Here is a 259,638-nt window from a genome sequence, read left to right on the forward strand (position 1 = left end):
CAATAGCCCGTCTTCGCTGAGCACAAACTCGTCGGCAACTATCCCAGCGTTGTGAGCTCGGCGATGTGTGAGCTGCGCATAATCCCCTCTCAGGTAGGTCTTCAAGTCGGCCCATCGTTGTTCCTCGTCTTGAACTCTTGCTATTCGCAGGCGGCGCTCAGCTTGGACCACTACCGGATCGATGTCCATGGCGTTGGGCTCCCGGGCTTCTCCGAGCTCGGCTACCAGCTCAGCTGGGCTAGCTGGTGGTGCTGCGCTACCGAACTCGGCTTCTCCCGTCACCCGCTGTCTAGCAGGCGGAGGTCGGCTATCTCGTTCAAAGTCATTACGTTCGGCTTCCTCATCCGTAGTTGGGTCCGAGACTGGGTGTTCTGCCGCTTCGTCTTCGAAACGGACTCGGTGGACTTGACTCCTTGTCACGGCAGCCATCTCAACACCCTCGGCCGGGGCTGCAGCCGAGTCCGTGTCCACGTACAGGACCTCAGAGATCCTGTTTAGGGTCTTCAACTCGGCTTTCCGTCCGGCGCTTAGCACGACCTTTCCTGCTTTGGTTTCCAGTGCCTCGGTCGCTAAAGCGTCAGCAGCCGAGTTGTAGAGGCGCACTACGTGGAGGTAGCGAACTGAATTCTGCTTGCTGACCAATTTCTTGTGGCGTGCTAACTCGACTTGCAATGCCTCCTTCTTACACGCGATCACCCCCATGGATTGCTGGATCGCAAGCCGGGAGTCGCCCACGATGATCAAATCCGTCACCCCGCGCTCAATGGCCGAGGTCACCCCATTGTTCATGCCGGTGTACTCGGCTATATTCACCGTGGTCGATGGGAGGTGCGCGCTCGCAGCGATCTCAATGTTCCAGTCTGGCAAACGCCACAGGATCCAAGAACAACTCCCGAAACCGCCGTGTTTAGCAGTCTTCGCCGATCCGTCAAACGACAGGACGTGTCCCTTGAAGTCTCGGGGCACATGCGCATACAGCAATTCTGGGTCCATGCGGACCACAGCCGAGTTCTTGGACGGCGGAGTGACATGCGTTAGTAGCTCGTCCAATCCCACTGCCGGTGTGATCGACGCTTGGAGCAACTGGGCGAAATCCGTGTCCCGTTCGCGGACCCACTTGACCTTTTGGTGGAACGGTGATAGCAGTACCGCAAAGCTGACTGCTCTGCCGTGGAGAGACTTCGACTGGAACACCCATTCGAGAGTCAAGTAGCGGGTGTAAACATGGATGGTCTTCCCGGCGAGCAACGTGTGGTACACCTTGATGAGCTGTAGCAAGGCGAGAACTTCTTTCTCGGCGGGATGGTAGCCGAGTTCATTATCCTTGATGACTCGGCCGCAGAACCGCACTGGATGGAGCTTCCCGTCGTGGAGCTGCATCAGCGTGCTACTCAGAGCCCACTCATTGGCGAATAGCATAACGTGGACGTCCTCAGCCGAGTTGAAGTGGCGGAGTATGGGTGCGTCGACCACCTGCTGTTTTAACTCGGCGAACGCCGCTTTTGCGGCCGTCAGATCACCGCCGGGTCCGAAATCTTCGTCCTTCAGCTGATAGAGGACCGCCCCATATACAGCCAGGTTCTGGACGAACCGGCCGTAGTAGTTCAGCGCTCCTAAGAATGCTTGCATCCCCTTCTTCGTCGTCGGGAACGGTAGCCCGGCTATCACCAGCATCTTTTTCTGGTCGGCTTGGATTCCAGCCGAGGTCACCCCATGTGACAGGAAGTCGACTTTAGGTTGGACGAAGATGCTTTTCGGGAAGCTGACGCTGATGCGGCATTCAGTGAAGCGTTGCAGCAATCGGTCAAGCGTCCCCAAGCAATCGTCGAACGTCCTCCCACCGAAGCAGATATCGTCCACAAACGATCGCCGGTCGAAAACCGGTGCAAGGCACGATTCATCAGGTTCACCCGTCCGGAACATGTCGGCTTCTGGGCTGTTAATGAATTCTTCCAATGGGTCTAACTCAGCTTGAGATCGGCGGTCGGCCTCAAACTTGGTCTGGCCACTGGCTTCAAAGTCGATGTCGGCTGCGAGCCGTTTCCGCTGAGCTTCTGAGGCGGCTTCCGCTTGTTGGATGCGCTTGGCGAACACCTTCCAGCCGCCCTTGGGTTGTACGTAACCCCACAGAACGTTATCAATAAGGCGCTGGTAGATCATTGGGGCATTCTTTAATCCGAAGGGCATCCGTAGCCACTCGAAGTGGCCAAGCGCGCAAACAAAAGCCGAGATCCAACGCGCCCGTCCGTCATCATAACCGCCCAGAAACCGCTAGCAGCATCCAAAGAGCAGAACCATAGGTACGCTTCCAACTCCGTGAGGAGATCGTCCACTAGCGGCATGGCATACTCCATGAGCAACGTAATCGCGTTTACCAGCTTGTAGTCGATACACAACCGAATGTCGACCCCATTCTTGTTTAGGACAATCACGATGGGTGATGCCCATGGGCTGTTCGAGAAGGCAATTAGCCGAGCCGTAACAGCGCCTTGAGCAGCTCGTACAACTTGCCGAGATGCTTCAGCGGAACTCGGCGGGCTCGTTGGCGGATTGGCGGATGCCCCTGTACGTCGATGTCACACACTACGCCGTATGCTGGTGGAGGTTGGGCATTACCACTGGAGATCATGATCTTTTCATGGCTCTTCAATACTTCCACCAGCCGAGTAGACTGTGGCCGAGTGTGCGCCGAGCTCCGAACGTTTGACGCTTCATAGTCGAGTGGCGTCGACACCGCTTCAGTCAGATCGGGCAGGAACGCCAACTCGCGAGCATAACCTTCGAGCTCCAAGTTCGTTGCTTGGTGCTCGAACTCGGCTGAGTCTCTCGCCGAGTCGCCTCGGCCATCTGTCTCTTCCTCGTACTTGACTGCCAGAAGGTAACGTAAGCGCAGATCTTCCTCCGGGTCTGACGACATGGGCTCGTCGCTCACATCGACCTCATCTTCGAGCCTTGGACTCGGCGGCTTGGGCCCGGGGTCGTCGATGATCGTCTAGTCAGACAAATCGCTGGATTGATCACTTTCACACTCATCTGCTGCACAGGCGTTTTGGCTGGGCGCTTCTTGACCAGCCGTCACTGTGATCTCTTCTCGACTAGGCGGGCCATTGACCAAGTCAGCAGTAGGCTCCGCGCTCAATGCTAATTCCTCAGGCGCTAGGGTAGCGGTAGCCGAGTTCGCTGGCTCTGTCGGAATCGAGGGTGGACTATCGACTGCTTCTGCCTCAGCTCGCTCCTCCGACTCGGCTAACTTCTCCCATTGCTGGGCGCAAGTCAGTACCGAATCCCGCTGCTTGGTAGACGGCCACGTAGTCACCCCTTTCGGTTCAGGGTAGTTTCTACGGTCCACAGCTGACAGCTGTCGAGCCAGCCACTCGGCGTACAGCTGTTGTTCCTTTTGCAGCAGATCCTTATCCATAGCCGCTTCGTAGGCCATGACTTGCCAATCTTTGTACTTCGCCGAGTGCAGTCTGACGTAACCATCGGGCGGTAACACCCCATGCGGCGCCCAGGCAACCACTGGGAAATGTGCTGGGCACCACGTCCAACCCGGCTTAAGGTTGGTCAGGCGAACTCGAGCCACTCGGTTACGCCGGTCGAATACCACGGTCGGTACCCAGTCCTTAGTCGGGCGTACCCAGAAGTCATGTGTTTCATCACTTGTTTGATTCCTCATCAGCCTGAACTCGGCGGGAACTCGGCTCTCGAGATTCACCGGTTCGGTCGGGCCGTCTGTGATGTAGAGGCCGCCCTTCGGTTCATCCGCTGAGTTCTGGGACCTCACGAGACGTAGGACAACTTCATCTGGCAACTTCGCCGCCGAGTTGTACAGATCCAGGCGGATCCCAGCCGGAATCATGAAGTCCGTACCGAGAATCAACTCGACTCCCGCGTGGTGATCGAGGATCCATACTTCAAATTCATACGTGACCTCCCAGCCGAGCGTCACCTTCACCATCGCTCGTGACATCGGCGCCACTTTGACTTTCCCAATACCTTGAACGCCAATCTGTTGGTCCTGGCGTGTGAACCGCTTCAACCGCAGCCTCTTCGCGAACCCTTCGCTTATTGCCGACACATTCGCACCGGTGTCGAGCAATATCTTTGTACGCTGGTCGTTCACTGCTCCCATAACGAGAGCTCTCATCCGAACTCGGCGGTCAAACTTTTGTGACAACCACCAGCCGAGTCGCTCCCCAGGGAGCAGCTTCATAACTCTGGTGGCTGTGGTCACATCCGTCGATCGCTGAGTCGCAACTGCACTGCACAATCTTGCTCGGCTTCCTTCTCCACTCTCGCCGAGCTCACCATCAAGTCCATCGCTTTCACAATCCAATACGTCGTCTTCTCCTCGGTCCTCGGGCCTTCCTGCCTCACCCACAAAGGCAAACACAAGTTCGCCTCTACTGCTGGCTCAGCTGACTGTGGCAGCCCGGTATCATCTAACCCAGTCAGTGTTGGCTGGCCGCCGAGTTTAAATCACTCGGCGTGTAAAGGTCCTGGAGGTCTTCAGGTAACTTGGACTTGTCGACATTGGACTTGACAATTGCGGCGAGCTTCTCATAGCGCTGGAACAGCTCGCATTGACCGACATCGTGCAATTGCTTGCAGAACTTGCAGCGACGGCGGCAGTAGTGAACGGAGTGGTTCGCACCGCCGCAGGCAGCACAAGGTCCATACGATGAGCGTTCACGGGAGTCACCGCGCCGCCCAGTCTGGTCACGCCGATCGAATCCTCGACTGGCGCGGTCAGCCGAGCTCGGCTGACCCCTTCGGTGATCACTCCTTGGTGTCCCAGCTGAGTTCCCTCGGCCCCCCGATCTACGGTCGCGGTCGCTGGTGAACCCGGTGTCGATGCAATCGGCTTCCGAGTCTACAGCCGAGTCAGAGTAGCTCAGCTGGCTGCCGTCGCTCTGATCGCTGTCCGAGTCGTAGAGGTTGGATCGCCGATTGGGTTGGCGTCTCTCAGCCAGCTCATACGGGTCGTCCTCCAGCAGCGCTGTCGCTAGTCGGCGTTATCGACCATCGTCGCGTCGGCTTCGTCGGTCATCTCGGCGGTCATCTCTACGTCGTTCCCGGCGGTCGTCTCGACGGTCGTCTCGGCGCGGCTCACTCCGCCGAGCTTCTGAGTGCCTTGGCGAATCGGCGCGCTTGGCGTCTCGGCTGCGGCTTTCGACGAAACGGTCGCGCTGTTTCTTCCGGCGCTCCCCCAGGATCTTCTGGTTGATGATCTTCTCGGCCTTCTTGATGTCGGCGAGCTGTTGCGGATAGAGCAGATCCATGATGTCATCATCTCCGCAGTGCAACAGGAAGTGTTCCACATGGTCAGCAGCATCCGCTCCACCGGCCTCGTACTGGATTTTCGCCGACTTCGCATATCCGTTGAGACGAACGAGGAAGTCACACACCAGCTCGTTGTCTTTGCGCTGAGCCGAGTAATTGCGAGCTCGTGCCGACTGGTCAAACTACGAACAGTAGTAGTCGGCGAATGCCTCACTCAGCAGACTCCACTTCCGTTGCGTTTTCTTCGGGAGCTGGCGATACCAGCTCTTCGCGCCTCGCTCCAGCTTCAGCGAGAATGGCTCGTACCAGAGGTCTTGTGCCAGCCGAGTTCCTTTCATCTCGTAGATGAACCGCTTAAGCCACTGGAGAGAGTCATCCGGTCGGTAACGTTTGCCTTCGAACATAGGGATCTTTTCGACGGACGCATGGGTGCGAACCTCCAAGTATTGCGTCCGATCACTTTCAGCGTCATCGAAGCTAAGGTGCTTGATGACGTCCTTCACCGACTCTTCAGCCGAGTTCAGGTACTCGCGCCCATCGTCGCTGCCGCTGAGCTCGGCTGCGTCTGCAGCGTCAAACAACTCAGCGTACCGTCCACTTGGCTGCTTGCCACGCGTTGGCGTCTTCATATGCGAATCTTCGAAATACGGCGTACCCTCAGTAGAGCGGAACACCTCGGCTCTCTTGCGTTCGGGAGTCTTCGGCAGGGGAATCCTGCTGGGGTCTTCGACGGTCTTCGGAGTATCAGCCACTCGTTTCGCAATAGTCTGCCGAGTTCCAACGGTCCCCCGCTCGAGACCAAACGAGACTCTCAACCGACGCTTCCACTTGAGGATTTCGCGTGAAGCTCGGCTGGGGTCCCAATCGCCGAGTAGCAGGCTGTTGGGTCGGCTCGTGCACCGGAACCCCATCGCCTTGAGTAGCAGCACCGCGTCTTCGACCAGTTGGTTGATGTCGGTGCTGTTCACCGGCTGAGTCAGCTCGGGCCCTAGCACCGGCCATCTCGCCTGAGCCATCGCCACTGGGGCAAACATCATCATCCACTCACTCTGAGCTCGCATCTCCTCTCCGAGCCTGCCCAGAACCTTGTTCGCACTTGGCGTATCCGCATTCCTCGTCGCTCGCGGGATCAGGGGCGGACGTTCCCCTTGAGCGGCGGCATGATCTTCGTCGTCCGTATCATTGCCGAGCTCGGCCGCCAGGTTGCGCACAACTGGACGTGGGGTACCCATTCATCCGACATGCAGCGACAACTCGTCGACTTCGCCGAGTAGCTCGGCTTTCTCCTCATACTCATCCTCAACATCTTCCTCACTTTCTTGGTCTTGGGCATCCTCCTCATCGAACTGGACGGTGCGCGTCTCGTCCGCCGTCGCGTCCGTGATCATCGCATTCGCCGAGTCCGCCGAGTTGGTCAGTCCAGCCGAGTTACTTCCAACCGTCGCTGGACTCGGCGTAACAATTCCCTTGACCATCTTCACACTCTCTTCTCTTCTCTTCTTCTCAAACCTTGGTTAGCTGGTACCTACGAAACACAAGCACACCCCTGTTCCCGGGTCGCGGCACCAGTTGTGGTATAGCAGTACACACAAAATCGTCAGGTGTGGTAACTTGGCTACAAACACAACAATAGCCGAGCTGGTCGGCTTTGTTGGCCTGCGCCGGGTTGCCCCCGAGCGGTTCTGCCCAACCGGGACAGCGGGTGTCTCGCCTCTCGCCGAGACCTGCCAACCAAGATCACTCCTCCGGAGAACCGCCGAGTTCGACGGCCTCCGTTCGCTCAACCCTGTGCCCTCCACCAAAGGATGGACGACGGCGCACGGAGCGCTTTTACAGGTCGCCGAGAGCAAAGGCTTCTCGACTCAGCAATCAGTGCCCGGGACGTACGGGAACACCGGCTCGCAGCGGTGGCGAGACTTTCCTTCGCGCTTGGCGAGACTCGCGCCCAACCCGGGCCGACCTTAATCTCTTGGCGCTGCCAGCCGAGTACCCTACAAGCTATGCCTCTCGGGTACCGGCAGCAGACATAATCCGGCCCCGTGCAGGGACTTACCGGAACGTGTACACGTGCTTTAGGCCTAGAAAATACTGCTCTGTTGTTTGTTATCTCTGTCGGGCGCCCTGAAGGGGCACCTCCACTATTCCTAAGCTCCTATACAAATACCAAATGGAAGTGGTCGGTTTTGGATCTCGGCCGACTCTTCGCTGAGCTCGGCGACGCCTGAGCTCGGCTGGTCCGGATGAGCTATCCGGACAATTCTTCGAACTCGGCTGAGCCGGATAAGGTGTCCGGATAAGCTGGTGAACTCGGCTGAGCTCGGCTGAGCTCGGCTACCGGTACAGTGTACCACTCCAGCCGAGTTGGTCGCGCGAAATCTGGTGTTTCCTACACCACATGAATCCTTTGGAAACTCGGCCATCACGATCAATTGGTGCGGGAGCCACCAGTTGAACCTTGCCGTAGACGCGTTCCTAAAAGTACTCGGCAGAACGGTGAACTTCAGGTCGAGGCTGGGAATGGAGATCTCGTTTACACGGAGATACGAAAGTGTACGCTTCGCAGTGGGTTTATGCCCAAAGTATGCAACGACTAGATGGGAGTCGATTCATGACACGTGTCATTTCCTGGCCAAGCACTACGAGCAACTCGTTGCTGCACAAGACGCGAAGAACTAGGCGCGGTCGAGCAGCGCATGGTGGCTGTGTCTATTTGTTGTGAGCGAGCTGACTGAGGCCATACGAATGTGTTTTCGTCAGCTGCAAGTTAAGACTGTCACTATGAACGAGCAGTACACCGCTCTGGATGAGCTCGTGAACACGTTCCAGTTGAAGTACGAGAGCAACACCGAAGACGGCTCAGTGAATGGGGACAAGACCAAAGTGGCCAACCACCTCAAGTGGTGCTCGTACAATTCGTTGGCGCTATTTAACAGCATGGACGTCGGAGTGCAGAGAGACGAGAGTGCCATAGAAGACCAGACCCACACTGCGACGGATGGTACCGAACTGGACGACGCATCCCCCGACGAGCAACCTGATCAAAACGACGTCGACTATGAGATCGATCCCGCCCCACCCCAAGACCCTATGACTCAGACTGAACTTGTTGGAGCGGTAGCTGAGGCCATCACCGTTTTCATCGAACCCGTGTCATGTATCAAGCTCGACATCAACAGCGATTGCCGCGAGTAACCTCCTACTTCTCCTATCGAGATAATACAGTGCACGCATCGCGCCTTCCGTGCACTGCTGGCAGCTCACAGCCCCAAATTGAAGACTCGATTCGGTGCTACGGCAACAACCGATATCTTGAACCAAAGGAAACAACTGGCGCACTGCTTTAACAAGAAGTCTGAATGTCGCCGCCGGCTTGAAAGCCCACGAAACTCGTCGCGTGAAGTGACACTCGAGGTTGTCTGGGAGAAGGCGGTCTCGTTCGGCAACTTTGAACTGCTGGCCGAGTTTGCTGTTGGACTCGCTAGCATTGCGCCAGGTACCCACACAGTGGAGGGGGACTTCAGCACGCTGAAGCGTACGATGAGTCCGCATCGCGGCCGACTCAGCAACTACGCGATGGAAGGTGAGTTGCAATGTCGACAATACTTTGAGCTCATGAGTTTGGCGGACAAGATGTCCAGGTACCAAGCAGCTGCCTAGTGTGCGTTCCTCTCCAAGCCACACTCTAGCGTAGGCCACCACGTTCACATTCTTATGCATTCTTGTAGCGCCCCTTTCTAGCTTTCAATACACAGCGAAACATTACTGATCGGGCTACCCCTTTTAAAGTTCCCAGGAGTACCCCGTATATCTAAAAAGGGGCATGATTTGCAAAATGCCCCCTCCGGACATGCCTGCGAATTTAACGCCGTAATTTACGGCAGCTGTAACTGAGCAGCCAATCAGAGTGTTCATCTGGAAGCGAACCCGTTCGCGGACAGCCAGTCTTTTGATTGGTCAATTCCTCAACTGACTTTGTCGAAATGGCTAACATGATGGCCCGCGCCGTCGCGACGGCGCGCGGCGACACATTGTCCACGCAGCAGTGCGACCTGCTAGCGCCGGAGAATGAATACCTGGGTAAGGTCCATTCTCGCACCTGTCTCACCGCCTTTTCCCCACCTAAAACGCTGCTTTCCTGACCATTTCACGGCTTATGACCATTGCCAGACCCGAACCCAGACCTGCACTCGCTCTTCCAGGTACAGACCATTCTTCGATCGTTAAACTATGGTAGAATATAATCTGTTTTATGTTTAAACCTATAGGAGTACAACCGCATGTTCTTCGAAGGACGCCTGGCAGGGTGCGAAGTCAAGTGGAGCAAGCGCATGACGCTCTGGTACGGTTTAACATCGAAAATAATTAGGGTGCTCAGTTATTGATGCATACTTCCAGGACTAACCATTTCCATTGGTGTTTTGCAGTGCTGGTCTGTGCAGCTTTCAGCCACGAAGTGGGTTCTGCTCCATCCGATTGAGGTAAGTTTAAAAATTATTGGGTCTTTAAGTTCGAGTTGCTGCTTTGAATTAACTGGATCTGTGGGTGTTGATTTTTACTTAGTGAACCGCTGCTAAAGCTTCGGCCACGCAGTGACCTGGTGAATACTTTGCTGGTACGATGGAAAACTGTGTGGCTGATAAGTGCTAGTATGTTCTTGCTGACATGCTTCGCTGTTCGAACAGCACGAGATGATCCACGCGTACGTGTTCGTGGCGACGCCGGTGCGTGATCATGAAGACCACGGGCCGTTGTTTCAGGCGCACATGAATCGGATCAATCAAGCGGCCAAAACGCACATCACTGTCTTCCACACGTTTCACGACGAAGTGGATTCGTATCGCCAGCACGTGTGGCAGTGCAATGTGGGTGCAGATATTCAAGCAATCTTTCGGTTTTATGGCTACTAACGTTAGTGTTTTGCTCTTGTTGTATAAATGAAGGGCGCATGCCGCAGCAAGCCGCCATACTTTGGTCTGGTGAAGCGGTCAATGAATCGGTCTCCTGGTCCGACTGATCGCTGGTGGGCGGACCATGAACGCAGTTGTGGCGGGAGCTACACTAAAATCAAAGAGCCCGCGGAATTCACAGCCAAGCAAGCAAAGAAGAAGGAGCGGGAGCTGGCACGAGAGCAGAAGCAGAAAAAGAAAGACAAGGAGACGAAGGCAGCGCCCAGCGTCAAACAGTTCTTCCCAACGATCAAAGATGATGCTGAGGCTGATCAATCGGAAAAGCCAGCCCGCGAATCGAAGCCACCGCGTACAGGGAAAAAGGTGCCACAGCGAAATGAGGCTGGCAACGGCGGTAACAAAAAGCGGAAGGTCGAGAAGGGAGGCGATAGCAGCGCAGAACCAGCATGGCCGATGCTTGGTTTTCCAACATCAGCTCCAGTGATTTTTTCTGCAGATGGAGACGATGACGGAAACTTCCTCGTGGGTGACATCCAAGCGCTGTTACAAACACAACCAACCTGGCCGCTCAACACCATGAGCGGGAGCGGAACTTCGGGAGAATTGCACGGCGGCGAAGCCACCAATAGAGCCACTGCCGGAGGAGTTTCCACTGTGGTGGATCTAACCGTATCTGACAGTGAAACCAGCGACAACGATGACAAGGGAGGAATTAATAGCTTTCCGGTCACAGTGGTGGCTCCAGCTACGTCGGAGTCGCGGCAGTCCCAAAAGACAACCGATCAAGATATTATTGAGATTGACTAACAAAATCTCGCAGTTCTGCTCATTATCGCCTCATGTGTTTTTTTGGGCGATGCCAAAGGGAACTGAAACAAGCAACTCTTTACCGACGAATTAATCTGTCTGAGGCTGTCCGTACAACTCTTCTAGTTGTCCTCGCTAGATAAAGTATATTTACCAGTCGCTGTGTCCATCGACATGTAGAGACCGATAACCGTATTCGTTGCGGCAGTCCGTTGTAAATGCCTCCATCTCGAACGATATAGCTTGCATCGTGGGTACTAACGCACTCGCCTTGACAGCTCTGCTCGCGTAGATTCTTACGTGTAACTTGCATGCTGGCGTCGCTCTATCAAACAGCGGTCCGTGGTACTGTCTCCGACATCGATCGAAGCCGACGAGTTGACTCCTCGTGACGCCAGGCCGTAAAAGTTCTCTTCAATCAAACCGTTTGATGCTGAATCAATTAAACAGCGCTTCAAGTCTGATGAGGCAAGCCGGTCAAGCTGATAACACTGGTGTTATCGGCTCGACCGCCTCTGGTTTCGAGTTGCGGGATTACGGGTTGAGTGCAAGCGTCAATCTGACGATGTAGCTGCGTTGCCGTTCGCCGTGCGGCTACGGTAACCTCAGTTCGCAATTTACGCGACCGAATGACAAGATTAAGGCTACGCGAATCAATATCTTCAGATGGATAATTGACCACTCTAAGTGTATTACAGGATACCCCAGAGTAGCTCGTGCTCCACGCCGGACAACCAGACATGCACTTCCCCTTCTTATGTTTGGTATTCTTCTCACTACGGAAAAGCATGTGAATCAGCACGGACTTTAGAGGATGCAGAACGAATTGTTCTACGAAGGTAGACATCTTCCCCACGTACGACGTCTGGCTTGACGTTTTGTGAGCGCTCAGTGCAAGGAAACCTTCATTATTCCTAAATGGTAACAAGGCTCTCTTTTTAACCGTACCCATTAATTCACTTGAATGCTCCCCTGTAGCATGCACTGAGTGAAAATGCTGCGGATGGGTACTGAACCCCTTTAAGGCTGCTTTTGACAGCGCTTGTGCTGCCTGACGTCTAGAGGAGACGGCGAGAGGAATCCTTGTTCCAGAAGAAGAGCGTCTTCCTGAGCCAGCTCGTGAAGTTATTCCACCAGTCCTCGCGACTTGAGTCTCCCGTGGTTATTTCTCCTCGATCAGCGGCGGAGTCGAACAGCTCACGAGTTGCCCGTTGCGATATTTTTATGCTGTCAGCAGACTATGTGCCAAATTTCAGCTCAATCTGAGCTCTCGATCATGGGGCTTGTCATCTGGGGGGTGGGATGATCGCGGCGGCAGCGTCATTTGAATCGGCTACAGCATCTTCCGCGGCGATTGTAGCGATAAGAGCACCGAACACAAGAAGATCGAAGCGCATGAGCCGTTGGGGGTTGTTTGACTTATTGTTGAATGACGGAAGCAACCAACCATTTTCTTTGCGTCAAGAGCTGTCAAGCACGTTTCACATAAATCTCCAAGATATGGCCGTCAAATTTGTATTAAGAGAATGCCCGCTCATGATTGTGTTTTTCTAACAACAACCATCCTGGACCAGGACTCCTGGTTCATCGATCGAAGCGATATCATTTCATTTTTTTCTGCACTATCAAGTTCGTCCTGAACATACTACATGTAGTATTTCAAGTATGAAAGTCGCCACAAAAAATACTTGTACAGTGGATCAACTGCTATACTACTACTACTACATTGTAAATTGACGTCACTACTCCCTACAAATACAAGCAGTAAAAGGCGCTAGTATCGCCGATTTGGCGAGCATCTTTTCTTTTTGACGTGGTGACAACGGTGTTGGGCTTGTACTTCTGGGCGCCTTCTATCCCAAACTGTAAAACAATTTCAAAGAAGGCTCGTTCCTGAGCTTACTTTTTCAATACGTATAATCTAAAAAATATACGTACAATTACAAAAATTAAAGCTTGACATCAGAATGATACGATGCTGGCTCAAATCTGCTCAAATTCCACCCAAAGAGCTTTAGCACTGAATGTTAGACGGCTCGCCAGTGCAGTTACCGACGCTCGAAACTGCGACGTCGATGTTAGTGAACGTCCGGTCTGATACGACGTCCGGGTTCGCCATGATGTTGTACAGGTTTTTAGCCGTTCCCTTGAGTCCGTCGATCATGATCTGTTTCATCTTAACCAGACTCGTGGGTGTGCCTGTGTACCCTCCCTTGCTCTTGTTGTAGTCCGAGCGCATCACGATGGCGTTGGTCACGTTAACCAGCGTGTTGGTGGTGTAGATGGCGTTGGTGACGGTTTAGAGATCCTGGAGGCCGATGATGGTCTTGATGCGGATGCCGTTGGTACTGTTCACAATGGTATTCCCCGTGATTGTGAGCCCTCCACCGTGGTGGAGGCATTCAGCACTGGGCCACCAAGAGAGCCGACGGAAATGCCATGAGATCCGCTGCAGTAGTTGTCGCTGAAGAGGCGTTCCCCAGACAATCGAACCCGTCTGTGTTCTTGGCGACTCCGTCACCGGCGCTGGAGTTGAGTGTGATGTTGAGCAGTGAACGGGGTGTGAGGAAGGAGGTAAGTTGAGAACTGATGTGCATTGAGGTGCTGGCGGCTTGCCGCCGCCAGCTCGTCCGTTACCTAGGTGCCTAGAGCACGAACCTCACTATGAACTGGGTCAACAGCTTCTCTGCGTCCGTCGCTCCCGAGTTCTCGGTCGCCACTGCCACGCCTGTCGCCTCGCTGTCTCCTTCCACACCGCTGCAGCCTCCGCTGCCGTCTTCTTCCGCACTGCTGCAGCCCGCCGCTGCCGTCTCCTTCAGCACCCAGCAGTTCGCGGCTGCTGTACCTGTTCGCACCTAGCAGCCTGTCGCTGCTGCCTCGATCCGCACTTAACCGCCTGTCCGTTGATGTAGCCATCCACACTTCAACACTCCTTCCCGGGACGTCCTCATTCAAGCGAGACCAGCTCTCGTAGCTAGCCGAGGCGTGGTGCTAGGATTGACTTGGTGATGAGGTCGGCCCGCATCTTCCGCGATTCGCAGTACTCCACCACGATGATGCCCTTCTGAACGAAGGCTTTCACGAATTTCACCCGAACATCAATGTGCTTGCCTTTCCAGATGAGTCCTCCTCCTCTAACTGCTTAATAGCAGCCTGGTTGTCCACATGCATGATGATTGCTCGTGGACGACGACCCCAAGCTCACCGAGTAGTTCGCTCAGCCCAAGCAGCTCACTTGCAACTTGTGAGGCCGCTACGAACTCAACCTCCATGGTCGAGAGTGCAACGCTGCTCTGTTTCTTACAAAACCAGCCGACCACCATACCATCGATGCATAGCACCCCTCCGCTCACAGACTTGCGATCGACACGGTCGCCCGCGTAATCAGCATCGCTGTAGCCCTCGAGCCTCACCTCGGCCCCCTGCACTGAGCTGGCGTCAATCTCCAGGCGCAGCTTGACGTCAATAGTACCCTTCAGATACCGCATGATCCTTTTGGCGTTCCGCCAATCTGACTCTCGAGGAACATGTGCACGCCGGGCCACACGGTGCACGGCGAACACAATGTCGGGCCTTGCGCACCGCGCAATCCACAGTAGGCTCCCCACAAGTGACTGAAAGAGTTGAACCGTAGGGCGGGACGGTGTACCATTCACATCGCCCGGTAGCATAGCGCTGTCGTCGCCTTCGTCCTTGTCGTCCACGACTGGTACCCTCACCGCGTTAGCATCAGCGAGCCCAAAGCGCTCCAACAACTCCAGGATCGCCTGGCGTTGATTCAACATGTAGCCATGCAGTTCATCGTACACGATGCCAGTACCCAGAAACTTGGACACACGCCCCAAGTCCTTGACGTCCAACACCTTCATGTCTTCGAAGAACTTGTCCACATTGGCGACGCTCGTGCCCGTCACGAGCAAGTCGTCCACGTATACCCCTACGACCGTAAGGTCCGAGCCGTTGCCCCTCTTGTACACACAGCTGTCGGTGTAGAACTGCTCGAAGCCGAGCTTCAACAGCGTCTTCTGTAGGTGCAGAGCCCACAGGCGACCCGCCTGCTTCAGGCCGTACAAGCTTTTGCGCAGCCTCAGCGCTATCTGCCTTTCGTTCGCAACTCCCAGGTCAGCCAGCGTCTCACTGTTCACCGTCATGCCTCGCGGCACATGCAACAAGATCTCCAGGTCCGGCTCCTTCTCAGCTCGCACGTACGCGTTGGGTACATCCCCGTGCCTGGCAGGCACGTTATACTTGCGCGACAGCGCGAGCACGATCCTAGCAGAGAGACCCTCCAGCGCGGCGCTAAACGTGTCCACATAGTCCACACCATATTCCTGTTCATTGCCGCAAGCAACAAGCCTGGCCTTGAACCTTTCCAGAGTACCATCAACATGCTTCTTAGTTTTGAACACCCATTTCGAGTGTAGCAGCTTTGCGTGTCGTGGTTTCGCCACGATTTCCCACGTGCTGTTTGCCTCCAACGCACTAATCGCTTCGGCCATTGCCTTGCTCCAATCAGCGGCACGGTCAGAGTTCATCGCTTCGGTGTAGTTCTTCGGGTCCTCCGAGAAGCTTGCCATGGCAACTGGCACATGCTTGCTCCCCATGTTGCGCGTTCGCATACGAGTTGGTTCCGCTGGCGGATGGGGAACATGTTCTTGGTGCTGCGCTTCCGCCTCGGGTGCTCCTTCCATTGTCTCATTGCCTTCTTTTGACTTCTTGACCTTCGACCTCTTGCTGCGCTTTGACCTCTTTTTACCCTTGCCGCGGGCAGCCACTCTCTCCTTCCGACGAAGAGCCTCCTCCCGTTCCTGCACAGCACGAGGTCCACTCGGCGAGCTGCGCCTGCAATTGCTCATTGCCGGGCGCATTCAACGTCTCCACATTCTGCACATGCTGCGTCACGATGACGATGCGGTCGTGCGGCAGGTACACCTTGTAGCCTTTAGTCTCATCGTCTTTTCCGATAATCATCCCGACCTCAGCTCGAGGCTTCCACGCCTTCTTGCCTGGGTCCCGGTACGCCGTGCACGCGCTCCCGAACACCACAATATCGGCCAACTGCGGCTGCACGCCCGTCAACATCTCGAGAGGTGACGCTCGGCTCGGGTTCGCGCTCGTCGGAGTCCTATTCAGGATGTACGCCGCATACTGCACTGCGTCCCCCCAGAAATGCAACGCTAGTCCGCTTGCGAAGATCATGCACCTCGCCATGTTTAGGACAGTCCTGTGCATGCACTCAGCTTTTCCATTGGAAGCCTGATTCTTGGCCTCACTTACTTGCCTCACCACTCCCGTTGACTGACAGAACAGATTCACGTTGCGGTACTCGCCACCTCCGTCCGTACGCAAGACGTGCACCTTGCAGTTGACTACTGCTCGAAGTACACCAGGAAGCGCTCGAACATCTTAGCGGCCAGGTCCTTCCTTTTTGCCACGAACACCCTGTAGTAGTTGGTGTGGTGGTCCACGAAATTGATCAGGTACCTGTTGCCGTTGCGATCCGTAGGAGTCATTGGTCCCTTGAGGTCACTACAGATCACACCACCAATCCTGTCGATCGGCGCGTTCTTGCCCGAGTCCTGCTTGGACTGAGCGTTCTTCGACTGTTTGCCTTTCGCGCATGTCAGGCAATTAATCCGGGCCCTGTCAGTCAGCTCGATCTCAGATCCCGATGCGTCGGCCATCCTCTCGACCGTGTCGAACATGAGGTGCCCGAGGCGTTCGTGCAGCTCCATCAACGTGCACTTCACCGGTGCGCACTGCAGACTGTCCTTCTCAGCTTGCTTGAGCGTAGCATACACTTCGCTGCTCTTATCGTCGCGCGGGTCCACATTCACTGTGTTTCCTGCGCTCGCCGCATTCACCGTGTTCACAACCAGGACATCATTCATCTTCTCCACCTCGAACACGCGAGCGCCATCAGCAACTCTCGCCAGGTGCCGACGCTTTCCCTTGTAGACCAATACGGAGCCCTTTTCTTCGATCTTGCAGTACGACAGCAAGTTCTGCGCAAGTCGTTCACCGAAGTACACATTGCTTACCACAACGTCGTGTTCAGTGCCATCGCCCGCGGCACGAACCACGATGCGCCCTTCTTGGTCACCGACATGGACTGGCCGTCGGCAACCTTGCATGTCTCGCTACAGTCCACAGGGTCAATCAACAGGCTGGCATCCTTCACCAGGTGGTGACTAGCTCCGCTGTCAAGCACCCACGAGCTGCTGTTGCTGTTGCCCACAGCGAGCGCGAACATCGCCTTGCCTTCTTTCTTCTTGCCCGTGCAGTCTTTCTTCAGGTGGCCCGGTTCGCCGCAGCGCCAGCAGCGTCGCTCGATGCTTTCGCTGCCTGCATCCTTGACAGCATTCGCGACTAGATTACCGCTGCTACTGTTGCCACCGTGGCCACCGCTGCGACTCCCGCGAAAGTTTCTGCCGTGCGCATTTCCTCCACCATTCATATCCGCCTCGAGCGTGCTAGCGAAGTCCTCCAGTTCCCACGCTTGTCGTAGATGGTCGGCGCGACGACGGTCAATCCTCGTTTGCATCGCCCTCTTGACGTCAGGCGACGCACACTCGCAGATGTACTGCAGCACAAAACGATCCGAACAGTCTGCAGCACTCGCGATTGCCAGCAAATACTGATATTGCTCAGTCCAGGTACGATCAGCACACTTGCGCGCTCGCATCATGCGAGTTGCTTGCTCAACAGTGATCTCCTTTTCGTACACTTCTAACATCCGATACATCAAATGCTCCAGCGTTGGCGACTCCGCCGACCAAATTGTCTTCATCCGGTCAAAAAACTTGCGCGCTGGGCCCTCGAGGTATCGGTTCAAAGCACGAGCCTTAAAGTCCTCGGGTCAGTCGCCGCCGCTAATCACCTGCGCGGCGATAAGTTCGTCCAGGAATCTGAGCCCCCAATCTTTAAAGCCTGCGCCGAGGCCTTCGTACATCTCCTTGCCAGAGAATCTCTCGATCGGAAGCTTCATGTCCTTCAAGGACGGGATCTTCAACCCGAAGCCTCGCGGAGGCGCGAACTGCTGCTGCTGCAGACGCGGGTCCGGCGCGGGTGCATGCTGCTGGAACGGCACTGGCTGCGGCTGAGCAGGCGCAAACTGTTGCTGCTGCATTCCCGGGCTGATGCCCATTGCTTCGCTGAGCGAGTCGGCCCTCACTCGTTGCCGACGAGTTGCCAGGAATTGGCTGAAGGCGCTCGAGCCGGCCGCCGATGAGTTCGACACATACACTCCGTGCTGCAGCTGAGCCTTCTCCAGCCGATCGAGTACGAATCCTACTAAGTACGAGTAGCTGCCGAGCGCAGCTCCGTCGCCGAAGGCGACCCCACCATACGATATTGCGGGGCCGCAGGACCCGCCCCGGCCTCTGTAGTACTAATCTAACATTGAGAGTAGTGCAGCGAGCCGACGAGGCGAGCGGAACGGGTCCGCCACTGCCGTAGCGAAGCGTAGGCAGTCTGCTCCAATAGCGCAGCGAGCATTGCGAGCGAAGCGCCAACTAACATAAAATTCACCGCCGCGTAGCGGCGGCGCTCGGCTAATAGCATCAAGCTTCTAGGAGCCATTCACCTAGCAACATCAGCTCAGACGCACCGCAACACTTCAGTTCTAAACAAGCACAACAAGTCGCACACTCTACTGCACGCAATCCGACTCTACAAAAGCCGACAACCTTCTCGCTCCCGCTCCGCCGCAACCGACCTTCACCAACAGGCAGATTACGAGCTTTTACTTCAAGCCCTGTCTGGACGCTGAAGGGGACCTAACGGGTTACTACTCGTGCAAGTCTTGCGGCAAGCGCAGGAAGCACACACCCAGGACGGGTTACACCAATCTGTGTCCCATGTCCGGACTGATCCCCCTAGCTACGAGGGCGACATGCGTGGCGCTAGCGTGGCGGCTACAGGCACTCTGCTCCCATGGGTGAGTCAGAAGGCCTCTAACCGCTACGCATGGCTCCGGTGGGTTGTGATGGGAAACCTCCTCTCGTTTTGCGACTCCAAGGAGACTCGCGAGTAAGTACATTGATTTGTTTTGGATACTAAAATTGGTTACAAATTTGTCTCTAATACTCTGTATTGCTGATTAGGTACACGAGACTGAACCCTATCTCAGTACAGACGCTGACCGCGATCATGGAGGCTGTGGTCAAAGGGGTGGAGCAAGCCATCGGCGCAGACATGCCCGACAGCTTTGGTCTGGTCATCGACGGTTGGTCGCACGGCACTGAGCACTACCTTGTCGTGTACGGCTGCTACGAAACGGACGCTACCCGCTGTTGTCACTGGCTCCAGTGATCGAGGACGCCGACGACCAGATGAACGCCGAAGGTCACCTCAGGGCCATCACCAGGTTTTTGCCCTTCTTTGGCCAGTCGATGTCCGTCTGTAAGTTCTTAGTCGGTGACAACTGCGCAGCCAACAAGCGGCTCGCTAACTTGATTGGTGTGCCGCTAGTTGGCTGCGCAAGTCACCACCTAAACTTGGCGTTGCGTGACTACCTGGCACCGTTCGACAGCGAACTGGAGGAAGTGCAGCAGCTCATGCGCAAGCTGCGTACGCTAACGCAGGCCGCGAAGCTAAGGTAATTTGGGTATCCTCATTTTGCTTTTTTGGTACTGGCCTAATTTTGTGTTTAACCAAATTTTTATTTTAGGACCAAAACGGAGTTGTTGCCAGTTCTGCGGCAGGACACCCGATGATCCTCTACGTTCGCCATGCTCAAGCGCTTCTTCAGGCTTCGCGAGTTTATTTCGGCGGACGATGAAGACCTGGCCGACTACCTATCCTCGCGGACCGCACACCGGAATCTGGCTTCGCTGCTGGACAGCCTGCGCGACGTGGAATCTGTTTCCAAGCGTCTGCAAGCTGACGGACTGACGCTGCTCGACGCGCGAAATCTCTGCGACGGCCTCATCGAAATCCGACCTTCATTTGCGAAGTATCTGGGTACGTACATTAAATATGCTGAGGGGTTAATATGGGAATGCGGATTTAACATGTTGGTTATGTGTTGTGTATCACTGTTTACATACAAGCATCGGATGCTGAAATTGTACACTCGCCTGATTTCGAGCAGGCAGTGGTGAAGGTGCTTGGCGGCCAGGCCGCACTATTGTCGGAGGAGGAAGAGGGGGTCCTAGAGCCGTTCAAGCGCCGTTCATGCAACGTGTCTATCGCTCAGCCGCAGCCGGAGGCAACGGAAGGGTTCGCCGAGCGAATTCTCAAGCGACGCAAAGTGAGAGATGCCCCTGTGGCACGCTGTTGGGTGCAATTCCGCCCACCTCGAATATGGTGGAAAGGCTGTTTAGTGTTACTCGTGCGGTGCTTCGTCACGAGCGTCACCGCCTCTCGCCGATGATGCTCGAGATGATCCTGTTTTTGAAGATAAATATCACCTTCTGGAACGTCGCTACCGTGGAGCAGTGCCTGTAGGTAGTGATCGCTAAACTGCAGTAATTCACTGTGCCATCTTCTTTTACGCCGTTATTTATTTGCTTTACTACCAGCAACCCAAAGCATTATTCATTAGATTCATCAGACATCAGTAGATTTTTATGATATTTTCGGGATGCCTGCCAATCTTACTGTTACCGGTCCTGGTACCCTTGACGGCGTCAAGGGTACCAGGACCAGTAACAGTAAGATTGTTTCCTGTCAGGTTAATCGGCGGCCGCGGCCACAACTAACGTAGCAGAGGAAGAGTTAGGAACAGTAAGAGGGAAAATATATGAGATATATGAGAACGTGTGAATTACCTCGGCCCCAAAGGTGGTGGTGCCCTGGAACTTGATGTTGGCGTTGTCTTGCAACTGAGTGAAATTCAGCGTGACGCCAGCGGGCACTCGGAGCGAGTCGACGATGATAGTGTCGCATTCACTCACGTCGGTGTTGTTGGCGTAGTCTCCAGTGAGAGCGCACTTGTCACGACTCTACCGGAGTAGGAGCTCGGTGATCCTTAGTTGGCAAATTTAAGAATGAATTGATGTACTCGTGCGTCATGCCCTAGCTACAGCTAAACTACTTGAATGTGAATGATGTCGGCTGCTAGCTGGATTCGCACCTTGATCTTCGACGTGAGACTTGTGAAACAGATTGCAGCCAGAAAGTAGGGAGCTGTCACACTCCGCTCCTTAGGAAGTGGCGTAGGGGCTTGCGCGAGACGCTTGAAGTCGTGTTGTCGGACGAGTAGATGCTGCACGAGCATTGAATGCATCGATGAGACCTTGAGCTTGGACTAAGTTGCTTTCAGGCTCCCAAGAATCGGCGTTACCAGCGCCATACCATTACACGTGATATTCGCTGACGCCGCGAGCAACTCGGTGACCTATAATTTTGCTTGACCTGGAGCCCGATACTTCCGTCCCTCGTGATCAATTCGGGCACACGGTCGTCGCGCGTGGCGGAGTCGTCCGGCGTGTACGGCCTTAGTCGAGACACATGAAACTCATCGTGAAGCTGGAGTCCACCGAGTTTGTAGGTGTCTGGCGTCGTTACAGCGAGAACCGGGTATGGACCGACGTACTTTGCAGCTAGAGACCTTTTACCTTCGCTTCCGATGTGGTGAAGAGCGAGGTTGGAGGTATCCAAAGGCACTTCGTCGCCTACGTGATAGGTAGCGGTAGGTCGATTGCGGTCATGATAGAACTTCATACGCTGCTGCGCTTGGTTCAACGCATCTTGGCACTCCGTGAGGATGACCTGCTGTGTTTCGACGAACCGGGAGGTAGTCTTAGGGCCATCGCGGGGTGGGACTTCCAAGTCGCCGACGGAGCGCGGTAGAAAGCCCAAATCTGCCACGAATGGAGCCATGCCGATGCTGTCATGGACGCGCGAGCTGCAGGCAAATTCGGCGAGTGCGAGAAATTCATGCCAGTCGGATTGATGCGAGTTCACGTACGCCCGCAGATAATCACCAAGATACCGATTGGTCATTTCTGTTTGTCCGTCGGTCGATGGTTTGAAAGCACTGCTTGGGTTCAGCTTGGTGTCCTGCAGCTCCATTAGCTTCTTCCACAGCGTCGACGTGAATTTTGAGTCGCGGTCGCACACAATCGATTCAGGTAGCCCATGAAGACGCTGGTACTAATCACGAAAAAGCTTTGCCGTGTCCTGGGCGGTGGCGGTCGATTTTGTGGCCACGAAATGTGCTCGTTTCGTCAGGCGGTCTACGATTACCATAACAGCGTTGCACTTGTGCAGCTTCGTGTCGGGTAGACTGGTGATGAAGTCCATTGTGATATGCTTCCACCGACCTTCTGGGATTTTTAGCGGGTGCAGCAAGCCTGGGTCTTTCCTGCGCGACGTCTTCGTGCGCATGCACATCTCGCATGTGCTGCAATACGAGCGAACTGCGCTAGCCATTAAGGGCCAGTAGGATTTATGCTGCATGAACCGCAAAGTCTTCGAAGTTCCGGGATGCCCTCGCGCCGCCGAGTCGTGCTCTTCGAACAGGATACTATCGCGAAGTTCGCGGTTGTCAATCGTAGCGCTTGGGACCGATGAGAGCGGAAGTACAGCACATCACCACGAAGCTCGTAGCTGTCTAGGCGAGCTGTCTTGGGTAGATTCGGGTCTGCGGCAGCTGCTGTATTGTTTGCTTGAGCTCGTAGCTGGGTCAGTATTGGTCCAAAGTACGCGTCACTAAGGTACAACCGAGAACAGCGTTCTTTGAATGCTTGGCGATGGCGAGGAGCGGCGCTGCTGCGCATACAGATGTGTCGGAATTCCAGATGACTCATTCTCGTCTCCGACGTGTTTCAACAATTCTGCAAGTGAAATGACGGACGAGTCGTGCTTCCAGTCTTGGTTTCTGGAGATGAAGTCTGCAACCGTGTTGGTCTCGCCCTTGACCCACTAAAAAGGGGCTGGAACATCCCACGCTCATTAAGCCATCTTGCCAGCCGCTGGGAACACGTTTTCTGGCGGAGGATGGACTCGAGCGTGCGGTGGTCCGTCTTGATCACAAATGGCTTGTCAATCAAGTGCACTTTCCAGGTTCGCATCGCAAAGAGGGCCGCGAGGATATCTTTCTCGCGCGTGGGATACTACAGCTCAGCGGAGTTAAGCTTACGACCTCCGTAGGCAATTACGCGTTCGTGACCCTCTGATATAGATACCCGCCAACCGCGAAGTCCGAAGCATCCATCGCCACGCAGAACGTGCGGTCAAAGTCACGGTGAGCCAGCACTGGTGGACTAGAGAATCGTCGCTTGAGCTCAGCAAAGCAGAGCCGGTGTTGCTCGTTGAGTTCCACGCGCTCGTTCCGCGATTTACCTACGAGCAACTCTGTCAGCGGTGCCGTGAGCTCTGCGAAGTTCTGACGATACTTCAAAACGTAGACACAGGTTCCCTAAAACGACTGCAGCTCGTGGTTTGTGCGGGGGAGCGGCCAGTTTCGAATCACTTTCGCCTTGTCCGGATCCATGCGAATACCATCAGCCCCAATGAAGTCGCCCAAGCACGGTATCTCTCGAGAGCAAAATGTACATTTGGAGAATTTCACGTAAAGATGCTTCTGCTTGCAACGCTCCAACATCTTCTCCAGTGCAGCGAGATGTTCTTCCATGCTGTCAAACTCCGTGAAAACGAAGAGATAGTCAAAATAGGCTCTGTAAAAGTCCTTCTGATCCTCGAACACCTTCTGAATCAAACAATTGAAAGCTGATGGACTGCATGAGAGTCCCATTGGAGTCACGAGATATTCGAACAGCCCGTCAGGTGTGGGGAACGCTGTGTAGGGAACACCCTGCTCAAGCAACCGAACTTGGAAGAAGCCCCACATCAGATCCATTGCCGAGAAGATCTTGCCCTTCCTCATCGCGTCGTAGATGCCTTCCTTACGGGGTACAGGCGTCGCTGGGAGTCGGATTTTCGTGTTGAGTCCGCGAAAATCATGGACAATCCGCCAGCCAACCGCTTTCTTTACACAGAAGGTAGGAGCGGAATAGGGCGATTTTGACCGACGAATAATGCCTGCATCGAGCATTTATTTGGTCCATGCCCGGATCGCAGCCTTCATGTCTTCACTGAGGCGAAATTGTTTTCGCGCGACGGGGACATCGTCTTCGAGCTTGATCTCCGCCACAATATCATCGGTGCGCGTTGGAGGCACGGTTGGCAGGTGGGCGCGAAAGACGACGCCTTTGTACTTCAGAAGTAGCGATTCTGCAGGGTGTCCTTGTAGCGCGTCCCAGTCTTGAGCCTGCTGCCGACCTGCTTTCTCACTCTCGGAGTCATGTTGGATCAGGAAACAAAACTCGTTGTCCTTCGCCTTCAGCAGCTTCTTTAGATGCTTGGCGGCAACAACTCGAGTCGGGTCATGGCTAGACTCGTAGTCCTAGTGCATGTAGAAGTGCAGATGCGAGTCATCGTTGCTGGAGGGCCGAGGGTTGCGCCGGCGGCGACCGCCAACTCGTTTTGCGGGGTCTTGCCTCGCGCACGGTCGCAAGTAACTTCCAGAGTGGGCATTTCCACGGAAGGAAATTGCGCGCTCCGACCAATTTATGTCCGGTTTCATTCCCTCAAGCCATGGCCACTGGCCATGGCCAGCCGAGTAGCACATCTTTTCCCTCGGGCACACGTATCACATAAACGCGAGTTTGATAAGGCAGGGAAGCCGTCCATCTCGAGCGTGATTGTAGTTTCTCGACGAGGGATCTTGGCGCGACGATTGTTGCCGATCTTGACCGTCAAAGGCTTGGGGCACAATGTCACATCCAGGTTTAGTTTTTGTGCGAGGTACGGCGAAATTGCATCGAATGACGACCCGCTATCCACGAAGCAGCGGACGGAGCGATCCTTGATCCGGGCTTCGTGCGTCAAGTAGCAGTATAGTTTGTCCTAGTGAAAAGCCAGCGTCTCATGTTGTCTTGCGCTGGTCTTACCAGAGGTCGATGGCGCAGCGGAGGGCCTACTGCTGAAGCCTCCCGCTGTGGTCCGCTCGGTAGGGTGGCAACCTACCGATCTGGATCGTTTTTTTGCCGATCCAGACCCACCTGCCGCGAGATCACGGGCCTTTTTACGGCACTCTTCCTCGACGTGATTCTTCTTGCTGCAGAATCCGCACACCACCTGCGAGTCGGCTTTCTTGAAGTCCTTGTTGGTCTTCGCGTTGGTGCTGGAATTGAGCCTGGCGGTTTGTTGTCCTTACTCCTTTGGAGGAGGCCGCGTGTGTGCGGGCTTTGCATCTTCATAGCGCTGAGCCATCTCGGTGGCTTGTTCGAGCGTCTCGGGCATGTTGCGGGAGATGTACGCGCCCGCAAATTTTGCTGAAAAAAACCAGCTATTGACGACGTCAGGAAGCTCCGTGTCAACTTGCGAGAGCAAGTGCAGGAAGCGCGACGTGTACTCCTGCTGAGACTTGGTAGGCTTTAGCTCGAACATCTTCGACAGGGTCTTCTACTTGAAATCCTTGTCTCTAAAGCGAGCACGGATCTGTTCCTTGAACAGCGCCCATGTTAGCGCGTTCGAGCCCATCGAGAGTTTCAAATCTCGGAACCACGCTTGAGCATCAACGCCCAGGTTAGCGAATACCATGCCCAAGAAAGACGACGAGAACTCCTGCATCTCGGTCTGAAAGTCGGAGTAGTACTGCTCTGTACTAAAGATCCAGAGTTCCAGGTCGTCGTTGTCGTTGCCCTCGAAGCGCGGCGGATCCGATTTCTTTCGCGTCGGCCTGGGGCGAGACTGGGCCTGTAGGATTTGTTGCTGGAGTTGAGCTGTCTGCGCGAGCAGCTGTCCCATTTGAGTTGTTTGCTGCTGCGTTGCTTGGAGCGTGCATTGAAGCATCTGCGCCAGCAGTTCTGGAGTCACGGTTGCCGTCGCCGACGATGTCGATGCCGCGGAGCCCGGCTGGCCTGGCGCGGGCTGGCCTGGTGCCGATTGAGGCTGGGCGTGGCTGCTGGGAGGCACGTCCCATCTCGTACCCTCGGGGTTCGTTCTCTGGCGCTGGTGCGGGCGGTCGTCGGGCGTTCCCGAATCCATTACTGGCGGCAGCGTTCGCTTAATAGTAAATTAACTGTCACGAACTCTACCGGAGTAGGAGCTCGGTGATCCTTAGTTGGCAAATTTAAGAATGAATTGATGTGCTCGTACGTATTGTCCTAGCCACAGCTAAACTACTTGAATGTGAATGATGTTGGCTGCTAGCTGGATTCGCACCTTGATCTTCGACGTGAGACTTGTGAAATGCAGCCAGCAAGTAGGGAGCTGACACAGCACTTGCCCTTGAAGACCGGAGGAGTTTGCTTTTTACTATCGGGGTTGGCATGAGCGGAGGATTTTTGGGCGAATTCGGCGCTAGCCGCGTCTGGCTGGCCAGCGGTCATGACCACACCTTGCTTGTAGTTGGAACTGGTATCGATACGGGTCCGGCCCGCAGCGTTTGCCACCAGGAGGGAAACGGCAAGGAAAGCGGAGGAAATTTGCAAGTAAAGTTGGTGATCCGTACAACTCCAAAAAAAATGATGAACTCATCGGTCCTGATGGTCTCTAATAGATTTGAGAAGTAGTAAAACGAGTGGTTCAGTGATACGGTTCCGAGCCGTTTCTTCGCCAACGCGAGCTGTGTTTTGAGCTAAACATGTCACTAGTTCTGTAATGAATCTCATATGGCCCTGGTAGCAGTTTGGAAACTAACATGAATATGGTGACAACAACATGGCCAAGTGAGTTTGGCTGAAGAGGATACATGAGACGGTTTCAAACGAAACGATGCTTACGAACCTAAGTACGAATCGCGATTTAACCGCATCAATTGAAAGCGGCGTGTCTTATGCTTCGTTTAAGCTATTGAAGGCTCCAAAAGGTTAAAAACTCGCGGAGTGACATCGGTCTAGAAAAATTATCTCCATTTTCGAACCCCCTAAATTCCCGATTTTTTTTGGGCGTGTCACCTCAATATTTTTTCAATTTTAACGTATCGTATATTATCGGAAAGCTCGCGCTAAAAGCAATCTAATAAGAGTGGTTTTACGCTTTTTACGTGCTCTTTTCACTTTGGAAATTTTGGTGTCCGATTATTTCCGAAAAATAATTGGTCAACTTCAAACGCGATTATCTCGAAAACTCTAAATGGCGCATAAGCATCATTTCGTTTGAAACCGTCTCAAATATGGTCGACTTCGATATACTACTCGACATGTCGATTCATCACATATACAAAGCTTTACCCGAAATTTTTTTGTTATAAAGATACATATGTTATCTTTGGATCCTATCTTGAACCGCTACTCAAGATACTACCGTCTTCCCTCGTACTAGACGCCTAGGCGTTCTAAAAAAATAGAACGCCTAGTGGGCGTTCTATTTGAATAAAAGGCCTAGGCGTTATATTCAAGTGAAACTACGAAACTCTGAAGGATGCAAAAGGTAGGCGTTGTATTCAAGTAAATCTAAAATCCCTGAAGGTTGGTAGTGGCTTCTAAGGCGCCCAGCTGCTCAACCCATTTCTGAACTATCGACGGCGAGGGTATCTTGAGTTTTGCGGCAAGGGCGGCAAACCCAAAGCCGTCGACACCCTTCTTGTACTCTCCAGCAACACTGCACTTGAATCCGATACTGTAGCTATTACGCTTTTTCTTGGCTGACATTCTTGGCGTGGGCTTTTGTGTCGCGGGAGGGCGATTGTATAATGATACGACAAAACAAGAGCTCGACTTCCGCTCGTATGGCTGGCGGTCGGCACAGAGGTGCTACCTCGTCCAAATGGCAGCAGAATTGTTGGCAACTACTATCGTTAATAAGAGTTGTGTTACGCTTGGGTAGGCGTTCTATTTTGCTGTAGCTTCAATTCGAGGGTGCGATCAGATTCGGGATTGTTGACCAACCTCGAATACAACGCCTAGCCATCTAGTACGAGGGAAAACGGTAGTAATGGTGTAGCTTGTCTTGTCACGTGCTTGCATTGGTATTATATAACGACGCTACTACGTACAACTAGCCGAGCGCCGCCGCTACGCGGCGGTGAATTTTTTGTTAGTTGGCGCTTCGCTCGCAATGCTCGCTGCGCTATTGGAGCTCAATGTTAGATTAGTACTACAGAGGCCGGGGCGGGTCCTGCGGCCCCGCAATATCGTATGGTGGGGTCGCCTTCGCTGCGCTCGGCAGCTACTCGTACTTAGTGTAATTCGTACTTAGTGAATAAGCGTGACGATTTCTGTGACCGACGGACAGCGATGCTCTGATTGATTCTTAGGATACATGTATAATACTAGTAGTATTATAATAACATGGATCAAACATATACTGTACCGGAATGTACTCTCTGTACTATTCTATCACGTTTTAACATAACAAAATAGCGAGTAAGCGAAAATAATACACTGTAAGTACTTGACTTGCACTACGAAACTGTTGTCGTTACTTCTAACAACGTTGCCACCACGCCTATACCACGAATTGAACCTCGTAAACTGTTGGACTTCACCGCGGACCAGGGGGAAACGGAGTCGGTTCTTTTGAGGATGGCACAGCAATAAAAAATGTTGTGGTGCTCTTATTGTCGCGAGACTCAGTGGTGGTATCCCATCAACTCGGTTAGAAGACGACGACGGTAACAGGAACACGATCGTCTCTACTGTAGTATGACGCGAAAACACAGAAACACAACAGAACCAAACGATCTGTGGGTAGTAAGTAGCACAAGAGTTACGCTTCCAAGCCATTAGTTAGAGCCCGTACAAAGTCTCCTCAATCTTGTCCCACTTAGTCGAAGACGTCCGCATCTTCTCGACAGCCTCAGCGAGTCGATGGCGACGGATCATCGCCTCAGTGGACACTTGTTGTCGAGCTTGCAGCAGCGCTTGCTTCCGCTCCTTCACTGCTCTAGACCGGGCGTCTGCGGATGAAATTCGCCGTATCAACTGCTGACGGGCGTATTCCTCCATGCGCTGGATGCGCGCAACGTTCTCCTCTTTTTGTGTCATCTCCAATTGGTGCTCAACCTGTGCTAGCAACCGTGTCTTCTCCCTCTCCTGCTGTGTAATTTCCATCTTCATCTCAAGTTGATCGCGTTTTGCGAGTAATTCGCTCACGTGCTTCTGCCGCAGCGCATGAGCCGCTTCGAGTCGCTTCTGGCGAACCTGCTCGTCCTGTTTCGACTTGGCTGCGCGCTCCTTGAGATCGTTCAGCGCCTTCTTCTGGATCTCACGCGCGCGATCGGCTGCCGCTACTTGTTTATCCGTCACCTCTTGCTTCTTACGCGCGATGGCCAACTCGTTCTGGTAGGTGACGTGCTGAATCCGAGCGTTCGCCTTTTCACGCCGATCCAAAGCTTCTTGATGCCGCCGCTTGCTTGCGTTCTCCATCTTCTGGGCCACCCGTCGCTCCTTCTCCAACATTCTTCTCCTGTTTGCAGCGACCACCTCTTCTTGTTGTCGTAATAGTTCATCAGTGTGAGCTCTCCACGCATCGGCATTCTGCTGGCGCTCGAGATCACGCTGCGCCGTCTCCAGAGAACGTAGTCGAGCTTTCTCCTTCGCTTCCTCAGCTAATAACCGCTCGCGTTCGGCTTCAGCTCGTCGTTTAGCTTTACGTTCGAGCGCCTCCTTGTCCTCGTCACGCTTCTTGGTGATCTCGTTCTCGTGCTTCGCTGCTGCGAGCTGCATTCGACGTATCCGCTGCTTACGCTGCTGATCTTCTTGTCGTTTGGCCTCCTCCGCAGCTCGACGAGCCTTCTCCTGCTGGAGTCGAGCGAGCTTGGCCTCCATCTCAATCGCGCTTTGAATATCCTTCTGCTGGCGGAGCTTGATTCGCGCCAGTCTTCGCTCTTCTAGCTGTAGCAAGGTCGAGTCGCCCAAAACGCCGGGACTTCCGTCAGAGCCCGAAGGCACGTGCTTCCAGGGCCGCGCAGACTGAACTCGTCGAGGAGGGAAACCTGGGGCAACTTGCAGCTGTAGCGCGGGGCTATTTGGCACACCCGTGGGTGATTGAGCATTCCCCGACACGGAAATCAACGCCGTGGAAGGTGGTGCTGGTCCCAATCCGTTGATGATCGCTTCACGCTCCGCTCGAATCGTCTCGAGCTTCTGCTGGCGGAGCTGCTCGAAATGCTCGTGACGCAGCACGGCTGCCTCCTTCTCCACCAACGAATACTTTCGGTTCACGCCTTGCTCCAGGAACTCGACCACCGTCTTGGGCAGCAGTTCGCTTGGTTTGATGCCCATCCGTCGACATGCTTCCAGACTGCGCGGCGAGTTCATACGGGCTCCTGTAGCTGCGCAGTCCAGCACCGTCACATTGTGCTGCCCGCCTTCACGCACAGGCGAGCCCCACCCAGTCTCCGCGGACCCTTGCATCACGACGACAGAATAGCACTCGCAATGTCCGGAACGAGGCTCGGCGCTATAAAGAGCTTCTGCTGTCTAGGAATAGTCGAGTGTCATCACGCTTGGCATGGTTGTCAGAAGTGTTGTCATATCTATTCCTTTAGCACGAACTCGCTGGTTGTACCTACTCTAGTTGCGCTTCTTCTTGCCGCGACGCTCGCGGCCCTTCTGCGCGTTGGGGTTCATGCGGCCGTAGCCCACCACGATACCTGTCTGTCGCTCGGCCTTGACGCCGAGGTCGTGTGCTACGTTCTCGCCGAACGCGCTCTGCATGACCTTCTTGTGCTGGCGCTGACGCTGGCCCCAGATGCCGACCAGAAGCTGGTCCTCACGCAGCAGCAGGTCGCCGTTGCGGCCGCCCTTCGGCTTGGGGAGCGAGAATTTGGTGCCCGACAGCTTGGTGGGGCGGTTCGCCCGTGTGTAGAAGGTCATGTGGCCGTCGCGGTCGAGGCTGTACGACACGCGCTCCATGGTGCTGTTGCCGCACTTGGGGCAGAACAGGCGGTCCATCTCCGTGGACGTCGTGAAGCACGCGATGCAGCGCAGGATCCACTGCTTGACGCGCTTGATGATCATGCCCTCGGTCGACAGCAGGCGCAGGCCGATCTGCAGCATCACGTTCTGCATGGAGAAATCCGTGGTGATGCACGCCACAGGCAGACGCGACGCGATCTCCTCCAGGCCCTTGCCGTCGCCGAACGGAGACGCCGTGAACTTGGCAAAGTTGTCGTTGGTGATCCAGTTCTTGCCGTCGTCCTCCGCGGCGCCGGCGTTGCTCGAGGCGGCGAACCCGCCCATGATACGGGACTTGACGTCGGCGTTACGGATCTCCTCGCTGATGACCTGCTCCACCACGGGCTCCTGCGTCTCCTCGGCGGGGGTCTCCTCGGCCTCCTCCGTTTTCTCGTGGATGAAGGAGCAGTCGTCGCCGTACTTGCAGCCCAGGGGCGTGTTGAAGAAGCGGCACGGGATGTCGACCTTCTTCTTGGGGGGCTCCTCTCCACCCTCCACGGCCTTGACGGCGGCCTCGTCGTGCGTGAAGCGGCACTCGTCGCCGTACTTGCAGCCCATGGCTGTGCCGAAGTACTTGCACGGGATGTTGGTCTGCGAGCCGCCCACGATCTTGCCGTTGGCCGCGCGCGTGACCGTCTGCGAGAGCTCGGGGCTCGTGCGCAGGTGGTCGGCGCCGTTGGCCTCGACCTCCAGCTGGTAGGACAGCGCCATGACGCGCAGGTCCGTGAGCGACAGGTACGTGAAGTCGCCGGTCTTGCGCGAGAAGTTGACCACGGCCTTCATGGCCTCGGCCGACGGCTCGCGCGTCTGCAGCGTGAACGGCAGCCGCTCCAGGATGGCGCGCGACTTCTTGTCGCGGATCTCGTCCAGCACATCGGGCACGGTCCAGAAGTTCTGCACAATAACAACATAAATCGTGGCTTTTAGCGGCAACTCGAGGCTAATTCTTTACAGTGGAGTGCAATTGCAGCGCGCCGTACCTCGGCCAGCACCGCCAGGTTGGTGCCCTTGATGATGGCGCCAGAGTCGATGACCAGGTGCAGCACCTTCTTGTTGGTCGTCTTGGCCGGCGCGGGAGCCGCGGGGGCGGCCGCAGCCGCCGCGTAAGAGAAGGCGGGCTTGGCGTCGCTCAGCTGCGCGGCCTCCAGCGCCGCGGAAACCTGCTGCACTTGCTCCTGGTCCGCCATGGTTCCGTCCGAGTTGATGGGCTTCGAGTGTGGCGTTTAGAGCTCCGATGCCAACCAAAGTTTTCCGCCAATGGGGAGGGAGCCCGGTTTTGCGCCAATCCGCGAATTGAAGGTATCGGCCAATGAGAGGGCGCATGGACAGGATCTCGACGACCAACGCACATGGGGGCATCGCAGTTGTTTCACCCGTTCTTTGCCATACAAAAAGTGACACCCGGGCGCCGCTTGAAGCCCAGTTGGTCGTGCCGGACCGGGACCTCTTCCGATCCCATACGGAACACAAGTGAAAGATCGCAACCAAAAGCTTCCGAGATCTAGCACCATGGCGCACGTCTTCGGCGACAACGAGAAGGAGTCGGACTTCGGCTACGTGTACAAGGTCTCGGGTCCCCGTACGTGCCCGCCATTGCCACCTCCCCCTGCGCCTGCTGCCTCCTGCTAAGAATAACAATGGAATTAATTGCTTTGAATTGCCCCGCAGTGGTGATCGCCGAGAACATGCACGGCGCCGCCATGTACGAGCTGGTACGGAGGCACAAACTGCGTTGACTGCGTCTGCGTAGCGTTGCTTTAGCGCTGGGAATTGACGGCGTGCGATGCAATTTGCAGGTGCGCGTGGGCCACGACAAGCTCGTGGGCGAGATCATCAAGCTGGAGAACACGAACGCGTCCATCCAGGTGTACGAGGACACGTCCGGCCTGACGGTGGGCGACCCCGTGGAGCGCCGCAAGCAGCCGCTGTCCGTGGAGCTCGGGCCGGGCATCGTGGACAACATCTTCGACGGCATCCAGCGCCCGCTGCACGCCATCAGCGACCTGGCCAAGGACGTGTACATCCCGCGCGGCGTGGACGTGGCGTCGCTGAACGCCGACAAGAAGTGGCGCTACAAGCCCGTCAACTTCCGCGAGGGCGACCCCATCTCGGGCGGCGACATCTTCGGCCTCGTGCACGAGAACGACATCCTGCACTCGCACAAGATCATGTGCCCGCCCAACGTCTTCGGCACCGTGGTCAAGATCTACGGCGCCGGCACCGACAACAACGAGTCCTTCACGCTCAGGGACACGGTGCTCGAGGTGCGCGACGACACCACGGGCGTCACACACAAGCTCGGCCTCTCGCACATGTGGCCCGTGCGCAAGCCGCGCCCCGTGGCCGAGAAGCTGGCTGGCAACGTCGCGCTGACCACGGGCCAGCGCATTATCGACGCGCTGTTCCCGTCCGTGCTGGGCGGAACGTGCGCCGTGCCCGGCGCCTTCGGATGCGGCAAGACGGTCATCTCGCAGGCTCTGTCCAAGCACTCCAACTCGGACGCCATCGTGTACGTGGGCTGCGGCGAGCGCGGTAACGAGATGGCCGAGGTGCTGAACGACTTCCCCGAGCTCACGATGACGATCAACGACCGCGAGGTGCCCATTATGAAGCGTACGACGCTGGTGGCCAACACCAGTAACATGCCCGTGGCCGCCCGTGAGGCCTCCATCTACACGGGTATCACGCTGGCCGAGTACTTCCGTGACCAGGGCATGAACGTGTCCATGATGGCCGACTCCACGAGTCGTTGGGCCGAGGCTCTGCGTGAAATCTCGGGTCGTCTGGGTGAGATGCCTGCTGATAGCGGCTACCCCGCCTACCTGGGCGCTCGTCTGGCCGCCTTCTACGAGCGTGCCGGTCGCGTGGCGTGTCTCGGTAGCCCCAAGCGTGAGGGCAGTGTGACTGTCGTGGGCGCCGTGTCACCCCCCGGTGGTGACTTCTCGGACCCCGTGACGGCCGCCACTCTGAGTATCGTGCAGGTCTTCTGGGGTCTGGACAAGAAGCTGGCCCAGCGCAAGCACTTCCCGTCCGTCAACTGGCTCATCAGCTACACCAAGTACATGCGCGTGCTGGAGCCGTTCTTCAACAAGATCGACCCGGAGTACTCGACGCTGCGCACCAAGTGCCAGGAGATCCTGCAGAAGGAGGACAACCTGACGGAGATCGTGCAGCTGGTGGGCAAGGAGTCGCTATCTGAGGACCAGAAGGTGATCATGGAGGTGGCCAAGATCATCCGCGAGGACTTCCTGCAGCAGAACGCCTTCTCGGACTACGACTTCACGTGTCCGCTGGTCAAGAGCGTGGGCATGCTGCGCTCCATCATCCTCTTCTACAATCTGAGCCAGAAGGCCATCGCCGACTCGCCGCCCGACGCCAAGGTCACGTGGGCGCAGATCAAGACGTCTATGAACCCCGTGCTGCAGAAGATCATCCAGACCAAGTTCCAGCTGCCTAAGCAGCCCGAGGCCGAGCTCAAGGCCTTCTTCAGCGGCCTGGACGAGGAGGTGGAGCAGGCCTTCCAGACGCTCTCGGACTAAAGGTGTCGCATGGAGAAAGAGAATGAGTTGACTGTTGAGACTGATAACAGGTTTTAGTGTGCATGTGCCTACAATTCATTCAACCACACAAAACGCTATTTCTGGGTGCCTGTGGCTCGCAAAGCTCACTTTCTGGCTCATTACTCGTCTTTGGATTCATGCAGGCGCGTCTGGATGAGTCACAACTCAATCCATCGACCAGGCCGGATGACTTCATCGGGGATCGTTGCCAGCGTGGCCAGGTCGTCCTTGATATTTGCCCGTCGTACCACAGTTCTCGGTAATCCTGAACTCCTCGGATATTGAAGCTGATCCTGCTGACGCGTTGAGCGCCGCATTGCGCATCACTGCGTGTTTGGTGTCTTTCGTCCAAGGATGCCCTCTCGGATCACACGGCGGAAACTCAATTGCTCGGGCACCTCGGAACTCCTGGAACATGGCAAACTTGTAGTTTTCGAGGAGGGAAGTGCTGACCCTAGTCAACACATTTGTAGAAACGCCTAAGCTTAGTAAAAATACGAGTTAGTGCAACAAAACGAAAACACAAAAGGCATACTAACTTACCGTTCGTACACAGCATCCAATCGCTCGGCACGGGCGGGTTCTCGCACCGCATGCCCTTGGTCAGCTTGGTAAAAGTATTTATGCAGCCTTCGACTGCCTCCTGTACCCGACGATCGGTGCTCTTCTGTAAATCTGAAAACAGGATGAGTGCCTGGTAGTGCATACATGTACCGTCCCGACCACCCATCTTCTTCTTGTCATAAACCAACGTGTATCGCGGCAGTCCGACCGACATGCGCACAGCAGTACAGAGGTCGTGGCGCTGGAGGACGATGTCAACGTTGACCCAGAACCGCTTGGCATCTCTCTGCGCGCGCACGGGCCCCTCGTAGTTGACCGTAGCCCCGCCCTCGACGACGAGAAGAGGAAAACCAAACCTTTCCACTAGCTTCTGCTTCCCGATATGCTTGCCAAAAGCATAGTAGATGCTTGTAATTCTCTGCAGAGTCACCAGCACCTTGCCATTTTGCGCGCGAACATGCTCATCTATGAAAGCGCGAAGCTCGGGGACGAGTTCTCTTAGCGCGGGTAGTGGCTTCAGGAGTCGCATCTGCGGGTTCAGGACCCGTGTCGAAGTCCACTGCACACTCACTTTGCCGCTCGGCGTCGGGTTGAGTCATTGACACATCAAGCGTCATTGGCGGGGCCCACACGGGCGACGACGGAGCATTGAGCGCGGACGGCAAAGTCGACATGGGCGTCACGGACAGAGGCGCGTCGGCAACGGTCAGGGCATCGGTGGACTCCCTGGGCGCATCGCCCGGCTCGATAGCAGGCAGCAAACCAGGAGCCGAGGCGAACGGCGGGGGCGGCATTGCTGGCAGATCGGAAGGAAGTGGCGACGGGAGGCGAGGCGGCCGCGGGGCTTCCTCACTTTCCCTCGCGCGCTTCCGTGGCATTGTGCAAGAAGCTAAATGGCCACGCGTGGGCCTGGTGGCAGCCAAAGGTACATTGCGCGGACCTGGTGTCACCAAAGGTGCAAGTTGAAGTCGTCTGTGTACGTAAATCTGTGCGCCACACGGACTTAAATGTAGCCACATTGCGGGGATAAATTATCGAGCTCTTTTGATTGGATAAAAACAGGTTTTCGGTTCGCTTGTTTATGATTGGTCGAGTCCCGTCGCAGCTCATTCGCCATAATCCCGCTGGTCGCGTCTGATTGGCCCGCTACGTGGCCCTATTTAGTAAGAGCCACATTCGACCTTCTTCTCCCTGCTGCACGTCGGCACGGCTGGGCTGAGCTGAGACCATGGGCAACAAACCCTCCTCGGAGCACCCGGGAGACGCGCCGATCCCCACGCGCCTGGCGCCCAAGTACCCGCGCAGGAAGAGCGGCACCACCACGTACGTCCCTCTTTTACAGTAGGCAGGAAGGTCGTTAGTCACTGATCCGTTGTTGCCACTTCGCAGCAATAGCCGGACGTCGCAGCCGACGGCCAGCGAGCAGCGCGCCGCCCCGCCTCAGCAGGAGCAGTCTCAGTCTCAGCAGCAGCCTCAGCCGCCCCCGTCCCCGTCCAGCTCCACGGCCTCCACCCCCACGGAGGACCAGATCATCTCCAACTGGAAGCTCTTCAACGACCTCGAGAACCGAGAGGAGGCCGAAGTGGTGCGTTGAGAGTGGAGGACGCAAGCTCTAGATTGTATGGGGGTCGGTGCTCATCTTTGTGTATTGATTTGCTCTGTGCAGCTGGAGCTGTCGCTGTTCCTGGACGCACTGGTGAACTACATCCCCGGGCTGGACGATGGCAAGCCGAGGCCGGAGCCGCACCCCGTGTCCCAGCAGGAGATGGGCAACATCGACATCGCCAACATGTACGTGCAGGGGGACGAGCTGGACGAGGTCATCACGCGCAAGAACGTGACGGACCTGATCGACTCGTGCCGCAACGGCCGCAAGATCCCGCGCAACGTCGTCGTGCGCGTCATCAACGAGGCCATCGCGCTGTTCCGCAAGGACCCGACCATGGTCGAGTTCAAGATCGCGCCGGCCAACCACATCACCATTATCGGAGACCTGCACGGCCAGCTGGACGACTTGCTGCTCATTCTCCGGGAGAACGGGCTGCCGTCGGACACCAACCCGTACCTGTTCAACGGAGACTTTGTGGACCGCGGCGACCGTGGTGTGGAGATCGCCATCATCATCTACCTCTTCAAGCTGCTGTACCCGCGCCACGTCCTTCTGAACCGCGGCAACCACGAGGAGAACTCCATCACCCAAGTGTTCGGCTTCATGAAGGAGTGCGAGGTCAAGTACGACCGATTCGTGTACGACCTCTTCTGCGAGAGCTTCCGCCACCTGCCCCTGGCCACGCTCATCGATGACCGCGTGCTGGTGGTGCACGGCGGCGTGCCTCGAGAGAACATTCTGGTGAGGGACTTCAACACGCTGGACAGGGCTGGGTACGACCTGACGCGGTATCGTACCAAGCCCAAGAACCGGAAAGAGCGCGAGCCGCACCGCAAGATGCAAATCATCCGCGACTTGCTGTGGAGCGACCCGCGGGCCAGCAAGGGCTACGAGGAGAACAAACGTGGCGCTGGCACGGTTTACGGCCCAGACGTGGTACAGAAGTTTATGACCAAGAACAAGCTCGCGCTGGTCGTTCGATCGCACGAATGCGTTCCTCGCGGATTCGACTGGCCGTACAAGGAGAAGGGCATGCTGGTCACGCTGTTCTCGGCGTCTAACTACTGCGGCAAGGCAAACAACCTGGGCTGCTTCATGCGCGTTCCATCAGGCAAGGACAAGCCCGCCTTCTTCCAGTACATGGCCAACGCCGAGAGTCGCGACATGGCCGTGTCCAACCTGGACGCACTCTTCTCGCTCATTGTCCAGTACCGCTCCGACCTTCTCGAGGAGTTTGAAAACGAAGACAAAGAGAAGACCGGCAAGCTCACAGTTCAGACGTGGGGTAACGTTATGGAGGACGTGCTGGACCTGTCGTTGGAGTGGAAGGCCCTTCAACCACTGCTGACCGCGCTGGACGAGGAAGGTTTGGTGCCGTACAACGACTTCTTGGACCGATACAACGCGGAGGGTGCACTGAAGCGTGCTGAGAGCGGAGAGAGCAACGACCCTGAGCGCGAGAAGCAGCGCAGCGCCTTCAACTCGCTGTACAGGCACCGCTCTCGTCTCGAGGCGCTCTTCCGTGTGCTGGACCGCGACGGCAACGGCACCATCTCCGTGGACGAGCTGGAAAACGGCATCAAGCTGCTGAACGAGCACTTGCCTTCTGGAACGAAGCCCTTCAGTACCAACGGAGCGGACTACATGCGCATGATGGACTTCAGCCACGACAACGAGATCAACATCAACGAGTTCATGGAAGGCTTCCGCATCAACGCCAAGCTCACCGTCCACGCCAAGTGGAAACGCGCCCGCAAGAAAATCAAGGCGCTCAGTGCAATCGGTGCGTTGCGCGCGTTCTCACTCCCCAGTCACGCCACTGCAGGTGCTTCAGGTGGGTCAGGTGGAGAAGCTGCGGTCGAGGAGGGTGACGAATCAGCGGAAGCAGTCGACGTTGACCTCAACTCGCCAGTGTCCGATCCCGAGCTTATGACCGTCCCGCACGCAACTGCGCCTCCGGTGTTTACCAGGCATGGCAGCGTGCAGATCATCTCTCCGAGCGCTGCAGTGACCACTCCAACGGATGTGAGCGAGATTGCAGTTGACCTTGAGGTCGTCGAGGAAAGCAAATAGGCACATAAATTCATCGGAGTCGGTACTGTATGCCATGTTCATGAAGTGTACAGTTGGTGTTAGCTTTCCCCTATGGTCTTTGTTATGCTGTAAGCCCAGTGAGGCCTGTTGACTCATCCGAGGGCGCAAGTGCGGATTGAGCTGCGATTGATGCTCTGGCTCTCGATTACAAGCCAAAAGTTTACAATACCCAAGGTAAGGGCATAGTGGATCGGTTGGTGGGCCGAATCTGGGCAGTTTCTGAAAGCAATCCAAGACAGACGACATTTTCCCGCCTCACCGCACCATGCGATTCAACCTCGTTGTGTTCGCTCTTGTTATCGCTACGATCGTCGCAGTGAGCAACAGTGTTACAGCTGCATCGAATGACGCTGTCCCGACGGCCATTTCACCAATGGCAGTTCGTGAACTAAGCAAGTTCACCGCGGATCAGGAAGAACGGGCCGGGTTCACGCCGGGGGAAGCAGATCACCGAGAGTGGTAGCCCAATTTCAAGGAGTGGTTCAAGGGGTGGTTCAAGAGAACGTTTACCATCTGGAAGCGTCACCACAGGGATTCAACTCGCCGGCTTCGATGAGCACGAGCGCTACCAAGGACTACTGTTGCCTCATTTACAGGATGAGTATTCGTTTTAAAGCTTTAAAAAGCGTGCTCGAATCGGATTGTTTTTTTTTTCTTTTTTTTTTCTCTCTTTCAGTTTAGCATGAGGCGGTGATGTAAGGCATATCATTCATTAAAGCTAGTAAACTGCTTACGTACTTGGACCCGGATACGATTATGGGTCAGCCCACCAACGGTAATCCGAGTTGTCGAACACGTTTGCTTGAACAGAGTAATCAAGCAGCCAGTACATGTAGTGTAGTCATCCGACTTGGCTTATACTAAGGACAGAATCCCTCTCAGCCAGAACAGCCTCGGTACTAGTAGTATGTATTCAGAAGTTGTGCTTCACGACGCGCGCGATAACGTAAAAACGGATTGCCACAACAGCCGGTAGCCATTCCATTCAGTTGATTGCAACTTGTAACTGGGGAATTTCTGGTCCTGGCGAGAAATAAAGCTCATTCTCCGTAGCCGCTTCTCAATTCGCTGTACCCACGTGAAGAAATAGCACCATGCGCTTCGAACTCCAAGCAAAACAAACGTTTAGGGCATCGCTGTCGTCGCAACTGTATTTTTCATTCCAAGGCTCCGATATCCAAGATCGAGTCGTAGTCAGTCGACTATTGATTCGATCATCCGAGAGACCCGGAGACGAAAACGAGACCGGCAGCCTCGAATCGTGCAAATGTAAAAGGTATAATAACCTTCGCTTCACCTCCATGCTCTGTACAACGGTTGAGCATGTCGACACTTCATGCAGATCTATGAACAGCATGCGCTATAACGTAAAATCGGATTGCGAGGACAGCCGCTCATCTTTCAGTTGGCTGCAAATTGCAACCAGAACATTTCTGCTCCTGTCAGGAGTCGAGACCCGCTCACTGCGAGTCACTTTTTAATTTGCAGTGCCATCCATCCAGACCAAGTACTTGCGTGATAGTAGTGCAGTAGTACCATGCGCTTCGACCTCTTCGTGCTCGGTGCTCTTGTCACTGCGATCGCCGCAGTCGAAACGGTCGCCGCTAATCCTAAGTATCAATCAGAACGACGCGCTGTCCGTGTGTAGATCACGTGAATTCCTATTGGCTAAAACTCCACCCGGCACCCGCGTGCGTTCTACCGGTAGCGGGCCGCAGGGCCCGCCCTACAAGTAAAAAACACGGCGAGTAGTGCAGCGAGCCGACGAGGCGAGCGGAACGGGGGCGATTACGTCACCCCCGCCGTGACGCTTGGCCTAATATAATATTTATCGGAACACCTGCTATTAATTAAAATGGGCCCACCGCGTAGTAGCAGCGATAGCAGAGTCCGCTTAAACATATAGTAGCACTGCGAGTAGTGCATAGTGGCAGTGATAGCTGGGCTTGCCCTACTACATAGTATAATTTTATTTCAGCGAACTTGGTTAAATATAAGCACATTGTAAGCCATAGCAGCGCATAGTTAGCTATAGCAGCGCGTAGTCAGCGATATGAACGTATAGTTAGCGATAGCAGCATGTAGAAAACGATTGCAACGGATACTTAGCGATAGCAGCGCATAGTAAATGATAGTAAATGATAGCAGCGTATAGTAAGCGATAGAAGCGCATAGAAGGCGATAGCACCGACGTAATAAGCGATAGCAGTGCGAGTACATGTAGCGAGAGGTACAGTAGCTGAAGACGATTGATTAATAGTTTCAGGTTAGTTTTTGTGTAATACTTTAGGGACGGATATATTATAGCTGCAGCGGTGCTGAGTGCTCATCTATAAAGGCATGTAGCTACATTGGCTTAAACGTGTGGCATGTATCTGTAACTTTTAGTATTTAGCGGTAAGATAATGGGTTCTGGGGATAGTAGATGCCTAGACATGCATTGGAGTGGAGGTTTTATTGTAGTTCATAGCCGTGTGCAGTAAGAGATTACATGTAGCGGAAGGAGATTTATTACTAACATGCGCAGTATACTTTTACTGTAATACTTTAGCGGTGGATATATTATAGCTACAGCGGCACTCTGCGTTCATCGTGGGGGAATATTTGCTTAAGCGCGTTTCGTATTTACTAAAGTACAGTGTGCAGCGGTAGGATAATGCGTTAGTGGGGTTCTGCTATGCAGCGAACATTAGCATTTTAGCGTTTACAGTAACTAAGATATTAAAAGTAACAACCTTGCACCGCGTAACTATAAAATTCACGTTTACACTATACTAATTCCGTTTCCTACATGTATATCCGCCCAATAACATGGTTATTGAAGGAATCTCAGCGTAAACTATGATAAAAACCTTCCGCTCAGTGAATGTCAGAATTCATGTATCCACGAGAATAAACTGATAGCCACGTCTAAATATATGACTTTTGAAGCAGACCACGCACCCAGCTACATTTGACGGATCATACACAATGCTGAAACGATGAAGCATGATATTTTAAATAAGAACACGAACAGTTATTATATGTTAAGTCGGGGAAAAGCGAAGTCAACACTTTGATTGTCGCTGGGGCTTATAGCCCAATACAAAAAGTAAATGTATACAAACTGAATAACAGAGAACTATGGTACGATGATATACTGAACAGCAAATATGTACATATACGTGAGCACACTAAAGATAACAACACCAGATCGATCTACCCCGCCATGATATATTGCTCATGTTTATTTCTACTGCATTCACTGTAAACACGGATTGTTAGATATGTACCGTGCGAATACTTTGTAGTTCGGGTTAAATAGCCGCGACGAGTTGGACATGGCTTTCCCGTACAAGATAGGGCCGTACAATAGAGAATATTTTACCCTGCAACATCCATCTACTCATAGTAATGCTGGCACGGGAATAGTTATTTTGGCTGATACCATCCACGACTACACTAAGCATAAAAACATTTTTACACGCACACAATCGGAAATAAATATCATTTGAACTGATAAAAGCCCACCGGATCGAAGCGGCCCTATCTACTGCAACTAACCACATAACTACCGCCGCGTAGCGGCGGCGCTCGGCTAGTCCTAAGAATCAATCAGAGTGTCGCTGTCCGTCTGAGAGTAGATCACACTTATTCACTAAGTACGAATTTCACTAAGTACGATTTGCTGCCGAGCGCAGCGAAGGCGACTCCGTCGCCGAAGGCGACCCCCTCATACGATATTGCGGGGCCGCAGAACCCGCCCCAGCCTCTGTAGTACTAACCTGACATTGAGAGTAGTGCAGCGAGCCGACGAGGCGAGCGGAACGGGTCCGCCACTGCCGTAGCGAAGCGTAGGCAGCCTGCTCCAATAGCGGAGCGAGCATAGCGAGCGAAGCGCCAACTAACTAAGAATTACCGCCGCGTAGCGGCGGCACTCGGCTAGTCCGAGCAACGCTGTCACGACGACGATCTCCCAAGTGACAACCCGAGAGCTCTTCACTCCGGGCCAGGAAGAGAGAGGCAGAAACTTCCCGAAGCGGATCACAAGGTCTGGTGGCCGAATTTCAAGGACTGGTTCAAGAAGTGGTTCAAGAGGACGTTTCTCTTCTGGCAGCATCACAAGAAAGACTCCACTCGCCGTCTTCGATAGCCTGCCATATCGTCGGATGCGTGATGAACAGCCAAGTACACTCGTGCCATACCGTGCAGGTTCGGACGGCTCGGACATTCGGACAACCTTTAAAACTAAATGCTATTAAATGCTCCGTGAAGTGTGGTGCACATAAAATCTTTTGCAATCCTCTGTCATACAGCGGCTGTTTAGTGGACAACGGCTTGGGGACTGCGGCCAACAGCATCAGCAGCAGCAGCAGCAAGACGTGCGGGATGTCGGCGCCGTGCGGGACGGCGGATCGTACTGCGGCTGGTCCTCGGGCGGGGTGGCGGCCGTCGAGGCCAGCAGCAGCAGCGGGCTGAGGAGGACGAGGAGGTGGTGGAGTTGGCGGCCAACAGCGGGGTCGACGACATGAGAGGGATGCCTACGGCGGACACCTACTGTGACACTCACTTCATGTATGTAGATAACGAGATGGGTGAATGAATCTATGTATGATGTAACTATGTGTTGGGACCTAACACTGGATCGCGACTACAATTACGTTGTGCTGGGATTGTTGTAGGGCTCAAGAACATGCACCGGTGCATCTTCAAGAGCCTTGCCTTCCTGCTGAAGTCGCTGGTAATTCCTGATGCGGTCGTCTAGCTTGCCTTGAGCATACATCCGCTTCAAAACCTTAACAATTGTGCCATGCGACTTTGCTTTCACGTTCTCAGCCTCCAGGAAAGCAAGAACGTTTTCCTCGGCCTCCCGTCCTGAGCTCAGGATGCGTCCCTTTGCTGTGACCTCATCTCCGGTCACGTTGTATCCGGCTGGGAGAAAAACCCGCATAAAGGCCACGGCCACCTTGCACTCGTGATAGCGCCGCCGGTTTGGACGCGCGCTTGGCAACGGGGGCAGAAACCACTCGTACCACACAGTCGCGAGTGGCTTCGCACGCGAATGCGCACGAGTTGCCACGCCGCTTGCAGTATCCGACAAAGCGCTGGACGAGCTCGACAGGCTACCAGCTGCTGTTGTCGACGGAGCGGTGGTTACGTCCAATGGGTGCTCAAGCCGCTGCACCCGCTGGTTCAATGCCTTCACTTCGGCTGCTAGCCCTCCAAGGATCTGCGCCTGCTGCTCCAAGAGCAAGGTTTGCCTCCGCAAGAGTTCGTCGTCTTCAACACGCCGTGGTGCCGGACTGCGTGGAGTGTCGTTCTTGGACGGCTGTAAGGTACGATGAATAGCCATTGACTATACAGCAATTTCAGCCTCTGTCGCCTGTACCTGACTTAGTGCTTCTTCAACCCGTTTGATGTACAGTGACTCTGGCCTAAGCCGAAGCATGTCGGGGTAGTGGAGAATGGCGGTGGCGGTAAGTACGTCCACTACATCATCTCGCAAGCTGAGTGAACCCCTTCGCAGCCGAGAAAAGCCGGTCTTGAAGTAGGCGAATTCGATGCAGAACCAGAGGGTCGAAGTCGTCCAGTGTAGGTAGCCGCGGACTAGCTTTTAAATCCCATCCAGCTAACGACTTGCCGACGGTTTGATCTTCCTGCGTCGTGCCAACAATATAATTGAACGCTTTGCTCACAGCACTCATGCTCCAGCCTCCACGGTCTAGAATCCAAGGTGTGCTGATTTTGCTGTCACTATTCGCGTTTTGAGCAGCTCCACGCCGAAATGAATGCGATGATAGCCCTGGCGTCAGGTTAGTACCTTCGGTTTGGCAGACACTACTCCTCTTCTGCAGTACGCGATTAACATACGCGTGAATTCCGGGGGCTGTCGCTTTTTTCGAAGGTGCTTTTGGGGTCGGCGACTCAGAGTTGGAGGTTGCTGGGGACCTGGTACGCGCATCAAGTAGTTCGCGGAGCGGCGTTTCGCCAATTTCAGTCGGCAGGAGCTCTTGTGTATCCCGAGGAAGTTGATCCATGAGAAACTCGCTTGGAGTCGACTGCATAATTGTAGCCAAAGCTAGTGCGTGAATTGGGCAAGACGAAAAATCGTTTGGGTCGTGAAAAAATCGACGCTCCTTGATACGAGGCAGACTTCATGCGCTTAAAGGTGATAAATAGACACCCACCTGTGTACCACGATTAAAAATACACAAGGTCAAAACCAAATTAGGAAAAATAAAAAGACAAGTACTTACCAGGGTAATCAGCGACCTGGTTTTTCACGAGACACATAGTGTCTGAAGACCGACCCAGCAAATACCAAAGAATGTTGAGAAGGGCTGCATCCTGGTAGTCCTGCACAGATACAGCCCCCTTCAATATCGCTAAGCTGAGCGAGCGCAGGTCGCTTTTCGTGCACGGTGGGGACTGGTGCGTAAAGTCTGTGCCTCGCTTGGAGCAGTACTTGTCGAGGATTGACGCAATCTTTTGCAGCCGACGACCCGATACAGCACTTAAAGCTGGAAACAGCTCAAGTAGGTGGTTCTTGACGTTGCCAAAGTAGCTGGTGACCGAGTTCTAGGATAGCAGCGAGCCCTTCGAGCTTTCTTTAAATGCTAAATACACTGCAAATTTGTCGAGAACAATGTAGAGAGTATCACCAGTTGAATCCCCACCTACAAACTCATAGATGGCGTTGACGGTGAAGCCCTCGGCGACCGCGAAGCGCTCGAAGGCGTTGAGAGCCGTCGAGCGAGCCCGCTGGGAGTTCCCAGGTATGAGCGCTTTCGTCGACATGAGTCGTTTCTTGAGTGGTTATGCTGCCTCGTCTGTCTGGCGCCCTCAAAATTAATATGTGTCCGAATATTGACGATATTTTCAGAATATTTGACTTACTGACTTTAACTATAGAAATATCAAATATGTTTCAGATGTTCGGACAAAATATGTCCGAATTGTCCGATTTGTTACTTACGGCACAGCATGAGATTTGAGGCACGCCGATTGGCTCACAAAGTATGCGAAAGTCTTCTGATAGGCCAAGTGCCAGTGTTCTATTGTAATACGAAAATCTAGATGTCTGAACGGACACGATATTCTACCGTATCGAAAACATAGTTTTTTTTTCACAGGTAGTTTTTCATGCCTATTTTTTCGACCAATCGTCGTCCGTTACAGCCGCACATTTTGCTATTAGACCATTATCGGAGACCACGCAGACATGTCCTCGGACGATGTGTCTGCGCGGCTACCAAGCGCAGTATGCATGCCCAAGGTGGTGCGGGACTTGTTGTGGACGGTGACGAGTCCGCATATGCTCAGCGGGGACCGGTTCCCTGTCCTACCGCCGGAATTCGGAGTGGAGGCCTTGGAATGCGACGTGGTCATTGACTGGCTGAACAGCCTCATAGAGGACCCAGCGCCGTTGTTGGCGTTCATGCAAGGTAAACCGCAACGCTTAACTGTGCGTATCATGATCATTGAGCTAACTGAAGCAACGCTTTGGTCGGGGTTGGGTCTGCAGAAACGACGTCGACCGGTCGATCGTTGGCTCTGGGCGTCTACTTCTCCACTTTGCTCGAGTTCTGGCTGCGCTTCTGTCCGCATCTGGGAATGGAGAAGATGGAGATCGGGAAGCAGATTGTGTCGTCCACCAACAGGACGGTGGGGCAGCTGAAGTTCCTCTTTCGGTGCAAATTTACTTCAATGGAGGAGTACCGAGACTTTCACGTCGAGTCGTCGGTCAAGTTCTTCCTACTCAACCCGATCGACAGCAACAGCAATGGCTTTATTGAAACTACCAGTGAAGATAGCAGTCCAACCGAACGGGATAGTTACGTACCGCTCGAACAGTTTGTCGGGCCGCATCTTGGCGAAAATTTGGCTTGGAGAGTCCAAGAAGTGGAACGAAAGCTGGCGATGCGTCGAGGTGAGAGCGTGCGCGCGTGGCTGGAGGAGAACTACAGCGACAGTGTACAGTCGCACATCGTGCTGCGTGGGTATCTGTTTCAACCTCTGCACCATTTTGACTCGACTTCGGAGACGACAATCGCTCACGACTGGCGCTTCCATCAGAACCCTGCCAAATTGACACACGAAGCGAATGGGTTCACAATGAACACGTCGTCGAATCCAAGCATTGCAACTGATCATTTACGAGGGTGGTGGACGACCGCAATGGAGACGGATTTGCCTGCCAAAGTTCGAGCGAATGGCCTGCGAGGACTAGGCGAGAGCCGATTCGTGATCCTGCCGAAGCTGCATTGGTTATCGCCAGTAGTTGCCGTGCAAAACAAGCTGAGCGGCCAGGTGTACGTCGAGGGAGACAATCGGTTGGATATCCCCGAAGTGGAAGCGCTCACGCTTGATGAATTGATGGCATTTGTTCGCGAACATTTCCAAAAAGTCGCATCGGCGGCGGAGACGAACAAAACTGGTGGAGTAGCGATGCCGTTGCTGGTGGCTGAGATTGTCCAGGAGCTTAAAGCTTTGGAGGATAACGACCCTCGTCACTGGTATGAATTGTCGAGAGGGTTCATTCTTGACCCCAAGTGCTGGGATCCATCGCCATTGTGCCACGAACCCGTGCGCTTCAGACGCACACTTCGTCGAAATGTGGTGACTGGAGTTGGCGAGAGGGATGGTGCAGATGAAGGATTCATCAAGCCAGACGCGGATGAAGTTATTGCGCAAGATGAACAGAAACGTCATGAATTTGCTGACCCCGCAAATTTCGGTCCGGAAGAGATGAGCAAGGAGCTGGTGTCGTTACTGGGGGCTGTTAACTCAAAGTTTAGCCATGCGGAGCTGAAACGGTCGACTAAAGAGCTGCTCACGTGGCGGAGACAACACGCTACAAGTTGCAATGATGACGAGCCCGCGTACCTCCGTTCGTGCCTCGAGTCTTTACTTCGCGGCGCTAAAGACGAGGAGGAGTCTAAGCTTGCTCGAAGAGTGGGTTACCTGCTGCTGGATGTGATTGATAACTTGAACCGAGAGTCAAACCTGGATGATCCAGATGCTGTTGCTTCCTCACAAGAATGCGAGCCATGGGTAACACTTTTCGATAACGTAGTTAGTGATCCTGAGCGGTGGGAGTTCCTCAATCTGATTCTTCGAGCGTCCGATCTGACTCTGAGAGCTGGGGATTTACAGCAGTGGAGAGGCACAGGCGAGAGCGGCAAGTTCAGTTTCCTCGACAAACTGACTGCTGCTCGCAGTCCCCGGTGGAATGCCGTCGTGGTCGAGACGATTCGTGTGTTTCGTATTGACGAGGTCACTCCAGACCACACGACTCTGAATTCTACAGAGGACGTGCAAAAGGTTAAGCGCATTTTCGCGGATTTCGTCCAGCAGTGTGACTGGCAGAGCGCTGAGCGGTTGGCCATCGTGGTGCAGGATCCTGAGATGATGCAGACGCTCTTCAAGCATTTATCACTGTTGAACATGACGAAAGCTCTGAAGCGGCTGCAGAAAGTCTCTGCTGGGATTCATAGCACAACGGGAATTGCTGTGCAAGCAGTAGCGCCAAGAAGCTCAACTGGTGAGACATCGTCTCATTTGCTGGGTAGTCCCATTGACCATGCGACGAACCGATCTCTGAGCAAGCACAATTCACTCGAGCTCAAATGGAAATACATCGATTCTCTCGATGGGATTGAGAACATTGTTCAGCATCTGAAGAAGTGTGAAGCCACATTACACTTGGACGATAAACCCGACGATCAACGGGTGGTTTGGAACGCTCTGGTTGGAATCGACTGCGAGTGGCGGCCACAGTTTCTGACCAGCAATCAATTCGACGAGGACCAAGCTGGCTTGAGCATCTACCAACTCGCTGTGGGGGAGGTGGTCTACGTGATCGACGTCCAAGTCCTTGGCAAAGCTGCCGCTCTACCGCTGAGTTTCATCTGGACGTCCGCATCTCGCCTCCTGCTGATTGGCTTTTGCGTGGCGAGCGACATTCAGAGGATCAAGAACTCGTTTCCCGTCCTGGGGTCGCTCTTCGACAGAAGAGATACTGTACCGCGTCCTCTGCTGCTGGAGCTGAAAGATCTCGTCTTGTTTCGGCACGTTCCTGCTAAGAACTGGGGACTGTCGAGGCTTTACCGTGCCTGCCTCGGGGAACAAGTGGACAAGGAGCAACAATGCTCCGACTGGGGCAGCCGCCCGCTATCCAGCATCCAACTGGAGTACGCAGCGAAAGACGCGTACGCCGTTCAACGACTCGCCTTGCACCTCCTAGCTGACGTCAGCTTCAGGGGGGAGGGCTGCTCCGTAAGCGACAACATCCTGAACTATATGAAGGGCTTCAACGCTTGTCGAAGCTTCTCATACTCGTGGACTGTCGCCTCCGCCTCCCAACCGCTTGGGAAACAGCACGTCAAAGCTGCTTTACAAGCGCTCGGAGTGCAGGCCTGCTTCCTCAGATGCGTTGAGAGTGAAAGTGCTGGACTGCTGGTCAAGAGTATCGCCCTATTGATTCGCAAGGGAAAACAAACCAACGCTCCGAGGCGGATTTCGCACGCTGTAGCCGTGTTGCCACTGGATTCGGTCCATCGATATGCAAGCGCTGGGATCCCTATTGGGAGCAGACCCAGAGGATATTTCGCTAGCAGATCAAGAGGTACGTTGCTCACATATTGGAAAATATTTTGCCACTGATTCAATCTAACGACCCACTTGTTTTTTGCTTGGTGCAGACTTTGGTGCGAGTATTTGGATACTCGCGTGGTTGTCTCGGACCTGTTGGCTTACGAGAGCAGGATGCCATGCAGATCGTCGTAGACGAGTGCGTCAAGTCCGAGGACTACCTTCTCTGTGGCGCTGGAGAAGCTGACGAGGTCTACGCGATTGCTCCCGATGTACTTATCAAAACAGTAGACGCCTTGGTAGGTAAAATCTCTGCTTAGATAGAGGAGTAGATAGATAGAACATGAATTATCCCGACACAATTGTCTGTTCATCCTCTTCAATAACGTTGGGTAAAGTCAATGTTGGAACATTTTTCCTGTAACCAGGTATCGATGTGGCGGTTCGAGACCCTTCCAGGACTTGCGTATGTCGAATTGCACACCTCCGGCCGCTGCCAATACAGGTACAGCACCACATCAAAGGCCTTCTCTGGCGGCTGCTGTCATGGCACTATACGTGCCCCCTTCAATGCAATTTTTGCGCAGCCACTTGACCAGTCGAAGGTTCCCCACGCTCGCGGCGGGGTCCATCGTCATCGCCATGAGCTTGCAGCATTCCGGCTGGTTTGAATGCAGCCACCGGATAACCCGGAAGTGCCCTCGTCTGGCGGCGACATTGAATGCACTGATGGTACACTTGCAGTCGGTGTTCTGGTCCAGCCACTTGAGCATTTCGAGGTGTCCGCGCTCTGCTGCTTTGTCCATGGAGTTCACGTTGGGCTTCAACTCGTAGTTCGCTTGAATCCATTCGACCACATGAACGTGACCGTGACCGACTGCCAGCGCCATCGTGTTTTCTGTGCATTCCGGGATGGAAAATTGCGGCTCTGGAGTAGACGATTGCCGCTTGCGCTTGCCAACGACCGTCTTCGTGTTCTTCCTCGACCGAGCGATCTCGTGCAGATACTTCATCACGTGGAGGTGCCCCCTTTCGGCCGCTGCATCCATCATCGATCTTCTGTTCCTATCCGTCTGGAAAATGTCAAGTCTGGGCTTGTGTGCGAACGCTTCCCTTAGCCACTGGATCATCACCAAGTCTCCGTTCTTGGCAGTCTCGTACATTATTAGAGGTGTAAACATGGCAAGACCATGCCGATGCAGGCACTGAGCAACCTCAAAGTGACCGTTCTTGACCGCCTTAGCAAAGGCTTCGGTAGTGCGTGCATGAGCGTTTCCAAGCAGCCATTCCACCATGGCTAAGTGACCATTCCCTGCTGCTTGAGTTAGAGCCTCCCTCTCTTGATCCGAAAAATAGTTCTCAGCCAACCACCTCGCCACTTCCACGTGACCTTTTCTCGCCGCTTCCGTCAATGCCCCGCGCTTCCCAGTACTGTCTATAATACCGCATTTGTCCTTCAACCACTTCATCATTTCCACATTCCCTCCTTGCGCAGCATAGTCCAGTCCAGGGGGTCGTGGTTGCTGTCGTCGCCACATTTCCAACAACCTTTTGAGTAGATCCAAATCCCCGTGACGCGCGACCTCTACCAGGACTTCGTACTTGTTCGTTGGCTCAAAGCGGTCAATCGAAGACATCCAGAGGACGAGTTCGTTGTGACCTCCCGCCGCCGCTGCAGCCATAAGCATACCAGTAGGCTCCCTCAGGGAACGAACTACGTGGCGATGTCCGTATTGGATACTTGGACATTGTACCCCCTTTTCATACTCCAACAGATACTCGAGGATATCACGATGTCCTCTGCGGCACACCTCACTAGCGACGTCTTCCGACACCGTGCAGCCTGAAAAGTGCTCCATGATCCACCGAAACGTGCCCAAATCGCCGCGTTTTGCAGCCTCCATAATCCCCCTCTCAAAGCTCCAGCAGTGGTAGTGACGGTCGTTCCTCAAAAAGGTCGAGAAGGTCCTTCTACCAGGAGAAACCCACTCGGCTGCTGCATCAACCGCTGCGACCCCAGCGCGCACGCCCGAGCGAACGGGATATCTGGCGAGGGGTCCAGATACATCGAAATTGCCAACGCCACATGACCCAGCCCTTTAAGTGCAGCGATTGACTGGGTCACCACCTTCGCAGTAGTCAACAGATACTTGCTTCTGGAGCGCAAATTTCCGAGTTGTGGGGCAACTCCCACATCAACTTCCTGGACCAAAATATAGTCTCGCCCCATCATTCTTTTCGACAGTTCCAGACCAAAATTTTGTGCAATACAAAATAGTCCCTAGACGACGATTTGTGTGTTTAACCAAATTTTGTACAATACAAAAAATACCCCCTGGACTATTTGTGTGTCCCATCAAATCATTCCGTTCGAGAGTCCAGTTCAGTGTAAAAAGCAACAAATGATCAAGGCGGCGATTCTGGCGGCGGCGGCGCTGCTGCTCTCGGGCGTCTGCGCGCTGGACGAGGCCACGCTGCGGCTGAGCATGACCAAGGAGCGCAGCGCGGCCGAGTGCGACGACAACTGCGAGCGCGACTTCATGCCCGTGTGCGGCTCGGACGGCGTCACGTACGGCAACGACTGCCTGCTGGAGTTCGCCATCTGCGAGAACGCGACCATCTCCAAGCTCTCGGAAGGCAAGTGCATCAAGCACTCGACGTAGATGCGACACGCAGAGGAAGAGTTTTGGGGTCGAGCAGTGATAAATCAGAATACAGTTGGATGTACATTTTCAGTATGATGCGATGATACTATTATTGGGGAGGAGGCATGAGTAGATTGTGTGTTTCCAGGCCAGACATATATCAGTCGCGCATCAGAGGCATCACAGTTTGCCGTGTCGATAGACTTTTTTTTGCTGGGTTGCAGTATACCGTACCTGTTCGTTTCGACCGCTTATCGAGATCAAACCGACTGGCCTTAGGTACAGAATGCGGAGAAGTTGACGGCACAGCACTCTGTTGATTCTCGCCTGATTGCACGATGAATACGATGAATACTGGACGTGCACTATGCAACGTGAGCAAATTTGCGAGGTATTTTAATATTTTCGCTTGAGTTCGGACAGTGTAGTACGAAAAAAATCTTCGGGCATTCGTTGTTGGCGGATTTGCATTTACTCGCAATAACTGGACGTGTTACTATTTCTTTTCCGTGGTAGAAAAATCATTGGCCCTCATGCATGTTGCACGATGCAACGTGATATTGCCGATCATGAGATGGACCATGCCCCCATTTGACAATAAGACAACATCAGCTAATACGATCCTCCCAAATTGTTTAGGGTCTCAAGAAAACTTAGGTTGATCGCGGAAACTGTACAACTGCAATTATTTTTTTATTTGACATACCGGTAGCAATAGGACAACAACACCGACTAATACACTGCATGTATTTACACTGCGTGTACTGTATTATTTGAGGTTTATGGCGCATTTCGCTGTGGATTGTAGGAATTCGTGGCTAGCGCTTAGTGGAGCATAGCAATGTCTAGCAATGTCACGTGCCACAATAGCAATGCAGCATTTCTGCCCCACCTTGCCTCACGAACTGAGCCGAGGCGAAGAACTGTCTTTTCGGAGATTGATTATCTCGTACAGTAGTAAACAGTATTAGTCATTATGAACGAAGTTTGTTCAACGAACGCGCGGCAGATGTTTTTAACGTGACGGTGAATCTTCTAGCCGTTCGTGCAATGGGCTCGCGATGCAAAGATCATCCTCACTTTGCTTTTTTCTTCTTCCTGCTCTTTCGATCACGATGAAGCTTGTCTCCGCCTTCTTCGCCGTGTCTTTGTTGGTAAGCGCCACGGCCATCGACGCGGGCACCAACGCCCTTACCCAGGTCCAAGTTGACGCCAGCTCCGCCTACAAGCAAGGTGAAGTCATGCCCGCCGATCAAACGGCAGCAAGTAGCGCTGAAGTCTCCCAAGACTCCCCCACTCAAGGCAACCCAAACCAATTCTGGTAACTACGACCCTGCCCAAAAGTCTGGGGGCTCGGACGAATCACAGAAGCAGACTCCGCCTGTCTTCACGGGCAAGTGCACTCTCACTGGAGACTACGTCAACAACACATATGTGAGTGCATGCAAAACCATCGTCATCGACTCCCTTCGGGTGCCTACTGGCGTCCAGCTGAATTTGACTCAGTTGCAAGACAATGCCAAGATCAAGTTTCAGGGCACGTCCACCTTTGGGCCTAAGGTAAGTTTTGTACACCAACGAGCCAGCCAATTTCCCCAAGTTTTATTTTTTTAAACACTTAATGCATTTCTGTGTAACCTTCGAGCACCGGTAATTGCACTGGCGAGCCGTCCAACATTCAGTGCTAATTGTTTCCAAGGAAACCACTGTGACGTGGTGTGCTCAAAGCAAAACTCCGAAGTACACGGACAAGTTTGGGCCACAAGAAAAGAAAATATAGTTGCTGTTTTTCGCTCTCCATTATCTTAACCCAATGAACCCAAAACAGTTAAGTTCTATACCTTAGGTTGGCTCTTGAGCAACTTACGGCAGTTTTCACATAATATATTCGACCCAGAGATAGAAGTTGTTGCTCGAATGAGAGCTTATAAAGGATACGAAGGTAGTGGGGCCAGAATAGCACATCATTTTCGTAGTTACTGCATAACAAAGTGAAGCAGACCAAACCTTTGTTTAAGAAAACCAAAAAACAAAGAGCTCCAATGTACATATCGTCGAGTATACTCAACTTATATATATTTGGGCCCGCATTTTATGTTGTGATAAATGCGGGAAGATCGCGCCTTCAGTTTTGCTTTAGGTGCCGGCGAGATTCGTATTGGGTGGGGATCCACAAACTTGTTTGTGGGTTTCTACAAGGTAGCTATAAAGGCTTCTAATTAATTACAAACTTCCATCAACGATAACGATATGAGTAAAACAGCTAACCCGTTGACCTTGTCAGGAAGTACAGTAGTATTAATACTCATTCTCCATAGCCCAGAGTACGATTTTGGATAAGAAATGCGTCTAACTCGACGAGCACTTTGGTATTAATTACTCGGTCCATATTAGCGAAGTACGACACTTCACTTTACCGGTCGGAGACAGATGAAAGAGACTCAGCGTCGGAGTTCATGCCGTGCTGAAGTACCTCTACTAAGCAAACTAAGTCAAACTGGGGGAGATATCGAGGTCACTTCATACATTCACGTTAGACTCAACTGTTGGCGAGATCAGTCGTCTGCTACAGCGCCGCTTTACTTCTCACTTGTGGCATCTTCCCCTGCCCAGCCGATTGATCTTGGGGTCCAAGCAGTGCGCAACCTCTAGCATGCACTCGTTGGCGTAGGTGACGTTGTTGGAACCACATACGGGGCTTAAATCGCGTTCGCAGAGCGTCGGACACTTGTCTTCCGGATAGGGGTCTTGGTAGAAGCTTTCGCGCTCGTGCTTGTGAGCTGGAGCAGTCCCATAAGCACCATGACAACCAACTTGTTGATATTCATCGCTTCTTCTCGTCGTAATTATACTACATGTATAGAGTTGGAGATGTTGTCGCTTGTGCGCGCTGGGTTCAAAAGAGAAAGTGGGGAGTCAGCGTGCAGAGCCAAATGAAAAATCACGAGGTGCGTACGAAACGTTGTAACTTACAACGTTTCGTACAACTTGTAAGTAAGGGATGATGGTCGATTGTCACCTCGTAAGGCACAGCAGAATCACCGGTTGTACACAGTACATGTATACGGATATGCCATCTACATTGGTGGTGATTCACCACCTGGTGAACCATGTATCAAGCTCCAGAGCTGATACTTTCTCGTCAAAGCTGCTCAAATCTGAATAAGCAATCCTAAATTATAGAGTTTATACCTAGAGCTGCACGGCTGTAATAATACGGAGTAGAAAGAAACAGGTTACAAGCTTACGCACGAGCTATGCTTATAGGCAACCCGGAGCGTTGCTCCGGGAGGGTACACAGGTCGACGAATAGTTTCATGGACGATGATAACGGATAATAATTGAGTAAATCCCAAAGTTGTTTTGTTTTAATCCTTAAAAGCACTACCAGCCCAACTAACTCTCTAGTTGATTCTAACGTGGGCATCTACTGCGCCTGCTCGCAGCCGCAGCATCTGCCCGAGAATGCGTAATTGAACAAATAGTTGCGCACATCGAAGTGTATCGATACGGAAATGATGTTTCAGCCAAACCTTTGTGAGGCTGGTAACCAGCAAGCCCCGCTCTTCTTTATCGTGGTGGGTTCTCAGGAGCCGAAAGTCACCAATTGAGGTTGCCTGATCTGATGATCGGTGACATAACACCCTGGTCAGCGTCCAATGACTGCGTTGGCGCCAGCAACGAGAGAGCTATTTCATTCATTTTGCAGGTAAGGTATACTGTGCTCATTTTTGTACTGTTGTGTGCTAACGATCAGACGAGAGAACTACAGTAGCGGAACGAAGGAGAGACGCATGGTGCGCTGATTTTGACCATTAACTTGAGGATGTTAGCTAAGTGACAATAATGATCCTCAATTCAAAAACAAAACAAACAAGCAAACTTTTAACTTGAGGGCTTGGGGGATAAATCGCGGAATGAGAAATACGCTAATGGGCCAATTCCTTGGAAGTGGGTGCTTCATCGCAGGGAAAAAAGTCTTGTTCAAACGAACGATGCTCGTGTCACTGTCGAGTTGAGCTGATTGGTTTGGCGACAGACACGAGGTTGGGCATCTTCGGCTAAGAGTGATTGGGTATTGAGCAAATTGACATGTAAAAAAATGCAGACAAGTCATGTTGTTCATCTTCAGCTAAGCTTGGTCGATTATGGCGCAAATTGATACACCTTCAGCGAAGCCATGACGCTCTCATACTGTACTAGAGCGTCCGTAAGTGTTTGAATGCAGGTTGTGGTCAATAATAAATGATTAGTATCAACCTTTGGTAAATAATGTGCATAAATCTTAGCATTTATCGACGGGTACCCGATTCCGGCAGATATTAGCTTAAACATTACAATTAAGAAAGAGAGACCCGGTTTGGTACCCGGTTTTGGAAAGTTACAAGTTTTTTGCCGGGGCCAAGCACAGGTCTTCGACCTGTGAACAGAACAGCCGCACCATCAATCATGCCCAACCCTAAATATGAACGCGGTTCGCATTTTACAGAGTTTTATCAACGGTTATTATGACATGTTCTGGGATAGGAAGCAACGTTAGTGGTGCTATTGCAGACCAAATAGGATTATACTGGGATAGGAAGCAACGTTAGACCAAATAGGATTATATCCGTGGTACGTCAAGTCAAACGATGACCCCTCCTGACATCTAACTGGTATATTTTCTTGAAACCGGTACGACTCCGGTGCCGCACTGGGCCCTCCATCCAAAAGGTTTATATGCGTGGGCAGATCGAACCGGTGTGCTACCGACGACACTGGTATGAATCAGTACACAAATTGAGCTGGGTACGGATGGACGAAGTGAAGCAAAGAGAACGATTGAGGCGGACTGTACAATAGCATGCATTTTCTACAAACTGCAAACAGATCTCAACCAAGTAAAACTGTAGATGCAAGATATCAACCGACAATGCATTACAAAATTAAAAAGCAAACAGGCAAATTTCCGGATAGATGCTGTGGCTGCGAAGCAGGCGCAGGAGATGACCGTAGCTAATAAGAAAAGCAATTGATAAAAATAAAAAATAAAAAGAAGGGGTTTATACTAAATCCTCCTGTCCCAGCCTTCGCGGAACCCTAGTACGGGGCGCTATGTATTTTTAAACTATTTTTTTGCGGTCAACCTTGGTAGCACTCAGGGCGAGCGCGGCATCAACGTCGAGTACCCCTCACCCTACACGGCGGGCCAAGATGTGCGTAGGGTAATTAGCAAGGACACTACAGTTGCCGAGTTGGTTGCACTCGGTAATGTAAACTACAATCCTTTGTGCTTTGCTCTCATTCTGTCTAAACGAAGGCGTAAATCGTTGTTTTGTATTTTAACTTCATCGTAATTCGTTGTTTTACCATAACCCAACGACCCTTACTTCGATGGTATTGGATGCTATTCTGTACTGTCGCCCAGGCTTTGATTATCGTTGGAATGGCGCATTTGCAACCGCCAATCCACGATTTCCCGTGTAAATCAAGCTTAAATCGAGCTTTTCGCTCGCGCATCGCAGGGCAAGTCGCTTACTCAATGATTATTCTAGGATTTGACTTTGAATTAGCCAGCCTAATCGACTGACAGAATTGGTGAAGAGCACAAATATTATCACGTATTTACAACAGGTCCACAGCTCCTGACAAAGCAAAAGCTTCTAACGACAGCTGATGTTCTGACTGAGAGACGGCACCATAGAGCTATAGAGCGGACCGAATCCAGTGGCTGACTGACTGTGTGTACAGTACAGGTATTGTGCACTTGTCAAGGGCACGTAAGGTCACTGTACCGCTTTAGTACTTAAATATTTCACTTTCAACTTCATGGATTCGTGCGAGCCTTATCAGGTCTATAATAACCTGAAGGAGGTCCAGATAAGCCACCACAGCCTGTGGTTCTCGTCCCTGTGGTCACCACAGGGGCGAGAACGCGCAAAGTAACGGCGGTCGGCACGCAAAGCTTCTGACGCCTGATCATGGCGCATTATAAGAAGGTAATTTCATCGGCACCCTCTATCCGACGTTTGCTCGACGTACGAGGTTACTAATTACTAGTACATCCGTAGTGTTCGTACATCACGACGGCAACGACGTCAGAAGCCTCACTTTGGTCTTATATTGATATATCGATTTATCGAAGGCAATAGGGGAGATTATAAAGTACGAGTCGAGTTGCGAGTCAGAACGCATAATATTATGAATGTGCGATATAGCCCAGCGTAAACGAGGGAGTGACCCCCACGTTCTACTCGCGTGTGCAGAGCAAAAGAGTGTGTACCGTAATCGAGTGTTCCACCAAGACAGCAAAGGAGAAAACGTCAAAAGGTGTATGCGTTGGGAAAACGTTTGTCAATAGGTGTAGTGGTCGTGGGCGTCACGTCGCGTCATGTCTCATCATACACGTACTGACACACGTTTTGGTTGCCGCGGTATTTCGGCCGAGGTCGGGTCATACAGACCCAGGATCGAGCTTCCATGCACAGTAGTTTATTAACGACACGCTCGTCCGGTTCGTGGTGCCCATGACTTTGATAGCGAATTGTACGACTGAGGGACTACAATGAACGTCGTTATCCATTGTAGCCAGGCCTCAGCGTTGCCACAGTTCTATAATACCTACACTCTCCCCCGGTTGGGGGCTCTCACTAGAGCTCCTTCACCTCCGAAATTCAGATGCAAAACCTACCTAGTACAGCCATGCTATAGACGCTTGCGGTTTGCGTTGGTAGTTCCTTGTAGCCACAATAGCGAAGTTGTCGAGTACAGTTGCTCTATATGCTATTATTAGTTGACCGTGTTCGCTGCTAGTTGCATCAGGTAGAAGCCTTCCTAACCCCGGGTTTTATGGATTTGGATCTAAGCCCACACACCAGTCACCGCATTCGTTGCTGATGCAGCTTTATGATGCACCTTAGTGCGCTTGGAACCACATACACATACTGTCATACCGACAACCTAGCATACACCTAATGACACGAGTTAACGCTTTTGACAAAACGTTTCAAATTCATACACCTTTTGACGTTTTCCCACAGCAAAGTGCTTACCAACTGGCTCCCCAATCAATCCGTACAGACGCCAGCGTTGCCTTGTTTGTGTCAGTCCCATCATTAACCCGATCACGGATGATCAAGCCAAGCACCTGGCTTCCTTGCGGCTCGACGCCATTCCTCCTCCGCCTCCTCACTTTGGGTTTTGCTCCGAACAGCAAAAGCAGTAGCAGACAATCGACGACTGCATCACCATGAACAAGCTGGCGATCTTGGCGGCCGTGGCGCTGCTGCAGCTGACAGGAACCAGCGCGCGAATCAATTCCACTACGGTCGATCCCGAAGACAGGTGCCCGACGCTCTGCGAACGCGACTTTATGCCTCAATGCGGGTCGGACAGCGTCACGTACGCGAACATTTGTCTGCTGAAGGTGGCGCACTGCCTGGACCCGGAGGTCAAGAGGAAGCACAAGGGACGATGCAAGAAAACCAAGCGTTTCGTTTCACGTATTCACCAAATGGTCGAGTGAAAAAAGCGTCGGGAGCCTACAACTGCATTATCGAGCGGAAGTTGAGCTGTTGCGCGAGAATATACGAAGATAGTCAATGTCAATTTTACGCTGCACCTAGTTGGGGCCTATATGATGCGGTCTACGCAAAACTTTTAAGTTGTGCTAGCATAGTGTTCAACTGGTGCGTGATGTCCTTGAATTCTCGACGCAGCAGCTCGAGTCGATTCAGTCTAACTACTTGTTTGCCTCCCGGAAAGCGGGAGACAAGTACCAAACGCAGAGTGTCGCGCGCTTGTCGATTCGGAGCTAGCCTGCAAGGTAGAAATACAATACGTTAGGTTGATCCGTTGATTTTGGCGAGCCAAACGACACGGTAATCATGGCTGAACAATGTTTGCAGCTCAACTTGGTACATGTAGGTAGGACCCTTTATACGTACGTAACAGGTATACATGTAATTTAATAATGCATCTTCGCGTAACCTATTCTCGGGTGGAATTGTGGTGCTTATTTGCTTTGATCCCTGCCGTGTGCACGTGCAAACTTTGGCATTGAAGAATGGCACGACCAAAAGGCCAAGGTCATCAGCGAAGCAGCACAGTAACTCGTCTGTGGCTAAATAAGCACACATATTCGGTGGGAAGAACCACACTCAGCAAACTCATTGCATGGCTCACGCCATGCAATTTAACTTTACGAGTAGACTTGGTTTTACGCAACGTTGGAGCAGGCAGGTGTGTCACCTGAGAGCGGGACAGCAAAACGATAAAATACCTTTTGCGAGTATCTGTAGGTGAAGTTATCGACATGCGGCTAACAATGGCGGCGACGATTTTCTCTTTATCAAGTGCAAAACGAGCTGATATGAACTTCAGACAATCATTTGCGTTGATTCAGGTGCTCGTTGTGGTCTGATGGCTGATATCTTTCTTTTAGTCTCCGACTACTGTAGAGCAACTTGCAACAACGAGCCTTCTGTAACAGGTATGAAATGTAGCCATGCCAGACGGTGATCGCGGCAGCGGTTGCAGAGCCCAACAGCCCGAAGTGGCAACCATGCCGAGAACCGCACATGAAGGATCTTTGGGCTAGAGGGTCGCGCCGTGGGCAGTGGTCCGAGGAACGGATCGAAGAGAGTGGTGAGCAGCGCGCGACGGGTGGCGTGCTCCGTCGCCGCGCGAGCTAGCGGCGCTCACTTGGGTTTGTACCCGGACGAGAGCAAGTGGGGGCACCCGCAGCCCTTGCAGCGGCGCACGGCGAGCTGTCGGACGATGTCGAGCTGACGGACGAGAACGAGCTGCCGGACGTGGACGAGCTGACGAACGACGAGAGCGAGTCGCAGAACGACAACGAGCTGCCCTGGTTGTACTGAGGTTAATAAATAGGGGCGTAGGTCCCGGTTGCTTTGCGGTGGCCCACAGGTGTTGATGTTGAAGTGACAAACCCCTCATGGTAGCGGACCTTGGCGTGGACACAGCAAAAGCACTACGGGCGACGGCCCGCTGGCGAGCTGGCGTTAGCAGACTCGTTACACTTCTAATGTAGCAGGCGCGTAAATATTTGAAAATACTCGAATGGAAATGGCATGACGGTAGTGTGGGGCGTTTTGCTGTTAGTAGAATTTACTAGACAATAACTCACTGTTAGTTGTACGTTTGCTGATTGTAAGCAGGGGTTCGATATATTGTGGTTAAAGTTGAGGTAAAGTGAACGACAAGCTGCACTTTTTAGCATAAAATGTAGAAGAAGAGATTGACCAAGCAGAGCAGTAAAAGCTATTCTCATAATCTGTCCTGAACTACAGCAAATGTATCAACTACATGGCTCAGCATCTTCAGCCCTCCGTTTGCTCGCTTCCTTGCGTCTCCTGCGTGTCCTCGTCGTCTTCAGCGCCCTCGCACAGCATTTGCTGCAGCTCGGTATTGCGGGCGTTCGCAGCGTCAAGCTGTCTTCCGAACGTTGCCGCCTTGCGCCTTTCACGTCGCATCTGGACCCTCAGGGCGTTGGTTTCGAACTTGAGCTGGCTGGCTTCCGCTTCTTTGAGAGACATCATGTGCTGCAGCACCACAACGTGCTGTTCTGCTTTTTTGAGTTGCTTTTGGGCCCGCTTCGTCTCCTCCTCCTGCACCTGCAATTGCGTGCGCGCCTTGGTGAGCTCCTCCGTCGCCTCTTTCGCATCCTCCAGCTGCAGCTGCAAATGCGTGCGCAGCTTGGAGAGTTCCTCCTTCAGCACGGAGCCGTCGTCGGCTTTCCCTTCCTTCCCCTTGAGCCCCGCCTTGGTGTCGTGGTCCTCCTTGAGCGCGCGCAGCTCCTTCAGCTCACTGGTGCGCTTGGCTCGCGTGCAGATGCGACTCAGCGTGCCGCGATTAATCTTGAGCTGGGGGAAGCGGGCGCGCATCTCCGCAGTGATGCACGCCCACTTCGTGCCGTGGAAGACCTCGGGCAGCTCGGTCCGGGCGTCCGACCAGTTGGGGTACGTCCGCTCCAGCCGTAACACGGTCTTGTGCGCCTCCACCGTGAGCTTGTACGACACCGTCCCGCACCGAACGTCGTCGTCTCCGCGCCGCGTCTTTAGCTTCTTAGCTACGGGCTCGCAGCAGCAGCTCTGCTCCTCAGCTGCGGCACTCTCAGCAGTAGCAGTAGCAGTAGCAGTAGCAGTAGCAGTAGCAGTAGCAGTAGCAGTAGCAGCCGCTGCCGCCGCGTCCTCCGTCTGCTCACGGCTTTCGCCCGCCATGTTTCTCTCCAGCTTCTCTTCTCTCCACGGCAAAGGCCAAGTGCGTCCCCGATCCAGTGCAGCGTCCCAAGGAATGCATGTCAACTTCAACTTCCCTCCCATTCGTCAACCGCCACCGCATTATCCGCCAATCGCAGCCCTACATGTATTCATCCCTATCATACAATACACACAGTCCAGCATGACGCCCCGAACCGAGGTGCGGCGCCAGAAGCAGCGGCTGGACGCGCCGCTCGTGGCGCTCTTCGTCTTCTCCGTGGCGCTCAAGCTGCTGCTGCTGCCGTCCTACACCAGCACGGACTTCGAGGTGCACCGCAACTGGCTGAGCCTCACGCACGAGCTGCCGCGCCGCCGGTGGTACCATGAGGCCACGAGCGAGTGGACGCTCGACTACCCGCCCTTCTTCGCCTACTTCGAGTACGCGCTGAGCTTTGCGGCCGCTGCAGTGGACAAGAGCATGCTGGTGCTCAGCTCCACGCCCGTGTTCTCTCCCTCCATCCTGCTCTTCCAGCGACTCAGCGTCGTCGCGTCCGACGTGGTGCTGTTCTACGCGCTGCACGCGTACTGCTCGTCCTGGCCCACGGTCACCACGACGGAGTGGGCGTTCTCCAGGGCCAAGAGACTCGCCATCATGCTCGTCACGGTGCTGGACGCGGGGCTGCTGTACGTGGACCACATCCACTTCCAGTACAACGGCATGCTGCTCGGGCTGCTCATCCTGTCGGCCACCAAGTTCCGGCTGCAGCAGGACCTGCAGGGCGCCTTCCTCTACGCCGTGCTGCTCATGTTCAAGCACATTTACCTGTACGTGGCGCCGCTGTACTTCATCTACCTGCTGGGCCACTACTGCTACGTCAAGAAGGCCGACTCGGGGTCGTCTGATGACGATGAAGATAACAATGGGAAGGTGCTGAGGAAGAGATCCATCTCGAGCACCGACGTGCACGAGACGATTCAGGATCTGCACGACGGCAACGTGGTGTTCTCGGTCGTGAACTTTGTGCGTCTCGGGGTGATGGTGCTGGCGGTGTTCGCGCTCGCATTCGGATCCATTCTGTGGGACCACGAAGACCCGATCGCCGGCATGAAGCAGATCCTGTCTCGACTGTTCCCCGTGCAGAGAGGACTGTGCCACGCGTACTGGGCCCCTAATGTGTGGGCGCTGTACGCGTTCCTCGACAAGGTGCTGGTGATTCTGGGCTTCCCGGCCTCGACCGAGGGAGTCGCGCTTATGAGCGGTGGACTCGTGCAGGAGGCCAGCTTCGCAGTGCTCCCCACTGTGTCGCCGCTGGTGTGTGCTGTTCTAACGTTCGTGATGATGACTCCGGTGCTGCGAAGTATCTGGAGGTACCCGGACTCGTCGCTCTTTACCAGTGCGCTTGCGTACTGCATGCTGTGCTCGTTCCTGCTGGGCTACCACGTGCACGAGAAGGCGATTCTTCAAGTGACGCTTCCCATGGCGCTAATGGCCGCTGACAGCGTCGCTAGCATGAGGCTGTACAGATTCGCGTCTGGCGTCGCTACCGTCTCGCTCTTCCCGCTGCTGTTCACACCCGCTGAGCAGGGGTCGAAGGTGCTGCTGGGTGCGTGTCACGCTCTTCTGGCGGAGGTTGTGCTCGTCCCGCTTCTCAAGCAGTCGCTGAAAGAGCGTCACATCAAGGTCACGGCTGTGCAGATGTCTCTCTTTGAGCGGGTGTTTCTTGCTGGACTGGCGGGTCTTGCCTTGCTGGCTGCGGTGTTTCCGTACATTCCGAGAATCGGTAGCCGCTACCCGTTCTTACCCCTGATGTTGATCTCGGTTAGCTGCGCTATTGGAAACATCTATGTGTGGGGCTTCACAGTCACCCAACACTTTAGAAAGCTTGATGCTGTCAAGTACTACCTCGATGCGCAAAGGCCCAAGTAAATAGCTGACTTCCAAGATCGTCAAGTCTCGAGCTAGGACAATGAAATAGATTGGTGTGATTTCCCTTGTTTTTCATTTTTCTTGTTCTTATCTTCTGCAGTTTAAACATGCATGGGTATGATGTTCACCGCACAGTGTGTTGTGAACCAACTTACCACTCTCTACGACAGCTTGCCAAGCTGCTGCTTCTTCTTGATGGAGTTCATGGCGTGGAACACGCCCGAGTCCACCAGGCCAAGGATGGTGAAGACACCGCCGATCACTGCGCACAGGTGCGTGATGAAGTGGTAGAACGGGATGCTGTCTGACGTGATCTGGACCACCAGCGGCGAGATGTCGAAGGTGAAGAGCGCAGACGGCTGCTTGTCCTCGTACTGGGTCGTTGTCGCCGAAAACTCGTACGATCGCTGCTGCAGGTGCGTCTTCCGCGTGTTGTCCTGGTTGTCAAAGCCGACCACCTGTTCGCACCAATCGACAGCATAAAGGTCAGTCTACGTAAGTGATACAGCAACTCAATGGAGGCAAGGATACACCACCACGTACGTTTAGGAAGTGCTGCACCGTGACGTTCTCGCTCTCAATGGTGTACGTCTTCTTGTCCAGCGGGAAACGGTTCGACGGCGCAGCCAGCAGACCAACGGCTCCAGCGAACAAGTTTTCGGTGCGTCGCACCTGGCCAAACGAGAAGTGGTTGACGACGTGCGAGACGTCGACGGCTTGGGCGTTGAACGACACCTCGTCGGAGCGCGCCGTGAACACCAGCATACCCGGGACTCGGTTCACACTGATACTTCCCGAGATCTCGCAGCCTTCCACCGCTCCCGACTGCATTGTCGCCGACGGACGGCGCTTCTTGAAGTCGATTCCCTCCAGGTTCTCCTCGTTCACGCGCACAGGCAGGGGAAGCCCCAGTCGGTTGTTGTTCATGTTCACCTCCTCAGCGAAATCGGCGTCCGGCTCGAGACGGCGGAAGAACAGGTCGAGGAATTGCAGCAGGTGCTCCGTCTTGCGCGGGCCGTTGTAGATGTACCTGGTGGACGTGCTGCCGTACATGTAGATGAGCATGGACGGGAACGCGCGGATGTGCGCGCGGCGGCAGAGCCACACGGCGTCGGGGTCCGTGCAGTCCACGGAGGCCATGCGGACCATCTCGCTGTACTCCGGGTGGTCGGGCAGCTGCGCCGCCGCGCGCTCCCACTCGGGGTGGAGCTGGTGGCAGAACGGACACCAGGGCGCGTAGAAGTTGACGAGCACGAGCTCGTACTTGGCCATGAAGTCGTCGAAATTCTTGGAGGTCAGCGGCGTCGAGTAGTGCACGCTGGTCTGCGTGTCCCGGTGCACGCCGCCCCACACGGGGATGCCCTTCTCGTGGTTGTCGATGACCACCTCGTCCAGGCGCTGCACCTGGTCGTGCTCGCGGTCCGACGCCAGCCGGAAGTGGCGGATGTGGCGCGTGAGGTTCGTGAAGCGCTGGCCCATGTGGTCCTCCAGGTCCACGCTGGCCACGGCGCACGGCACGTTGAGCAGACTCACGTTGAAGTTGACGCGTAGTCGGTCCTCCTGGTGCTCGTCCATGACCACGGTGGTGCGCGTGCTCTGCAGCCGGTAGGCCTCCCAGTGGGTCACCAGCAGCAGGCCCATGGCCACGAAGGACAGCAGCGAGAAGAAGGAGCCGCTGTACGTGTGCACTTGCAGGTCGTCCGGCAGGTGCCTGCGGAGGGGGAAGCACGGCGAGTTAGGAGGTGGGGGTTACATGGGTGGGAGCGCGACAAGGAGGAGGCCATGTGGAAGAAGTTTGAAGAGCTGCGGGGCGCTGGGAGACGAGAGAGCACGCACCGGAAGAAGTCGAGCCGCGCCATATTGGAGCGCCGAGCTTTTGCCACGTCGGCGATTGCGAACTGTTGCGTGTTGATTTGTATTGAAAGGGTTTTGGCCAATGAGAGAAGTGAAACGATGCGATTGGTGAGAAAAATATACATTTTATTAGTAGATCGCCCTCTGTTTAGGTAGGCCAATGAGGACGTTTTTGAGGACACTTCTTTTGTTGTTGTAAATTTTGTGGTGAGGTTGCGCGGGTATCGCATTAAAACGGCATCTACGAAGCGATCGAGCATGATGCAGTGGGTCTTGCCCTGCCTTCACCGAAATGCAATTGTACGGAACCATAACGCGGACATCGCTGACCCCCACACCCTCTTTCAGTGTCTGTAGGAGCCTACTGCACCCCATCTTGCAAATTTGGCGCCGGAATTGGCTCCAGCGTCCCACATGCATAGTGCATACTGGTACGCCTACCGAGGGGTTTCAGGGACGAACAAAGTTTGTACTGCTGCGCTCGCGTTCGCGTTTTCAGCTTGGACGCAGTGCGTGGTGGTGCTAATAACTTTGTCTTGCGTTTAAAAAATCGCTAGCGTGCAATCCTCACAACTAAACAACACCGCATTCAGTACATGTACACGCACACCGTATGCAAAGCTTTCCCCTCGACGACAATTTTCCACCAGTTTTACTGCAACACTGATCATTGTTCATTGCATGTGAGGCGTGCATCCGATGGCAACGCTGAAGGAAGCGTACACGTATTATTTATCCCTGTTTCTGAATTGACGTGTCATTCGACCTGACAGGCTGTCAGGTTGCAGCGTTACACGGGCCCACTGTAGTCTAGGAAGGGTACGATTTTTTTTAAATCTCAGCGCCGTCCTAGGCTTTACACGAAGTATGGATATGCTATCCTAAGAATCAATCAGAAAGACGCGCTGTCCGTCCGTCACAAAATCGTCACGCTTATTCACTAAGTACGATTCCCACTAAGTTCGATTAGCTGCCGAGCGTAGCGAAGGCGGCCCAGTAATGGCACAAACAACCTTTTGCTGCCGAGCGTAGCGAAGGCAGACCCCCCCCCCTTGCGATCTAGCGGGACCGCAGGGCCTGCCCAATACTATTAACTAATAACACTGCGAGTAGTGCAGCGAGCCGACGAGGCGAGCGGAACGGGGGCGATAAGATCACCCCCGTTCGGATCACCGCGTTATAGCAAAGCGATAGGTAGCTGGGCCTGCCCTACTACTAAGTATAATAGTAAGGTAGCGAGGTTGGTTCATATAAACACATTGTAAGCCATAGCAGCGCATAGTTAGTTATAGCAGCACGTAGTCAGCGATAGGATAGGAGCGCATAGTTAAGCGCTAGCAGCACGTAGTGAGCGGCATGCACGTCTAGTTAGCGATAGCAGCACGCAGAAAGTGATAGGAGCACGTAGTAAGTGATAGCAGCAACGTTGTAAGTGGTAGCAGTGCGAGTACATGTAGCGCAAGGTGAGCTGAAGGTAGTTAAGTATTAACAAGGAGCCGAGCTTATTTCACTATAGTAAAACTACAGGGACAAATTAACTACAACTACCGCGTACTTGGCTCTCAACGTGATAAACATCCTTCGAAGTATCTGCTATTGCTAAAAGGGGTTCATGTGTGTGTGAATAAGGTGTATTTAGGTTACTTACACTACGCTGGTATTTACTCTTTCTACCGCGCCATGCTGAACCTGAACTCCCTTCCGTTCTCTGTATAGCATTGGAGATCGGGATACAGGCTAAAGGCTAAAAGTGGTTCATGCATCGATAGCTTATGTTATGTGTCGGTATGTAGTATAATGAGATCTGAATAGTAGACGCTGACATTCAATGAGCTGGAGTTCTATGATAGATAACCTTGGACGCGCTCTACCTGTATGCTAAACGCTGGAAACGGAACTTGCATAGTGCAACGTGTACTTCATAGATACGAAATGCAAAGTTGTTACTTTCAATGTCTTAGCGGCTGTGGTGCAGGTGGTGCGCTAATGTGCTTATGTACTCCGCTTAGACTAATACTTAAATAAAAATAAGTTTTGATGAGGCCACATTATCGCAGCCCGAAGTTGAACACATTTATGGATCATATAAATGCCGAAACGATCCCGATATGTATATGTTCACGATGTTCTAATAAGAACGAAGTACTAACGATATGCTAAGGAGAGGTATTGCGAAGCGTGAATTGTTATTTAGGCTTATAGCCTTGATACAGAATGTAAAGGCTATACTCTTGGACCAACTAACAGAAACCATGGCAGAGTGATACACTTGGTAAAATAACACGTATACAGACTTATGAGAGCACACTAAACACGAGCTGTTCTAAGTGCAGATACTTTGTAGTTTGGGTTGAATACCTGCGACGATGTTGGACATGGTTTACAACACAGTACCGTGCGATAGAAAATATATTATCTTGCAAGTGCATCTACTTATGGTAACACTGACGTGATGAAGCTGATACCAGCCACTTTTAACCATACTAAGAGTACTCCCAACATACAAACACCTTCTTACGTGCATACAATCCAAATTAATGACATTTGACTGGAAAACAGCCCACCGGAGCGAAGTGGAGGTGGGCGGCCCTCACTACTACGACTAACCTAAACTTACCGCCGCGTAGCGGCGGCGCTCGGCTAGTCGAGCGACACAGCGCCAAAGAATTTAGGACGAGTCTGTAGTTGACACCCAGAGCCAGCCTGTCGTGGACTTCATATAGCCAGCCGGCTACAACTTGTTTCCTGGTCTTGCGCTAACAGCCATCGTGATGTCGAATATTTCAGATAAGGCTAGCTTCACACGGGCACTAGTACTTGCACGGTTACCGGTAGTGGTGACTTAGTTGCTACAGCACCAGGATAAACTACGCTTGAATGGACGATGGCTCACTACGATCAGTCGAGCAGACCACGCCGTTGTTGCCGTCGTAATAGTCGAAGCGGACTGTAATCAGCGAACCAGTGCGGGGGGTCAAATTCATCGGCGTATTGCTTAGATACTTTGAACGCCGCACCGCAAGGCCACAAACTTGGACGCAGATGGCTAAGCGCATGACGTTTAACGTCAAAGCCCTTGTTTCTGCCCGCGAAGTACCGATCTCGTCGATTTGACACCGTCGAATCGAGCAAGAGCTGCAGCATCTTGGACCTTTGGCCACTTCTGCTTCCCCGTCGTACTGCGCAGCGCAGCCGAAACTCTTGCCTTACGATCGAGTGGTCCCTGTGAAGAAGATGCTGGACTTATCACCGGAAGACCAGGAGTACTGTCGGGATGTGACGACCCAACTGCTCGATCGAACCCTGTACGAGTGCGAGGAGCTTGGCCTGGACACGGCCCCGGCCGCGAACCTCGCGCGCCTGGACAGCAAGCGATGGAAAAAGCTCCAGACGCACCCGACTGTGACGCTGTACGGTGAGCGCAACCCCAAAGCCGCGTGGTCCCCGATGATGCACCGAGAAGACTGGGAGCATCCTGTCGCGGTTGTCGCTATTGGCGTGTTCAAGTGCTCGCTGGACGACATGCTGCTCGGGTTGTTAACCCCGGACGTCGGCGCCCAAAAGACGAGAAGCGTGCTTATGGGTCGACGCCCGGAGGCCCATTGCCACCATCAGAGCATTGTGAGGCCTACTCGAGCGAAACCTTTCCACCTTCTGGCTGTTAGTCGTTATATCAACACGCAGCACTGGCCGTACACGATGTTCGTGGGTCCTCGGGAGATGGTGGTGGCCTTTGCCACGGGTGAAGTGGTCACCTCAAGTGGGAAACGCGTCGGCTACGAGATCGTTCAGTCGGTGTCGCTGGACCAAACGTACCCTCGCTCTCCTTCATTGCCGCGGTCCCAAATGATCAAAGCCCGAGTCTTCTGGGAGCAGCCGGATGGGTCCGTGGGGATGTACAACAAACTCGTCGTGGACGTGAAATCTCACCTCCCGGACGCAGTAAAAGTCGGAAATGTCTGTCGAGGAGCGATGTGTTTGTGGAAATTCGTGCCACGAAGTATCGAGATCAAGAAGCTGCGGTGGTGCCTGAAGAACAGGAAGGTCATGACCCGCGAGCTGCAGCGCGAATCGCGGATGCTTGGCTGTGCTGCGTGTGGGATCATCACGCAGAAGTCTCAGGCTGCAAACAAAGGAGGCGCGAAGAACGAGTCGTCGAAGAATCAGTGCGAGTTCTGCGAGGCGTGGCTGTGTGGACTGTCATATTGCCGGGCAACGTGTCAGGTCAAGATGCTAAACTGTAGCGACACCAAGATGTACGAGCAAACAGTGATGGTTTGTCCCCGCTGCATTTCCTTCGTGCGAAGTATAGCTGCGATTGAGATTGTACGTTCTGAATTGTTAGAGGCGCTGAAAAATGCTCATGGGGGGCTCGCAAACTGGGAGCAAAACGGTTATGCTTGGTCACCGACATCAGGTTCGTCGACGGATTATGAATAAATTAGTAGAATATTCACAACCATTATCTTCGCATCGTATCCGCTGTATTTGTGTGTGTGATGGTGAGGGGTGGGTTCTGAAGTTCATAAGCTCGTTTTGCACTTGAAATCGCGTCGCCATTGTTAACCGCGTGTTGATATCTTCATCTAGAGATACTCGCAAAAAAATTTTTTTACCGTTTATCTGTCCCCCGCGCAAGACGTGCCACACCTACATGTACTTACAGTCTTGCGTAAGACTACGTCTAGTCATATCGAAGCGTAGTGCTACGCAATTAGGTTGCTGATGGTGGTGCTAACTGTAAATTTGATTGGAATATGTATGGTAATTTAGACAAGGATCACTTAGTGCGTAATGTACTTCGCTGATGGCAAAGCTTGCACGTTTACACGGCAGGGGCCAAAGTACAATAAACACCACAATTCTACCTGACACTAGGTTTCGCGAGCATGTATGACCTACACGTAAAGCGATACCAAGTCACGCTGCGAGCATTGTTCAATCAGGATTACCGTATCATTTGGCTCTCCAAATCAACGAATCACTACTACTAGTATTACTGGAGGCTCGCTCAGAGCGCATGAATCGACAAGTGCGCAACGCCCCGCGCATTGGGGAACAATTAAGGCCGGTGCGAATTCAAGGACATTACGTACCAGTCGAACACTATGCCATCGCGCAGGATCGACGGCTTATCAACTTCTGCTTATAGACCGCATCATTTCGGTCTCAACTAGGTGTAAAAATGGCCTTCATTATCTTTGTATGTTCTCGCGAAACAGCTCAGCTCCCGCTCGATAATGCTTTTCGTAAGTCGTGATTCGGTTAACACCAACACACGGCACAATCGCAAACAAGTGCAGTTCCTACAAAAAATCAAAGCTTGAAAAGCTAATCAGGCCCAGAGAAGCTGCCAGTGGCTCACTTCAGAGGCTTGACCGCCGCTTCCACCAGCTTGAAATTCTCCGCCATCGCCCCCTTCAACTGGGCCAGCAGAAACTTCATTTTCTCCTTCCCATTCCGCTTCTCCTTCTCCAGGTCGGCGACGAACTCTTCCATTTGTTGGGCTTGGCTCTCCAGGAGACAGACCCGATTCTGTAAACTCAGCACTTGGGTTTCGTACTCTCCTCGAAGCAGCAACGCCGTTTGACGACCTTCGCTTAGGGTATCGGCTTTCTTCTCCAGGTCGTCCACCTTGCGCACCAGAGACTCACGCTCGACCTCGTCTTGTTCACGCTGGTGCGCCAGCTCGGTGGCATCCGCGAAGAATGCCGCCAAATCTTGCTGGAGTTGGGCGGGACCAACTGAGCCAGCAAGTCTGGCATTTTCTGCCCTTTTGTCGATGCTATTGTCCTCCCTCCACCGTCTTAACGTCTTGAGCTCGCAGCATTTTTTCCAGTAGGCGCACGTGTTCACCATCGAGCGTTTATTCACTTCCAGCTCGGGGAAGTCGGCCTTCATCTCGGCCTCGATCGCTTTCCACTTTACTTTGTGGCGCAGCTCCGCCGGTTCTGTGGAGCGCCGCGTGGGCCAGTCGGGGAATGTCGACTCCAGCCAAACGAGCAGCTCGTGCTGAACTGGCGTCAACTTGAACGACTTCACATCGTTGTCCTTGTTCAGCTTCAGCTTCTTGCTGTCCGGGGCGGAGTCAGGCGGAGGACGCTCGTGCTGGACGTTGCTTGAAGCTGCTTCAGAGTGGTCACTAAGCTTAGGACCAGCTACCGTCGACGTGACTTGGTTTGGAGGGGGAGGTTGAGTGCCCAACTCCATGGTGCTCAATTGGAACTGATGGACAAACTGACAGTGTTGGATCCTAACGGTGTGGAGAACGCTGTAGCAGGGTCCCAAGGCAGCTTCAATTTGATGTGTGGATTTAGCCATGTTCCTACTAGGCGTCGAAACTTTACGTGGATTGTACGGTGATACGGTAATTAACTTTTGCGGCGACTCACTCTAGTGTGAGAAGAACGACAACGAGTATCCCACGAGCGTAAGAATGCAAGCTAACTGGCTAGCCGAGCGCATCTGGTTGACTGTGTGGTCGTTGTCTAAGTGATAGCGATCAACGCAAATATAGGTTAGCGATAGTTGACACAAGCAGGATATAGTGACATTCGTCCACATACCGTAGTTCCATAAGCTTAACTTGGTTTCCGCGTCGTTGAGTCGCATTGTTTCGGTGCAGTAATTCTCACCCAGATTCAGAGCTACTTATGTATGCACTAGAGAAGTTGCAATTATTGCAGTCCACCAGCAACAAAAACTGTTTGAACTTACCTCCATTACGGTGAGTCATCGGAAATCGGACACGAGCGCGAATCCGATGGGGATATAGAGCAGGAATGCAACCAGAAACAGCGTCAAGATCTTGTTGGCACGAGAAAGTTCGAAGCTCGCAAAGGTCTGTAGTGGTACTTAGTAGTAGTAGGAACTAAAGCGTAAGTGTTATCATTAAAAGGCAAATTTTGCCAAGTGTAGCACATAATAAAGATCCGAGCGTACGTTAAGCAGCAGAGCGACTGCTTCCAGAACGAAATATCAGTACGCAACGTACTGATGAACATCGGGATAGCTCGCAGTGCTGAAGAATGACAAGATGGGCAGACCAAGTGCCGATAGCACCCCCACCACCCTCACAGCCTTGCAGTATTTGCGTCTTCATGCCTAGACGTTCCATCTGGAAGTGGTAGTTAACCGTCCAGGTCAATACGAGGCTGATAGCTTCCGTGGTCAACCCTGCGCAGAAGAAAGCGTTATGTCTGTGAATCGACAGAACGAGAAAATTACCGTTATCTATGAAAAATTTGCGCAAGATTTCTGAAAGAAATTTGGCCAATCCTGTACCAGTGTCGGATAAATAGAAACATATGAGCCCCCCCAGGCACTTGGGGTTAGCATTCGCGACCTATACACAAGGGATCAACGTCGCTACGACCAGGACAATTGCTGCCACCGGTGTGACTCGAGTTCCGACCGAGTATGGAACTATTCTGCTTGGCTGTCCTAAACGGGACGCAGGCAACTCAACTGAGAGCAGGTCAGATAATGAGCTGCTCGGTCCTCCGAGATTGAGCTCTGGGTCTATCATGATGCTTCTAAACTTATGCATTGATAACTACAGAGCTTCAAAATCTGGTAGATATTCGCTGTGTATCGCTTCAGCTGTCGGTGCATCCCTTCGTAACAGTCTCCTATCGTGTGAAAAGAATGACATTGAGTACCCGACTAGCATGATGATCGACGCCAACTGACTGGCTGAGCGCATTTGGTGCAGTCCGTGGTCCTTGTCTAGCCAAAACGGGTTGAGGTCAGGGAGAAATTCTCCATGCCAAGAGCAGTCCATCGTCACGTACTGTAGTTTCGTAGCACTGTGTCTGTATCATTTAGCCTCACTGTGTCAGTGCAGTATTTCTCACCCAGATTCAGCTTCAGGCACTGGAACGAATACAAGAAAGGGGTAAGGTACAACTACGATAATTGACACAATGCGCATTGCTCACGTACGTCTTGAACGGTCAGCGGGTGGAATCCATTAGCCCCTCCAAAGAGTATCAGGCCAATTGGCAAGGGCAAAACGGCGATCCAGAACAACATCGTCACAGCCAACTGGATGTAAAATGTGCGCTTGATGCTCTTGCACGGAGCCTTCACAGCCGATGGAGCCTCAGATTCATCCGACGTATAGTACGATTCGTCAGCACCGATGAGACGCACTAGCCTGAAGCTGACGAAGGTCTGAGCCAGTCATAGACAAAGAGATCAATAGACCGACTATCGCCACATGTGTTGAAACGTGCATTCTCGTACATTGAGTACCAGCGCGATTGCCTCGAGGGAGAAAAACCAGTAGACGGCATATGCGTGGACCTTCGGGTAGCTCGTCGTCCTAAAGAACGCCAGCAAGGGCAGACCAAACGTCGAGATAACCCCCAACACGCGGACGATTTTGCAGTATTTCTGCGTCTTTGCCGCGTGAAGCTTCTCGGTATTTCCTGAACACGTTTTCATCAGCTCCCTCTGGTACTGATAGTTGGCGCACCACGTCACTACGAGAGCAGCCGCTACGATCGTCATCCCTGCGCAGAAGATGGAATATCCCGGGGCTTCTGCAGAACAACAAGGTGAAAGTATGAGCACAGACCAAAGTAGTCAGAGTAACTCGATCTTACAGCCTGTGTCGGAAAAGTAGGGCCACGCCAAGCCACCGAGGTAGATACCCTTGGTTTTTGCAATAGAGACACAGGTGACCAACGTTACGATCGTAGTCGACATCACCACGACGGGCGCGACGCGAATCCCGATCATGAGGGGCGTAGGCTGCATCTGGGCTGATGTTGTCTTCAGCTGTGCAGCAAATGCCCGAGCGGAAAAGAGCTAACAAGTGTGTGTGTTTTGGAGAGCCAAACGACCATCGCGAAGGAGGCAATTGGTTATTGCTTTCGGTGGACGGCCGACCGACTATCCCTCAGGGTCGAAGCCTGTCGGACAGCAGTTTACCAACCTCGACGGCAGAGCGAACTTCATACTGGTGCTAACATTAGGTAAGAGAGTGAATATGGATATTCCGAGTCTCGTCCGACAAGGTCGTCCTCGGACGACCAAGTCTTGTCAGCGATGCCATTTTTTTTAAGTATTGCAGATTTTAAATTTAATTGCAGGATTGATCCCGGACAGAGAACCCAAGCGTGGACGTAATGATCGAGAAAAAGAAAGAAATGCTAAGATAACAGTCAAAGCCGAGGCAATGTTAGATGGTATCGTCATGTAGCGATTCGCTGCTATGCGAGAGGAACGACATCGAATACCCAACGAGTGTAAGAATGCACGCCAACTGACTTGCTGAGCGCATTTGCTGGATCCCATGGTTATTGTCTAGAACAATAACAAAGCAATCATCAGCTCGTCTGTCGACAGAGTTTTAAGACCAAAGCACGCACCATAGTTCCATAGCACAGTGTCTGTGTCGTTGAGCTTCATTGTGTCCGTGCAGTACTTCTCTCCAAGGTCAAGTTCCAGGCACTAAACACATCCACAATTGGTTAAAACGTCGACAATAACACTCGTTTCGAGTGTTTCAACACTCAAAACAATAGCTGGACGTACGTCTGCGATGGTGAGACGCTGGAACTCGTCGATGAGTGCCAGTCCGATAGGAATATAAAGCAGGAAGGCGATCCAGAACAACGTGGTGGAGACCACCTGAATGTAGAACGTGCGCTTCGTAGACGACTTTGAGTCATTCCACGGGTTGAACACGTTCGAAGAGGACGGCTGCACCTCCGAGTCGCCGGATGTGAAGTACGGGTTGCCGGCACTTGTGAGGCGCGCCAGCTTAAAGCTGGCAATTGTCTGTAGCAGCCATTGTACACAAGCATCAAGCTATCAGTGACTCTTCCCGCCGTGTTTTATCCACAACAAGAACGTACATTGACGACCAGAGCAATCGCCTCCAGCACAAAGAACCAGTAGGCAGCATACGCGTGAACGCTTGGATAGCTCGTCGTGCTAAAGAACGCCAGTATCGGCAGCCCAACCGTGGAGAGGACGCCCAGCACGCGAACCACCTCGCAGTACTTGCGGATCGACGCCGGGTAGTGGTTCTCCGTGTTGTCCCGGGCCTCCCTCTCCATCAACTCCCGCTGGAACTCGTAGTTGGTAAGCCACGTGAGCACAAGAGCAATGGCCACAGTCGTCAGCCCCACACAGAAGATCGTGTACCCGGGAGAGTCTGCAGTACAGCAACAACAAAGTAATTGTCAGAGGGTTACGCTCTTACGTGAATCGATTCCAGCAGCAATGTATGTACCAACCTCTGCCCGTGTCGGAGAAGTAGGGATACGCCAGGCCGCCTAGGTAGATGTCCTTGGCCTTGGCGACGGACACGCACGTGACGAGCGTGGCGATGACGACGGTCGTGGCCACGATGGGCGCGGCCCGAATGCCGATGGCGTAGGGCACGAGCGGCATTCTGCGCGTCTTGAAGCTCTTCTTCGGCGGCGGCAGCAGACGCTCCTGCAGCTCTGGGGAGTTCGCGAGTGTCATAGCGCCACGTCCAGCGGCGGTGGGGCGACTATCCCGTCGTGTCGTCGAACTAAACGTCCGTCCAGACGTAAGGCCAGCCCAAGGGCCACGTGGGAGGACCCTACTCATGTGTAACGCAATATAGATGGCTACATTTGTGCACTTCAACATACAGTTCGCTTCAACTTGGGGCATACAAATCTCCATATAAAACGATCTTACAACAAACGCCTTCTAGCGCTTCTGGTGGTTGACGACGCGCATGACGATATACGTGGCCAGACGCATAGCGAGTAGAACGCCCACCACGACGGCCACGGAGCACGCGGTGTCCTCGCGCCGCGCTCCGAACACTTCGTCGATGTACGAGGTGAGCGGGATGTTAGCCACGGCGGGCGGCGCGTCCGTGAGCGGCTGGCAGCCGAGCGGCCAGTGCGAGACGTCGATGGTCGTGTTGGAGGCCGCGGCCTCCGCGATCTGCTGCAGTTGCTCGTCGGGGCAGTCGCCCAGCACCAGCGCCGTGAGCACCTCGAACGTGTAGCGGTGCGGCACGATCTGGAAGAGCCACTTGTAGCCGTCCGGGATGCTGGAGACCGGCGGGTTGTAGCCCATGAACATGAGGAAGATGGAGTCGAAGAGCGACCCCCAGACGGCGGCCAGCTCTATGCTGGGCATGGCGAACGTAAAGAACTGGCCGAAGTACGTCTGGAACAGGATGTGCACGGTCAGCACCAGCCAGTAGACCACGACTTGGGCGAAGCCGCCGTACGCGGAGAAGCCGGCCATCGGGTAGAACACGCCCACGAAGATCAGCGACGCGATAGCTGCGCACGGGATCTCCACTACCGAGGAGGCGGCGAAGTACCAGAGCGCACCGTACGTTTCGGACGAGCGCTCACGGTAGAACGGCCCGCGCTCTTCGAAGGCAAGCGGAAGCACGTGGACGTAGGCGCCGACGCCGAGAAAGCACGTGGAGAAGAAGATGAGTCCGACCGCTCCGTTGGCGCCTTGATACGAGGTGAAGTCGTTGCTACCCGAGTACACCAAACCGAACATCAACCCGAGAGTAAACGCTGTCACCATGCGCGTGAACGTGTAGAAGGGAGTGCGCCAGTACAGCCGAGCAAAGCGGCGTAGCAGCATGGTGAACTGCAGTCCATCGCTCGCAGCTCGGCGCTGAGCGAACGTCACGGGCGCCAGTCGGTCGGACGGCATGAACATCCCTGGAGCCGCGCGCTTGGCATCCAGACGCTGCTTCAGCCGACTGGCCTTGTACGCAGCGACGAAATCCACACTGTCGTCTTGGTGCAGACGCGAGATATCCGAGCACACGGAGGAAGCTTGCGACGCATCAAGCTGTTGAAGTCGAGGGTTTCTAGCTACAGGAGGCGCGGGCTGTCGGAATCTGAACGGTAGAGTTGACTTCGTTGGGGTTTTCTCGACACCAGCGCCGATCACATCCAGCATCCACGTGGCTGGATTGTCGCCAGGCTTGAAGGTCGGTGCGCTCCGGGGAAGACCCAATCCTTGGAAGTAGCTCACCAAGGTGTCACCACCTGGGCCTATCTCGCCAAAGAACACCGTCTCGCCACCGCGCTGCAGCAGCAGAAGCGAGTCAAATAGCAGGAAGACCTCCGTGGACGGTTGGTGGATGGTACAGATGACGGTGCGCCCCGAGTCCGCCACCTTGCGGACTCCGTCCATGAGAGACTTGGCAGCTCGAGCGTCCAGCCCACTGGTCGGTTCGTCGAGGAACAGCACACTAGGCTGAGCTGCGAGCTCCACTCCGAGTGTCAACCGCTTGAGTTGCTCGCTCGAACTCCCGCGAATGAGCTGCCCAGCCACGTCACTCAGCCCCAGTAGGTCCAGACATTCGTCGACGATCTCTTCAACTCGCTCGGGGGCCACACGATCACCTTGACGAAGATACGCCGAAAACTGCAGCGCCTCACGGAATGTCGACGCGTCGGAGTGCACATCGGTCTGTTCGCAGTATCCGGTGCATCGCCGCACAGCCAGCTCGGTGGCATCCACTCCGTTCAACAGCACTCTACCACGAAGACATGGAGCGCCGTTCTTCTTGCTGCCTCCTTTGCCACTCTTGCGGCCAGCCAACACATCCATCAGAGTCGTTTTACCAGCTCCTGTAGAGCCCATCAGCGCGGTCATAGTACCCGGCAGCGCGTAGCCCGTGACGCCCTTCAATAGCTCTCGCGTGACCATTTCCTTGTTCTTGCCTGCTTTGGCTCGGGAGTCCACGGAAACTGGACGACCAGGAGCTCCCTCGGCGCCCGGTTGGCCCTGGCCGGCAGGGTCTGGAACGGCATCAGCAGGCACAGTGATGCTGTATCGCAGGTCTTGGAAGGCCAGAGTCACCGGCGGAACTTCCCATTGAGGCATCATGCGCACCAGGATGTCGCCCGGGTCGGTGCCGACGCCTTGTGAGGCGTTGAACGAGTTACTCGAGTCTCCGTTCTCGCCCAGTACGCCGCCCTTCGGTGGCAGGAAGTCCGTCATGTCGCTCTCCAGCAGATCGTCGTCATCTCCGTGGGGCGTGGACAGCATTGCGTACGACTCCTTCGGTTGTCTCGGTGTCGGGATGGTGTCCGAGTACGAAGCCGGTAGTGGAGGGGGCAGCACAGGGAAGGACTCGTGACGACGGTACTCCAGCATCACGAACGACAGGACCATACTACCAACGTACACTGCCAGGAGGAAAACAAGGCCCAACATGATCCACTTGGGGTCCGATGGAACGTCATACAGTCCGAGGGAGTACTCGCCCAAGGTCTGGCCCTGGTACGTCTTGCAGTAGTCGATGCCGCCGTACTCGCAGACGTCGAGTTCACTGCTGCGGTACTGACTCACCAAAATCCCGCGCGACGCCCAAGCGAGCGGATTGCTCCAGTAGATCCACCGCATCGCTGACGGAAGTTGCTCCCGGGACACGGCAAAGCCCGCGAACAGGATGGAGAACAGTAGCGCCAACGTCGATGCCGGCTGAGCCTCGTGCAGGGTCGGGCACGCAGCAGCCAGGAAGAAGTACTCGCCGATAAAGACCAAGATCGTCAGCAGCATGTACAGCACAAACACGAGGAAGTGCTCGACGGTCGAGACGAAGCCGCTCATCCAGTACACGAGGCCGCTGAAGAGGAAGGCTTCGGTGACTGCAAGCGGGATCTGACTAGCACAAGAGGCTAGAACGTAGCTGGACGTGCGGTAGAAGTTGGCTCCGCGATGCTTGTAGAAGACCTCGCGCGCGTCGAAGTACGGCGCCAGCGTGGCTGATTGACCGAGTCCGAGGAAGAGCGCGCAGGAGAACACGACGCCCAGTGTCACCTGCGAGTCGGCCAGGTCGATGCCGTAGTACATGGAGCCTAGCATCAGCCCCACGAGCAGATCCAGCAGCACTCGGCCGGCGAAGAAGACTTTGTTGCGCACGAAGAGCTTCAGCTGGCGCTTCATCACCGTCCACGTGCTGCGCAGGTACGTCTGGCGGAACGGCGGCACCTTGAGTAGTGCCTCCTGGTCGAAGTACAGCCCCCGCTCTCCGTTCTTGCTGTGCATCTGGCTGTACGCCTCCGTGTCGTTGTCGAGCTGGTCCAGCTCCTCCACCATCGCCTCGTACATGGGCGACATGATCCACAGATCCGCGAACTCGTTGGCACTGCGTGGGTGACGACGTCGTCCAGGCATCGGCGCGTGCGATTGCTCGTACTGGATCTGCTGCGGAGACGCCAAGTCGCACAGGAAGTCAGCGAGGCCACGCTCCGGGGGGCACACGAAGCCCAGCGCTTCGAAGTACGCCTGGATGTGCGCGCGAGGTCCGTGGTAGAGCACCTCCCCGTCAGCCAGCAGCAGCACGTTGTCGAACAGAGCCAACACTTCAGGCGCTGGCTGCTGCAGCGAGATGACCACCGTTTGTCGCTGCTGTCTGGCCAGGCGGCGCTGGGCGTTCACCACGTCGAAGGCGGCAGAGCTGTCCAAGCCCGTCGTGATATCGTCCATGAGCGACACCGCGTGGGGTCCGAAGGCCATCTCGCCCGTCGTCACGCGCTTCTTCTCGCCTCCAGAGACGCCTCGACTGCGCTCGTCGCCCACGATGGTGCCCTGACAGCGGGTCAAGCCGAGTTCACGCGTGACAGTCACCGGGTCGCGCTCCCCGCCGAGATACGTGGTCGAGAGCGCCAGCGGATAATCGAACGCCGGCGACTTGGACACGGTGCCGACGGGTCTCGCGTTGGCGTTGATGGCGCAGCACTCGAAGGCGAAGTCCAGCGTCTCCTTGACGGTCATCACGGGCAGGTGCGTGTCCAGCTGGGACACGTACGCCACGCACTGCGGGAGTTGTGTCTTGAGTTCCTGCCGACTCAAGCCGTTGTACGACACCTCGCCGTCCATAGTCACGCCTTGCGCGCTCACGTCGAGTCTGCCGCCTAGCAGCTTGAGCAGCACCGACTTGCCCGATCCGGAGCGGCCGAGCAGCAGCGTCATGGACCCGGGCGTGAAGGCGCCCGTCACGTTCTTGAGGATCTGTCGCCGCACGAACGTCTTGGACGCGGTGAGGCCGGCGGCGATGGCGCGCAGGTGGTTCGAGATGGTCGGCAGTTGCTTGGCCGCCAGCGTCTCGCGCCCCATTTGACCCGAAGCCGCTTGAGCTGCGGCCGCCGCAGCGGCAGGCGACACCGGGACGTCCACAGCGAGCGAGACATGGCGGAACGTCACGAAGAGCTCGGGCACTGCACCGACAGGTCGACGAGGCGTGAAGGGCGAGTCGCGCGGACCAGCTCCGCCTCCGTGACGACGAGAGCCTCGGTTGTTGTTGTTGCTGCTGGGCTGGTGACGCCGCAGCACGTGCTTCTGGTAGGAGCTGGCGAGCGACGACTCGAGAATGGGCGTGGGCTCGCTCGACACGCTCGAGATGGACGTGCTGAACTGCATGGACGGCGGCGGCTTGGACTTGCGCGAGCTGCTCGGCTTCCTCTTGCTGTTGCGCGAGTTCCGGCGCGAAGGTGGCATCGGTCTCGCCGAGACAAACGTCGAATGAGCAGGAAGACATCGATCTCGCCACCAGACAAGAAGGAAGGCAGCTCGCTGGATTCCATGGGCGCATGACCTCGGCTTGCCTCGACTTGACTTCGCTCGATTTACTACTGCCCGACACGACGTGGTAGTGCACCTCCAAGCCAGTCAACACCATGGAGCAGCCATCCAACTTGGAACGAGCACCTCGCCATCCAACTTGGAACGAGCACCTCGCCATCAACGACCGCCTTGAAAGAAGGAGCTCCATCTCACCTGTCATGAAGACACGTGATGGGGGGACTCACCGACGATGACACCAGCATCCAGCAAAGGGTACTATTCCACATTCTACATAACAATCACTACAGGGTATAAGTAAGCAGGAAGAATCCCACTACCTCCGTATCATACAGCGTTGGCGAAGGCCGTGGCTTCGACTGAGACGGGCTTTGATGCTGCCGTCGGGGTGGGGGCCGTGTCCGCTGCCATGGCGCCCTCGCGCTTCTCCTCCTCCGCGAGCCCGAGCACGTACTTGCGCGTGTAGATCCCCACCACCGCCAGCAGCAGCAGCGCGCTGCCCGCGCCCACGAGCAGCAGCACCATCTCGGTGCTATGCCTCGAGGCCGTGGGGCTGGCCAGCAGCGCCGTGAAGTTCTCCACCGCGTGGCCCGAGTAGACCCAGATGACCGAGAAGGGCAGCCCCGTGAGCAGCGCGGCCGCGAAGAAGACGGGGAACTGCACGTCCAGCACGCTGAGCCCGTAGTTCTTGACGGCGATGGGGAAGAAGGCCACGCGCGTGAGGAACACGACCAGCACCTGGCGCTTGCGCAGCAGGCTCTGGAAGCCCTGCAGCGCCGGGTGGCCGCGCGCCATGTAGGCGTGCACGCGCCGGCGGCACAGGTAGCGGCCGATGGCGTACGACAGCACGGAGCCCACGAGCTTGCCCGCCGTGGCCAGCAACAGCCCCAGCCAGAAGCCGAAGATGTAGCCGGCCAACAGCTCGAAGGCCGTGGACGGGAAGCACAGCACCACGAAGCCCGTGAAGCTGCCCACGTACAGCGCGGCGCCCAGCGCCTCGTGCGTCTGCAGCCAGCGCACCACCAGGTCGAAGTCGTCGCTGCGCACGAAGCGGAAGAGCAGCATTCCCGCCGTCAGGCCAAGCGCCGCGACCCCCACGGCCGCCAGCACGCGGCGAACGCGCACGCGAGGAGAGCGAGCGCGCGCGCCGGGCGAGGGCTGCGCTAACGTCTGCAGCTTGGCCGCCTCCACGTCCACGGGCGCGTACATCGGAGCGAGGTGAAGGTGTTGTTACGCTACAGCTCGCTGAGTCGTGCGCAGCGCCGTGGTAAGTTGGGGACTCCAGCACTGCTGCTGGATGGAAATCCTATGGCGAGAGGGCGACATATTTTTACTGGTTGGGCAGCTGCCCGCAGCATACTGTAATCAAGATGTCTGGTCACGCACGAAAACATATGGATGACCTGTCTCTGGCGTTCGTACCGCACGTTTTGTGAAATAATTTGATCGTCAAATATCCTGTTATCGACTGTAAGGTCTTTTACGCATCCGACGTATCCCGTAAAGTATCCAGTATACTTATTGGGTGCATTTAATCGAGAGGATGACGGCTCACAGCAAGACACAGGACAGGATGGACTGGCTGAAGAAGAAGAAGGAGGCGGCGCAGCAGGCCGCGGCCAAGATCTCCAACAAGCGCACGGCCTTCCGCGGCCAGGGCAACGTGCTGGGCGGCGGCGATGACGCTTCTGCTGCTGCTGCGCCCGCCGCACCCGCGTCCCGAGGCCCCTCCATCAAGGTGGGAGCTTGCTGCCCGCTGCCTTGTTCAACGCCCGCACCTTCCTCTCCAGCCTCTAACGCGCTCTTCTGATCGACCCGCCAATAGCTCCCATTTACCAGCAACAAGCCGCCGGCCCTGAGCGAGGAGGAGCAGCAGAAGCGGCGCGAGCTGCAGGTTCGTGCACAGACTTGAAGCTGCTGTACTAGACTGTGGATCAACAACCCACTGACATGCCCCCTCCGTGACAGGCCAAGGCGCTGGAGCAGCGCGGCAACGCATGGGAGAAGCGCGTGGCTAACGCGCGCAAGGTGCGACTTCAGCAGGAGGACGAGCGCGAGAACAAGTTCCTGGACGCGCCACCGACGTCCGCGTCGGAGGCGGCGGCGGCGCCGGCAGGTCCGCCGCCCGTCGTGCTCTCCAACGACGAAGTGAAGGCGCGCGAGCTGCAGAGCGCGCACCAACAGATGGGCTTCAACCCGTACGCCGCGACGTTCTCGTCCTCGACGCAGGCGGTCACCGCCATGAACGCCATCAGCACAGGAGCTCCTCCGCCTCCGGCTCCTGCTGGCAACAGCAGTGTTATGCCGCCTCCCGCGCCCTTCCCAGCGATTCCTCAAGTCGCGGCACCTAATGGTGCAATGTCGGACTTGGAGGCAGCGGAGAACGGTGCTGTCTACGTGCTGCTGCGGCAAGACCCAGCACGCGCCATCACAGCGGCGGAAACGCTCATCAAGATGTTGACGAACGTCGTGAAGAACCCGCAGGTAGGGCGCTATTCCGTGATACTTTATGCGGAGAAGCTATTTGGGTTCTGAGTGTGTTATTGTTATTAACTGCCACGTTGCAGGAGGAAAAGTTCCGCAAGGCTCGGCTCTCGAACGCAGCCATCCAGTCCAAGCTGGTGGCTGTGCCCGGAGCTGTGGACATTCTCGCTGAAGCCGGGTTTACCAGGATGGAGCTCGACGGGGAAGTCTATTTAATGCTGACGGCCGATGCGTTCCAGGCGGAGCGCGTGCAGTCCGCCATCGACCGCACGGAGGTCGCGCTGATTCAACTCCAGCACGATTCTGCGTAGACATAAAACGCAGCGATACCGAGTCTCGTGAACAAGATGGCATTGCTGCTAATGTGTTACTCATCATGTGTGTATGCTGGTTTAATGTGAGGCCTCGCATTGACGGCTCCTTGGTGATTAACTTGCCTGTAGCTGTCATCAACAACGGATTCAAGTTTGGTCAAGGGCAGTATGAAAAGAAAAACTTGTTGAGAGGAGCGAAAGCTTTGTCGTAAAAAAAAAGTTGCTACACCGCCCAATCTACCTTCTGGGGTTAGACCAGCGCGGCAACCACGGCAGCAAGCACTACAATCGCAGCGCAGGTGGAGAGAGTGGGGGCTTCGTTTCCAGGCGCCTTTGACGCCGAACCAGTTCGAGGATTCGCCGGACTATTCGTACGTGGCTTGCTTGTCGCCGGCGACTTCGTTGCCGATCCACCACCACCGACGTCTCCAGCCATGGGTCCCGATCCAGATGCCGATCCACTGACATCACCAACCGAGGGTCCTGCACCAGATCCTGACGCACTGACCGATCCAGCGGAACCGGCCGATCGAGTCTTATTCGCGCAGCGCTGCAGGATCGGATCGATGATATTTGCGTGTAGAAGGATAGGCCCGATCGTGCATTCGGTTGGGGCGACTTGCTTCAGCGCGCCCAGTGACTTCATGCAGGCGTTGTTGTTGCACACGGCAGTGACCTGCGCGTCGGAGGGCGGTTCCAACGACGCGGAGCTGTTTCCGAACATGGCGCTGCAAGCTCTCACGTCTCCAGTACCGAGAAGCTGGGTCATCGCCGTGCCGTTGCACGGTGGTGCAACGGCAGCAGCAGCACCAAACGCAGCGGCCAGACACAGAACCAGCACGGCGATCTTCATTTTGGGGTGCGGAAGGTTGAGTGCGACCGGAACGGAGAAAGCGAATCTGAGCGACGCGATACAGCAGTTGCAGTTGAGTGGGACTCTCCTCCAGTTGAGGCAGTTGGACACGAGTACAGTCTCCAAGTGATTTTCTCGTGCAAGTTGGTGGGACGAGGTGCCATCTCAGTTGGGAAAGTGAGAGCTTCTCGTCATTATCAAATAGGATGCGGAGGTGTCTCGACACTATTTTGCAGATACAACACCCAAGTGAGAGCGAAGAAGACTGGGTCATTTGATCTCTCAAATTGCCGATCTTGCACACGAAACGACGCCAAAACGTCGTGTGATTGGTCAATGAACTTGAAGTTCACGATTGACTTCTTGCTATGGAGACTGGTGGGGGAGTCACTCAAGATCGCGCCGCCATGAACCGAGAAGACGACGATGCAGCTCCATACGAGGACCAGGACGACACGGCGTCCACTGTGAACGGCGATGAAAGCCAGCAGCCTTCTGATGAAGAGTCCAACATCCGCATCTTCCTGCGCGTGAAGCCGTCCCGGAAGCCCTCGGGCTTCTTCTCGTGGGACGAAGACACCAACATGATGAAGTACGACATCCCCAAGGACGTGGCCGCGGGGCTCATCAACAACTCCCGAACCTCCTACAAGTTCCGCTTCGACTCGGTCATCGGCATGGAAGCCAAGCAGGAAGAAGTGTTCGACCGCGTGGGTCGGCCCTGTGTGGAGAGTGCGCTGAACGGCTTCAACTCGACTGTGTTCGCCTACGGTCAGACAGGTTCCGGTAAGACCTTCACCATTACGGGCGGGGCCGAGAGGTACGAGGATCGAGGTCTCATCCCGCGCGCGTTGTCCCTGATCTTCGAGCGGATGCGCAACACTAGCCAGGAGCAGATCATCGCTCACGTCTCGTACCTCGAGATCTACAACAACCAGGGCTACGACCTGCTGGACCCGAACCACGAGTCCACCAAGTCGCTGGAGGATCTGCCGCGCGTGGCCATGCTGGAGGACGAAGACGGCAACTGTCACCTGCGCAACTTGTCGATGCACCCAGTGACCACGGAGGAGGACGCACTCAATTTGCTGTTTCTAGGAGACACGAACCGCGCGGTGAGCGAGACGGCAATGAACTTGGCGTCTTCGCGATCGCACTGTATCTTCACAGTGTCTTTGGAGACGCGGAGGGTGGGGAGCGAGGTGGTGTTGCGCTCCAAGCTGCATCTGGTGGATCTGGCCGGGTCGGAGCGAGCGCACAAGACTGGCGCGAAAGGACAGCTACTGCGCGAAGCTGCGTACATTAACACGAGCCTGCACTACCTTGAGATGGTCATTGTGGCGCTGCACGAGAAGAACACGAAGGGCAGGACGCACATTCCGTACCGCAACTCCATGATGACTTCCGTGCTGCGTGACTCACTCGGAGGGAACTGTAAGACAGTCATGGTGGCTACTGTGAGCCCGGAAAAGGACCAAACTGACGTGAGTTTCACTGCGAAAGCCACGATATTTTAGCGCATTCTGACACTGCTCTCTTGTGCTGTTGAGTAGGAATCCGTGTCGACGTGTCGGTTTGCGCAGCGAGTGGCGCGTGTCAAGAACGACGCTCGTCTGAACGAGGAAGTCGACCCGGCTGTGATCATTCGACAGCTCAAGGCACGAGTTGCTACCCTCGAGGAAGAATTAGCCACTCTCAAGGGCGATGTGGTACGTGATTCTCCCCAGTTCATGAGCTTATCTATTCCAGTGCTGACTCTCGAAGAACTTTTGGTTGATCAGAACGAAGGCGCGGAGCTGAAGGATTACGAGATCGATAAACTACGGCAAAAGTGCTTGAACTTTGTGAACGACTCGGAGCCGAGCGCTCATTTGTCGATGGGCGAGTTCACGTACACCAAAATGAAGGCGTGCTTTGACATTCTCAAGAGCATGGCGAACGCCGCTGGCGCCGCTGCAGCTTCCGGTGGTGGTGGTGGTAGTAGTAGTAGTGGTGGTGGCTCTGGAATACCCGGGGCACCCAGTGGCGTAAAACTCATCTCTGCGGGTAATGGAGGCAACAACCAGGAGATGGAGCAGCGCGTCCACGAGCTCGAGCAGCTCGTCCAGCAGCGTGACAACGAGATCGCTATCATGGTCAACATGATCCGGAAAGAGCACGGGGCAACAATCCCCGCAGAGCTTCTGTCTCGTGGGACTACCGAGTACGCAAGCAACCAGGACGAACACCACCAAAAACCACGGAAGAAGCAGAGCGCACCTGCAGCCACCAAACCTCCCGGTGACTACGCGTCGACGTTCGTGGTTGATCCAGCAATACTAGAAGACCCTGCCAAGGCATTTGAAGCGTTCAAGGCGCAGTACCCGAAGAACGATGCCATCCGAGACAACAAAATCGCCCTCAAGCGCAAATACGACGCTGCCAAGGCTTTGGCTAGCGAGGTCAACGAGGCGCGCAACCAGATCAAGGCGCTGACGCTAAAGATTGAGAAGCTCCGGAAGCAGCAGGCCATCGCTGACGAGGGTCTTATCGATGAGGGTGGAGACAGCGGCGACGCGTCTTCCGCAGCCGCGGCAAAGGCTCGAGCGGAGGCGGAGGCCGCCGAGCAGAAGCTGAAAGATCAGATCGACGGACACAAAGTCGCCTACAAGAAGGGCTTCAACGAGCTCAGCGAGCTGAAGAAGGAGATCCAGCACATCCAGAAGATGCTCGAAATGGGGCGCATCAAGCTCCAGAAGGACTTCGACCTGTGGTACCAGCGGCAGGGCAAAGGCGCGCTGCTCACAGAGACGCTGCTGGCGGCGCAGGCAAAGCCTGAACCAACTCGACCCAGCAACAACAGGAGTCCAAGCTCTGAGAATCTTAGAGACCCCGTCAAGTCGTCGTCCCCTGAAAGACCCGAAAGCGCGTCTCGCAAGTCGGAGTCAAAAGCATTCAGCGATCCCAAGAGAGCGTCTTCCTCGCACTCGCAGCGGTCCTCAGTTGCAAGGCAAAGCACCTCAAGGTATCCTACGTCCAATTGTCGTTGGCGGTGATGTTCAAAGTGTGTAATACTCACGTTGTTGTGTGTGTTGTGTGCAGTACCGTCGAGGAGGACGTGTCTGGGTTCTACGAAGCCTTGGACATCCTCAAGCGCCGCAGCAATGCTCGGAAGTAATATGTAGCCCTACTGTAGCAAATCTTGACAACCATGTATACTTGCTGTATACCAAGTTGAGGTGGTCGGTCAATCACTCTTAACCGCCTGTGATTGGCTGAAATAGTGTGCCTTCCCCCCATTGGCCGAAACGGAAAGCCGCCAGCCAGCCAGCCATACTTCTGCAGGCACAACCATTTTAGCAGCATCGTCCTACCGTAGCACCCTGTAGCCATGCAGAGCGGCGGGCGCGCGCGGCGCAACCCGCTTGTGAAGCAGCTCGTGCTGGAGAACGACCGGCCGGCCAAGATCAGCCACCTGAACTTCGGGCTGCTCTCGGACGTGGACATGATGCAGATGTCGGAGCTGCGCGTGCACTCCAAGGACCTGTTCAAGGTGCAGACGCGCGAGCCGGCGGCCGACGGCGTGCTGGACAAGCGCCTGGGCGTGTCCAACAAGAAGGACACGTGCGACACGTGCCACCTCAAGCTGGCGGACTGCGTTGGCCACTTCGGCTACATCAAGCTGGAGCTGCCGGTCTTCCACATCGGCTACTTCAAGGCCATCACCGAGATCCTGCAGAACATCTGCAAGTCGTGCAGCCGCGTGCTGCTGCCGCCCGCCGAGCGCGAGACCTTCCTGCGCCGCATGCGCGACCCCAGGGCCGACGTGCTGCGCCTCGTGGGGCTGCGCAAGAAGATCGCGGCGCTCTGCAAGAAGACCATCAAGTGCCCGTACTGCGACGCCATCAACGGCTCCGTGCGCAAGATCACCAGCACCACGCTCAAGCTCGTGCACGAGAAGTACCGCGCCAAGGCCACGCACGACCTGCGCAACGTGTTCGTGGCGCAGTTCGCCGAGGCGCAGGCCAACAACCCGGAGATCGGCGCGCACCTGCCCAAGGCGCAGGAGGACCTGAGCCCGCTTGTGGTGCTGCAGCTCTTCAAGGAGATCCCGGACCAGGACTGCGAGCTGCTCTGGGTGGACGCGGATAACGGCCGCCCCGAGCGGCTGATCCTCAACTCGGTGCTTGTGCCGCCCGTGTGCATCCGCCCCTCCGTGGCCATGGACGGCGGCTCCGGCAGCAACGAGGACGACATCACGGTCAAGCTGCAGGAGATCGTGCAGGTCAACTTCGCCCTGCGTGCGGCGCTACAGAAGGGCGCGTCGCTCAAGATGGTCATGGAGGACTGGGACTTTCTGCAGATTCAGGTGGCGCAGCTCATGAACGGCGACACCCCCGGACTCGTCAAGCCGCCCGGAGCCAAGAGCGGCATCCGAGGACTGTGCCAGCGCCTCAAGGGCAAGCAGGGTCGCTTCCGTGGTAACCTGTCGGGCAAGCGTGTGGACTTTTCCGGTCGTACCGTCATTTCGCCCGACCCGAACCTGCGCATTGATCAAGTGGGCGTCCCCGAGCATGTGGCCAAGACGATGACGTATCCGGAGAAGGTCACGCGCTACAACATTGAGAAGCTGCGCAAGTGCGTCGTGAACGGACCGAACGTGCACCCTGGAGCGAATATCATCCGCATTGAAGGGCAAAAGTTTACGAAGAACCTGATGTACGGCGACCGCGCGAGTCTGGCTGACGAGCTCAAGATTGGTGACATCGTGGAGCGTCACATGGAGGACGGCGACATCGTGCTGTTCAACCGTCAGCCTTCGCTTCACAAAATGTCCATTATGTCCCACCGTGTGAAGGTGATGCCGTGGAGGACGTTCCGGTTCAACGAGTGTGTGTGTTCGCCGTACAACGCCGATTTCGATGGTGACGAGATGAACATGCATCTGCCGCAGACGGAGGAGGCGCGTACCGAGGCTATTACGCTCATGGGTGTGGAGCAGAACCTTATCACACCCCGTAACGGTGAGCCGCTGGTTGCAGCGACGCAGGATTTCCTTACGGCGTCGTACTTGTTGACGCAAAAGAACATTTTCTTCAACCGCGAGCAATTCTGCCAGGTGATTTCCATCATGAGTGATGCGAACGAGCACATTGAGCTGCCCCTGCCCGCGATCGTGCTCCCTGTGCGCCTGTGGACGGGAAAGCAGGTGATCAGTCTTTTGGTGAAACCCAACTCGCAGACGAAGGTGATGGCGAACCTGGAGCTCAAGGAGCGCAATTACACGAACAACAAGTACATGTGCTGGAAGGACGGTTACGTCTGCTTCAGGAACAGCGAGCTGATCTGTGGCAACCTGGGCAAGAAGACGTTGGGTGACGGTAGTAAGCAGGGTCTGTTCTACGTTCTGATTCGTGACCACGGCTCTCACGAGGCTGCGCGCTGCATGAACAGGCTGGCTAAGTTGTGCGCGCGCTGGCTGGGCAACTTTAAGGGGTTCTCGATTGGTATTGATGACGTCACGCCTTCGGAGGAGCTTGCCAAGGAAAAGGAAAAGCTGTTGCAGGCTGGTTACGACGCAGCAAACAACTCCATTGAGGAATACCGACGTGGCAAGCTTTCCTTGAAGCCTGGATGTAACGCTATTCAGTCGCTGGAGAGTGAACTCAACGGTCTCCTCGGTAAACTGCGTGAGACTGCAGGTGCTGAGTGTATGCGCACGTTGCCATTCCACAACAACCCGCGTATCATGGCTGAATGTGGCTCTAAGGGTAGCGCACTAAATATCTCGCAGATGATGGCGTGTGTGGGTCAGCAGTCTGTGGGCGGCAAGCGTGTCCCGGAGGGCTTCGTGAACCGCACGCTGCCTCACTTCCTCCCTCACGCTCTGCACGCCTCTGCCAAGGGTTTTGTGGCCAACTCGTTCTACAGCGGACTGACGGCTACCGAGTTCTTCTTCCATACAATGGGAGGACGTGAAGGTTTGGTCGATACTGCTGTGAAGACGGCCGAGACTGGATACATGGCCCGTCGTCTCATGAAGGCTTTGGAGGACTTGTCTTGCCAGTACGACCAGACTGTGCGCAACTCCGAAGGCTCCGTGGTGCAGTTCACGTTCGGTGATGATGGCCTGAACCCAGCGTACATGGAAGGCGATGACCGACCGGTTGACTTCCATCGCCTGCTGGAGCACATCCGTAACACATTGCCCGACCGTGAGTCCCCGGCGTTGCTGCCATTCGAGCTGCGTCGCCTGGGTAAGCAGGTCGTGCAGCGCCCTCAGTTCCAGGCTATTCTGCCGACCGGTCGGAAGTTCTTGATTGAGATCGAAGAGTTTTTGGGCTCCGTCGCGAGTGAAATCGCCTCGAACCGCACGGGCTGTGGCCTTGACTCGATGGACAAGGCGGTGAAGACGTACGCTTCTAAGCTCGAGAAGGCTTTCGACGACGATGAGGCGGCCAGTGTGCTCAAGACCAAGTCGGAGACTGGTGACATGAAGAAGGAGAAGAAAATTCAAGTGTCGACTAAGCTGGAGAAGCTTGCTAAGCCTCAAGGCCGTCGCCGCTTGGTAAAGCCCGAGGCTGAGTCCGACGACGACACAGAGGACTCGGATGAGGACATGAGCATGGACCTGACCACGTACAAGCAGAAGGGGCTGGACAAGGTCGGCCTGCCGGAATGGGAGCGCACTCGCTTCAAAACTGCGAAGGCTCGTGCTGAGTGGACCAAGCGCGCAGGCAAGAACGGCACTGCTGAGAAGGAGGAGGCCGCTTGGCTGTTGTCGCACAACGTGTGCCGCATTACGGCGAAGCAGGTGGAGAAGCTGCTAGAGGTCTCTCTGTACAAGTACAACCGTGCGGGTATGGAGCCCGGTGAGGCTGTGGGTGCCGTGGGTGCCCAGTCGATCTCGGAGCCTGGTACGCAGATGACGCTGAAGACGTTCCACTTTGCCGGTGTTGCCAGCATGAACGTGACGCTCGGTGTGCCGCGTCTCAAGGAGATTATTAACGCCTCCAAGGTCATCAGTACGCCCATTATCACAGCGGCGTTGGTGTGCAAGACGGACGAGCGCTCGGCGCGTATCGTGAAGGGCCGGATTGAGAAGACGACGCTGGGTGAAATCGCTGTGCACATCAAGGAGGTGTTCGCCCGCGACCAGGCCTACCTTTCCGTGAAGCTGGACCTGACGGCCATCGAGCAGCTGCATCTGAACATCACGGCGCGATCTGTGCGCAACAGCATCCTGAACGCCGTCGGCGTGGGTCCGCGTGGCGCGTTGCGGCTACTGAAGGAGCAGCACGTTCTTCTGAACGCGCGCTGCCCCGACAAACTGCGTCTGTTGGCGCCTCCCAACTACAAGGGAGCCAAGGGCGACTCGCGCGGTGCCTACTTCGCTCTGCAGGCGCTCAAGGCTGAACTTCCTGGCGTGATTGTGCAGGGTATCCCGACGGTGAACCGCGCCGTGATCAACTACGAGGAGGTGCAGGATGCGAGCGCGACCAAGTCGCTCCACTTGCTGGTGGAAGGTTACGGTCTCGCCGAAGTGATGGGTATCCCGGGTGTCGACGGCCTTCACACGACCTCGAACCACATCATTGAGGTGGAAAAGACGCTTGGTATCGAGGCGGCGCGTGAGCTCATCAGCTCCGAAGTGAACTACATCATGAGCGCGTACGGTATCGGTATCGACAGACGTCACTTAATGCTGCTGTCGGATATCATGACGTTCAAGGGCGAAGTGCTGGGTATCACGCGCTTCGGTATCGCCAAGATGAAGGAGAGCGTGCTCATGCTGGCGTCGTTCGAGAAGACGACCGACCACCTCTTCGACGCTGCCGTGCACTCACGCACGGACGCTATCGTGGGTGTGAGTGAGTGCATTATCATGGGTATCCCGATCCCGCTGGGCACGGGCATCTTCAAGTTGCTGCGCCAGGTCGAGAAGCCGCGCGTGCAGCAGCGGCGGCCGCTTCTGTCCGCTCAGCTTTAGACTCAAACATCAATGGGGGCAGACCGACGATCATACTAAGGAAAAGGATAAGAAGGTTTTGTAGTCTCGCTGCCTGCATACACTACGCATTGTAACTGTTTACTACTCACTGTTGATGGAGAATCTTCTCAGTCCGGTCTTCTGTGTTGCTGGCGGTTGCCATTCTTCTGCTCTCGGCGCTTCCCTCGTCCTTTGCGCAGCAGATCGTCCGCGAGTCGCTCGAGAACCTGGTGCAGTGTGAAGTGGGGCAGTTGGCACTCGCCTGGAGGCTTGGGGCAACGCATTGGAGCGTACAGATCCGCGATGGTAGGAGCCGATGGCGGGGCGTTCTCTTCGCCGCAGAACGCGTAGCTCAGCGTCACCTGTACCGGTCGATTCAGCATCTCGAAGTTCTCGCGCGCAGCCTTCTTGAGCACTTCGGTGTAGTTCTCGAACTTCCACCGCTTCGCCTTGGCTGGTTTCTTCGGTCCTCCGACTTGCTCCACCAGACGCAGATGCATGTGCTCGCAGCTCTCGCCCTTGGAGATCTGTGGACACTGCCCCTCCAAGAAGAACATGACGCAGTACATACCCGTCTTGTAAGTGTACGGGATACGGTCTGGCAGATTCCACGACGGCAACACGGAGTATGCTGGCGGCATGGAGTCAGACGCGGGTGGCACTGCTGCTGCTCCGTTCTCCCGTCTTGGCATGAAACCATACAGATCAACCACAGGAGTCTCGATGCCAGGCTCAGCAGTAGCCATCAGCACCTCCACGCCACCCCGTCGTTTGCCGAAAGTGCTGGACCCAATCGCATCGTGTGGACGTAGGAGATAGTTTCCCACAGGGATGTCACCCAACGCAGTGAGCAGAGTGGACAACCACTGGAATTTTGCCGCGGGACTGGAAATAACAAGAAACGACACACAGTTAGTTCGTCCTCCATTCATACGCTACTGTAGAAATGCTCAAACTTACTCGAAGCACTCGAGCGGAACAGTTTGCTGAGTCTTCTCGCCATAGATGAGCGATCCCGGCGAATACGTCTTCCAGGAGGTGACGACTTCCTTCTTGGGGTTGACTCGCGCGACGAGAACGGTGGAGCCACCGCGAAGCCACGAGTGGAGCCAGAAACGACATCTCTCGCTCGTTGTTAGCTGCTCCTCGACTCCCAGCAAGTTGTAATCTGGCTTACAAAAAACACTGAGAGGCACAACAGTACGCTTACTGTGCTGCTGCTCAGAGGCGCTCTCAGCTGCTGGAGCTGCTGAAATGGTGCCCGCGTGCATCGTGCTGCGCACTAAAATTCGCTTGCCATCAAGTTGCCAGATATGGTACGACGTGCGTCCTCCTGTTGAGCCTTGAACAATCGAATCAGTCTACAGCAGAACACGTTAGAACCATACTGGTGTTTCCTGCTAAAATTGCTCAATATTCCCACCTCGAAGCGTGACAGCAATGTCGCTCTTCCAGCTTCTGCTAACTTCTCTCGTGTGCTTGGCCTGCTACCTGGTAGCGGGCGGTCCAAGAAGATACGTTTCTTGGATGCTCCTCCATGAATGATCGCTCGACTTTTCATTGGGATGCCCCAGCCAGCAGGCTGCATACCCCAAACATTTCACAAGTTAGCACATACAGACACGACTGTCTCGGCACTTTGCAGTCTACTTACCACATGAGCGAAACGAGTCGATGTATCACTGTCAAAAAGTGTGACCAACGTAGATGACGAGATGGCGAAGTCGCAGTCGTACTTCTCCATCAACTCTTCTGCTTGCAAGTCAGCGGAAATGACCTGGCGCGGAGACACCACTTCCAGCGCCAACCCGTCACTCTCATCTGCTGAAGTCTTCAGCGGTTGACCAGGCAAAAGTTTCTGCAGGTCTACAGCACAGCATGAGCCTCGAGCAGCAACTTCCTTAGCCTTAATTGCGCCCGACCCATTGGCAGTCAGAGCACCACCGCTCGGGAGTTGCACTACCGCACACGGCTCAAACCAGCGTGGATAAAGACGGTAGATATCATTCCAGCACTGCGTCAGCATCGCCTCATACTGCCCAACAAACACACACAGATGACGTGAGCTCTAGCCTCTCGTCTGTCCCCTCACTAGCAACGCACGTACCCAAGACATCGCAAACGCTGGCACCTGCATCTCATTAGCAGCAGCTTCAGCGGCTAAGGCCCTCGCCATCATCCTGCAAAAGTTCACTTGCTCATACGCAACGTCTGCTTTCATCTGTTTCCACTGCTTGGCCTCATCCGCCGAAAGTGCCAGCACCTCCGGCAATCCGCGCTACAGACATACAAACACAATAAGGTCGCCACCCAGCTCCGTCAGCATCTCCAGCTCCGTCCCCACTCCGGCTATAGTCAAAAATCACCTATGCCGCACCTGTTGAGCCTGGAAGAGCTTGCGTTGCAGCATCAGGTAGCGCTCATGTTCGGCCACCGAAATTCCGGAGACTCGTCGCCGCGCGTTGTCGAGTTCTAACATTTTCTCTGGGCGCTGGATGCGGTTGGCCTCGATGGCCTCCAGCAAGAGCAGCATCAGGTGCTTCGTTTGCTTCTTGATAGTCGCAGTTGCAGAGCTTTTCCGACCAGAAGTGGGCGCCACCGACGTGACAATGGTCCGTCGCCGAGTCTCCAGTTCCCCATAGAGGCGCGACGTCAGGACGTCCCCGCGGACGGAAAATGCTTCGAAGTCCTCGGCAGTGAAGAAGGAGGAACCGTCGTTAGCGGTGGTAGCTTCAGGGCGGCGCTTGCGGCCGGCTAAGAGCCGCCGCGGGACGGCGAAGGCAGTCGACGGGCAGTCCGCGAGCCTTGGCGTTGTGTCCATTTAGGCCTAAAATGATAATTGGGGTGTAGTAGCCAATCAGACGAGGAGAATGTTCAGCCAAATCGTCGATCGGCGCGCTTGAGCAGCTCCATCACTTCCAGCACCCCCATGCCAAATGCCACACTCACAGACCAGAGTCTTATGAGCCATTTCAGACTGCGCCGCCTTGTCAGGAGCGACTGGCCTTCGCACTGCAGCAAACCGTGAAGCAAAGCGACTTGGCAGTTGGGCCTTGCGTGCTTTTCCTCAAGCCTGCATCATGCGGGACGAGGTGGTATTCCAACTGCCACGACACTGCCACAAGAAGACGAGATGTCTCGGTACTCGCGCTCGGACCGTGGAGGCTACGGCTACGATGTCGACAGGGGCCACTCAAGAGGCAGCAGACACGCGCACAGCTCTCGTCGGAGCCGCCGCTCCCCCAGTGAGTCTTCCTGGTCCCGCAATGTTCGTCAGCGCCGCTCGTATCACGACCGTCGCAGCCGATCGCCAAGCCCTGTGTTTACACGACGATACGAAAACCAGTACGATTCTGGCTGGAACGCCGCCCCGAGCTACGATTCGCGTGGGCATCGTGGGAGTAGCCCGAGTCCGGAGCGGAGGAGTCATGGCAGCGGCGGCGATCGATGCTACGATGACAACTACTATGGCTATGAATACGACGACTGCCGGTATGATGATCAGAGACGACGATCGTGTCGAAGCCGCTCGCGCCCCCGCCACCACGCAGAGCAGTCGACTCGTCATGAGCGTCGCAGTCATTCGCGCGACCGGGTGAGACGAAGTCGCAGTCCAGACCGGCGAGGCCGCACTGGCCGCGATGGCGTGCGACGCCCACTACGGCTACAATGATCGAGACGCTCGAGTTCGGCGTCCGTCTCGTAGTCGCTCACGCCCTCGCCACCACACTCAGCACTCGAGTCGCCGTGAGCGTGAGGTGTCAGTCGTGACTCGCAGCTCGCGATCGGGTAGCGACCAGCGGCCAGTTGCTCACGCACCTCCGCCCGATGAAGGCCAGGCTGATCCCGAGTGGGAGGGCAGCACGCAGCCGCTCGAGACGAAGAGCGATGACCCGTACCTGTGCGCTGACGTTGCTCTCTCAAGTCGAGCAGGAGCTGGCGGCAGTGGGAACGCGCAGCGTCTCAAGTCGAACTGCTACAAGGTCGCGGTGGACCCTGTCAAGTGTCCGAAGATTTACCAGTACCATGTCGCGATCGAGATGGGAGGCGAAGTAGGCGGAGACAAGCAGAAGTTCTGTGGGCGGCCGTTGATGCGGCCGCTTCTGAGGCAGGTGATGCAGAACGCAATTGAGCAGAACCAGAATTTATTCGGGCAGATCCTGGTAGTGCACGACGGAGCCAACGCGTTGTTCACGCCCGCAGCACTGCCGCTGTCGAGCGAGACCGAGGTGTTGGACGTGCGTTCGGCTGCGAGAAACGGGTATGGAATCGACCCGCCTGGAGTGGCGAAGGGAAAGTCTCGGTCGTTTGCTGTTCGCATTCGTCTGGTCAAGGAGATCGAAATGAACACGCTGCAGGAGGCGTTTACGAGTCCGACAGTGGAGATCAAGCCACTCGTGTACGCGCTGAACGCAGTAATGAAGGCTGGACTGGTTGGCAGTCGCGTGGAGTGTCGTGGGAATCTCTGTTCACGAATTGATGCTTTGGACATGAATGGAGGCTGGGTGCTCTACAAAGGGCACCACCAAACTGTACGCCTCGGTGCCGGTTCTCTAGTGCTGAATCTTGACAGAGTGTGGAGGGAGTTCTACGCTGAGGGCCCGCTGCTTCAGATCGTCGGTGACGCGTTGGGCAGTCGACACTATGACAGCATCCGCCTTGGCGACCTGCAGGAAACTTTCAAACTCGCCCGTGAAGTTAAGAAGTTGGTGGTGCGAGTGACGCAACGAGTCACAAACCTCAATGAGATTATGGGGGTGTCCGAGTCGTCCGCACGGTCGACAATGATAAACGTTGATGGAAATCCCGTGTCGGTGGAACAGTACTTCGTGGATCGCTATCACATTCGGCTGCGCTATCCGAATCTGCCTCCAGTGAACCTCGGCAGAAGAAAGGCTGGTACGGAGAGCTGGGTCCCGATAGAGCTGTGTGAGGTGGCCCCTGGTCAGCCCTACTGTGGGCCCGATCGCTCCAACACGACTGCGATCCGCACCCAAGCTGTGGTCAAGCCACACGTCCGAATGAACGGCATCCAGCGGCTTCGTGACTCGTTCAACTTTGAGAATGACCCTTTCCTCCGAGCTTTTGGGCTTTCAGTCGCTGAGCGAATGGAGGGGGTCGGTGCGCGGGTGCTGGCCGCCCCTGACATTCAGTATGGGAATGGTGTGCATCGTCCAAGAAACGGCAATTGGAATTTGCAGGACAAGACGTTTGTGAAGCCATGTACGCTCTCGAACTGGGGCGTCGTCATCTGCAGCAGTATGAATGGCAGCTATCCGTGCGTGAACCGCCAAGCCGCGGAACGGTTTGTAGCTAGCGCTGGGGTCGCTCTCCGACACGTCGACGGACTGCTCCTCGACGTCGTCCAACATGGCGTCCACGTACACGCTCGCGGGGCTCAGTGACAAGCTGGGGGGAGTCATGTTCTTCGTCTAAGCGACAGCAACGTGAGGTATTTTATATTTTTTATTTTTCATTGCAAGTTGAAGTTGTAAGTTATTTATATCTTGCTGGTCTCTTCTAAGATTAGCTTGACTGGAGTCGTTGTCGTCGATGCCCTTCAGACCCGCAAGACTCGCCTCTCGCCTGGCCGCTGTTCCATGGACGACGGCAGGAGGATGACTGCGAACGCGAACGCCTCAGCGCCTGCCTCGTCCTCGGGCGGGGGCTCCCCGACGCCCGAGCTCGCCAGCATCAAGGTCTTCTGCCGCCTGCGCCAGCAGAACCAGCTCGAGAAGCGCGAGATGGCCGTGCAGTGGTGCGTGCAGTAGTCTGTCGTCAATGGGCTCTATCTATGATTGGGTGGGTGCTGATCTATTGTCTGCTGCAGTACGACCGTGGTGGGGGGACGGACCATGTTCCTGCGCAACGAGCGCTGCGAGGTGGACGAGATCCGCTGCACGTTCGACCGCGTCTTCGACATCAACTCGACGCAGGAGGAGGTCTACGCCCACACGGCTAAACCGCTCCTCCACGAGTTCCTGCAGGGCTACAACTGGTAAGCGAGAGAGAGAGGTGTGCTGGCAGCCTGCTTCACTCTCCTAGTACTCACTGTGTGCCTCTCTCTCTATTTAATGGACAGCACCATCTTCGCCTACGGACAAACGGGCTCCGGCAAGACGCACACGATCTTGGGGCCCAAGGACGGCGTGCTCGTGAGCGCCGACGAGGAGGGCGGCATCATCTCGCGCGTGGCCAAGGACCTGTACGAGGAGGTGGAGCGAGCCAAGACGGACCCCATCGAGCTCAACGTGTCGTTCGTGGAGATCTACATGGAGCAGATCCGCGACCTGCTCAGCCCCAGCAGCAGCAGTGGCAACATCGGGGCGCCGACGAACGGAGGACTCAAGATCCGCGAGAGCGCGCAGCACGGCGTGTACGTGGAGGAGATGACGCGCATCCCGAGCAAGTCCGAAGCCGCCATGATGGAGCTGGTCAAGAGCGGCACGCTCAGTCGCGCCGTATCCTCCACGCGCATGAACAAGGACTCGAGTCGCAGTCACACGATCCTCATGATCTCCTGCGTTCGGCCCGTGAGCGGACGACGCGCCACGATGTACATCGTTGATCTTGCAGGCTCGGAGCTCGTGAACAAGACGAACGCCAGCGGTCGAGTGCTGCAGGAAGCCAAAGCCATCAACAAGTCGCTCTCGGCTCTCAGCAACGTCATCAAGGCTCTTGGAGAAGGCAAGCGTCATGTGCCCTATCGCGACTCGAAGCTCACGCGTCTGCTGCAAGACTCGCTTGGAGGCACTGCCAAGACGTGCCTCATCCTGGCGGCCTCGTGCAGCTCGTACAACATGGCCGAGACCATCTCCACGCTCCGCTTTGGACTGCGCGCCAAGGAGATCAAGAACCCCGTTATTCAGCGGACCGATGGCGGAGAGGGTGGCGCTGGCTTCGCCACGGGCATCATCTTCAAGGAGCTCTACCAGCGAGCGATGGAGGATATGGAGGCCAAGAACCGCAAGATCGACGAGCTCCAGAGACTGTTAGCTGCAAAGTACCAGGAGAATCAGCACCCCGACGAAGCGGAGCTAGCTGCGAACAGCCTCGCGACGGCAGCTGTGCAAGACGCTGGCAAGCCCCAGGACACGGACGCCTCGGACGGTGACCACTCCAGCCAAGAAGGCGACAACGAAGAGGAGGACGGTGAGAGTGCCGACGACGATGAAGAGGGTGATGACGAAGACAACGACCCGGCACAGACGGACGCCAAGAACATTACCAAGCTCGAGCTCGCGAACCAAGCGCTCCAGGAAGAAAACAAGCGGCTGTTTGGCGTGCTGGAAACACTCGAGAAGAAGCTCGACGAGGTGACGGTGGATCTGTCCACGGGCAGGCCGATACTAACTCTTTCAAGCGAGCGCCAAGGCGCCAGCGAAGAGGATAGCGCGGAAATGCGAGAAGCTGCGGCGGCGCCTTCGCTCAAGGTTTGGTTGGAGAGTGATAACTGGCGGAAATCCCTCGAGTCCCGATCCGAGCGCCAAGAAGCGGCAAGTCCTGCTAAGCAACAGCGGTCACAGACGTCAGAAGTCAAGGAATCGCCTGGTGTGACGGATATATTACCTCAGGCACCTCTAGAGACCCTGAAAGCCCCGCCAGCCTTGAATGAAATGACCGGAGCCGTGTTACCGTCGCTGCAGGGGGCAATGCCACCTTGCTCCAAGCCCGACTGCGTGCATCATGCTGACGCCGAAGCACTCTCTCGGCAGATTGTGGAGTTGAAGCTTCAGCTGCATTATCTGACGGAGAACGCGCGACTGTCGCTCAGCGGAGAGAGCTACAACATCATGATCGAGAACGCCCGGCTGAAGACGAGGATCGAGGAGCTCGAGTTCCAGGCGAACCTGTGCAACGTCGCGTGTAGCCAGCTCGAGATGAAGAACCGCGCGTGCGAGACGCGACTGAGCAACCAGGAGACGCACATCGGCTGTCTGCAGAACTCGCTGCAGGAGTACCAAGGTCTTTTCAAGCAGCAGATCATTATGTCGCAGGAGAAGTGCCGCCTGCTCACGGACGAGCTCGAATTCTACAAGAAGCTGGCCAGGTGCAGCCAGGAGAGTTACCAGCATCTCGGCGGTGGCGGTAACTCTCCCGGTCGCCGCAACAAAGGCAGAAGCCCCAGTCCGCGTAAAACCGCCAGCAACGGAGGAGCCTCCAGCTTTCCATCGCTCTCGCTCCTCGCCCGTGACGGCGTGAGCGTAGCACCGAGCGACCCGCCGCAGTCTCCATCGTCAGTGTGGCCAAGCTTCGGGTCGCTGTCCAGGTCCAGCAGCGCCGGCTCCGATGTCACGCTGACTGCAAGGGCGCGGCAGTTCATCGTCAAGCCGACGGGGGAAAGAGCTGCGGGCATCGCCGACCCTACAGAGCAGTGGCAGAAGACAAGTAGTGTGGAGGACCTGAGCCTGAGCCTGGACGAGTTGGCTCAGTCCGCCACGCTTCCCGCCTCGCCCGTCACGTCCCCTCCTCCTCCTTGCAGTAAGTAGCCACCACCAGCAGCTGAATATGAATATACACGATACAGTTTCAAGCTTTTCCTCTGCAACGCGGCCCTGTGGCCTCTGTGGATTGATTGCACCCTTCCTGCGTCGTCTAGTGCTCGCCCGAGGACTGGCTGTTGGCGGCCGAGGGCAGCTTCTTCTGCGTCTTCTGCTCGTACTGCGCGGGCGTCCACGTCTTCATCTGCAGCGCGTGGATGCGCGTCATCTCCTCCTTGAGGCAGTCGTTCACCCGGCGCTGGCGCTCCAGCAGCGACTGGCCTGCAGCAGCAGGAGAGAGAAAACGGTGCTACGGTTAGTGCTGCTTGTTATGGTTACGCCATTCCCCTCAACGACTGGCCCACCGACCTTCGAAGCCCTCGTGCACCACCACGAGGCTGAACTTGCTGCCGCAGCCGTCGGACAGGTCCACGGCCTCCACCAGCGCCGCGCCGATCTCCTGGCGGATCTTGGTCTCCAGCTGAGCAGGCGTCACCACGTCCATCGTCCTCGTCTTGCGCTCGATGAGTGAGTGACTCACAAAAGAATACAGTTACTTCGGTACGCAGGACCGGTGTGTCCCGGAATATTTGTAAAAGAGAGCCAAATTGACTCGATTGCATACCTACTTACTGTTGATACAGTACTCGACTGCACTGACATCCATTATCCATTTACATTGGTGATGAAATCTGTGCTGTCACGAGAATCTGACGGTCGCTCGGGCGACATGAGCACAGGAATCGCGCAAAAGTGCGCGTTGTTCGTCTGCATCCCGGACGCCTCAAAGGTTGCAACCCGGTCTCGGTCTTTGACGAACGTCTCGACGTTGTGAGTCAGGAAAGAAACCGAGTAGCCGACGAGCGTCAAAATGCAGCCGAGTTGTGCTGCTGCTCGCATCTGCGTGGCCGAGAAGTCTTGCTCTGGACGGCAAAACAAACAATACCATAGCTGTCAGCAATGCACGCGTGCTACAGCGCTCAAAGGTGACTCGGGCGCACCATAATTCCAAAGCCTCGTGTGAACATCATCATACTTCATCGTCACTCGGCAGTACTCTTGACCCAGATCGCGTTCCAAGCACTGCAAACACCAGCAGGTAACTTAGAAGAATCGCTCAAGAGCTAACGACGAGATTCAGTAAACACTCACCTGGTCGATGGTGAGTCGTTTGAACGGCTGGACAACGCTGAGACCGATCGGCAAGTACAGCAGGAAGGCCACGAAGAACAGGGCGCTGCAGACAGCTTGAAGCCGAAACGTTCGCCGCATGCCTCGGAGTTTTGTGTCAGCGTCGATGTCCTCAAAATCGCAGATCACCGGGATTTCCCCTGCCGTCGTTTCAGGAACCTTGGCGCTTTGAACAAGCTTGTGGCTGACGTAAGTCTGTTGTATCCGCGGACACAAGTCGTGTGAGCTTGGTCATGACCGCTAAAAGTTTGTCAATCCGAGGTGATACGAACATTGAGAAAGATAGCGATGGTTTCTAACAGGAAGAACCAGTACGCAGCGTTGTTGTGTAGTGACGGGTATGAAGACGTGCTGAAGAAAGCCTACGGTAGGAGTGAAAACGTTCCCTTCAGCGACATCACCGCTATGATCATTTGCACCCTCAAGCTGTCACGTACCAGTATCGGTAGTCCGATGGTGGAGATAATACCAATGAAAGTGCACGCCCTTGCAGTCCACAGCACGAAGCGTGACACGTAACCGAGCAGCGTGGGGAGCCGTAGTGCCGAGCTCTGGAACTGGTAATTGAAGTACCAAGTAGCGCACAGTGCAGTCGCCACAATGGTAAGACCGACGCAGAACATATAGTAGCCTGGTGAGTCTGCATTCATGGGCAGCACACAAGGGTCAGACACCACGCAGCAAGCGGCCAGAGCATTGGTTGTTTAACGCACCACGACCCAGGTCGGAGAAGTAGGGCCACGTGAGACCGCCCGTGTAAAAGTTGTTCGCCTTGGCGATCACTAGACAGGTGACGAGCGTGAGGATCACTGTGCCAGACGCTACCACGGGCGCGGCACGGCGCAAGTGCCGTGTCGCGATTCCCATGCCCCTCTCACTAACGTCAACGTCCGAGCTTCTCAACTCTGATCACCGGAGCGTCAGCGTAGCCGCCGCGGTAGGCGGTTGTACTTGCACGAGCAGAATAAGACGCCACGACGCACAAGTCCTCCGTCAACACTCTGCGAAACCATCGCCAGATGCCGGGGTTGCGCTTGGCAGACTCAACACGCAACGCTTAGCCGAAACCTCCGGCGACACTCGCTCCACCTGTACGCCGTCCACGGACGCAGCTAACAGCCGACGCCAGCTCACCACCTCTTTCATCGGTCGAGCCCCACAAATAGTCCAACCGTAGCCGAGGCGTTGTATGTGTCAAAAGCTCACATTTTGTGGTTATTTTGTTTGTTTCTGCTCGCCCTACAGCGATTAAATACGTTCCGGGCCTCGTGATACTATGATGGAGTATCGCTCTCTCTCTCTCGCTCTCGGCTCACAGCCTGCTGGCGCTCTTGGTCACAAAGTAGTTGGCCATGGCGTTCGCGTAGGACGCGTCCGTGGCATCCGTGCAGCGGTCGGCGCGCTCAGCCTTGTGGTCCGTGGGCAGCATGCGGTGCGCGCTGCGGTTCTCGCCTGAGATGCGCGTCCTGTCGTAGATGGAGCGCTGGCTGTGCGCCACCTGCAGCAGCGCCTCGTCCAGCAGCCTCTCGTGCCGCGACACCGGCATACTGTGCGTGCGCGAGTAGCGCGGCGCCTCGCCGAAGTGCTTGGCCATGTTGCGCGCGTACAGCGCCTCGAGGTCGTCGCTGCAGCTCTCGCGGCGGTCCACGGGCAGCATGCGGTGCGCCGTGCGGTTCTCGCCCGACATGCGCGAGTGCTCGTAGATGGTGTGGCGGCTGTGCGCCAGCTCCAGCAGCGCGACGTCGAAGCCCGAGTCGTGGCGGACGAGCGCGGGGGTGACGGACATGATGGGAAGGTGGTGATGGGGTGGTGCTGCTTGTCTGCTTGAAGGCAAAATGCGGAATGATCTTGGCGGCGACCGTTGGCGGGTTACTATGCAACATCGACAAGTTGAAGTCTGGTCAAACAGCATGCGCATGACACAAGACGGTATTGCGAACCTCGGCAGCAATGATGCGCGCGTCACCAGTCCGTTTTTATCGCCACCGGAGAGAAACGCGGCGCGCGGTGTCGGCGGTTTAACTTTAGTCAAATTGCTCCTGTTAATTGCTCGTAGCATGCAAAGCAGTCTATGCATGCCCGCGGACTCGAGCAAGCCGGCAGGTGGCTGGCTACGGCGAGTTCTCGTGGTGCATGCCTCGCGCGCGCGAGAAAAATGGAGACCGTGCAATCGATGGCGTGCACGCAGCAGCATGCAGTGCGAAGCTGGCATGCTAGTAAGTCGTAGTCGTCACTTTGCTCGTTATTTTTGCAGGCGAGCGTCACCATTGACGATCGCCCAGTGAATCTAAAGGAGCCGTCGGGTTCAGTTGATTAGAAGGTTGTAAAGAGCGGTAGCTGTTGGCGACAGGGAAACTTTGCTCGAGAGTTGTCTGCCATTTGCTCTCAGAATAAAATTCTAGAATAGTATTCTGAGAATATATAGCCTAGCCGCTTGTGTGGCTACGCTACACGTTCTTCTTGGCATGAAGCGGCTGCGACCAAGTATCGGTGCCTGTTAGCCAGCTCAGTGAGGAGCCCAGCGCGCCAGAACACCACTGCAGCAGGCTTGATGGTGATTTGTACGCGTCCACGGGTTCAATCGCTGCTAAGACAATGCATTAGAAACTCGCACCAACCAGCAGAAAGCTGTTAGACCTTGTACCTCCCATCGGATATCCCTGGACGGGGCCTGCTCTTTCATCTGGTGCAGTCACTTCAACTCCAAGTTAGATCCATCCGAGGTCACCTCAGGAGAGAAGCGCGTCGTAGCTTACCTGAGTAATGTTGTTGCGATGTCGGTCTAGGACCTGCCGATCCGGCACCTGAAATGTCTGCACATGTTAGCAATTTCACTTCCGCGTGACGAACCCGCAAACGCAAAAATATTTTACCTCCTGGACAGTTGGGAAGCTGCACGAGAACTGGACGTCGCCAAGGTTGGGAAACGCGTCATTTCCCACCCGGTCGTCCGAATCCATCACATCGCGTTGACCCATAATTTCCTGCACTTGCTCCTGGAAACGTCTACGCTACTGCTGCCACTCTCCGTCAATCCGGGCCAGGCTGCGACCTCGAGCTAGTGCTGGTTGCGAACAAGTTCTGAACGATACCAACATTTGGAACTTGTTCGTAACCTTTCCGAAAGTGTTCCATTTACAAGAGGCACCAAAGCGACACTATAGAGAACTAGAGAGCTTGTCAATTCCGCACTTGGCGGGAAGCTGCTATTTCGTACTTAATCGCGAATATGAACCACCCGGACAACACCGAACAATTGGATCAATAGGAACACGCCTGTTCGCAACCAGCACTACCTCGAGCTTGGCTTCGTTGACGATGTAGCGTTTCAGGTGAGCGATTGTCAACACGTCCTTGATGTCGACTACGATCATGCGACCATTTCCAGATCGTTCTCTTCATGGCTTCTGCAGCGAGAAAGTTGCGGAGTGAGCTCGCGAAAGTTGCGCCAAAAGTCGGAGTGATGGTCACTTCAACTTCCAAAACAAGGTGGAATCCAGTTCCAAAACAAGATTGATGACAAATCGCTTTACAATCGACCACCATGGCGTCCGGCGAGGCGCTGCTCGCGCGGCTCTCGAGCCTCTTCCAGCAAGACCCTCTCATGTACGTCGCGCCAAGACGTTCCTCTCGTGCACGGTTACCTCCAAGCAGCGCAGAGCGCTCACTAACATGCTGTCCTTAACTCCCGTCAGCGACGAGGTCGGCCTGCTCTTCGGCGTCGAGCAGAGCGACCTGACGCCCGAGACCGCCTTCTTCCTGGAGGAACATAAGCTCGGCGTGGCTTTTGCCGCTGGGATCCCGCTGTTCCAGGCTGCTCGCACGCAGTTCCACCCGTTGAACGCGCTCCTGCAGCAGGGAGCAGATGAAATCATCGAGTCGGAGGACAACGGACGTCGTGCTCAGCTGCTGCACTGCACACGCGCCATTCTCCTCATCAGCGCCGACTTTTACACGGCCTGGAACACCCGGTAGATCAACTGATATTGCTGCTTTGGAGGCAAGCACCGGTCTCTTTACTCATGCTGTGGTTGTTGATGTTGCTGCTGCTGGGGAGCAGGAAATCGTTCGTGACGCGCGGGTGGCTGTATGCACAGGAGGAGGTGAAGTTCACCAATTTGGTCTTCACGCTGCATCCCAAGAGTATTGATACGTGGGCTTATCGGTAAGATTCTGCAGTAATGAAGAGGTGGTTTACTTGGATCGGCCACTGACGACGACGGCGACGAGTTGCTGCTACAGACGCTGGCTGGCCATTCGACTCTGCGAGTCGCTCTCCGGGGATGACCTTCGGGTATTTTTCGACCAGCAGATGGAAGTTTGCAGTCGGCTGGCAGAGCAAAAGCCACGAAATTATCACGCGTGGAGCTTTCGGCACTGGATCGTGTCTCGACTTCCGCTTGACTTGACGCTTAAGGAACTGGACAACATGGAGACGTGGTGCAGAACACATGTCACCGATCACTCGGGTTGGAACCACCGGCAGCACACTTTGAACGAGCTGTTGAAGAGGTACCAAAACGACGGAGATGCGGGTGATGCCGCGAAGAACCTGGTTCTCACGGAGTACAAGTTTGTTTCAACTATCATGGCGTCGTACCCGAGTCACGAAGCGCTTTGGTGCCATCGGCGGTATGTGGTGCAGCGTTTGATTCAGCAGGCACTAAGCAACTCGGCCAGCAGTGACCAAGTCCCAGTGGATGATGCACTGGTCTCGCGAATGCGCAATGTCATCTCTGATACAAAACCAGAGACTATCGATACTGCAGCGCTTGCTGAGTCATGGGGAGAGTCGCTCAAGCAACTAGGGAGTGGCGTGATAGATTGGCCTTCCGTTCTCAGCGTGGTTTTGCATGAGATCAAGAATGCGTGGAGTTGTGGGAACAAGTTTTCTCGGCGATATGCCGCTTGGTGCCTGGCTCGGCTGCGTGTGTCCTTGCGTGGAAGGCAGCCTCATGACGAAGCTATAGAGCGTGAGCTGAGTTCGTTGGCGACCACCTCACAGAAGCATTTGGTTCAGGAAGACAGTGTGCTAGAAGATCTTTGGCTTCGCATGTGATGATAGCCGACAGGTCGTTGAGAAATACATGTACAGTCTTCCTGTGCTACCTGTATTGCTTCCACTGTTATCGAACTTCGCTAAGGCTTTTCGGCCAACGCACCTCACTTCCTCGCAGCAAACTAACCAAATCCAACCGCGCTAACGCTTTCAAAACTGACACGCATTCGTTGCGGTTAACGTGAACGCCATGCTTCACTTATGCGACCACGGACGCCTTCTTCGAGACGAACTGCGCTATACCATTGACAATCGTGCCAGCAGAGAAGTGGTACAGCAGGCGCAGCTCCCAATCCGTGCCCATGCCGTACTGCTGATAAATATCCTTTAATGTCACAAAGTCGTCCAGCTCCTGGTCGCACTGCAGGTCCTGTCGGATAGCGATCTCACCGCTCTTTCGCGCCTTGGCCTCGTCAGACAGCCCGCTCAGCGTGCAATTCACGGCGGGCAGCACGATGCACATGTTGTCGTACTTGTCCAGCTTGAGGAGAGCGGCGAGGTGCTTCTTCAAGTGACGGATTTTGAGCTTGGCGAACGTCGTGAACAGCGTGCGCTCCAGCTTGGGGGCGTCGGACTGTTCGTCTTCGTGCAGGAGCACGCGCAGAGTCACTCGGTCACTCTCCTTCGGCTTTGACGCAATGGCACTCGCTGCTGCACTATCCACTCGCTGTTTCTTGCGGGCGCTCTCGTCCTCGGACGCCGCAGCCGACGACGGAGCAGTCTCACTAGGAGAGCCACCTCCAGGCGAGCTGCGCTTCTCTCCGGTAGGCGGCGAGGCCCCAGTCGATCCGTTCGATGGTGAGGACGGACGTGACGACGAAGCTGAAGCGGTTCCCTCCGCTTTCCTTCTCCCTCCCTGCTCACCTCAACAACATAGCAACTCAATCAGTATCCCACCAGTCTAAAATCCCCCGTCTCATTGCGTCAACGTACATGACGACGCGAGGCGGCTTGGCTGAGCACACCCATGCGGGTGCTCTCTGTGTATGCATTGTTGAAGTGCCGCGTGCGGTTTTGCTGCTGAATAATCAGATCCTCGTTGCGCTCGAACTCGGCCAGATTCGGGTGGATCTTGCTAATGAGCGCGTCGAAATTGGGATCAGGGCGCAGCGAGCGCTTGGACGGGATGTGGATGCGGCACGACGGGCACTCGCGCTTGCTCTGGCGGATGGCGGTGGAGATGCAGTCGCCGCAGAAGCGGTGCAGGCACTCCATGACCACCATCGTCTCCTTGATGATGCCCAGGCAGATGGGGCACGTCAGGTCGGCGTTGAGCTGGCGCACGGACAGCGTCTTGGTGGCCGCCGGGTCCGTCACGGGCGCGCGCGGCTGGCGGTAGATGTCGAAGAGGGTGCAGTCGTCCACCAGCTCCACCTCCTCGTACTTGGAGCGCCTGCTGAGGTGGCAGTTGGGCGTCTGCTTCACCAGGTTGTCGTACTCCTCGCGCGTGAAGGTGTACGGGTTGCGCGGCGGGCTCTGCTGCTGCTGCTGCTTGGCCATGGCTCCGATGGCATACACGCCGCTATAAGCCCCAACCGTTAGCCTTTGCCGCCTTTATTTTGTGTGAGCTCTTCGCGCGAAAAAGTGTAAAGATGGTGTGGCGCTGGTGTACGCATCAGGTGGGTGCCACACCATTTTTACACTTGCGCGTTGTATGCGGCGGCTGACGTGGCCCCACTTCGCCTTTGCCGAGGAGCTCAGCTAACGGACCTCCCCCCTCCGCGCGCACCATGGCGCCGAACCTCAGGATGATGGGCCTGACGCTGTCGCTGGCGATCGCCACGCGCTCCGTGCTGGACGCGGACAACTCCCGTACGTCGCAGCTGTTCGTGGGGGAGGCATCTCCGTGCTCTACCTGAACTGCTCGCTAATTGTCCCTCTTGTATCGTTTGACGCAGTGCACACGGGCATCGTGCGCGGGCTCTACGGCCTCTCACAGCTCTTCTGCTACGCCGTCATGCTGTACCTGTACATCAAGGCGAAGGTGCGCGTGACTAGCGAAGAAGATACCTCGTGCAACAGCTGCTAACGATGTGGAATGCTGTCACCACAGAACAACACGGAGCCTGGTGTCGTGACGGTGAAGGAGGACCTGGGCTTCGGCCAGACGGGCGAGCGTGACGAGAAGATCACGGTGGCGGAGCACGACCAGCGCATGGTCTGGAAGGAGCTGCAGCGCGTACGTTACCGAAGAGCTGCAGAGATTTTTATTCAGTGCTGGAGGCTGATGATATGGTGCTGTTATTGCTTTTATATCTGGTGCTGCAGTACGCTCTGGGCACGGTGGTAACGGTGTTGATCCACTGGAAGTGGGGCTTCTTCCCGCCGCTCGTGATCCAGACCATCACGCAGCCGTTCAACCTGTTCCAGGCGCCGATCGTCAAGGTGACGCTGCTCGGTGAGAAGGCGTGGGGCGAGCTGCGCCGCCCGTGGGTGGACCGCAACGATATGAGCAAGTCCATCAACTCGTGGAACGACACCATCATGTCGGCGCTGGGTGAGCCCCCCGTCAAGGTCAACAAGAAGGCCAGCAAGAAGGCCGCCAAGCGCAAAAACAAGTAGAGCGAGCGGGACGAGGTAAATTGAGGCGCTGCTTCTGGTGTTTGTTACCGGCGCCGTGACGCGGTTGTAGATACGAACTCGGAGGCGTCCTGTGGCCGGAGCTGCTCGTACGGCACCTTCTTGACGACGCGGCCAGTGCGCAGCAGCACATCGAACTGGTCCAATGAACGCACCTGCACGATCTTCGCCTTGTACGTGAGCTCTTCGTCGGAATTGTTGCTCCGTTGTCGCCCCCTCCTGTTGTGTCTTGCTGTGGTAGTTGTGCTGTTGAGTGCGAATGGCTCTTCGTTGCTGGCAGGTATCCAGAGAACCTTGTCGCCTCGGGTGTAGTGGTAGTAAGGCACTTCCTCCGGTTCATCGAGCAGCTCCATCTTGGATGCCAGGACAGCTTCAAACAACGTGCCGTTATCAGCTCGAACGTTGTAGAAGTCCGACCTCGGGATGCGGCGACGAATGGTGCCTTTGAACCAACGGCGCTTGGCGTGGAAGAGCACGCGGTCGTCTCGAAAGAATACGGGCATCAGCTCGGACTCCTCTTCGGACACCTGCTGTGGTGGCGCTTCCTGCTCCTCCTCGGAGTCGGAGGACTCTGACGAGGACACGGCTACGAAGCGGTTAGCTGCGTTGACTCTGCGCAACCCGTCGGCATGGGCTCGGATGCGCATTAGATCCTTCAATTCGTAGGTCGACCCTGGCCATTGCTCCTCCGCGGACCCATGCAGCAGCTCTGGTTCCAACGCATCGCTCTTAGCGGAATCGTTAGTCGCACTCCTCTTGGTGGCAGGTTGCAACCCTGGTACTTGCACGCGAATCACTTCTCCGTTCCACTTGACCTCGTGCTCGTCGCTTTGTTCCGCGTTATCAGCGGCCGCGACCATGAATTTCGCCACATCTTGGTTAGTTCGCTGGAAATGGGCGTTGTAGTCCTGTATGCGAGTCTTCTTTGATTTATTGGCGGCAGCAGGCTCTAAACGAGTCCCTGTGGGGCTGTCGACGGAAGTCTCGGCCAACGGCTGCTGGAAACTCGTGAAGTCTAGCGCTGGAACTTGTGCTTTGTCGTTGTTATCCAGGTCGCCACCACTTGGTTCTGCTCTTGTTGGTGGTGGTGACTTGTTTCCGATGGTTTGGGGAGCAACCGGGTCGATCACAGGCGGGTCGTCAACTTGCTGCAACACAGTGGATTCGTTTGGCTGCTCACTCTTGGGCGGGGAATTTGGTGGAGACTTCGGAGGCAGAATCCACTTATCCCACGGAATGGAGATATCTTTGCGGTCGAGCGTGCGGTTCCTGTCACGGTGCAGAGCTTCATCTTCCAGAAAGAACCTGTCGAAGCGCGGGTCGTACACCACGTGGAAGCGTTGATCACTACGTGGGGTAGCTTGTTCTCCTCTGTTACCCGTGGCAGCTTCAAAGCTTTCCATTCCTAAGCACAACCACCAAGACGAACAACACTACGTGAAGGGTCACGATATTAGCTCTAATCCAGACGCTGCCTGGGGATCAGAGTGCTCTATGAGCCTACAGCTACCAACTGTGCATCTTGCAGTCTGTGCAATACCTCTAAACCAGCAGCGGGCTGCTCACAACAGAGAAACCCGTGGCGACACCACCCTCATCAGTTCCCGACAGCTTCGTGCGCAGCAGGTGGCCCGCGTGCTTGTTAACGATCTCCTTGCCTTCGGCGTCGAACAAGCTCGTGATGAACATGCCGAGCTCGCTGATCGTGGAGCCACTGGACGTGAGGCTGTTGCGCACCAGGACAGCAGGGTTCTCCTTGGGGAAGATCCGCTCCATCAAGATGTACGACTCCAGCTCAGCCGGACTCATCTTCTGGATAGCGGAGGCCACCTCGTCGCCGTACAGGTTGTTGCCTCCACCCTCGCGCTGAGGCTTGAGCACGTAGGAGCGCGGGTTGGCGGTCGCCATCTTCTTCACATCCTCGATGGTCGCGGAGTCCTTCTCAAGGCCGTAGAGACCCGCAAACGACGTCTCCAGCAGCTTGGCCTCGTCTTCCGACATGAAGCGCCGAAGGACGTCGGGCTGAGCAAGCACCTGCTGCACCTTCTTGGTGCCAGCCAAGTGGTAGGCGATCGACGGACACTTGATCGCGTATGACCGCTCAATCAGCGTGCGGCCAGCCCACTCGTGCTCAGTAGGGTAGTCGTTGGGCGTGTAGGCCGAGCGGAAGTAGGCGACGGAGACCTCGTGTCCGTCGATGACGAGCGTGCGCTTGCCATCACGCTCAACGAGCTTGCCGCGGGCGTCCACGTCCGCCATCGTACGGCGCAGCACGCGGACGCCGTGGTCCTCCCACAAGTTGTACTCGAGCCAGCGCTGGTCGATAGCGTTGGCTTCATTGGGCTGCACCACAAACATCACGACAGCGCTGCAGATAGGGGGCAAAACGATACCGTCAACTGCCAGTCCGCAGAGATTGCACACTAAATGGCAAGTTTTCAACGTACTCCTTGACGCCGTAGTGCTTGTGCGCAGCTGCGAGCGCGTTGGGCAGCTCCTTGATGGCGTCGTTCCGCGGCAATCCGCCCTTAAACTCCGACGCCGCAATGCCGTAGTTCTTCTCCAGCGCCGGGATGTCCACACCGTGGCGGCCGACAAGGTAGCTGCACGCAAACCCATTCATCACACACAAAGGTTAGCAATAGGCAACACAAGCAACAGTCTAGCTGATCGCTAAGACGGACCTGTGCATGCCCGAGACGAGCGAGCTAATGCAGGCGAAGGAGGACGAGATGGTGTTGAGCTCGACCTGCAGCAGGCGCTGCGAGTCTCCTTCCACGCCCGCCTGCGGCTCGTGCAGCATGTAGTCGGAGCGGTGGAGGCCCAGGTACGCCTTCTGCTGCACGCCCTCGTCGTGCACGAGCCGCGAGAGCTGCAGCAGCCGCGCCGTGAAGGCGTCCTCGGCCACGACGCTCTGCACGCAGCTGTGCAGCCACTCGACGTCGCGGCTCACGCGGTCCACGAGCCGCCCGTAGACCGGCGACAGCTGCGCGCCGTGCTGGAACTGCGCGCGCGGGAACTGCACGGGCAGCAGGCAGAAGGGGATGTGCGTGAAGGCCGGCGTCGGCTCCTTGGGCTTGCTCGGGTCGCGCCAGCCCACCAGCAGCCCGTGGGCCGCCGCGTACGCGATGGCCTGCTCTTTCAGGTCCGCCAGCTGCTGCGGCGCGAGGCCGATGACGTCGCCGCTCTCCACGGCGTCCGCCGTGTGCGCAGAGGCCACTGCAGCCAGGAGATCCGCCATGTCGCTGCTCTTCGACACGATGCAAATCCGATAGTGACGGCGGCGGTTACGGAATCGATGATGGATTGCGTATCTCGCCTGTGATTGGTCAGCGTTGTTTACGTGGCTCGGATTGGTCGAAATGATTCAACCGTTACCCGTGTTTTAGTGAGCCATTTGCGGACTAAGAGACCGAAAATGGCGGAGACTTCGGCGGCGCTGAGCCCCCGTGCCGTGCGCGAGGACCCCACGGCGGATAATGCGAGCTTGCCTGAATGTACGTCGTCTTGTGGTCTTGGACACGTTGGATATGTGGCCGGAACGATTGCGGTTCGACCGCAATTTCGTGCTTCTGATGAAGTGCATCGAGGCGGATTGTGGGGCGGAGGCGTCTTCAACAGTATAAGTGGCGCCGACTAATCATCCGCTCTTGCACATTCTTTTTGGTGGCATGCAGATGAGGAGGAGGACAGACTCGAGAGCTTGCAATCTCGACTGCGCGCGTTCTACTGGGCGCACGATCCCCGCAAAGTCGATCGCGTCGAGGAGATCCTCGCCAAGCACCAGGTGCGTACCTGCTGATCCTGACGGTTGTTCATAGAGCAAAGTGGCTGAAGCTTATGAAATACTGTGCAATCGATGACAGGGCAAGGAGGAGCAGTTCCTGCAGCAGGTTCATCGTGAGTTCGGCGTCCGCGACTTCAGCGGAGAAGAAGCGATCGACGATATCTACGAGCACCAACGATACTCGTACCTGAGCTTCTCATGGGGCTCGTCCTACCCAGGTTGGTGATCAAAGTATGGTTTTAAAAGTGTCAAGCGCTGTTGGTTTCGACGAACTAGTTGTGTTGTGGGGATCAGGTCACCTTCTTCCGACGGATCGCCATCAATGGAGCGGGCTGCACGGCTCGCCGTCCAGCCAAACGCGCTCGAAAGTGGAGCCTCAGCTACCTGTTAACTGGGAATGGACGAGCGACTGGGTTGTCGACAAAACGTCATGCAAGTGTGACGCGGACGGATGGGTCTACGCTTTGGACTTCACCATGATCAACTATTTGATCAAGAAAGGTGAAGAGCGCAGTGAACCGAACGCCACGGACTATGTGCGTCGAAGACGCTGGGTGCGGACTCGTCGCCGTGTCCACAGTGCTATTCCGCCCATTGAACTGGGGAGTGGAGGGAGCGACAAGAGCGACGCTGACGTGAATAGCGACAATGGAGGGAATAACGCAGTGGACTGGGTTCTGGAGGGCTACCAAGAGCTGACGTCTCCAGAGAAAAAAAGCGTGACGGTCGAAGCACAGGAAAATGCCGACCCAGAAGAATCGAGTCAGCCGACGGAGACTCTACAACCAGCGTCGCCTACATCGCCGAAAAGACCTCCAACACCTCCATTACGTACTGAGCTAGCGCACTACTCGATCAGCATGGACAAGTCTGAGTTTGACGCTGCGTGGAAGTCAACCGTCAAAGATCTGGAGCAAGTGTACGCACGAGCAAAAGAGCAGCGAGCGAAAATGAAACAGAAGTGGGGCGTGAAGAAGGAGAAGTTGAAGCGACAGATTCATTTGTTAGAGAAGACGATCATCTCGATGCAAGCAGTTGCTGTTGAGGAAGAAAAGAAGCGACAGAATGAGCGACTAAAGTTCCCCGGGAGCCCGCGCTATTCAAAGCGAGCGTCGATGCCTTTTCCGACAAGCAGGTCAACGCCGACTGCTGCCTCGATGGACAGTCCGACAAACGCGATCAATCTCGCCTCAAGAATGCACTGCGCCCAGTCCAAACTCGACGCGCTACGACGGTACTATTGGCACCCGCGCGAGAATGGCTACTCGCTGCGCTTCAGCATTGACGGTATTTTCTACGGGCTTCGGGATTTCTTTGTCGAAAGCTTCGACAGCTCGTTCTCGATCCAGATCAGCCACCAGACTAACGGCGCTCAGGGAATCACTCCCACGTGCAAAGTTACGATGAAAGGCCACACGGTTTGTTGCGGTAAGCACGTAAAGGTTGTAGGCGAGAAGGGGACGCGGATACCGAAGTCGATCTGGGACAGCATGTACATGGACTCCGACTTTGAGGCCTCCATTAACCTCATTTACGTCGAGGATATTGACGACCCAAGCTCCGTGAGTCAAGGCCGATGGGAGTTCCTCTTTTCGCCCGAGGCCACGTACGTCGAGCTGATCAACTTCACGAGACGCGTAAAAGGAGGAATGGATCTACCCGAGCCGATGGTCCGAAAGCTTTGCTCCGACGTGTTGACCTCCCTTATCCGCGACCTGACGCTATTGTACTTCCCGTATGAGTTGGCACTAGCTTTCAACTTGCCACCTGCCAAGCTTGACATTAAGGGCGAGATCAAGATAGCAGGCCAGCCCATCGATGCCGTCATGGAGAAAGAGCTGGAGGAGCTCGACTTGGACGCAGTTCGAGAAGAGCAGGCAAAACAGAAATTACGCCGACAAACTGCTGAGGCTGCCGACGAAGAATCGTTACTCCCGTTGACCCCCATTCTGGACGCTGCAGCTGCTGCTGCGCAAATGTTTTCCTCACTGTTGACCGGTTCGAGCAAGGAAATGCTAGCGATTGCAGAGCTCTTGGAACTCTCACCGCCGCAGTTCAATCTGCTGGTCGCTCTCAAAACGAGTGGGCTGTTTCCATCTACGCACAATTTCCACTCTCTCGCTTCGATCTGTGCGTACTACAACGCATTTTCACTTGATGAAGAAACGATCGAGACCAAAGATGGGCATGGCGAAAAATCTCACGATGAACGGCTACGCTCAGTGTGGAAGCGCGTCCTTGAGCTGGTGTATATTAAGAAGATGCACGCTGCGCGAGTTTCGCCCAAGGCCCGGTCCCGCCAGAAGTTGCCATCGGTAGAGATCAGCTCAACCGAGGCCCAAAGTGCCTTCGAGCTGTTCGACATCGATAAGTTTTTCGATGCTATAAAGCGCTTGTCAAAGAAGCCGGCCTCAGTGGAAGTGGCCGTACATCACTTCTACTCGACATTGAATGCGATGAATGTCGTCGAAGCCCTTTCCAAGCTGTACGAGCGTATCGTGCTGGGCATTGACTACAGCAAGCCACGGACTGGGGCGGATGGATTCATCTACGGCATCCGCCTTGGCCGAAAAGCAACCGTACACCCCGCGATGGCAGTGGCAGCAGCGTCTGCCGCTGCGGCTGCTGCCGCCAACTCTGACGGTGAAATCCACCCTGTAGGCACACCCCCAGTCCTCGATTTACGACGATACCGTCCGACAGAAGTCTCGTTTCGAACTCGCGTCCAAACATTCAGCAAGTTTTGGCAAACTTTGAAAAATGTGATCGAGTTTGTTCGGGAAAATGTGGATGATGTGAGTGCCGAGCTTGCCGGCAACGTGAAGGGGACCGGAAATGACTGCGTGCTCAACGGTTCGTTCAAGGATGCCGACTACCGCGGTCCACTGAGCATTGGGCTTCGAGTGCCTCCGTGTTTCCTCGGCTTTTATCGGGCTGAGATGATCCCGCTGGGAAATGATCGCGTTGGGATGCAGCTGGACGCCATGCTTCCGTCGGTATCTGCCAAGACCACAACTGGTGATGCGAAGCCACAAACCATCAAGCCACTGGAACCTGTCGGCCGCGTCATGTTGGCAGATTTGTCCTCCGAGGTACTGCTGGATCTCGATGCTCTAGTGGCACGGGAGGAAGAGCGCCGAGAACAAGCCTTACTGGCAGCCAAAAAGAAGTCGCAGGCCAGTCCTGGATCCCCGAAGCAACCGGGAGCCACAGTTCCTAAGAAGTCAAACCAGCACTGCGCGCTCTCGTTTTCTTTCGGTCCAACCTCCAGAAACGAAGAAAGCGATGACGATACCATGGGGAACGACAAGACATCGAGAGCGCTCGGACAGCTTAACGTGAGCACCAGTGAGTTCACGAAGCTGCACACCACGGCCAAAGCAGGTTCCTTCATGCTGCGCGTGCTGTCGATCATCGATTATCTGCTGACGCAGTACGTGCGACCACAACTTCTCAAGGCGTTTCCGCAGCATCAGGTGCTGTTTGATACTGCCAAAGCGGCCATGATGGAGTTGCTACAGTCACCCAAGCTTGAGGTGGACTTTGACATTATGGCAAGAGCGTTTATCCATGAGGACGAGAGCTTGATGGTCACCTTATGTGGGTCACCACTGCATCCAAGTCCGATGACGTTCAAGGACGAGGTGAACTTGCTCGACATCATCCTGCAAGTGGATGACCTGGTTAACATTTGGATCGACGATCGGTATCCACCTTATTCGAACCCCTTGTACTTCTGAGCAAGACCGACAAAAATTACTTAACAATGAAATGGAGCATTGATTCCGATAAATACACAGTGCCTAGAACCCCAGCTACATGTAAGCTTACCCCAACCTGCTTCACTAACAGCGTACAAGCTTATCAGCGAGTAGTGCTTCTGCAACGCCAAATGACGTGTTCAGCCCTTCAGGCGAACCCCACTCCGCACTAGTCTACAGCCCCTGCTATTCGGCATGCATAATAAATTTTAGGGCATCTTCCTCACAGTCGCGTCCGCCTACACCTTTTTCTCCACAAAACACGCACGCACAGCAAAATCTCGAGCCCCTGGCATGAACATTACCACGTCAGTCGCCGCCAATACAGGGGGGAAGCATGCAGGACTTACACAATACTGGCACACCTCCGGTGTCGCCTTTAGGACCCTTCAACACTCGATCCAACTGGGAGTAATTGCTTCTCCAGCCGAGACATTTCATCTGACAACCGAGCGATATGCGCCTCTGCTTCCTCACACTCGTTCACGCATTGCTCATATTCTGCCCGTATTGCCCTAACATCAAGTTCATCATTTCTCCCAGGAGTTGATGGACTTGCGCACGCTGGTTTCCTGGTTGTTGTGTTTTCGCACAAAGTCGTTCCTCTCTCAGTGTCGGCAACTGCCAACGCGGAAATGCCCTGTAACCGTGGCAACACAAAAGCAAATAAACCATACACAACAAGCGATTAGTTTGGTGCCCAGAAGCTCGGACTCACCCGCACTTGGCGCTATGCCGACGCGACAGGCTCTATAGATTTCTTTACGCAAGGGTTGCTCGCCGGATTTCCATTTTGCCCATCACTGCTCGCTTGCACCTGGTGCTGCAATACAGGAGGCAAAACGTGTGCACTCACGAATGTACTGACCCCTGATATGTCGTTCCGCTTTGGCGACTCCAGCACCGGTTCATGAGCTTCTTCAGATACTGTCGACGGTTCTTGTTCTGGTGCTGTTTCCGCTAGTTGCTGTTCGTCTGGTAGCAGCAAGTCCTGCTTGTTCATATTCTCCTTCGTCTCGCAATCTCTCGCTTGTTTGACATCAGAACCGGATTCTTCAGTCTCCGGTCTCTTGGTAGCTACAGCCGCCTGCGTTTCCTTCAACGATTTAATAGCAGACGAAATCACCTCAGGTGACGCCGCCGTGGAATCTAATTGCTGAGAAACTGCAACGCTAGTCTTGGTTTCTGGAGGCGGCAGATCTAGAGGAGATGGTGACGACGAAGCTGGGCTTGACGAAGAACCTTGATCAGAAGACGTTTTCGACAATTTAGCTGCAGCGCTTTCCAATAAGCGATTCGTCTGCGCCTTTTCACGTTCAGCAATTTGTCGCCGCATCTCTTTAATTGCATCCTGCAAGCTGCTTGAAGTTGTCGTCTTAGCTTGTGCGTCGTTCCCACCTATCCTCGGCGAAAAGTCTTCCGGGTTGAGACGGATCACCAATGATTGCGAGCACGCCGTCAACGGACGAAATTCTGGAGTTGCCACTTGGGTGTCTGTTGGAGCCTTCGCACACTCGGCCGAAGAAGGTTCTCCCTTGTCGCTCGATTCGTTCACTTCAGATGTAGTTGTAGATTTGTCGGTCTCACAGGTAGATCCATCAGTTGTCGCACACTCAGGTTGAGCAATACCTGCGGCCTTCTCCGACGTGGGCTGTGCCAACTTGTTCGCTGGATTTACATCTGCATTTGCAGCTGAAGCTTTACCAACACCGACACTCCCTGCCTCCTTCCCATCCATGGCTGTTTCAGAAGAACTCTGTTCGGGCTGTCCGGTCGCCGTCGTCGGAGCTGGTGACGGTGTCGAAGGCACAGCCTTGTCTTCTACCTTGTTGGTAGATCGCTTACGATTTCGCTGCATGGATCGTAAGATTTCAAGGCGCAACTTGTCAATTTCAGGACTTGCAGGCTCTAATTTCTTTTGCTCTGGAAGTGGAGAAGGTGTCGGCGACGACGACGTCGACTGCAGCTCGATCGTTTTCTCGCTTGTTGACGTCGGGGTTTTCGCGGGGCGCTTTGTCTTACTTCGGAGCGCAGCTGCCCGAAGGCTGTCAAGGTCGAAATCATCTGGATCATCTCGCTCTCCGCTGGCAGCAGGGTTGGCAAGGCCACCATGTCCTGGGGTGGGACGCGGAGGAAGACGAGACGTATCACTCATTGAGCGCTGCAATAAATGAATCGGTTCACTTGGTGTGGGTTGAGGTGGAGACATCGACACCGAACGGTATTTGAATCCAGCATGCCTTGGGGGTTCCGAGAACATCGGATGAATTAGCACTTGACCCTCGTTATCGAGCATTTCCATACTGCCCTGACGGTTCACGCGGAGAATTCGGCTGTCTTCATACGGTGGTGGCGGTGGCATGGGAGCTGACATTTGTGGCATCGGCGGTCTCATCGGTGGGTGAGGGGCACCAGCGAACATTCCTCCAGGGTGAAATGAAGCTGGAGGTGGATCTTGAAACACGGGTCGCACATTCACTGGCTCACCTCTTGGACCGTTTCTCATCATTGCATATGTAAATGGGCCTGGTGGTGGTGCGTCTCCAAAGGGGCGTTGGCGCGTCACCCGTTCGAATTCAACCTCCATTTCACCTGGCGGCGTATCCATCATCTGCATTGCCTCCAGCTTCCGCTTCGTCTTCTTCTTGCCGCGCTTCTTTTGCTTCTTATTTCGGAGATGAAGACGAATCTCCATCGGATCTACCGGGTGCGCATCACCCTGTTGCTCAAGCATAATCGCTCGTTGGACCTCAATTGCTGGCTTCGGAGCAGCTCCTTCTTCAAAAATCTCTCCATCCTCCAAATTCTCGACGCGTACAACCCGATCCGCCGTAGTAGACGAACCCGAAGAGCCCTGTCCATCTTTTGGCGCTTGACTCGGAAGTTCTTCGTCCACATCTGCCTCCATTTCGTCGTCCTCCTGCTCCTGATCTCCCTGTGCAAACGGTATCGTCTTTCGAATCGCATCCAGCGCCGCTGTCACGTTCTCCTCCGTCTGGCCAGCTGAAGGCTGTTCGCTCACGGACGGCGGCACCGACGGCCACTCCTCGTCCACATCTGACTCGACATCCTCCACCATAGGAGCCATCATCTCCGACGCCGACTCAATTTGCGGCAAAGACGCAGCCACCGGTGTAGGACCATTCCCGGTGCCGTCCAACATACTCAACTTGACAGCATCCGACGCTGGAGAGCTCGGAGCTGCAGCGGGAGAAGCAGTAACTGTGGTAGCTGTAGCACGGGGAACAGTAACTGCAATAGCAGATGGAGGCGAAGTAGCCACTGTACTACCAGCAGCCACGTCGGAGATCGGAGCTGTTGGCTGCCGCTGGCTGTGGCCGTGTGTCCCCATGGGTTCGTCCTCTTCTTCGTCGTCTTCTTCGTCGTCGTCGTCATCCAGCGTCAAGTCGATGCAAGCAGCTTGATTCCACCCACTTGTACTAACACTTGGCATTCGTACGGGATCGGGCTTCAACGCCACCGGTCGGACCGCAGTAGGAACTGCAGCCGACGTGGGTCTTCCCAACTGGTAGACGGCCGAAGTAGTAGGCGGCAGCTGGGGCCTCCCGCCAGACGCAAGAGAGACGCCAGGCCTCTTCATTTGGACGAACGAGTTTGTCTTGGCTTGAGTTTGGGTATGCTGCGCTCTCTGCTGCGCCTTCCACTGCTCCTTGCTGCGAGCCATTCTCCGGGCCAACGGACTCTATCCAATCGCGTTTACGCCCGATACAGCGAGTATCTACAGATAAATAGGGTATCTACGCGTAGCCGAGACGCAGACGCTTCGATTGGCCTTGGATTCACGGCGATAGCTGCCGTGTGGGCGTCGTGGCGAGCTCCTCCGGCACGCGCGGTGGTTGCAGGTCCGTCTCCTTCGGTTTTCGCTTTTGAGCGGCGTCCAAGGGCATCCGTTTCGCACTAAGTACGGTTCAAGAGTGTTGGTCAAACAGTTTGGTGTGCGATACACCATCCGCATCCACTTAACCTTCTCTCTGTCAGTCCTGAAAAATCACCTCCAGGCGCAAGTTGAAGCAGCAGACGAAGACAACAGCAAGATGGCGCCCCCTCCGCAGTACGTCAAGGCCGTGGCGCTCAAAAACTCGACGTCGCACCCCGTTAAAGTGACGGCGACCTTCGGCTCGGACGAGTTCGAGGCCGAGGGCAAGGCCAAGATCCACGAGACGCGCGAGCTCGCGCCCGGCGCCGAGGCGAGCATCAAGGAGCACGAGTACGACATGGGCGGCTGGACGGCCGTGGCCGCGCTCTACTCGCTGGAGGTGGAGCACTCGACGGACAGCGGCCTGCTGGGCAAGACGCTGTACACGCCCAGCGTCAGCGGCATCGTCGACGTGCTGCACGTGGACATCGGAGCCGACGACAGCGCCAAAAGCTTCAAGGTCGCGGCTGTGCGCGAGGCCTGAGCTGGCTGCAGTGCTGCAGACGCCTCTAACTTCCTCTCGACTGCGGCTGAAGCGCGCGTCGTTTCCTTTTCGTTCTCAAACAAAAATCTGTTTTCTTTTTCTTTTGTTTACGAAGAGTTTTAGCAATTGGTGTCGCCTGGTCTGGTCGTGTATTGTGTGAGTGGTGAGCTCGCCCTGCGTGTGCGCCATTAAATACTTGTGGTCTTTGTCCAAGCTGCTGTCCGCCAGCGAGCTGCTGGGGTTGTTGGTGCCTCCATGCCCCCTTGCCTCCTACAGGGCCCCCGTTTTGCTGTTAATGTCTCTGCACAAGCCGAGAAGTCAGCGAGGTGGAGTCGTCGAGGAGGAGGACACTTACACAATGTGGCTCGACGCAGGCAGATCGTCGATGGGTGGCCGGCCGTACATGACCATGGAGGAGTTGCTAGACACCTTGTATGCTGGAAGGGGCTGGTTGGTGGCTTCGCCAGCGTCCCTTGTGTCGATCTCATCAACCTGTGAGCTGGAAAAGTATGCGCTGCCCGCATCAGAGCGTGGAGAAGCGGGGGTTCCTGGAGAGTAGGGCGCCGCCAAGTAACTCGTGTCGCCGCTTTCTGACCTTGGCGTGTACACGTCGGCATTGGAGCTGGCGTTGGTCTGCACGGATCGCTGCTTCGCCAGGTCAACGTGGAGACCAAATCCCCGCTTCGGCCCGCTGTCGCTCCTCCGTTTGCGGTACGAGCTGCTGCCACGCCTGCTGCTGTCGCGCTGGCGGATCTCGCCGCTCTGGTTGCTGAGCACCTCCAGGCTCTCGTCCACCTCTGCTTCGATCTCTGCGAGTTCCTCCTCTTCGCTGCGAATACTCTCGCCCGAAAGACGCGAGTCGCTTGTCTGGTTGACGCTGGGTTTGGAGTTGTCCGGGGCGCCGCTGGGACTCGGCTGTTTCCCACAAAGCTTCTTCCACCACGGCACACGCACCTGAGAACCATGACATCGCAAAAAATACACGAACACAACAAAGGTTAACGTCTATAAATAAGGAAAAATAGTTCTGGTCCTGCTAGCTGCTGGTCACTGCCAGGCCTTTGGTGCTCGAGTCACAGCTCTCCGTCACCGAGACTTCATCATAGCTGACTGGATAAATACGTACGGTGTTTTGTCGGTCCTGGGCGTTCTTCCGCTTGCGCTGGCGGACAATGTAGTCATACGTGGTGATGTTCTCCATGCCTGCAAGAACACAAACAACGAAAAGCGGTTAGTTCGCTTACCAAAACCAGACGATAGGTACCGCAGCACGTACACAAGTGGAAGTGGAAGAGCGCGAGCTGTCCGATCATGAATAGCCACGGGCTCAGGAAGGACAGCAGCACGATGTGGATGATCCGCAGCGCCTGCAGCGAGACGCGGTACTGTCCGTCCACGCAGAGCCCTGTAACATCGTCCTTCTCCTTCGAGCAGCCGTAGCTCGTGGCCGAGTTGCTCTTGATGCCATCCTCGTTCGTGTAGAGCTCCACTACGAGATAGATGCCCACGGCGATCTGCACGGCCAGGAACACCGAGGCGCCCACGACGGAGCCCAGGAAGAACGTGTAGTTCTTCTTGCCCACGCAGTTGTTGAGCCACTTGCAGTGGTGGTCGAAGACGTCCACGCACTTGTCACAGAGGCGGCAGTGTCGACTCTGGTTGTTCCTGCATGGGTAGCCAGCCAGTCAATCATCACTAATTAATTAGAACTGCGGACGTCCCATTAAAAGCCACTAATGCCCGGCACGTACACGTATTTCATGCAGACGTTGCAGTAGACTTGGTTGTCCGGGCGTGAGTCCCTGGCGTCGGCCATCGTCTGCAACGTCACAATAGATAAAGACACCACCGAATTAGCCGCAGTCTCCGACTCGAATTGTCCTCCGTTTTAGACGCACCGATGGTCTCATGATGCAGTCGTCCGACGGGTCTGTGCCCGTGCAGACGGCCACGGACACGACGGTGACGAGGCAGGCGGCCGCGTACGCGACGCTGAGCACGATGGCCGGCGTCTTGTCCAGGACGGGCGTGTAGAAGGCGAAGAAGAGCGCCATGACGGCCGGGAAGACCACCCACGTGGCGAGCTGCAGCACGTGGAACGGCGTCTCCCACCCGTTCTTGCGCATGGCGGACGCTTTAGCGGGCGACGGGGAGTGTGTCGGTGGGCGGCGGGGCGTCTGGGGCGGCGGGGCGTCTGGGGCGCCGCGGTTCGCGCGCAGGAGGCGGCCCAAAGCTGTCGCCGAGTTGCCCGCGGTGTCGTCGGGCGCTGCTGCCGTGCTGTCTATCAAGGAGCTCCAAAACGAGAACTGCGGTATAAGGTTTGACAGGTCGAAACCAGGGTAAAAAACGGCGGTGCTTCCAAGCAGCGAGCCAGCAGCTGCTGGCTGCTGGCTGCGAGTGATAGCAGGGAGAGCTGTAATAACGGCGTCACGCCACGCCGCACCACCAGCGCGACCTGGTGGACTAGTTACTCACGGGTGCTCCGTGGTCGCTGGCAGCGGAGCGTGGCGACCTCTTTCACTGCCATAACCTGCGGCCTTCTATCGGCGAGGTTGTCTCAGATATGGATTCTGCGAGGCGCCAGTCTGACTTCAAAAAGGCAACTAGGCGACCGTCACTCCGAGCCGCTGAGCTAACAGCTAGCTGCGACGACTTGCTGCAGCCCGTTTGCAAGCATCTCTAGCGATTGGACCCAAGGTCGTTGGTTTCACGCCGGCCGTTGCGGTGAAGCTGCACTGCACCTGGAAAAAGCCGGAGCGTTTCAGTGCATTGTGCCAGCGCCCCTTCAAGATCCATCGATCCAGGGGTCGACGACAGCAAGCCAAGCAACGAGAAGCCAGCCATGCCGAGCGAGGGTGCGTGTTGTCCTCGCTGCATCTTCCTGTGGAACGATATGCTCGATGGCTAACGCTTGATCGTTGTATTGGTTGCCGTCGTCAATAGAGGAGACCATGAACCAGCCCGAGCTAGCGGAGGTCGGGAGGTTTGACGGAGAGGAGGAGGAGGAAGAAGTATTCGACAACGATGTCGGCGAAGAGAACACGGAGGTATGTTGCGAGTGTATTGCAGTGCCCGGAGGACGTCTGGCATCTCTTGTCGTCGGTACCAGTATCCTGCTAACATTTGCCGGGGTGCAGGAGGCCAAGTTCGACGAGATGATCGGGGTGCTGCAGGACATCCTGATCGACCCGGAGTTCGTGGACATGCAGAGCGACTTTTGTCGCCACAATTGTGGTAAGACGAGATGCCGGAGCGGTGATTGTTGCCGCTACCTGGTTCGGTTCGGATTCAACGGGGTGCACTTACTAAGCCGGGCCTCTGGTCGCAACCACACAGAGATCTTCGACAACGTGTCCGAGAACAAGCTAATCTACATGGACATCTTCCAGCAGTACACGGACCTTATCGGTGCGTCATCGGTGCGGTAGCCTTCGTGCTTTTTTACTTGTCTATCTGACGTTGCCTATCTGTATGACTCGACGCTCTCAGAGACGTTCATTGAGCGGCGCCTGCACGAAAAGCTCGAGGTAGCAATCGCCACAAAGGAAAGACGAATGCGTATGTGTTAACTTACCAATGCTTTTACGCTTCCAGTATTTTTCGATGGACGAGCTGTGCAACCAGATTCAAGAGCACGAAGGTAGGTCTTGTTTTTTTTTTCTCGTCAGCTTTGTCTTGGGTCCTAGCAAGCTCATACTTAGTCTGGTTTGCTGTTCGCACGTAAATTTTGTGCAGACGAGATCCCGTTGGATGTGATCGACGTACTGCTGAGCAGCTCGGACTTTGAAGAGTTCAAGAGCCTCATGCTGTCGTTCAAGCAGAACGAGACTCCGTGTATCGAGATCACTGGCGATGCCCTCATCTGTTGCGGCGAGTAACTTAGTTCAGCCACCAAGAGGGTTTCGTACACCATCACTAAAATTGACAGCTTCGTCATTTCAAAAGAGAGAAAATATGGCTCGGGAGGTTCTTACCTTGAAATCTGGGGTTGTGTCTACATTATGATGCAGCATCCTCCCTTCAACATATACGGTAGTTAGAAGATATTCTGCTACCCAAGCAAAAAATATCGGGGCTTGCCTACCTGGTCCTTGCTGCGCTTTGTCGCCTTCCGGTGGGAAGTTATCGAGCTTGGAATTGCGTGTTCTTTCTTCTCGGGTGCTGGTGCAGCTTCGTCGGCCATGTTAACTGCTGCGGTTCTGTCTGAGTGGGGCGGGTTGAGTTGCGACCGACTTGATCAATTGGTGGAGGAATGATAAGTGAAAGCAAAAGGCTACGACCACCCGCTTGAAAACAGAAGAGCACTGACGTATAGTTAGCTCGGTCGGACCATTGCAACTTCTGTCCCATGCCTGACAAGGTGCGATGATGCAGGTGCGAGAAGTGCTGCTACCTGGGATGCTCAGAAGTCAGCATAGACTCGTCACCAGCACAGCTACAGCGAACGCTGATGAGAACGTGGCGGCTGGATAACGATCAGAACGCTGGTACCGTGCGATACCTCGTTCTAATGGCATGAGACGAAGTTGAAGATAACGAAATGCATAAGACAGCGATTTCGTTTTTCTTGGTGGCGGAGTAGATGTGTAAGACCAGACGCTGAGCAAGGTCAAGATCCGACACTCGTTGCCCAAACTAAACTTGGTAGCTCGCGCTTGTGGTTGAACAGGAACGAATGTACTCTTTGATCGATACACTACCCTGTGTGCAAGTGGCACCGATTGTATTGTTCGCCATGTAAGGAGGGGTACTGTAAGAACGAGAGGAGAAAGAAGAAATTATCTTACGTGTAGGGACTACATGTACGGATCTACCAACCACCAGCCTACATGATGGTGCACCTACCGCACGAGCACTTCGCCATCGCCTTCGCTTCGAGCTCTTCATCTTCTATGCGGTTCTCCACCTCCTGTGGTGTTGCTTGGACCGAAGGTTCAGCGGTTGCAACTTCTTGAGCGGGGGTCGACTCGGCGGGAATGTTCGCTACATCCACAGCCTCGGTCACTTCGATGTCGACATCCGTTTGCTCGACAGGTTCGGTCTTGACTTCTTCCATCGCCGGGCTCTCCAACGGCTCAGTCGCTACCTCTTCCGCTTCTTCGGGAGTACTGATGTCCTCCACCGCCACATTCTCTTCAGGTGTAGTGACTACATCTTCCACCACGCCTGGGATGCTGACGTCTTCAACAGTAGAAACCTCAGGCTCAGCTGGAACAACGACAACTTCTTCTTCTGTCGCTTTCAACTGTGCCTCGATCTCGGCTGCTTCAATTGCTACCGTCAGATCTGACAGCACTTGCTGGATCACTGTCGTCGTCTCTTCATCTTCTGCTGATGGTGAGTCGGACGCCAGTTCCTCGACAGTGGTGGCGTCCTGGGCAGGGACGGAAACGTCCTCAAGCTCGGTGACGGCTTCATCGTCGCCAGCGTCACTTGCAGACTCCTGTTCGGGGTTTAAATCGTCGTCGTCAGCAGGATCATCGACATCCTGCTTGTCTTCCGACGCCTGATTGCATACCTCAATCTCCACTTTCACTCGGGGGCACTCTTCGCTCTCAGCTGGCTCCTCCTCATGAGCTTCAAGAGTTTTCTCCATCGACGTCACGACTGTTGGCTCGGAGGCAGTTCGCACGGTGCTCTCTTTTTCGGGGATTGCAGCCCTCTCAGGCACTGCTGCTGCACCGCCCGAGATCAAGCCTTTCAATGCGGTAGCATCCACCCCGGCCTGCTCGATCTTCGCCATTGCCATCTCAAGCTGCAAAACCAAACGATGGTGGATAAGTTAGATCCATTGGCGCCGATCAAGAAAGACTCCAGGACATGAGTAGTATCGCACCTCTTGGTTGGAGAACTCGGCGGGTTCGTTCTTAGCGACAGGCTGGAATAGATGACCAGCGTGTTCTTCAGAGAACATCATGAAGTGCTGCACGCAGAACAGCACCTGCACCATGTTCGTGCCCTCATACAGGTCGTCCGTGCAAAAGAGCGACAAGTCGTACATCCCGATCCTGCCAACACAATATCAATGAAAACCTTAGAGTGTGTTGCAGCATTAATGATAGATATGGTGGTGTCACGTACGACTTGCACTGCTTCAAGAAGACGGAAATGTTTTCGCGTTCCTTCCACGGAGCCATGCGCTTCGTGTAGTTGCGGCTAATCGGCGACTTACAGTTGGAGACGTCGGGGAACAGCGTTTCCATCTGAAAGCATAATAACAACATTGCAATGGTTAGACCATGTGACGCGCTCAATCATAGCACAGAGCATCACATACCATTTCGCGCAGCACCACACCAGACCTGAGCGCCTCGAACAGATCCGTGGTCGGCAGCTCGCGCTTCAACACACTTTCAATCCACGTCATCACCTCCTGCAATCAAGATACAAGACCTGTTAGCTCTCACACAGCTGTAGAATCGTATAGAGCTCCTTACGCGCTGTCGGCGAAGGTACTCGATGGCCATCGCTTTGTCGCTGGCCCACTTGGCCGACAACGAGAGATTGCGCTGGAGCTTGCCGCCCATGGCCGACTCTCGAACGTCGCTCTTCTCTTCGTGGTTCGGGACCTCCACGCTCAAGTTCACGTCCATGGCTGTCGATGGGAGTTGTGAGTCTTCGTTCGAAGTTGGTTGGTAGCTCTCGGCTGGGCTCTTCCGCCGTCGCGTCTGGAAAGAAAGTGTGCCCCAGCCGCTCTTCAGACTCGTCTCTAGGCAGTACTTAGCCAGCGAAACCAACGCAGGAGTGCGCTCATGTTGAACAGCAACAGCGCCCTTGACTATGGCGCCCCGGGTCGCTGCATCCCATCGCTCGCTCCACAATCCCAGCGCCGTGATGGAAATACACTTTCTCACACGTCACATGTTGCCGTTAGCTGCTGCCACCGATCGGTCACCAGCGGCTACTTTAGCCACATTTTCGCCCCCGATTCGTACCTACTCGAGTTGCCTGTCCTCGGCCAACAGTATCGACCTCCAGACTGGAAACTCAAGGCACCGGCACGATGATCCGCGTGGTGGCTGGAACGTATGAGGGCTTGCTGTACGGGTGGGAGTGCCCCACGGTGGCCTCGGGCGAGAGCACCAAGATGAAGCTGACCTTCGGCTACGCGGCGCACTCGGAGTGCATCAAGAGCGTGGCGCTCATGGCCGCCAAGCAGGGCAAGACGCTGCTGTCGGGCGGCAGCGACGAGATGATCAAGTGCGTGGCCAATAGCCGCTGTATTGCAATGGTTTTAATGGTGTGTACCTGTCAGACAGAAAGCTAATGTGTTATTTTGTCATAGGATCTACAACGTGGACAAGCGCGTGGAGGTCGGCAGCTTGATGGAGCAGCACGGCGCCATCACGAGCCTCGAGTTCTTCGGCCAGAGCCACGTGCTCAGCGGCAGCGCCGACAACTCCATCTGCATCTGGCGCACGTCGGACTGGAACTGCCTGCACATTCTCGGCGGTCACAAGTACGTGGCACTTGGCCCCGTGTGATGTGACGCTGTGACAGAATTCTAAACTCGTTGCTTTGTGGTGGTGCTGAACAGGGGCGAAATCAACTCGATCGCGGTGCATCCGAGTGGAAAGCTGTGCTTCTCCGTGGCGCGCGACCGCACGCTGCGTATGTGGAACCTCGTGAAGGGCCGTATCGCGTTCATCCGTCGGCTGGAAAAGGAGGCGGAGCTCGTCATGATTTCCCAGAAGGGCACGCACTACGCGCTCGGATTCGGCAAGGACCTGTCGGTGTTTAACATGAACGCAGAGGTGGGTGGGCGAGTAAAAACTACGATGGCATCTTGTCGGTGGTTAAAACTGACCATTGTGTTTTGTTCCTCAATAGCTGGTGGGCACGCTGGAGCACTCCAAGAAGATCCACTGCGCCGCGTTCGCGACAGACGAATACATTGTGTGCGGTGGCGATGACAAAAATATTTATATCTGGAAGACCAACGGAACGTACGTGTTGCAACAACTCAGCAAGTTTTGGTGTCCACCATTGCGTGGTTTACTAACATTGATGGTGTGTGGTGTTTGTACAGTCTGGTCGGTAAAGTGACCCACAAGGACATTGACGCTCGCATTCGATGCATCCAGGTGGTGTATCCGCATGGCGAGGACAAGCTGCCGTGGATTGTGCTCGCTACGTCTGACGGCGCGTTCCAGATCTGGGACTTTGCCTCGTTCACACTGGATGCTTCGTCGCCGGAGGAGGCAAACAAGTCGGTGCAGCCCATGGCCTCGACCGTTCTGCTCACGAAGCCTCGTGTGACCTGCCTGTCCGTGTGCGTCGCCAGTGAGACGGTTGGCAGCTCGGGTAGCAAGAGCGAGCCTGCTGCCCGGAAGGGCAAGAAGACGAAGAAGGCAAAGCAGGCGGTGGACAAGAAGCCCGCTGCTCCTGCTGCCGGCGTCCCGCACGTGGTTGTCGAGCTGGATGACGGCAAGACTGAAGGCGAGGACGAGGCGTCCAAGAAACGCAAATTGACCGACGGTGCGCAGCAAAAGAGCAAGAACAAGAAGCGGAAGCAGAAGAAGACGCAGCAGTAGATCATCAGATGGGAGACAGGTACCATCCAAGTAATAGACTTTATTGCTGTACATCAACGCTGTTGCCGGGGTAGTTGGAGTGACTTCGCAGCACATGGATACAGGTCGTACGTGTAGGTTAGAGCGCGCGCCTCGAGCTAAGTCAATCAACAGCACTTATTCATACAGGTATGTCGATGTAAAATGTATTCAAAGCGATACGATGCAAAACTTTACGTATGTCGTCGCTGCCTAAGTGTTAATTGCGCAACACGGCATTGAATGCGTGTTTCTTGGTCTCAAGTGGTTGCGATAAGAATGGCGACAAGCATCGTAGACGAGCACCAATCGATTAATCTTGCTACTTTCCTGCCCCAATACTGCATGTAATAAATAACCAATGTACAACATCAACTAACGTTAGATCAGATAACATAACCGCGCGAGTTAAAAACCAAATGTACACGGCAAACCTCCGGGAGTCTGGGGAAACTCGACGATGATGTGGATGTCGCCTGGCTTGATTGTACTCGGGCTTGGGAACGCGTATGCATCTTCGTACACCAGCGTCAGCGGCTCCACGACAATTCCGAGCTCCTTAATCTCCTCCAGCCGCTGTTTGTAGTCCTCGTCCTGAGGATTGAGCCCCCCGGCGTCCGTCTTGGCTAGACGAAGCGTAAGCGAACAGGCATCGAGCTTGGCAAAGAGGTCCTCGCGACCGGAGTCCATGACTGCTTGCTTGACTTCATCCTTGATGAAACTGCAGACTTCTATGTCGACAATGTCCACGACAACGACGATCTCGTGCTCTGGTAGCAGACAGCGGATGCGCTTCATCTCGGCTGTAGAATGGGGGCATTGTTTACATTCTTGCAGTTGACTGGAAATGACCAAGCTGGAGTGAAGGAGATGGATACATTTTTCACTCTTGTTGAAGTGGTTGAGTGGATTTCGCCCAATGGGCGCGCGCCTCCCTTTGACTGGCCAGCGTTGCCCGATCCCTCGACCGCGTTTCATTGGTCCGTCTGATCCCACTTTTTGACTGAAACCGGTTGTCAATCATGAAACGCTCCGAGCCCACTTCACCTTCCGTCCAGCAGCAGCAGTCGCCCAGTAAGCAGCAGCGCACCCCGTTCAGCACCATGGCCTCCGAGAACCTGACGCACGCCATCGTGGGCCTGGGCAACCCGCTGCTCGACATCTCGGCCGACGTGACGCCCGAGTTCCTCACCAAGTACGGCCTCAAGCTGGACAACGCCATCCTGGCCGACGAGAGCCACGCGCCCATGTTCGAGGAGCTCGTCAAGAGCAGCCCCGTGTACGTGGCCGGCGGCGCCACGCAGAACAGCATCCGCGTGGCCCAGTGGATGCTCAACAAGCACAACAAGTCGGCCACGAGCTTCTTCGGCTGCGTGGGCAAGGACGCGCACGGCGCCAAGCTCAAGGAGTGCGCCGAGGCCGACGGCGTCAACGTGTCGTACCTCGAGAACGCCGACATCAAGACGGGCACGTGCGCCGTGTGCGTCGTCGAGTCGGAGCGCTCGCTGGTCGCCGACCTGTCGGCCGCCAACCACTTCCACCACGACCACCTGGCCAAGCCCGAGAGCCAGGAGATCATCAACAAGGGCCAGTACTACTACTCGGCCGGCTTCCACCTCACGGTCTCCCCCACGGCCGTCATGACGCTGGCCGAGCACGTCAAGGCCAACAACAAGACCTTCCTCATCAACCTCTCGGCCCCCTTCATCGTCGAGTTCTTCAAGGAGCCCCTCATGAACGCTATCAAGTACGCCGACTTCGTCTTCGGCAACGAGAGCGAGGCCAAGACCTTCGGCAAGGTGCAGGGCTGGGGCGAGGACGTCCAGGAGATCGCCCTCAAGACCGCGCAGCTTGAGAAGGCCAGCGGCGTGCGCTGCCGCACCGTCGTCTTCACGCAGGGCGCCGACTCCACGGTCGTCGTGCACCAGGGCAAGGTCACCACCTACGCCGTGCCCAAGATGGAGGCCTCGGCCATCGTCGACACCAACGGCGCCGGTGACGCCTTCGTGGGCGGCTTCATCTCCCGCCTTGCCCTGGGCCTGCCCCTCGAGCAGTGCGTGAACGCCGGCCACTGGGCCGCGCAGGTCATCCTGGCCCGCTCGGGCTGCACCTTCCCGGAGAACTGCGAGTTCCAGGACTAAACTACCTACCCTCTTCCGTATCAGCGCGTCTTCCGTCCGGGTCATCAATGCCTGACTAGGAGTGACGCAGCTAGAAGCGACACTATGTAGACCAAGAGCCCCGTTGCCAGCCGCCTATTCGTGGCGGTGCGTGTGCCTCCACCAGCAACTTTCGTAGGCGAAGTGCCGCTCAATGGCACCGACTGCAGCCATCCTATCTGCAGCGTTGAGTTGAGCTCGGCACTTTCCCTCGAAGGAAGAACCTCCTCCACAAATAGACGATTGCCTCGGCGCTGTTGCTTGCTTCTCCATCTCTCTCAAGAACTTCTTCTCCATTTACGTTGATCTGATCGTGTCAGATGACCTCAAAAATAGGCGTGCTGCTGTGAAAGGTAGGTGAGGTCGAGTGGTGTCTTTCCACTTCGGGAGTTGTTGGTCTTGTCCTTCGTTGTACAGATTGATCGCTGCTGCGTCATGTGTGCCTCCAAGACGTACGGGTATCAAGGCTTCAAGTCGTTCGCGGTGCAGCACTGCGCCACGCTCAAGCCGGGCGAGACGTACGAACAGCGCGCCACCAAGTTTTCGTCCATGGGCTCGCGCATCATCGCTCCGCCGACGATGAACCGCATGGGCAAGAACACGCACGAGTCCATGGGCATGCAGAGTGGGCAGCACGTGCAGCCAGAAGACTATCGCGTCCCTGATCGTCGCGGCGTAAGTGTGAACCAGCCGCGACCGAGCTCGAAGCCGTTCATCGCCAACAGCACGTACCTGCACGACTTCCCGGCGTTCGACGAAGAGCGCAGGCGTGTGCTGACCGTGCCACTCGAGGAATACGAGCGCGCGTTCATGGCTGTAGCGAAGAGGAACAACCAGCAGCAACAGCAACAAGTTGGACCGACGATCCAGTTGGCCCAAGTGCAGGAGGTTCTTCAGCTCGCGCTTGGTGACGGCGCAGTTCCTCGAGTGGTTGAAGTGTTCCACAGCTTCCTCGATCGTCGGGGCAGCGTCCGTGACAAGATCTCGTGGGGCCTCTTCCGACAGGCTGTCGACCACGTCGACGATCTATTTGACCGTGAACTCAATCGCGCCACTACTGCGAGCTCCACCAGCAAGACATGGGGCTCTACCAGCTTCGCCGACAAGCAGCTCAACGAGTATCTGGTTCACTCCTCGACGCCAGCGAGCAGCTACCAAATGGACTTCGGTACCTACGGCGAGAACCCTCGGGATCGGCCGTACATGCGAAAGCGCGGCATGGCGTCCACCACAATGGACATGAACCCTGGGACCAGCCGCGTCACGAACCAGATTCCAGGCTACGCAGGCTTCCTGCCCCTCACGTCACACAACGCAGAAGCTCTAGCACACGCCAACGGCCCGGAGGATATCGACTCCCTGCACCCAACGCCACGCGTAGCACTTCGACTGTTCCACAGCGACAACATCCCGGGTTACACAGGGCACAAACCCGTGGACTGCGTCAATTACCGCGGAGAATGCCGCGCTGGCAGTGACCCGGGCACCACCACGGGCGACAGCTACAAACCGCACAAGTAGAACAGCATTTTGCCTCAGTGTTTACAGCTTACCTCTGAATCTATAAGTTCACCATAACCGCAGCCTCCTCCCTCTTCAATCTTCTGCTTTCGAGTACAGCTAGGCTCCTGTAGTGGGCGGAACTTGCTCCAGCAACTCGGTAATAAACGTCTTGCCGTTGAGAATACTCGTTGAGGCGACGATAAGCTCAATGGGATCTACACGCAGAACAGAAGCAGCATCGGTTAGCTAGACATTCGTTGGAACGCAATAGACCTCGACATTTCCCTACAAAATGAAGCGATCCACCGCAGCGCTGCGACTTCGAGGAACGTGACGCCTCCGACAAACGCCACGACCACGACCGTCTTCTTCTTTGGCTTGGGTTTCTTGGCTTCATCCGCATTGCTCGTCTTGTCCGGTCGGTCATTCTCAGCGAGGTGGAGTTCTGCGCGTGGCCCAGGCAAATGATTCATAACGTGGTCGATGCCTCTCCAGTGGCCGAATTTCAGGATCTCCTCAACGAGGCGAGCAGAGATCGGCTCGTAGCCTGACGTAACGAACGCTGCGTTCTTTGGATTCTTAATGTTGACATCGACATCAATGACCGACAGATTCTGCGCCGCGTACTGGAAGGAGCAGACAGAGTCACTGGAGTCGCCCAGTAGACCAGAAGGTTGACGTTCGTAGAGCACGCCCAGACGCTCCAAGTTGCGGAAGGAGAAGACCAATTCATGGCCGTAAGCTCGAACCAGGTGCATCTTCAGTCGCTCCAAGTTACGGCGCTGCACTCCGTCGTTCACGACGCAATACAAACACAGCAGACGCAGCACCTTGCGCAGATCTTCGTGTCGGAAGATGAGCTCCTCGATCGTGCCTAGTACGCCCTCTGCTTGGTCCATGATCTTCCTCTCCAAGTGCCAGAGATCGCGGAATGCTTTGCCGGCAGTAGTCGACTCGAGGTGTTCCAGCAGGTTGATATGCTGCTCGATGGACTGCTGGGACGCCTTCATCTGGGGCACCGTCTTGACGAACTCGTTCACCTCTGCGGCGCTGGCCGAGCCGCTCACTCGCTGGAACTCGTTGAAGCGCTTCTTGACAGCCACCGCCTGCACGTTCAGCGCGGCTGGAATGGTGTGGATGTGTTTGTCCCGAATCTGGCGGTAGATCTCGTCCGTCGAGTTCAGAGCCACCGGGACGGGGGCGTCGCTCGCGCTGTCATCTGCGCGTAGGATCTGCGGCGACGCCGTGACGAATCCGTCCTGGATCTGCATGAGCTCATCGAGTGCCGCCTCGTACGTCAACGGCGTGGAGAAGACCGAGGCGAAGTCCACGCTCCGGTCCAGCAGAATCAACGTGTCGAGTCGAGATCGCTGAGGTCCTGCCAGCGTCCCTCCTTGACTCGCTGCCCCGCCGCTCATGATGCCCGAGCCTCCCGCGTTCATCTCCATCAGGTGGTTCAACACAAGCATCGACATCTCGCCCTTGTACTTGATGCTGCCGAACTTGCCGTACACTTGCTGCAGCAGGTTCAGCGCCGCCGCCATGTCCACCAGCGAGCTGCCGTTTCCCTCCACCTCGCACTCGTACAGACTGCGCTGGGAGCCCATGGTGAGCAGATCCGTGTCCAACGGGAAGAAGCCCATGGCCAGCTCCCCCGTCTGGAACCGGCCTCGCAGTCGGCTGTAGTCCAGCGCGTGGTCCAGCATGGTCGTCCACCTGCCCACCACGTAGAGCGCCAGTCGCCGCTTGCGTCCGCCGTCGTCCTCCCGGCCCAGCAGCTTCTCAGCGTGGGCCGCGACTGCCCTAACGTCGCCCGTGCGCGCGAACGCCAGATACACGACGGTCGTGTCGGCCGAGACGCTGGCCACGTCGTCCGCGAGCTCCAGACACTCCACCACGTGATGGCTCTTCAACACGCCCAGGCCGTCCACGAACACGTGCGTCAGCAGCGCGGCCAGGCGCTTGGTGAGCACCAGCGACACCCGATCCGAGCCCAAGTGGTCCAGCAGGTGCGTCAGCGAGCGCTCGTACTCGTCGCGCAGCTTCTGCAGAGGCAGCACGCCCTTGTCCAGCGGCGGCAGCTTGACCATAATGATCCACAGGAAGCGACGCGAATGGATCGGGCGGACGGTATCCGAAGAGGTGGCGGCCGGGTTAACGGGGTTAAACAAGTTGAAGTTGTATTGTGCTCATGGTTGTCGAAGAAGACCTAACGATTGATCGGACTTACTGCTCGTTGTGGCGCGTAATGTACGTGAGCAGGTCGATCCGCGTGACGACGCCGAAGATGACCGACTTGGTCTCGGCCTCGCCGCCCTTGCGGATGCGCTTCTGCTCCGTGACGACCAGCGCGAAGTGGTCGCGGTCGAAGATGCGGCTCAGCTCGTACAGCGACGTCTGCGGGTTCACCTGCTTGAACTGCTTGAACATGGCCTTCTCGACGGCGTCGGTCGGGCGCACGCGGCCGGGCATGAGCTGCGCGATGAGGTTGCCCTCGGACACGACGCCCACGATCGAGTTGTCGTCGGCCACGACCGGCAGGTTGTCGAAGCCCTCCTTCTTGAGGATGTCCACGGCCTCCTTGCACGTGAGGTCGGGCGTGATGGTCACGGGCGCCTGCAGCAGCAGCTCCGACACGTTCTTCTTGGCCCACCACGTCGCGCTCAGCGCGCTCTTGGACATGTCCGTCACGTAGCCGTGCTCGTACATCCAGTCGTCCGACAGGAACTTGGACATGTAGTTGCGCGTCGAGTCGGGGAGCACCACGACGCAGCGCTGGCCGGCCTTGAGGTCCTTGGCGGCCTTGAGCGCAGCAGCGATCGCAGAGCCGCACGAGCCGCCGCACAGCAGGCCCTCCTCGCGGATGAGGCGGCGCGCCAGCAGGAACGACTCCTGGTCGCCCGTCTTGATCCAGCGGTCCACGAGCGAGCGGTCCAGCACCTGCGGGATGAAGTCGTAGCCGATGCCCTCGACCTGGTACGACTGCAGGCGGTTCTCGTCGTTGAGGTTCTCGGGCTCGGCCAGGATGGAGCCGATGGGGTCGGCGCCCACGACGATGCAGCTCGGGCACTTCTCCTTGATCTTGCGGGCCGTGCCCGAGAGGGTGCCGCCGGTGCCGGCGCCCATGACGACCATGTCGACGTGGCCGCCGCAGGCCTCGAGGATCTCCTCGGCCGTGCCGTCGTAGTGGGCCAGCGGGTTGGACGGGTTGCTGTACTGGTCCAGGATGTGCGCGTTCGGGATCTCCTTGACGAGGCGCTTGGCCACGCCGATGTGCGACTCGGGCGAGTCCCAGGCCGCCTCGGTGGGCGTGCGGATGATCTCGGCGCCCAGCGCCTTGAGCACGTCCACCTTCTCGAGCGACATCTTCTCCGGCAGCGTGATGATGATGCGGAAGCCGTAGAGCGCGGCGGCCAGCGCCAGGCCGATGCCCGTGTTGCCCGACGTGGGCTCGATGAGCGTGTCGCCCGGCTTGATGCGGCCCGAGGCCATGGCGTCCTCGATCATGCGCTTGCCGATGCGGTCCTTGACGGAGCCGCCGGCGTTGAAGAACTCGCACTTGGCCAGCAGCTCGCACTCGAGGCCGGCCTTGCGCGCGATCGTGTTGAGCCGCACGAGCGGCGTGTTGCCCACGTGGTCCAGGATCGAGCTGAGGATCTTGGGCTCGGCCTGGCGCGGCCGGTGCACGTGCGGCTGCTGCACGAAGCACGTCTCGGGCGACGCGCACGGCGCCGAAGCGGTCACCTGCGGGCCGGCGGAGGAGGGGGAAGCCATGCTGATCTGTGGACGAACGGAGGGGGCGACGCGGCAGGTTGAGGAATGGTGAACCCATGAGCCGTTACCGTACCGGGAAAGTTTCGGTAATTTTGAGACTCTACCGATGAATTCCAGCTTCAACGTTTGTGTTACTTCAGCGAAACCACTTGACGTTTGTATGCAAGACTAAAAGTACCGATTAAGTACCGGTGAATTGTCGACGAACTGAGCCAAGTCCATGCACGGCACGGGATCCGCTGGACGCCGTCAGCTTCTGCTTGCTTTGCGCCCGGTGCTTTCCCGCGCGCGATAGATTCAAAAGGGCAACGGCCGAACGGGTGGACGTGGTGCGGCTGGGGCCTGCGACGGCGTATCAGGAGGCTCGACTGGCGCGTCACATAGGACACGCTGTCGGCGATTGTGCCAATTGCGTTCGTCTACAGGTCTTAGTCAGAGCCTGCGGTTGACGTTGCAGCTCCCGCTAACGTCAACGTGGTTGTGTGATACTCCCATTCAAGCCTCAGACAGCAGCGAGCTGGGCGAGGAGGTCGGTCGCAGGCAGCGCTTGAAGTCTTCGAGCGCGCGCAGGAACTCCAGTCGCTTGGCCTCGTCGAGACGCGGGGTCCGGTTTGATGCTGCCGTTGGGGCTGGAGCTGGAGGCGGAGACGTCGGTGTCTCGGACTCCTGCTGCTGCTGCTGGCAGGCGGCGTGTTGCTCATCTCGGATGCGAGCCATTGTCTTAGTCACGGCACTCTTGACGACTTGGAGCGCACGCATGGGGTCTGCGGGGCCAGATTGTCGAGACGCCGTATCTTCTGCAGCCTGGTCCTCGCTGCACGCGCTATTTGTGCTCGAAGACAAGGAAGCGAGCGAGATGCCATCGTCGCGATTACTTAGCCACGTCCACAGAGACTCACGTTGGAGCACTAGAGCATCGGGCTCTGCATCGAATTGATCGAAAGGCTGGGCGGCTCCGTCTTGATTGCGATTCGTCGTATCGTCATCAACAACAGCATTGTCGTTGTCTTCAACCTGGTTTCCAGGCTCGAACCCCTCACTGCAACCAGTTACCGCTTGCTTTGAGTACTCTATTGACGGTTCATCCCAAACCTTCAGACTTTGCTTGCTTGGCTCGGCTGCTTGAGGTGAAAATGTTGGCAGCGTCAAAGGTATAAAGCCGTCAGAGTACCCGTTGAGGTGATTTGCAGTTTGGCCGTGGTGTCGGTCGCACAGCAGACTCCGAGCTAGAGCGAGGTCGCCCACGCTGATCAGATCATTTCGCGAGAGAGCGGAATCCACTGTACTGGAAGCTTCACCAAAGTCCGAGAAAACCACGAATCGGTCCAGCAGCGCTGGGCTAGAACGGGCTTCGCTTCCAGCTAAGTTGTGATCTGCTGGTTGTTTGAGCTCATCAATAGCACTCGAAGTGCTACCAGCCTGCCGAGGACTCCTTACACCACAGTCAGATTGGCTTTCCGATCGATCATCAAGCATTTGTGCTGCTGAATCTGCTTTGTCTTCGGTTGGCGAGCTGCTGGATGCTGCTTTAGATTCCTTTCGACGGCGGCACTTTGTGCGTGCACGAGCAAAATTTTCTCGCGTCTTGGAAGTTTTTCTTGCTGGAAAGACCAAATCTGCATTGTTACGGCTCCTCCGCTTCCATAACGAAACCCGAGCCATCTTCCGCTTTCGCGCTGTCGTTGCAGCATCCTTTCTTCGAGACCGGGGAAGTACATTTCGAGGCGAGTGCACGGTGGGTGACATCGTCTCAGACACGTTATTGTCGAGTACAGCTACCTCGTGAGGAGCTGGATATTCAAGTTGACGGCTCGTTGGTCGCTTTCTTCGAGCATCTCGGAGCGTAGTAATTCGTTCAGCTTCGATCCGCTGGATAATTTGTTCCGGACGCTTCCAGATAAGCTCGTCTTCATCCAAGGAGAAGCCTTTGCGGACAGAATCTTGGAGGTCGCCAATGCGTCGTCCTTCTTCCAGAAAGACAAGTTCATGGTCCGTCCACGGGTGACTAATGTGGCTCGATGCGATCTCGTCAGAATATCGTTCGTGGGTTGCTGCAGCGCCACCTTCATTTACACTGCCAAGTACATGAACCGTTGTGTCGCACTGCTCGTTTGGATGCGATAACTGGGTTTCCCGCAGGGGTGGCTGAAGCACTTCCGGACTCTTCATGCTCACCGTAGGGAATAAAGGAGTGACAGCTTCCATCTTGTCGACAACAAGCGTAACTTTGGGCTCATTAATCTCACCGCTGTGCTGCTGGTTTCTTCGGCGGAAACGAACGATAAGTCTGCGTCTTCGCCACATTCGCTGAATTAGCAACACGGCATTCATGACTTCAATAACCGTGCTGATGCTCGACGGAACCTTTTCCGCTACCAGTTTTACTTTCACGTCCCCTTCCTGTTGATCTTGCCCTGGTATCTTTACTGCGGGTGGTGTTGACGGTGAGAATGGAATCACTGGCATTACTGGCTTCGCATGCGGAACCGGAGGGGAGCTTGTCGATGCAGCTATCGGTTTGGGGAGCGGGGACGGCGACGCTCCTCGGCTTGTCTTCCTTGGCGATGGCATCATGTGTATGGCGAGGCTTGATGATGTCGACTGAACCTGAGCGACTGGACTAACGTGGTGTCTTCCAGGAAGTGTGTAGGTGACTGAGCTTTGAATTCCCCTATCGGGGTGTTTCCTGGTGTGCTGGTCGTGTTCAGCTTCTGCATGCCTCAAACGCTTCGCTTCTTGAATTTTATCTATCAATGACCGAGCCAACGATTGCGACGGCCCTGCTGTTACCGGGTGCACTGAGGCACCTTTTCTTGAAGTATGTGGAGATCTGTGCGAGGTCGTTAGCGAGTGCTGAGTCTTGTCGTGATTCGCTCCCAACTGCTTCATCTGTACCAAATTCACCAAACGACTCCAAGTCAGCCAAAGTAGCATCGGTAGCGCATACGGGCAGCTCGTACATGCTTCTGAAATCGTGACAACGGGCTTTCCGGCTGAGAAGCACCATCACCACTAAGCGCAGTAGTGGCATTGGATGCTGTATCAATCGGTATCCGAGTTCCGGTTGGCTTTTCGTGTTCGTGACGCGTCACCTCGGCGCGTTTAGTCCTCGGTTCGGGTTTGGATCTCCCCGACTCCATTCCACCGGGACCCGCCCCAGACCGAGGGCCTGGTATCCTGCTTCGAGCGTCGACATCGTTGGACAGATACGCCTGCAGTGCTGCAGTTGCTACCAGTGGTGTGGGCGTGATACGACTCTCACTCCTTGTCCTGGTTTCGGTCTGCGGTCTTCTCAACTTCATCGAACCTCGGACCGGAGACTTTATCGGCTCGGAGACATCCGAAGTGCGAGCGCCTTGACGCAGCCCGTTCTCCCATCGCCGTTCGTCAGGTGTGCCTCGCTTCATTCTCAACGCGATATCTCGACGTCGTGGTGGACCGGTGAACGAAGCGACGCTGAGAGAAACTGCTAATAACTTCGACTCGGCCCGATCCAAGTCGCACCGTGATGCGGCGGCACAGGACATCGCTGTCTCTGATCGCTGCAGTGCTCGCGTTGACCGTATCACCAACCACTGCAGCGGACGAGTCCTGTCCTAACGGGTGCTCGGGCAATGGGGTTTGCGACAAGAAGCTGACTTGCCAATGCCACGACGGCTTCTTCGGGTACGACTGCTCGCTCCAGTATTGCCCCGTCGGCAAGGCGTGGGGGGTTATCACAGGGGTCAACGAGGCTCATGGACCGGAAGAGTGCTCCGGTCGAGGGACGTGCGTCTACACGAGCGGTTCGTGCGCCTGCCAGTCGGGATTCACTGGCCCCACCTGCCAGTACACGCAGTGTCTCGATTCCTGCTCCGACCACGGCAAGTGCATCTCCATGAAGACTCTGGCGGAGAACGAGGTGATCTCGCGCGAGCTGTTCGACCGCGACGTGTTCGTCTACGAGCAGATCTGGGACTTCGACGTGATGCACGGATGTCTCTGTGACGAGGGATTCCATGGCCCTAGCTGCTCGCTGAAAGACTGCCCTGTTGGTGATGACCCATTAACCACAGGGCAAGTTAACGAAGTACAGCTACTCCAGTGCCTGACAACGTACCAGCAGCAGACGATCGTGCTGCAGTCGGACGCCCCACTCACCAAAGGCAAGTTCATCCTCAAGTTCGGGAGTCAGTACACTCGCCCGATATCGTTCAAGGCTCTGGCTGATCAAGACGCTTTCGGTCCTTCAATTGCCACGTCGTTGCTGGCCCTGAGAGGTCTGGATGCAGTCACAGTAACTCGAGCAGACCCACTACCAACCCGAACCGAGTGGAGCGTGACCTTCCCCATGACTAACACGAAGCACAACGCAGTCGTTCCGGGGTGGAGAACGGTAGAAGTCCAGCAGTTCATTTGTGCTGCCGACTCCGGAGTGTTCGCGATCACCTTCGGCAACGAGACGATCCGCAACATCCCGTACAATGCCGACAGCAACACGTTCCTTTCATACCTGTCCAAGCTCTCCTTCTATGGCCAGATGAGCGTGGCGCTGATGACCAGCACTGGGGGCTCCATCAACAACATTTGCACCCCTACGGGGACATTCGTGACCATGACGTTTTCCACCCTTTGGCACCGAGAACTGCTGGCGGATCTACCAGCGATGACCTTCTCAACTCTGGACCTCAAGGGCGTTCAGACCTTGTTCCGCAACAACGCCAACGGGTTCATCGACACGGAAACCAAGGAGGTCATCAAAGGTTTCGACTCGTGTCGCGTCACGGAGGAGCAGCAATTTCTGTGTGGAGCTACCAGCGGCAACTTTGCTCTCACGTTCGAGGACGGCACGAAGCTGACCGGGCTACCCTTCAGCATCACAGCAGACACGCTCAAGTCGACGATTCAGAGCAAGGTCCCGTACATTGTGGACATTGACGTCATGTATGCGGGTGGGTTGACCACGTTCTGCAGCGATTTCGGCACGACTACAACCATCCGCTTTGTGGTGGTGAAGGCGACCAGCGGAGACGGAGACCTCGCTGAGATTCTGACGGATTCGACGAACGGAGGCACGGACGGCCTTGTGCATCTTTCCAACCGCCTGCAGTTTGCTTCAAGCTTCACGGAGACTGTCAAAGGCGCGCTTTGTGAGCCACTGGACCAGACCTTCACCCCAGCTTCAACATCGCAGATGCTGGCGCCTGTGCTACAAGGTGGCGGAGCGTTTACCGTACGCTTTCGGGGAGCTACAACTCGCCCCATCGAGGCCCAATCAACCACGCAGCAGCTGAAAGGGCTTCTACTGGAACTGCCCACCATTCAGGGCGTCGACGTGAGCTACTCGGGCTCACAAGCGTGCGAAACCCCGGCGAACCTCGCGAGGATCACGTTCACCCAGAACTTCGGAGAGTAAGTCGGCCATGACTGCTTGTCGATTGTTATTCGGTGCTAACCTCTCTTGTTGTCTCACTCTAGCCTCTCAACTATCGTGGCCGATGGCAGCATGATGAGCGCCGGGTCCACTGTTGCCGTTGCTGGCGACGGCGCAGCCATCGGAGATGTCGTGTCGGTGGACGGCACCAAAGAGAGCGAGGTTTGCTCGAACCGGGGCTACTGCGACGACGTCACCATCGGTCGCTGCATCTGCCACACAGGCTACACCAACAGCGATGGCAACGGCCAGATCGGCACCTTGGACTTCAATCGCGGCGACTGTGGCGCTCCATCTCGAATCCCTGTCGGGTGCCCGGGAGACTTGGCATGCAGTGGCCACGGCACGTGCTCTAAGAGTCCGTCATATCGCTGCGCCTGTGCAAAAGGTTGGACGGGCGGAGACTGCTCCGTGCGAGTTTGTCCGTTTGGTTACTCGTGGTTCAGCTACCCCAGCGACGACAACGTTGCGCATCAAGTCCGTAGCGAGTGCAGTGACGCTGGCGAGTGCGATCGCAGCAACGGACAGTGCAAATGTCAGGCGCCATTCACAGGGAGCGCCTGCGAGCTCAGTACGCTTGAATTTCACTGCGTGGAGCCGTGAATCGTTACGAGAACACTAACATCTCACTCTTTACCTGCTTGGCAGTGGCCTGTGGTGGAACAGATATCGAGTGCAACGGCAATGGGCGATGCCTGACGCTATACGACTTGGCTCCGATCACTCGGATCAACGGCGTGACCCGCGGCTTCACGTACGGCGACGACCCGAACGACGTCGCCACTTGGGATGCCCGTCGCATTCGAACCTGCCTCTGCGACCCGTTCTACTTCGGCTATGACTGCTCATTGAGTGAGTTGACCCTGTCTACTTCACTGGCCAGGCGTCTGAATAACTCTAACACTCTGTATTGCCTTCATTAGAGGAGTGTCCACGCGGCGACGACTTCTACACGGACGACGACAAAGTCGAGCGCCAACTGATCCAGTGCATCGCCGACACGGGCAGCTTCACGCTCACGTTCCGAGACGCAACGACAGTCAACATCGCCGTCTCGGCCACCGCTGACACCGTGAAGGCCGCACTGGACGAGCTGCCGACAATCGGACAAGTGGCCGTCTCGCTCGTGGGCGGGACTGCGGCCTGCTCCAACAGCGTCAACACCGTCATCGTTGTGGACTTCCTGACGGAGCTGGGGGACCTCCCGCCGCTCTCGGGCTCCAAGGCGCTGCTGCAGGACAGCATCAACGGCAACGCGCAGGACGGCTCGGGCTCGCTCGTGTTCGCCACGGGCGGGGCCACGCTCCTGGGCCAGGCGTCCGTCAAGGGCACGCGCGAGAACGCCTTCTGCTCCAACCACGGCGTCTGCGACTTCTCCACGGGCATCTGCACGTGCCACCCCAACTACGGCGGCAGCGACGGCAAGGGCGGCCCCGGAACCATCGCCAACTGCGGCTTCCACGAGCTCAAGTACGGCACCGGCGCCGACGGATAACGCGACCAATGCAGCAACTTGACCTTGATGTAGCCATCTTCTCGTCTGTGTGCAACCACGTGTGGACGTACGCACGTCGACTGTCACATAGATTTCTGCCAGCAGCTACGCAAGTACAGGAGCATGGCGATCAACGCACAGGGCTGCCTGAACCGGAGCGAACTGCGGCCGCTGCGGCCCCCGCGCGTGCCCGTGGCGCCCGCGTACTCGCAGCTGCAGCGCGTCAGTGCGGCCGACGCGCCGCGCAACGCCGACAGCCTGCGGCTCCGACGCGCAGCGGGCGTGCTGCTGCTGCTCTTCTGCCTGGGCACCGCCGTCGGCCTCGTCCACGTCATCGGCATCTCGCAGCAGGTGCTGGCCAGGCTGGAAGCGCAGCAGCCGAGTCTGCTGCACCAGCCCCACACGCAGTCGCGCGACGTGGTCCGAGGGGCCTGGCAGCGCCCAGGCGAGGGCGCCAACGTCCTCATCGCGTACTCCGACGACGGCACGCACCTGTCGAAGCTCGCAGCGGCCGTGGAAGTGGGCACGCGCAACGCGCTGGGCAACGAGACGACGTCTCTGCGCGTCCGCACGCTGGAGAACGCCTCGTTCGCAGAAGACGTCATGTGGGCGGACGCGGTGGTGCTGGGCACCCACGTCGTGAACGCCAACGTCGAGCCGAAGGTTCGTACGCCTGGTATAACCGTACTTCATGTAGTAGTGTCTGTATGGACTAACTGTGTTTGCTTGCTGCTGCTGCCTCTTGCAGATGGCCAAGTTCCTGAGCGATTGGTCGTTCACGGAGGATCTGAGCCAGAAGGTTGGCGCAGTGTTCGTCACGAGTGGAGGACTCTCCGCAGGTGAGGAACTGACGATGGTCAACCTGCTGCACTCGCTCATGATCTTCCGCATGATCATCGTCGGCGGCGAGCGCTGGACGAGCGCGTTTGGCGCGTCCGCCATTGTGGGCGAAGGACCCTTTGAGCCAGCGGGGCAAAACAGCCCGGAGACGCGCGACTTCCCGCCGATCTGCTACCCGACAGACCCGGACGCCATTCACGACATGTTCAGGGACAAAGCAATTGGCCTGGGGGAGCGAGTTGCTTCGATCGCGTCGCAACTGCGGCGCGCACGGAGGGATCTATTAAGACAGGACTAGCCTTCTCCTATCTTACACCGCATTTGCGGTGCCTACAAGTTGCTGAATATATTGAAGTGGGCCCCAGCTTGCTCACATGTTTTGATGCTGCCAGGTCACATCTCGTTAAGGAATTTGTTTGCTCGTTCGAAGGTCCAAAACGTGATGGCAGCGCTCGGGATTCCACGCGAGAAGGCCGCCTGCCAGCCTCGGAAGAGCTGCATGACGCCTTCTTCCCGCACCAACTTGGCTGTGCTCGAGACGAGGCCCGTGTACTTGCCATCTCTTCCGTCGGCTTGAATCAGCGACTTGATCGTGTCGAACGGCAGTGCCACCGCCCAGAAGCTGACGCCTCCGAAGGCCCCAGCAGTCAGCAGCGTCGCCGTCTCCCCCAACCTCCCGCTTGCAGTGAGGCGCTGCTTGGCGAAGTCGTAGCCCAAGAAGTAGAAGGCCACGCCCAGCGAGTCTCGGATGACGGTAGTGGTGAGCCCCTTCCACATGGCCGCGATGCCCTCGTTGCGCACAACTTGCGTGACGCAGTGATACGCCCCTCGGTACCTCCGCGACGCTGGCTGGTTGTCGTACTGGACCTGCAGGCGGTTGCGCACGAGCTCCACGGGCGCCACGAGGAAGGCGTTGACGCCGCCCGCCACCGCCCCCGCCGTCAGCGACACTACCGTCGGCGTGAGCACCAGCTGCAGTAGCGGCACGTGGGGCAGCACGTCGTTGCGCAGCGTGGAGGACGTGGTGAAGATGACGGCCTTGTACACCCCCTGGCTGAAGAAGGGCGGCAGGAAGCCCTTATACAGGCCGCGCATTGACTCCTGCTGGACGGTCTGCTGCGCGCAGTGGAAGAACCCGCAGAAGCGCGCGGGCGACAGCTGCAGGCGCGTGCGGATGGTGTCAAAAGGGTGGCACGCCACCACGCTCGCCATGCCCGAGACGGACCCGGCGGCCACCGACTTGGTCCATGGCGACAGCGACAGCGAGGACCGGCGCGCAGGCGAGGAGCTCATGCCGGCGTTGGCCGTTTGATACAAAAAGTGAAGCTCAGCTGCTATTTTGTGCGGCTGGCAAGAACCTGTTAGAATGGATCCCTGCGACACCGGAACAAAGTTAAGGTTTTGTGTAGGAATAGTAAATCTAGGAATATATATCCTGATATAACCGATTTGGTCAATCACAAACTCGACGTCATCGACTTCAAGCAACGCACTTCAACGTGTTGACGTCGTACATTCATTAAACGGATCCTCTGAGCTCGATTCTGCTGCCCTCCATTGGGGCACTGCCAGCCACAGCCAGGCCGGCAGCCTACAGGCGCGAGGCCGCGTCGTGGGCGTACACGAACTCGCCGCCGTCGACGATCACGACGCCGCGCTCCTTGACCACGGCCTGGAACAGCACCTTGCCATTGCCCTCCTGCCACATGCGGGTCTGGATGGTCTCGCCCGGGAAGCACGGGCTCGAGAAGCGCACGCGGATGGACTTGAAGCGCGCCGCGTCGCCGCCGCAGAACTGCTTGTACAGCGCGCGGCTGGCCACGCCCATGGAGCAGAGGCCGTGCAGGATCGGCTGCTTAAAGCCCACGCTCTTGGCGACCTCCGGGTCAATGTGCAGCAAGTTGTAGTCACTGCGGGGGCGGCAACAGCAGCAAGGGAACAGACAACACACCCAGTCAGTAACTAGCCCAGCTCAACGTCAAACACACTGCTCGTATGAACTCACCCCGACAGCCGGTACACTTGAGCCTGGTGCGGCGAGGTCTTGAACTCGTCGAAGAAGTCGGGCTGGCGCTTGGGGATCTGCACGCGCGCCGGCAGCTTGCGTCCCTTGCCCTCGTAGCCCGTGAGCCCGCGGATGAAGGAGCCGCTGACGAGCCTGGCTACGGGTCCGTTGGCGTCCTCGAACTGCGTCTGCGTCTCCATGAGCGTGCCCTTGCCCTTGTCGTAGAACGAGATGACCTTGGTCTTGCCCGTGAGGGTGCCGCCCGCGGGGTCCAGCGGCCGCAGGATCTCCACCGACTGCTCGCCGTGCAGGATCATGGCCGGGTTGAAGCTGGGCATGCCGTCGGGCGCGGCCGAGATGGTCTCGGGCGGGAAGGGCACCACGTCCTGCGACTGGCCCTTGAAGGGCAGGCACACGGGGTAGAGCGGGAAGGCCGAGAAGCGCTCGTCGAACTCGTACGTGAACTGCAGCGCCGACTCGCCGATGCCCACGGCGTACAGCAGCAGGTCGCGCTGGTTGTAGCTGGCCGTGTACGTGGCCTCGGGGCTCTTCAGGATGCGGTCCACGTCCACGCGCATGGCTGGCAGGAGGTCAAAAAGGGCTGCGGGCTTGCTATCGACTCGGCAAATTCGGAAGTGAGCCAAGAGCAGAGCTGACGTTGAACCAGGCGGGGCTTTGTTGACACGACACACAAGTGTACCGTTGAGCTGGTACATGGCATGGTGTGGCGCACACTATTTGATGTAGAAGCTGGGTTGTAGCGTCGCGTGGATGTATGAGTCTCACATTGCGATTTTCGAGCACAAGCCGCCAGACCATCGGAAGGAACTCGACAATGGCGGGGCTGGGACGCTTCTTCATCTTCGGCGTGGCGCTCGTGGTGGCGCTCGTGGCGCTGGCCTGGCCGCAGATCGAGCAGCAGCTCGTCGCCAGCGGCTACAGCTGCCCGTACCCCTTCTCCATGCTGCTCACGGGCAAGGGCGCCGAGAAGGAGGCGGCGGCGGAGGCCGAGGGGCTGCCCAAGTACACGCTGGACCAGCTGCGCATGTGCGTAAATAGAGCTAGTGTCGTATTGGTTGCATTCATTGTACTAACTGTGGTGGTGGTGCTGCTGCTGTTGCAGGTACGACGGCTCGGACGAGGAGAAGCCCATCCTGCTGGCGGTCGGCGGCAAGGTACGAGGCGTCGGAGGCTGCAGGATGCGCGGAGGAGCGGTCGGTATCATTAACAGGGTGCTGCTGGCTGGGTGTTTGCTGCTGCAGGTGCTGGACGTGACGTCGGGCGCCAAGTTCTACGCCAAGGGCAAGTCGTACAACCAGTTCGCCGGAACGGTACGGTGGCCACAGGACTGATTTGTCTGATTGACTGGGTTTAGTGGATAGTTGACACGCGTCTGTGGACTGGTTTGTGCTGTGTATCTGCTGTTACTGCAGGCCTGCACGCGTGCGCTGGCTCTGGGTTCGCTTAAGAAGGAGGTACGAGAAGCTGGGATATGTGTGTGGAGGATCTTTGGCTTTGCCCTTGTGACGATTTTTTTTCGTGTCGGTGGTGGTGAGTAGGATATCAGCGACGATACCGCGGACTTCGACGACAAGAAGCTGAAGGAGCTGGACGAGACCAAGGAGTTCTACTACGAGAAGTACCCGATCGTACGTCGCTCTGCAAACTGGCAAACATTTTCTCGCGATCTAACCTGTGGTTGCTGGGGTGGCAGGTCGGAGAACTTGCTTAAGAATGCGGTCGACGCTGCTGCTTTCAACGTGAAAGCACTGCATAGATGCTAGAACCAGTGGTCAGTGGTCGTGGCAGGCTCAAAATGAAGCCAATACATACATGCACTAAAACTTTTCATGATATTCATTCCCGACCGACCCCAGTTGCTGATGATTTCTATCACGGCATCGCCAACGTCTCCCCTCAATTCTAACAAGCTGCTCAAATGGGCGGCTCCATCGAGTGAAGATTATCGGCCGTCGTCTCCTTGCGGCACACCTTCGCGAAATCCTTGCACAAGTTGCGGAAGCGCCGCTTGGAGTACTCTGAAGGCTGGGCCGCGAGCGACAGCCACAAGTGCAGCACTTGCTGCCGATCTTCAGGCCGAAGTTCTGTCACACCCAGCTCATCGCGGCTCAACGACTGCATAAGCGAAGCCCTAACACGCTCGTTATCCGCGAAGCTGGTCAGCAGCGCGTACAACAGCTTGCCCAACGACTCGAACAACCCGCTCGGACTCTTTGAGGCTAGCGCACCCACGAGACTGTCGAGCCACTTTTCGGTCTGGCCAGCGTCCAGCACACTGGCGTTGATAACGGCTGTGAACACTGCCAACTTGAACGTGCTCTCGTTGAGTAAATAAGTGAGGAACATGATGACCGCGTTCGTGGATGGTCGGTCCTGGTTGCCAAGACAAGCCAGACTCAGCTCGATCAGCACGGGGAACTCGGCCGCAGTGAGAACCGCAGCGGGGCAGAACAGCAAAAACCGGTAGGCCAGCTCAAAGAACGAACGCAAAACCTCCGGCGACTCTGCCAGCGAGTGAGTCGTGAAGAACTGGAACGCTGACTGGCTCAGCGCGCCCATAAGTCCTCGGAAGCTCTCAACAATCTCTGCGCTGGCATCCTTCCCAAAGACATCGACTGCCACAGACGCACATTCGAGTGGAGCCACGTAGCGTCTCTCCTCGAAAACTTTCACAATCAAAGTCGCGATGTTCCCAAGCTGCGGCGCCATCTCCTGCCGCAAACTCTGCAGACACCACCCATATAGCTCGAACAAGGCTGTCATCGCAGCCTCATCAGCCTCAAAGCGGGGTGTGATCGGATCCAAGTGAGGCCAGATCAGTTGAACAGCCCACGTCGTGACAGCCTTGCCTCCTGCTACGTCTTCAGGCGCGTCCAAGAACCGCATAACCTTGCCGAGCACTTGAAGCTCGCTGCACACCGGGACAGCCACAGCCGAGTCATCAGTGCCCGTAGCCGCCAGCACTTGGTCCAGACGAGTCAGTGAATCACTCAGCACGGTCTGCAAGATTAGCGAGCAGTGAGGCGAGACGGCAGCGCCACGTACGAGACCCTCCACGACCAGCAACCGATCCTCAATCGGCATGGGCTCTTGTCCAGCCGCACCTCCAAAATGCTGCACACTAGCCACCAGGACGCTGGGTTGCATCTCGGCTAGGCATCCCGTACAGCTTGTTGCAAGTTGCATAAAACTCCTAGCGGCATTTGCGCGGCTAGCGGCGAGTCCAAGCGCTCCCGTCAGATACTGGAGCACAGCGCTGACTGTCTCAAATGCACGAGCCGCTAGTGCTCTATCGTTGATCCATCCACTAAACTGGCCCAGCAGTCGTGAGGCTGTCGTAATTACCAAAGGGTGTGCACTAGCCGTCGAGCCTAGTACCGCCTGGAAAATTTGCGACATCATCGTCTCCAATTCTGCTTGCTGCGCGGTAGTTGCTGCAGCCTTCGGGAGTTTTTTCTTGATATCGTCTGCTACGATGGAGACGGCGAGCAGAGCAACCTCGGCATTCTGCCAGTCGCTCGACGCTGCTGACGTCAGAATCGGCAGCAAGTGAGCAAGGAACCGCTCCTTAAGCAGCGCGAAAATGGCTAGGAACGAATCTGATACACCCTGGAAGCCGCTACGGAAAGCCAAGAGGTCATCTCGTTCCAGCTCGTCCATCTCGTCAGCGTTTCCAGCAGGAAAGGCACACTGCTTGAGCAAAACGTCAAAAAGTTGCATGAAGGCATCGTGCTGATAAAAGCGCAGTCGTGACGCCACAGGCTCGTCCTGCACGACCAGCCAAAACTCCAGCGTGAGCGACGCGATCTGTCGGCGCGGATGGGAGCCAAGATACAGCATAAATTCACCGAGAGCGGCAGCTTCCTGGGGGTGCTCGCCCTCTAAAATCCAATCAGCGTACGTTTCACAAAACGTAGAGATCACATCTGTGAGCGCGTGGCTCACTTCGTCTTCCTCTGCAGCACGCGCACTTTCACAGGCCGCTCGGGTCTTCAGCAGTCCTTGTGCCACAACCAGCACGGTCTTCTCCAGCTGAGCCGGCGTCGGGTATGACGCGACCGTGGTAAGCTTCGACAGGATCTCTGCACAGATCTGCAGATGCCTCGACTTGCTCTGAAGTGCCTCCAATAGAGCCATCAGCACAGCCTCGTCCTTGGAGTACAGGGTCGCCAACGAGAGTCCCGCGCGCTTGACCCACACCTTTAAGCACCCGAGCGCCTCACCATGGAGCGCTGCCACTCGAGCGTCCTGATCTTCGCGTGTGAGAATAATCTTCCCGATCAGCGCCACCAAGTCTTCACTCAAGATTGCGAGGTTCAGCTCCATTGCGTCCTTCGCAGCGAAAGCCAGCTCGGCGTTCTCCATCTCCTCGCAGACGCAGCGCGAGATGGCCAGCAAGAACGCGATCTCCCCTGCGTCCCCCGTAGCCGAGCAGCTCGCCAGCAGCTGCGACAACAGAGCCTTGCAGTCGTTCGGGGCCGAGACCATGGCCACCGCGTAGATGGCGCAGAGCTTGCTGGCCAGCGGGCCCTGGTGGAAACCGAGCCTGGTCCCGGCGCGCAGCACCTGCATGATTCTCTGCAGCGACGCCGTCATGGCCGCCTTCTGCTCTGCCGACAGCCGTACCCACTCCTTGCGCACCTTGGTGTGCAGCATGTTGGCCGCGAAGAAGAGCGCCTCGGGCGGCAGCGCCAGCGACTCGTCCTCCAGCAGCTGGAAGGCGACGCCCCAGGCCGCCTCCGAGGCCGCGAAGCTGTTGAGGAACTCGTTGGCTTCTCGCTGTCGCGCTGCTCCTTCCTGTGCGGAAATACACACGAGAGTGACAATTAGTTCACAGCTGCATAACGGAGGAAAAGGAGAGTCGTTGAGAGGCGGCGGTTGCGCGGTTGGCATTGCAAATGCACGCACCATGCCGTAGAGCGCCTGGACGGCGCTCAGCACCATCGGGAGCGGGTTCTCCGCCATCTCCGTCGTGCAGCCCTGAGCTTCTGGCGAAGAGATCTGTAAAGTGAAAGTGAGCTGGCAAATGAGGCTTTTTACAGTTAGTTTTAGCCAATCAGATGATTTTAATTGTCGAAACTCACAAGTTTAAAAAGTTGTGAGCAAAAAATGATAACGTACCATTCGGAGCGGTGGCTTGACAGCGATGTCGATGGTTATGATGAAGATGCAAGCATACTTCTACTTACACTCTTGTCGTAGATTCAACGTCGCTCCCTTGCATCCGCGCGACTTAGCGAAACATTAGCCTCATAGAGCTGGCTTGTAGTTTTCTTCAGCGATGCTATCGTTTTGGACATATTGACATACAAGTGCTCGCTGCCCTCTCGAAGTTGGAGGCTGGATGCACAAATATAGGTATGGACCGACCCTCGTCCATGCTGACGAAAATAAAGGTAAGACCGGAATAGCCAAGAGCGTGATCACTCAATCAACTCATTCTCTCATAGGCGCGACAACACCGGCCGGGCTCAGACATAGAACTGCAGTGCACTGTGGCAAGGGAATGCTGTATGGGGTACGGAGATGTCTCTACTTGGTGGTGTTCGTGTGGGAGCTGGCACAAGTGGAGCTTCACGGACGAATCAGCGCCGACCACATGAACAAGTTACGTCCGTTCCTAGATCGAGCAAGTCTCACCAAGTCGGTTCTGGTCTGTCTCGCCTTACCGCTTCCGTGCGTGATCGTGCTGGTTGCTTGCAGACCTCGGAAAATACAGTATCATATTGAATTGCAAAAGTTCGGTCTCCATAATAATCATTTCAATATATCATTCACCAATATTGTGCTTTGCAGTTATTTTGCCGACCATTTTAGACACTAAATATGGCAAAGCCTGCTCCTAAATATGTGTGAAAGAAGATACACGACCTGCTAAAATTATGCATAAATCCACCTCCTCATATATATATCGACTTGGGACCTGTCAGCAGCCATGCATTGGCCCAGTACACCACCGTCCTTGATCCCCAGCACATCCACCCTCTTATGCATAATTGCCGTGTGTGTTGGTGCTTGTGGATAAACACGGACAGAATTGCAGCTGCACAGCCACAATTGCACTTTCAAAAGTGCAATTGTGGCGCTTTTAGCGTAATTCTAGGCCTCCACCCATTTATGCACCTCGATTTATCGTAAATCTAGCAGGTGGTCGCTATAAATACAGCAAATCTCGCCTCATATTGCCAAAATCATTGCAAAGCACAACAAGGGTGCGTTGCGTTAGGCTGGGAGGACTACTTTAAATTCCAAAAAGTCTGCTCGGTTGTATCTAACCTTAGCTCGATTTTACCAACTCGAGTACAACTATATCTTCCATACTGGAACACTTTGAAGAAACTAATAGATGTCTTGTTTGGCTACGGAGTAGCCAAGTGTTCTGCTAATACTTCGCTTACTGAGTGGTCGAGTGTTTTGGCGCCACTACAAAGCTAAGCCAAATCCAAAACAACAACCATCAATACATGCGCTAGCAGTACCAAACAGTGGTTACGTACTATGTTCACATGCAAGTAGCAAATGAGGGGCTTCGCCTCTCATTTGCAGCGCCTGAAATTTCGACTCAATATTAAAATTTGTGCAAAAGGTGATAGAAGGATTCGTGTCGAGAGCACATATTTCAGGTTCAGCAGCATTTGCTAGGGCACTGGGCCACGACATTGTTGCCTCCAGCGGCGGCATGGGGAGTAAGGCATCCAAGCATGCTTTATGCAGCGTGGGCAGTGTCGCTTAAGCGACACAGAAGGCGACCATACTCCACCAGAACAACTATTAGGCAGAGGGCGATGCCTACACCGGCATCGCCTTCTCGTTTACCCAGTGCTATACTGACACAATTGGTGCATTCAGCGACGTGCATGGCAGTCAGATGCTGGCCGCTATCGGTGGCCAAATGCACTTGGCACAAAGCCTTGTATCACCTTTTGCACAAAATTTCATTTTGAGTCATACTCCGGAATTTTCCTTTTTTATATGGAGCCAACTATCTACTGCCCAAGAGCTAAGGACGTAAGCGTTTGCAGCGCCGACCACCATTTTTATATGCCAGCGAGGCTGCCTGAGATCCAGGCGGACAGGTTTAATTTGTTGGCCTGCGTGGACGTAAGACGTCCTCAGTTATCCGTCAGTAACTAGGAACTACATATACGGAATACAGTGTAGTTGTAGGCTGATTGGTCATCCTGCATTCTCTTGTCGCTAACGCTGTCCTCATTTCATTTTGTGTGGTATTGCGCGTTCTAGTCGAACTTTCCGAAGTCGATTGATTGAATCGACCGAGCCAAATCGCCAGCAAACCGCCCGAGATTTTGATTTGACTTGAGTTTACTATGTACGCAGTAAAGTACGAAATAAGAAGTCGCTCAGGCCGTCTCGGTCGATTCCAAAAGACTTGAAATTTGTATTCAGCGATTTCAACCCATATGGTAAACCGACCCGAATCGGCAATATTGGCCAGAATTTACAATACCGGTCGGGATGTCAATATGGCTATATTTGTGTAGGTATGGTGTACGATTGTGTGAGTATGGTGTGGCGAAATGTTGTTTAAATGTTGCCTGAGGTACAAGCAACTGTTTTTCGACGAATTAATCTGTCTGTGTGAGGCTGTCCATACAGCTCTTCTAGCTGTCCTCCCAGGATAATATGTATTTATTTCAATTACTTTTATTTGGATATTCACGTTAAACTTGGTTTTTGTATAGTTAAACATTTTACTGAAAATTGGGCTTCAATAATAGTAATTTCAATACGACCGGCAACCAATAATACATATTTCCGTACACAAATCCAGTAAGTGCAATGGAATAATTATTTTTTCCGAGGCCTGGTTGCTTGGAGGCTGTTCCGTTGGCCCCGCCGGAAGAAGGTACACTAGCAAACTACGCGTTTCGGCTTCGCTACGTCGTGACCTTGGTCGTGTTGACTCCCGGTGGCCTGTCGATCTTCCAGTCGTTCCTCCCTGAGTTGAATATGCTGCGATGGTGCTTAGCATTCTGGGAGGAATCACTTCAGGTGGCACCGCTTTCGCGGTTTCCCTTTTGATCGGCTTCCCCGGTCCTTTCACGCTGCTCGTCAGTATACCAGGCTGGTTTGCTGCCATCGTTCCACCGACTGTAGCCATCTACGTTACTCGACTTCGGCACGATCAAGCGCTCTTCCGGCGGTTTATTTGCTGTTGGTTGATGTTAATATGGCTTGCTCTGTCGGTGATAATCTACCCCATCTACGTGTTTGGTTTCCACCGACTTGGGTCGCTCTGGCAAGTGGTCTACATTAGCGTTTTCCCCCTGGTGAAGATCCTGGGTCGAAACGATATCAGCTGGCTGGTTGGTGACGATTTCGATGTGAAGGCTGGGATCGTGATTTTCAACGTGGATCTTTATCAAAAGGGGCCACAAATCATCAGCACTTTAACAAACCTGTCAAAGAGTTGGACTTAGCGCAGTACCGTAAGAAGTACCGTCGTTAGCCAATTGCTGCCCAGGCGACCGGTACGTTGCAGCACAAGTGTCAAACTGCAACGCAACTCAAGTAGCGGAACGCGTCGCAACGAAGTCTAAGCTAGGCACGTTTTGCGGTTTCATTACAGAGCTGCCGCAGATACGTACATGTATCAAACCAATTGACTAGTAGTCCATTACGTACTTACTCACAGGACTTCGTACGACCTCAAAGAAATATCACGATCCATTGGATCGCCATCGAGTTTGCTAGATTCGAGGCCTTGGTCAGCATATGGGGTACGTTGAGCATGCATATTGTAAATTAATTATTAAAAGTAAGCTATGGCAAACCAGCAATGCATCCGAAACGACTTAAGCGTGCCGAAACTTGTGCAGCCTCCGAAGAATGGCTTGGATTACCGGTGTGGAACGTTCGCCACAGGACAACACCCAGTTGGTTGCATACTCATGCCTTCGCGATCAGCAAAAAATAAACTAGCGCTGCTTGTGTGCCGTCCTAATTGCTTTTCAAGATTAACATAGGCGCTGCCAAGTTGTAGATCGAGACGCGGTATTTAGAATTTGTCGCGATTTAAAACGTTATGTAACCCCGCGAGATTTATTCTGCTCAACAGCGTCCTCTCTTCGATACCTTTGCGTCACTTATTGCGCGTTTTAGCTATAAAACAAACTTATTATAATACTGCAAGTTAGAAATGGATCCGAGGAATGCTTACATGAAGGAGCTTCATAAAGCTAATAAGCGGAAGATCACTGCCGCCTGGACATCAATTGGCTATCGACGGTACTTCTTACGGTACTGCGCTAAGTCCAACTCTTTGACAGGTTTGTGGCCCCAAAATTTGGGGCCATTTGCTGATGGATTTGTGGCCCCTTTTGATAAAGATCCTTTCAACATTGAAGTCTGCAGCTCGCTGTACATGTCTGTCGCGTTGGAGAACTCGGCAAAACTCTCGACAACATTTACCGCGGTAGCAATTGATATTCTTCAATCGGTGGTGGCCATATCGGATGTGAGCAAGATGATGAGAGGCATCAATCGGATCATTCTCTCTGGTGGGGCCCGAACCGCCGCACTCGGGCTACGAGCGTATTACGTACGACAACCGCACTCACAGCTTCGCGTCGATCTGTAAGACGGACAGCAACAACCGCCTCATCCCGCCGAACAACTGGGACGCGACCATCTACCCCGTGGACCTCGCTGCCTCCAACCTCGGCGACATCGTGTCGCCTCGAGCGGCAAGTACTGGTCTACTGTGAGCAACGGCAACGGCGACAACGCCAAGGTGCACCTGCTCCACCACGACCTCAAGTCGAAGGCCAGCCAGGACATTGTCCTCGGTGGCACGAGCCGCAACGAGCGTGCTCCTCACCTTGCTGCTATGGGCAAGAACGGCATGCTCGCTATGTGGGAGGGCAGCTCGGCTGGCGGCGACCTCCAGGAGGGCGGTGACTGCACGATCTTCGCTCAGGTGCTTGACCGTGCCACGGGCAAGGCTCTGAGCCAGAAGGTCACGGTTGACAAGTCGGTGGTGGGCAACCGCTACCAGGCCCTCAAGTCCTTCCCGGACGGCAGCGTGGCGTACCTGTCGAAGGGCAAGACCGACCAGTCGGTGCAGGTCGTGCGCTTCTTCGGCTGCTAGAAAAGCAAATAGATTCGCACCATGTCGGGATCGATCATGCGTTTAGGATGTAGATGAGGTTTTGAAAGAAACTAAATCAATGGAACAAACACCAGCAGCTTTCGAATGTTGCTTCTCAGTACCCACGGCCCCATTCCTATCGTGAAAGTGGCGTCTCGGCCGAGTGTAGCGATATCTGAGCCACAAGGTAACAGCTCGCTATTACGAACGGCACGGATACATCCCGCAACGAGTGGCGGATCCCCTCGGGCTTCGAAACAAAATGATATACGTGGCAACGCAGTTGTTGAGAACCAACTAAACGTCGACAACGTTCAAGCTCACAACCTTACATCTGTGGTAACTCAATCGTTTGTGTCGACCAAGGATCAGAAACGCTTTGCAAGAAAATCAGCTCGATTTCTCTACACGGCTGAGTTTGTGCTGCTCGTCAAGTACGTCGAAGCGATCGTGCCCGCAATCTACAGTGCGTTCAAATATCGTTAGTTGGCAGATCATTTTTGTGTGACTTTGCTGACTTTCACAAACAAATTTGTCGAGTCGCAGGCGCCATCGCTGTGATCGCGTACAACATTGGACATCGGGAATATTACAACCAGTTCGAGTCCATGACGTCGGAGAACCTGCACGACATCGTCCTCAACGTGATGCTCTACTGTCTGCTCAAGATACTCTCCTTCTGTGTCTTGTGCGTCGTGCTTATTCGCAGAATGGGCCTCTCCGCCATCCACCTCGTCGCCTTTGTGCTGGGAAGTAGTTTTCAGCAGAATTTTGCTCAGGGTGGTCTACACGACGCTGACGTCGCTCAAGCATTCAGGTACGGGTCACTATGCTGCTCTAAACAAAGGCTGGTCTAACCGTTGGATATCTAACTTTCTGGTGAACGACCAGGTCCCGATTTCACTTTTCGGCTCGCGGCTCATCCACATGACTAGGGGCGGATTTTCAGTCAAAATGGGGCATGCCCCCATTGTTTACCCCCCCCCCCCCCCCCCATTTTTTTTCACTTTGGCGCCATTTTTTATTTTTGACAGGCGCCGATCATGCAGAGCATCATGGAGTTCTTCCGGCCTGTGCGCAAGGACAAACGCAAACGCGGGGATGCTGTAGTCGACTTGACAGCGGAGGAGGACTCGCATGTGGCTCCAGCGCCACCTCCTCCCTCCAAAGACGACGTCAACCACACGATCAAGCCCGACGATTCCACCGGAAAGTCCGCGACAACTGGCATTTCTGAGCCTCGCGCGAAGCGGCAGGCAGTGCAAAGCAGAACCAAGCGCAAATCTACAAGCCAAGACCCTCCACCGCCAACTGAGTCGGTGTATGCAGTCGGCCAACCCGTTGAGCTCTCGGAGTACGAACAAAAGCGGCAGGCGAAGATGGCGGCCAACGCCAAGTTCCTGGAGCAGTTGGGGATGTCCGCCGCCCAATTGAACATGACGCGTCAACTGCAGAGCAATCAACAGCCGAGAGAAGCCCCAGTGAAGAGACCGAAGAGGCAGCTGCAGGAGGTGCAACCTGTGCGGAGGTCCAGGCGGCTACGTGGAGAGACTGCGCCAGGGTCAGCGCCGCCACCGAGGGCGATCGAAGAGGACGACGGTGACGAGTCTGCTGGACCTGATCCGTTCGAGGTGGAGGCTTCATTCGCCGAGTCCAATGTCCTTCGCTACTCTGTCAATGGGAACACAGACGCCAGGAAGGCGCCCCCTTTATCGACGATGAACAGTCCGGGCCAGGAACTCGTGGGCTTCCAAGTGGACCCAAGGTCCTATTTGCTCGATGACAGCCTCAAGAAGGCGTACGCTATCTCCTTTACTCCGTTCAAGGAGCACGGACTTGTCGCAGCCGGTGGCCATGGCGGTCATGTGTCCATCTTCCCGTTCTCCAACTCGTACCATCAACCGGAGATCGTCGACGGGTTTGTCGATGACCCTGGTGCGCACATTCCGCTCATGTCCTTTAAAGCCCATAGTGGGTGGGTAGCTGCGGTCAGTCTGGCGAAAAGTGAGCAAGGCAGAGCGAATGTGCTTTTGACGGCGTCGAACGATGGATCTGTCAAGCTATGGGACTTGAACAAGAGCTCGGATATGCTGCGTACCCCGAAGGAAGTATTCGCCTGCACGAACCTGCACCAGAAGGGAATCTTTGGTATGGACGTCAGTGGCGACTCGGTCTTGACGTGCTCGAAAGACGCCACCGTCGCTCTGTCGAAGTTTCGCGGCGACAGTAGCCCGCTGGAGGTGGTGCGGCGCTTTGAGGGTCACGAGGGCGTCGTGAAATGTGCGAGGTTTGCTAACGTGAACCCTTATGTGTTTGCGTCGGGTGGAAACGATAGGTCGGTGCGCGTGTTCGATGTGCGCGTCTCCACGGATCCCAATGTCATCCGGATTGACGGCGCTCAGTCTCGCGCGATCAACAGCGTCCAATTCCACCCGACGGATGACAACTTGCTGTTGTCAGCAGGCTTCGACCCAGACTTCTTCATGTTCGACTTGCGCAAGGCGTCCGCTCCTGTCTGCACCTTTCGCAAATCGCCTCAATCCAGGGACAGCAAAGCGATTTTCCACCCCGTTTTCGTGTGTGGCGGGCACGGCGTCGTCGCAGCTCGCGGGCAGGATCTCTCGCTGTACAGAACAAGTGACGGCGCCGCAATCAGCCGAGGTTACATCAGTGATGCTGCCACGTGCATCGCTGCCGACCCGTTCCACGACCGCATCGCTATTGCTCAAGGAGGCTACGTGCGATTCGCAGACGCGCAGTGGAAGCACAAGGCGATATAGATTAGATTTTATCGCTAATATCTCAATTTCACCTAGCCAGTCAGCCCAAGGTGAGGCTAGGATGCGGGCACGTGCGACTTCAACCATTCGTTTTCCTGACGCAACGACCGGTTTTCCTCCACCACAGCGTTGAAGCGATCCATCAAAGTCTCAAGCAAGCTGGAAAGCTGGTCGACCTCCTCCTGACGCCGCAACTCCATTTCCTCCCCTAAACGCTGGATCTCGGCGCGTATGGTAGTGCTCCCGAAATCTGCTTGCCTTGGCGGAGAGTTTCCAGGATAAAAGCTGCTGCTGTTCGTCTCGTTCGACGGGTTTCGTGATAAAGTGGACAGGAATGATACCGGGGACGGCTCGGATTGTCGCCTCTCGTCTGCGGGTTGTGCAACTGACCCAAAGTCCGAGCGCTGGGGACTAAGGGGGTTGACGAATGGCCGGCTAGAAGGCTGCTTTGTGAAGCCGTTTAAGTGACTCGGTGGTGATGCAGGTTCAGGAGGTTCCGCTGCTCAATTCAAGTCAAAGAAGTGTCAGAAAGTTGGAACATGCCACGAAGGATTGACATTGCGGTACACACCCGATCGAGTGGCACACCGAGTGGGGGACGCTGGCGGTGATGATCTGGCCTCGGAGTTCAGGTCCTGGGGCTTCCTTGTTGGGCTTCCCATGCCTAGCGTTTCGAGCTTTCGCAGTGCGATCTCTTGCAGTGTCGCTCCTTTGCAGGGCGATACATGCTCAGCCGACACCACGGGTAACCCTTCCGGAATCATTCCCGTGGTAGCGCTATCGGGAATCGGCGGTGAAAACTGCAGCGATTGCACTGCTGAGGTTTCGTGCACGAGCGTGGAGAAGAGCGGCGTGATCGCTCCTCGAAGGTCGTACACAAGAATCTCGCCCGTTGTGGTCCCCATGGCAAGCGTTTTCCCATCAGCACACAGCGCCAACGACGACACAGGTTGCTCCAAGTCTAACGATCGCAGCTCCCTATCATAACGAAGGAACGCGAGTTAGCGTATCATGGCGTACACGACAACATCGACTAAGGTGACATACTTCCGCTGAAGGGTATCGTAGAAAATCACTCGGCCGTCGAGGCCTCCTGTCGCGAGCAAGACTTTGCTTACGGGCGAGAGCGTTAACGCGGTTGAAGGCGCCTCGTGCTGTCGTACAAACTCCGCGGTCATTTGGCCCGTACTCAAGTCCCAAACACGCACGGAACCGTCCGAGTACGTAGAGCCAAGAGCGTGACGAGCGTACGGATGCGGAGACGCCTGAATCGCCATAACTTTGTGCACCTAATCGTTGACGTGAAAATGGTTAAACCAGCAGTCAAAAGCATTGTGACGGAGCATCAGGCGTACCCCGTGAGCTGGATCCACTGTAAGAAATCCCGCTGTCTCCGCTGTTTGGACATCGCATACAGAAATTGCCCCACTGCAGAGCATCCACGACCAGGTTTAGATACAAATTGTCGATGTACATGGAGATGGCAGTCGTACCTTGCGCTGCCTCCAACGATGTATTCGTCCTTGTAGCCGCTAAATGCTACGGACGTGACAGCACTCGCGCTGATATTGTACGTCTGCATGACTTCCTGCGTCTTGAGGTCCCATAGCTGCAATCGGCGCCATGTGAGTGAGCATTGCTCGTCGCGATGAAATAACACACAACACTCACTCGTATAAAGCCATCGCTGCCACCGGACGCAAGAAACCTTGAGCCGCTGCTGAACTGCACTGCATTTACTCGCTGCAATTCCTCAAACCCATTAGACAAATGCGCTTCACACGATACTCTCGTCCAGCGAGCTGACGTACTCGGTTCGCGGGTGTTTCACCTGGATAGAAGAACCTCGACAGCAGCTCGCCCGAGGACGCGACGTCCAGACAGATCCCGCCTTCCGCGCTGCTGCTCGCCAATATTCTGCCGTTGTGGTTGTACCGGACGCACGTCACGTCGGCATTGAGAGAGCTGAGCGTGCGCTGGTGCGTGATGGCCTCCGAGGTGACCTCGAAGGTCTTGACCACGGGTCCAGCCGCGCAACACAGAAACATGCTCAACAACTCTGTAGCCCCGTGGCACTGCCACCACGATAGACGCTAGCACACAAGCAGGCACTGCGCTGCTCAATTGCCCGAGCAATGGGGCAGACGATCGCTCGCGTCGTTTCGTGTCGAGATTGCAGATGGCTACATTTTCGACGTACTTAGCGCGAACTGAAGATTGGCTCGACAAGCTCAAGACCAAGATGGCGCTGCTGCAGACGCTCCGGAAGACGGCGAGCCACGGGCTGCGCGCGGCACCTCGCAGCTCCGCGCTGTACTGTACGTGTAGTTGCGTATCTTGAGCTGTTGCTGCCTGCTGCTCGCGTCTCATCCCGTGCTCTACTCGCTGCAATTCAGCCACGGAGCGCGTGTTCCCCAACTTCTCGGTGTACGGAAGCGACTCGGCCTTCCAGGTGGCCCCCAGCGCCCCGCAGTACACCAGCGCGGGCAGCTACATGAAGATGAAGCGTGTGGTGAGCAGAGCGACGAATTAATGGGCTCTTATCAGCTAATAGTGAGGAGTTGTGTTGCTAAATGAGCTCGTGGGTGTGTGCATCAGGGCGCCATCATGCTGTCGTGGGCCAAGGCCACCAACTCGGGCTACAACTACCAGAATAAGACGGTGAGCTACTGCTTCGATGGACTCTTATGGTGTGGAGCAGTGATGGGCTGACGGCTCTCGTGTGCTTGCAGTTCTTCTCGCTGAGCCCGACGGAGGTGGGACTGGTGCTCGAGCTGCTGGACTCGCGGATCCCGGAGCTGTCGTTCACGCACTCGCCCAACATGAACGCGTCGGAGGAGGACAAGAACTCCAAGACGCTGCATATCACGCGCGCGTCGGGCTCGGACGGAAACCCCTTGGTGCTGATCAAGGTCAACCACGAGGGCGAGTCTGTCGCTACGCTGAACGTGGGCGAGGCTCGGGTCTTCCGGGTAAGTGGACAACGCTGAATCGTATGACTGCTGCATCTAACATCTACCGCCCACGTGTCCCCTGTAGGAATTGCTGACGTACTCTCTTCCTCGGCTCTTCGGCTTCCACTCGGTGCTGGAAGGACCTCTGTAAGATATGAGCAGCATCCGGCCACGTGAATCTACGTGCATACTGGAGTGCTAATGACTGTTGCAACGATATAGGAACGTCGAGGGCGGCAACGGAGGCGGCTTCTCGCAGGGCGGCGGCAACTCGTACTCGTCGGGCTCCAACGGCGGATACCGCGGTGGCAACAAGCCTGCTGGTGACTGGCCCTTCTAATGCAGCTGTGAGGGCGAATGAACCAAAGATTTTGGAGCCCTGGTGAGCTTGGTGTGTTGGGGGCGGCTGTCACAAGCTTCAACAAAATAACCAAAATGAAGTCGCTTTGCAAAGTAGCTGGTAAAGCTTGAAACCACGCGAGCTTTACGTTTTGTATGCTTGTCAATAGCATGATTCACAATACAATGTTCATACAGTAGTTGCAGGATGAGCTAGAACCTGTTGCTGTTTGTTAGCTGGCTGGAATATTCATCTTGGGCTGAAAGCGTTATAGCTTGGGTCTCTGCAGGTGCCTGTAGAAGTGGTGCTGCTCGGAACCAAGTGCAGTAGTAACTCAGTAAGCCAGCTCGCGATACTCCGCACATCAGTCGAGCTCAGGCAGCGAGTTGTACGCACGGCTGCAGTGTGCATCTAGCAACTCGAACTCTTTCCACATCGCTCCAGACGAGATGGCGAGTGGTTTAACCTCGCTGAAACGCGCTTTTGCGTCCGCTTGATCCTTGTTTGTCTCGATCACCTTCTTCAACTGGTTCGTTGTAGCTTCGTGGCCTTCCTTCGGACCTATCTCCACTTGCAACGAGCTCGTCTTCAGCCTCTTCTTCGACTTCCGAGACGACACTTCCTCCATGTCCTGCAGACAGCGTTTTCGGTCGCTCTTGAGCCCACTTCGGAGCCACTGCTCCATCGTCTCTGGCTTGTTATCTGCTGGGCGAGAATGCTTTCCCTCTTGTTGGTGCACTTTGTGACGAGCATCGACCAACGCGGCAGCCTGTTGCAGACAGATCTTGTGCAGCCGCGTGCACTCTTTGAGTATCTGAGCTTGCGCCTTGTTCGCCAGCTCAAGCTCCAGCAGCTTCTCCGTTCGGTCCTTCTTCATCTTGATGAGTTGCTGGCTCTGCTGCTCCAGCTCGAGGGTCCTGGCTGTCATGCTCTCCTTCAGTCGGTCGTTCTCCTCCTTGAGCTGCTGGTTTTCTGCTGCGAGCTGCTGGTTGCGAGTCTCCAAGCGCTTGTTGTCCATCGCCAAGACACGCTGCAGGCTGTCCAGATCCTCCTCGCCTTCGACGGTAGACTGCGTGAACGCCCACTCTTCCACGCCCAGAGGCGAGCTGGTCTCCATATCGTTGAGTATTCCTTCCACGCTTCGCTTCACTTTTTGCAAAGTGAGCGAGCCTGCCGCAAGAGCGTTGGTCCTTCAGTTGAAGTTTTGCGACCACAACCTGGTAATGTGCGACAACAACAGCAACAGCAACAGCAGCAACCACCAGCGCGTAATAGGCAAACAAAACAGTCAATTGGAAGAGTTGCAGAAACCGAGCTCCTTGTGATCTCTAGGCCGCGGAACTAACAACGCGGGGTCGACGGGAGAGCTGCGCCGCGGGAGCTGAGCCGAAACCCGGGCGATCAGCGCGAGTGATCCACGCGGCGTGTCCTGACTCGCCCCTCGCCTGCCTTGCCTCGTGCTATTCAGTTGGCTGGGTGGGCGCGTGGGTTGTTTGCTATCCTCCGACTCGAGCTGCACTGCGCTGCGACTCTATATCTAGAATGAAAGCTGCGCGCCGTAGCCAAACTTGAAGTCGTCCTTGAGCGGGAAGCCCTCGGCAGAGAGCGTGAGCGCGAAGTTGGGCAGCACACGCGACTCGATGCTCGTCGCTACGCGGAACGTCGAGTCCACGCTGGACACGAACCGTGTCTGGCCCAGGTCCATCTCCACGCCGCACGTGGTCTGCGCCTCACCCGAGGCGTGGTTGTACACGAGCTCGGAGCCGTAGCGGATCCGGTGGCCCACCTTGCGCAGGTACGCGAGCTGGAACGTGCCCATGGCGCCGTAGGTGGCCATGCCCACCCAGTCGCGCTCGCTCCACTTGCCGGCGTAGGCCGAGATGACCTTGCGGTGCTTGCCGTGGTAGTAGGCCTCGCCGCCAAGAGCCAGGTTCTGCGTGACGCTCTGCAGGTAGCTGACGCCGAGCAGCGGGCCGTTCGAGATCTTCATGTTCCAGGTGAAGTCCTCGCCGACGTAGTCGAAGTCGGCGAGCGCCTGGGAGCCGTGCTCCTCGTTCTTGAGCTGCGACTTGACGCGCATCTTCCAGTTGCCCGAGAGCCGCTGGTTCCACCGCGCGTCCAGGTAGCCGTCGGGTGTGATCTTGCTCATGAGGAAGGTGGACGGGTCCATGGGGTCCCCCATCACGACGTTGGCGCCGAACTGGTACAGACCGCCGGGGATCATGGGCGTGCCCAGCAGGAACGAGTGCGACGTGGAGCAGCGCGCGCCCAGGATGCGCGTGAAGTCGAAGCGGAAGCCGTCGAAGGCGTCGGGGCTCACGGGGCCCTTGAGCTCATTGGGCGCGTTCTCGTACAGGCCCGGGTTGGGCAGCTTGGCGCGCTCCTTCTCGATCTCCTCCACCTGCTGCATGAACACGGGCAGGTCTCCCTCCTGCCAGTAGAACGAACGCGGTAGAACGCGGTAGAACAAGCAACGTCAGAGCCAAGAGGTCTCAACATCGGGGCTACGCGGCACGTACGGGAGCCGCGCTGGTGGCCAGCACGGGGTACCGCTTGCTGGCTGAGCGCTCGGTCTTGCTCGGTGCACTCCCCATGGCGACGGGCGTAGGGGCGTAGAGACACAGAGAGGGGAACAGGCAGCGGTAGGCGAAGCTGGGCGCTCGAAGCTCCTGCTGGTGACTGGAGATCGAGCGGCTCAAAAGAGCGCGCGCCAGGAGAATCGACGCGTCTTTTCCGCCAATCCAGAGGCGCCATTTTCGCATTTTCAGCCAGTAACACGCTTGTAAGTCGTACTTAGAGAGGGTGATTTGGACACACCACTCTCACTTCATGCGCGCATGTTGCATCACAATTGGACTGTGCAGGTATCCGACGTGATGGCGAGCTGGCTGGGCGACGACGACGACGCCGCGCTGTACACGCTGGCCTACTTCTCGAGCGCCTGGACGCGGCCCGTGGACGCGTTGGCGCTAACGAGGCTGCGCGCACTGCTGGGCGGCGTCAACGCGCTCAATCAGCAGCACCAGCTCATCGGGCTGCTGGAAGTTCGTCGCCACGAGGACGGAGACGAGGACGGCGACAGCAGCAGCGGCGGAGGCGCCAAAGCGCAGCGACTCGAGCCATCGTACGGATGCCGCAGCGCAGTTGCAATTGTATTTACTGTCGTGTTTAATTGCGTGTGGGTGTGCGTGTGTTTGATGTCGCTGCCAGAACCTTCCGGTCGCTGTGCAAGCACTTCCAAGTCACGGACCTACCGGCGTGCGTGCTGCTGGACGCGCAAGGACAAGCGCTGACGCAGGGCTCGCTTAAAGCGCTGGAGGTGGTGCATTAGGCAATTGGGCCTTTAAAATGGTGTGATGGGTTCTGACTTGCTGTGGTTTGATAAACAGACTGAGCTCCGCGAGCTTCACGAAGAGGAGGCAGCTCCAACGACCTCGAGCGGATCATCATGTAAGGCTTGGGTATTGTCTCTATATTGTCTGTTTAATTGTCGATTTTTGATTGCGTGTTGTCGCTAGGGGAAGTTCTTGGTGAGCTTTTGAAAGACAGCGGGTCCCCAGGAGCAGCATGGAAGGCACTTCAGCCGCTGTGGCAAGTTGAAGTTACCTCCGCAGGCGCAGATATCCCTACGCCCATGGCAGTTGATAACCTGGAGCTGGTGAAGATGCGTGAGAAGGCTCTGGAGCTTTTCGAAACGGGGCAATTCCTCCCGGCTGCGTCGAGCTTTGTGAACGTCTTGCTGCGCTGCCCCACGTGCACAAAGTCCAGCTTCAATCTCGCTGCCATCCTGCAAATGATCGGTTCGTGCAATTTCCCAAGCCTTACGACGGACTCGCAAGAATTTTGGGGAACTAAACTCACTTGCCCTATTTTCTTTGTGTGTGTAGGTGAGACGTACTTTGCAGTGTCATGCATGCTGCGTGTTGTGGCTCTTGACGATAGTGACTCTGTTGCGCATACGGTTCTCCGGTATGTATGTACTTAGTATGTTTTGTTGCTGTTGTGATGACAGTAGCATTAAGGTCTGACTTGCTTCCTTTGTTCATCGCTGCAGATCCGTGTACTATCTGGAGGAACCTGATCTCGTGGTAGCTGGGTATCATTCAATCCTCGCCGAGAACCGTGAGAGTCACGTTCGAGCGGTGCACTCACTTGCAACGCTTGAGGGGGCTACCACAACCAAGACCGCTGCTCCCGCCTACGTTGCTGAAGTTTTCGACGAGCTTGCGGATACTTTTGAGGAGAAGCTGGTGGCCCACTTAGAGTACCGTGTGCCGTGGCAGCTTGTCGAAGCCTTGCAAAAGCGTTCGCCTCCCGGATTTATCCCCAAAGGCTCGCCGCTAAAGCCGGAGTGGGTCGTGGCGGATGTCGGCTGCGGCACCGGCCTCTGTGGCCGTCTCCTCCGTCCGCACGTCAAGCATATCACCGGGGTGAGGAAAGATCGATGGTTTCAACGCAGTGATTGAAGCAGCTAACGTCATTGTACGGTATTTTCCACAGGTCGACATTTCGCCTTTGATGATTGAGAAGACACGGGCCGAGGGCAGTTACGACGAGCTTCAGAGTACGTATCGTACGCGTTCGTCAGCACTGTTTGGGGCCGCCCTCTGATGCTGTGTTGCTGTTGTTTCTTGTACTGTACAGCGGCGGATATCGTGCCGTTCCTGGAGTCGTGCGCCGACGAATCCTTGGACCTGATCATCTCGGCTGATGTCTGGATATATGTGGGCGCATTGGAGCAAGTATTCGAGTTGAGTGCCCGCAAGCTCCGTGCTTCCACCGGGTGGATGGCCTTCTCGATTGAGCTGTTGCCTCAAGGCATCATCGACAACTCTGAGGATAACTCGGTCGGCTATCGTTTAGCTCCGTCAGGGCGGTTCCAGCACTCGCATGAGTACATCGTGACTCTCGCTAGTCGCATGAGCTTCAACATCGCTGTTAAGCAAGATATCAGTGTGCGCAAGGAAAGTGGCGAACCAATTCCTGGACGCATTTACCTCCTCCAACAAACTACATGAGGGTGAGTGATCATGTTAATCAACTCAAAGCGAAAGCTCTTCGAACAGAAAAACTGTCTTCGGTTCCGGTGCTTGTAATGCCCACCACAGAGGGGATAGATAATTATTACTTAGGGTGAGGCTATGAGCGAGCTCGTCGTTGCTGGTGCACCACACAGCCTGTCTCGTCCTAGCGCTAATTTCGTTACGTACAATCAACCAGCACGCTGGATATGTTCATGATCGTACACCGCCAGCTTGCGCCGTTGCATGGGAGGCTGACGCGCTGAGCACGACGCTGTTGGCCTTGTCGGGCTGTACGTCCATGAGCTTGAGCAGCGTCTCGCGGTAGTTCCACGACAGCACCATCTGCCGGATCCTGTCGCCCTTGAACGTGAAGAAGGACTTGCCGCTGATGCACACCTTCTTGTGACGGGGCTCGACGCCGAAGATCGGGAAGATCTGTGTGCCGCTGAAGGTCCACGTGGCCTTCATCTTCTCCGTGCTGCCTTCCTCTCGCTGGATGATGTACTCCTCCATGATCCCGTCCGGGAACGCGTCCAGCAGCATGTTCCAGTGCGACATCACAGCCTCCACGCCGTGCAGCCCCTCCGAGTAGTCCGGGCTGATGAGCGTCACATCCTCGTCGTACACGTTGTCTGCGATCTCCTCGAGGTCCTCGATGCCTCCTGTGTTCCAGGCCTCCAAGATGCCGTGCAGGATGTCGTATCTCCGTCGGTAGATCTTCTCCGCCTGCTCGTTGGCCTCCATCTCCTTCTTCACGGCTGCGATCTGCTGCTCCTGTCTCTTCGCCTTCTTCCCCACGTGGGCGTTCCCCCCTGCAAGTCTGTCTGCTTCCCCCCTCATGCGGTGCAGCTCGGCCGTCTTTCTCTTGCGGTGGCGGTGGGCTGTGGGCGTCGGCATCTTCTGCAGCGTGTGCTGCTGCTGCTGCAGCGGCTGCGGCTCCAGTTTGCACTCCACGAGCGTCTGCAGCTCTCCAGCGGCACCAGCGCCAGTTCCGCCGACGTGCGGATCGAAGCCCGCGGCCTGCAACATGTGCAAGTCCTGCTCTGTCTCGTAGAAAAACTCGTGGTTGGATGTGAAGATGGGCGAGTCCGGCGTGGCGTTGGGGCTCGCGAAGGGCTCGAGGAAGTCGTCGGCCGAGGCCAGCAGGAACTGGTCCAGATCCACGTCCATGGCGGCGTCCATGCCCGCGAGGCCCGCGGTGGCGCCGAAGCAGTCAAGCGTCTCTTCCCACTCGCGCCACTCGCAGCTCGGGCTGCGGCGCATGGCGGCGGAGGCGGAGGACAGGAAGGTGGCGGCCGAGGCGCCAGACACCACGTTGCCGAGAGCTTCGGCGCCGGCGGAAGATGAGGCGGCGGCGGCGGCGGGCGCCACGTCCAGCGGGTGCAGCGGCGACGACGCGCGCATGAAGTTGAGGCGGGGGCTGGGCGGGGCGGGCGAGGTCGGGGCGGCGAGCGGCTTCCTCCGCAGGCTGCAAGTTCAGGAATGAAGACCTCCGTGCCTGCTCGTGTGCGGCAGCGAGCCATCGTCCTGACCTTGCACCCGGACCACTTCAACGTCTACCGCTGACCGGGGCGTGTCAGCCCGCTGCCGCTTTGCGAGCGGCTGCACCTAAACGGGTGCGACGGGGTATCTTGTGTAACAAGTGTTAGATAACTAATACAAGTAGATGTAGCACATTTGCTCAAATGTAGGAATATTATCTACAAAAATAAGATTGGAGCTGTCGGATCCCCAAGCGGTATCCGAAGAAAGAGTGCTGCATGACGGTAGTTGCATCTGCCCCGGCTCTGCGCCTTGCCGGCGGTTTACGTTAGCGTCGCGATGGACTTCGAGCGGAAACGCTCTGACTCGTGTTGCCCCTCAGCGTCGCCGGTCTCTCGGTCGGTCTCCGCTGGGAAGGGCGAGCTGGCGCGGCGATGATAACTGGAGCTGCAATGGCTAGCCACTGGGCGCCATTTAACGCTGCAACTTCAACGTCCCCATAGACACGTTTAACACAGCCGCCAGACCGCTGAAACGCGGGGTAAGTGCTGCTTGGGCGCGGTTTCATCTGGTCTGCGAGCGCTCGGCTTCGATGCTTGACGGGCGCGCGTCATGATGGCTACATGCGCTTCAGGCAGGGCAACGCTTGGTCATGAGAACGAGCGCTAACTTCCACGAAAGAGCCTGCCGGTGTTGGCGCTGCTGCTGCTGCTGACGTTGAAGCTCCAAGCAGCTCGGAGTAAGCATTACGCCGCGTGGGATCGCAAGGTCTGATCGACCAACCTCAACATGCCCGTCGTCCTCGGACAGCGGCGTCGCCAATCGCGCTGGCCTTGGTTGGCTCCTACGTTACTGCCCTGCAGCTTTACGACTTTGGGCGCCTTCCCCCTAGCGCCTCGCGTTTCAGATCCTGCGACCTGCGATCACCAAGGCCCTCCTTGGCGTTTCGCTTCAGCTTATTCCTCAGCTTGTGCGTCAGTGCCAGAACGCTTGCTTGCCAAAGGAGTTTCGCGCGAAACTCTCGCTGCGTGTCGGACGCCTGGAGTCGGCCGCTGCCATTGTATCCTTGAGTCTCTTAACCCCATGCAAGCGGAGTGCGTTGGGCTCGGTCAGGCCAGCGTTGCTCTTGCTGGAACCAGATCGCTTGAGGCTCCGGGCTACAGCTCGTGCGTCGACGGCACATTTCGGCCCGAGCGAGACCAACACCGCAAAGCGCTCAACGTTTAAGCGCTCGAACGGACTGCGAGACAAAAGGGCAGACTTTTGGCTCGCAGATCCTGGGACAGCTCGCGGACCATTCAAAAGCGCCGTTGCAACCTGCCAGCGGCGGCGGTTGCAGCGCGCCCAAGCAACGAACCGCAACCCATGCAGAAAAGCGCTGCCGAGCCTCCTGCGAGTGCGCAGACGCGTAAAAGCTCTTGCACTGCTCACTCACGCGCTGCGTGCGCTTCAGCTTATAATTTAAACCGTGTCGCTTCATGATCTCGGACAGTGTCTCCAGCTTGCCAAACACTGCCAATATCACCGGACAGTGTTGGTATCCGCTGCCGCTTTTCCGCCAATGATACGCCGACTGTCTTCACAGTTTCCGCCAATAGCGCGCCGTATACCTAGGCAGTCTCTTTTCCATAGCAGAGCGGGGGTCACACACGTGGCGAACTGGGCTGCTCGCTTCCTGCGCCGCGCTTCGACGTCCCTGTGTACAGCTCGTGACGCGCGGATGCTCCATCTTTTTCGCCACTCTGCTGCGCTGCTCTTCGCAGTCGCGATCGCGACCTCCGCGGCCTCTCCAGCCCCGCCACGAGCCAAGAACCAGCAAGAACAAGGCGTCACACTCGACGACGCGACGAATCCTGCTCCAGCTCCGTCCACAGACCGCGTCAGTGCGCAGAAAGTAGCGTCCTACGACGTCCACGCGGATGGCTCTGTGTCCACCAAGCGGCAGCCTCAGAGCGTCTCTGTAGGCGGCAGGACGCAGGTCCGGAGGGACGAGAACGGACGCTGGCATATCGTCCACCTCGAGGACGACGAAGCGTCCACCACCAGCCACGCGAAGCCTCAAAAGCAAGCTCAAGATGTCCACATTGTGGAAGAGGACGGCGCCTACGAGGACTGGGAGACGGAGACGGACAGCGCGTCGCTGCCGATGCTAGAGGCCTCCGAGGCGTTCCTGACGCTGGAAGATCGCATCGCAGAGGAGGGATACACGCCCGAGCTGGTGGACGAGTTGGTGCGGGTCGGAGACACTCAGTCGGCCGCCAACCAAGACCCAGAGACGGCGGACGACTGGGCCTTTGCAGTGACCAAGCTGTCGTACATGCAGCTCTTCGAGCCCAACGCCGAGTCGGCGGAGGAACAGCCTTTCGTTGATGCAATCCACAACTTAAACGTTGCAGCGGACGCCGGTGTGCAGTCAGCACTGGGCGTGCTGGCCATGATGGACTTGATTGGGGTAGCGGACCCGGAGGAGCTGGAGGATCCGAGCATTGCTCCGCTGACGCAGCAGGAGCGACAAGCCCGTGGAGACCGCGCGCTCACGAGCTTGGCTGATGCCAATGATTTTTTGGCGACGCTAGCCGTGGCGTACGGAACTCTGTCCGGCAGGCTTCCGATGACAAAGAAGAACAGGAGAGCAGGGGCGAAGGCTGACTCGGATGCAGTTTGTGAAGCAGCTCTCCCGTTATTCCACAAGTGTGCGGAGGAAAACGTGCACATTATTGTCGATGAAGGTGGAGAGCGTCCGGTTGATGTCGTGCGGCTCTCGGATGAGCTGCTGTTGCCCAGCGGATTCTTGGACGATTACGGCTTTGATGGAGCTGGCGCATTACATGACGAGAACGCGGCGTTGCACGAGCTGGAATACTACCGTGCCATTGCGAACAACCCCATGGACGAACAGTATCCGCGAGCGATGTATCGACTTGGAGAGATCTACTTCTTCGGCGACCCGGCAGCTCATGTAGCGCCTAACCACGCACTTGCAGCTCAGTACTTTCGCCAGGCAGCAGAAGCTGGTGACGCGCTGGCACAAGCCAACTACGCCATGCTGCTCGCGAACGGAATGGGCGTGGACCGAGATATCCCTCAAGCCCTTGTTTTCTTTCACCGCGCAGCTCGGCAGAATGAGGCGTTTGCCTTCCATGGCCTGGGCGTGATGTATTTCACGGGCAACGGCGTGCCTCAGAACGTGACGCTTGCTCTGGAATACTTTGAGAAAGCGATTGCTCGGGGATACGCTGAATCGCACTCATTCTTGGGCTCGGCATACCTGCATGGAGACGGTGGCGTTCCGATTGATCACGAGCTGGCCTTCTCGCATTTCCAGGCGGCTGTGGACGGCACGGACGGCCAGTCGAGTCAGGCGCTGTTCAACTTGGGCGTCATGCATTTCCAGGGTATTGGCACGCCACGTTCGTGCAGTACCGCCATGCCGCTGTTCCGCTCCGTCGCGTTGCATCCTGATCTTTTATCAGGCATTCCGTTTTCGCTGGTCAAGGCATACGAGTGCTACAAGAAGGGCGACTATCTGCGCGCCTATCTGCACTACCGGCTAGTTGCGGAGTTTGGAGATGAAGACGCGCAGTGCAATGCTGCCTTTTTGTTGGAGCACCACGGCGAGAGTATCCTCAAGTGGCGCTGGCTTGGTCTTGCAAAATCGGCTGGAGACTCCAGCAATCCGCCTCTGCATGAAGCTTTCGAGTTGTACTCGCAGGCAGCAGCGCTAAACGACTCGGAGGCTGTTCGCAAGACTGGCGCGTGCTTCCATGAGCCTTGGGACGGTGTGTGTCAAAGCAACCACACCCGCGCCCTTGAGCGCTACCAATTCGCTGCGCAACTAGGCGACGCGCAGGCTGGCTACAACTGTGGCTTGATGCTGCTTATTGGCGATGGCGTCCCCCGGGACCTAGCAGCGGCTCGAGACTACTACGCCGAGTGCAGTGACGCTGTGTTCCCAGCCAACGTGCCTTGTGCGCTCGCGCTTGTGGGGCTTGACGTTCTGCAGGCTGTTGAAGCGGTAGTCCAGCGCGTCTGGGCATCGTCAGACTAGGCTTTGATAGAGCAACGATAAGTTATTGGCAAGCAATCTGTCTATTCAGCTCGTTTCCCACGGCGTCGTGTCAACATAATACATGGGGCTCCGCGGTTTCTCTGATCTACTACACGGTGTCGTAAGCCTTCCCATCGTTGTCCCACGAGTGTTTTCTCTTCTTCTGCTTAAAGCCAGCGGCGATAGAAGCAGAGCGCATCGCTCCACGCAGCTTGCGCACCTGCCACCACTTGCGGAGCTCGTCGAAGATGAGCACGCTCGAGGCAATGCAGCAGACGTACATCAAGTCGCCCAGCGTCAGAGCCTCGGTCTGGAAGGTGGCCTGCAGCGGCGGGAAGTAGATGACGAGCAACTGGCCCAACAGCGAGGCGCCGACGGCGTACACGAAGACCGTGTTGGACAGAATGCCGATCTCGAAGATGGACTTGTCATCGGACCGGCACGAGAGCGCGTTGAACATATCGAACATGACGAACGTCGTGAAGCTCAAGGTGCGGTCGCGCTTGCTAATGGAGCCGTCTGCACTCAGCTCCACCCAGAACACGTAGAGCGTACCGCACACGATGAAGCAGGCCGACGTAAGTACGCGGCGAATCATCGTGCGCGTGATAATGTTGGCATCCTTTGAGCGCGGGCCCTCCTTCATCACATCATGGTCGACAGGCTCCACACCAAGACTCTGCGCTGGGGGTCCGTCCATGATGATGTTGATCCACAGAATCTGCATGGCATTCAACGGAGACGGCAGGTTGAATAGTGTCGAGAACGCAATCAAGCACAGCGCCGAGATGCTCGTGCTGAGTTGGAAACGCAGGAAGTGCTTGATGTTGTGGTAGATGGACTTGCCCTCCTCCATGGCGCACAGAATGGTGCTGAAGTTGTCGTCCAGGAGAATCATGTCAGCCGCCTCCTTCGACACATCAGTGCCGTTTGTGCCCATGGCGATGCCGATATCTGCCGCCTTCAGAGCAGGCGCATCATTCACACCATCGCCCGTCATGGCGACCATCAAACCCGCCTCCTGGAAAGCTCGGACGATCTTCAACTTGTGATGCGGGGACGTACGGTAAAACACGCACGTCTTCAAGATGCGCTGCTCCAACTCCACCATATCCATGATCTCCAACTCCTGACCAGAAATCACGAGCTCGTCCACGGCCTTGGCTCTCTCATCATCGCAGTCAACACTGCTAAAGCTGTCGTTGGAAATGATTCCCACCTTACTGGCAATCGCAATGGCCGTCTCCTTCGAATCACCCGTCAGCATGATTGTCTTGACCCCACTCAGCGACAGCTCCAAGACCGACTTCTCGACCTCGGCGCGAGGAGGGTCCGAAATGCCCACAAGCCCAGCGAACACCATGCCACGGTCCGAGTGCTCGCCGTACGACAGAGCCAACACACGTAGACCGCGTGCAGCCATTTGCTGGGACGCCACGAAGATGCGTTCGCGATCGCCCGGCGTCATGTCCTTCTCGCGCCCACAGTTGTCCTCGATCTTGTCGCAGCGCGACAAGATAGCTTCCGCCATGCCCTTCAAGTACCAACGAGAGGGACCACCAGTCGGCGGCTCGCAGCACACAGCCATCCACTTCTTCTCCGAGCTGAAGGGGACTTCACTGACACGGCGGAACTGCTGGATGGCCGACGGAGTAATCCCCACCTTTTGCGCGCAGAGCAGCACGGCGCCCTCCGTAGCCTGACCCAGCACTTCTCGGTCCACGATAGTCGCGTTGTTGCACAGAGCGCCAGACAGGAGGCAGTGGTAAACGTGCGGGTGGGACTCCTCCGTGACGGGCTCGCCCCGCATCGTGACAGCTGAGCGCGCACTCTTCTTGGCCATGTCAAATTCGGAAGTCTGCGATGGCGACCGCTCTCGTTCGCCGACTCCATTCACCTCAGCGGTCACGCTCTCAAACGGAACGAAAATCTCGATCACCTCCATCTTGTTGGTCGTAATCGTGCCCGTCTTGTCCACGCAGACCACATTGATGCAGCCCAAGGCCTCGACGGCCGGCAGCTTCTTCACGATGGCGTGTCGCTTCGCCATCTTCATGACGCCAAAGGCCAGCGTGACAGTCACGCAGATAGGCAGCCCCTCGGGGATCGCAGCCACTGCCAGCGAGACGCCAATCTGCAGCATCGTGAGCATGCCCTTGTGCTGAATCACGCCAATCACCACGATCAAGGCGATCACAGAGAGCGAGAACATGCTCAAATGCTTGCCCAGCGTGTCCATGCTGTTCTGCAGCGGCGTCTTGCGCTCCTCCACCTTGTGCACCACGTCAAAGACATGTCCAAACTCGGTGCGCGATCCCGTTCCGATGACCACCGCTCGGCCGCGGCCCGCGCGCACCAACGTGCCCATGTAAATGATGTTCTTGCGGTCAGCGATTGGGTGCAGGTGGCTGTCCGCTATGGCTCCTGTGATCTTGGGCACGGGCGCGTTCTCGCCCGTCAGATTCGACTCGTCGACCTCCAGATCCACGGCCTCGATAAGCCTCGCGTCTGCGGGCACTCTGTCTCCAACGTCCACTATGACAATGTCTCCTGGTACCAGCTCCTTGGCCAGCATGTCCACAACCGCGCCGTCTCTCAGCGCCTTGCAGCGCGGCGGCACGAGCTCCTTCAGCGCCTCCAGCGTCTTCTCGGAGCGATATTCCTGCACGAAGGCCACCGTGACCACGATGGTGATGGCCACCGCGATGGAGATGGCGTCGTCTGTGTGGCCCATGGCCACGCTCACCACGCCCGAGGCCATGAGCAGCATGATGAGCGGGTCCTTGAACTGGCCCGCGAACTTGACGAGGATGGACTCCTCCTCCTCGCCCGCCAGCTCGTTCAGGCCGCACTCGCGCTGCCGCTCGCGCACCGACAGCTCCGAGAGCCCGTAGTTGGCGTCCACGCGCAGCTCGCGCGTCACCTCCTCGTGCGCGCGCGACGACGCCTGGCTCAGCACGCCGCCGTCCATGCTCAGCAGCGTGAGCGACAGCCCCTGGCCGTTGCTCAGCGACAGCGAGGGCAAGCGCTGCGTCTTGAGCGCGGGGGCGGGGCCCGAGACGCCGCTCTCACTCACTGCGATCTCCACGTCGCTGGAGTCCGTCGCCATGGCGAGAGAATGGTCGCGCTAGCTGGAAGGGCGGATCTGGCTGGATCTTGGGTTCGGAGGCCGCGTTCTCGGGATGTAGAGCGCGCCTGGAGACCGCGCGACCGCCGACACGTAGAGGAAGCGCGGGGCTGTGTGCGTACTATCGAAGCACCCGGAGAACCTCCGCGCGAAGAGCTCCAGATGAAGGCGGAGGGGGCCGACGGGCGATTCCTCCACGATCGATGTTCCCAAAATGGCTCGAGTCAGTGTCGGTTGCACTGGACTGTGTCCATTGACGGTGGGAGTAGCAAATTCTATTGGATTTCTATTGACAGACACTGCATCTGGACACTGCGAATATCAATAGACGGTGCAGTACGCGTACGGCACTGCGATTCGTGGAAAAGGATGTGGATTTGTACCAATGAACACGCTGTAAAGTGTAGCCATAAAGGAGACGTGACACTTCAACCAGGTCAAGTTGAGGCACATGGCGATCTTCTCACCAGAGAAGGGGTTTCCGAATTGAGTTGGCAGCAAGCGCGGCTTGGAAATAGACGTCGCCGCACATCGCATGCGGCTCGGAGCTTTCTCTTCCATGCTCCCATGCTCGTCAGTTGGCTATTTGCAGGTGGGCAGGTGATAACACGAGCATGGAGAACGCTCAGCGCGTCGTGGCGGACATTGTGGCGAGATGCAGGTACCGAGGTGTCGAGGTTTCCGAGACGCTGGCGGCGTTCACAGCGCGCCTCGTAGTGCATCGCAGTCGGCGTCACCTTGTGCTGGAGCAGCCCATGTCGCCTGAGGACGAGCTGTACCTGACCGAGCAGTGCGAGCAGGCCCTGCTGAGAGACGACGACCCTGCGATGGAGACCGTCAAGATGCAGCTGGAGTTCGACTTCACGCACGCGAACCTCGAGGAGGAGCTGCGTCTACGCCGCGAACGCAAGGAGCAGGCGGTCGCCAAGCTGCAGCGCACGATCTCCTCGCTGGTACCGGAAAAGGCCACCGACTTCGAGACGCTCTCGGCGCTGTACAAGCACATTTTCACTCTGCTCATGCTGGACGCTGACGGTCTTGGCAGAAACAACAGCGACGACGAAGGCGACAACAACAATGGGAAGCACCACAGCAACAACTCGAGTAAGCAGCAGGCGGAGCGTCGAGCCATGGAGAAGGAGGTAGCGGCGGCTCTGGAGAGCGTGTTCCCGCGCATCGGCTTGAAGTCCTTCGCTACGATGTCTCCTGACGACAAGCGCTTCCAGCTGGACGAGCTCATGCGCATCGTGGAGGGCATCCGCCTGTTCAACAAGGAGCTGGGGAAGGGTGGCGCAGGCATCCCAGCGAGCGGGCGGGATATCCAGGATAACGTCGCCGCTCTCGCAAAGCTTGTGCGCGACGAGGTGCGTGAAGCAAACGAGATCTGCACTCAGTACACCGAAGTCCTGCTGCATGTGCACCACCAACTTGGAGAGAGTGCCGATTCGACGGAGCCACCCCCGAAAGCCGACGAAGTCGCACGATGGCAAGACGAACTGAGCAACCGGCGCCAGTTCCTGTCGTATCTGCAGAGCCTTGAGGAGGACATTGCGTTCTCGCACGAGAAGGTTGGCACGCGGCTGCAGATGTTTCAGGCCGACATGAGCGCGCTGCAGAATCTTGTGGGGGCGCGCACGTCGCTGCCGAAGTCCCATGTGTATCCGCTGTTCGAGGCAGTGTCGCGTTCGTGGGCGGAGCTGCACCAAGAGCACGAGCTGCTTCAGGCTCGAGCCCGCGCGCTGCGGTCACTACTGCGTTTCAAGTCGACCTTCACAAGAACGCTCTCCCCGGAGTCGCCCATAGTGCGTCAAGCTCGGCGTGGGGGCTCCATCCCGACTGAAGACCTCTTCTCGCACGTCGAGACGTTCCCCGCCGAGAGGCAGCTCACTGGAGACGGCAAGACAAGAAGCTTTGGCTTGGCAGGCGACGACCTTGACGGCGACGAGGACGACAGCAATCCCAACGAGGAAGAAGGCTCGGGCTTCCCCATTCGAATGCCCGTAGAGTCGACGCCCGAGTTCATGCAGCTACCACTCGAGTACCAGGGATTCTGTCCATGGACCGTGGTGGAGCGTGGAGGACTGTTGCTGCCGGGCGATCCGTCGCTGGGCGTCGTGCAGTACCGCAATGCTTACCACGTCTTCGTCAATGAGCGCGCGCTTGGTGAATTCATGATCCATCCGCGTCGATACGTGCAGGGGGTCCTCCACCGCGCAGCTCGACAACCCGCACTCATCTACTTGCTGCGCCTGCAGGAATCGTTTCCGAACATCACGCTGTCCTCGCTGCTGAAAATGTGCCACCGTTTCCGCGTTGAAGGCCCTCGAGGCGTGCATCCACTGCTGGCTCCGCCGCCGTCGCAAAAAGTCGACGCCAGCACCGCGACGCCCACGCACTTCATCGAGAAGCGCATCGACTACAACTACGACTGGAACGAGTGGAATCTCCGTCGCAAAGCCATCAAGATCGCCAACCTCCGACACTGCCGCACCGTCGGCGCCCAGACCGCCCTCAGCAGCTTCCGACGGGAAGTCGACACCCAGGTCTACCTGCCGGCTGAAGTCGGCTGCCAGACGGCCAAGACGCAGGGCACCAATCCTCCCCGCGTCACCACCTTCTTCACGGGTCTGCGCAAAGGCCACGTCTACACCATCGACGACGCCAAACGCGCCGAAGCCAAGGAGGCGAAAGACGCCGCAGCGGGATCCGAGTACAAGAAGAGCCGCCGATCCAGACATAACTACGAAGACGACGCAAAAGAGAGCAAAGCGAGCGAGGACGACGACAACCAACCGGTCCTGGTCTCCTACACATTTGATTTGTCATAGTAAAAATTGGTTTCATCTAAAAAATTCGAGCCATAAAAAATTAGGCGACTTTGTGAGAGTAAGGCTCAAGCTGCAAGTGATGCGAGGGAGGGGATGAACAGGGAAACGAACCATACCACCTGCTCCGGACGATAGGCTGGGCTCTTGAAGCGTGGTCGATTAAGTTACACGCTGAAGATGAAGTCCGTAAACTTCTCCGTGTCGACCGACTTGCCGTCCGCCTCGAGGAGCTCCGGAGCGTGCTTCTTGATAAACTCGACCTGAGACGCGTCGAAGCGTTCCTCGATCTCCTCCATCGTCAACTCCTCGCCAGTGAGAATGTCCAGTGCCTCGTGCACGTCGTCCTTCGTGGAACCGCTCTGCAGCTGCTCCGTGCAGAAGGTGGCGAACTGGTCGAACGTGATCTCGTCGTTGTCATCCTCGTCGATCTTGTCGAAGTAGTCGTGGCAGTCATCCTCGCTCAGGCTCAGACCGAGACCCTTGCACGCCATGATGAACTCGTCGCGAGCAAGGACACCGTCGTTGTCGAGGTCGAAGTGGTCAAAGACCTCCTTGATCTCCTTCGCCTGCTCAGGGGTAAGGCTGCCCACCTCGCTAAGTGCGAGCTCCTTCTCGAGGGACTTCACCTTGTCGCGCACAGCAATCTCCAGCGACGTAAACTGGGCACGCAGACCGTGGATCGTGTCCGTTGTGAACGGGTTCGTGTGCACCTGCAGGCGCTCCAGCTCCTCGTTAATGCGCTCAAGCTTCTCCATGTCCTCGGTGAGCGGGGCAATGATCTCCGCAGCCTTGGCCTTGGCCTCCTCAACCTGCTTAGCCTTGGTCTCCTCAACTTCAGCGGCCGCATCCTTAGACTTGTCGCCCTCCTCACTCTCCGGGGCGGTCTCGCTTTCAGCGGCAGGCTTGGCAACCTCAGCAACCACAGACGTCTCAACACCCGTGATCTCAGGGTCTTCGGGCTTACCCTCAACTTCTTCCTCCAGCACAACGCCAGTGTTGGCGCGGAACAACCTGTAACGAAGCTTCACCATCGAGTTGAACTGGTCCTTCAGCGAACCCTCCACGACATTGATCGACTGCGTACTCTGTGCGCAACGCTCCTTAATGCGAGCGGACAGCGTCGCGAATTCACGGCAGACCTCGTCACGCTTCTCCACGTTAGCGAGCTCCTCCTCGTAGTAGCCACGCTTTTCAGCCAGCGAGTCGAGCAGCTTCTGCACACGAGCGTTGGTCTTCTCAATTAGCGCCACGTCGCTGGCACGACCAGCGTCCGCCAGAACCTGCTTCTTCTCAATAAGCTTCTCATTCTCGCTCACGACGGCGTTCTGGACTTTAGGGACCAGCACCGTGTCGAACTTGTGCTTGGCAGCAACCACGCCGGCCTTGGACACGTCCTGGAGCTTCGTGGCAGCGTCCACCTCCTCGTCCATCTCTTCAATGACGTACTTGAGGTTACGCATCAGCGCCTTGGCGTCCTTGGCAACCGCGTCCACGCTCTGCTGCAGGCGCAGACTCTCCTCGAGTCTCGCCTTCACGCCTTCCACCTTGTCCTCAGCCATGGTGACGAAGGACCTCATGGCCTCCAGACGCTCCAGCGTGGCCTTGGTCTCCTTGTGGTCCTCGGACAGGCCATCGGCCTCGTCAACGACAGTAGCCAGCAACTGCTTGTAGCGGGGCAGCTCGATGTCCTGCAGGAACGCCACACTCTCGAGCTTCTCCTCCGCGTCGGCCGTGGACGTGACGGCCAGGTCCTCGGCGAACAGAGCAAGAGCCTCCTTCTCCTTCGCCCAGGCCTCGACCTTCTCCAGGTCCTTCACCACCTTCGTCAGGAAGATCTCCGTCTTCTGGTAGCTGTCCAAGTTCTGACGCAGCTTCAGCTCAAAGGCAGTTTCGAGTTCGTCCAGCTTGGCCTTGAGCGCCTGTAACTTCTCGATCGGCGGGTCCAGGTTCGGCACAGCGCGGCCGTTGTTCTTGCAACTGGCGATCCAGCGGCCAGCGCAGCCTTCAACCGCCACGAACTGCGCCTCGCGCGGCGGCTTCTCATTCTTCTTGTACTCCAAGTGGCGAGCCAGCGCCTCCTTGATGTCCGGGATGTGGCGCGGCTGGCTCAGCGTCTGGAAACGCTCCGTCTGCTGCGTGAGCCACTCGAGGAGACCCGACGCGTTCTGGTTGAACTCGGCGGCCAGCTCCTGGTGGCGCTGCGCGATATTGAGCGCCTTGGAGATGGTCGTCACTGCCTTCTTCTTCTGCACGCCCGAGGCGAACTCCTTGAACAGCAGCGACACGTACGTGGTGATACTCTTCTCGTCTGGCTTGAGCTGTCCGGCCACGCTCTCGACCTCGAGCAGCTGCGGGATGCGGAACTTCTCGCGCGCGATGTCGAAGGCGAGCTTGACGTTGGCCTGCGCGTCCTTGGGGTTGAGCGAGTTAAAGTCGATGAGTGTCGGCGCGTAGCGGTGGATGAGCGCGCAGAAGGCCATGCCGTCCGCCCAGCTGCTCGAGAAGTTCTTGACGTCCACCGTCGGGTAGTCGGCCAGCGAGCGGTTGACCCAGAGCAGCAGGCCGTCCTTGCCTGAGACGCCCTCGACGTCGATCTCGGCCACCTGGAAGGCCTTGATGAGCGTCCACATGAGGCCGAGCACCAGCTTGTTGTTGCCGTCCAGGATGTCGGACGAGCCGATGTTGGTCACGTTGACGTTCTTCTTCTGCATGAAGGCGAAGGCGAAGTTGAGGTTCTCCATCTTCTGGATGCGCATGCGCGGCTTCTTGTTGAATTTCTGCCACGGGGCCGCAACAAATAGACAAAAGAGAGAGAGGTTAGTCCTCACTCAGGCCAACCCCCTCTAGCCGCTGTACGTACGCGGCACACTTTCTCGCGGCAGATGATCTGCAGCAGCGAGATGAGGCGGATGCCGTCCTTCAGGTCCTCGTACAGGTCATCGATGGTCATGCGCTTGCGCGACAGGTACGTGTTGGCCCACTACAGCAACGGCATCAAACAGGTAGGTAGGTCAGTTAGGTCGGGTATCTTTCCCCCATCTGGGGGGCGTATCTTTATCTCTATCTGCGGCTGGCGACGCACTCGAGTGAAGGTGCTCTTCTGCACGTCGACCCACTCCTCGTTGTAGCCGGCCATGCTGTCGGTGGCGCTGCTGATGCTGATTCGAGGCGGTAGTGGGGAGGGGGGGGCGGCCTCGCTCTCGGGCTCCTGGTGTGTGTGTTCTTCTTCTGCGTCTGTTGCTGCGCGCTTGGGGGGGGCCGGCAACACTAGCACTGGCGCCACGCCTCGATGGGACCCTGCGCGCGGTCGGTCGGTTGCTGCTGCGTTCAGCCGAGGCGGTTCCTCCTGCTGGGGCGCCTGTCTTCTCCTGGCCTGCTTATCCCAAAATGCTCGGAGACTCGAGATCGAGACTTCGGTCTGGCACTCGCGCGGGTCGAATTCCATGCACTCTACACGGTCAGATTGCGTGTGGGGAAGGGCTCACCCGGGTCGAGCGGCCCGCGGGCACAAACCCACGCTCGCCGCGCGCAGACCGGGCGCGATGACGGCAAAGCTTCCGCGAGAGAATCCAGCCTTCGGCTTTGACGGCAACTTGGCTCAGCCTTCCTGCCTGTTCCGGGACAACGCGCCCGCTTTGGATACGTGTGCCTTCATGCACTTGGAGGCGTCGCAGCGTTCTGGTTCTAACTTCTAGTTCTCTCTCGGCTGCGTGCTCATCGTCCGCCCCTGGAGGCCGGCGCCGCCCGTTTTGTCTTGCTATCGCGATGCGACACCGCGGCGCACGCCAGAGCAAGCGCTTTTTGCGCCGGGTCCGGCTCCGGCCTGCCAGGCACCGGCGCGCGACCGAGCGGTGTCGACTTTTGCGGCGCCACAGCCGCTGCCGGAGCTGTCGCGGCAGCCCGAGTGCAAAGCCTCTTGGATTAGTCGAGCTTGGCTGCGAGCGTCCCGGTCTCGTCAATCCGACGACAACTTCAACTGGCATTGCACGTCGACTTTAGCTGAGCCTGTCGACTTGTACTTCCCCACTATCAATGTACGCGACCACGCTGCTGGTTGCCTGATCTGAAGACTGTTTGCTGCTGGTTGCCTGCCTCCTATGCGGCTCCTGTGCGGCTCCGGGGCGGGGAGGACGACCGTCTCGATGCTCGACGCTCGCCATTGCTGCGTGTCGACTTAACTGTTAAGCCGACACATGGCTGCCGCGTCATTCCAACATTACTCCAACATTACCTACACGCATGTACATGTACATGTATGCAATGAGCTCCGCGCGTACAGTGCTTGCTTGCTGCGGCGTGTTGTCGACGTATTTGATTTGGGTTTTCGTGGCTGGAGCTTCGGCGGAGGGTCTTAGTCGCCGGAAAAACTGCCGGCAACGCCACGACGGACATGTCGTCGCCGACGTTGAAGTGGCGAGTTTGACGCGGCAGCCACGCGGTGCCAATACGTTTCGGGCAAAGCGCATGCTGAGGGCGGACAAACGCCGCTGCCGGCTTTCCGGTCACAACCGGGCACCGCCTTCAACTTCGTAACATCGCAACCACAGAAGTGTTCGTCGCCGTCGCTGCGAACAACGTGTGCGCTGTGTACACACACCCCGAGCTCAAAAAATGCGTGAACAGCATTGTGATAGGCATCGCTCTGTCTGCCTTACAAGCACGCGGTCGGAATGAACTGCTCGTGGAATCGCTCGAGAGCGGTTGGGGGTCTTTTGAAGTACAAGTACACACAGTATATGCAACAACACCGTTCACCTGCCTCGAGAAGCTTGTGAAGAGCAGTTCAATTGTGGGAAATGGCTAGGTCTTAGCTAAGTATCAAACCCCCAACAATCTCGTCCACCGCTCCAAGCTTGGTGGCAAAGGTTTTGACCTGGATCCAGAGAACCCTTACAGTAGGCGTGCTAACTGTACAGGATTGGCACTTGTCTACGTCTTCTCCTCTTTTCTTTTTTTTATTTGGGGGGGTACTTACCGTCTACTTAAGTATCCCCCGCCATGGCAGCAGTGCCGAACCGGTACATACTTACTTCCAATTCAGCAGAACATCAGGCAATTCGAAGTCAAGTGTGTCGGTATTATTCAGCGGGAGTGCGTGATGAACAAGAATTCGCGGTTCCATCGCCAGGCCCTGTTCATCTAAGCTCCTCACGCCGCTATGCAAGTTAACTCAAATGAATTTCGGATCAATGTTCGCATGAGCACCCCGTTGAGGACTGTTGATAGCAGCACACAACGACAGAAAGCATGTAGTAATATAATTTTGAATTGCTGTCATCAAACATGAAACAACATGAAAAAGTCTTGTTCACTGTCCCGACGCTTTCTCACGCGAGGATGTGCACCATCGTTAGGGGCTGCCTCGGACTTGCCTCCTGCTTCACCTCCAACGCTCGGACAAGCCCGACTTCGTCCACCGGGGCCCACATTTTCCTGCCGGTGTCGAGCTGGATGGCGTAGGGGTTTCCCTGATCCCAGAGCTGCACGATGGTGCCCGCCTGGAAGCCCTCGTCGCCGGTGTTCGCCATGACCCGGTCCCCAACACGGAAGCGCAGGTCCTTGGCGGCTCGACAGGCCAGGAACCCTTCCGTGAGCGCCTCGCGGTCGAGGTTCTTGCCGATGAAGACGAACCGCGTCTCGCGAGTCTCGCCCGGGGCCCAATTGTCGGCGAACCGGCCATTGAAGAGCTTGTGCACGCCCTGGAAGACGTACTTGCGGTCGATACCGGCCACGTTCACCACGCCCTTGTAGCGCAGCAGGTCGTCACCCTCAGTCTCGAGCAGGTCGTCGATCCACTCTTCCAGCAGCGCCACCAGGATCGGATCCGAGAGACTGAGCCCCACCGACGATACCAGCGAGTGTTTGTGTCGGTGTCCTCCGCCGTGGCGGTGCTCGCCTTCGTGCTTGGCTTCGTGATCATGACCCCCCTTCTTGTCATCCTGGTGGTGGTGCTCGTGTTCGTGGGAGTGGCTGTCCTTCTCGGTCTTGAGGAAATCCGGTTGCCGCTTGAGAATGGAGTCGAGGTCGAATGTCTGGACATTGAGCAGCAGTGCGGGGTCTACGCGGCAGTGCTGGCACTCAGTGATCGACACGGCGCTGTTGATGTCGCGGATGCGGGTGTGGACTTCCTGGAGCTCAGCGGAGCTTACCAGGTCAGTCTTATTAAGCAGGACTCGGTCGGCGAACGCGATTTGCTCTTGGCACTCGTGCTCGACGCCGGCTCCCGGGCGCAAGTGCTGCAGAATGTGCTTGGCGTCAACAACAGTGATGATCCCGTCCAGTTCGCACGTAGCCGCCACCAAGGGCTCGGCGAAGAACGTCTGAACAACGGGACCAGGGTCGGCCATGCCGGTGGTTTCGATGATGATACCGTCGAGCTGGTTCCGATCCCCGTTGCGCTTGAGGATCTGCGCGATGAGCCGGACGAGGTCGCCCCGCACGGAGCAGCAGATGCAGCCGTTGTTCATGGTCAGCACCTCCTCGCCCATGTTAAACTTGCGGCTCCTGGAGTCGCCTCCGCCGATGTCCTCCGGGCTGGCGACCTGGCGGATGAGCTGGTCGTCCACGCCCACTTCGCCGAATTCGTTCTCGATGATCGCGAACTTCTTGCCGTGGTTTTCCGTGAGCAAGTGGTTCAGCAGAGTCGTTTTGCCGCTTCCGAGGAAGCCCATCAGGATCGTCACGGGCAGCTTCGAAGGAGTCAGGGAGCGCTTGGTCATCGCGAGTTGAAGGGGTGGAGGTACCTCGTAAGGGGGAGTATTGGTTTGAGAACCGATGGAAATTGAAAAGTGAAAAGCACGACAACAACCGCCAAAGTGGGCACTACCGTTCGTCGTCTACGGATCCGACATTGCCTTGGGCTTGTGGTATCAGGTGGATCTGCTGTAAGTCGCCGTCGGAGAAGGGCTTGTGGCGCATGCGTTGGCGCTTCGAGATGAAGACCGCTTCCAGGCACCGAAGTGATTAACGCAACCTTAATTGAAACATAAAAAATCCCATAAGTTTGTTAAGGTTGCTTGAGCAACTTTGTAAATTACGATACATTCGGCTACTGAGTAGTTTACCGCAAACTTTCTATTTGAGGTAAGATATAAATTGTCAAGGTAGTCCAACGCGGCCGGAAGCTCGAGTGAAAGGTGCTCCATTTCGAAAGATCCAACGTGGGAGGCAAGCTGAAGAACAAGCAAGCACCATGCTACGTCCCGCCCGACGACGTGTAAGTAAGTTTCTTTGCCATAGCTTCGGGTGCGCGTATATCTAACACTTGTGTGGCTCTGGACAATAGCTACGTCAAACGGCCAAGCAGTGGACGAAGCTGAACGACAGCCAGCGACTGGGCGATTGGAAGGCGCTGCGAGGAGGACTGCGGCGAAAACTGTGACAGCGAAGCACACCTGAAGGCAGCTATGGTACGTTGCACTGTGCAGAGAAAATTGTAGGGTGCGTGCTTTCGTAACCCAACGTATGATGCCTGTGCGTGTTCGAGCAGACGTGAAGCCGCGGTCAAGGCTGCGTTCCGGCGAATCGAGATCTCAGCCAAGCGTAAATGGAAAGAAGCGAAAGCTAGGGCATAATAGATGGTGTGGGTATTGCTTAAAACAGACTACTATGCTAGAGGGAATCGGTTTGGTCGGGAATTTCTTAGCAGCTACCATTTAGGCAGGAGAAACCAGTGATATGAACGACGACGACCTTTGTAGGTATAGGCTGCACTTGTAAATACTCGATGTCTTGGCGTGACGCACGTGAAGTCTGTCGGCTCATGGCCCCAAGCTCGAAGCTGTTCGGCTTCGCTTGCACAGCGCTAACAACTGGCACGCTTGCGTCAGGAAAAGGTGCTGCTCAAGTTGCGAGAACTTGACACCGGGCATCGCCTGCATCTCTCCTTCTGGCAGCACTTGCGGTGCTTTTAACTCACTACTTAATTGCTTGATGTACATGTATTCGTGTCGTGTGGAAGCTGAACCACGGCAGACAGCTTCCTGGCGGTGATAGTCGCGCTTAACGCGGTGTAGCTCCGTCGTCTTCGCTAGGATACGTGTTGCAACATGTTTTGAGAAGTCACCAGCCCGTCAACCTTCGATCTCAAAATTGTCGCCGCTATTGTCATTTTCTCCTCGATAAATTACCGGTTGCTGAAGCAACCTGTAATTTTAAGGTTGCCGAGCCGTTTTTAAGGTTGTGGAAGCCTCTTTAAGGGTGCTGTAGCGGGTGTCGTTTTGTCGTAACAAAGTTGCTTTACGGACTGCCTCCAGGTACCACATACACTACCGTACATCGGCTCTCCCTGAACGGTACCGGTACCACCAGAACCCGTCGTCGGCGAATCAACGTTTGTAAATTTTGTATTTGGCCGACGGCGCTGCTAGTCTTTGGTCGATGGTGCCGGTTGTACCTGCATTCGACTGAGCCACAAAACCACTTTTCCGACGACGAAGCGCATGTTCCGCCACAAAACAACTTCAAGCTGCTTCTTCTGTTGGCCCGTTTGGTACTGTACTGCACCGACTTGTTGCCTAGGTATTTCGCCCTCATAGCAACGATCCAGGTTCAGCTTTTATCGTATCAGCCTCTCTTGGTCGGGATGACGGAAAATAATTAATACCTGTTGTTCCAGCACTGTCGAGCTGTTGGTACCGTACAGCTCCTATTGACCTGTCAAGTACCCTGGTCAGCTGTTGTTTTCCAACAGATACTACGTAGTATTTTAGATTAAATGCCAGTTGCGAGCTCAAGCTGCGATTCGCGCGCATACTCGCTCTTGGAAAATTCAAAACCGCCTCATCAAAAGCACTTCAGTCATAGGTACATCGGCTACATAGCCAGTAACTTGCAAATGGACTGCTCTTTTCCGCTGAAGAATCAATGGAGAACAGAAGTAAAACCAAAGCGCTGTAGGTTCATGTAGCAGAAGGTAGTGAGCGATTGCAAGGGCACGTAGCAGAAGAAAACCTGGTACTGTACTCGCAAATTAGGCCGCGCGGAATTTCGAGAGGCGGAAACCATTGCCGAGCATTCCTGCGAATGGGCCTGTTCCCGCAACTCGGAGTAAGATTTCCTATTGCTGGGGTCTAGGGAGATCCACAGTCCACACTCATCTCAGGAGAAATCCATGAAAAAAGTAGCAGGTTAAACAGAAACCAACAGCTGAATAGGGCTCATGACAGGCGAACAGGGGCTGTAGGTGGGGAACAGCCGAACAGTGCTAAAGTAACAGCTCATAAATATCACCCCGGGATGACGCACCTCAGCAGCGCTGATGCCATTCGCGTCGGCGTAGTCGTTTGTGGCAAACGAGACCGAGTAGCCCACGACTCGTGGGCCACGAGCGACAGAATGCAAGCAAGCTGCCCGCCAGCACTCATTTGACTCGCCGCGAATGCGCTCCCTATTGAATATTTCGCAAGAAACAGCACAAAGTTGGTGAATTGTACCCGTTGCGGGTTGAAAGGTACCGAATGGAGGCGTACGGTCATCGTAGAGCTTGGTGGCGGTGGCGTTGAGTCTGTTCGTCTTGGTGCAGTACGTCTTGCCGAGGTTCTCTTTGAGGCAGTCCGTGATCGAAAGTCGCTTCGACTCCGGTGCTAGCGACATTCCGACGGGGATGTACCCGCATAAACCACAAACGCAACCAAGAAGCTCGACAAGAAGACGAGCTGGATCACCGGCGTCTTCTTTCGCCTGTGGAATCTCTGGGCTACGTTGGGGGTATCAACGCCCGCACGCTGGTCTCTGACAGCCGTATATAGCTTGCAGCTCAGGAGCGTCGATCAGCGGGCAAAACCAGCGACAGATAAGCATACTGTTCATATTAGAGCATGACCAAGGCGATGCCTTACATTGATGAAGATAGCGATCGTTTCGAAGCAGAAGAACCAAAGAGTACCAGCTACATGGACGATAGGGTAATTCGCAGTGTCGAAGAAGGCCTAGCGAGCAAGAGTGTTCGTCACATTTAATGCGATCCATTCCAGGATGCCAAGGCGACTAAGAGAACGTACCAGTACTGGTAGGCCAAAACTTGCTACTATCCCCGCTAGGGCGCAAATGAACGCGATTGCTCGAAGGTGCGCGGCGTCTTCAGGTAGCGCCGATACGTGATAACGGTAATTGAATGCCCATGTCGGCACAAGAAGCACTGCAACGAGTGTGAGGCCTGCACAGAATACTTGGTAGGCTGGAGGGTCTGAAAGGAAAAATAGAGGGGCCCCAAGAAACATTTTAGGAAGGTGCGGCAAATTAACTATCAAAGCAATCTTGCCCCATTTCTGAGAGAAATGGCCACGCTAACCCGCTGACCCAAATGTGATTCACCTTGACAATCACAACGCAAGCGATGACGGTGGCGAGGATGCAGAACGAAGCGCCAAGAGGGCATGCGATGCGAAGCACGCGCTTCAGTGCAGACCCATGCATCACTGTTTTGCTCGTGAAGGGAGTTGACACGACGGATCGAGGCGCGATACTTCACTTCAACTGACCTTACTGACAGAGCTGCCATCAGCTGGTAGGTTGGTTGTGTCTGCGTCGGACTCGCTTGGATTGACGTGTGAATACTGGCTCTGCTGTGGCCGACAGTGGTAATGATATATGTAACACTTCGGTCAGCCCATTCGAAGTCGGTAAATGCCAGAGCGTACCATTGATGTGTTCCTAATATTCACCACACTGCACGACGACCAATTTACTATTGCAACAAACTACTGCAGCACGGCGATCTTGGCCTCCGGAGTGAAGGTCTGGCCCTCCGAGTCGTCGTAGTCGTTCGTGATGAAGGACGTCGAGTACCCCACGAGCGTCAGGATGCAGGCGAGCTGGGCAGCAGCACGCATCTGGCTCGTGCCGAAGGTTTTCTCTGTCAGAATAAGAGCATGAAAACGGAGATCGTGTTAGCCCAAACCAAACAGTAATACAGCCGCCTTGAACGACGAAATGCCCGCGTACCGTCGTCATAGAGCGTGGTGTGCGTCGAGTTGAGGCGCATCTCCACCTCGCAGTAGGTCTCTCCAAGGTCCAGGTCGATGCAGTCGTCAATGGAGAGACGCTGCGATGGCGGGGCCACCGACGTTCCGATGGGCATGTAGATAAGGAACGCCACGAAGAACAGCGCGAAGAAGAAGAGCTGGATCGTCAGCGTTTTCTTCCTCCGCTGCATCTTGGCGCCGACGGTCGAGCATGCGTTCTCCAGGTCCGTTTGCAGGCCGGTCAGCATCTTGTAGAGCTTGTAGCTCACGATGGTCTGTTCAAACACAAGAGGGGACCGTGAGAATTGGTCTGATAGAGGTACTGGGGTGTTTGAGCCACGTACGTTCAGGAGAACAGCAATGGTCTCAATGTAGAAGAACCACTCGGCACCGGCAGCGTGGAGCTTGGCGTGCTTGGACGTGTCGAAGAAAGCCTGGCAGGAGGAGCGTCATCGCGGTCAGTGAACAATTCTCTCGCTGGCCTACACGTCTGAAGTCTGCGTACCAGGACGGGAAGCCCCGGGTTGGCCAGCACGCCCGCGACGAAGCTGACGAAGGAGATGGCGCGGAAGGCCGTGGCGTCCTCCGGCAGCGCCGACACGTGGTAGCGCCAGTTGAACGTCCACGTGAACACGAGCAGCGTGGCGACCAGCGTGAGGCCCGTGCAGAACACGTAGTAGGCCGGGTAGTCTGTCCATAGCCAGCAAACACTGATAATTAGGGCCGACTGCCACAAAGAAGAAGGAGAAGAAAAGAAGAAGAAGATGTAGACGCACCTCGCCCCATGTCGGAGAGGAAGGGCCACGAGAGTCCGCTGACCCAAATGTGGTTCACCTTGACGATGATGACGCAGCTCACGAGCGTCACGAGGACGCTGAGCGAGGCGCCCAGCGGACACGCCGTGCGCATGAAACGGAGGAGCTGGGCGGAGTCCATTGGCGCTGCTAGCTCGACGCAGAGGGAGGCGAATGGCAACTGGTACAGGCGGAGGAGACCGTGGCCGACAGCATTGACAGGTTGCGCTGGACGGCAGTTGAACCGAATACCTCCGGGGCTTTTGGGCGGACCGATTATGGACATCGGTGGACAGAACCGGGCTGCCATGAACGCGAACGAGCTTTGCACTGCCCAACATGTGAGCTCGGCGAAGGCAAGCGGCAGCGAGCGCCAAGGCGGCGGCGATGGCGATGGCTTCGCTCCTGCAGGACAGCAGCGTGTGCAAACGCATTGCTATCGATGCAACGGACGCGTTGGCCCATGCAAATGGTTGAGGCGGGCTCCGCTGCGTCGGATTCCAGGTGCCAAATATGCGGAGTGCAAGTATCAGTTCTTGAGGCGTGTGTTTGTACGGGAACTCTATTCCTGCTGTCCGACTGACTCGCACCTAGCTTCGAACAACGACGTGAGATCCCAGAGTCTGCTGGCAGTCGAGGTGAGCGTCAAGGCGCTCGTTGTGCGGTAGGTCAGGTGATGTGAGCCCGAGCGATGATACATGTATCGGAGGTATGTACATGGCTCACTTCGATGTGAGCTCAGCTCAGGATCCCACCGAAGTGAGCTGAGCGTGTCTACGGGCAAATGTATCCGATGGATGGTATTTCTTTCATCCACGACTCGCTCGTCCAAGCGCATCTGGGAACTGAACGTCGCCATCGACTCAACGAAGTAGGGAAGATACGGTGCCGGTGCTTGCGCTGTATCCGCAGCGTCCAGCCCGGCGTCATGGCTTCACACCTGGATGCATCGCTGTCGGGCTTGATACGGTAGTCTCTAAATTCATGCAATCTGCAGAGTGAAAGTGAGTAGTGGGTCATGGAATATTACGCCGGCAGTTTTTTTTCCTTACCGTAATTTACCACCGAGAACATTCCTGAAACCTTCTTTCGGGACAGCAGCGATTTCAACGACGACCCCTCTCGACCACTTGAGAGCGAGAGCCACGTCTTTTCGATATGAGGGCAGATCTAATAGACGTTGATTTGACGACGCCCACTTTATAGCGAGAGCCACGTCTTTTGGATCTTGGGGCGTTTCGGGACCGCTCGTTCAAACTACATTGATAAAGCCAATAGAACATTACGCCCGCAGATTTTACTAGTAGTTCGGACCAGCGCGACGTGGCGTCTCATCATTGGTTGAAAATCTATGTCACACACCTTCATGTTCGCTTAAGTACGCCAGAAATTCTACATCCTTCTCCCTCATTCCAGAATCTGCCGGCTCGAGGAAAGATGGTGAAGCTCTTCTGTGCGATCGTTGGCGTGGCGGGCAGTGCGTTCGAGGTGGATATCGACGCGGGTGCATCGGTTTCCGCGTTGAAGAAGGCGATCAAGGCGGAGAAGACGAACGACTTCAAGGACATCGACGCAGACAAGCTGCAGCTCTTCCTGGCGAAGACGGCGGACGGCGCGTGGCTAGATGGAGCTGGCGCGGCATCTGTGGCGCTCGATGAACGTGGATACCCGCAAGGCTTCGGGCAGATGGATCCCACCCTGTGGATCAAGAACCCCAAGCACTTTGGCGATAATTTTCAACCGGGTGAAGGACAAGTTCACGTGCTGGTGAAGGTCCCGGAGCAAGAACACGCACAAACTGGATTGTGGCTTGTCACTGGATCCGTTGACAACGCGTTGATCACGAAAGGAATTCGCTGCAAACTGTACTGGATGGCGACGTTACGCATTGGATACTACGATCCTACGCGCTGCATCGGCAACAAGAATGTCGCGTTTTGGTATGAAGACAAGAAATTGTGTTTTCATGTTTTATTCGAGACAAGTACGTGCCTCTATATGCTGTCGCTGCATCGTAATACTGCTTCATTGAGGGCTAACTCTGTTTCTTTTATAGAAGATGCTGCTTTGCTGTTCGAAACTGACTTGAGGACTGGGCCACAAACGCTGGGCTCTCCGTTAACTAACCAGGTTGTTGAGACGCGTGTTGCACCAGCTAACGCTGTGTCTACTGATCTCCAGCGCGTCTTCTACTGCGACTACGTTCCAGACGATTCGGAATCTCCTCAAAACACAGTTTCATCGATATCGTTGACTACAAGCGTTTCGAATCTGGACTCATCGACTGACGAGTTTCGTTTTCAGCGGATTGAGGACGCGAAGTTCTTCCTACCGTACGGCAAGGCAGAAAGCTGCCATTTGGTGTCGAGAAAGCAAAGCAGAGACCACAAACGGGAATTCGCCAAGTACGATCGCGACTCAAACAACAGGCTTGCGCTTTCTCGCGAAATGCATGGTTGGTTCGACGGTATGAGCATTGAGGTTCCCATCGTCAACATGCTACCCGGATCTGTTGAAGAGAATCAATCCATTGGCAACAGACGCAAGGTACTGTGTGAGCGCGTAGTTCTGGTGTGTGTAAGTTTACTGACATTTGCGTGTAGGTCGAGGTCTTCGTGAAGGTTCTGGATGCTCAGTGCACAGATCGCGTTTTCAGTCGTTTGAAAGGAGGATCAACCACGACGGACGATCCGCTCATGATGAAGACGTTTGTTCACGTGGAGGATCCAGAAACATTTTGTTTGTGCATGAGGTGGAAGCACGACGATAATGCGGAGCGTTGGAGAAGCTTTTGGGATATGACTCCTGCGGTCGATTGAATGGAATAATGTGGCTCCCGAGTTAAATACTTCGAAGTAGTATTTGATTTCTTGACATACTTTGATCCTGATAAATATAAAGTTAGTAATATACAAAGATGGCGTACTCTCCTGAGCAATACCAAGCTAGCAAGGAACGAATCAAAGCAGCGCAGAAGCGCTACTACCAGCGCACACGCGAAGCCCGTTTATCTTATCAAAAAGACAACGATGACAAGGACAGAGACCAGATTCGAGCTCGCAAGCGTAAACCCAAAACCGAACTTATTGATGGTGAAGTCGAACTTAATAATGAAACCGAACTTAATTAATTAATTAATTTTTTTCCTCGGATAAAAAGTCGCCTATGATATAAAGTCAATCCTGATACAAGACCCAATATTATAAAGTCGTTTTTTCGGAGAATAATATAGCCACCGATATATAGCAATGTTCGCATACGAGCTTGAAGGTCTTAAGAGATTAAATATTAACCCAATCCGATGGGGTAGCAGCTACCGTATTAAGGTACGTGGCAAGACGGGGCGCATGGTATACATTAGCAACATTTCCCACCCCATCAACCAAAAATTGATAGCGAAGCAGTACAAGATCAGTCTAGGCAAGCTCCAAAAGAATGTGGCTGCTGATTTCAAGGAAGACAGTAAGTACCGATTCTACCAAGGCAAGAACATGGAGTCGCACCTCTACGAGGGAATTCAGCCTGCTGAGTTCTACGACAAGCTCGAGAACGTGCTCGCAACCCAGAAGTCTGCCTTCAAGGTCAACATCGCTCTTGGATACAAGCTTGTCAGCAGAACTGATGACAGCGAGACTCGCTACTTCCACCCGAATATTAGCAACACGTCTGTATTTAGCACTCCTGTAGCTATCAACAGCAAGGCTGATATTCGTAAGAAGGTGATCTCGGAGATTCGCTCCATGGAGTTGGCTGACAAGCTTAACTACCCCAGCTCCGGGTACATGGTGAAGGGGATTACTGGCTTCAAAATCTATATCTACCAACGCGACCATGCTCTGGGTGATAGCGAGGCTGTCATTCCTAAGGTGATTCGTGAATAACAAGCACGTCATCAACTTCCCCAAGACGAACAACAAGTGTGTCTTCCACTGCATTGCTTATCACAAGCAGGAGGGAGCCAAGAAGGATCCTCGCAGAATCCAGGCTCTGGTGAAACAAGCCTTCAAGCAGTACTGTTCGTACAAGGAGATCACCTACACTCTGGGTCTGTTCCGCAATTTCAAGCCTATCGACATTCTCCAATTCGATGAGCTTGAGGAGTGCTTCAAGCTGAACATCAACGTCTTCAACATGGATGTTGAGACGGGCAAGGTTGAATGCATTCGCTGCTCGGACAAGGACTATGATTCGATCAACATCCTGTCGCACGAGAATCACGCTCTCTACATCACGAACGTTGATATGCTCCAGCAGAAGTACCAATGCTCTACGTGTGAGATGGTGTTTGTTAGCTCTGATAAGCTACGCAACCACACTAAGAACCAATGCGAACTCGTGAACAACGAATCGTTCCCAGCTCAGCCAACCATCTACCAACCCGCTCCGAACAGCATTCGTTCCATGCTGACTAAATACTCCATCAAGGATGCTGACCATTACATCGATCACTTCATTGTCTATGATTTTGAGGCTATCCTCAAGCCTACGGGTGTCAAAAACGGAGAGAATACTATCTTCGCAAACGAACACATTCCTGTGTCTGTTTCCGTGGCCGACAGCTTGACTGAGGAGGTGCGATGCTTTGTCAGCGATGACCCGAAGGAGTTGCTCAAGGATATGTTCCAGTACATCAAGGAAGTTGCGGCTAAGATTCAGCAGTACAACGTCTCGAAGTACGAGTCTTTGCTCCGCAAAATCATCAACGTCCATGGTTTGACTGACGCTGAGGTTCCTGGTCTAGACTTGGGTAAGACGTACAAGATGGATGATGTCAATGCTTGAATTCAGAACGGGGAGTTTGCTTGTTTCTTCGATTTCCACAGCAAACTCACATTCGGTAAGAAGCGCTCGGATTATGGCAAGCTGAAGCAGTGCATTGGTCAGGTACCAGTATTCGGATTCAACTCTGGACGCTACGACATCAACCTTATCAAGGCGGACCTGTTTGCAGTCATCGGTACTGACAACATCACATCAGTCATCAAGAACCCTAGCTACATGTGCATCGCCACGTCAGACATGAAAATGCTTGACATTAGCAACTATGGTCCGGCAGGCACCAGCTATGCAAAGTACTTGTCGACATATCTCGGTGAGTGCAAGTGTGATGACAAGATTCGATGCGTCTGTGGCCTAGGAAAAGGCATCTTCCCGTACGAGTACATTACTTCATTTGACTTACTCAGTCAGCCGGAAGTCCCTCCTAAGTCGGCGTTCGACAGTGCTCTTCGTAGCACTAGCATCAGCGATGAGGACTATGTGCGGGTACAGTTCGTCTGGGAACACTATGGCATGAAGTCAATCAAGGATCTACTCATTTGGTACAACAACCTCGGTGTAGTACCCTTCATCAAGGCCATCAAAGCCCAGCGAGAACTATTCAAACGTTTCGAACTTGATATGTTCACTGATGGTGTGTCGCTACCTGGTCTCTCTGAGAAAGTCATGTATCAGACGTGCTTCAACAACCTCCAGCAACCAAGTAAGGAGCCTGCTGAAGCATTTGACTTTCCCGCTAGTCGCTTAAGTGGATATAAGACCCAGGATGCTGATGCCGATCGTGAATTCAATATGACGCTAGAACACCTCAACGACTTGCTAGAGCGACAAAAGTACCTGTGTGGGCTATGCTACAAGCAACTCACAGCTGATACTGCCTCGGCTGGCCGAATCAATAACAAGCTCGGACACATCGATGGTAATATCTTGATCAGCTGTGTGGGATGCAACGTTGCTCGCAAGAACATGTCGCTAAAGGGCTTCCGCCACACGAAGCTACTTGAATTCAACTCAGACAGGTTGGTGTACAGTATCGATAGAGAGGAGAAGGACATCTACACCAAGATGAAGGCGAACATTGCTGGTGGTCCTTCTATCATCTTCAACAGATACGCGAAACGCAACGATACCAAGATTCGAGGGGGTAGGATCTGCAAAAAGATCATCGGCTACGATGCTAATGCTCTGTATTTGTGGGCTCTTGGTAATGAGATGCCATGTGGACGGTTAACTACCATCGAAGCATGCACAGGGATCGTCGATGATATTGTAAATGACAAGATCTCTGGCTTCATCGAGTGTGATATCCGTACACCAGAGCACCTCAAACCCTACTTCAGTGAAATGATCCCAAATTTCAAGAACACCCTTATAGACTGCAGCGATCGGAGTGTCATCGGTCAGCACATGTTCGAGTACAACGAGGAGCGCAAGCAAAGCCGAGCAAAGCCGGCTCGCAAACTCATCGGGAGCTACTTTGGTGAGAAGATCCTCATTTATGCACCGCTACTCAAATGGTACATTTCTCATGGTATGGAGATCACCAAGACTTACAGCTTCATCAAGGCTAGCTCTCACAAGGCATTTGCACCATTCATGGAAGCCGTATCGAGCGCGCGACGAGAGGGTGATGAAAATGTTAAATCCATCCGTAAGATCATTATTGAGAAGGTATCTGACTCTGATATGGATGATTTAGTCCAAGAGTTGAAAAAAACCATTACGAACCCTAAATCATTTGATGCGCTCATTATCGATAGATTCATGAATGAATCGACAACCAATCCTAAGATTCATTTGGTTCTAGACTTGTTGACTAAGCTGAAAACGCTTAGTGAGGGTAGCAATAATAAGGCTATGATTGCTGAGATGATCAAACTGGTTGGTAATAGTGCGTTTGGTCGATCTGGCATGGACATGAGCAAGCACAAGGAGGTCAGGTATGAGTCGGACGATAAGGCAATCAAGGCCAAGATTGAGCACTTCATCTTCCATGGAATGGAAGAGCTGAATGATTCATGTGAATTCACTATGAAGAAGCGAAAGCTCAACAATAAGAACCCAATTCATCTATCGATTGCAATCTATCAGCTCGCTAAGCTCCGTATGTTGCAATTCTACTATGATTGCATTGACTTCTACTTCGACCGTTCGGAATTCCAGTACCAAGAAATGGACACAGACTCGGCTTATATTGCGTTCAGCTGTGAGAAGCCATTCGTTGAGTGTATCAAGCCCGAGCTTCGTGAGCATTTTCAGCAGCATAAGTACGAGTGGTTCCCACGTGATTATAGCGAAGAGATGGCTCAGTTTGATCGCCGAACGCCAGGTTTGTTCAAGGATGAGTGGTCTGGTGATGCTATGGTATCATTGTCCTCTAAGAACTACATTTGCTACCTACCAGACGAATCTTACAAGGTCAAGGTTTCAGCGAAGGGAGTCCAGCAGAGTGGTGGCCGCAATGGCGACGTCCTCAACCCAGATGGCTTTGAATCAGCTGTTCGCGATCGCATCACGCTACAGGGCACCAACAAGGGGTTTAGACTCAGTAAGGAGAGTAAGTCAATCATTACGTACACCCAGACTAAAACAGCTCTAAACTACTATTATGACAAGCGTCGTGAACTTGCGGATGGTATCACCACCGAACCGCTCGACATATAAGCAACTACCTGGCAGGGGATTTTTTTGTTTTATAACCATATAGAGCGATGGATCAGCTGTTGTCCAAATTATACTATGACCCCAAAACGGGCTATGTGGGTGCCCAAGCCTTATACCAGAAGGCTAAAGAACTGGAGCCGAAGATTACGATGAAAATCGTCAAGGAATGGTACTCAAACCAGAGCGATATTCAGCGATTTCAGGAGCAGAAGAAGCGATACGATGGGTTCAAAATCGCATCGACTAACCCCAATTCGTGGCAGATGGACTTGGCGTTTTGGGAGAAAAGACCAATCTTGACTGCGATCAACATCAACTCTCGCCTAGGCTACGCAAAACTACTAACCAACAAAACTGGCCCGACCGTACTAGCAGCAATTAGGGTTTTTGTCCGCCTCCATAAGGTTGACATTCTCACAACCGATAATGGTTCAGAATTCATGAACCAACAGGCTCAGAAATTATTCAAAACTAAGAAAATTGACCATTTCAACAATGAGCCTGGAGATCACGCCAAAATGGGTAAAATTGAACGCTTCAATAGAACTCTGATGTCAAAATCGAACCAAAGCGACTAACCCAGAAGCTCATAGCTGCTGTTATTGAGAACTACAATAGCACGACCCATCGGACGATTGGTATGACCCCCAACGAAGCTAAAGGTAAGGTAATTGAATCTGAACTAGTCCACAACCAGGCTGAAGCCGAGAGGATTGAAAACGAGTTCGAGGTCGGTGAAAAGGTTTTGTATCGTTTAAAAAAGAAAACATTTGATAAAGAAGCAGCAAGATGGCCTAAGGCTGTGTATTCGGTGGTAGGTATTGATGGCTACCGCATCCAAATCAAGTCGAAAAACGGACACACTCTTTACAAGGGGCCAAACGATCTAAAAATTGTTAAAGCAGAAACATCTGAAGCTACTATCAACAGATGTGATATTTTAGAGGTGGAGAAGATCTTAGACCACAAAAAGTTGCGATCCGGCAAGTACAAGTATCTCGTTCAGTGGGTCGGTAATGAACTTGACTCCTGGGAGCCACAAGATAATCTTAGATTAGTCAATAAGAACAAGAGATCAACCTTAGAGAATGAGTACTGGAAGTCGATAAAAAATGAGTCGAACTAGCTTCGAAATAAGTTTAATAGAGCAATCCTCTGTAAGCGTTGACTCATCTATATCTATCAATCTATTTTCCAAAAATAATGCTTAAAAATATATGACTTCATATATAGAATGTGTTGCAACTGCGTAGAGAATCAACGTGAGCTTGTACAGCTCCGAAGAAAGCTGTGGATAATTCAAGAGGTTAGTCGAATCAAAAATGAACTCAGAGATTTAGACCCAGTAGCCAATTTCCGGAAAACCGTGTGCAATCTACAGTACCGCGACCAGTTAGAAACGATATTTGGTGTGCCGTTTCATTGCATCAAGGATCGATACATCAATCTCCTCAATGAGCGAAACCGTATCTGTCATACGTGCCAACCATTTAGGCATGACTCCGTTATGCCAAGCTATTGGTGAGTATGTATTTAATCGATGCTAATAGTTTTTTATGACTACCATGATATAGTTAGACGATGTTTCCCAACTTTACATCCCTCGCTCAACGAGAGAAAAAGCGGCAGGATCTACTCGAACGAGCTGAGCGCCGAGTTCGTCAAGCCAAGTCCAAGCGCCTTATGTACGAAGGTGCATCATGGGCTAGCGATATCGCGAATGGTATCACTACTGTTCCAAAGAAATCAACACAATCCGCTCAGTCTGATATTTCGGTTGGCCCTGACGAGGCTACGCCGGAAGAGTTAAAAAAAGTCTGAATATTGAAAACTCCCAAAAAAACCCTGAGTCCTCAACAATGGTAGATGCTGAAGTTAATGCAACACCTGAAATGAACGATGCATCGACTACTGCAAAGCCTCAGTCCGTTGATGATTCCAGTACTGCTAAGCCCAAAACCAGTGATGCACGTGAGCCCCGATATGACTGATGTTGGGGTTGATAATAGTGCAAGAATGACAGATGCTGGTGTTGGCCCTGATAGTCCACTGCTGCAAAAGCCCGTCGAAGAAGATTTGTTCGACGAAGGCAATGCTGAGATGAAAAATCAAACAATGTCAAAGGAAGCGGTCGCTAAAATCTTTGAGGTTTACCCCATCCTTGCAGAACTAAATATTCACCCTATTGCTTCCAACGGCCGGCAGCTCACTAAGTATTATATTGGGATGGATGCTAAGGTGTACAGTATTAAACTGAGAAAATATATACTAGTTCCGAGCATTGATTGGTCTGAGACGTATGACCATATTTGTGAGGTATTAATTAATGATGTCAGATTCCTCGCATACGTCAATGAGAAGGAGCGACGTAATGAGATGGGTAAAGAGGACAAAAATAGCCCATACCAGGTTTGGCAAAATATTGGCTCAAAAAGAAAAAGAATCAATGCCTCAGAAGGAGATTATTCAAACCGCTCTAAGCAGAGACTTGACGACAGTTTTGTGTTCGATACTGGAGCATCCACAAGATCCGACCAAATGGACAGCAAGCTCAAATTATTTTGGACAATTAGCAAAAGTAGGGAAGTCCTTGAATCTAACGGATTGATAAAGAAGATTGTACCAATTCTTAATGGTTCCGCAAAATCTTCTCTTATTGACAAAGATGGCTATGTTTCGATCAGTGGCAATAGCATTAGCGTTTACGGGAAAGATAGCGATCGTGTGAAGCAAGCAATCACTCAGAAAGTGAACTGGATAATGACATTCCAATCTTTCATTAATATGACTAAATCCAGGGGCCTCGAGTTAGAACTAGTTGGTAGCAATGAAACCAAACACATAAATGATTTGACCCCAGCTAATGGTGAAGCTCAGCATGGGTTAATGAGTGGTATTGATGAAGACATGGACCCAAGCCTATCAAACGCTGATAACGACGCCAAGAATATCTTAACTGATTACTACAGCCAGTTGCACGCTAATAGTATTGATATTCCATTTCGGCTACAACCAATCGTGAAAATCAACGGTGTTGTTAAGTCCCATCCATCATACTACTTTGGGGAGCCATCGGGGTCTAGACCCCTAAATATGTTAAATCGTAAAAACAAAGCACACAAGCAGGTGAGTTGTGTAGCTTGGAAGGGGCTAATGAAGAATATCATGTGGATGGATACCTTTTCGTCCCTACTCAACGAGGTTGAGGACTTGGACCGCTATCTTAATGAGGTTGAATACCCCTTCCCATCGAGCGATGAAGAAGCAGCTAAGATACTTGAAGAAAAGGAGCTTGATAAGAAAAGACGTAAAAACCTGGATGCTAATCTTGAAGTATTGAATGAGGCTATTCTAAAGTCTGTACACGATATTAGATAGCAAAGCGTTGAAGAGTATGAATACGATGACAGCTTGCAAGAGCTTCATGATGAGTCAGAAGCAGCTTTTCAGACATACGGTGGGGCTCAGAAACGCTATGAAGAAGCAAAAGAGGCTGTTAGAGGGAATAACTCAAAAGCAGCGAGATCGCTGTTGAAGGCAGCTACATCAGCTATGAAGGCGACAAAATCGATATATCAAACGAAGGCTAAGCGATACGCCGAGGCAAGCGAGGTATCCGGCAGTGGCGTTAAACGAAAGCTTCAAGGTCGAGGATTGCGCGGTGCAGGTGTTACCCCGCTGGAAGGTGTAGTTCGCCGAGGCCGTACCTACAATCTCAATGTGATCCAAGGATTACAGCCTACACATACAAGCAGATCGGAAGCAAGTATATTCGTATCCCCGACCTTGATGCTAAAAAGCTCGTGACCGTTCAGGCGAATCGGCGTAAATGTGGTCCTAAGTGGGAAATCAGTGATAGCCTCCAAGCCATGATCAAGGCACTTGTCTATAAGAACCGTATCGATCAATCCGCTTACGATAAGCTCAGCGTTGAAGATAAGAAACTGTTCAAGGAGGTTCTATTGATTACTCATCTCCAATACAGCTTCCACGATAAGTTAGAGGATCCTCTAGATACGCTTAGGGCTGAATACGATAAGCTAAAAGGAGAGCTACAACTCGGAAATGACAACCCCAGTATCATCAAGCAGCTCAAGTCTCTCACGGTGGATATGTACAGCAATCGACTGATTGATGATAAAGAGTTCAAAGATATTATCTCCCGTTTATTATAAAACCATGTTCTTCTTCAACTCGCGCATTATATCCAGTTCCGGAGGCAGCTATGGTGACAATAGCGACCTCAACGTCGCTGAGTTGAATGCTATCATGAAGAACCTCATCATTCATGATCGTCCCCAGAAGACCCAAGCCGCTGTGTGGGCTACTGACCTCGACAAGTCGACCAAGAAGGTGGACGCATCTACCCAAACGGAAGGCGGCCGAGTCTGGGCTTACCAGCCAAAAAAAAGTCAAAGTCTGTGAAGATATTTGCTCTATAGAGCAGAGCGGATATACTCAGATATCTACGTCTGTTTTCTTCTCTCGATAGAGTCTGATTTTTTTTATCTCCGATATCGATAGCCATGACAGCATTCTTGCCACTATGTACGTTGTACATTGGGATATATGCATTATTCCCTATCGAAACCACTCCAGCGTGCATCTTTATTGAACCGATGACTTGGCCAGTTTCAGGGTTAGTCAGGTTCTTTTTGATCGTTTTACTTGGTCCGCAGCCCATGATACTCTATTACAACGAAGTACTCAAGATCTGCTCTATATTTATCGGTGCAAAATTATCCCTGAGCCAATACCATCTATAACCCTCTCGTGGAATTCGACAATTCGATCACATTGTAGTTGATCAGTATCAACGACATTAGCGTTAGTAGTCTGAGGGCAAGCGGTCTTCGCCACGAACTGGGTTTGACAGATACCATTCTATATTTACTCAGACATAATCGTTCTCAACTCATTGAGTTCAGCTTTGAGATTATTGATTTGGCCTTGCTGTTCTTGGATAGATTTACACAGTACCGAGGTTAAACTGGCGAGATCGATTCCCCATGGATTCACTGGAAACCCATCCGGATTAAGCTCATCGTTTGCTCCGATATCTACTGCTTCTGGTATGACCTTATACAGCTCCTGCGCGATATAGCCAACATGGATAGTCTGCTCTTGAACCATCCTGAATTTTCTCGGTCTCATTCTCATAAGGCTTGCCAAACCATAGGGACAGTCTACAATGTCCGCCTTCAACCTCTCATCGCTTGCATTGGTATAGCTTCCTCCACGCACCGGGACATAGGCTGTCCACGTAATTAGCATCCCATTTTCCCAACCTGATAGCTCCTACGGTTGAATCAGTACCAATCGCTGGATAGTCAGTCTGAGACCAATTGAATCGATACCTAGCAAATCCATCGCCGCCTCCCTTTACGTGCATGAAATTATTCGCCCATGCCTCTCCGCCTGAGTGAATGGTTGCTTCTGGCGACCACGTACTCATACCAACACCCAGTCTTCCTGAGCTGTTTAGATAAGCTTGAGTTGTGTTTCCAACCATGAACCTTAGCGGGTCGCTCGTAGTGGTGCCTAGAGCTACACCACTACTTCCTCCCGCGACATCGTTGTATACCTGAATTTCAAATTCGATTGGAGTAGTAGCATCGTTGGCTATACGCATTGCGCGTTGCCAAGACCCGCTTAGTAAATTCGCGCTCGAAACTATATCTATTTTTGCAGTACTGGTAGCTGATCCAAAGCGAATGTATCCTGCTTGAGTGATTCTCATACGTTCAGTCATTGGTGATAATGCATTAGCTCCTGACCGTGTACTGATTGCAAAATCAGCCATTGAATATTGAAGACTCGTAGCGGTTCTAGTACAATATAGATCAACGCTAGGGGTGTACGTTGTCATATCACTAGTACCTTCAATCGTGAACGATAATCCGGCCTGAGCGCCAACCGTATTGCTTTGATTACGAATCATGAGATTAAAATCAGAGGCACGCGTTGTTGATGTAAATGATGTCCCGGCCGCAATCTGACATTGGGTAGAAGTAGTGGATATCAGTTTGGTTGACGTTAGAGATGAGATACCTGATGAGATGCTACTATTAGAGTCTAGTACAAGAGCCTTTGATGCTTCTGCAGTTCCTGCTCCGGTGGTAAGATCTAGATAGTTCAGCTCAACGGTAGATGCTGTGCATCCAGCAAGCTTGTTCAGCTCCGCACCTGTAGCATTGAGAGTATCTCCCCTGAGTTGAAGCGTAGTAGGATTGATATTCAAGGTCGTTGCATTCATAGTTTGAGTACCTGACTTACTAATCGTATCACATGTGATCGTAGGCGATGATATTGAAGTCGAAGCTATAAAGTTTCGTGATATGGTTAGATCGCGAATGCCAGAGTAATCTTTCGTACTATTGAGAACGACAACGCTACTGGCTGAAGCGCCCCCTTCGATAACATTGAGAAAGTAAGCATGATTGAAATTTATCCAAGAACTGACTCCATCCCAATTTCAGATTCGGAATGAATAAGCCGGTTCCACCAGCGCTAAGGGTTAGATTGCTAAGCGTACCTAGACTAGTAATATTAGGCTGAGCAGCGGTTTGTAGCGTTCCTGTTATCGACGTCGCTGTGAGCGAGCTCAGGGTTCCTAGGCTGGTAATGTTGGGCTGAGCAGCTGTTGTTAGCGTACCCGATACATTACCCGAGCAATTTACAGCGGTTAGAGTACTTAACGATGTTATATTAGGCTGAGCAGCAGTCTGTAGCGTACCAGTAATGTTAGTTGCAGTTAGCGAGCTAAGACCTGTAATGGATCGACTTGCACCAGTAAAGGTTAAACTGCCTCCGATAGTCAATCCAGTAAGCGTACCTAAGCTGGTGATATTTGGTTGAGCAGCCGTCGCTAGCGTTCCATTGATGTTTCAGCTCACGGTGAGCGACGAGAGTGTCCCTACACTAGTTACGTTGGTCTGAGCAGCAGTTGCCAATGTACCAGATATGTTTCCACTCACGGTGAGGGACGATAGCGTGCCTAAGCTAGTAATATTAGGCTGAGCCGCTGTCTGCAGCGTGCCAGTAATCGACGTTGCCGTCAAACTACTAATAGTAGCAATTTCACCTGATGCACCAAGCACCAGAGCTTTGTTGATAGCGGCAGTACCTGGAGTAATATCAGCTACATACGTTGGTACGCCTGAAACGGAAGCACCATTAACAGTTAGGCTACTACAGCTTAGTGCTCCAAGACCGCTGATGTTCCCACCACTTCCAGGGACAAGCGCTACACCAGGTGATGCTACGCCTTGAGAGACACCGGTAATGTACGTCAAGCGATAGTCATACTTGTTCAGATAAAGTGCCTGAGCATAGTCATACGTTAGAAACCAGCTGGCATCCAATTGGAGAAAGAATGCCGGATTATAAATCGGCGATGTGAATATCGGGCTAGGATAAGAAAAACCTGAACTCATCTTTGTTTGATCCTATATAGTTTAGACGATAATCATGAGCGGTATTCCAGATTTTGGAGCTTCAATCCCTAAAAAATTCAAAAGCGCCTCTATGGGTGATATTCCAGCACTTGACATCAAAGCGCTGTTTAGAATGGTGGTTCTGGGGCCATCGTTCTCAGGGAAGAGCAACTTATGTATGTTCATCCTCAAGCATTCTCCTCACGTATTTGCTCATCTAACGATCATTGCTCGTAATCCTCACCAGGTGTTATATGAGTATCTTCGTGATAAGCTTGATGGCTTTATCACATTCACCGACCCTGACTCGCCTCCGAGTGATGAACGGGTACGTCATACACCAATTAATTCCCATAAGCCTGAGCTCGTCATCATCGATGACTACAGCAACGATAAGCTTCTTCAGAAAAATTTGTTCTCACATTACTTCACTAGAGGGCGCCACTTCAAGCTATCAACCATCTTCTTGACCCACACCTACTTCGCAACGGACAAGATGATCAGATTGAACTCAGAGTACGTAGCGATCCTGAAAGCTAATTCTAAGCGAGACCTCCAGATGGTTGTGAAAGATTTTAATATCAAGGGAGTAGATGAGCGTTCAATCGTCTATTATTACAACAAAGCCACGGAGCGAAAGGGCCAAATGCTCTTCATTGATTCGGTCAAGGGTCAGATCAGGTATAACTTCGATAGACCGATTCGTATCGAGGACTAGTTCCAATTTATCAAACAAAAATATGCCTACAAACATATAATCAATATGTCCAGCTTTATCAAACTCGACAGCACCAATCTGATACAAGATGGAACCAATTCAACCTGGAAATACTCCTTTCCCGGATCGGCGGCTGACTTCCGCGATGTAGTATGTGCCATTCAATCGATTTCGATGTATAACAGCGAGTATAACATTGATTCAATGCAATTTCAGAACACAACGTTCAAAATCGAAGTACCTACCGCTGCAACTACATCCACAATCAGTGTATCCCTCCCTGATGGTATTTATTCGTATGACGATATCAACCGAAGCATTCAGACTGCTCTTGTCAATGCTGGGGCGTATCTAATCGATCCGTCGGGGAATAACGTATTCTATATCAAAATGAGTGCTAACAGTGTCTATTACGCTTGTCAGCTGGATTTCTCTCCTACGCCTACAACTCTACCAACTACCGGTGGACCATGGACCAGACCTACCTCCGGTTTATACTCCTCTGGTGGTACTGGATTGCCGACTACTACTCGCGTTCCTCGACTGATCATCGATAATGCTGAATTCGGTAAAGTAGTTGGTCTCACAGCGGGTACATACCCCTCCACATCAGCTACTGTTGCAAGTGCTCAGCTATCGAACATCATTCCTCAGATTCACCGACCAGTTCCTACATCGTTCGTTGCGATCTGATCAAAAACGAATACGTGGCTTCTGGTAATATTGTCAGTGCTTTTGATAGAGGTGATGCCGCTATTGGAAAGGTCATTTCATACAAACCGAGTCAGTATGCGTGGATGAACTGTCATAATGGCGCTCGAGCTAGTATTACACTCAGTATCTATAACCAAAATGATAAAAAAGTGATTTTCAGAGATACGTCGGTATCCATCATGATCTGATTCGTAAAAAAAAAAGACATCCAGAGTATTTTGTTTAGGGCGGCTACAACGTAAACGAACCACCAGTCTTACGACGTGCCTGAGCGCAGCCATCTTAGCCTTCATCTCTGGCGAACCCTTCGCTGGACGTTTCTTTGCTACGCCTACACCATAGCGGCGACGAACCTCCTTTCGCACAGATCTGATTAGATCCTCATGTTCCGGCTTGGTAGCTTTTGATAGTAGGAACTTCTCTCCAGCATCGACTGCGTCGGTGATGACCCCCTTGCGCTTCGTGTATGCAAGAGCATTCTTTGCAGCCTTCTTTACGTCAGCCATGGATACGCGACCTCCTTCCTTGTCGCTATCGGAATCATAAATACCAATGCCGGTTAGGGACTTGATTGCAGCTCTGGCTGGAACAGCAGCCGTTGGCTGACCAGCATAAGTAGCTAAAGCAGGAACCGCCGCATCAACGGCTCTGGATAGTAGACCTGAATACTTAGCAAATTTGTATGCAGACTTGATCCCTCCCCATACGTTGGACCAGATAGAGCCTCCTTGAGCCTTTTGTAGCCCTTCTTCACGTCGTGCTTGGTAATGTCGAGTCTGACACCGCTGGACGCTGTTTTTCAAACGAAGCAGGGTGGAGATGGATGACTGAACCACTACCCTTTAGTTCGCTTGAGGTGAGGCTGAGCTTACCAGTCTTGAAAGCTTTGGTAAGCTTCCGCGCAGGAATATCACTGGAGATTGTTAATTCGCGATATATGATTACTGTATACGTTGAATTAAATTTATTCCAGAATTGTCAAATTTAGATCTTTCATTGTTTTGAATACATCTGGCTTACGGTATTGCTTCGAATATAGCCATAGGACACAGAATGGTCCACAGTAGTCTCCATAGGTTCCTTGATATTGCTTGGTGTTGTATCGATCGATACCATACTTCTTTGGTGGTCCTTCCCCCATACTATCGAAGAATTCACCATTATGAACCGCCGTCCAGTGTCCTACCTCAAGATTAGGAGGGCGAAGTAGAATCAGAAATGACCCTTTCTTGGGGAGATGGGACTTTATCTCATTTGATTCAAATATATTATCGAGTTGAACGTTCATTTTCTCAGCGAGTTCGATGAGATCATGATCTGAGGTGATTGGCTTGATGAGGTGCGACATAATATTTAATTTTATCAAACTATATTAGGATCCATATAGATTCAACGATGAGCGAAACTCAACTATCCGATCAGTACCTGTACCAGAGCTCGCTTAAGAGCGACCCGGAGATCAAGGTATCTTCGAGCAAGCGTGTACCGCACGTTATTGACCTAAATCAGGGTTCGTACCAGAATGGTGTCATCACTATCGATGCTACGGCTCAGCTTAACGGTTCCGAGGGCTTCGCAAGCCTTCGTGATGCCTACATTATGCTTCCCTACAAGGTCTCAATGAAGAATGGTGGCACTGCTCAAACTGCCGCTGCCAATCGTCTATGTGCTACTCTAAAATGCGGAAATTAGAACGTTATTGATAGTCTGAGTCTGGAACTCAACGGAAGACTATCGTCTCTATGGCTGACTACAAGCTCTTTTGGAACAACGTTCGTGCTCAGACTGGCTACAGCCCTCAGTACGTTGAAAAGCACGGAGCTGAATCGTTCTTGTACCCTGATGCTGCTCAGTCGGTATCATGCAGTTCTGGATCCGCATCTACCAGTGGTGATGGATATTCAAACACCATGGCATTCTCGTCTTCCTTTGCTGTCTCGGCTCCTCCTGGTGGTGCAGCTATTCCTAATGATGGTTTCGTTAAGCGCTTTCTATCGAATCCTCCTACGGCTGGCGCTGACTTCTCCAGCTCGTGGCCGTCGGTAGGTGGTGCTGTTGCATCGACTACCATTTCTAACCAGAGCTTTCGTAGCTGGCGGTACTGCTGCTAACGCAATCATGGGAACGTGGAACTACATGCTTAAGATTAAGCTCACCGATCTGCATCCTATCTTCCGTGAGCTTGACTTGATGGCTAACCCTCAAATTCGCCTGCGTTTCCGTGTGAATCAGGGAACGTCTGTAGTCGCGGTAGATGCTTCAAAGGGTATGTCGCTAACCTCTACTACTCTATCGTCTGGTAATAGTTGTCCGGTCATGATTGCCGCTTCTGCTACCGGTAATCTGATGAATGGTGTGCTTGCCGCATCTGCTGGCTTTGGTGTTGTTTGGGGAGCGGTTGTAAATGCTCTTGAACCTACCATCGATGGTACATACATGCCTTTTACTACTGCTCGTTTGTATGCCCCTTTCGTTCATCTTGAGAACCCTCAAGCTATTATCTCTAAGCCGGTTAAGAAGGTTCGCTACAATGATTGCTACGCACAGTGGTTTTACCAGCGTGCTGGTATTGATAAGTCCTCGACTCAACTAAATGCTTCTTTCGATTTACAGCTATCGGCAAGTGTTAAAAACGCGAAATATGTTGTGCTTTTACCATTCGCGGAACAGACAAACAACTTTGCTTCTGCTACTGTTCAGCAGTTCCAGAGCCCCTTCGATAGCTCTCCATACACGCTTCAGCCCGGGTCGTCGATTCGCAACTTTAACGTTCGTATTGGCTCGACTCAGGTGTTCGATATCAGTCATGACTATGATTTCCACCACTTTACCAACGAAATTGCTAAGATTTCAGCGATTAACGGAGATCTAACCCCTGAGCTCGTAAATGGTCTACTTGACTATCAGACGTGGTCGCTCACAAACCGCATGCTTATTGCCGATGTCAGTCGCCTGACTGAGCGCGATGTACCTCAGGCTATTCAGATCCAAGGTACGAACGCCGGATGCCAAGGTGTGAATATGCTGATCCTCGTAATTAGCGAAGAGGAACTAACGTTCGATAGACTAACCGGAGAGGTTCTAGACTTCACTACAGCGTAAGTAAAAAAAAGAGATATTTTTTAGTTCAGTTCCTTGAGTAGCTTTGGACACTTGTCAATCACGAATTGACTTTTTCTTAGCCAATCGAGATAGCCTGGTAGCCTGGATCCAATTTACTGATCTGCTGTAAAGATTTGCCTCGATTCTTACCCCCACGTCATCATATTGGAGTCATCGTTATTGAGGAATCTTGAGTGAAGAAAGATTTTCATTTCCTCGCTAATGTTGAGATTGGGTTGGTTGTGAATCCAACGACAGTATCCAGGATCATTCTTGAATACATCCTCAATGGATTGACCTTTGTATTCTCCGAACGATAGTTCGATCGTCATGTTCTATGTGTGGGTATCTATATACATAGCCTCTTAATTTTTTTGAAAAAAAAATAATTCTGAAAAATGACGTCGTAATGTGCCAGTAATTATTGGGAGTTTCATCTTACCCTCGCATGTGCGATTCTGCACAACTACAGGGTCGCGCGTCTGGTCGCTGGCTAACGGACGCCTCCTCGAGCTCTGAGGTGGTTGAGAGGTCGTGTAGGTAAAACGGACGACTATCCACAAAGATCGTTCTAGCACCGTTCTCGGAGGTAAATTACGGTAAGAAATTATGAAAATAAAAAACTGCCGGCGTAATGTGCCGCGACCTACTACTAAAGTGTACAACAGTGTACAGAGGACGGATGTCACGAGCTGTGGTAAGCCCACATGGCGAAATACAGCTGTTGTTTCTATGCATATAGTAGAAGTGTCCCTTTCACCCCCTCTCCGTCGATCTTTCGCAATGATTAACCGCTCCAACACGTCGAAATCCCCGTCTTCAACGTCGGCGGTCAGTATGAGCGCCATGCTGCGCTCGCTGAGGCGCGTTTGGCTCGGCAGCCGCGGCGCGGACGGCCTCGAGGGGGGCCTGCGCCGCCTCAAGCCGCCGCCGCCGCTGCCGCCGCACAGCAGCAAGCCGGACGAGTCCAAGGCCAGCCTCAGCAACGAGCAGCGGCTGGGCGACGTCGTGTGGAAGCCCGAGCAGGAGTTCCCCGGCCGCTCCGTGGTCGACCGCCACGCCATGACGCCGGACCGGGAGCTGCAGGTGCTGCGCCGCATCGCGCGCGTGTCCGTACACAGCATCGCGCAGCCGGCGCGCCTGGCGCTGCTGGGCGTGTGCTCCAGCGGCGTGATGGGGCTCTCGGCGTACGAGGCGCACCTGCTGCTGGACCCGGCGCAGCCCGCGACGCTCGACTCGCTGCTCTTCATGTACAAGTACGCGACGCACAACTTCCTGGCCAGTTGCATCTGGGAGACGCGCGCGCCGGAGCTCGTGGCGCAGGCGCTGGGGCTTGACCCGACGCAACTGCTACGGGTCTTCCACCCGGCCACGTCGAGTGCCGACGCGGCGCTGCAGCTGAGGATCATGAGCGTCTTTACTGCTAGAGCCATGCTGGCCGGCTTCATGGTGGTCACGCAGCTGCTGAACATCGTGCGCGCGAGCGGGACGGCGGCGATGGGGTACTCGGAGAACGTGTACAGAGGGCTTGAGCCGCCCCTGCAGGGCATCGAAGAACGCATTATCCGACTGTCAGGCAAGGGCAGCGACGTCACGGAGGTGTCCATGGCTCGATATGGGGCGCACATCCTGCCCGTGTTTGAGGACCCCGAGCAGCATCGGCACTTGGTGGCACTGTGGTCGCTGAACGGCCGAGTGCCGTGCGTGTGGTGCGTGCCCAAAGACCGCTACGGCTTCCGACACTCGTGGACTGGTTTGCGTGTCGACGAGTCATTCTTGCTGCGTACGACTACGGGCAAGTACATTCTGTGCATTGAGGCCGATGCTACGCTGCAGGACAGGGCGTTCGAGCTGCGGGTGATGCCCAAATCACCTCTGCCCAAGGACGAAGAGCTCTCGGTCGAAGAAGCGTCACAGGCTTACCGCCTTGTCGAGAGGCAGGCGGCGCTAGCGCTTCGACGTCCATTTCGCAGTCTTTGCGTACTGTTGGGGGACTCGCGCCAGCCGTGCGACCTCGGTGGGGACTCCTTCGTTACGCTACGCGAACGAACGCGGCTCAAGCAGGAGGTGAACGTGCTCATCGACTCCAAAGCGCCATTGCTTCTGGAGGTTCTCAAGTGGTGCGGACGCTTCGTCGACGACCGGAAGACGCTGGTCCTGGACGTGACACCACACAACTTCACACCGCTGAAGGTGTTCCTTGAACGTCACGGATATGCTGTCCTGACCCCAGCTGAAGCTGTTGAGTTCGAGGAGCGTGAGCGAGCTGAAATCGCTGCAGAAGCGAAAGCGAAGGTTGAAGCAGAAGAGCAAGACCAACGCCATCGGCAAGAGCTAGAGGAGCAAGAACTCGCGCTTGCAGGCTCGACATCGCTTAAGGGGAGGCAAAGTGACCCCATTCCTAGTGGGAAGCAGAAGACAAGTGGAGATCCACAAGCAACGGAGAGGAACGGCAACACCGGTGCTGCCGAGGATAAAACCACTTCAGAGGGAAATGATGACTCAACTCAAAAGGACAAGAGCAAGGAGAAGGGGGCGAACGGTAAGGAGAATGAGGCGCCGGCTGCAAGAAGAGGCAAGAAACCCGAGAAGCTTCCCCGACTCTTGTATTACCCGACAACCGCCGCCACTATCAACGCTGTTCACGCTACACTAACGTCTGGCGATGGCTTGTCGGATCCACGGCGATGCTGCGTGTTGATCAACCAGCCGTTTGGTCTTGAGCACCTTGACGAACTAGCAGAAGATGCAGGCGAGAAGTTCCATCCCGTGTGCGCTGCCGAGATTTATGACGACTACTTCCGCCAGGTGCGAATCTGGACGCGAATGGGTCACTCTGCTACTGTCATCCAGCGCGAACTTGACCAACGTTTTGAACCTGTTCGCGATGTTTTGGACGCTATCGCGGCCTTGGACAAGGCTTCTAGCTCAAAGTAGTGGCTCGAATAAGTGCGAGTAGATTAATGATACAGATAAATGGGGAGAACCTCTACAATTCTCAATCAAAAGAGACTGCGTGCGAGAAGATAGCACGACAGCAGCAAGCAGAGACCCACGCCATAAACGATCATCTTTGCGATGATCCGGCAAGCCACCACGTCCGCAGGCTGCAGAGCACCGTGCTTGATTTGGCGTTGGGCCAGCACCGCTGCCATCTCACGAGCCTGACGCTCAGCTGGGTCACGCTGCTCCGTCACCGCTTCCGCGTGAGCGTGGCGACGGCGAAGAGCCTGTCGCAGAGGCTCCTCGTGCCATTCAGGAAGCATCACGGGCGTCGGCATCTGCGTTGTTTCATCGTCATGGACGACCTCGTCGGTTTTCTCCTCGTCCTCGTCATTTCCGAACGCGTGCGTGATACCGACATCAGCGGCAGCAGCGGCCTCCTCCTCGTTCTTAGGCTCCGGCACCACCAAACTGGCCACGTACTCGGCCTCTTCACGACGGCGCTGCGTTTCCACGCCTTCTTTCTCTTCTTCGTCGGCAGCGATGACATCAAGCACGCGCTGAATCTCGCTGAGCATCGACGGGTCGACCCCCATCTTGAGCAGCACCTCCTTCTCAATGCGCGCCGAGCGGTAGCCGCTATTCTTCTCTGCTGGTGAGGAGATCGAAACGCGACGCCTCGGTCCCGGCCGAACTGGAGATGAGACCGGCATGGGACCATCCATAGACGCACCAGCTGCATACATGCCCGTCATCGGGGTCCCTGGCGCCGACGACAGCATCGACTCGGTATCGAAGCTCCACCTCGTGTCGGCCATGGAGGATGTGGGCGAGTAGGGATGCTTCTCGTCCATTTCAGCTGCTTGAGCCGCCTCCATCTCGTGCTGGAAAGCACGTTCTTGCTCCTGCTCCTGCTTTACATGCACCTGTTCTTCTTCTTCCCCCTGCTGTTGTTGAGCGTTCTGGCGTCGGAGCTCCTCGCTCTCGAGCGTGTGCAGCAGGTTGGTGGCCAGCTCCGCCAGGAAGATGGAGGACTCGGGCGACGCGGCCATCTCGGTGGCGCTCGTGAGGCACTCGCTCATGCTGGAGATGATGCGGCGGCCGTCGTCGCTGGCGAAGAAGTCCACGACGGACTGCAGCGTCTGGAACAGCTGCTGCGTGGCCGCCTTGGTCTCGGGCGTGTTGAGTGCCTGCGCAACCTTGGCCACGGTGGCCACGCCGTTGAGCACGACGTCGCGGCCGCTGCGCGAGCTGGCGGCGCGGGCGAAGTCTTCCTGCAGCTGTTTGGTGCTGGCGCCCAGGCGCTGGCCGCGCTCGGCGCCGAAGACGCCCAGAGCGTTGGCCAGCGCGGTGGCCAGCAGCCGCGTCAGGTCGCGCGCGCGCTGCGGCGTCAGCGTCTTGAGGCGGTCCCAGAGCAGGAAGCTCAGCACGGCCGGGTTGGCCACCGACCCGGCCAGCCGCGAGGCCACGGGGTTCACCACCGACTCGTCCACCTTGGTCGTCGCCCACCTGGTCACGACGCCACAAAGAATACACAGGTTAGTAACGTTGCTCCAGCAAGGCCAAAGGCAGCCAGCCCAGCCAAGCCACGCCCACGCACCGCACGGCGTCCACGATCATGTTACGGCAATGGAGCTAATGGGACAATGGGCGGCTCCTCTGGACCGCTGCACTTGCCTCAGTTGCCTTTGTGACGCGGCTCGGTGGCCGAATAACGACGCTTCGAAAAATGTTCGGTCGGCCCGGCTCTGCTCCCGAACCCTGCGAAACGCGATGCGACCCGGCGCGTATCACTTTTGTCGGCGCTTTTTCGCAGTACCCATTATCGCATACTTTAGCCAAGTGATCCCGACAGCAGAGCGAGATGGCGGCGCGAGGGGTGAACGGCGCGGCGAGCGGCACGCTGAACGAGCGCTTCATCAAGTGCAAGGGCTGCCGCGTGAACGTGCCCAAGGAGGACATGCTGGCGCTGGGCCAGTGCACGGTCTGCGCGCGCCCGTACGCGCCCGCGGCGAGCGCGGACGGCAGAGGCGTGGAGGTGACGACCGTGGCCTTCGACGGCGTCGGCGCCGCCCCCGCGGAAGAGAAGAAGCCGCGGAGGAAGCGCTGGGCCGTGCTCTCCTCGAAGCGCGGGCGCACGTACTACCACAACACGGAGACTGGCGAGGACCGATGGGATAAGCCCGCGGACCTGGACGCCGACGCGGCGGAGGACGCCTTCGGTGCGCGAGACGCAGGGGTCTGAGGCTGTTGTGTAGAAGCTGCTGTATTGACTGTGTATCGCACTGCTGCTGCTGTTGTTGCTGTGATGCAGTGCCGTTCAAGAACGACGCGGTGAAGAAGGCGGTGCTGCGCGAGCAGATGAAGCTGGAGGCCACCAAGATGGGCGTCCCCATGGAGGTGGTGGCCGTCACGCAGGAGCAGCTGCAGCACGAGGCCGAGGCCGACGACCCGTTCGCCAAGATGGTGAATCGCGGCGCCAAGCCCGAGAGCAAGAAGAGTCCGCCAGTGCAGGCCAGCAGCCCAAAGCAGAAGAAGGCGCCAGCACCTGCAGCAGCAGTGCAGGAAGACGAAGAGGAGGAAGAAGAATTCGAAGAGGAGATAGCAGCACAGTATGCACAGGACGCGTCCAAGGCCGGCGGATCGTGCGCCGTCATGTGATTGTCCCCACTTCAACGTGCCGGTGGACGTTCTGTCCAACGTGCGTCCAACTAGCGATATGCGTGCCGAATATAAGTCGATCTATTTTTATCCAATCACATGGCCCAGAAATCGTTCGATTGCGGTTCGGAAGGTGGCGTTACACTTCTTCCGGCGCTTCCAGCAAGCCGATTCTCGGCTCGGCGCCGCCCTCCACGACGCGCCGCGTGACGCCACACCCGCCGCTCCTTATTCCTCACCTGACTAGCAGCAGCTAGGCGCCTCCGCCGCGCTCGCCCGACCCCTGCAGCCCGAGAAAAGTCCGCCGCAATGACCAGCAACGGCGCGCTCCAGTCGCCGCTGGTCATCTCGACGCTGCCGCGCCCGCCGGCCACCGCCGGGGCCCCGTCCACAGCTGGCGGCATCTCGGCCGCTTCCTTGTCGCCTGCGCCGTCCTCCGCCAGCGCGTCCTTCTCGCCGTACGCCAAGAACCCGGCGCTTAACGCCAGACGCGTCGCCATGGAGGGCAAGAGCCTCTTCACGTGCCACCAGTGCGGCGCACTGCTCAAGTTCCAGTACAACCCCGTGTCCATCGAGGAGAAGATCATGAAGCTGCGCTCCGTGGCCTACGAGCACCCGACGGAGGCGTGCGAGCCGCGCGACAGCAAGGGAGACGACGACGAGGACCAGATCCCCCGACTCACGGAGGGCACGGACGCCGGCGAGACCACGGACGCGGACGAAGAGGAGGAGGCCGTGCAGGCGGCCAGGTCCTCGCTCAGTCAGCTGCAGCAGCAGAAGACGCCCGCTGTCGTGCCGGATATCGTGTGGGAGCGACAGCGTCTCGACAGCAGCAGCGACGTGGACGTCTGGGCCCCGGCCGAGTTCGACCTCATGAACGGCATCGCGGCGTTCACGAGCTGCAACCGTGGAGACATTGGACAGAACATCGCTGACGTGGTGCCCGCGCGACTGCTGAACAAGCCGCACCTGTGGATCTCGGACTGGGAGGTGGATCACTCGCTCCCGCACTGCGACGAGGAAGGCTGGGTGTACGCGGCGTCGTACGCGGACTTTGGCAGGATGGAGGAGCCGCGTGTGTCGGAAGAGAAGCGAGCAGAGCGGAAGAGCGAAGAAGACGCGTCTGAACTGAAGAGCGAGTCGAACGATGAACGTCTGGTGCGACGTCGTCGTTTAATCCGCAAGCGCCGCATTGATGGCAGCGATCTCAGCTGGTTCCAGGAGCTACTTGACTGCAGGTAAAGTCTGATCACGAGCTGGCGAGGAGAAGCTCATGGCTGACTGACGAACTTGTTTGTTGTGAATCGGTGATGACTTCCAGCACGCTCTTGCTGAAAAAGCGACTGCCAACTTGCCATGATTGCGAAGCCACAGTGCTCTCCCGATTCACCCAGTACGTGGCATTATATGGTACTGCTGCACTGTGTTAGAGAAAATAATGGTGGTTGTGACTGGTTTATTAGGGCGCTGGATGAGTTGGAAGAGGATCGAGCCCAGTACGAGGGGTTCATGACGCAGTTTACTGAAGAGGAACGTGCTTCTGCGCGAGCTTTCAGCGTGAATGGCGACTACGATGATGACGAGTGGAATGATGACCCAGAGCTTCGCGCGCTGGAGGAAGAAGAGCGTCGACTAAAGTCTGAACTGGAGGCGATCGAAGACGAGACCGCGCAAATAACAGCGAAGAGGCAAGACTTGTGGTCCACGGGAACGGACCTTGAGCAGTTGATTCACGGAACCTTCGCCGAGGGCGCCTACTTGCAGCACTTGCTGGGTCTGAGTCGCGACGAGCGTCAGTCCGTGAGTGTGTTCAACGTGCACGCGTCGGATATGCTGCGTCGCCTTCAGCGCTACAATGTCTGCAACGACGTCTTCCACATCTGGCACGACGGACTCTTCGGTACGATCAACGGACTGCGCCTTGGGCGCTTGCCGTCAAAGCCTGTGGAGTGGGTGGAAATTAACGCCGCGATGGGGCAAGCGGTGCTTCTGCTCGCGACCATCGCGGATCGCGCCAACTTCGAGTTCTCGCGCAATCGCCTCGTGCCGCGTGGAAGCTACTCGCGTGTGGTCAACATGTATGGCAAGGAGTACTGCTTGTACTGTGACGGTGGCATGTTCAAACGCCGTGGATTCAACGCGGGCCTGATTCTCTTCCTCGAGTGTGTGGAGGACGCCGGCCGTCGCGCAATGAAAGAGGAGCCCTCACTCAAGTTCCCGTACAAGGTGGAGCGTGGGAAGATCGGCGGCCTCCCCATTTCGCTCGGCAACGATGAGCAGTGGACCCGAGCGCTCAAGTACATGCTCACGCACCTCAAGTGGCTCCTAGCTTGGATCTCCAAGCGCTACTGAGAGACAACACAACGTCTGGACAAAAAGTGAACTCAATGAAGAAAAGTCGGCAGCATATCTCGCCAGGAAATCGTGTACTCGCGCCATGACAGCGCACCAAGTAAGTAAAACGTGTCTATCTTTTGCGTTAGCTTGGAGTTTGATTAGTACTTCAGTCGTTAGAACACGCGGTTGATAGCGGACAGGGAGGCAAAGAGCTCAGTGCTTCAGCGTCTATGAGGCAACGTTATAAGGTCCGTCCGTCTCAGATACGCTTACATGAGCTGCTGAATTGCCTTGTGGATGGCGTTGGCGGCATACAGCAACTCTTCCTGCGTGGTGGACCGACCCACCGACAGACGCAGCGTGCCCTTGGCGAACTCGGGGGCCACGTGCATGGCAGCTAGCACGTGTGAAATGGTAATGCGTTCCTCTTGGCGCTCGGGCTTTTTCTGCTTGTCGCCGTCGTTGTCGTTGTCGTGCTGGTGGCTGTGGCAAGCCGATCCAGCGCTAGCGTAGACACCTTCAGCCTCGATCACTGGCACGCACGAACATGAACAGAACCAGCAAAACCACAACGTCAGAGACCAACAAGCTGAGGGAGCCAGAACACAAGTGCAGGCTCACAGTCGAGAATCCGAGGCGCGTTGATGTTTTCGAAGCTGATGCTGAGTGTGTTGGGCAGCGACAGCTCCGGGTGGCCGTTGACCTGGTAGCTGACGTTCGTCAGGCTGCAGTGCTTCTGGATCTGCTCGAGGAGGAACGTCCTGCTCTCCTGCATGATGACGGCGTACTCGTGCAAGTTCTTCTCCACGAGCGCGCAGGCCTGACCCAGCGCCGCCACCAGCGCGACGTTCTCCGTACCGCTACGGCGTCCACTCTCCTGGGACGCGCCGTGGATGATCGTGTCCACCGCCGTGCCCTCACGGATGTACAGCGCGCCGATACCCTTGGGCGCGTAGAGCTTGTGGCCGGCCACCGTCAGCAGGTCCACGCCCAGGTCCTGGACATTGACGCGCACTTTGCCGATCGCCTGGCTGGCGTCAGTGTGCACGGCAATGGGCAGGCGCTGCTCCTGCTCGTCCGCGAACCGCCGCACCGCGCGCGAGATGTCGGCCACGGGCTGCAGCGAGCCCACCTCGTTGTTGGCCAGCATGATGGACACCACGCACGTCTGCGGCGTGAGCGCGTCCAGCACGTCCTGCACGCGCACACAGCCGAAGCGGTCCACGGGCAGGTATGTGACCCGGAAGCCCTGCGTCTCCAGCCACTTGCACGTCTCCAGCACGGCCACGTGCTCCACGCAGGACGTGACGATGTGGCTGCGCCCGCTCTCGCGCCTGGCGGCCAGCGCCGCGCCCTTGATGGCGTAGTTGATGGACTCGGTGCCGCCCGAGAGGAACACGACCTCGCCGGCGTCCGCCGCGCCCAGCATAGACGCCACCTGCGCGCGCGCGACGGCCACCGCCTGCTTGGCCGTCTGGCCCAGCGCGTACGAGGACGACGCGTTGCCAAACTGCGGCCCGAGGAATGGTAGCAGCGCCTGCAGCACGGCCGGCTCCACGGGCGTCGTGGCGTTATAGTCGAGGTACACGCGCGTCATGTTAAGTCGGACTTGAGCTGAGTTGAGCTGCTCGGGTCGAGAACCGAAGTGCGAAGTGAGACTGCTGCTCATCAACGATGATGGAGATGGGTAACACGAGTGGACGATTCGCTGAAATGGAGCGGAAGGCTCGGCGAATGGCGGCGTGATTTACTCAGATCTGAGTCCAACTTCAACTTCTTGCACTTGCAAGGCGGAGCTCGCTCGGACTGAAATGGCCTTAGCATTGGTGCAACCGCATCAAGGTAATAGCAACTTACCGCTGACAATGTATGTCCACAGGCTCATTTAGAAAGGAGAGCCCGGTCGGGTGAATCTTGGCGAGAACCGTGCGCGAAAAGCAGAATGTCCGCAAGAAGTCCGGGGGAAGTCCACAAGAAGTCCACACGAATGTTAGCTGAAGCTCCAGCTAACACGTGTGGGCTAGATCGTGTAATTGACAGAACTGCAGCGTTGAGTTGCGATTTCCACACCTTGCAGCTCACTAGAGGGTTCTCTCGAGTAAGGCCTGCCGACGCTGATACACCTAGGTCTTACGGTATCTCGAGCATACTAAGTACTTAGTATGCTAAGTATTCGGTTCTTGGCATTTCCTCCTTGTTTGTGACAACCATCACGGCATAATTCCAACTTTCATTGTTTTGAACTCACTTTCATTTTCGATTTTTTCTTCAAAAAAGTTAGGCGAACGTACGCTAATACTGCCTTCTGGTACGGAAATCATGTTCATAACTACATGTACATACTTGACTGGGGGGGGGGGGGGGGCTCCATTGACGTGGTGCCAATGAAATTTGTGATGTGCCGCACACAACTTCAACTTGATGAGCAAAATCATACTTAGTTGATTATCCTCCTGTGGTTACACGAGGCAGCAAATGTAGTAAGGTACCAGGAAAAAATACTTGGACATGTACGCAGCCAGCGTGAACATTTCGTCGTCAAGGCCTTCTGTGAACTTCCAATTGCACCTTCTTGTCAAGAGTCTCGAGTTGTGTTTTACATGATTTGACGTTACGTGATGTTATCGCCATCAAGGGGAAATTTTCAGGTCTTCACATTGGACTGCGGTCGGCTGTGAAGCTCTATTGATTTCATAACTGTTTGTTTCTTGTTAGTGTACGTTTCTTACCTAGTCGCAAACTAACGTTAATTTGATGTTTCAAATGCTGCCGTCTCCATTGTCAAGTCATAGTCGATCTCCAGAGTAATGGATACACATCAACAGCAGTTTTCGAAGCGAGCCGCTTCGTTCTGCAGAATGACATCCAAAAGCACATCTTTGATAACATAACATATAGCGGGGCTTACTCTTTCGAGTGCCAAACGATCGGCCATGGGAGCTCATGTTCGGCCCCCCGACAACACTATTGCTGTGAAATATGACTTATTCCGATTCGTCTTGTGGACATGCTTCTGCCGGGAATGTCCTCTGAAAAGAGGTGACCTCCAAACTTTGGAGACCCACTGCGGGTTGAACTCAGCATCATTTTCCTGAACTCTGCTCAATATGCGTGAACCAGTGCTTCGGCTTTGGACACTTTGCTTGAGCTGCAGCTCAAGCTAACTCAGAGCAGCGTTAAGTGTTGCTACCTACGGATACTGTACAAATGTACGTGCGATACTATTTCTGCATGACCGCAAAGCCCAAGAACGCTGCTGTAGCAGGGATCTTTCCCGATTTCCAGCAATATATCCTTAATCCTTACTTGTACATAGCTCCTCAGCTGCAGCCCAACATACAGTAGAGGCTTCATAAGCTGCTTTGCGCATGATGCGACTCGGGATGGGATACCTGGTAACTCATCATGCGGTCACCGGATACCTGGACTCAAACTGCAAAAGCCCCAAGGTCAGGTTGCAGCCTGCAACCTGAGGTTATAAGGCCTGCAACTTGCAGCCTTATAACCTTGAAGTTTGTATGAAGTATTGAAGTACCGTGATCCTCGTAACTGATAGTCTCACCATATTTCCGAGCCACCAAGGTCTCACTTCCCAATTGAAGCGACGAAAAATGGCAGGCGATGGAAGTTCGACGGTTCGTGTAGCCCCCCGCCACCAGCGATGGAGACCTGATGCACCCCGAGGTGACGCTCAGATGAATGGACCACGCACTAATGCTCCTTTTGCACAACTTTTCGCTGTGTGTGGTGCTCTGTAGCCCTCAAGCCAGCTCCCGACGCTGCTGGTTCGTTCACCGCGCCCCTCCTCCTTGGTCCGCTGATCCTATTATAACAACGCGTTGCGTGTTGCTATTAACTCCAATTACAGGGGAGTGCAGCCGCTGGCATGATCGGCCGCGTCTTCTGCCACCCGCTGGACACTGTCAAGGCCCGACTGCAGGCCAGCACAGCCTCGGGCCAAACGATCGTGTCGCAGCTCAACCTCCGTGCCTTCAGGTGGCGCATAGCAACTATGTCAGTTTGGTTTGACCTGCGTTGGAGTCTAACCGACTATCTATTCTGCAGTTTGCAGCACCTGCGCGGACTTTACCGTGGTCTGGGGGTCAGCATGCTGGGCTCCGCGCCCGCGACTTGTCTGTACCTGACGTCGTACGAGGTGTCGAAGGACGCCCTCATGGGCGTCGAGAGCTTCCGCGCCAGCCCGTCGCTGCTGTATCTCGGGGCGGGAATGGCGGCGGAGGCGCTCAGTTGTGTGCTGTGGGTGCCCATAGACGTCATCAAGGAGCGTATGCAGGTGCAGGTGCAGTCCTCGACTGCGTCGGGGGCGGCGCGGAAAGTCTACTACCGCAACACGGTCGACGCTGTGCAAACTATTGCGCGTACGGAGCGCCTCGGTGGGCTGTACAAGGGCTACGTTGCGACGCTGCTCTCGTTCGGACCATTCTCAGCGCTCTACTTCATGTTCTACGAGAAGACCAAGGCTTTCGCGCAGAAGCGACTCGAAATGGAGGAGCTGCCGGCGCACTATACACTTGTCAGCGCGGCGGCTGCTGGCGCTACAGCCTCGTTTCTCACTAACCCCTTGGATCTGATCAAGCTGCGGCTTCAGGCTAGTGGCGTGATATATTTCTCCGGAGTTGTCGTGTTTGAGGCTAACTATTTCTTAATGTTTGGTGGCGACAGGTTCAACGCGCCTACGTGACGGAAGGAACCCCAGCAGCCTACCGTGGAATTACCGATGGGCTAGCGCAAGTGATCAAGTACGTCGTCGTATTGCTCGTGCTGTGTATTTACTGATCGACTTCCTTGGTCGAAGCGCTGAAGCATTGAGACTGTTGTTGTTTTAAATGGCGAGCAGAACTGAAGGCGTGTTGGCCCTGTACAAAGGCGCTGGTGCTCGCGTAGCTTTCCACGCCCCGTCGACCGCTATCACGATGTCTCTCTTCGAGAGCTGCCGGCGGGTGTTTGCCTCTCTCCTGGATAATTAGATGCGCAATTGTTTGGCGTGCTTACTGCCTCCTCTTCGCTTTTGCTTGACCCTTCTCGGCCCCTTTCACTGGTTGGGCGTCGTTAGACAGCGACCTCATCGCCTGAACCCCCTTTGGAACCTGCTCTTGCTCTTCCTTCACCAGCACTTCGCTCTTGATTGACACCAACGCTGTTTGTTGTTCTGCTGCTTTCCCTCCCTGCTTTCGTGCCGCACGGGGTGGAATGAGTTGTCGTTTCTGCTTACCGCCGTTGCCGTCACCAATAGCCCGCTTCTGGATCACACCTAGTAGCCGCGGTTCTGACTTGCCGTTGTCATAGCGGAGTACTTCGGTATGCTCAATAGCACCACGCAGCTCCAACTTCTCCCGTTTCCGCTTGAGCCGAGATAGCTCGAAGGCCTGCTCTTCTGCAACTACGACGTTCTCCCACTCTTCCTGGAGGTCATCCAAGTCTTCTGCAGCCTCCTTGGAAATCTGCACCGTGTTGTACTCCATTGGAGCTCCACCGCCACCTCCAGCCGCAGCATTCTTGCCGTTCCAGGTCGATACCAGCAGCGGACAGTCATCGTGTAGACGCAACTCCAACACGCAGCCTGCCGATATACCGTGCTCCTCAAGCACCATCACATTTGTCTCTTCGCCGATCAGTGTGTCACCCCAGTAAATCTGTTGATCCCATATCGACAACTGCTGCTCCGTGAGCTCCTCCATCCAGTACTTAATGTAGTTGACGGTATGGTGGGAGTTCACGAAGATCTGCAACAGATTCTCCTTGCTGCTCTTGTCTGGCGCTGGTTTAGACGGGGATTCTTCGTCGTCCGAGCTGCTGTCTGCAGCCTCTTCCAGCTCCAACGCCACCTTCGGTAGGATAGCAACCGCAGGAGGAAGTTTCAGGAAAATGTGAAAGGAAGTTGTCTCTGAGCGCTGAATTTTAGCAGCCAAGCGCTGATGCAACCGCTTCCGCACCGGTGAGGTCTCCCGCTCTTGCTCCCGGTCACGCTTGAACTTTTTCCGAGTTTCACGCCTGGGGGACCGTTCATCGCCAGCATTTTCATCGCACCCGTCCGAGTTTACACGCTGGCGCTTGTTCCGAGCCTTTTCATCCGGCGGGGGCGGAGACAACGATGAAACATCTCCTGAGTGCTGCCCAGAGGGATCCCCTTCCAGCAGATACCCAGTCGTCTTGCCCAGCGGCAGCATCACCGGAACCTCCATCTCGACGGAACTTTCATCGCCCTGTGCGTCTGAGTAAACCACGCGACGTGTACGCACGTCCGTACCTGCTTCCTCCCGTTCACGACCATAAACTTTACTGCTCACCCAGCAAATGTAGCTGCCCATGTGCAGCTCCTGTCGGTCACACTGCTCGAACGTGCAGATATGCGGCGTTCCGTGGCGGCGACAGGCATAAATACCGTCTTCCAGGAACTGGAAGTTGTTTCGGCAATGGGTGCTCTGGCAGTCGGCAATCTTTTGCACCTGAAACCGCGTGTACTGATCGCCCAGGTGGATTTCTTCTGCTTCGAACGTGCAGGCCGCAGGCGTAACAGGAGCTCCTTCTGCTTCTCCTTTGACTGCTGCTGCTGCTTCTGCTGCTGCTGGAGGCTGAGCTTCTTCCTCTTGCTTGACCTTTTTCAGCGCGGGTTCTCCTTCCTCCTGCTCACTAGGAACTGTTGGGTTCAGAGGCTGCTGCATTTGGCGCTGTAGAGCGGCAGCTTGCAACTGGTCGAACAACCAATTCTGAATGAGCCAGTACGCTCGCATAGGACACACCCGCCGGTCCAGCTCCGCGTCGCCAAAGGTGCTGGTGCAGCTCTCGTCACACGCGTGGATGTACTTGTGCAGCAAGCAGATGTACACGCGGCGGCGTGGCGAGCCCGAGCACTCGAGATCCCGGTCCATGCTCACGATCTTGCCGCAGCCTTTGCCCGTGCACTGCTCGCCCGTCTCGAAGCGCAGCTCCGTGGCGTTCAGCGCCAGCAGCTTGGCCCACTCGGCGATGCGCGCCATCACGTCCATCTTGTGCTTGACGCGGGCCATCCACTCGAGCGACGCGAAGTCCGTCGAGGCCTCGAGCTTGATCTGGTCCTTGACCACCTCACCGATCGCCTGCGACTGCTGCGGCTGCGAGGCTTCCAGCAGCTTGGCGTCGTAGGCCGCGCGCCTCTCGGGGTCGCTCAGCGTCTCGTAGGCCAGCCGCAGCCGCGCGAACTGCGTCGAGTCCACGTCGCGCCGCTTCTCGTCGTTGCTCTCGACCGTCTCAACGTCCTCGTCGTCGTCCACTTTGGCTCCACGCTCGCGCTCGCGCTTGCGACTCGCGCGCTTCTTGTCCGGGTGCAGCAGCAGCGCCAGCTTGCGGAACTGGCGCTTGACGTCGTCCGTGGAGACGCCGGCGGCATTCTCGAGCTCCAGGAGCTGGTAGAAGTCGAGCTTCTTCTTCTCCTTCTCCTTCAGCTTCAGCTCGGCCTTGTCCGCCGCGCCGCCGTCCTGGTACGGGTTCCAGCTGCGCGCGAGCTGCTGCAGACGTAGCTCCACGGCGCGCCACTGGCCGCTCGTGCTGTCGTGCAGCTGGCTGCGCAGCGTGCGTGCGTCCGCCTGTAGGATGGCGCCTCTGGCCTGGAACTGCGCGATCTTGGCCAGCAGCGCGCGCCGTTTCTGCTGCTCCGCGGGCGACAGGCCGCGCGCGCCTGGGCGCTCCATTGCGTCAAGGAAACTGGCGGCGACGGACTCGCTGGACGCGCGAGGGCGAGCGCAGACAGTTACGGGCGGGTAAGGAGCTCCAGCTTTGTGCCCCTAGGAAGAGCAGGCCGTTGGATCTCCCTCTACAGGAACTTGAAGTGGACGTTGACACCCCTCTACTGGAACGAGCTAAAGCGAGCTGGAAGAGGTGCACACAAGGCGGGCGGTCATTGCCGAAAAAGCTCAACTCAACTCAAGTGTCTGACAATCTGCTGCCCAAAATGCTCCGCTCGGGCCTCAAGCAACGCTGGATGGTGGTGACGACGGTGGCGCTGGCGCTGATGGCCGCGGCGACGACGACGGCGACGAACTGCAACGTGACCGAGTCGGACAGCGCCAGCGACTCAGCTTCCGATTCGGCGGACTCTGCCGACTCGGTGGACTTCAGCACGCCCGACTACGACACGCCCGACGCCGACGACGGCATCGACGAAGCGGCCACCCACCAGAGCTGCTTCGAGGTCGCGCTCTGGTGCGAGTCCCTGGGGATCGCCGTGTCGCCCGACCCGGCCAACAACTGCAAGTACCCGTGCCCAGACATCACGCGCGGCAACGCCGACTAAGAAGACAAGACACGCAGGGGAAGCATCGATCGATCAATCAAGACAATCGACGACGACCGCACCGCTCCGCGTACGCACAGCCACCAGCCACCGCCGTGCTCAACAAGTACATACTACAACTTTTTGCCACCCGCAAGTAGAGACACCAGGGATTAAAGGCCTGAAATACATCCATGACAGCTTGCTCGTTCTCGATCTTCACTCTTCAGTGAACCTGTACATACCGGTATCTACACCATAAAACAGGCCAGCGATTCTGTTGATATGCACTCCGTTGCTGGTCTGCAACGGTCTACTTGGCCAGCGCCCGCAGCTTCTTGTCCTGGTTGATGAGGTCGATGACGTTATCGCTGATAACGCCGTCGATTGCGTGGCGCTTCTGAAGCTGCACCATTTCGTGGTTGGTGTTCTGGTCGCCCCACGTGATGAGCACAGTGCCCAGGGCCTTCTTGACGAGCGGCGCGAGCTCGGGCGTTTCGATGAACGAGTTGGAGTTGGACACGATGCCCTGCAGCTTCTCCATCTTGGCGAAGTTGGTCGCGAACTGCAGCGTCATCCGCGCGTCCATCGCGTGCGGAGCCATGGACCCGTAGGTCAGGAACAGCACGGGGTACTTGGTCTGCTTGGCGCGCAATGCGATGCACACGCTCGGGTCGAAGCACGAGAAGAAGATGCGACGCGAGCCGGCGTAGTCGAACACGCACTGGAGGACCTTATCCAGGTAGGCGTTGATGGCGAAGCAGCTCAGATTGCGCATGCCTGGGCGGAAAAAGTTGTCGGGGTACTTGATCTCGATGTTGAGGCCGACTTCCGCTGGCACGTGCTTGAGCAGGTCTTCCAGACGAGGGAAGAAATCCACGAGGTGGCCTTCCTCGTTAACGTCGTCGTCGTTTGCGACGAGCGCCCGTCTTGGTGAAGGGAGCTGCTTGTCTCCTTGGAGACGCGTCCAGTGTTTCTTCACGCGCTTCTGGAATTCCTGGCTCTTGCCGCCCTTGTGCGGTACCGGGGTCGTATGCGACTGCGTGAGCTGGCGGAGGGACATGTCGTGGATGCCGATCTCGTACGTCTCGGACTTGGTGCCGAAAGCCTGCGCGCCCTTGTCTTCCAGACCGACGTTCACCATGAAGTCGTGGTAGATCACTGGCACGCGATCTTTCGTGAGCTGCACGTCGAACTCGACAAAGTCTGCACCGCTCCGTCCAGCGAGAATGAACGATGCCAAAGTGTTCTCTCGCGTTAGCGCAAGGCGGTATCCGTCCACTTGGTAGTAAGACCGCCCCATGCCTCGATGACCGATGGTGAGAGGCAGACGTTCCCGCCAGTAGGAGCGCCACACGTTCGCGATGTTGTTCTTGGGGTGGGAGAAGGGCGTCAGCACTAGGTATGACAGCGTGAGCTGCCCAACCAATCCCATTGCTGAATGGAAGATCGGAACTGTCAGCTCCGCTTCCCCATGCTTACCAATTTGAGACGGGAGCAGGTATGCCGAACCTAACAGCTCCATCTTGGACTCCGCGTCGCTCTGGTAGCTGTAGATATCCAACGGCCACCGATGTGAGAGCCCGTTGCTCGGGTTCCAACTTCCGTCCACAACGGCGGCGGGTACTTTGACACGGAATACCTGAGCGTGTGTGTTGTCCATGAAGTGCACCGTGGACGAAGCCTCCGCTGCTGAGAAATAGAGTGCCTTGTGTATTGCTCGAATGTAGTCGGCCCGAATCGAAGACGCCTTCTCGTTCCCCAGAGCAGCAAGGATTTCGTCAAGTTCCAAAACGTGCAAGACCACATCAGTCTTCGCCTTGAACAACGCAGGCTGCTTAGACCAGCGCCCAAAGAGCCCCATCTCGTTAAAGAACGTGCCCTTGCCCAGCGTTCCAACGACATTCGATCCTGTGGAGGATGCCGGACCCAGTAGCTCGACGTCACCTGATTCAACGTAGCAGACAGCGCGCTTCTGCTCCGCGTAATTGAGGATGGTCTCGCCCTGCGAGTACTTGCGCGTGGCAACCTTTCCAGCTAGAAGCTCAACGTCGGACGCTTCCAAAGACTGGGCAAATGCCAACCTTGACACCCACGACACCGCCGATGATGGTTGGGTCGTAGGCCGGTTGGGATCATTGTTCAGATAGGCAGAAATGTCAGTCCCAGCTTGCTGTTGGTGCACTTCCAGGAGCTGGCGCAGCTCAGTCGACTCCTTGTCCAACAATGCAGCACTCTTCGACTCAACTGGGAGCGATTCCCATTCAACTGCGGTGCTCTTGTTCCCATTTGGCTCCGCTTGGTTGTGTCCATTCGTTTGCCTCTCATGGCGCATTTCAATCGCCACTCGGTTCTGCTCAGGTTCCTTGTTAACCCACTGGATCGCCGGCCTGGTAGAGTCAAAGCTTCCGATCCACAGTTCCAGCTCCGCCATCTTAGCGGCGGGGTTCAGCCACCCGCTCTCGACCTGTTGCTGAATATCGGCATCAAGCGCGCTGGGGACACCGTAGAAACCATCGTCGCGTTTGAGGCACGAGGTCGTTTTCTGCGGCGTGTTCTTGCCAGCGACTGTGGCCGCGTCATCTTGCGTGAAAATCTCCAGCTCCGCGAACTGCAGCGAGCACGCAGACGCGCCAGCGTACTGCAGACGCACGTAGCGTCCCGCGACAACCTCTCCAGCCTCCAAGTCCAGCGATCGCACGCGGCTGTCAAAGGCGCCCTGCACTTCAATCGCCCGCACAGCAGACGCATCACTCGAGGCCTTGGCTTGTGCGTCTTGGAACGACCCCGCCTCTCGACCCAATGGCTGCTTGGAGACGAACACCCAGAGCGGAGGAGCGGGGGCAGACGTCGACGCCTTGGACGTCATGGGCGGGCGACCGTCCGGGTGCCTCGCCTGCTCATGGTACGTCATGGCGTTCCACACGTGGACGCTAGAGATGGCGTAATCCCTGCCCAGATCTACTTCCCACCACGGGTTGGCCTCCTTGTTGGTGCGGCAGCAGCGCCACTCCTGGAAGCCGTTGGTGCTGCCGTTGTTGCCCAGTTTGGCCTCGCGCGGGCCCGGCGCCGGGGCACGCGTCGTCGTGTAGGTCGAACTCTGGTTGGAAGTAGCGCCACTACATACACAGAGAGAGAACATCAGCAGCCTCTCTCGACTACAGCTACGATAGTGTCCAGCACTTACAGCGCCACGTTGGTGCCCCGCGTGATCGTGAGTGTCCGGTTGCCTGGCAGTCCCTCCCACGACTCGAGCTCGCGCGTCTGCTGGTGCTTGACCACGTACTTGTACTCGAGCGTGCTGGTGGTCGCAGCGAACACGAACGACGCGCGCCACGAGCTCTCGCCCTCCCGCTGGCCCACGAGCTCCATGGGCACTGCGCACAGCACGCCGTCAGCCGCCTGCATCAATCAACCCAAGAGGACGAGCACGCAGACGCACCGGCCTTCTCCACGTCCCAGGCGCCGAGCTCCGGCGCGCTGCCCAGCAGACACACGACGCGCGCGCTCGCGTCGCCCAGCAGACGCACAGCGAACGCCACCTCGGTCATGGCGGTGATAGTAGCTCTACTCTACAGGTACGTAGCTCCTCGCTCCCTGCAGCGCTGATTCCCGAATGAATGAGAGCGTGAGCAACGGCGCGCGTCCAGCAGCGAATCTTTTCTGCCTCTTCGCAGAGGATGTTGCCCCTGGGTTTACGGACTGTAGCTACTTCAGTGAATCGTGGCAGGAATCTATTTTGGCTGTGAAGGATTTCCTGGGTTTAGTGACTCAATGAGGATGGGAAGAGAGAGACAGAAGCGGTGTACACTGACCTAATAACCTGCATCCTTACATCCTCCTATTTTGTCATGCGATTGGACGTTGAAGTGATGCTTTGCCCAAGATGTCCTCGAGCAGCGCTCACTGGAGCGAGCATGACACAGCGACAACTGGCGAGTTCAAGGACGTGTATTCATTAGTCTGATGCGCCTAGTGCTCGACGCCCCAGGCGTAGCTCGCGAACGACATGTGGCCCATCCCCCACCCGCCGAAGAGCTTCTCGGCCTCGGGTTTGTTCTCCTCCATGCCTGCCCCAGCGGCGGCGACGAACGGGGGGAAGTGGTCTGGCGTGGGGTGCGCGAGTCTCGCGGCGGGGGCGCTCGGCCAGTCGACGATCCGCCCTCCGCGTTGGCTGCAGCTCAGTGAGGACTCGGACGTGAGCGTGTTGTCGAGCCAGCCCTGGAACGCCGCGGCCCACGGCATGAGCGGGTTAGTGGGCTCGCGGCTCGCGCGCATGTTGTGGGTGGCCTGGCCCCAGCAGAAGATGAGCGTGTCCTCGTCGCGGAAAGGGGCGATGGCCTTGCCGAGGTCGACGTGCGCCTGGTTGCTCAGCCCCGAGTTGATGGACATGGTGACGATTGGGATGTCCGCGTCGGGCCGGATCAGCAGCATCGGGACGAAGACGCCGTAGTCGAAGCCGCGGTCGACGAGCTGGGACTGGATGTTGCTCTTCTGGAGCTGCTCCTTCACCTGTCGGGCGAACGCGGGGTCGCCCTTGACCGGGTAGACGACGTCGTAGGCCTCGCTCGGGAAGCCGTAGTAGTCGTAGACTGTGGTGTGGTAATTCCACTAAAATCCTCCTCCACCAAAAGGTATTAGAGACACCAACTACACGCTAACCCGCAAAGGTAAGCGCTTATTGGATCAAAACCTGAAGACCAGGAACGATCCCTTACACCGGGTCGGTTACAAGCGCCTCTGTGCACCTTAGGTTATCTTCGGTCAACCCAAAACCTGTACCACTAGCCACGAGCTAAGGCTAGGATACTATGTAGCGCTTTCGCGCAACCCCACTGCAGTCCCTCAGGAAGGAAGGGTACCGGCGTGTTAGGCCTTATACAGGGGGACCAAGGTAAAACCTCGGTAGGTAGACTAATACACTCAGGGATACTCCAATCCCACAAATATATACCGAACGATACTCTAATACCGTTCCTGCCTCTCCGGCCACGCCAACTCTTGGCGCTGCCAAGGAAACTCTCGGTCAATGCACGATAAGCTCCCCGACAGGCATCCACACGCAGCCGAGCGTATCCAGGCACTACAATAAGCTAGCTACACTTACCGAAGTCGGACTTGACCCATGTTGGCTTTGGGGGAAGACTGTCTTTTTATTACTGAGTTTTCTGAGGCCCTGGGGCCTCGTTCTGGTCATCCTATGATGAGTCCTATGTCCCTATACAAATATCTAGTGTGAACGGTCGCAATAAGGCGATTCCGGACACATCAAATGACGACCGCGGCTACACTAATAAGTGCGGCCGAAGTACGTAACTAAATGCATCTGTACCTAAAAGTGGGTACCATGAAGCCTCGTTCGGGGTTCTATTAGGACCCGACGAGGCTTCGGCCACTGCCTGTCACTCTACCGAGGATAATGTCATCATCCAATCAGAAGCAGCCATCTCCGTCTCTCGCTTGACATCGCCTTGATCGCCCCTTGATTGAACTTGATTGTCGGGCTGGCGGGTCAACAGCGTTGGAAACTGCCACTTTCCAATACCACAACTGCCCCCGCCTCGACGCGAGCCTCCCACGCTGGTGAGCGTCTAGGCGTCCTCAGTTCTTCGACTCCATGGCTCCTCCGTCGCGTGCATTCGCCGACGCGGCTGCCGCTGCTCTTCGGGCTCTCCAGTGCTCCGGACCGGTACGTTCGTCGCTCCCGCTGCTCCTCACTGTCATTCGGATCCTCGTTGTTGACTCCATCTCTTTCTTGATCATCTCAGGGAGCTGTTGATGTCGCCACCGACACTTCGGGTCGTCGTCCGGCGCGCCAAGCTCGTTCGGCGGGTGCCCCGCCCCTATCGCCACTGGTGCTGTGCCCCCAGCCCCGGCCGCGCCTGCAGGTGACCCTACGCTCATTCCTACCGCCTCCGGGACCTCGGTCGACCCTCCACCGGCTCCTCCAAGTAGTCCTGAGTCTGCTGCTGGGGCGACCGAGACTCCCTCGCCGGCAGTTCCCAGTGAAGAGGCTCCCGACTCGCCGCCGACACCGCCGCCAAGCGCCAGCGCTCCACCGTCGCCAACTCCCGCGCCATCGGTCACGTTGGCAACTCGCGGGGCGTCGGTGGGGGGCGAGGCAGCTGTAGGGGGTCGCGCCGGAGCTGATGCTGGCCCGGCCGAGGTTCCTCCGACAGCGGTCGTCTTGGGCGAGCAGCAGATGCTGGAACTCGCTCGTCTCGTCGTGGGTGTTGCCCGTTCACCTCCAGCTCGAGTCAACGCTGCTCTCGACCACAGCCTGCAAGCTGCTACTAACGTCGATGAGGTGCTGGCTGCTGCCGTTGCTCCTCCGCGTCTCCCTCTTGCGGAGGCTGATGAACTGGTGGCCCTCCGCCGCGAGAACTACCGGCTGCAGGCAGACCTCTCCGACGCCAAAGATAAACTCGCTGAAGAGATGAACCTGCGGACCAAGTCGGACTACTTCCTCGTCTCGGCCAACTCCGAGTGCGACCAAGCTCTGGACCTCGTCCAGGCCATGTGCGTCCAGCTCAGCAACGCCAGTGCTCAGTTGATGCAAGCGAACGCGGCCATCGCTCACCACGCTGACGTCACTCAGTCGTTGGAGAAGCGGACGCTCGTTGCTGAGGCCGCTGCTGTACGTCGGAACACCCAGCTCCACGAGCGTATAAGTGCAAGCCTCGTTACCTACAACACTCAGTTGGAGAGGCTTCGGAAGCAGTTGGCCGACCGCGACCGAGCAAACGTCATCCCCGCACGCATTCAAGCGTTGACGGACGAGAACAACAGCTTGCGGCGAGCGAATTCTATCCTTCGTCGGCACTCGGCAGCACACGGACTCGACGTCGACACCTTGGTCCTGGCCTCAGCCGGCATCTCCGCCGCAGAGATTGATTGGAATCTTCTCGGGCTGTCCCCACCGACGGTCACTGTCGAGCGTCCACGCCATGACGAATCCTCGTCAGAGGAGGGAGAGGAGTCCAAGACGACCGACGTGCCGATGGCTGAGTCCACCGAGGCTACGTCCGCTCCCGCTGCTTCGGTGGGCGCTTCTGCTGGTTCCCCGGTCTCCACTGAGTCGTCATCGCGCAAGCGGGGTCGGCAAACCGAGGCTGCTTCCGTCGGGAATACGGCATCGCAGCCTCCTCCTCACAAACGCTTCGGCAGACCGTCAGTCGACCTGAGGGCCAGGGCTGCAGCGGCCGCCGCGCCATCTAGTCCTCGTTCGGCATCAGGAAAGATTTCCCCGCCTCCTCGGTCGATGGTGCGTCCTCCAACGACGGCTCGCTCAAGCTGGTTGGAGTGTCAGCCTCTCCCGTACGAACACTCAGACGTCCCCTTGTATCCTCGGCTGGCACGTCGCGCCTCGCCTCCCTCGCCAGCCCCAGCCCAGCAGCAGGAATCGTCTGGCGTGGAGTTTGGAGGGGGTATGAGTCCTAGCGACACTTCACAAGATGACCTTGAGCCCGGCGAGATTCCGGGGGTGTCGGCTAGCGCTCAGGGTGTTCAAGGTTCTGCTACCGAGCCTTCCGGTACTGTCATCGAGGTTCCATCCGAGGTTTCGCCTTCGGCGACGACTTCCATCCCTTCGCCAGTCTCGTCTGGTACAGCCGGCGTCGGCCGTGCCCCTCGAGAATCGGCTGCTGAGGTCACCGAGGGCTCTGGCGGCCCGCCAGACCGTTCACCTGGCGGTGAGTCGCCTCATGAGTCCGAGACTTCCGAGGACCGCGCAGCGTTGTTCCTGGAGATGTTCGGCCCCGACGAAAGAGAGGAAACCTCGGTGGCGCAACCTGTCGCTCCTTCGGAGGCTCCTTCTCCTCTGGCTGCCGCGACCGGGGTTCCTGTAGCTTCACGAGCCGCCACCGTGCCACTCCCGAGTCGACTCCTCACTCGGTCGGCCTCTGTTCAAGCTCGGGCGATGGTAACAGCAACGGTGACAGCTTCACCGAGGGCTGGACCTGCGTCGATTGCCCCAGCAGTGGTTGACGCTTCCGACGTAGCTCCTGGATCGCGTAAGCTCAGTGGTCTTGCTACCCTGTTCTTGGAGCCGGGTTTCCCGGCACCCGGAGCGTCGGAATGCTGGCAACTCATCTAAAATGCCAGTGTCCCCCTCGTCTTCGAGGACGACTTGGTCGCCCCCAGTTCAGTGGCTGGAATCGTGGAGTTTGGCTTGTGGACGGATCTTGCTCACACCTTCCAAGTGTTGCGCCAGCTTTTCCCAGACGAGCCTTGTTTGATCGATACGACGGGTTTTCCATCCTCGGTGGCTATATCCCGTCGTGCAACTGGTCGGGCTCTTCTCGTTCGCCTATGGCGGCAGTTCCAGGGGTACTCCTACCACTCCACCGAGAGGGGCGACCTTGGTTTCGCCTTGTGGGAGCGTCGCCACTGGATTAGGGGTAAAGCTGTCAAGGCGTATATCGACAACCTCGCCAGCACCCTCGGTCAGCGCAACGTGCAAGTCCTAGCGCTTCGACAAGCGTGGTCCAAGTACCACTGAGAGCGCAGTTATCGTGCAGATCGCTTGCGAGACCAGATGCTCCACAAGGTGTGGAATGGGGCCATTACGTACGACGGACAACCTCCACAGCACCGCACCGAGGTTTTGCTGGAGCCGTCGTACCTGCAATGCTCGTTCGAGGTGATGGAGTGGATCCCCACTACCGACGACTGGGCCTCCGAGGTGGCGGACGTGGATGCCCGCGAGCCGTGGCGTAACTGTTGGTTCCAAGCGCCGGCAGACCACCCCTACAACACGGCTTTCGCCCCTTGCAACGACGTCCCGTTGTTTGTCCCCAACGGATCGACTCGGGAAACCGTGGCGTCGTCGGTCGTGGTCGAATCTTCTCTGCGGACTTCGATGGTGGTCGCTCCATGGCTGGCCGAGTTCGCAAACGTCAAGTCTGGGCGTGTTGGCTCAGGCTGTGATGGAGATTTAGCCTCGTCAGGCCCCGCTCCAGCTTCACCGTTTCGTTCACGTTCTTTTCCGATGTCGACCGAGGTCCGTGGCGCTTTAGGCGACGCTGCATGTGCTATCCCAATCCAAAATAACGTCATGTTGTTCGTTCCATTTCATAATCTGTTCTCGCGTCAACGCACATCGCATTCAATACTCGGTCGCGGTCCCCAGAGCTTCTTCCCTGCCCTCGACCGCTGTGGCTGCCTCAAACGAGGCTTGGTTCGTAGCTGCGGCAGCCGGACTTCGTCTTGTCACCCTGCAAGAAGATCGGGCTTATGCTCGTTGAAGACCGTACTTGATTCGCGGGAGACCGGGCGTACTTACGCTAGCTCCGTTGCGGGTATGATTTCGCATGACAGCCCAATTTTGACAACTGTACACCCGGTCTTCTGCGGGTATCCGGTGTCGACAGCTTGCATACCCATTTCATCATCAACTCCATACTCAACCACGAAGTCGAGCGCACTTGTTCGTGCTACTTCCATGGCAATCACTGCGTCAGAAGCCTCGGTCGCCCTCCCATTTGCTTCATCATCACTTGTTTCGTCTGTTGAGGGTTTGACCGAGGCTTGCTTGCGTCTTCCGTTGTCCCTGGCTCCATTCCGATATCTCCATTCCATCGTGACTCGTTCACTTAACACATAACATGCAGATTCCAGAAACTTTCTTCGTCTGTCACTGCGAGCTGGATAGCCCTCGCAGGCAGTTCAATCATCATCTCCAGTAGCCTCGTTCGTCTGACATCGCGGGCTGGATTGCCCCCGCGAGCAGTTCAATCCTCGTTGGGGCGCAGAATTACTCCTCGTCGGCCACCTGGACCATTTGCAAACGTCGGTCGCTTCGCTTCCGGCGTAGGTAATCGTACAGGTGGCCACCGCACGAGAGTTTGGACGCTGGTTCCCATGTCGGCTCGTCATAGCCGACCCACTTCACCTTGAGCTCTCGGACGGCCCGGTGAGTACTCGTCGACAACGGTGTCCGGTCATCGAGGATAGCCTCGACTTCATACTCGCCGTCCAGGCGGTCCGGCTCAAAACTATCTTCAGGCAGTAATTCCTCGTCGAAGTCAAGACGAGTGTCTTCGGTGACCTCACGAGCCAAACGAACCCTCGGTCGGCCTTCGAACCCGTCCACTGACTTGAGTCGTGAAACATGTACCACCGGGTAGAACCGGTATCCACTTCGGTCGGGTAATTCCAACTCATACGCAAATTCGTCGACCTTCTTCTTCACGCGGAACGGTCCGTGCCACCGATGGGCTAGTTTCTTGGTCAGTCCTGGTCGAACCCGCTCCATGTACAGCCACACTCTGCTCCCGGGCTGCAAAGGAAACCTCGTTCTCGTCACTGCAGCTCTACTATGGTCAGGGGAACTCGGTGCCCGGTCGACCGAGGTTCTATTCTCGTTGACACCTGCCATGGCTTCCTTCTCCTTCCTGCCAAGCGACGCATTGTGCTCTTCAGCTCTCCGAGCCTTTTCCGCGGCTTGGTACTCCTTGGCTATCCTCAGGGCGATTTCCTGCTGTCGGTTGACCTCTCGGCGCCATGCTAGCGCGTCAGTTTGGCTACCGAAGCCTCGTTTGAGTGACGAGGACATTGCCTTGAGCGTCGACTGTGCATCCCACCCATGAACGAGGTAAAACGGAGTTTCCTTCCTCGTCGTATCACGGGAGCTATTGATGGCAAAGATTAGTCTTTCGGCGATCTCGTCCCAATCCTGCTGTAGTGGGTCTTCAGCGTATACGCGGACTAACTGCATGATCGTCTTCACCGATCTCTCCTGCTGGCCGTTGGCCTGCGGGCGGTAGCTTAGGGTCGCTCTCGACCGAGACTGCATCATTTCCGCGAAGGCTTGGAAGACCTCGCTCATAAATCGAGGATCTCGGTCATGACGGATCAAGACGGTGCTCCAAAACGTCGGTAGACACACTCCTCGAAAGCTTGCGCAACGAGTAAGGCGGTAGTGTCATACATGGCTTTGCCCATCACGAATCCCGTGAACGAGCATTGGAATAGCAGGAGAGCCGTGTTGCCACGGCGACTCTTCGGTAGCGGTATCACGAAGTCCATAGAGACTAGTTGGAAGGGTCTCTCGGCTAGGATGTTCCCTGGCGAGTACCCGCGGAACTGAGGTCGGCTCTTACTTGAACTGCAGTCAGGGCACGACTTAACGTGTTTCTCCACATCGGCATACTGACCGATCCAGTAATAGTCTCTCGCCGCTCGATGTAGCGTACGGGTAATACCTTGATGACCGCCTTCAAGTGAGTCAGCTTTGCAGGACCTCTTGGATCATCGTTGTGGGCACCACGAGTCTCATCTTCAACTCGGCTTGCTCGCCGTCACTTGAACGACGGCTCGTTCTTGTGTAATATAGCACATCGTCCTCGCTCAACACAAATTGGTCCGCCATTTTCCATGCATCTCGTGCTGCTCTGTATCCAATCTTCGCATCATCTCCCCGGAGCACTGCCTTCAGATTCGACCACCGTAACTCTTCATCTTGAGCGGAGGCGATTCTCCTTCGGCGTTCTTCCTGTACTACCAGCGGGTCAATGTCTTCTGCGTTCGGTGGGCCTGGTGACGTGTCGGCACGCAGCGGTGAAGCTTCTGCTTCATTCTGAGACTCGTTCGGCACACCATTGGCTTCTACTCGGTGAGATGCGTCTCCCTGATCGGTGACCGAGACTTCATCTGCAAACCGGACGTGTTTCTCCTTTGCTCTCGTTTGACGTCTGGTCATCACAGCTACGTGTCTGGATTCAGTCTCGTTCTGCCGTCTGCGGTCGGTTTCTCTTCGCACAAAATCGAAAAAATTCTTGCTACGAGGTTTGGCAGAAGCTACCACGGCCCATACTGTGTTGGCCGAGGGTATGTCCTCGACGACGCAACCGTCAGCAGCCTCGTAGGTGACTTCAGCGATACGGTTCAGCTTCATCAGCTCTAATACTCGGTCGTCCGACGATACCACCGTAGACTCCTTGCACTCGAGAGTCTCGTTTGCCAGAGAGTCGGCCGCAGCGTTAAACTCTCTCACCACATGCAGGTACTTCACCGACCGAAGCTTGGCCGTGAGTTCTCGGTGGTGGCTGAGTTGTTGCAGCAATGACTCCTTCCGACAGGCTATCACCCCTAGGGCTTGCTGGATCGCGAGCCTCGAGTCGCCAACGACAACTAGATCGTCGGCTCCATGCTGTAATGCAGCAGAGACGCCGTTGTTCATCCCGGTGTACTCAGCGAGGTTGACCGTGGTGTTCTCGAGGTAAGCGCTCGCAGCAAGCACTACTGTCCACTCTGGTAGCTTCCATAGTATCCACGAGCAACTGCCGTATCCACCGTTCTTCTCGGCCTTCGCAGACCCGTCAAACGACATAACGAAGCCTCGGTAGGACCGCGGTAGGCGTGCGTAGAGCAGATGCGGGTCCAAACGAGCAGTTGGTGACCCTCGTGTCCGGGGTGTGACCAACGCCAGTGACTTATCCAAGTCAACGAAGTTCGTCAAGCCGGCTTGAAGTAGCTGAGCAAACGAACAGTCGGTTTCTTTGACTCGTTCGACCAACAGGCGCCACGGCGACAGCAAGACGGCGATCTGGGTAGCCCGACCGAACAATGTCTTGGACTTGTGGACCCAGTCGAGTGTCGAAAACCGAGTGTAGACCCGGATTCGCTGTCCAACGAGTTGAGTATAACACACCTTCAGTATCAGCAGAAGCGCGAGGACCTCTTTCGCGGCCGGGTGATAATTCATCTCAGCATCCTTCAAAACACGTCCGCAGAAGCGAACGGGGTGTAGTTTGCCCTCGTGCTCTTGTATCAACGTGGAACTTAGAGCCCACTCGTTGGCGAACAACATGACATGCACCTCCTTCTTCCGGTGGAAGTGTCGTAGTATCGGTGCTGCCGAAACCTTCTGTTGGAGCATCGCGAAGCTGTGCTTGGCCGCGGTGAGGTCACCCCCGGACTGGAAGTCCTCGTCCTTAAGCTGGTACAACGCTGCTCCATAGACCGCGACGTCTTGGATGAAGCGACTGTAATAGTTGAGTGCCCCAAGGAAGGACTGCATTCCTTTCCTCGTTGACGGGAACGGAAGCTCGGCCACCCCAGCCAGCTTCTTAGCGTCCGGTCGGATACCTTCTGTCGAGACTTCGTGGGACAGGAAGTCTACCTTGGACTGCACAAAGATGCTCTTCGTGAAGCTGATACTAATACGGCACTCTTCAAACCGTGCCAGCAATCGGCCTAGCGTCGCCAAGCACGACTCAAAAGTCTCGGCACCGAAACAGATATCATCCACGAATGAGCGGCGACTGAATACTGGTGCCAACAAGGAGTCATCGGGCTCCCCGTTGGCGAACATGTCGGCGATAGGGCTGTTGACCAGTTCGGCTACAGCTCCCTTACCAAGCGAGTTGTCTCGGTCGGCCTCGAACTTGGTCCGGAATGGCTTTGCCGTGCCAGTCGAAACCTCGTTCACCCCAGCATGAGCTTCCTTGTCAAGTTCTTCAGCTAGACGCATGCGCTCCGAGAATTTAAACCATCCTCCCGTCGGTTGGACGAAGCCCCAAAGCGCGTTGTCAATCATGCGTTGATAGATCATCGGTGCGTTCTTCAGACCGAGAGGCATACGCAACCATTCGAAGTGCCCCAGCGCGCAGACGAAAGCAGAGATCTTCCGGGCTCGTTCGGTCACCATAATGGCCCAGAAGCCGCTAGCGGCGTCAAGCGAGCAAAACCACAAGTACGCCTCCATGTCCGTCAGCAAGTCATCCACCAGGGGCATGGCGTACTCCATAATCTCGGTGATCGCATTAACGAGTTTGTAGTCGATACACAGGCGGATATCCACCCCATTCTTCTTCAGGACGATGACGATTGGCGACGCCCATGAGCTGTCCGAGAAGGAGATAAGACCGGCCTTCAGCAGACCCTTCAGCAATTCGTACAGCTTACCGAGGAAGCGAAGCGGGGTCCGCCGGGCCTTCTGCTTGATTGGCGCGTGCCCCTGTACATTGATGCCACACACGACCCCGTAGGCTGGAGGCGGCAGGGCGTTACCGCTCGCAATCATGATCTTCTCGTGGCTCTTCAGCACATCGACCAGGGCCGTCTGCTGCTTCACGCTGAGTTCGTCACTCTGGACGTTTTGCCCCGAGTAGTCCAGCGTCGTCTCCAACGCTTCGGTTAGGTCCGGCAAGAACGCCAGCTCTTGCGCGTAGTCGGTAAGCTCAATCTCGTTCGCGACGTGCTCCGAAACGTCGTTCACGGTGTCATCACCTTCGCCAGACCCTTCTTCAACCATGGCATGCATGACCGAGATATAGGTCGGCTCCAGTAGCTGCTCGGGGTCGTCGATCGCACTTAGATCTGAATCATGGAATTCAGTGTCGGCGTCAGCGGTGGAGGTTCCGGCTTCAGTAGGAACGTCGTTAGGCCCTGGGTCGTGTTCACCCCAGTCGACTTCGCTACTACACACCGCAGCCGACGTTTCCTCTGGCTCCAGGCTGGACGCAGCGGTCCCTGTTGGCAGGACATCCCATGTAGTTGTCTCGACCGCTACTACCACGTCGCGGTCATCCTCCGAACCGTCGTTCGTCACGCTGTCACCATCACTCAGCTCATCACTGGCTTCCGATGCCTCAACCGAGGCGTATGTCGCTCCCTGGCCGGTGGAGTCAACACCACTGTTCGGATTCACGGGCAGGCAACCCGCTCGGCTAGGCGGCGAGTCTCCGGGTACGTCCGAGTCATACGACGCGCTGGCCTCGTCGTCCGAACCATCGTTCGACCCACCAGCACGATCCGCATCGGTTGTATCAGCTCGAGCGACATCGACCGAGCCTTCACTGACCCTGGGGTCGTCGTCGTAGCCATGTACATCGGGTGACGAGTACTCATCATCCAACGGAGCTTGTTGACGGCCTTCTGGCCATAGCGGTGCATCCGGTGGCCTCGGCAGGATCTTTCGCGGCGTCGGGTAAGTTCGGCGCTCGACCGCAGGCGGCTGTTCAGCCAACCATTGCTCGTAGAGACGACGTTCTCGTCCTTGCAGAGTCTCATCACGACTCGTTGAATAGGCCAACACCTGCCACTCTTTGTACTTGTTAGAATCCAACCTCGCGTAGCCGGTCTCTCGCGGTAGTTCACCATGCGGTACCCACAGCACTACGGAGTCATGCTTGGCGCGCTGTGCCGCTGTGGTCGTAATATTAGTGAGCCGTATCCACATCGGCTGTCCCCGTCGAAACCTCGCTACGGTCGGCACAAGCTTGCCCGTGCGTCGTACCCACACATCGTACGCCGAACGAGGTAGCCGCTGGCGCGGCAGTCGAAACTCTCGCCACTCGCGACCGGGTACGTATAAATCCTCGATCGGCCCACACGAAGGCTGCGTGCCGTAAGGTTCGTCATCTTCAGCACTCTGCGACTTTAGCAGTGGTACCATGACCTCGTCCGGAAGGCGTGCGGTGCCATGAAATAGATCCAGCCGGATTCCAGCCGGGATCATGAAGTCCATCCCAAGGACCACATCCACCCCGGCACTGTGATCCATTATCCACATTTCAAATTCGTAGACCTGCTCCCACCCGAGGGTGATCTTGACGAGCACCCGTCGCCGGGTCTCCATCACCCCTGGGTTGATGCCGCGGACTTCGAGACTTCGTCCGTGGTCCCGGACTTCTCGCACACGTAGCCGCTTGGCGAAGCTGGCAGCAATCACGCTAACATTCGCTCCAGTGTCAAGGAGTATCCTCGTTCGCGCGTCGTCCACTGCGCCATTGACCAAAGCCCTCATTCCCTTCCTCTTGTCGTATCGTTGGGACGACCACCAACCCAGTCTCTCACCGGGCAGTAATTTCACCGCCCGAACGAGGTTCCGAGGTGCCCCCCTTATCTGGGCTAGCCTTGTGATCAAAGCCTCGGTCGGGTGTCCATCACGTTCATCATCATCATCTTCATCAATACCAATCGCAACGAGACTTGCGTCCCGGTTCTCTCCATTTTCCGTCGGTTTCACACGTTCATTGTTCTTCAGGTCGTCGTCAGGCCGTTTGCTTTCGCCCGTGAACGCGGACAGATAGTCCGCATCAACAGCAGGCTCAGCTAACTGTGGCAGCCCGACTGGGACCAACCCAGTTTCAGTTGGCGGGCTGCCTAGTTTAAATGGCTTCCATACACCAGGCTTTGCAGCTCTGGTGACAGATCCTTCTTGTCGACCTTGGACTTCAGGAGCTTGGTGAGCTCGTGGAGTGATTCACACTTCCCAGCGCCGTGCACCTGTTGCACAGTACTGGCGTCGACCATCTCGTTCACGGTTGGACGGGCCTCCTCCGTTCCTGAAGCGTCGGTAATCAGACCGAGCGAACGTTCCTTCGGCTGCGGCCCTGCGCTCAGCATCGTTAGCAGCAGCGACATGTCCGGTAGACCCATCCGAGTCGTAATCAGCGTCTGAATCCTCGTCCAAGCGTTGGTCGTCCGAGTATTGGCGATCATCCTCGAAGTAATCCTCGTTCGCCTCAGCATCACGTCGGGGGGCGTATGGAGCCTCGTTGCGTGCACCGACCGAGCCTCCGACGTTCCATTCCGCCATCACATCGGCCAGCGCGTCAACCAAAGTGACTCGGGACTGGTACGGCGATCCATCGCGTCGGTCACGGCGACGGTCGTCTTCACTGCGGTCGTTGTCACGGCGACGTCGTTCGCGACGGTCTTCGTCGTGGTAGCGTCGTTCGCGGCGGTAGCCACCACGAGAATCCTCGTTCGACCTCGCATCGCGTCGACGTCCATCTTGACTCCGAGAGCGGCGGAACGACGACTCTCGGTTCGATTTGCGGTCACGGAGACGCAGGATGTCGTTGATCATGTCTTCGAGGTCATGGATGCTCTTGACCCGGACGGGGCACAGACGGTCTTCTAAGTTTCGGTCCTCACACGTGACCAAGAAGTGGTCCACGTGGTCCTTCGCGTCACGACCACCGTTTTCAAATTGCACACCGGCGTTGCGAGCGTAGCCGTTGATCCGGTTGAGGTAGTCACAAACGTGTTCCTGGTCTTCCCGCTTGGCCGAGTAGTACCGAGCCTTCGCAGACTGGGAAAACTTCGAGCAATAGTACTTGATGAACGCCTCGCTCAGCAACTTCCACGTGCGTCTTGTCTTGCGTGGGCGCTGGCGACACCAGTGCAGGGCTCCATCCCTGAGCTTAAGTTCGAACGGCATACACCACTCGTTGGGTGGTGCACGCGTTCCCTTCATCTCATAGATGAACGTTCGGAGCCACTGCATGGAGTGCTCGCTCTTGTCGCGCGTTCCGTAGAACGGCTTGATGTTGGCGAGAGGCAAATGCGTGGCGATCTCGAGCTTTGGGGTTGAGCTCTGGTTGTCGGTCGCGCTTAGCTCGCGCACCTGACGTGTCCATCGCTCGGTAGGTCCCCTTCGTAGTAGTCGGGCCCGAGGTCGTCGTCGCTGTCCGACGAATCATCTTGGAGGTCGTAACGTCGGCCGGACCGACGACCGGTCGCTCCGCGCGTGCCAGGCGTGGCGAATGAAGCCTCGTTCTCCCTAGCCAGACGTTCACAACGGTCCTTAGATCGTGGAGTTACCATGTGCGAGTCTTGCATGTACGGCGAGGCTTCGCCCTTGGTTGCAAAGACACCGTCATCAGTGGCTCCCTTCCGAGGGGTCGCTGGTAGCGGGACCGTCGACGGGTCTACTGCCTCCGAGGTCGAACGAAGCATCGTTGGGCCTCGCGAACTGACGTCCGCCACTCCAAAGGCATTACGCAGCTTCTTCCTCCACTTGGTTAACGCCGTGGCAGCGGCGGTCGGCGTCCAACTCGCGAGCGCAGCCTCCGTGGGGAGGATCTGGGGTTCGCACCCCATAGCTCGCAGGAGGTCCACAGTATTCTGCGCAACGTGCCGAGTGCTCGTTGAGTTGATCGGCGTAGCCAACGCCCCTCCGAGGTCCATCCAGATGGCCTGGCGGACTTGCTTCGGGGAGAACAACTGCATCCATTCGCTCTTGGTCTTCATCAGGTCTAGGCACCAGCCTAGGACCTTGTTGGCCGCCGGAGTATCCCCGTTGTCGTTGAGGGGAGGACGAGTGCCAACCGGCTCGGAGGTTGCCCCTCCTACCGTCACCGAGGGTTTGAAGCCCTCGGTGGCACCGTCATCCGCGTCGTAGGCGGGCTCGGGGCCCGGCATGTCCTTGAACGTGTCGGAGAGGTCGCGGGTAATCGACCTTGATCCTCCACTGCGGCATGCCGACACAACCGCAGCTTCGAAGTCTCGGACATCGCTGTCCGGACATCCCAGTCATCATCTTCGTCATCTTCTTTGGCGTCCGACGAATCAATCGCCGTGTCGTAGCTCACCGAACGCTCGTCAATCGACTCCATCCGATCCGTCGTTGGGGTCGAGAATGAGCTTCCGGAGCGCACCGAAGTCTCGTTGCGCGTTCCACTCGACTTGGTCGGCGTTGCTGGTACCGCTGACTTGACTCCCTTCGCCATCTTCTCTCTTCTTCTTCTTCTCCTCTTCACTCGTTGGGGGTAAAGACCTACAACAACCAAGACACATAGAAGGTCACACCAATCCCGGGTCGCGGCACCAGCTGTGGTGTGGTAATTCCACTAAAATCCTCCTCTACCAAAAGGTATTAGAGACTCCAACAACACGCTAACCCGCAAAGGTAAGCGCTTATTTGATGAAAACCTGAAGACCAGGAACGATCCCTTACACCGGGTCGGTTACAAGCGCCTCTGTGCACCTTAGGTTATCTTCGGTCAACCCAAACCTGTACCACTAGCCACGAGCTAAGGCTAGGATACTATGTAGCGCTTTCGCGCAACCCCACTGCAGTCCCTCAGGAAGGAAGGGTACCGGCGTGTTAGGCCTTATACAGGGGAACCAAGGTAAAACCTCGGTAGGTAGACTAATACACTCAGGGAACTCTTATCCGACAAATATATACTGAACGATACTCTAATACCGTTCCTGCCTCTCCGGCCACGCCAACTCTTGGCGCTGCCGAGGAAACTCTCGGTCAATGCACGATAAGCTCCCCGACAGGCATCCACACGCAGCCGAGCGTATCCAGGCACTACAATAAGCTAGCTACACTTACCGAAGTCGGACTTGACCCATGTTGGCTTTGGGGGAAGACTGTATTTTTATTACTGAGTTTTCTGAGGCCCTGGGGCCTCGTTCTGGTCATCCTATGATGAGTCCTATGTCCCTATACAAATATCTAGTGTGAACGGTCGCAATAAGGCGATTCCGGACACATCAAATGACGACCGCGGCTACACTAATAAGTGCGGCCGAAGTACGTAACTAAATGCATCTGTACCTAAAAGTGGGTACCATGAAGCCTCGTTCGGGGTTCTATTAGGACCCGACGAGGCTTCGGCCACTGCCTGTCACTCTACCGAGGATAATGTCATCATCCAATCAGAAGCAGCCATCTCCGTCTCTCGCTTGACCTCGCCTTGATCGCCCCTTGATTGAACTTGATTGTCGGGCTGGCGGGTCAACAGCGTTGGAAACTGCCACTTTCCAATACCACAAGATCATGTCGGGGCTGGCGGCGCTGGAGATCTCGAAGCCGCTGCTGTCGGACTCCCAGTGCGCGAAGATGAAGAAGATTCGCTTGGGGAGGTTCTCGCCCTTGGGGTACAGCTTCTCGAACGTGGTGGTTAGCGTGGGCGCGGGCAGGCTGCTGTTGCTCATGCCGACGAAGCCCGACGAGAGCAGCCACAGCGGACCGGGTCCGTGTGAGACGGCAACGACTGGGTGGTGGAAGGTGGTCATGGCCGTGGTGGATTGGGCTTTGCGGTGTTCGGGACGAAGGGAATTGAGGAATGATCGACTGCCTCCTCGCCGTCTCACTTACTCAGCTGTTGACAGTTTGCGTTAACTTGTCCTTCGGTAGCGAAGAAACGCGCTCACAGCGTTATCCGCTGCTCGTGTTACAGGTCAACGCAAATGTGACAGGCTCCATTAGTGATCAAACCTGCGTTAGCAGGCTCCCTGTTTTGAGAGCGACAAGGCCTCATTCTCCAATTCTCTAGTTGCAGCGCACGCACGCACAGCCAGCCAGCCAGCTACACGCATCGCACCGAACCCGAATCATGAACAAGTTCCACCAGCCCGTGGTCGCCGTCTCTCATGGCGCTGGGCCGCTCTGGCTGCTGGACGAAGGGTTCGTGGGTCTGGACATGCACTCCCAGTCGGCCAAGAACGTGGCCGCCATCTTCAAGAAGATCTACTCCAGCGACGCCCAGTTGCCCAAGCGCATCCTGTTCGTGTCGGCGCATTGGGAGGCGCGTAGCACCGGCATCGAGATCTCCAAGTCCGCTGCGCCCGAAATGTTCTACGACTACAGCGGATTCCCCGCCGAGTCCTACGAGCTCGTGTACGGGGCGAAGGGCGATCCTGCCTTCGCCTCGAGAGTGAAGGAGCTGCTGTCTCAGAGCGGCATCGCCTCCAAGCTCGTGGACCGCCCGTTCGACCACGGCACGTTCGTGCCCATGTTCTTGATGCGGCCGCACGCCGACATCCCCATCGTCACCATGTCCATCAACGACCGCATGCTCAATGCAAAGGACCACTTCGAGCTGGGCAGGGCGCTCGCGCCACTTCGCGACGAGGACACTCTGATCATCACCTCGGGCCAAGCCACGCACAACATGTACGCGGACTGGTTCCCGGAAGACCACCCGATCGAGCCATGGGCGATCGAGTTCCAGAGCTGGCTGGACCAAACGCTCTCGACGGCTTCCACCCAGACGTACAAGGAGCGCATGGAGGCGACCATCGCGTGGAAGAATGCACCGCACGCCTCGGTCTGCCACCGCACCCCCGATCACTTCACGACATTTGTGGTGGGGGCAGGTGCCGGCATGGAAGAGAACCGCCCCGCTGCGAAGAAGCTCAACGGTGGATGGGGGCTCGGTCACATGGCGTTTGCTAACTACGCCTGGGGTCCACACTCGTGACCACGCTGCACGTAACACTATCAAATGAAAATATCACGGCAAACTAATGGAAAAATGCATAAATCATAGCCTTCAAAGTTTTATCTATCGAATTCATAGCAGCACCGTGACGTTCAAACGCCACAGATCCGACCACTAGAACGTCGAAGGGAACACCAACCTCGCCGTATCCTTCACCGTGTGGCCGTGTACCTCATACACGTGGACATTCTTAAATCGGGTACGCAGCAACTTGATCATCACAATAGCCCACAAGTCTTTCGAGCTCACCAGATACTTCTCGTTCACGATCACATATCCAGAGCAATAGACCCCGTCCGCCGACGCGAACTTCATTCCTTTGAAGAAGACGTAGTTGCTGTAGTCGGAGATGAGTCCGAAGCGCGTCTGCAGCATGGATCCAGTCGAGATCTCGAAGTTGGTGACGATTCCCCTCTGGGTCATGGCACTGCGCTCGTTTGCCGATGAGTTTGCGGACGTGTCCGTGCCAATACTCGATCTCTGTCGAACTTGATCCGGCCGGAAGAAGCGGTAAATCTTGCGTAGGATCGCAAACACTGTGATGGAGCACATGAGGAAGAGCATGGGCGTGAAGGACGCGGCGAGGAACTTGGCGTCCTTTTCGGGGAACTCGAACGACGACCACAGCCGCAGTGGGGACATGTCGGTAATGACTGGAATTGGCTTTGCGATGCCGACTTTGTACTGGACACTGAAGGTGGTTGTGATTTCGTTGACCACGGCTGAAGAAGCCTGGATCAGCGCCTGCCGGTGCTCGTACACGACTTCGAACAAAAAGATGGCCCCTGACAGGTCGATTCGCTCTTGGAACACGGAGCTCAGAAAACTCGCCAAGCAAAAGTACACAACCAGCAGGTCTGCGTGCATCATTTCCGGGTGGACGCAGATCGTTTGAGCGCTGGCAAGCGTTGCAGCCCTCGACATGGCGAACTCGTTGACGGGCCAGAAGGAGTCGATAATCCAAGAGAAGAACACCAAAATGCCGCGCATGACGAGAGTCGTCGTTGAGGTGTAGGCGAATGGGTCCCCGATCCAGATCTTGCCCGACCGAATCTTCTGGTACATTACGAGGAACAAGACCACCAACGAGTAGGTCATCTGCAGTCCGAAAAAGAAGTGAAAACAGTGCACCCAGGTCCAGGAGTCGACCATGACGGCTTCTCCGATCCATTCCCAGCGAGTCAAAGCCTTGGTGGCACTTACCCCGTCAAGTAGCGAGTACATCGTGCGAACATTGCACTGCGTGTCGCCGTTGTAGAACCCGCGCTTCCGAGCTGTCAGCAGGTGCTTGACCGGCTCCGTCTCGGGGTTCTGGGGAATGCTCGTTAGAGACAAGTAGCTCTCATCCGTGACGCCCACAAGTTCGTACATCTCGAAGTTTGCGGTCCGCTGGTACGGGTACGTGAGCGCTGCCATGTAGTACTGCGTCACGTTGGTGTCTTGCATGTCGTCGATGACGGTGAGCATGCCCAGCAACGCGGGACCCTGCTTATTGTGCGCGCGTACTTCGTACTCTTGCACTGAGAGCGACACTGTGATCAAGTGCAGGTCGGTCGAGTCGAAACGCGAGCGTACGAAGTTGTAGACTCGGGCTTGAGACGTATCGCCTGACTTGATCTGGCTGAAGGAACAGTCGACGATAGTGACCACGAGCTCGAACTCCTCGAGGGCGGTGATAGTGTACTTGGTGTCGGAGACCATGTCCAGGTACGCAGGGTTCAGGAAGTCGTACCCGTACATCGCCGAGTTGAAAAGTGGCAACGCGGAGCAACCCTCAGTGGAAGTCTGCTCAGCAGTCTCGAGGTATAGGACGTTGTCACGGGGCGTGGTGTCACCTCCCAGTACGTCCTGCACCAACGGACTGTCCTTGATCAAGCCGTCGCCCATGTAGCCTTTGATGAGCGACGACGTGAACACTCGAAGAATTTCGGTCGGGTTGTGCGCTCCGCTCAGCACTTGTAACTGTGGTGTAGGGAACATCAAGTTTTGTGTCACACTCCAAGGCCGCAGTGGAACAACGTACCAGGAGCCAAGTTCTACTCGGCGGGATGACCGTCCGCCGAGCTCAGTGGGCTGATGGACCGCTGAACTCGGCTGATGGTGTCAGAAACTCAAGGCACACCGGCCCCGACCTGGTGACACGTGGTAGGCCCAGTGATGAAGACCCAGCCGAGTTCAGGAAGGCACTGGACACGCTCAGCCGAGGTCATGGGGAGTTCAAGCCGCCGAGCTCGGCTAAACGGCACCACGTACCATCCAGATACGATAACCGGGTCCAATTGAGTCCGGGAGTCGCCCAGTCGAGTCCAAGGGTCGCTCCGACGAGTTCGCCGTGTTATCTGGACACCTTATCCGGCTCCGCCGAGTTCACTGGGTTATCCGGACATCTTATTCGGCTCAGCCGAGTTCGCCAGGTTATCCGGACACGCCGTATCGGGCTCAGCCGAGTTCAAGGGGTTATCCGGACAGGTTATCCGGCTTAGCCGAGCTCAAGCGTCGCCGAGCTCGGTGAAGAGTCGGCCGAGATCCAAAACCGCCCACTTTCATTTGGTATTTGTATAGGAGCTTAGGAATAGTGGAGGCGCCCCTTCAGGGCGCCCGACAGAGATAACAAACAACAGCGCAGAATTTTCTAGGTCCACAACACGTGCACGCGCTTCCAGTAAGCCCCTGCACGGGCCGGATTATGTCTGCTGTCAGCACCCGAGAGGCATAGCTTGTAGGGTGTTGACTGGTAGCGCCAAGAGATTAAGGTCGGCCCGGGTTGGGCGCGTGTCTCGCCAAGCGCGAAGGAAAAGTCTCGCCACCGCTGCGCGCCGGTGTTCCCGTACGTCCCGGGCACTGATTGCTGAGTCGAGAAGCCTTTGCTCTCGGCGACCCGTAAAAGCCCGCGAGAGCCGTCGTCCGTCCTTTGGCGGAGGGCACGGGATTTCTAATTCCGGAGTCAGGTAACTCAGCTGGCTTCCGTGATTGACTGGCTTGGGGTACTTGGTCTCGGCGAGGACGAGACATCACTGTCCCGGAAGGGCCGAACCGCTGGGGGACATCTCAGCGCAGGCCAACACGGCTGTTGTTGTGTTTGTAGCTAGGGCGCCCCATCTGACGATTTTGTGCGTGCTACTACACCACACAACGACCACCACGTGGCCGTCATGGAGAAGTACACGTAGAGGCCAGCAGAGGCGATGGCGGTGAGTCGGCGTAGTAGGTTGAAGTACTGCCACTTCCACTCGCGCTTTTTGCCCCTGAAGTGCACAGTGATGAACTCGCCATCGTGAGTGAGCGCTGTCGAATCCACGGAGATGCCCCTCGCCCTCTCCTTCTTCACCGGCTCCTCGCGTGTCTTTACCATCCACGCGCTTGGTGCTCTTTACCCCCGAACTAATTCGATGAGTACTTCGGGTCGAAATGAAACTGGTTGCAACCAACTTCAACGCATTAAAGCACTCAGGTTGGCTTTCCCTATTTGCAGCGATCTTCGTCATGACTGGATAAGATTCACTTGAAGCGCTGATCGAGTTCGTAGGAACGTCACCAAGGTTAAGGTAAGAATAGAGCTGAAGCGAAGCAGAACAGTGCTCTTCGGCCTTGATGTATTTTCGTCGGATGGCGCAACAGCTGCAACCCGCCTGCAAAGAACCTGTGCTAATAAGCATTGCAATGTCGGCCGATGGAGCCACGCGCCCGCCGGAGATTCCCATTCAGGTACGCTTCTAAGACCACGGCGTCTGCTCCTTATAAGGCAACGGACAACATACGGGGCATAATGTGTCTTGGTAGTCGTTTCTATCCCAGTCTCCACTTCGAACTCACGTTTTAAGGCGAAGTGCCGCAACCGAGAAGACACTGGAAGAAAAATGCTTTAAGGTTAACTGTAAGTCAGGGTTCGCTAACTCTATCTGCGCCATAACTCGAATTCATAGCAGTACCGTGACGTTCAAACGCCACAGATCCGACCACAAGAACGTCGAAGGGAACACCAACCTCGCCGTATCCTTCACCGTGTGGCCGTGTACCTCATACACGTGGACATTCTTAAATCGGGTACGCAGCAACTTGATCATCACAATAGCCCACAAGTCTTTCGAGCTCACCAGATACTTCTCGTTCACGATCACATATCCAGAGCAATAGACCCCGTCCGCCGACGCGAACTTCATTCCTTTGAAGAAGACGTAGTTGCTGTAGTCGGAGATGAGTCCGAAGCGCGTCTGCAGCATGGATCCAGTCGAGATCTCGAAGTTGGTGACGATTCCCCTCTGGGTCATGGCACTGCGCTCGTTTGCCGATGAGTTTGCGGACGTGTCCGTGCCAATACTCGATCTCTGTCGAACTTGATCCGGCCGGAAGAAGCGGTAAATCTTGCGTAGGATCGCAAACACTGTGATGGAGCACATGAGGAAGAGCATGGGCGTGAAGGACGCGGCGAGGAACTTGGCGTCCTTTTCGGGGAACTCGAACGACGACCACAGCCGCAGTGGGGACATATCGGCCAGTAGTGGGGTTACCGTTGCAATGCCAATGTTGTATTGGGCTTCCGAGTAGGTGACCACCTCTTCCACCACTGCTGACGACAGGCGAACGATCTTCTGACGGTTCTGGTGGACCATCTCGAACAAAAAGGTGGCGAAAGAGGGATCAATGCGCTCTCGGAACACGGAGCTCAGGAAAGCCACCAAGCCAAGGTACACGGCGAAAAGGTCGGCGTGCATCAGCTCCTTGTGGACGCGTACAGGCGATGAACCCGAGATCATCGCGGCTCTCGACATGGCGAACTCGTTGATCGACCAGAAGGAATCGATCGCCCAAGAGAGCAGCACCAGAATGCCGCGCATAACGAGCGTCGCCGTCGAAATGGACGCGAACGGATCTCCAAGCCAGATCTTGCCCGACCGAATCTTCTGGTACGTGACGAGGAGCAGCACCACCAGGGAATAAATTACCTGCAGCCCGAAGAAGAAATGGATGCAGTGCACCCAGGCCCACGAGTCGATTGTCACGGCTTCACCGATCCATTCCCAACGAGTCAACGCGTTCGTGGCGTTCACACCGTCCAGGATGGAGTACATCGTGCGGACATTGGACTGGGTGCCTCCATTGTAGAACCCGCGCTTCCGCGCTGTAAGCAAGTGCTTGACCGGCTCAGTGTCTGGGTCCCGCGGAATGCTCGTCAAGGATAAATAACTTTCATTCGTGACGCCAACCACTTCGTACATTTCGAAGTCCGGAGCCCGCTGGTACGGGTAGGTGAGCGCGACCATGTAGTACTGCGCCACGTTCGTGTCTTGCATACTCTGGACGAGAGTGAGCATGCCCACTACTGCTGGCCCTTCCTTGTTGTGGTCGCGTTGTTCGTATTCCTGCACGGAGAGCGACAGAGTCATCAAGTACAAGTCGCTGGGATCACTCCACGAGTGCACCAGGTTGTACACGCGCACGTCCGACGGATCGCCAGCCTTGAGCTGGCTGAAGGAGCAATCGGCGATGATAACCACGAGCTCCAAGTCTGCGAGGGCGGTGGCGTTGTACTTGGTACTGGAGACCATCCCCTGATAGCCCGGACTCAGAAAGTCGTAGCTGTAAATCTCCGAATTGAAGAGCGGTAGTCCTGAGCAGCCGTCGGTCGAGGTGTTTGTACTGGACTCGAGGAAGAGCATGTAGTCGCGGGGCGTGGTGTCGCCTCCCAGTACGTCCTGCACCAACGGACTGTCCTTGATCAAGCCATCGCCCATGTAGCCTTTGATGAGCGACGACGTGAACACTCGAAGCGTCTCGGTGGGGTTATGCGCTCCGCTCAGCACTTGGATCGCCCACCAGGACGCGGTCATGGACGCGTACACGTAAATGCAGGCCGAGACGATGGCTCCCAGCCGACGCGAGAGGTTGAAGAACTGCCACTTCCACTCGTGCTTTTTGCTCTTGAGGTGCACAGCGATGAACTCGCCCTCGTGGGTGACTGCGGTTGAGTCCACCGAGCTCGCTCTCGGCCCCCTCTTCCCTCCTGGAAGCAGCACGTGCGTCTTCGTCATGAACACTCGCAGTACAGTGGTCAAACCTCTGCTCTGTCTAAGCTGCACTGATTATCAGTCACTTGGAAGTCGAAATGAAAACTGGTTGAAGGAAGTATGCTAAGATTGGTCGTTGCTCGAGGAACTCCCTCCAGAACTGAGAATGAAGCAGTGGGGTATTGATTGCGTGGTGGGCAAAGGTAAGAATAGCTGGAGATGTTGATCGCAAGATATCCTCAGGAACTACTAAAATCAGCCCTCAGGAACTACCAAAATAAAAATACCCGTAACTGTGTGCGAGTCCAGCGCCGCAACGATGAAAAGTGCAACCATGCTGCCCCTCACAATAACTTCCGCGTAGTACACGCTCCAGGAGATTCTCATGCCAATAGACTCTGATCCGGAAAACGCAACCTTAGTGTAAGCCAGGTTGTCGCCAACGAGCTGTGGATCTGTACGGACAACACCCAGCACCAGCAGCACCCACCAGTTGAGCGTTAAAGAGCCCCCAGCCAGTAAGTAGCCCCAGCAGCGACCGCACAACGCACGAGGCCTCGCGTCTCAATTGATCTCAGCGAAGATCGGCTACAACATGGCTACAAAAGCCTTACGACCGCCGGAAAACCTGTGCTTCCCCATATGCCAAACCACAGGATCGCTAAATCGTACTTCTTATTCGTAAATCGTGCCAACGTCACAACAAAACAGCGCATGGAACACCAAGGTGGCGGCCGCGCGGCCGCGGGCCCCAGCGCGTCCCAGCAGCCGGCGACCGAGTCCGAGTCCGCGCCTGCGTCCGCCGCTGCAGATCCGCGCCTCTCCGAGCTCTCGCGGCTCTTTATCGTGTGCGGACGCGACCGCAAAGTGGACGAGCTGCGCGCGCTCTTTTCGACGTGCGGCGCCATCAAACACCTGCATTTGGCGCTCGACCGAAGCAAAAAATCACGCGTACGCAATTGTTTTAACTTTTTACTTGCTTTCACTATGCTGTCTCCACTGTTTCTGATATGTTAAAAACGCTCAAACGGACGATAGGGTTTCGCCTTCTTGCAGTATGAGGACCCGGCCAACGCGGCCGCCGCCATCGAGAAGCTGGACCACATGAAGCTCGAGGACGGCCACATACTCAAGGTGCTGGGGCAAGAGGAGTCTTTGGTTCGAAGGTGAATTAAGCGGGGCAAAATCTGACTCGTGGTTTTACCGTGTTTTAACGCTTTTTCCAGGTGACGGTGGCCAAGGAGAGACCTGTGGGCGGCAATGGCAAATTGAAGCGCGACCAGCACGCGCGACAGGATCTGGATGGGAAAGCGGAGGGCGGACTCAGAGAAGACGACGGGGGGATCGAGGCTCGACTGCCGGGCAAGCGACAGCGCTCAAGTCCGCCAGTTGCTGCTCAGCCCTTGGGCTCCAGCAGAGTTTCGCCGGCGTATCTGCTGGACAAGCATCGACTGGAGGGTTTCGTGGCTGCTACTGCTATCCACACCGCTGCGAAGACTGCGAAGAAAGAGGAGGTGGTGGTGTCAAAGCAGCCCTCCACTGCTGGTAATGTCAGGGACGAGTCGATGGACCCGGATGCAGACCGGAAGCAAGTGGAGCAGGTAATGAGCGGCATGCTGACGGTGGTGGAGCAAGGGGCACGGACCAAGTCGGGTGATAACCTTTTTGTTGCGTACCAGCGTGTGATGGCAACTCCGAGCCGTGGCAACAAGAAAAAGCGTGGCGGTGGCAATTTGTCGATTGTGGTGCCGGGATCTGAGGACGAGCTGGAGGAGGAAAACTGCACAGACTCACTGGCCTCCAGCATCCGCTCCGTGACGCTGGCTTCGACTCCGATGACAGTTCGAGGATCTCCTCCCGATTCCCTGTGGACACCTAGAGTGTCGACGAGAGAGAGCCGGGCCGTGCCTCCTCCGCGCTCGAAGCACCAATTGCGCAGGCGACGTCAGAGTCTAGATGGCAGCGGTTCCAGCACTGAGGATGGGTCTGATGCTAGCGGTATCCGCCGCAAACGAAGCAACACAACCACGTCGCCTCCGCCGACGCTGAAAGCGCAGTCCCGCGGCAACATCCCGCCGTTGTCCCCGCCTCGTAAAATCTCCGATCGAAGTGACATCAGTTTGTCGCCGGAGGCGCTGAAGGCAGAGATAATATCCAAAAAGCTTTGCAAACGGCAGTCTTCGGACAACACGCTGGAAGAGTCGTATCGAGTAGCGAAGCATCAGGCAACTCACGAGAGACACACCCAAGACAGCAACGCGATAGAACGAGGATCTGCTCGACCCAGTAGCGCCGGTGTAGATAGCAGCTACGAGAAACACCGGAGCATAAAGCTCGAGTTCAAATCGGAGACTCCTGAGCCGGCACGAACGAAGCTTTTCTTCACGTCGACATACAAGGTGCGATCCCGGTATCCGACCTATTCGGGCTCCAAGCTTCTTTAACACTTCGCTTGTTTTACAGTTCACCGAGCAGGAGCTCGAGGCAATGTTTGCCGTCTACGGCGATTTTGAGTCCGTGGAGCTCGTCAAAAGCTTCGGTCGTGTGAGAACGATGGCCTACGTCAGGTATACAAAGGTAAGGTTGTGGTGCAGAGCCTGTCGATTAGTTCAGTATCTGACATGCAAGCCTTGGACCCTGCTTGTCTCTCGCAGTCTTCAACTGCAGCCCTTGTCGTCAAATCATTTAGCGAGGAATCGTCCCAAGGAGATGAAAGTCCTGAGAAAACTGAGTTCATGACGGTGCGTCGACCATCTATCGAGCGGTACAAGCTGGTATTCGTAGTTCTAACGCGTATGTGCCATCCAGTTATCCTTCGCGCACGACACGGGAGGGCATCAACTGCAACAGCGAGATAAATTGACAAACTTCCATGCTGAAAGTGGCCTGGGCTCTGGTGGCATGAGTTGCCGTCTCCCGCACGAAAATGCGCCAGCGTCAATTACAACGACAGCGACTTCTGATGGTCGAAAAGAGCGGCTTTGGGTGCTACTGCTGTACGATCGGTTTTTGGCGACGCACATGCTTTCGTCGGTTGTGTCGTCATTCTCGGGAATGGAGTTCATGGATATCAAAGTTGTAAAGAGCACGGGTGAGGCACAGGGCGTGGCGTTCGTGAAATTTGACTGCGAGACAAACGCTGCCCAGGCAGCGCTGCAGCTTCACCAAATGGAGCTGCCCCTCGGCTCTGGCAAGTTTCTACAAGCGATTGTCATTTTGGCGCCAAGTCTGTTCACTACCACGCACGGCGGCAATTCAATCGGCACCAACGACTCCATGCGTCTGGATCACTCGTCCAGTGAACGTGTCGTGACGGGGTGCTCGGAAGATGTCGACTTGCGTGCAGTGGAGGCGCGTTTCGCGCACCTGATGCGAAGCACGGAGCACTCAAGGGAAGGGGGTTATTTCCCGCAGTACTCGATGACTTCGCCCAGAGAAGTCGTACCAAACGACAGCTACCCACCGTCTCACTCAGCCGGGTTTCATACTTCCATGGGAATGTCGGCGGGGGTCGAGTACTACCCGATGCAGCTTGTGCCGTATCCTCCAGCCCCCCAGCAACCTTTCCAGCCGTATGCAAACTATGGAGGCCCAGCGAACTACCAACAGGTGCCACAGCATCAAAGTTTCGGAGGAAGTGCGCCTGGGTGGATGAGTGCACCACAGCCACCGTACTATCAAGGAGGAGCCCCGCAGTATCCGTTCTCGTGCGCGCCAGAGCAAGAAATGGCGTTCCCTGTCGTCGATAACAGTAGCAGCGTACCATTAAATAATGGCGACGCGTATGCTGTTCCCCCGAAGCCTCGCTCAGCACGCTCATCGTCGGAGCAAATGGACATCGAGGACGGCGCCAGCAGCTGCAGCAGCCAAGCTTCCTCCTCTATTCACGTTTCGACCAGCGAACCGCTAGAGCTGGTGACTTTGGTCAATGCCCTCCAAGAGTGTCCAGGAGTAGTGTCATTTACGAAAGACGCCAGCGCCGCGGCTGACTTGACTGGGTACATGGTGGACTTCGCCAACGAGGCTCAGGCGCTTGACGCAGTTCGTAAGTTGGATGGATCGCTGTGTGGGGGACAGACACTTCGGGTTGCGAAGTCAACATCGACAAGGCAACGAGGAGCTGGAGGTGGAGGTAAAGCTCGCTCGGGATCTGGGCGTCGAAAGCGACAGCGTGTTGATCCAAGGAGCCGAAAATGAAATAGAGAATGATACGGGATTTTGAGAGACAAACGACACAACCAGCTCATGAATTACGCATTGTTACAGCATTCCGCGTTTGATAGCGGCCTCACCTACAAGAAGTCCCGGCCGGGGAATACGGCAGGCGCTACGAGGGTCCAAAGGAATAGTCCAGACGCCACCCATTGTGAGATCGCCTTGACCCACATAGTCACAACTTCATCATCGTTCGACGACGACCTGACAATGCCAACCATGTACGTAAGTTTTCAGCGGTAGCCAAGTTCAACAACGAAAATCCTCCC

General features: G+C 55.6%; 101 protein-coding genes across 101 annotated transcripts; 50 read left to right on the forward strand and 51 right to left on the reverse strand.

Annotated features, from left to right (window-relative positions):
• Positions 1-4,451: 4,451 nt before the first annotated feature.
• On the reverse strand, positions 4,452-6,758 carry PHYSODRAFT_247996 (hypothetical protein; the record flags this gene model as incomplete). Its single annotated transcript, XM_009527394.1, has 4 exons — positions 4,452-5,005; positions 5,114-5,465; positions 5,721-6,496; positions 6,599-6,758. 4 exons carry the CDS (start codon positions 6,756-6,758, stop codon positions 4,452-4,454), a joined length of 1,842 nt encoding a protein of 613 aa, XP_009525689.1.
• A 1,303-nt stretch (positions 6,759-8,061) lies between these two features.
• On the forward strand, positions 8,062-8,940 carry PHYSODRAFT_330696 (hypothetical protein; the record flags this gene model as incomplete). The annotated part of the gene is made up of 2 exons (XM_009527395.1): positions 8,062-8,471; positions 8,547-8,940. The coding sequence occupies 2 exons, from the start codon at positions 8,062-8,064 to the stop codon at positions 8,938-8,940; spliced, it is 804 nt and encodes a 267-aa protein (XP_009525690.1).
• A 338-nt stretch (positions 8,941-9,278) lies between these two features.
• Positions 9,279-10,541, forward strand: PHYSODRAFT_456994 (hypothetical protein; the record flags this gene model as incomplete). Its single annotated transcript, XM_009527396.1, has 7 exons — positions 9,279-9,360; positions 9,451-9,482; positions 9,549-9,622; positions 9,708-9,761; positions 9,844-9,895; positions 9,966-10,145; positions 10,224-10,541. Coding segments are annotated over 7 exons (792 nt in total), but the record flags the coding sequence as incomplete, so codon positions are not given.
• A 1,514-nt stretch (positions 10,542-12,055) lies between these two features.
• PHYSODRAFT_330698 (hypothetical protein) lies at positions 12,056-13,236 on the reverse strand (the record flags this gene model as incomplete). The annotated part of the gene is made up of 2 exons (XM_009527397.1): positions 12,056-12,193; positions 13,054-13,236. The coding sequence occupies 2 exons, from the start codon at positions 13,234-13,236 to the stop codon at positions 12,056-12,058; spliced, it is 321 nt and encodes a 106-aa protein (XP_009525692.1).
• A 2,110-nt stretch (positions 13,237-15,346) lies between these two features.
• On the reverse strand, positions 15,347-15,601 carry PHYSODRAFT_502986 (hypothetical protein; the record flags this gene model as incomplete). Its single annotated transcript, XM_009527398.1, has 1 exon — positions 15,347-15,601. A coding segment is annotated over one exon (255 nt), but the record flags the coding sequence as incomplete, so codon positions are not given.
• Positions 15,602-15,749: 148 nt separating this feature from the next.
• On the reverse strand, positions 15,750-16,208 carry PHYSODRAFT_300018 (hypothetical protein; the record flags this gene model as incomplete). The annotated part of the gene is made up of 1 exon (XM_009527399.1): positions 15,750-16,208. The coding sequence occupies one exon, from the start codon at positions 16,206-16,208 to the stop codon at positions 15,750-15,752; it is 459 nt and encodes a 152-aa protein (XP_009525694.1).
• Positions 16,209-17,856: 1,648 nt separating this feature from the next.
• On the reverse strand, positions 17,857-18,126 carry PHYSODRAFT_502201 (hypothetical protein; the record flags this gene model as incomplete). The annotated part of the gene is made up of 1 exon (XM_009527400.1): positions 17,857-18,126. The coding sequence occupies one exon, from the start codon at positions 18,124-18,126 to the stop codon at positions 17,857-17,859; it is 270 nt and encodes an 89-aa protein (XP_009525695.1).
• Positions 18,127-18,676: 550 nt separating this feature from the next.
• PHYSODRAFT_460761 (hypothetical protein) lies at positions 18,677-18,850 on the forward strand (the record flags this gene model as incomplete). The annotated part of the gene is made up of 1 exon (XM_009527401.1): positions 18,677-18,850. A coding segment is annotated over one exon (174 nt), but the record flags the coding sequence as incomplete, so codon positions are not given.
• An 861-nt stretch (positions 18,851-19,711) lies between these two features.
• On the forward strand, positions 19,712-20,477 carry PHYSODRAFT_285818 (hypothetical protein). The gene is made up of 2 exons (XM_009527402.1): positions 19,712-19,961; positions 20,051-20,477. Exons 1-2 carry the CDS (start codon positions 19,730-19,732, stop codon positions 20,371-20,373), a joined length of 555 nt encoding a protein of 184 aa, XP_009525697.1. The 5' UTR covers positions 19,712-19,729; the 3' UTR covers positions 20,374-20,477.
• A 4,935-nt stretch (positions 20,478-25,412) lies between these two features.
• Positions 25,413-25,997, reverse strand: PHYSODRAFT_314354 (hypothetical protein; the record flags this gene model as incomplete). The annotated part of the gene is made up of 2 exons (XM_009527403.1): positions 25,413-25,772; positions 25,926-25,997. The coding sequence occupies 2 exons, from the start codon at positions 25,995-25,997 to the stop codon at positions 25,413-25,415; spliced, it is 432 nt and encodes a 143-aa protein (XP_009525698.1).
• Positions 25,998-28,681: 2,684 nt separating this feature from the next.
• PHYSODRAFT_314355 (hypothetical protein) lies at positions 28,682-30,178 on the reverse strand (the record flags this gene model as incomplete). Its single annotated transcript, XM_009527404.1, has 1 exon — positions 28,682-30,178. One exon carries the CDS (start codon positions 30,176-30,178, stop codon positions 28,682-28,684), a length of 1,497 nt encoding a protein of 498 aa, XP_009525699.1.
• A 291-nt stretch (positions 30,179-30,469) lies between these two features.
• PHYSODRAFT_314356 (hypothetical protein) lies at positions 30,470-32,040 on the reverse strand (the record flags this gene model as incomplete). Its single annotated transcript, XM_009527405.1, has 2 exons — positions 30,470-31,747; positions 31,834-32,040. The coding sequence occupies 2 exons, from the start codon at positions 32,038-32,040 to the stop codon at positions 30,470-30,472; spliced, it is 1,485 nt and encodes a 494-aa protein (XP_009525700.1).
• A 450-nt stretch (positions 32,041-32,490) lies between these two features.
• On the forward strand, positions 32,491-34,392 carry PHYSODRAFT_300022 (hypothetical protein; the record flags this gene model as incomplete). Its single annotated transcript, XM_009527406.1, has 2 exons — positions 32,491-32,565; positions 32,650-34,392. The coding sequence occupies 2 exons, from the start codon at positions 32,491-32,493 to the stop codon at positions 34,390-34,392; spliced, it is 1,818 nt and encodes a 605-aa protein (XP_009525701.1).
• Positions 34,393-34,605: 213 nt separating this feature from the next.
• On the reverse strand, positions 34,606-35,855 carry PHYSODRAFT_300023 (hypothetical protein; the record flags this gene model as incomplete). The annotated part of the gene is made up of 3 exons (XM_009527407.1): positions 34,606-34,892; positions 34,957-35,472; positions 35,549-35,855. 3 exons carry the CDS (start codon positions 35,853-35,855, stop codon positions 34,606-34,608), a joined length of 1,110 nt encoding a protein of 369 aa, XP_009525702.1.
• A 350-nt stretch (positions 35,856-36,205) lies between these two features.
• PHYSODRAFT_314358 (hypothetical protein) lies at positions 36,206-38,866 on the forward strand (the record flags this gene model as incomplete). The annotated part of the gene is made up of 4 exons (XM_009527408.1): positions 36,206-36,300; positions 36,373-36,562; positions 36,644-38,638; positions 38,855-38,866. 4 exons carry the CDS (start codon positions 36,206-36,208, stop codon positions 38,864-38,866), a joined length of 2,292 nt encoding a protein of 763 aa, XP_009525703.1.
• Positions 38,867-38,945: 79 nt separating this feature from the next.
• PHYSODRAFT_330707 (hypothetical protein) lies at positions 38,946-43,262 on the forward strand (the record flags this gene model as incomplete). Its single annotated transcript, XM_009527409.1, has 3 exons — positions 38,946-39,136; positions 42,976-43,076; positions 43,117-43,262. 3 exons carry the CDS (start codon positions 38,946-38,948, stop codon positions 43,260-43,262), a joined length of 438 nt encoding a protein of 145 aa, XP_009525704.1.
• Positions 43,263-43,316: 54 nt separating this feature from the next.
• PHYSODRAFT_330708 (hypothetical protein) lies at positions 43,317-45,457 on the reverse strand (the record flags this gene model as incomplete). The annotated part of the gene is made up of 3 exons (XM_009527410.1): positions 43,317-43,988; positions 44,933-45,238; positions 45,341-45,457. 3 exons carry the CDS (start codon positions 45,455-45,457, stop codon positions 43,317-43,319), a joined length of 1,095 nt encoding a protein of 364 aa, XP_009525705.1.
• A 469-nt stretch (positions 45,458-45,926) lies between these two features.
• Positions 45,927-47,668, forward strand: PHYSODRAFT_454943 (hypothetical protein; the record flags this gene model as incomplete). The annotated part of the gene is made up of 3 exons (XM_009527411.1): positions 45,927-46,104; positions 46,185-47,519; positions 47,586-47,668. Coding segments are annotated over 3 exons (1,596 nt in total), but the record flags the coding sequence as incomplete, so codon positions are not given.
• A 2,102-nt stretch (positions 47,669-49,770) lies between these two features.
• PHYSODRAFT_300026 (hypothetical protein) lies at positions 49,771-51,156 on the reverse strand (the record flags this gene model as incomplete). The annotated part of the gene is made up of 1 exon (XM_009527412.1): positions 49,771-51,156. The coding sequence occupies one exon, from the start codon at positions 51,154-51,156 to the stop codon at positions 49,771-49,773; it is 1,386 nt and encodes a 461-aa protein (XP_009525707.1).
• Positions 51,157-51,654: 498 nt separating this feature from the next.
• PHYSODRAFT_330711 (hypothetical protein) lies at positions 51,655-53,551 on the forward strand (the record flags this gene model as incomplete). Its single annotated transcript, XM_009527413.1, has 4 exons — positions 51,655-51,911; positions 53,057-53,174; positions 53,242-53,457; positions 53,543-53,551. 4 exons carry the CDS (start codon positions 51,655-51,657, stop codon positions 53,549-53,551), a joined length of 600 nt encoding a protein of 199 aa, XP_009525708.1.
• Positions 53,552-59,128: 5,577 nt separating this feature from the next.
• PHYSODRAFT_440880 (hypothetical protein) lies at positions 59,129-59,359 on the forward strand (the record flags this gene model as incomplete). The annotated part of the gene is made up of 1 exon (XM_009527414.1): positions 59,129-59,359. A coding segment is annotated over one exon (231 nt), but the record flags the coding sequence as incomplete, so codon positions are not given.
• A 1,858-nt stretch (positions 59,360-61,217) lies between these two features.
• PHYSODRAFT_247942 (hypothetical protein) lies at positions 61,218-61,781 on the reverse strand (the record flags this gene model as incomplete). Its single annotated transcript, XM_009527415.1, has 1 exon — positions 61,218-61,781. The coding sequence occupies one exon, from the start codon at positions 61,779-61,781 to the stop codon at positions 61,218-61,220; it is 564 nt and encodes a 187-aa protein (XP_009525710.1).
• An 871-nt stretch (positions 61,782-62,652) lies between these two features.
• On the forward strand, positions 62,653-64,810 carry PHYSODRAFT_285820 (hypothetical protein). Its single transcript, XM_009527416.1, has one exon. It carries the CDS (start codon positions 62,749-62,751, stop codon positions 64,021-64,023), a length of 1,275 nt encoding a protein of 424 aa, XP_009525711.1. The 5' UTR covers positions 62,653-62,748; the 3' UTR covers positions 64,024-64,810.
• Positions 64,811-69,111: 4,301 nt separating this feature from the next.
• On the forward strand, positions 69,112-70,317 carry PHYSODRAFT_330716 (hypothetical protein; the record flags this gene model as incomplete). Its single annotated transcript, XM_009527417.1, has 1 exon — positions 69,112-70,317. One exon carries the CDS (start codon positions 69,112-69,114, stop codon positions 70,315-70,317), a length of 1,206 nt encoding a protein of 401 aa, XP_009525712.1.
• Positions 70,318-71,238: 921 nt separating this feature from the next.
• Positions 71,239-72,087, reverse strand: PHYSODRAFT_247960 (hypothetical protein; the record flags this gene model as incomplete). The annotated part of the gene is made up of 1 exon (XM_009527418.1): positions 71,239-72,087. One exon carries the CDS (start codon positions 72,085-72,087, stop codon positions 71,239-71,241), a length of 849 nt encoding a protein of 282 aa, XP_009525713.1.
• Positions 72,088-72,609: 522 nt separating this feature from the next.
• On the reverse strand, positions 72,610-76,359 carry PHYSODRAFT_330718 (hypothetical protein; the record flags this gene model as incomplete). The annotated part of the gene is made up of 7 exons (XM_009527419.1): positions 72,610-72,720; positions 73,822-74,052; positions 74,125-74,423; positions 75,255-75,336; positions 75,421-75,666; positions 75,744-76,045; positions 76,128-76,359. The coding sequence occupies 7 exons, from the start codon at positions 76,357-76,359 to the stop codon at positions 72,610-72,612; spliced, it is 1,503 nt and encodes a 500-aa protein (XP_009525714.1).
• A 213-nt stretch (positions 76,360-76,572) lies between these two features.
• On the reverse strand, positions 76,573-81,357 carry PHYSODRAFT_498885 (pleiotropic drug resistance protein ABC superfamily; the record flags this gene model as incomplete). Its single annotated transcript, XM_009527420.1, has 2 exons — positions 76,573-77,717; positions 77,784-81,357. The coding sequence occupies 2 exons, from the start codon at positions 81,355-81,357 to the stop codon at positions 76,573-76,575; spliced, it is 4,719 nt and encodes a 1,572-aa protein (XP_009525715.1).
• A 329-nt stretch (positions 81,358-81,686) lies between these two features.
• Positions 81,687-82,650, reverse strand: PHYSODRAFT_360349 (hypothetical protein; the record flags this gene model as incomplete). Its single annotated transcript, XM_009527421.1, has 1 exon — positions 81,687-82,650. The coding sequence occupies one exon, from the start codon at positions 82,648-82,650 to the stop codon at positions 81,769-81,771; it is 882 nt and encodes a 293-aa protein (XP_009525716.1). The 3' UTR covers positions 81,687-81,768.
• Positions 82,651-83,014: 364 nt separating this feature from the next.
• PHYSODRAFT_544514 (hypothetical protein) lies at positions 83,015-84,286 on the forward strand (the record flags this gene model as incomplete). The annotated part of the gene is made up of 4 exons (XM_009527422.1): positions 83,015-83,179; positions 83,267-83,335; positions 83,410-83,925; positions 84,009-84,286. 4 exons carry the CDS (start codon positions 83,015-83,017, stop codon positions 84,234-84,236), a joined length of 978 nt encoding a protein of 325 aa, XP_009525717.1. The 3' UTR covers positions 84,237-84,286.
• Positions 84,287-84,489: 203 nt separating this feature from the next.
• SOL1E (elicitin) lies at positions 84,490-85,092 on the reverse strand (the record flags this gene model as incomplete). The annotated part of the gene is made up of 1 exon (XM_009527423.1): positions 84,490-85,092. The coding sequence occupies one exon, from the start codon at positions 85,090-85,092 to the stop codon at positions 84,490-84,492; it is 603 nt and encodes a 200-aa protein (XP_009525718.1).
• A 407-nt stretch (positions 85,093-85,499) lies between these two features.
• On the forward strand, positions 85,500-88,249 carry PHYSODRAFT_330723 (hypothetical protein; the record flags this gene model as incomplete). Its single annotated transcript, XM_009527424.1, has 4 exons — positions 85,500-86,576; positions 86,646-86,801; positions 86,874-88,096; positions 88,174-88,249. The coding sequence occupies 4 exons, from the start codon at positions 85,500-85,502 to the stop codon at positions 88,247-88,249; spliced, it is 2,532 nt and encodes an 843-aa protein (XP_009525719.1).
• Positions 88,250-88,462: 213 nt separating this feature from the next.
• Positions 88,463-93,061, forward strand: PHYSODRAFT_500633 (hypothetical protein; the record flags this gene model as incomplete). The annotated part of the gene is made up of 1 exon (XM_009527425.1): positions 88,463-93,061. One exon carries the CDS (start codon positions 88,463-88,465, stop codon positions 93,059-93,061), a length of 4,599 nt encoding a protein of 1,532 aa, XP_009525720.1.
• A 956-nt stretch (positions 93,062-94,017) lies between these two features.
• PHYSODRAFT_504488 (hypothetical protein) lies at positions 94,018-95,882 on the reverse strand (the record flags this gene model as incomplete). The annotated part of the gene is made up of 5 exons (XM_009527426.1): positions 94,018-94,422; positions 94,485-94,643; positions 94,716-95,096; positions 95,154-95,339; positions 95,439-95,882. 5 exons carry the CDS (start codon positions 95,880-95,882, stop codon positions 94,018-94,020), a joined length of 1,575 nt encoding a protein of 524 aa, XP_009525721.1.
• A 259-nt stretch (positions 95,883-96,141) lies between these two features.
• On the forward strand, positions 96,142-96,660 carry PHYSODRAFT_330726 (hypothetical protein; the record flags this gene model as incomplete). The annotated part of the gene is made up of 1 exon (XM_009527427.1): positions 96,142-96,660. The coding sequence occupies one exon, from the start codon at positions 96,142-96,144 to the stop codon at positions 96,658-96,660; it is 519 nt and encodes a 172-aa protein (XP_009525722.1).
• Positions 96,661-97,101: 441 nt separating this feature from the next.
• PHYSODRAFT_498958 (hypothetical protein) lies at positions 97,102-98,466 on the forward strand (the record flags this gene model as incomplete). The annotated part of the gene is made up of 3 exons (XM_009527428.1): positions 97,102-97,274; positions 97,434-97,513; positions 97,781-98,466. 3 exons carry the CDS (start codon positions 97,102-97,104, stop codon positions 98,464-98,466), a joined length of 939 nt encoding a protein of 312 aa, XP_009525723.1.
• A 213-nt stretch (positions 98,467-98,679) lies between these two features.
• On the forward strand, positions 98,680-101,550 carry PHYSODRAFT_503133 (hypothetical protein; the record flags this gene model as incomplete). Its single annotated transcript, XM_009527429.1, has 4 exons — positions 98,680-98,819; positions 98,892-99,059; positions 99,144-101,251; positions 101,303-101,550. The coding sequence occupies 4 exons, from the start codon at positions 98,680-98,682 to the stop codon at positions 101,548-101,550; spliced, it is 2,664 nt and encodes an 887-aa protein (XP_009525724.1).
• Positions 101,551-101,600: 50 nt separating this feature from the next.
• Positions 101,601-102,060, reverse strand: PHYSODRAFT_285823 (hypothetical protein). The gene is made up of 2 exons (XM_009527430.1): positions 101,911-102,060; positions 101,601-101,823 (listed from the first exon to the last, which is right to left on the reverse strand). Exons 1-2 carry the CDS (start codon positions 102,044-102,046, stop codon positions 101,657-101,659), a joined length of 303 nt encoding a protein of 100 aa, XP_009525725.1. The 5' UTR covers positions 102,047-102,060; the 3' UTR covers positions 101,601-101,656.
• Positions 102,061-102,207: 147 nt separating this feature from the next.
• Positions 102,208-103,629, reverse strand: PHYSODRAFT_559567 (hypothetical protein; the record flags this gene model as incomplete). The annotated part of the gene is made up of 6 exons (XM_009527431.1): positions 103,446-103,629; positions 103,170-103,372; positions 103,005-103,094; positions 102,694-102,927; positions 102,543-102,624; positions 102,208-102,464 (listed from the first exon to the last, which is right to left on the reverse strand). Exons 1-6 carry the CDS (start codon positions 103,597-103,599, stop codon positions 102,208-102,210), a joined length of 1,020 nt encoding a protein of 339 aa, XP_009525726.1. The 5' UTR covers positions 103,600-103,629.
• A 315-nt stretch (positions 103,630-103,944) lies between these two features.
• On the reverse strand, positions 103,945-104,556 carry PHYSODRAFT_285825 (hypothetical protein). The gene has a single exon (XM_009527432.1). The coding sequence runs from the start codon at positions 104,516-104,518 to the stop codon at positions 104,045-104,047; it is 474 nt and encodes a 157-aa protein (XP_009525727.1). The 5' UTR covers positions 104,519-104,556; the 3' UTR covers positions 103,945-104,044.
• Positions 104,557-106,276: 1,720 nt separating this feature from the next.
• On the forward strand, positions 106,277-107,791 carry PHYSODRAFT_314374 (hypothetical protein; the record flags this gene model as incomplete). The annotated part of the gene is made up of 5 exons (XM_009527433.1): positions 106,277-106,338; positions 106,428-106,703; positions 106,793-106,897; positions 106,975-107,660; positions 107,697-107,791. The coding sequence occupies 5 exons, from the start codon at positions 106,277-106,279 to the stop codon at positions 107,789-107,791; spliced, it is 1,224 nt and encodes a 407-aa protein (XP_009525728.1).
• Positions 107,792-107,990: 199 nt separating this feature from the next.
• On the reverse strand, positions 107,991-109,330 carry PHYSODRAFT_345983 (hypothetical protein; the record flags this gene model as incomplete). Its single annotated transcript, XM_009527434.1, has 2 exons — positions 108,725-109,330; positions 107,991-108,647 (listed from the first exon to the last, which is right to left on the reverse strand). Exons 1-2 carry the CDS (start codon positions 109,289-109,291, stop codon positions 107,991-107,993), a joined length of 1,224 nt encoding a protein of 407 aa, XP_009525729.1. The 5' UTR covers positions 109,292-109,330.
• Positions 109,331-109,495: 165 nt separating this feature from the next.
• Positions 109,496-110,353, forward strand: PHYSODRAFT_360355 (hypothetical protein; the record flags this gene model as incomplete). Its single annotated transcript, XM_009527435.1, has 4 exons — positions 109,496-109,603; positions 109,690-109,775; positions 109,845-109,970; positions 110,060-110,353. Exons 1-4 carry the CDS (start codon positions 109,522-109,524, stop codon positions 110,351-110,353), a joined length of 588 nt encoding a protein of 195 aa, XP_009525730.1. The 5' UTR covers positions 109,496-109,521.
• A 44-nt stretch (positions 110,354-110,397) lies between these two features.
• PHYSODRAFT_504066 (hypothetical protein) lies at positions 110,398-111,018 on the reverse strand (the record flags this gene model as incomplete). The annotated part of the gene is made up of 2 exons (XM_009527436.1): positions 110,398-110,883; positions 110,956-111,018. 2 exons carry the CDS (start codon positions 111,016-111,018, stop codon positions 110,398-110,400), a joined length of 549 nt encoding a protein of 182 aa, XP_009525731.1.
• Positions 111,019-111,913: 895 nt separating this feature from the next.
• On the reverse strand, positions 111,914-113,612 carry PHYSODRAFT_499593 (hypothetical protein; the record flags this gene model as incomplete). The annotated part of the gene is made up of 3 exons (XM_009527437.1): positions 111,914-112,739; positions 112,819-112,974; positions 113,056-113,612. 3 exons carry the CDS (start codon positions 113,610-113,612, stop codon positions 111,914-111,916), a joined length of 1,539 nt encoding a protein of 512 aa, XP_009525732.1.
• Positions 113,613-113,789: 177 nt separating this feature from the next.
• PHYSODRAFT_314379 (hypothetical protein) lies at positions 113,790-117,898 on the forward strand (the record flags this gene model as incomplete). The annotated part of the gene is made up of 5 exons (XM_009527438.1): positions 113,790-113,868; positions 114,049-114,158; positions 114,238-114,376; positions 114,453-114,728; positions 115,002-117,898. 5 exons carry the CDS (start codon positions 113,790-113,792, stop codon positions 117,896-117,898), a joined length of 3,501 nt encoding a protein of 1,166 aa, XP_009525733.1.
• Positions 117,899-120,206: 2,308 nt separating this feature from the next.
• On the reverse strand, positions 120,207-120,827 carry PHYSODRAFT_504352 (hypothetical protein; the record flags this gene model as incomplete). The annotated part of the gene is made up of 2 exons (XM_009527439.1): positions 120,207-120,252; positions 120,340-120,827. Coding segments are annotated over 2 exons (534 nt in total), but the record flags the coding sequence as incomplete, so codon positions are not given.
• Positions 120,828-121,931: 1,104 nt separating this feature from the next.
• Positions 121,932-122,449, forward strand: PHYSODRAFT_285828 (hypothetical protein). The gene has a single exon (XM_009527440.1). It carries the CDS (start codon positions 121,975-121,977, stop codon positions 122,338-122,340), a length of 366 nt encoding a protein of 121 aa, XP_009525735.1. The 5' UTR covers positions 121,932-121,974; the 3' UTR covers positions 122,341-122,449.
• Positions 122,450-122,691: 242 nt separating this feature from the next.
• On the reverse strand, positions 122,692-124,466 carry PHYSODRAFT_504028 (hypothetical protein; the record flags this gene model as incomplete). Its single annotated transcript, XM_009527441.1, has 5 exons — positions 122,692-123,294; positions 123,467-123,543; positions 123,617-124,005; positions 124,092-124,159; positions 124,239-124,466. The coding sequence occupies 5 exons, from the start codon at positions 124,464-124,466 to the stop codon at positions 122,692-122,694; spliced, it is 1,365 nt and encodes a 454-aa protein (XP_009525736.1).
• Positions 124,467-125,291: 825 nt separating this feature from the next.
• On the forward strand, positions 125,292-126,218 carry PHYSODRAFT_314382 (hypothetical protein; the record flags this gene model as incomplete). The annotated part of the gene is made up of 6 exons (XM_009527442.1): positions 125,292-125,387; positions 125,478-125,574; positions 125,677-125,748; positions 125,830-125,867; positions 125,935-125,980; positions 126,076-126,218. 6 exons carry the CDS (start codon positions 125,292-125,294, stop codon positions 126,216-126,218), a joined length of 492 nt encoding a protein of 163 aa, XP_009525737.1.
• Positions 126,219-127,794: 1,576 nt separating this feature from the next.
• On the reverse strand, positions 127,795-128,933 carry PHYSODRAFT_499509 (hypothetical protein; the record flags this gene model as incomplete). The annotated part of the gene is made up of 6 exons (XM_009527443.1): positions 127,795-127,864; positions 127,941-128,095; positions 128,177-128,348; positions 128,422-128,543; positions 128,618-128,713; positions 128,778-128,933. 6 exons carry the CDS (start codon positions 128,931-128,933, stop codon positions 127,795-127,797), a joined length of 771 nt encoding a protein of 256 aa, XP_009525738.1.
• A 410-nt stretch (positions 128,934-129,343) lies between these two features.
• On the forward strand, positions 129,344-130,874 carry PHYSODRAFT_503339 (hypothetical protein; the record flags this gene model as incomplete). Its single annotated transcript, XM_009527444.1, has 5 exons — positions 129,344-129,540; positions 129,626-129,799; positions 129,878-130,094; positions 130,171-130,310; positions 130,370-130,874. 5 exons carry the CDS (start codon positions 129,344-129,346, stop codon positions 130,872-130,874), a joined length of 1,233 nt encoding a protein of 410 aa, XP_009525739.1.
• A 1,085-nt stretch (positions 130,875-131,959) lies between these two features.
• Positions 131,960-133,316, forward strand: PHYSODRAFT_544543 (hypothetical protein). The gene has a single exon (XM_009527445.1). The coding sequence runs from the start codon at positions 131,996-131,998 to the stop codon at positions 133,031-133,033; it is 1,038 nt and encodes a 345-aa protein (XP_009525740.1). The 5' UTR covers positions 131,960-131,995; the 3' UTR covers positions 133,034-133,316.
• Positions 133,317-133,486: 170 nt separating this feature from the next.
• Positions 133,487-134,572, forward strand: PHYSODRAFT_502882 (hypothetical protein; the record flags this gene model as incomplete). The annotated part of the gene is made up of 1 exon (XM_009527446.1): positions 133,487-134,572. The coding sequence occupies one exon, from the start codon at positions 133,487-133,489 to the stop codon at positions 134,570-134,572; it is 1,086 nt and encodes a 361-aa protein (XP_009525741.1).
• A 99-nt stretch (positions 134,573-134,671) lies between these two features.
• On the reverse strand, positions 134,672-136,644 carry PHYSODRAFT_499539 (hypothetical protein; the record flags this gene model as incomplete). Its single annotated transcript, XM_009527447.1, has 2 exons — positions 134,672-134,769; positions 134,844-136,644. The coding sequence occupies 2 exons, from the start codon at positions 136,642-136,644 to the stop codon at positions 134,672-134,674; spliced, it is 1,899 nt and encodes a 632-aa protein (XP_009525742.1).
• A 136-nt stretch (positions 136,645-136,780) lies between these two features.
• On the reverse strand, positions 136,781-138,328 carry PHYSODRAFT_314387 (hypothetical protein; the record flags this gene model as incomplete). Its single annotated transcript, XM_009527448.1, has 1 exon — positions 136,781-138,328. One exon carries the CDS (start codon positions 138,326-138,328, stop codon positions 136,781-136,783), a length of 1,548 nt encoding a protein of 515 aa, XP_009525743.1.
• A 495-nt stretch (positions 138,329-138,823) lies between these two features.
• PHYSODRAFT_330747 (hypothetical protein) lies at positions 138,824-140,397 on the reverse strand (the record flags this gene model as incomplete). The annotated part of the gene is made up of 2 exons (XM_009527449.1): positions 138,824-139,667; positions 140,108-140,397. 2 exons carry the CDS (start codon positions 140,395-140,397, stop codon positions 138,824-138,826), a joined length of 1,134 nt encoding a protein of 377 aa, XP_009525744.1.
• A 1,439-nt stretch (positions 140,398-141,836) lies between these two features.
• PHYSODRAFT_504655 (hypothetical protein) lies at positions 141,837-145,236 on the forward strand (the record flags this gene model as incomplete). Its single annotated transcript, XM_009527450.1, has 4 exons — positions 141,837-143,719; positions 143,786-144,312; positions 144,390-144,593; positions 144,665-145,236. The coding sequence occupies 4 exons, from the start codon at positions 141,837-141,839 to the stop codon at positions 145,234-145,236; spliced, it is 3,186 nt and encodes a 1,061-aa protein (XP_009525745.1).
• Positions 145,237-145,979: 743 nt separating this feature from the next.
• On the forward strand, positions 145,980-146,443 carry PHYSODRAFT_285830 (hypothetical protein). Its single transcript, XM_009527451.1, has one exon. It carries the CDS (start codon positions 145,985-145,987, stop codon positions 146,372-146,374), a length of 390 nt encoding a protein of 129 aa, XP_009525746.1. The 5' UTR covers positions 145,980-145,984; the 3' UTR covers positions 146,375-146,443.
• A 26-nt stretch (positions 146,444-146,469) lies between these two features.
• On the reverse strand, positions 146,470-147,369 carry PHYSODRAFT_499656 (hypothetical protein; the record flags this gene model as incomplete). The annotated part of the gene is made up of 1 exon (XM_009527452.1): positions 146,470-147,369. The coding sequence occupies one exon, from the start codon at positions 147,367-147,369 to the stop codon at positions 146,470-146,472; it is 900 nt and encodes a 299-aa protein (XP_009525747.1).
• Positions 147,370-147,667: 298 nt separating this feature from the next.
• Positions 147,668-148,659, reverse strand: PHYSODRAFT_330751 (hypothetical protein; the record flags this gene model as incomplete). The annotated part of the gene is made up of 2 exons (XM_009527453.1): positions 147,668-147,986; positions 148,082-148,659. 2 exons carry the CDS (start codon positions 148,657-148,659, stop codon positions 147,668-147,670), a joined length of 897 nt encoding a protein of 298 aa, XP_009525748.1.
• A 252-nt stretch (positions 148,660-148,911) lies between these two features.
• Positions 148,912-149,855, forward strand: PHYSODRAFT_354514 (hypothetical protein). The gene is made up of 6 exons (XM_009527454.1): positions 148,912-149,128; positions 149,205-149,256; positions 149,344-149,412; positions 149,515-149,556; positions 149,641-149,730; positions 149,796-149,855. Exons 1-6 carry the CDS (start codon positions 148,917-148,919, stop codon positions 149,811-149,813), a joined length of 483 nt encoding a protein of 160 aa, XP_009525749.1. The 5' UTR covers positions 148,912-148,916; the 3' UTR covers positions 149,814-149,855.
• Positions 149,856-150,016: 161 nt separating this feature from the next.
• PHYSODRAFT_300058 (hypothetical protein) lies at positions 150,017-153,067 on the reverse strand (the record flags this gene model as incomplete). Its single annotated transcript, XM_009527455.1, has 1 exon — positions 150,017-153,067. One exon carries the CDS (start codon positions 153,065-153,067, stop codon positions 150,017-150,019), a length of 3,051 nt encoding a protein of 1,016 aa, XP_009525750.1.
• Positions 153,068-157,262: 4,195 nt separating this feature from the next.
• On the forward strand, positions 157,263-158,213 carry PHYSODRAFT_247918 (hypothetical protein; the record flags this gene model as incomplete). The annotated part of the gene is made up of 3 exons (XM_009527456.1): positions 157,263-157,363; positions 157,686-157,826; positions 157,895-158,213. 3 exons carry the CDS (start codon positions 157,263-157,265, stop codon positions 158,211-158,213), a joined length of 561 nt encoding a protein of 186 aa, XP_009525751.1.
• A 354-nt stretch (positions 158,214-158,567) lies between these two features.
• Positions 158,568-158,977, forward strand: PHYSODRAFT_438027 (hypothetical protein; the record flags this gene model as incomplete). Its single annotated transcript, XM_009527457.1, has 2 exons — positions 158,568-158,679; positions 158,760-158,977. Coding segments are annotated over 2 exons (330 nt in total), but the record flags the coding sequence as incomplete, so codon positions are not given.
• Positions 158,978-159,592: 615 nt separating this feature from the next.
• PHYSODRAFT_498206 (hypothetical protein) lies at positions 159,593-160,993 on the forward strand (the record flags this gene model as incomplete). Its single annotated transcript, XM_009527458.1, has 2 exons — positions 159,593-160,192; positions 160,274-160,993. The coding sequence occupies 2 exons, from the start codon at positions 159,593-159,595 to the stop codon at positions 160,991-160,993; spliced, it is 1,320 nt and encodes a 439-aa protein (XP_009525753.1).
• Positions 160,994-161,049: 56 nt separating this feature from the next.
• On the reverse strand, positions 161,050-163,041 carry PHYSODRAFT_501906 (hypothetical protein; the record flags this gene model as incomplete). The annotated part of the gene is made up of 7 exons (XM_009527459.1): positions 161,050-161,428; positions 161,561-161,971; positions 162,041-162,282; positions 162,349-162,421; positions 162,487-162,602; positions 162,665-162,736; positions 162,805-163,041. The coding sequence occupies 7 exons, from the start codon at positions 163,039-163,041 to the stop codon at positions 161,050-161,052; spliced, it is 1,530 nt and encodes a 509-aa protein (XP_009525754.1).
• A 194-nt stretch (positions 163,042-163,235) lies between these two features.
• On the forward strand, positions 163,236-164,287 carry PHYSODRAFT_500116 (hypothetical protein; the record flags this gene model as incomplete). Its single annotated transcript, XM_009527460.1, has 6 exons — positions 163,236-163,311; positions 163,390-163,505; positions 163,592-163,654; positions 163,726-163,965; positions 164,033-164,094; positions 164,170-164,287. The coding sequence occupies 6 exons, from the start codon at positions 163,236-163,238 to the stop codon at positions 164,285-164,287; spliced, it is 675 nt and encodes a 224-aa protein (XP_009525755.1).
• An 886-nt stretch (positions 164,288-165,173) lies between these two features.
• Positions 165,174-165,404, reverse strand: PHYSODRAFT_500550 (hypothetical protein; the record flags this gene model as incomplete). The annotated part of the gene is made up of 1 exon (XM_009527461.1): positions 165,174-165,404. A coding segment is annotated over one exon (231 nt), but the record flags the coding sequence as incomplete, so codon positions are not given.
• A 152-nt stretch (positions 165,405-165,556) lies between these two features.
• On the reverse strand, positions 165,557-166,886 carry PHYSODRAFT_559605 (hypothetical protein). Its single transcript, XM_009527462.1, has 2 exons — positions 166,807-166,886; positions 165,557-166,718 (listed from the first exon to the last, which is right to left on the reverse strand). The coding sequence occupies exons 1-2, from the start codon at positions 166,879-166,881 to the stop codon at positions 165,825-165,827; spliced, it is 969 nt and encodes a 322-aa protein (XP_009525757.1). The 5' UTR covers positions 166,882-166,886; the 3' UTR covers positions 165,557-165,824.
• A 1,065-nt stretch (positions 166,887-167,951) lies between these two features.
• On the forward strand, positions 167,952-169,424 carry PHYSODRAFT_498629 (hypothetical protein; the record flags this gene model as incomplete). The annotated part of the gene is made up of 6 exons (XM_009527463.1): positions 167,952-168,087; positions 168,175-168,256; positions 168,342-168,717; positions 168,788-168,851; positions 168,932-169,188; positions 169,257-169,424. The coding sequence occupies 6 exons, from the start codon at positions 167,952-167,954 to the stop codon at positions 169,422-169,424; spliced, it is 1,083 nt and encodes a 360-aa protein (XP_009525758.1).
• Positions 169,425-169,590: 166 nt separating this feature from the next.
• PHYSODRAFT_442111 (hypothetical protein) lies at positions 169,591-170,574 on the reverse strand (the record flags this gene model as incomplete). The annotated part of the gene is made up of 1 exon (XM_009527464.1): positions 169,591-170,574. A coding segment is annotated over one exon (984 nt), but the record flags the coding sequence as incomplete, so codon positions are not given.
• A 2,536-nt stretch (positions 170,575-173,110) lies between these two features.
• On the forward strand, positions 173,111-174,841 carry PHYSODRAFT_498814 (hypothetical protein; the record flags this gene model as incomplete). The annotated part of the gene is made up of 1 exon (XM_009527465.1): positions 173,111-174,841. The coding sequence occupies one exon, from the start codon at positions 173,111-173,113 to the stop codon at positions 174,839-174,841; it is 1,731 nt and encodes a 576-aa protein (XP_009525760.1).
• A 109-nt stretch (positions 174,842-174,950) lies between these two features.
• Positions 174,951-177,812, reverse strand: PHYSODRAFT_247933 (hypothetical protein; the record flags this gene model as incomplete). Its single annotated transcript, XM_009527466.1, has 1 exon — positions 174,951-177,812. One exon carries the CDS (start codon positions 177,810-177,812, stop codon positions 174,951-174,953), a length of 2,862 nt encoding a protein of 953 aa, XP_009525761.1.
• On the forward strand, positions 177,753-181,981 carry PHYSODRAFT_285833 (hypothetical protein). The gene has a single exon (XM_009527467.1). The coding sequence runs from the start codon at positions 178,583-178,585 to the stop codon at positions 180,794-180,796; it is 2,214 nt and encodes a 737-aa protein (XP_009525762.1). The 5' UTR covers positions 177,753-178,582; the 3' UTR covers positions 180,797-181,981.
• A 4,142-nt stretch (positions 181,982-186,123) lies between these two features.
• PHYSODRAFT_248037 (hypothetical protein) lies at positions 186,124-187,515 on the reverse strand (the record flags this gene model as incomplete). The annotated part of the gene is made up of 1 exon (XM_009527468.1): positions 186,124-187,515. The coding sequence occupies one exon, from the start codon at positions 187,513-187,515 to the stop codon at positions 186,124-186,126; it is 1,392 nt and encodes a 463-aa protein (XP_009525763.1).
• Positions 187,516-191,826: 4,311 nt separating this feature from the next.
• On the reverse strand, positions 191,827-192,696 carry PHYSODRAFT_504006 (hypothetical protein; the record flags this gene model as incomplete). Its single annotated transcript, XM_009527469.1, has 4 exons — positions 191,827-192,035; positions 192,101-192,194; positions 192,266-192,450; positions 192,537-192,696. The coding sequence occupies 4 exons, from the start codon at positions 192,694-192,696 to the stop codon at positions 191,827-191,829; spliced, it is 648 nt and encodes a 215-aa protein (XP_009525764.1).
• A 1,291-nt stretch (positions 192,697-193,987) lies between these two features.
• Positions 193,988-195,479, forward strand: PHYSODRAFT_285836 (hypothetical protein). The gene is made up of 3 exons (XM_009527470.1): positions 193,988-194,538; positions 194,611-195,101; positions 195,158-195,479. The coding sequence occupies exons 1-3, from the start codon at positions 193,992-193,994 to the stop codon at positions 195,371-195,373; spliced, it is 1,254 nt and encodes a 417-aa protein (XP_009525765.1). The 5' UTR covers positions 193,988-193,991; the 3' UTR covers positions 195,374-195,479.
• Positions 195,472-195,684, forward strand: PHYSODRAFT_504315 (hypothetical protein; the record flags this gene model as incomplete). The annotated part of the gene is made up of 1 exon (XM_009527471.1): positions 195,472-195,684. One exon carries the CDS (start codon positions 195,472-195,474, stop codon positions 195,682-195,684), a length of 213 nt encoding a protein of 70 aa, XP_009525766.1.
• A 118-nt stretch (positions 195,685-195,802) lies between these two features.
• Positions 195,803-197,336, forward strand: PHYSODRAFT_247955 (hypothetical protein; the record flags this gene model as incomplete). Its single annotated transcript, XM_009527472.1, is given in 3 exon segments — positions 195,803-195,880; positions 195,959-196,420; positions 196,440-197,336. 3 exon segments carry the CDS (start codon positions 195,803-195,805, stop codon positions 197,334-197,336), a joined length of 1,437 nt encoding a protein of 478 aa, XP_009525767.1.
• On the forward strand, positions 197,337-198,779 carry PHYSODRAFT_365191 (hypothetical protein; the record flags this gene model as incomplete). The annotated part of the gene is made up of 2 exons (XM_009527473.1): positions 197,337-197,967; positions 198,202-198,779. Coding segments are annotated over 2 exons (1,209 nt in total), but the record flags the coding sequence as incomplete, so codon positions are not given.
• An 8,417-nt stretch (positions 198,780-207,196) lies between these two features.
• Positions 207,197-207,433, reverse strand: PHYSODRAFT_433762 (hypothetical protein; the record flags this gene model as incomplete). The annotated part of the gene is made up of 1 exon (XM_009527474.1): positions 207,197-207,433. A coding segment is annotated over one exon (237 nt), but the record flags the coding sequence as incomplete, so codon positions are not given.
• Positions 207,434-207,467: 34 nt separating this feature from the next.
• On the forward strand, positions 207,468-208,151 carry PHYSODRAFT_498563 (hypothetical protein; the record flags this gene model as incomplete). The annotated part of the gene is made up of 1 exon (XM_009527475.1): positions 207,468-208,151. One exon carries the CDS (start codon positions 207,468-207,470, stop codon positions 208,149-208,151), a length of 684 nt encoding a protein of 227 aa, XP_009525770.1.
• Positions 208,152-209,829: 1,678 nt separating this feature from the next.
• On the reverse strand, positions 209,830-210,153 carry PHYSODRAFT_498322 (hypothetical protein; the record flags this gene model as incomplete). The annotated part of the gene is made up of 1 exon (XM_009527476.1): positions 209,830-210,153. The coding sequence occupies one exon, from the start codon at positions 210,151-210,153 to the stop codon at positions 209,830-209,832; it is 324 nt and encodes a 107-aa protein (XP_009525771.1).
• Positions 210,154-211,562: 1,409 nt separating this feature from the next.
• PHYSODRAFT_438156 (hypothetical protein) lies at positions 211,563-211,964 on the forward strand (the record flags this gene model as incomplete). The annotated part of the gene is made up of 1 exon (XM_009527477.1): positions 211,563-211,964. A coding segment is annotated over one exon (402 nt), but the record flags the coding sequence as incomplete, so codon positions are not given.
• An 849-nt stretch (positions 211,965-212,813) lies between these two features.
• On the forward strand, positions 212,814-214,904 carry PHYSODRAFT_498981 (hypothetical protein; the record flags this gene model as incomplete). The annotated part of the gene is made up of 3 exons (XM_009527478.1): positions 212,814-212,834; positions 212,925-214,356; positions 214,543-214,904. 3 exons carry the CDS (start codon positions 212,814-212,816, stop codon positions 214,902-214,904), a joined length of 1,815 nt encoding a protein of 604 aa, XP_009525773.1.
• Positions 214,903-216,575, reverse strand: PHYSODRAFT_544573 (hypothetical protein). The gene is made up of 2 exons (XM_009527479.1): positions 216,511-216,575; positions 214,903-216,419 (listed from the first exon to the last, which is right to left on the reverse strand). Exons 1-2 carry the CDS (start codon positions 216,528-216,530, stop codon positions 214,970-214,972), a joined length of 1,470 nt encoding a protein of 489 aa, XP_009525774.1. The 5' UTR covers positions 216,531-216,575; the 3' UTR covers positions 214,903-214,969.
• Positions 216,576-217,199: 624 nt separating this feature from the next.
• On the forward strand, positions 217,200-219,343 carry PHYSODRAFT_285837 (hypothetical protein). Its single transcript, XM_009527480.1, has one exon. The coding sequence runs from the start codon at positions 217,881-217,883 to the stop codon at positions 218,811-218,813; it is 933 nt and encodes a 310-aa protein (XP_009525775.1). The 5' UTR covers positions 217,200-217,880; the 3' UTR covers positions 218,814-219,343.
• Positions 219,344-220,177: 834 nt separating this feature from the next.
• Positions 220,178-221,537, reverse strand: PHYSODRAFT_351041 (hypothetical protein; the record flags this gene model as incomplete). Its single annotated transcript, XM_009527481.1, has 2 exons — positions 220,530-221,537; positions 220,178-220,440 (listed from the first exon to the last, which is right to left on the reverse strand). The coding sequence occupies exons 1-2, from the start codon at positions 221,503-221,505 to the stop codon at positions 220,178-220,180; spliced, it is 1,239 nt and encodes a 412-aa protein (XP_009525776.1). The 5' UTR covers positions 221,506-221,537.
• A 2,043-nt stretch (positions 221,538-223,580) lies between these two features.
• On the forward strand, positions 223,581-224,705 carry PHYSODRAFT_330773 (hypothetical protein; the record flags this gene model as incomplete). The annotated part of the gene is made up of 5 exons (XM_009527482.1): positions 223,581-223,592; positions 223,667-223,693; positions 223,777-223,904; positions 223,974-224,526; positions 224,592-224,705. The coding sequence occupies 5 exons, from the start codon at positions 223,581-223,583 to the stop codon at positions 224,703-224,705; spliced, it is 834 nt and encodes a 277-aa protein (XP_009525777.1).
• Positions 224,706-225,124: 419 nt separating this feature from the next.
• Positions 225,125-225,607, reverse strand: PHYSODRAFT_440116 (hypothetical protein; the record flags this gene model as incomplete). The annotated part of the gene is made up of 2 exons (XM_009527483.1): positions 225,125-225,489; positions 225,553-225,607. Coding segments are annotated over 2 exons (420 nt in total), but the record flags the coding sequence as incomplete, so codon positions are not given.
• Positions 225,608-226,219: 612 nt separating this feature from the next.
• PHYSODRAFT_500588 (hypothetical protein) lies at positions 226,220-227,596 on the reverse strand (the record flags this gene model as incomplete). The annotated part of the gene is made up of 1 exon (XM_009527484.1): positions 226,220-227,596. A coding segment is annotated over one exon (1,377 nt), but the record flags the coding sequence as incomplete, so codon positions are not given.
• Positions 227,597-227,856: 260 nt separating this feature from the next.
• PHYSODRAFT_330775 (hypothetical protein) lies at positions 227,857-228,198 on the forward strand (the record flags this gene model as incomplete). Its single annotated transcript, XM_009527485.1, has 1 exon — positions 227,857-228,198. One exon carries the CDS (start codon positions 227,857-227,859, stop codon positions 228,196-228,198), a length of 342 nt encoding a protein of 113 aa, XP_009525780.1.
• Positions 228,199-228,490: 292 nt separating this feature from the next.
• PHYSODRAFT_330776 (hypothetical protein) lies at positions 228,491-231,728 on the reverse strand (the record flags this gene model as incomplete). The annotated part of the gene is made up of 3 exons (XM_009527486.1): positions 228,491-231,296; positions 231,365-231,554; positions 231,620-231,728. 3 exons carry the CDS (start codon positions 231,726-231,728, stop codon positions 228,491-228,493), a joined length of 3,105 nt encoding a protein of 1,034 aa, XP_009525781.1.
• Positions 231,729-232,149: 421 nt separating this feature from the next.
• PHYSODRAFT_330777 (hypothetical protein) lies at positions 232,150-233,304 on the reverse strand (the record flags this gene model as incomplete). Its single annotated transcript, XM_009527487.1, has 2 exons — positions 232,150-232,744; positions 233,285-233,304. 2 exons carry the CDS (start codon positions 233,302-233,304, stop codon positions 232,150-232,152), a joined length of 615 nt encoding a protein of 204 aa, XP_009525782.1.
• Positions 233,305-234,370: 1,066 nt separating this feature from the next.
• PHYSODRAFT_364758 (hypothetical protein) lies at positions 234,371-235,048 on the forward strand (the record flags this gene model as incomplete). The annotated part of the gene is made up of 1 exon (XM_009527488.1): positions 234,371-235,048. A coding segment is annotated over one exon (678 nt), but the record flags the coding sequence as incomplete, so codon positions are not given.
• Positions 235,049-247,581: 12,533 nt separating this feature from the next.
• PHYSODRAFT_330780 (hypothetical protein) lies at positions 247,582-247,941 on the reverse strand (the record flags this gene model as incomplete). Its single annotated transcript, XM_009527489.1, has 1 exon — positions 247,582-247,941. The coding sequence occupies one exon, from the start codon at positions 247,939-247,941 to the stop codon at positions 247,582-247,584; it is 360 nt and encodes a 119-aa protein (XP_009525784.1).
• A 320-nt stretch (positions 247,942-248,261) lies between these two features.
• On the forward strand, positions 248,262-249,128 carry PHYSODRAFT_300079 (hypothetical protein; the record flags this gene model as incomplete). Its single annotated transcript, XM_009527490.1, has 1 exon — positions 248,262-249,128. One exon carries the CDS (start codon positions 248,262-248,264, stop codon positions 249,126-249,128), a length of 867 nt encoding a protein of 288 aa, XP_009525785.1.
• A 135-nt stretch (positions 249,129-249,263) lies between these two features.
• Positions 249,264-251,129, reverse strand: PHYSODRAFT_247971 (hypothetical protein; the record flags this gene model as incomplete). Its single annotated transcript, XM_009527491.1, has 1 exon — positions 249,264-251,129. The coding sequence occupies one exon, from the start codon at positions 251,127-251,129 to the stop codon at positions 249,264-249,266; it is 1,866 nt and encodes a 621-aa protein (XP_009525786.1).
• A 1,937-nt stretch (positions 251,130-253,066) lies between these two features.
• Positions 253,067-254,977, reverse strand: PHYSODRAFT_498384 (hypothetical protein; the record flags this gene model as incomplete). The annotated part of the gene is made up of 1 exon (XM_009527492.1): positions 253,067-254,977. One exon carries the CDS (start codon positions 254,975-254,977, stop codon positions 253,067-253,069), a length of 1,911 nt encoding a protein of 636 aa, XP_009525787.1.
• A 2,012-nt stretch (positions 254,978-256,989) lies between these two features.
• PHYSODRAFT_314413 (hypothetical protein) lies at positions 256,990-257,893 on the forward strand (the record flags this gene model as incomplete). The annotated part of the gene is made up of 4 exons (XM_009527493.1): positions 256,990-257,451; positions 257,530-257,553; positions 257,627-257,736; positions 257,809-257,893. 4 exons carry the CDS (start codon positions 256,990-256,992, stop codon positions 257,891-257,893), a joined length of 681 nt encoding a protein of 226 aa, XP_009525788.1.
• Positions 257,894-258,175: 282 nt separating this feature from the next.
• On the forward strand, positions 258,176-259,351 carry PHYSODRAFT_503368 (hypothetical protein; the record flags this gene model as incomplete). The annotated part of the gene is made up of 1 exon (XM_009527494.1): positions 258,176-259,351. The coding sequence occupies one exon, from the start codon at positions 258,176-258,178 to the stop codon at positions 259,349-259,351; it is 1,176 nt and encodes a 391-aa protein (XP_009525789.1).
• Between the last annotated feature and the right edge of the window lie 287 nt (positions 259,352-259,638).

Source organism: Phytophthora sojae (genome assembly GCF_000149755.1).
Source record: "Phytophthora sojae unplaced genomic scaffold PHYSOscaffold_4, whole genome shotgun sequence".
NCBI classification, from domain to species: domain Eukaryota; phylum Oomycota; class Peronosporomycetes; order Peronosporales; family Peronosporaceae; genus Phytophthora; species Phytophthora sojae.

Bases quoted from the DNA above. Each gene is read 5' to 3' on its own strand.
- PHYSODRAFT_285818 (XM_009527402.1), top strand. From the start codon at position 19,730: ATGCTCAAGCGCTTCTTCAGGCTTCGCGAGTTTATTTCGGCGGACGAT. The intron at 19,962-20,050 runs GTACGTACATTA...TTTACATACAAG, and splicing joins TTCATTTGCGAAGTATCTGG to CATCGGATGCTGAAATTGTA.
- PHYSODRAFT_285820 (XM_009527416.1), top strand. From the start codon at position 62,749: ATGCTCGTCACGGTGCTGGACGCGGGGCTGCTGTACGTGGACCACATC.
- PHYSODRAFT_285823 (XM_009527430.1), bottom strand. From the start codon at position 102,046: ATGGACGTGGTGACGCCTGCTCAGCTGGAGACCAAGATCCGCCAGGAG. The intron at 101,824-101,910 runs GTCGGTGGGCCA...CTGCTGCTGCAG, and splicing joins GGTGCACGAGGGCTTCGAAG to GCCAGTCGCTGCTGGAGCGC.
- PHYSODRAFT_285825 (XM_009527432.1), bottom strand. From the start codon at position 104,518: ATGTCCGTCACCCCCGCGCTCGTCCGCCACGACTCGGGCTTCGACGTC.
- PHYSODRAFT_285828 (XM_009527440.1), top strand. From the start codon at position 121,975: ATGGCGCCCCCTCCGCAGTACGTCAAGGCCGTGGCGCTCAAAAACTCG.
- PHYSODRAFT_544543 (XM_009527445.1), top strand. From the start codon at position 131,996: ATGGCCTCCGAGAACCTGACGCACGCCATCGTGGGCCTGGGCAACCCG.
- PHYSODRAFT_285830 (XM_009527451.1), top strand. From the start codon at position 145,985: ATGGCCAAGTTCCTGAGCGATTGGTCGTTCACGGAGGATCTGAGCCAG.
- PHYSODRAFT_354514 (XM_009527454.1), top strand. From the start codon at position 148,917: ATGGCGGGGCTGGGACGCTTCTTCATCTTCGGCGTGGCGCTCGTGGTG. The intron at 149,257-149,343 runs GTACGAGGCGTC...TTGCTGCTGCAG, and splicing joins TGCTGGCGGTCGGCGGCAAG to GTGCTGGACGTGACGTCGGG. The intron at 149,413-149,514 runs GTACGGTGGCCA...CTGTTACTGCAG, and splicing joins ACAACCAGTTCGCCGGAACG to GCCTGCACGCGTGCGCTGGC.
- PHYSODRAFT_559605 (XM_009527462.1), bottom strand. From the start codon at position 166,881: ATGGGGAGTGCACCGAGCAAGACCGAGCGCTCAGCCAGCAAGCGGTAC. The intron at 166,719-166,806 runs GTACGTGCCGCG...TTCTACTGGCAG, and splicing joins TGGCCACCAGCGCGGCTCCC to GAGGGAGACCTGCCCGTGTT.
- PHYSODRAFT_285833 (XM_009527467.1), top strand. From the start codon at position 178,583: ATGGAGAACGCTCAGCGCGTCGTGGCGGACATTGTGGCGAGATGCAGG.
- PHYSODRAFT_285836 (XM_009527470.1), top strand. From the start codon at position 193,992: ATGGTGAAGCTCTTCTGTGCGATCGTTGGCGTGGCGGGCAGTGCGTTC. The intron at 194,539-194,610 runs GTACGTGCCTCT...TTTCTTTTATAG, and splicing joins TCATGTTTTATTCGAGACAA to AAGATGCTGCTTTGCTGTTC. The intron at 195,102-195,157 runs GTACTGTGTGAG...ATTTGCGTGTAG, and splicing joins CCATTGGCAACAGACGCAAG to GTCGAGGTCTTCGTGAAGGT.
- PHYSODRAFT_544573 (XM_009527479.1), bottom strand. From the start codon at position 216,530: ATGATCGTGGACGCCGTGCG. The intron at 216,420-216,510 runs GTGCGTGGGCGT...CGTCGTGACCAG, and splicing joins ATGATCGTGGACGCCGTGCG to GTGGGCGACGACCAAGGTGG.
- PHYSODRAFT_285837 (XM_009527480.1), top strand. From the start codon at position 217,881: ATGACCAGCAACGGCGCGCTCCAGTCGCCGCTGGTCATCTCGACGCTG.